At 44.8% G+C, this 288,358-nt stretch overlaps 2 protein-coding genes across 4 annotated transcripts in view; one reads left to right on the forward strand and one right to left on the reverse strand.

The window, feature by feature from the left end:
- The first annotated feature begins 101,406 nt into the window (after positions 1-101,406).
- On the forward strand, positions 101,407-229,342 carry trpm5 (transient receptor potential cation channel, subfamily M, member 5). The gene is made up of 26 exons (XM_070898734.1): positions 101,407-101,433; positions 126,746-126,813; positions 140,530-140,677; positions 141,728-141,908; positions 147,404-147,570; positions 148,563-148,734; positions 152,083-152,147; positions 157,713-157,898; positions 164,342-164,444; positions 164,554-164,672; positions 166,190-166,558; positions 169,513-169,653; positions 173,541-173,664; positions 174,926-175,071; positions 177,562-177,674; positions 183,484-183,582; positions 193,549-193,807; positions 200,962-201,080; positions 203,970-204,102; positions 208,983-209,157; positions 210,330-210,501; positions 215,029-215,207; positions 216,661-216,793; positions 222,540-222,612; positions 223,482-223,572; positions 229,011-229,342. The coding sequence occupies exons 1-26, from the start codon at positions 101,407-101,409 to the stop codon at positions 229,118-229,120; spliced, it is 3,672 nt and encodes a 1,223-aa protein (XP_070754835.1). The 3' UTR covers positions 229,121-229,342.
- A 10,851-nt stretch (positions 229,343-240,193) lies between these two features.
- ptdss2 (phosphatidylserine synthase 2) overlaps positions 240,194-288,358 on the reverse strand; it is a 111,183-nt gene continuing 63,018 nt past the window's right edge. Inside the window, exons 5-13 of one of the 3 annotated variants that reach the window (XM_070899389.1) lie at positions 277,112-277,246; positions 272,427-272,441; positions 272,194-272,244; positions 270,759-270,872; positions 267,217-267,335; positions 260,327-260,441; positions 259,466-259,611; positions 255,727-255,912; positions 240,194-243,387 (exon numbers count right to left, since the gene is read on the reverse strand). In XM_070899389.1, the coding sequence (XP_070755490.1) occupies positions 243,246-243,387; positions 255,727-255,912; positions 259,466-259,611; positions 260,327-260,441; positions 267,217-267,335; positions 270,759-270,872; positions 272,194-272,244; positions 272,427-272,441; positions 277,112-277,246 (1,023 nt within the window). In that variant the 3' untranslated portion in view covers positions 240,194-243,245. Of the gene's footprint in view, positions 243,388-255,722; positions 255,913-259,465; positions 259,612-260,326; positions 260,442-267,216; positions 267,336-270,758; positions 270,873-272,193; positions 272,245-272,426; positions 272,442-277,111; positions 277,247-288,358 lie in introns of those variants that run through there. The other 2 variants (XM_070899390.1, XM_070899391.1) reach the window with 2 other exon arrangements.

The following is a 288,358-nucleotide window of genomic DNA, read 5'->3' on the forward strand; positions in this document are numbered from 1 at the left end:
TCCATGTTCCTTTGGAAAATTGCCATGGCCGATTGAATCCCAAATGGGCATCTATTGTTGATGAACAGACCTTTGTGTGTGTTGATGCAGGTGAGTCCTTTCGACGATTCCTCCAGCTCTTGCGTCATGTAGGCTGAGGTCAGGTCCAACTTGGTGAACATCTTTCCTCTAGCCAGGTTTGCAAATAGGTCGTCTGCCTTGGGTAGCGAGTACTGGTCCTGTAGCAAAAAACGGTTAATCATTACTTTATCGTCCCCATAAATTCTGACCGTGCCGTCACCTTTGAGAACCGGAACAATCGGACTGGCCCACTCATTGAACTCCACTGGCGCCTTGATGCCTTCTTGCTGCAGCCTGTCCAGCTCAATTTCCACTTTCTCTCGCATCATGTATGGCACCGCCCGTGCCTTGTTGTAGATGGGTCATGTACCGGGAACCAAGTGGATCTGCACTTTCGCCCCCGAGAAACTTCCAATGCCTGGCTCAAACAATGACAGGAACTTGCTCAGAATGTGGGCACATGAGGCGTCATCGACGGATGAGAGCGCCCAGATGTCGTCTCAGTTCCAGCGGATTTTTCCCAGCCCTCTTCTGCCAAATAGTGTGAGGTCTTCTCCTGGTACAATCCATAGTGGGAGTTCGTGCACTGCTCCATCATAGGAGACTTTTACTCCTGCGCTGCCAATAACAAGAATCAGCTCTTTGGTGTAAGTTGTTAGCTTGGTATGAATGGGGCTAAGCTTGGGCTTGTGTGCCTTGTTGCACCACAGCCTGTCGAAGGCCTTTTTGCTCGTGACAGACTGACTCACACCCATGTCTAGAATGGATACTGGAATTCCATTCAGTTCAACTTTTAACATGATCGGTGGACATTTCGTGGTGAAGGTGTGCACCCTGTACACTTCTGCCTCCTCGGTTCAAGTGTCTAGTTCAGCCTGATCCACCATGGATCGATCTTCCTCTGCAATGTGGTGGTTTGCAGCTCGTCTGCACATTCGCTGGAGGTGTGCCATTGTTCCACAGCCTTTGCACGCATAGTGTTTGAAGCGGCATTGATGGGCGCGATGATCACCTCCGCAGCGCCAACAAGGTGTTAACTGCCTCGCATTAACGCTTGATGGCAGACACTGGGTCATCTGAGGTCATACAACTGCCAGCGTGTACGTTCTGCCATATGCATTCCTGCCTGAAAACGATGTTACTTTATGTACAGTACTAGCCAAAACCTCTTTATGCTGCGAAATTTGTTTGGTGTTATCGCTGGTGGACATAAATGCCTGGGCTATCATTATGGATTTGCTCAGATTCAGTGTTTCAACAATCAATAGTTTGCGAAGGATAACCTCATGGCCAATGCCAAACGCAAAAAAGTATTTTAGCATTTGCTCCAGGAATCCATCGAATTCGCAATGTCCTGCAAGGCGCCTCAGTTTGGCGATGTAGCTCGCCACTTCCTGGCCTTCAGATTGTTGACATGTGTAAAATCGATACCTTGCCATCAAAACGCTTTCCTTTGGATTTAGGTGTTCCTGGACCAGTGTACACAGTTCTTCATAGGATTTGGTTGTTGGTTTCACTGGAGCTAGAAGATTCTTCATGAGGCCATGGGTTGTTGCCCCATAGATGGTAAGGAGGATCGCCCTTCGTTTGCCAGCATTCTCGTCTCCTTCCAGCTCGTTGGCCATGAAGTATTGGTCGAGTCACTCTACGAAGGCTCCCAATCGTCCCCTTCTGAGAATTTCTCCAGGATACCAACAGTTCTTTGCATTTTCGCGTGGTTGTTCATTATCTCATCGCCAATTGTTATGCTCATAATAAAGTAATGCAACTGAGTAATGTAAACAGTGAGTAAGTGTGACCTTAGCTCCTTTATTTAAACTCCAGAGTGCTGGTACAGCATGGGCGGCTTGCTTATATACAGTGCTCCCAAGGGATGCTGGGATCCCTTGGGACTCCAATAGGTAGGCCCCCTGGTGGTGGTATGATACAGGTTGCCTAGGGTTACATACATAACAGACAGATTCGTGTTTTGCGTGGCCAAGGCAATATCATCAGTGTATATAAACTTGCGGGACTCTGTTTCAGGCAGGTCACTGGAGTAAACATTGAATAACATGGGTGCCAGGAAAGAACCCTGTGGGAGTCTGTTGTTCAATGTTCCATATCTGCTCTTCTGGGTGCCAGAGTACACACGGAACCATCGGTTAATAAGCATGGAGTTGAGAAGAAGGATTTCTACTGGAAAGTGGTGGCGTCTGAATGTCGGGTGAGGACCATGATTGGGTCGGCAGTGGTGCCCCCAAGGTCAAAAAGCCCTCTGTTAGCCAATGCAAAGAATGGCCCCTTGGGTGAGGCACCACTGCCAGTGAAGCTGCATGCAGCCCATCATAATTCAACACCCTAAGGAAACAAGAACAAATAGAAAAGTAGTTTAAAGGTTAAAAAACTTGCTTGTTTTTAGATAATGTCAATGTACCCATATCGAATTCCTCTCTGCTATTTTAATGGAAGCGTTAATCCTGTTAAAATAAAAGAAGCTAATGCCGCTGTTAAAATAGGGGAGAGAGGAATTTGATACGAGGGAATTCAGTGTTCGTACAGTAAAACCCCTCAGTTATTTTTGGGACTGTAGTTTTAACCCCACAGATGCTTGTGAAACTGGATTTTATTGCACTGATTACCCAGTGTCGGGCAACCTTTTCCCATCAAGTAGCGAAGGCAAATACCCCAGCCATACTAATGTATATAAACTGGTCCAGCTTTGAATATACAGGACACCGGGGACTGGATATGCCGGTGCTGTCCGCCTCTGTTTTCAGCCCGGAGGGGCGGCAGTGGCGGGGGTGAGCTCTTCCAGGCGAGCAGTCAGCTTCCAGCACCCCGCCGGCGTTTTCGGGGCCGGTTTTGGTGGGGCGCAATGCATTACTGCCAGGAAGAGGCGATCCGGTGTGCAACGCTCCTGGTTGCGACACTAGCTCGCTTTTTGACTCCCGCCCGACCCATAGCACCTGCTGGGACCGCCTGTGAAAACGGGTGGTCCCACCTATACCGGCTGCAATGTTGGTGTTCAGAGGAAGCTGGGTGCCCTTGTACATGTACAATGTTCACCTCAGGTAAGTGTGATTGTTTTTTCTTACCTTTTTTTTTTGCGATTTTTCTTGTGGTGGGATAGGCTATCTATTGGGAATGTTTTTGGTGGGGGTTTTTTTGGGGTTTTTTTCTCCCCAAACCTCTCTTAGAACGCTCCGAGACCGGCTCCTTAGCTCGGGATTTTCATATGCTCAGTCGGCCTAGCGCCCTCAGAGAGGTGTGTGACGCTTCCCTTAGCGCTCCACCCCACACTCAGGGCCCAGCTGCCCAATTTTGCTGACTGAGGCGCAAACTGTTCCCCGGCACAAACTTTACCGCCCCGCCGCCATTACTGCCCTGAAATAAGCAAAGCCGAAAATTCAGCCCTCAAGTGTTACAATCAGATTGGCTGCCGAGGAATGGACTGACTGTATTGTTATTGACAAAGCAGTCAGTACCTGGCCGGAATTTATTTGATTGGTGTTGATATATAGCTAGAAAAGCACATGAGGAGAAAAGGAGGGAATCACCCTCAAATTAATTGATTTTAATCAAGATGGAAAGGTGAAAAACCTCAGAAAATAAACAGTTTCAGTCATAAAATCAGCAAAAGTTCCTCATTCTTAGCATGAATTTTTTTATCAATGTAACAGTATTATGTCTGGAGCGTGCCATGTGTCTGTAGCATTGTAAATTATCTGTTACACTTTGATCTTTGGCTTAAAGAAGGAAGGAACTTGGATTTAAATTATGCCTTTCACAACCTCAGGGCACTTCAGAGCCAATAAAATACTTTTGAAGTGCAGTCATGGTTGTAATGTACGAAAACACTTCTTTTAAGTAACAACTATCCGTTTAATTAACCATGCTTATTTGCTGAAGTATCTGATTATCACATAGACCTCAGCTATTCACAATCTATATCATTGATTTGGATGAGGGGACCAAATGTAATATATCCCACATTACAACAGTGACTACACTCCAAAAGTACTTCATTGGCTGTAAAGCGCTTTGAGATGTCCAGTGGTCATGAAAGGCGCTATATAAATAAATGCAAGTCTTTCTTTTATATCCAAGTTTGCTGATGATACAAAGCTAGGTAGAAATGTAATTTGTGAGGAGGATGCAAAGAGGCTTTAAGGGGATATAGACAGGCTAAGTGAGTGGGCAAGAACATGGCAAATGGAATATAATGTGGAGAAATATGAAGTTATCCATTTTGGTAGGAAAAATAGAAAAGCAGAGTATTTTTTAAACAGTGAGAGATTGGGAAATGTTGGTGTTCAGAGGGACCTGGGTGTCCTTGTACACAAATCACTGCAAGTTAACATACAGGTACAGCAAGCAATTAAGAAAGCAAATGGTATGTTGGCCTTTATTACAAGAGGAGTTGTGTATAAAAATGTCTTACTGCAATTACATAGCGCCCCGGTGAAACCACACCTAGAGTATTGTGTACAGTTTTTGTCTCCTTACCTAAGGAAGGATAGACTTGCCATAGAGGGAGTTCACCAGACTGATTCCTGGTATGGGGGAATAATCCTATGAGGAGAGATTGAGTAGATAAGGCTGGTATTCTCTAGAGTTTAGAAGAATGAGAGGTGATCTCATTGAAACATACAAAATTCTTACAGGGCTTGACAGGGTAGATGCAGGGAGGATGTTATTTCTGGCTGGGAGTCTAGAACTAGGGTTCACAGTCTCAGAATAAGGGGTTGGATATTTAGGACTGAGATGAGGAGCAATTTCTTCACTCGGAGGGTGGTGAAATTTTGGAATTCTCTACCCCAGAGGGCTGTGGATGCTCAGTCGTTGAGTATATTCAAGACAGAGAATAGATTTTTGAATATTAAGGGAATCAATGGATGTGGGGTTAGTGCAGGAAAGTGGAGTTGAGGTAGAAGATCAGCCATGATCTTATTAAATGGCGGAGCAGGCTCAAGGGGCCAAATGGCCTACTCTTGCTCCTAATTCTTATGTTCTTAAGATCTTGTGAGCACTAGGACCATATGTAATGGCATTACACGTAATTGTATTTTGTAAAGGTATTGGGTACAGTTGGCAATTCTTATGTTCTTATATTGTTCATGGAATAAACATCTCAGATGCTTCAAGTGCTTTATTCATATGGAGATGGTTTTCTTTCACTGTACATCTTGACTTTGTTCAATAGTGTAAAACAGGTGATAGTGAGTCGACAGCCTGTTTTACATCTCTCCCCATTTTTATTTCCATTGATGTCAGTGGAAATAAAAGAGAGAGTTGTAAAACACTGCTATTTCATTTATTACCCATTTTACACTATCGCACAGTCAAAATCTACCCCTTAGTCTATTCACTTTAAAGAAAGATCACGAAAACCCTTTTAAAAATCAAATATTCTGCAGAATAATGGGCCTCATTTTCTTCTGTTTATTGCAGTTGATGCCGTGAATACTTTTGCTTAAACAACTCGTGCTGCAATTGGATATTGGAAGGGTTACTGAGCCTGGCATTGAGTGAATGCTCAGTTATTGCTAGTGTTATACCCACATCTCGAGTAATGTTCATTTTCAGCTCATTTCACAATCAGGCTCAACAGCTCGTTTAAGATGGTTTAAAAACACAAAGGACAAAAATGGGGGGTGGGCGGGGTGTGGTGGGGGCGGGGGGTGGGGGGAGGTGGAACAAAATAAAATGGTTGTCAAGAGATGTCATAATTCTCCAGAACAGGTTGCGAGGGTCTTGATGGCATGAGAGGTTTTAAACTTTCTTCGCCAACGTCTCCCAAACTCGCGACTTCCACCACTTAGATGGACAAGAGCAGCAGGCGCATGAGAACACCACCATATCCAAGTTCCCCTCTAAGTCACACACCATCCTGAGCTGGACATATAACGCCGTTCCTTTACCATCAGTGGATCAAAATCCTGGAATTCCCTACCTAACGGCACTGGGTGAGTACCTTCACCACACGGACTGCAGTGGTTCAAGAAGGTGGCTCACCACCACCTTCTCAAGGGCATTAAAGGCTGGCTTTGCTAGCGACGCTCATATCCCCAGAATGAGTTTTAAAAAAGACTTTCGATTTCAAGAAATTATTTTCTTCAAAGTCAGTGTACTGAAGGTCACGCAGACAATTGATTTTCTTTTATTAATCTTATTTGATTCACTTACTGGAAGCAAAACGGCAGACCTTCCCGACTGTTGTCAATCTGATCCAATCAAGATTCAAGAGGCGATGGCTGCAAGGATGTGGGACCCAGTATATTACTGGATGATTTCAAAATGCAGTGTCCATTGCAGTGCTGTAACCATAAAACTGCTCACATTTAGGAATCATTTCATTAAGTACAAATTAATAGCTGATTCTGTGTTATTACTCATTGTGTAATGAACAGATAGGACTGTTTATATAGTGACAGATTACTGCACTGTGGTTTTGAGGCTAAGGGTATATTAATGCCCAGATCAGATGGAAAGTGTGAAAGATAGTGCTGTTGGAGGTGTTGTTCTGAGCTTGACACTGAAGCACATTGGAGGACAATCTCGGTTTACTAATTTTAGCACAATTGTAGACTCGGGTATAAAAGCACTGCTTTGTACTTGGTGATATGTTCACTAAAATTAGCAAGTGGAAGAAAAAATTAGCCCATTATTGGGCTTTGCACTTTATCTAAATTGTGTCTGACACTGGCAGTCGAGGATTTGAAAGGCAGAATATTCTAGGCATAATATTCCCCACCTTGATGAGCGTAATGATGACATATCAGTAATGGTGCTTTATGAATGTTCTGGGATCGTTATGTCAGGTGTACGGTTAAATAATTAATCTACCAGCTTAATTGAAACATATAATCAGCATGAACAAGATAAAACCAGATGTGGAGGGAATGCTGAACAGAATGGAGTAAAAACATTAATTTTCCATAATTTTCAGTTTTGCTTATTTTATTAATACATCGCTTTGAAAAAGGCATGTCTATCGAGAAACTACACGAACCAAAGAAATTCATCAAGAATGTAAAGAGTTTGTCAGCCTTGGATCAGTTATTAGCACTGATTATCGCTTCTGAGTCAGAAGGTTATAAGCTCCAGCCCCACTCCGGAGACTTCAGCACAGAATCTAGGCTGGCATTCCAGTGCAGTAAGATGGAGTGCTGCACTGTCGGAGCGGCCATCTTGTGGATGAGATGTTAAATGGAGGCCTTGTCTGCCCTCTCAGGTGAAAGTAAAAGATCCCACGGCACTATTGGAAGAAGAGTGGTGGCGTTCTGCTGTTGTTCTTGTCAACACTTATCCCTCAACCAACAACTAAAACTAATATGTCCTTACTATACAGTACAAATGCACACGAGGCCCACACTAGAGAGAAGGTCACTCTGTGACCAGTAACCTTTATTCGCCAGCACTGAAGTGCAGGAGATAGGTGGAGCTTCCCCTTTTATACCTGAAAGTCCAGGTTAGGAGTGTCTCCCACAAGTTCACCATCTAGTGATCAGTGTTCTCATGGTGTACAACTTAGATCAGTTTATACATGGGTTACAATGACAGTTGAATACATGACATCACCTCCCTCCCAAAGTCTTATTGGGATCACAGGTTAAGTCTCTCTGGTGGTTCACGCTCCCTTGTAGAGCGCCTGAGTTGAGGCTCCGGTTGTTGGGCGCTGGCCTGAGTGTCGGCTCAGGTCTGTCTGGACTGCCCACAGTGACTGGGCTCTCCTCCACTTGGTTCTGGTGTTCGGTCACCTGTGGTGGAGTGAACTCTACAACGTGTTCTTCTTTTGCTTCGTCTATGGGGGTTGCTGAACCTCCTTTTTGTTTGATCCACGTGTTTGCGGCAGATTTGTCCATTGGTAAGTTTAACTACCAGAATCCTATTCCCCTCTTTGGCAATCACAGTGTCTGCGAGCCATTTGGGCCCTGCAGCGTAGGTGAGGACAAAGACAGGGTCATTGACATCAATACATCGCGCCCTCGCATTCCCGTCATGGTAGTCACATTGTGACCGGCGCCTGCTCTCAACAATTTCTTTCATGGTGGGGTGTATAAGGGATAACCTGGTTTTGAGCGTCCTTTTTCATTAGCAGCTCTGCGGGTGGAACCCCTGTGAGCGAGTGTGGTCGGGATCTATTGGCCAACAGGAGGCGTGATAAGCGGCTTTGTAGGGAACCCCCTTGGATTCTGAGCATCCCCTGTTTGATTATCTACACTGCTCGTTCCGCCTGGCTGTTTGAGGCCGGCTTCAACGGTGCCGTTCTGACATGGTTGATACCATTTCCTGCCATGAAGTCCTGGAATTCAATGCTAGTAAAGCACGGGCCATTGTCACTGACCAAGACGTCCGGTAGACCACGGGTGGTGAACATTGCCCATAGACTTTCTATCGTGGCAGAGGATGTGCTTGAATTGAGAATGTCACACTCGATCCATTTGGAGTAGGCGTCTACTACAACCAAAAACATTTTACCCATGAAAGGACCTGCGTAGTCCACATGGATGTGTGACCATGGCTTGGCGGGCCAGGACCAGGGGCTAAGGGGGGCTTCCCTGGGCGCATTGCCCAGCTGGGCACACGTGTTGCACCTGCGAACACAAAGTTCCAGGTCTGCATCTATCCCTGGCCACCAAACGTGTGACCTGGCAATTGCCTTCATCATGACAATGCCCGAGTGTTCATTGTGGAGTTCTCGGATGAATGCCTCTTTGCCCATCTGGAGCATGACTACTCGGTTTTCCCATAGTAGGCAATCGGCCTGAATCGAGAGTTCATCCTTGCATCTGTGAAATGGTTTAAATTCCTCAGGGCATGCCCTGTATGTGGCTGCCCACTCCCCATTCAGGACACATTTCTTGACTAAAGACAGTAGCGGGTCTCTATTTGTCCAGACTTTGATCTGACAGGCTGTCATGGGTGAGCCTTCGCTTTCGAAAGCTTCAACAGCCATGACCATCTCAGCAGCATGCTCGGTTGCCCCCTCAGTGGTGGCTAGTGGGAGCCTGCTGAGTGCATTGGCGCAGTTTTCAGTACCCGGTCTGTGCCGAATGGTATAATCATAGGTGGCTAACGTGAGTGTCCACCTCTGTATGCAGGCCGACGCATTTGCATTTATGGCCTTGTTGTCGGCCAAAAGGGACGTTAGGGATTTGTGATCTGTCTCCAGCTCAAATTTCCTGCCAAACAGGTATTGGTGCATTTTTTTACTGCATATACACATGAAAGCACTTCCTTTTCTACCATCCCGTAGCCCCTTTCTGCCTGGGACAGACTTCTGGAGGCATATGCTACCAGCTGTAACTGACCCTTGGCATTAACATGCTGCAATACACACCCAACCCCATAGGACAACGCATCGCACATTAAAACAAGTTCCTTACATGGGTCATATAGCATTAACAGATTGTTGGAGCATAACAAATTGCGTGCTCTATCAAAAGCCCTTTCCTGGCTGTCCCCCCAGACCCATTCGCGACCTTTGCGTAGGAGCACGTGTAACGGCTCTAACAGCGTGCTCAATTTGGGAAGAAAGTAACCAAAATAGTTCAGGAGCCCCAGGAATGAACGCAGCTCCGTCGTGTTACGGGGTCTGGGTGCTCTCTGGATCACTTCCGTTTTGGACATGGTGGGTCTGATCCCATCTGCTGCTATCCTCAGCCCCAGGAATTCTACCTCTGGAGCTAGGAAGACGCATGTCGCCTTTTTCAGTCGCGGACCTCTCCGGTCCAGTCTACGTAGCACCTCCTCCAGGTTGTGGAGGTGTTCTTCAGTATCGCAACCCTTGATGAGGATATCATCTTGAAAAACCACCTTCCTTGGAATCGACTTGAGGAGACTTTCCATGTTTTGTTGAAAGATCGCGGCGGCTGAGCGAATCCCGAACGGACATCTGTTGTACTCAAATAACCCCTTGTGTGTCGTGATGGTGGTCAGCTTCTTCAACTCACTCGCCAGCTCCTGGGTCATTTAAGCTGAGGTCAGGTCCAATTTTGAAAAAAGTTTGCCACCGGATAGCGTCGCAACGAGGTCCTCCGCTCTCGGTAGCGGGTACTGGTCTTGGAGTGACACCCGATTGATGGTGGCCTTGTAATCACCACATATCCTGACCGACCCATCCGCCTTGAGCACCAGCACAATTGGGCTCGCCCAGTCACTGAATTCGACTGGCGAGATGATGCCTTCCCTCAGCAGGCGGTCCAATTCGCCTTCTATCTTTTCCCGCATCACGTACGGCACTGCTCTGGCCTTGTGGTGTACTGGCCTGGCGTCCAGGTTTATGTGAATCACTACCTTGGCCCCCATGAAAGTGCCAATGCCGGGTTGAAATAGTGAATCAAATTTGTCCAGGACCTGTGAGCATGATATTCGCTCCACAGAAAAAATTGCATTGACATCGCCCCATTTCCAGTTCATGACAGCAAGCCAACTCCTCCCCAGTAGTGCGGGACCGTCCCTCGGGACAATCCAGAGTGGCAACCTGTTCTCCGAATCTTTGTGGGTCACGACTACCGTGGCGCTGCCTAGCACCGGAATTATCTCCTTTGTATATGTCCGTAGCTGTGCGTCAATCGGCAATAGTTTTGGCCTCCTGGCCTTGGACGCCCACAACTTGTCGAACGGTTTGATGCTCATCAGGGACTGGCTGACCCCCGTGTCTGGATCCATTGATACAGGGATGCCATTGAGGAACACTTTCATCATTATCAGTGGCATCCTGGTGTATGAACTGTATGTGTGCTCCACATGAACTCGCTGAACTTCAGTTTCCAGCGAGTTCCCCCAGTGTCCATTTGGCCTCGTAAGGCTTACATCGGGCCCGTCCTCCTCATACATCAACCTGGCTGCAGGCTTCCTGCACATACGCGCCAAGTGACCGCTGACGTTGCAGTTTCTGCAGGTATATTGCTGATACCTGCAAGCTCTGGCTGGGTGTTTGCCTCCACACCTCCAACATGAGCCGCTATTGGAAACAAACGGTCCATTACCGGCCGATCGTCTCTGACTGTCTCTGTAACTGTCCTTAAATGCACCATTGACAGGCGTTGATGGCCCCATTACTGGCCGCATTGTCCTTTGCGATGGCATGAATCGCTGTTCAGCTAGCCATTGTCTCTGTTGAATTCCCCCTTGGGTTCGACTACATGCTTGGGCATATCCGATTGCCCTTGTCTGCCTGGAGAACTGTGTGCCGCGTTAACAATGTTGACTCCCTGTCCATTTGCTGCATTTAAACCAAGATTTTTGTCAAACATCATTCTGGTCTCTTCCTCCCCTGAGATAAATGTCTGGGCCATCAAAGCCGCCGTTTCCAGGGTCAAGTCTTGGTCTCAATCAGTTTCCTGAAAACCCCAGCGTGCCCGATGCTCTCAATGAAAAAGTCTTGCAGCACCTCCGCTCTGCATGCACCTGGGAACTTACATAGGCTCGCCAGTCGCCGGAGGTCTGCCACAAAGTCTGGAACGCTTTTCCCTTCTTGCTGCCGGTGCGTGTAAAACCGGTGTCTCGCCATGTGCATGCTGCTTGCCAGTTTAAAGTGTTCCCCGATCAACTTACTGAGCTCTTCAAAAGTCTTGTCCGCCGGCTTCTCTGGCGCTAGAAGGTCCTTCATCAGGGAGTACGTCCTGGATCCACAAACCGTCAGGAGATGAGCCCTGCGTTTGTCGGCCGAATCCTGTCCCAGCCATTTCTTTGTGATGAAACTTTGCTGTAGTCTCTCAATAAAATCGTCCCAATCATCACCAACACAGTACCTCTCGTCTGTGCTGCTAGTGGCCATGCCCGCATGGTATAAATCCCAGTTTCTCGTCGTCAATAATATGTCCTTACTATACAGTATAAATGCACACGAGGCCCAGACTAGAGAGAAGGTCACTCTGTGACCAGTAACCTTTATTTGCCAGCACTGAAGTGCAGAAGATGGGTGGAGCTTCCCCTTTTATACCTGAAAGTCCAGGTTAGAAGTATCTCCCACAAGTTCACCACCTAGTGGTTAATGTTCTCATGGTGTACAACTTAGGTCCATTTATACATGGATTACAATGACAATTGAATACATGACAAAAACAAATACAGATGATCTGGTCCCATATCTCATTACTGTGTGCAAATTGGCTGCTGCATATCCCACAGCAGTGCCCACACTGCACAGGTATTTCAGTGGCTGTGAAACATTTTTTGACGTCCTGAGAAAGGTGCTAGATAAATGCAAATTCTTTCTTCTTAACAGACCATGTGTTTACTAATTCATGCAGCCTGGGTCATTGGTTAATCTTCTTGCTTTCTCTCACTTACCATTGTTTGCCTATAGGAGGTCATGGGCAACCATTATAATACAGATAATGTAACAGTTTTACACATAGCTTATCAGCAATGTGACCTCACCTTCCCCTGTTTGTATTAACATCGTCTGTGTTCATTGTTCAAGGTGCCTTGTTCAAATTTCTGGAACCTATACAGTTGCGACAATCTCGAAATGGAACAGTTCCCACATCAGCACAATTAAGAGTTCAGCTCTCAAACCCAAGAGCTAATTGGACTCCCTGCTCTGACTCTCTGTAATACAATATTGCATTTAATAACCAAATCCCAAAACAGCTCGACTACAAGATGCCTTGAGCACACTTTGTATTATTCTATGTAAGTGATGCAATAGAGCTAGTGAGGCACAATCCCAAGGGGGTAATAGATCATGTGCTCAATGGCCCACTCTTCTGGGTCTCTGACCTCAGCTGTGGCAATGGGGGAGGTTTGGGCTTGTTTACTGATCTGCCTTCTCACCCACCAAACATATATGAACCAGAAGGGGGAGAAGATGGAGAAAAGGTACTTTTTAAAAGTAGATTGAGCATTGATTGATAAAAGGAAAGTACAAACTATTAAAACAGTGAGTAGATCCCAAGGTACTGAATAAACAGAAGCTCCAAATTGGTTCAGAATGAGTACATAAGAACATAACATAAGAATTAGGAGCAGGAGTAAGCCATACGGCCCCTCGAGCCTGCTCCGCCATTTTATACGATCTTGGCTGATCGAATCATGGACTCAGGTCCTCTTCCCTGCCCGCTCCCCATGGCCCCTTATCCCCTTATCGGTTAAGAAACTGTCTATCTCTGCCTTAAATTTATTCAATGTGCCAGCTTCCACAACTCTCTGAGGCAATGAATTCCGCAGATTTACAACCCTCTGAGAAAATAAATTTCTCATCATCTCAGTTTTAAATGGGCGGCCCCTTATTCTAAGATTATGCCCCCTAGTTCTAGTCTCCCCTATCAGTGGAAACATTCTCTCTGCATCTACCTTGTCAAACCCCCTCATAATCTTATAAGTTTCGATAAGATCACCTCTCAAACTTATGAATTCCAATGAGTAGAGGCCCAACCTACTCAACCTTTCCTCATAGGTCAACCCTCTCATCTCCGAAATCAACCTAGTGAACCTTCTCTGAACTGCCTCCAAAGCAAGTATATCCTTTTGTAAATATGGAAACCAAAACTGCATGTAGTATTCCAGGTGTAGCCTCACCAATACCTTGTATAACTGTAGCAAGACTCCCCTGCTTTTGTACTCCATCCCCTTTGTAATAAAGGCCAAGATTCCATTGGCCTTCCGAAGTAATCCTTACCCAGCTGAATCCATAGAAACTTTGTACGCATATGGTGAATGCTTAGCGCGTCCCACCGGAGCTATGATTTTCTGTGCCGATGAATAGTATGGCAGAGAATTATGTCCCCTTCTGATTCCCCTCACAGTGAGTTTCTAATCTCAGCCATGCTGTGGTAGGTAGCACAGGATGGTAGAAGGTATTCCTGCGCACCTTAATATAAGAACATAAGAACATAAGAAATAGGAACAGGAGTGGGCCATACGGCACCTCGAGCCTGCTCCGCCATTGAATAAGATCATGGCTGATCTGATCATGGACTCAGCTCCACTTCCCTGCCCGCTCCCCATAGCCCCTTATCCCCATATCGGTTAATAAATTGTCTATCTCTGTCTTAAATTTATTCAACGTGCCAGCTTCCACAGCTCTCTGAGGCAATGAATTCAACAGATTTACAACCCTCTGAGAGAAGAAATTTCTCCTCGTCTCAGTTTTAAATCGGTGGCCCCTTATTCTAAGATCGTGCCCTCTAGTTCTAGTCTCCCCAATCAGTGGATACATCCTCTCTGCATCCACCTTGTCAAGCCCCCTCATAATCTTATATGTTTCGATAAGATCACCTCTCATTCTTCTGAATTCCAATGAGTAGAGGCCCAACCTACTCAACCTTTCCTCATAAGTCAAGCCCCTCATCCCCGGAATCAACCTAGTGAACCTTCTCTGAACTGCCTCCAAAGCAAGTATATCCTTTCATAAATATGGAAACCAAAACTGCACGCAGTATTCCAGGTGTGGCCTCACCAATACCTTATATAGCTGTATAGCTGTAGTAAGACTTCCCTGCTTTTATACTCCATCCCCTTTGCAATAAAGGCCAAGATATCATTGGCCATCCTGATCAATTGCTGTACCTGCATACTATCCTTTCATGTACAAGTACCCCCAGGTCCCGCTGTACTGCGGCACTTTGCAATCTTTCTCCATTTAAATAATAACATGCTCTTTGATTTTTTTCTGCCAAAGTGCATGACCTCACACTTTCCAACATTATACTCCGTCTGCCAAAATTTGCCCACTCACTTAGCCTGTCTATGTCCTTTTGCAGATTTTTTGTGTCCTCCTCACACATTGCTTTTCCTCTCATCTTTGTATCGTCAGCAAACTTGGCTACGTCACACTTGGTCCCTTCTTCCAAGCCGTTAATATAGATTGTAAATAGTTGGGGTCCCAGCATTGATCCCTGCAGCACCCCACTAGTTACTGATTGTCAACCAGAGAATGAACCATTTATCCTGACTCTCTGTTCTCTGTTAGTTAGCCAATCCTCTATCCATGCTAATATATTACCCCCAACCCCGTGAACTTTTATCTTGTGCAGTAACTTTTTATGTGTCACCTTGTCAAATGCCTTCTGGAAGTCCAAATACACCACATTCACTTATCCACCCTGTTCGTTACATCCTCAAAGAACTCCAGCAAATTTGTCAAACATGACTTCCCCTTCATAAATCCATGCTGACTCTGCTTGACCGAATTTTGCTTATCCAAATGTCCTGCTATTGCTTCTTTAATAATGGACTCCAACATTTTCCCAACCACAGATGTTAGGCTAACTGGTCTATAGTTTCCTGCTTTTTTAAATACAGGCATTACCTTGTAACAGTTACAGTGTAGAAGTGATGGAGATCTGGGAGCAGGTTCCAATCCCATTTGGAAAATGCCCAGTGCAGGGCCGGGACTACAAAGAATAAAAGGGAAGAATAAAAAAATAATGTATTGGTGAATTAAGAAGTGTTTTAGCGTTTGTAAAAGAAGGAAGGAATAGATGCTATGCCGAGCATGTTAAACATACAGCTTCAGGCTCTGTTGTTGAGAATGCATGTGCTATCCTTAAATAATACAATGTATAATACAGGAACTGAATAGATTATTGAGTCCTTTGACATACATAATAAGCTCCTCCGATTACAGGAACTAATTTAAATCACACTCTGTCACTTCTGTAACCCTTAAGGAAAATTCCTAGCATGAATGCACTTTATAATTACTGGGTGAATGAGATAGTACAGTCTAGAAGGTCATGTGGTAAAACAGGTGTAACTGGTAAAGGACTATCTTGTACTTTTACATCTTAAACATAGTTTAAATGTTTTATTATGTTAATTCCAGTATCCAGTCCTAACCCTTCAATTTGCATGAACAGTCCTGGGATACAATTCCACCCATGCTACTCATTGTTTCTTTAATCTTACAAAAACAATGACAGCCCTACTATACTTCACCAAAACCGCCAGCCTTCATGCTGAATCTTGTCAGTGAATTTTAACACTCAACTTTTGGGACTTCACAGACGGGCCTGATTCAGTTCTCATTCATGAACCACACATAGGAACAGGAATAGGCCATTCAGCCCCTCGGGCCTGTTCCACCATTTGCTTTCATCTGTACCTCAGCCCCATTTACCTGCCTTTGCTCCATATCCCTTGATACCCTTACCTGACCAAAAATCTGTCAATCTCAGTCTTGATCAATGGGTTTTTGTGCATGTGCATATTTGAGCTAGAGCCACTGAATAACAAGCAGGAGTGGGAACCAAGATGATTGTTTTTTTCTCCATTCATTTCAAGGACGCTAAGGCCAACTGAAGCTCCGCTTACTGCTGCCCCAGGTGAGATCAGCTAACACAGTGTATGAGCATAACCAATGTTCCCTCTAACCTGCATGCCCATGTGGCCGCACAATGCTCCAGGGGTTCCGTGCAGCTGGTGAATGGCTTTTGAATGGACCGCGCAGCCTGTTAAAGGGGCCGTGTGGTCCAAAAACAATGATACTGAACATTGAACACAATGGTGTACACAAGTGAGATGTCTGTGTGCTGGCGGGGTGGGGCAGGGTGGGCACAGGTGGGGTGGGGCAGGGCGGGGCAGTGGTTGGTGCTTCATACATTTTTATTGTATCAGAGGCAGGTGTCAAATAATGGAATGACCCCATGATTAAATATTGTAATTCAAACTGAGGTGATAGTGTATTTTATTTTACTGCATATTATAAGGAAATTGATATTCTATATGCAATCTTCAAATTAGATTTGGCCCTGTGTCATTTCCAGTGAGAATTTGCATTTTTATCAGATTAACCAGCTCATTTAAAATTTTATTTGGAATAGCAAACAAAAAAATTAGTGTCAGTCCAACCTGTTGACTGACATCAATTAGATCCCAAGACCTATTTCCTGGTTTATCAGTTGAAATCTCAGTGGGGGCTGCATCTTCAGGGTAACATGTGAACAAAGAAATAACAAAAGTTAGTGAAAGTGAGGTTTTATAAAATAAAAAGGAACACTCCATAACAACATGGAAATACGAAGGACTGGAAAGGATATTAATAATGTTGCCTACATTACAACAGTGACTACTCAAAGCCTCCTTGATAAAATGCAATATCCTCACTGACACCTGGGAGTCCCTGGCCAAAGGCTAAGTGGAGGAAGTGCATCCGGGAGGGTACTGAGCACCTCGAGTCTCATCGCCGAGAGCATGCAGAAACCAAGCGCAGGCAGCGGAAGGAGCGTGCGGCAAACCAGTCCCACCCTCCCTTTCCTTCAACGACTCTCTGTCCTACCTGTGACAGAGATTCTAATTCCCGTATTGGACAGTTCAGCCACCTAAGAACTCACTTTTAGAGTGGACTGCCTATGATGATGAAACTCCAAAAGTATTTCATTGGCTGTAAAATACTTTGAGTTGACCGGTGGTCGTGAAAGGCGTTATATAAATCCAAGTCTTTCGTTCTTATTATTTCGGTTCAGCTGGCCAATCACAGGATTACAAGATAATTGCAGATGAATTAGTTAATTTGGCCCATCATTTTCTTTATTTGTGCCTCTGAGTCAGCAGATTGTGGGTTTAAATTCCACGTCAGAGTCTTGAGCACAAAATCCAGGCTGATACTCCAGTGCAGTACTGAAGGATTGCGGCACTGTCGCAGGTGCCGTTTTTCAGATGGGACGTTAAATCGAAGCCCCATCTACCCTCTGAAGTGAATGTAAATTAACCCACGGCACTATGGTAAGAAAAGCAGCAAAGTTCTCCCTGGTGTCCTGGCCAACATTTATCCTTTAACCAAAAAAACAGATTATCTGGTCATTATCTCATTGCTGTTTGTGGGACCTTGCTGTGTGCAAACTGGCTGCAGCATTCCCTACATTACAACAGTGACTACATTTCAAAAGCACTTATTTGGCTATGAAGCACTTTAGGACATCCTGAGGTTGTGAAAGGTACTATCTAAATGCAATACTTCCCTTTTTTCTTTATAAGGCTATGTTTATTGCCCATCCCTGGTTGCGCTGAGATGATGGTCATGGGACCTCTCCTTGAACTGCTGCAGCCTTTGTGCTGATGGTGCTTCCCACAATGGTGTTAGGGAGGGAGTTGTAGTAGAGGACAAATGGAACACTTTTAAAGGAATAAAACACGCAGAATAAAACACACAGTTGTTAACCAGTGGAATTCCCTACCGCAGAGAGTTGTTGATGCTAGTTCATTGGATATATTCAAGAGGGAGTTAGATATGGCCCTTACGGCTAAAGGGATCAAGGGGTATGGAGAGAAAGCAGGAAAGGGGTAGTGAGGTGAATGATCAGCCATGATCTTATTGAATGGTGGTGCAGGCTCGAAGGGCCGAATGCCCTACTCCTGCACCTATTTTCTATGTTTCTATGTTTCTAAATATATACCTATAATCCATGAACTCAGACTAAGCAAATGTGACCCAAGATGGATTAACAACCAAATTAAAAGTGAAATAAAAAGGAAAAAAATGGGGGAAGGGGGTCACTGAGATTATGCAGAAACATGTTAAAAAGGTGATCAGAGGGACAATGAGAAACCTAGGGTCAACATAGCTCCAGAGGTAAAAGATAAAAAAACTTGTTCAGTTCTATTAGAGTAGAGGGCCAGTCAGAAAAGATGTGAGAATCATAAAAGATGATAGTGGGCTTGGAACCGAGGATGAGCACAAAACAGTAAAAAAATATATGATGACAACTTATTTCCATGAGAGAAGATGTGAGCAACATGCCCTCTTCAAACAAAGATAACTAAGGCAAAATCAATAAGCGATAGAAATAAGATAAATGTTAGACAAGTTTAAAGGGCTCAACACAAATATGTATAGAAAATATTACATGTCAGATTTCTCAGGGAGATTAGGGAGAAGAGTTAGGAGGTACTGGCAATCATTGAGGGAGATAATGGACACTGGGTAACACTAGATTGGAAACAGGCTAATCTCGCGGCAATATTCAAAAAGGGGGAGAAATCAGACATAAGTAACTACAGACCCATTAATCCTATTTCCATTCTATGTAAGTAAAGGACTGAATTATTAGAAGTAAACTGTATGAGTAAATGAGCGAGTAAATGGCAGTTAATATGGATTTAGGAGATGCCTGGCCAAGCTCCTCAATTTCTTTTGGTGAAGTAATAACCCAAGAGGACTGTGAAAAACCATGTGAGATGATGTATTTAGGATTCCAAAAGACATTTGATCCAGTTCCACTCAAAAGAGATTAATTAAGCTCAAAAAATGTGGAGATCCAGGATAAAACTTGGGAATGAATAAGAAATTGGCTGGTGGGTAGAAAACAATGAGTACTCATTGAAAGGGTTATTTTGGAATGGAAACGTTAAGCAGCGTACCCAGGGTTCAGTGATGGGACCACCACTGTCTCTAATTTACATCAAGTCTTGGATTCAGGAACTCAATGCAAATTGGTTTAATATAGAGAGGCTACCAAATTAGGAGGGTCAGTGAAATTGATTGAGTCAGACAAAATGTGCAAGAGGCCAGAACAATAGCAGATGAAAATGAAGTGCAAAATACTCCACATCAAAAGAAAAAATGAGCACCATACGTACTTTGTGAATGGCACTGAAATAGCTAAGAATGAGGTTGAACAAGACCTAAGGCCCAGAAATTGGCTACTTACCACCACCAGTTACTGCCGCAATCCTGGAAAAAAAGGCTGTCTGCTACTCTAACACTCGTCTCTGGCACGGGACTTGGCAACCACCATTTTGCTTAGGGCCTTCGAACTGCAAACTTAATGTCACGCTCTGTGAACTTGGACCTGAGCACTGTGCTTAGCGCTGTGTCCGAAGCTCGCTCTGAAAAGCGAACATGCAGCAGACTGGCTCACACATCTTTCAGGTAAGTTTGCACTTAAGCTTTTGGACTGGACATTTCAGATTCTATTGGAGTAGGGGCTTGGTGCAACACATGTTAAAAGCATTTTAAGTGTGCAGGGAGTGCAGGGTGGTGCTTCTGGACGCTTGCAAGGCCTTGGATGGTTAAGAAAAGCCTCTGAGAAGAGAGCAAATGCTGGAAATACTCAGCAGGTCAGGCAGCATCCATGGAGAGAGAAATATGTTCACATCGCAGGTCAAGGTGCTGCCTGACCTGCTGAGTATTTACAGCATCTTATGCTGTCATTTCAGATTTACCCCATCCGCTCTCAGAAGGAATAGGAAGTCGCAGAAGAGGAAGAAGCAGAAGGAAGAATGCAACCCAGACAGACCCTTTCTGGCTGGGATATCCGGGATGGAATCATCTGCCTGTGATACCACTGAACACAACCCAAATTCCCCTTTCAACGTTAGTTCCACACCTTACCTTCCCTCTGTTACTGACCATCTCTTAGCCACAATGCTGACATAAAAGCCACCACAAAACAAACTTTCCAATCCAACTTTATACATCTATCCATCCAATATTATACATCAAGAAATCAACAAATCACCCTTATGCATTCCCTCTGCTGTGATTTTGCCTGTGCCACTTATGTCACACAGTGCTACCCCAGTGGCTACAGCGCGGCTGGTGGAAGGCTGCTGAATATCAGTGGGGGACACTGCAAATGACCTTGTTGGTCGACCTTAAGGAGCTGTTGGTTGGGAGTGTGAAATCGAGTGACAGTGTTGTTTCTTCTTCTTCTTCTGCTGCTGGGCAGGCTACCTTTCTTGGGTGTGTGAAATGAGGAAGGTACAAGGGTGGAGTTGTGGTGAGGGGAGGGCAGGAAAGCAAGAGGTGCATGCTGTTGTGTATAACTCGATAGACTGAATACTGTAAACTCCGAACAGGTACAAACCTGGCTCTACTTTATTAGGGCCCAAAGAGATTACATACAAGATGGCTGGCCTTTTATACCAATGACCTCCGACAGTGGCGCCTCCTGGTGGCTAGTAACCCCCAGCATACATACATGCTAATATCCGCCTTTAAGATATTAGTAGTGGTCTTTTTACAAATTGAGATGGTCCGGGGCTTTCCACTCCCGGGTTGAACGTCTCAGTTCAACTCCAGCCTTGGGCGAGTGTTTTGAGTCTGTTATGACTGGGGGCTGGGTAGCTGATCTGATGGGAGTGATAATGACCACGTCAGGGATTGAAAGTCCAGATTCATTGACCATGTCAGTGATTGAAAGTCCAGATTTAGTGATGACAGCGGAGTCCTCTGATGACTGAGGGTAGGTTGGTTAGTCACTGATTGTGTCTTCCTCAGACTGTTCCGGTTCATCCATGTGCTGCAGCTTTATCTGATCGACATGTTTCCTGCATGTCTGCCCATTCTTGAGCTTAACGATAAACACTCTGTTACCCTCCTTGGCCATAACAGTACCAACGATCCATTTGGGACCTTGACCATAATTCAGTACATACACAGGATCATTGATAGAAATGTCGCGTGACACAGTAGCGTGATTATGATACTCTTGCTGACTTTGACGTCTGTATTCGACACGATTATTCAAGTCAGGGTGAACAAGAGAGAGCCTGGTCTTGAGACCACTCCATCAATAGTTCAGCAGGGGAGACTCTGGTAAGCATATCGGGTCTTGTCCTGTAACTAAGCAATTTGCTTGACAAGCGAGTTTGCAGTGAACCTTGAGTTACACGTTTCATACTCTGCTTGATGGTTTGGACCGTACGCTCTGCTTGTCCATTGGATGTGGGTTTGAATTGTTATGTAATGATGTGTGTATCGTCCCAGTACCTTAAATGTATTGTAAGTACTATGCCACACCACAGAGGGCGCTGCGGTGGGAAACCCTGGTAGTACCTGTAACAAAGGCTATATAAGGCTGACCACCACACCTGGGAGGCACTCTGGAGCTGAACAATAAAGGACGAAGGTCACAGCAGTTAGACTTACATCAGACCGTGTGGAGTCAGTGATTTGTGTGCTACATACACCACATGAATGGTGCTGACCTCATATGTTTGATACCATTGAGTTTCATGAACTCTTGAAACTTCATTCTGGTGAAGCAAGATCCGTTGTCGCTTACAACGATGTCAGGCGTAGCAAACATGACACGAAGGCTCTCAATGGTAGCTGTGGATATGCTGAATGGCATAATTGTACATTCTATCCACTTGGAATACGCATCCGCCACAAGTAAGAACATCTTTCCCAGGAAGGGACCTGCAAAGTCGATGTGGATCCTGGACCATGGTTTAGATGGCCACGACCACAGACTCAGCGGCGATTCCGCTGGCGCTTTACTAAGCTGCATGCAAGTGTTGCACTGATGCACATGATTCCAGATCAGAGTTGAATAGACCAAGGAACGAACGCAGCTCTGTCACATTCTGAGGCTTGGGTACATTTTTGATGGCCTTAGTTTTCGGGTCCGTAGGCCTGATACCGTCAGCAGCAATTTTCCTCCCCAGGAATTTGACTTCCGGTGCCATAAAGCCGCGCTTCGAGCATTTCAGTCTGAGTCCCACTTTGTTCAGACGATGCAGAACCTCTTCCAGGTTGTTCAGATGTTCAGCAGAGTCATGACCTGTGACCAGTATGTCATCTTGGAAGACGACGGTTCTGGGGATAGATTTAAGTAGACTCTCCATGTTCCTCTGAAATATGGCTGCAGCCGAGCGAATTCCAAAATGGCACCTGTTGTAGATAAACAGTCCTTTATGAGTATTGATGCACGTAAGTTTCTTCGACGTGTCGACCATCTCCTGTGTCATGTAGGCCTGTGTCAGATCCAGTTTTGTGAATGAATTCTCCCCGGCTAGCTTTGCAAACAGATCATCAGCCTTCGGTAACGGGTATTGATCCTGTTTCGAAACTCAGTTGATCGTAACCTTGTAGTCTCCACGAATCCTGACAGTGCCATCACTTTTCAACACGGGAACAATGGGGCTGGCCCATTTGTTAAATTCGATCGGTGATATGATTCCTTCACGCTGGAGTCTGTCCAGTTCGATATCGAACTTCTCCCTCATTATGAAAAGAACTGCCCGACCTTTATGATGGACGGGTCTTGATCCGAGTCCACTTGGATCTGCACCTTGGCTCCCGTGAAATTGCCGCTGCCTGGTTCAAACACCGAGGGGAACTTGCTCAGCACTTGAGCATATGGAGTATCCTCCTCCGACGACAATGCTTTGATCTCATTCCAGTTCCATTTTTTCTAACCAGTTCCCGCTGAACAGCATTGTACGATTATCTGGAAACATAGACACATCGAAAATAGGTGCAGGAGTAGGCCATTTGGCCCTTCGAGCCTGCACCACCATTCAAAAAGATCATGGTTGATCATTCACCTCAGTACCCCTTTCCTGCTTTCTCTCCATACCCCTTGATCCCTTTAGCCATAAGGGCCATAACTAACTCCCTCTTGAATATATCCAATGAACTGGCATCAACAACTCTCTGCGGTAGGGAATTCCACAGGTTAACAACTCTCTGAGTGAAGAAGTTTCTCCTCATCGCAGTCCTAAATGGTTTACCCCTTATCCTTAGATTGTGTCCCCTGGTTCTGGACTTCTCCAACATCGGGAACATTCTTCCAGCATCTAACCTGCCCAGTCCCGTCAGAATTTTATATGTTTCTATGAGATCCCCTCTCATTCTTCTAAACTCCAGTGAATACAAGCCCAGTCGATCCAGTCTCTCATATGTCAGTCCTGCCATCCCGGGAATCAGTCTGGTGAACCTTCACTGCACTCCCTCAATAGCAAGAACGTCCTTCCTCAGATTAGGAGACCAAAACTGTACACAATATTCCAGGTGAGGCCTCACCAAGGCCCTATACAGCTGCAGTAAGACCTCCCTGCTCCTATACTCAAATCCCCTAGCTATGAAGGCTAACATACCATTTGCCTTCTTCACCGTCTGCTGTACTTGCATGCCAACTTTCAATGACTGATGTACCATGACACCCAGGTTTTGTTGCACCTCCCCTTTTCCTAATCTTCCGCCATTCAGATAATCTGCCTTCGTGTTTTTGCCAACAAAATGGATAACCTCACATTTTCAGTATTATACTGCATCTGCCATGCATTTGCCCACTCACCTAACCTGTCCAAGTCACCCTGCAGCCTCTTAGCGTCCTCCTCACAGCTCGCACTGCCACCCAGCATAGCGTCATCTGCAAACTTGCAGATATTACACTCAATTCCCTCATCTAAATCATTAATGTATATTGTAAAGAGCTGGGGTCCCAGCACTGAGCCCTGCGGCACCCCACTAGTCACTGCCTTTCATTCTGAAAAGGACCCGTTTATCCCGACTCTCTGCTTCCTGTCTGCCAACCAGTTCTCTATCCACGACAGGACATTACCCCCAATACCATGTGCTTTGATTTTGCACACCAATCTCTTGTGTGGGACCTTGACAAAAGCCTTTTGAAAGTCCAAATACACCACAGCCACTGGTTCTCCCTTGTCCACTCTGCTAGTTACATCCTCAAAAAATTCCAGAAGCTTTGTCAAGCATGATTTCCCTTTCATAAATCCATGCTGACTTGGACCGATCCTGTCACTGGTTTCCAAATGTGCTGCTATTTCACCTTTCATAATTGATTCCAACATTTTCCCTACTACTGATGTCAGGCTAACCGGTCTATAATTACCCATTTTCTCTCTCCCTCCTTTTTTAAAAAGTGGTGTTACATTAGCTACTCTCCAGTCCATAGGAACTGATCCAGAGTCAATAGACTGTTGAAAAATGATCACCAATGCATCCACTATTTCTATGGCCACTTCCTTAAGTACTCTGGGATGCAGACTATCACGCCCCAGGGGTTTATCGGCCTTCAATCCCATCAAGTTCCCTAACACAATTTCCTGCCTAATAAGGATTTCCTTTAGTTCCTCCTTCTCACCAGACCCTCAGTCCCCTAGTATTTCTGGAAGGTTATTTGTGTCTTCCTTCATGAAGAGTGAACCAAAGTATTTGTTCAACTGGTCTGCCATTTCTTTGTTCCCCATTATAAATTCACCCGAATCTGACTGCAAGGGACTTACGTTTGTCTTCACTAATCTTTTACTCTTCACATATCTATAGAAGCTTTTGCAGTCAGTTTTTATGTTCCCAGCAAGCTTCCTCTCATACTCCATTTCCCCCCTCCTAATTAAACCCTTTTTCCTCCTCTGCTGAATTCTAAATTTCTTCCAGTCCTCAGGTTTGCTGCTTTTTCTTGCCAATTTATATGCCTCTTCCTTGAATTTAACACTATCCTTAATTTCCTTTGTTTGCCATGGTTGAGCCACCTTCCCCATTTTATTTTTACTCCAGACAGGGATGTACAATTGTTGAAGTTCATCCATGTGATCTTTAAATGTTGGCATTGCCTATCTGCCGTCAATCCTTTAAGTATCATTTGACAGTCTATTCTAGCCAATTCACATACCATCGAAGTTACCTTTCCTTAAGTTCAGGATCGTAGTCTCTGAATTAACTGTGTCACTCTCCATCTTAATAAAGAATTCTACCATATTATGGTCACTCTTCCCCAAGGGGCCTCGCACAACAAGATTGCTAATTAGTCCTTTCTCATTTCACTTCACCCAGTCTAGGATGGCCAGCCCTCTAGTTGGTTCCTCAACATATTAGTCTAGAAAACCATCCCTAATACACTCCAGGAAATCCTCCTCCACCGTATTGCGATCTGTTTGGTTAGCCCAATCTATATGTAGATTAAAGTCGCCCATGATGACTGCTGTACCTTTATTGCACGCATCCCTAATTTCTTGTTTGATGCTGTCCCCTACCTCACTACTACTGTTTGGTGGTCTGTACACAATTCCCACTAGCGTTTTCTGCTCTTTGATATTCCATAGCTCCACCCATACAGATTCCACATCATCCAAGCTAATGTCCTTCCTTACTATTGTGTTAATTTCCTCTTTAACCAGCAACGCTACCCCACCTCCTTTTCCTTTCTGTCTATCCTTCTTGAATGGTTATAACGGTAACTCATGAACTGCACCATCATACGACACCTTGATTACTGCACTGCCAATCACCGTTATGAGTTCTTTGGTGTACATACACAACTTGACATTGACTGGACTCAGCTTAGTATCCCACAGCCTGTAGAATGTCCTCTGGCTCATTATTGATTGACTCGCATCCATGTCCAATTCCATCGCTACCGGCACACCATTAAGTTTTACATTTGTCATTATCGGTTGGCTCTTTGTTTGGAACGAATACAGTCCATATACTTCCTCCTCTGGTATCTCGGATTGCATATCCGGATCCGTGCTAGACTGGTCATCATCCTCCACATGGTGTGTTGCAGCACGCTTGCTCAGTTGCAGACACATGCGCTGGAGATGCCCCACTCTCGAACAGTCTTTACAAATATACTGTTTAAACCTAATCTGATGATGCCGGTGATTTCCCCCACAACGCTAACACGGTGATATTGGATTCATTCCCATTGGTGGACTTTGAGCAGCCACAGGTTTCGCATGTGCAGTTGAGTAGGCCCTGCCAAATGCAGCTCTGCCAAACGACGATACTACTGATTTTTCAATGATATCTGCTTTAAGCTTTTGTCTGTCGTCATGCATGATTGGGCAATCATGATGGCCTTGCTCAAATCCAGCGTCTCCGCCACCAGTAGCTTACGCAGGATCACCTCGTGGTGGATGCTGATTACAAAGAAGTCCCGCAGCATGTCTGCCAATGCAGTTTCAAACTTACACGGTCTAGCTAGACGTCTTAGGTCGGCCACATCCTGGCCCCCAGAATGAACATGCATGTAGAATCGATATCTTGAGATGATGATGCCTTCATCTGGTTTGAGATGGTCACATACCACAGCACACAATGTTTCATAGTCCTTGTCCATTGGACTTAAGGGCGAGAGGAGATTCTTTGAGTCCATAGATTTTCAGACCGCAAAATATGAGGAGGACCGCCTGGCGCTGAATTGCGTCTGCCTCTTTCTCCATTTTGTTGGCCACAATGTACTGGTTCAAGCGGGCTACAAAGTCTGCCCAATCTGCTCCCTCCACAAATCACTCCAGAATTCCAATTGTGCTTATTTTTGCATGCAAAGGTTCTTGTTACCTTGTTGCCAAATATTGTGTGTGCGATAACTCAATAGACTGAATGCTGTAAACTCTGAACAGGTACAAACCTAGCTCTACTTTCTTAGGGCAAGTGATTACATTACAAGATGGCTGGCCTTTTATACCTGGGCCGCACACCCGTGCACATAGCCCAATGACCTCTGACAATGGCACCACCTGGTGGCTAGTAAACCCAAGCATACATACTTGACACATGCCAGAAGGAGGATAATGTATGAGGATCCCTGCATCTTTTATCCTTTCAGCCCTGCCCCTGCAAGAATGGCCAGCACCATCTCCTCCAAGGGGGTGAGGTTAAGGTAGGAATGGGAGGTGTGCCTCATGTTTGGTATAGAATGTTGGGAGATAAGTGATTGGTGCGGGGGAGTCATGCATTGAGCAGTGTATGAGGCTAATGGTGCAGTTGGTAGGAGACAGATTTTGAAGATTCATTCACTGACCTTGACCATTGTTCTGAGGTCATGAAGCTTCTTTGGGCACTGGAGCCAGGTCCTGGGATCAAATGTTGGCAGTGACAGAATGAGTGATCTGGTCCCACATCATTCTATCTGGAGGGCCTTCTAGCCCCGTGGGTAGAGGACCTCTCTTGCAGCGTTGTCCCCCTGGACAAAGCTGAGTGCTGCATGTGAGACCCTGGGTGCCCTTCCCTGGCTTGTTGAGCCATTTGTGTTGGTGCTAAAGCACTTTTCCCATTTTTTAAAGTGTGGAAGCCAATTCAGCTTTAAGAGCTGAAGACATCCATTTGGGAATTCATTTTAATGTTTTTTTTTCCAGAAGACTTTTGAGCTGTAAGGGCTAAAAAATGCCAATTTTTAAATGATTTCTATTTTTTCATTTTAGAAAGCAGTTACCCCTTAAGGCTTTCTGAAATTATAGCCTTGCTTTAAGAGAAGGCTGTTCTTGCTGCAATGCCACTACGGCCATGCTACATTGGACCTCCTGCTGGGACTAATGAAAATGGGCTTGCACAGTGAGTTTAGCGCTGGGCTGATGTTAATTAGCAACCAGCGCCAATAGCCCAGTTTGCCAGCACCATCAATTTCGCTGGCCAATAACTCCAGCCTGCAGTGGCACTGGCAGATTTTTAGTGATCTCGAATTTCTAAACCCTAGAGTCTTAGTAAATTCATTGCTCAACATATCCAACCAATGAAGCAGCAATGAATAATGCCAATAGAACGTTGAACTACATAACTAAAACTGTAGATTATGGGTCAGAGTAGGTCATAACCAAACTGCACTGCACTCTGGTCAGATCTCAACTCAAGTACTATGTCCAGTTCCGATCCCCGAGAGGCAAAGGTGATATTCAAGCACTGAAGGCAATTCAGAGAACAGCCATACTGCTGTTCCTAGTGTCAAAGTTCTGAGCTCTATAATAAAAAGATTGGAGAAACTTGGGCTGGAAAGGAAACATCGGAGATGAGGCATAATATAGATAGGCAAGATATTTAAGAGAATGAAAATGTAAATCCAGAATATTTCTTTAAATTAAACTGTCAATGTAGGACAAAAGGTAACATAGGTAACCCATGTGGGCTGCACAGAGTGATCTTAAATGGAGTGCTTCCAGACAGAGTGCTAAATTGGGAATTTGGAGAGAGTGAGAACTTGGAGCAGAAGGGGAAGGAGGAAAGAGTGAGGGGAGCAGCAGGAGATAAAGGTAAACCCGAGAGTCCGGAGGGAGTGCGAGCGTCTGGAACCGGGGTAAGTGACATCAGCACAAGGGAAGGAGCTGAAGAGGAAAAAAACAAATTGGTGAGTTGCTGATGATTGTTCTCTTTTAAGTCTTGAGTTTATTTCTGTTCAGTCCCATGGAATGCACATCTTCTGCCATGTGGGAACTCCAGGATGCTTCCAGTGTCCTGGACAACCACGTGTGCAGGAGCTGTCAACAACTGGAGGAACTCAAGCTCCAGGTTAGGGAAGGAAAGAAAGGAGGTGGCAGTATTGTTTAAGGAGAATGTTACAATGCTGGAGAGAAAGAATGCCCTGGAGGGGTCAAAGACAGAATCTATTTGGTTAGAGTTAAGAAACAATACAGATGCCATTACGCCACTAGGTATATTCTATAGGCTGCCAACTGGTAGGAAAGATACAGAGAAGCAAATTTGCAGGGAATTTCCAGAGAGGTGCAAGAACTATAGTAATAATGGGGGACTTCAACTATCCTAATATAGACTGAGATAGGGCAGAGAGGGGGAAGGAAGTGTGTGAAGAGAAATTTTTTGATCAGTACACTTCCGGCCCAACGAGTGAGGAGGCATTGCTGGATCTGGTTCTGGGGAATGAGGTAGGTCAAGTGGAGCAAGTGTCAGTAGGAACATTTAGGAGACAGTGATCATAGTATCAAGGTTTAGATTGGCTACGGAAAAGGACAGGGAGCAATCTAGTGTAAAAATACTTAATTGGAAGAAGGCAAATTTTAATGGGTTGAGAATGGATCTGGCCCGGGTAAATTAGAATCTAAGATTGGCAGGCAAAACTGTAATCGAACAATCGGCTGCCTTTAAAGAGGAGATACTTCGAGATAAATTCCCACGAGGGAGACAGGTAGGGCAATCAAAGCCAGAGCGCCCTGGATCATGAAAGAGATAGAGAATAAGATTAACAACAACAACAACAGCGTACATTTATATAGCGCCTTTAACATAGTAAAACGTGCCAAGACGCTTCACAGGAGCATTATGAGATAAAGCAATTTGACACCGAGCCACATAAGTCGAGATTAGCGCAGGAGCTTGGTCAAAGAGGTATGTTTTAAGGAGCATCTTGAAGGAGGAAAGAGAGGTAGAGAGGCAGAGAGGTTCAGGCAGGGAGTTCCAGAGTTTGGGGCCAAGGCATGAAAAGGCACGGCCACCAATGATTGAGCGATTATAATCAGGGATGCTCAAGAGGGCAGAATAAGAGGAGCGCAGACATCTCGGGGGTGGGGGTTGTGGGGCTGGAGGAGATTACAGAGATAGAGAGGGGCGAGGCCATGAAGGGATTTGAAAATAAAGATGAGAATTTTGAAATTGTGGGGCTGCTTAACCGGAAGCCAATGTAGGTCAGCGAGCACAGGGGTGATGGGTAAGCGGGACTTGGTGCGAGTTAGGACACGGGCAGACGAGTTTTGGATCACCTCTAGTTTGTGTAGGGTGGGAGTGTGGGAGGCCAGGATTGTGTTGGAATAGTCAAGTCTAGAGGTAACAAAGGCATAGATGAGGGTTTCAGCAGCGGATATGTTGAGGCAAGAGCGGAGACGGGCGATGTTACGGAGGTGGAACTAGGCAGTCTTAGGTATGCTGTGGATATGTGGTCGATAGCTCATTTCAGGGTCAAATATGACACCAAGTTTGCGAACAGTCTGGTTCAGCCTCATACAGAAGTTGGGGAGAGGGATAGAAACATAGAAATATAGAAAATAGGTGTAGGAGTAGGCCATTCGGCCCTTCGAGCCTGCACCACCATTCAATAAGATCATGGCTGATCATTCCTTCAATACCCTTTCCTGCTTTCTCTCCATACCCCTTGATCCCCTTAACCGTAAGGGCCATATCTAACTCCCTTTTGAATATATCCAATGAACTGGCATCAACAACTCTCTGTGGCAGGGAATTCCACAGGTCAACAACTCTCTGAGTGAAGAAGTTTCTCCTTATCTCAGTCTTAAATGGCCTACCCCTTATCCTAAGACTATGTCCCCTGGATTTGGACATCCCCAACATCGAGAACATTCTTCCTACATCTAACCTGTCCAGTCCCATCAGAATCTTATATGTTTCTATGACATCCCCTCACATCCTTCTAAATGCCAGTGAATAAAGGCCCAGTTGAGCCAGTCTCTCCTCATATGACAGCCCAGCCATCCCTGGAATCAGTCTGGTGAACCTTCGCTGCACTCCCTCAATAGCAAGAACGCCCTTCCTCAGACTAGGAGACCAAAACTGAATACAATATTCCAGGTGAAGCCTGGAATATTGTACAAATGTACAAATGCAGTAAGATCTCCCTGCTCCTATATTCAAATCTCCTAGCTATGAAGGCCAACATACCATTTGCCTTCTTTACCGCCTGCTGTACCTGCGTGCCCACTTTCAGTGACTGATGAACCATGACATCCAGGTCTCGTTGCACCTCCCCTTTTTCTAGTCTGCCGCCATTCAGATAATATTCTGCCTTCGTGTTTCTGCTCCCAAAATGGATAACCTCACATTTATCCACATTATACTGCACCTGCCATGTATTTACCCACTCACCTAACCTGTCCAAGTCACCCTGCAGCCTCTTAACGTCCTCCTCACAGCTCAAACCGCCACCCAGTTTAGTGTCATCCGCAAACTTGGAGATATTACACTCTATTCCTTCATCCAAATCGTTAATGTATATTGTACAGAGCTGGGGTCCCAGCACTGAGCCCTGCGGCACCCCACTAGTAACTGCCTGTCATTCTGAAAAGGACCAGTTTATCCCGAATGGAGTCAATGGCTGGGGAACGCAGTTTGTAGCGGGGACCGAAAACAATGGCTTCGGTCTTCAAAATATTCAATTGTAGAAAATTTCTGCTCATCCAGAACTGGATGTCGGACAAGCATTCTGACAATTTAGAGACCATGGAGGGCTCGAGAGAAGTGGTAGTGAGGTAGAGTTGGATGTCATCAGCGTACATGTGGAACTGATGCTGTGTTTTCAGATGATGTTGCCAAGGGCCAACATGTAGATGAGAAATAGGAGGGGGCCAAGGATAGATCCTTGGGGGACACCAGAGGTAACGATGCGGGGGCAACAAGAGAAGCTGTTGCAGGTGATTCTCTGGTTATGGTTAGATAGGTAAGAATGGAACTAGGCAAATGCAGTCCCACCCAGCTGGGCGAAGTGGAGAGGTGTTGGAGAAGGACAGAGTGGTCGACTGTGTCAAAGGCTGCAGACAAGTCAAGAAGGATGAGGAGGAATAGTTTGCCTTTGTCACAGTCACAAAGGATGTCATTTATGACCTTGATGAGAGCCGTTTCGGTACCGTGGCAGGCGCGGAATCCGGATTGGAGGGATTCAAACATGGAATTGTGGGAAAGATGGGCAAAGATTTGGGATAGCACATTCAAGAACTTTAGAAAGGAAAGAGCGGTTGGAGATGGGGCAGTAGTTTGTAAGGATGGAGTGGTCGAGGGTTGTTTTTTGAGGAGAGGGGTGATGATAGCAGATTTGAGGGAGATGGGGACAGTACCTGAGGAGAGAGAACTGATAATGCTTTATGTGATATGGTTTATGAAGCAGAAAAAGAGTGCATATGACAGATGTCAGGTTGAGAATACAAGTAAGAAAATAGAAAGTTTAGAGGGGAAGTGAAGAAGAAAATAAGAGGGGCCAAGACAGAGAATGAGAATAGATTGGCAGCTTACAGAAAAGGAAATTCAAAAGTCTTCAATAGGCATATAAATAATAAACGATTAATGAGAGGAGGAGTGGGTCTGATTAGGGACAAAAAAGGAGACAAATTAAGGAGGGAGAAGTCCACCTAGTGGACTACTGTGGTAATGCAACTAATGCTGTAAATAAAATGAAGGTCTTGCACAGAACTTTAGGTCAGCGTAAAATATTGTGCACTGAAGCAATTAGACAAGCATTGGTGAAAGAAATGAATCCCTGTCTGATTTCCTGGCTTTTGCAAGAATGTTTCATGTTGGCGGGACTGATTCCACTAACCAGAAAATCTACTCTTTTATTCTTCATTGCCCATCACCTCTATACTTGCTGGCCTACATTGGCTCCTGGTCCAGCAACATCTCGATTTTATAATCCTCATTCTTGTGTTCAAATACCTCCAAGCATGGCCTCGCCCCTTCCCAAGCTCTGTAACCTCCTCCAGCCCTGCAACCCACCAAGATCCATGCGTTTCTCCAATTCTGGCCTCTTGTGCATCCTTTGCTCCACCATTGCCTTCAACTGCCTCGGCTCTATGCTCTGGAATTCCCTCCCTAAACCTCTCCGCCTCTCTAACTCTCTCGTCTCCTTTAAAACCTACCTATTTGTCGAAGCTTTTGGTCACCTGTCCTAATATCTCCTTATGTGGCTCAGAGTCACACTTGTTCTGATAATGCTCCTGTGAAGCGCCTTGGGACATTTTACTATGTTAAATCGCTATATAAATGCAAGTCGTTGTTCATTATTATAAAAAAGTAATAGGAACGTTATGGAAAGGTTGCATTAAACTAATTCACAACACAAGGTGGAGGCAGTATTTACCGACGATCCATAGTATAGGTGAACCAAGAGTCTTGGTTTTCAGTTGTATGCCTCAGTTATAACTTTTGATACTGCATTCGGGTCTGAGTTTTCTCAATTTTATATCTTTGGAGCTCAACTCAAATCCCGAGTGGAAGGAAAACACAATTATCGCCACGACGTACATATATCCTATCACATGACTTAAGAAAGTTCACGCAGTTTTACCAGTCAATCAGAAGCTTCTCTCACGATCAGCCTTCTGTCACCTCTGGTGGGATTGACACTTAGTTATGAAACCAAACTCAGAAGTTAAGTCTCCACTATTAACACAGGCAATGTATTTATGGTTCTCTTGTGCCCCTCTCAGGAGTCAAGTGGGGTTGCAATCAGCTGCATTTAAATTAATCCAAGCGATCAAAACAAACTGTACGCAATATATGTTCTCATTCTATTGAGAATTATAGCTTTAAAAAAGATCTGGACAAGTTCTTGGCCTAGAACAAGCAAACACACACACGTAGAAACATATGACCATGTTAAGAAGTCACAAGTCAGACAGTAACAACACTTTTTAAACCCGGACATATTTTTTGTTTCTTATTGTGGTGGTGCAAAATTTTCCAAGATAAAGAATTCATGCTTCTATCCAGTAAACAGTTTTGTTTCATAACTAAAGAGTTCATATGACCCACTATAAATAGCACTGCTGCTGTAGATTCTAATCCTCATAGCTACTGACAATTCCCCTATGTATGGGTGCGAGTGTGTGGGGGAGTCCTTTCCACATAGGGAACTCCCATGTTTTCACCAATGCTCTCGGCTACCTATATATCCCTGCTGATTCCTGTAAATCCCTCACGCCTGGCTCGTCATCATCAGAGGTTCAAATAATTTACATAATCAGGGAAAAGCAATTTAAAAAGTATGCCTACTAAATACTTAATAGTAATAATTCCACAAGTAGACACCTAGACCTGGATAGCTGCTAGTGGATATGAATGTGTAATGACTGCAAGTCAAACTTAAACTAGTGAATAGCTAAAACATCCATCTAGGTGATCCTTAATTTTACCTTGAACTGATATCTTTGATGTACAGCAAATCATGTAGAGCCTTGGCTCAGTAATTACTGCTCTTACCTCTGAACTGGAAAGTCATGGGTTCAAGTCCCACTCCAGAGATTTAAGCACTTAATCTAAGGTGATAGTTCAATGAATTACTGAGGGAGTGAGGCATTAAACTGTCTGCCTTCTCAGATGGACGTAAAAGATCCTGGGGCACTATTTGTAGACGAGCAGGGGAGTTCGCCCAATATCTTGGTCAATATTTAACCCTCAACTAACACCCACCAAAAACAGATTGTCTGGTCATTCATCTCATTGCTGTTTGTGGGACATTGATTTGCGCAGATTGGCTGCTGCTTTTTTCTACTTTATAACAGTGACTACACTTCCAAAATACTTCATTGGCTGTGAAATGCTTTCGGACATCCTGGGGACGCTATAGAAATACAAATTCTTTCAATTGCTGGCATCAGCTTACTGGCCCTGTTGTTCTTGGTGATAGAGCATTTTCAACATTGTTTAGTTCCCTTTGCAAATGGATCCTTACGGAATTTTTAACAATTTATAGCCTGCCATTTATTAAACTAATAGAAAAAGCTAAGTATCATAAAATGAACTGAACTCAAATAGGTTTACAATCACTTTCTGATCAAATATAACTGATGCACATGAAACCCTGTTCAACTAACTCGAGCCAGTAGATATCATGTTCTATTAGCTCTGATACAAGAGGGCTAGATACCGATACACAGACCCGAGGTTCGAATGTCAGACTTGATTCTCATTGATCCATTGACATTGCACCCATATAGAGCTTGAGTTTCAATCCCAGGCACAGCTCCAGGGTTAGAGGTATGGACTCCTGCACAAAAAGGATGGAGCTCTAATCCTATGTCGGAAGGCTCTACTACATGGAGAGATTTAGTTTTATTGCATTCAGCCTCACCGAAATGTGCTGTCCAGGATTGATGCTCGGGTATTATAGTACTGGGGTATTCTAGTTTCTAGACCTGTATGGGTGGGGTAACACTTGGATGGGGCAGCATTTGGAAGGAATGTTTGGTTCCAATGATGCTAATTGCCAGTCTGTGCTGCAACGATCTACAGCAGTGCATTTGGCCTTAGATTCCCACCCTCCAACCCTCCCACCCAGGGCTAGGAAAGGGAAAATGAATCAGATTCAAGCTCCTATACTGACCTTTGCTAGAAAATGTTCATGTGCGGGTATCATATGAGGACAAGACCCAGCTCACCTGTGACTCCACCTACACTTGGTGTTCACTAAGTTCATGTACGAAGAATGACCATTCGGTGAGGTACCAGGGGGTGCCTTTTTTAAATTTATTCGTTCAGGGGATGTTGGCGTCACCGGCAAGGTCAGCATTTATTGCCCATCTTTAATTGCCCTCAAGAAGGTGGTAGTGAACCGCCTTATACAACTGAGTGGCTTGCTAGGCTATTTCAGAGGGCAGTGAAGAGTCAACCACATTGCTGTGGGGCTGGAGTCACATATAGGCCAGACCAGGTAAGGGTGGCAGATTTGCTTCCCTAAAGGACATTAGTGAATCAGATGGGTTTTTGCAACAATCCAGTAGTTTCCTGGTCACCATTACCGATACTAGCTTTTTATTCCTAATTTATTTAATTAACTGAATTTAAATTCCCCAGCTGCCGTGGTGGGATTTTAACTCATGTCTCCGGATCATTAGTCCAGGCCCTCTAGATTACTTGTCCAGTGACATAACCTGGTATCTTAGGATCTGCCCCAATCATCCCACTCCCCGACCCCAATAAGGAGTCAACTTTCAGGAGAGCAGAGGAGGGAGAATCAGTGAGAGAATAAAAATTAAATCTTGATAATTCCTTTAAAGTGCATTGCACAATATGCAAATAGCAAATCAGAGACATCACTTACAAAGGCTGAACCTTTTCAATCTGTACTGGGTAATTATTAGTAACAATTTCCAATAATAAAATTAATCTTACTGTTGTGTACTGAATTAACTATAAGCAGTTTCTTATAAAACACAATGATTACACCCCCACTTAAAATGGGCCTGAATGTCAACTTTTTGACTTGTGGAATGCGGTGCACTTGATGCCATATTGTGCTTCAGTTATTGGTTCTCATCTAGTTGGAGTTATTTATTATTGATAAGAATTATCTTCCATTTCTCAAAATGAAATGTCATTTGCCTCTCATCTCCTTAATACATAAGGGTCTGAATAATTCTTCGAATGATACTCTCCTCTAAACATCTTGCTTCATAAACAACATGGTGTGATCTACAGATGTGGTCTTTGCAATACTTCGGATGGGATTAATAACAATGAACATCGATCCATTGATCACATCTGTGCAGCTGGAACTCCCTGCTATTAAAACAAGTACCTTCCGTTTCCTGTTACCTACTCGAACCCAAATTAGGATTCCATGAATTTAGTGTATCCACAGGATCCTGTGAGGAAACTCGATTTTTTTTCTCAAAGTCAAGACATATATGGGCCAAAATTGCCCCTTTGCGCAGGGCTACTTAGCGTCGCCGGCCGGCGATAATGCAGCGCTAAAAGATTTTCGCCTTGGCGTGATGGCCAGAACGCTGCTCCCGGAATTTCCCATGGGGCTTAGAGTGTGCAATGGGATTAGCGCCACACCCCGCGATTAGCGCAGCGACACGGTGCACGCACGACGCCACGCACCGACCCCTTTGCACTCTGAGGTTGAGAAGCTATGATGGCTGTGGCGCCCTGGCCACCCTTAAAGGAAAGGTAGCGCAGCCCGAGACCCTCCCTGGTGACCCAGTTGGCTGAACTGAAGTTGCTGCTCAGATCTCAGCAGCCCTCCCCTTTAAGAGAAGCGAAAGCACATTACGATGCGGTGACATGATGCGGTGTGTTAGCACACGCTGACATCAGCACCAACGCGCTGCTGTGAGGAGCGCGGCGCTGAGCATCACACGCCATGAGCGCCCCGCGAGTGCCGCAACAACGCATGATTACTGCAAGCAGCATTTTTTTTCTTTAAGGAGGCCAATTCCACGCCGGGGCTGGCGCTCCCCACGCCGGCGCAAAAAAACTAGCGATGTCGATCTGACCGCTCCAAACCCAGAGGGGCAATTTCAGCCTCATAATATGTAATCCTCGAAGAATAACAACTAAATTGTTCGCTATAATTTGACCTTCATGAACCATGCTGCCTTGAGTTTATAGTAATTGTTTCCGCTCAGTAGATGCCCTTGAAATGTTTCCTTTATAAAAAAAAGCTCCTGTATTTTGTCACTATAGAAGACACGTTAACAGGTCTAGAAGTCCCGTGATAATACTTCTGAATGCTTTTTAAAGATTAGAATCATATCTTCCAGTCTTCTGTCCAACAACCTTTGGAAAATATTTGCCTCTGTACAGCCTACTTCCACCTTTCTTCCTTTCAGTGATTGTTGATGTGTTCCACCTCTGGCCTTGGTGTTTTTATGAATCTTCAAGTCGTTCCGTGTCTTTTTGAAAAGGTTTTCCCCATCATTTTGTATGTATCTCTCATCACTTCCGTTACCTCCGTATCTCTCACCACGTCGGTTACCAGTTTCTCCCCATAAATATGAATTTAGAAACATAGAAACATAGAAAATAGGTGCAGGAGTAGGCCATTCGGCCCTTCGGCCCTGCACCACCATTCAATATGATCATAGCTGATCATGCAACTTCAGTACCCCATTCCTGCTTTCTCCATAACCCTTGATCCCCTTAGCCGTATTTGTCACATCTAACTCCCTTTTGAATATATCTAAAGAACTGGCCTCAACAATTTTCTGTGGTAGAGAATTCCGCAGGTTCACAATTCTCTGAGTGAAGAAGTTTCCCTCATCTCGGCCCTATATGGCTTACCCCTTATCCTTAGGCTGCGACCCCTGGTTCTGGACTTCCCCAACATGGGGAACATTCCTCCTGCATCTAACCTGTCCAATCCCGTCAGAATTTTATATGTTTCAATGAGATCCCCTCTCATTCTTCTAAATTCCAGTGAATATAAGCCTAGTTGGTCCAGTCTTTCTTCATATGTCAGTCCTGCCATCCTGGGAATCAGTCTAGTGAACCTTCAATAGCAAGAATGTCCGTCCTCAGATTAGGAGACCAAAACTGTATACAATATTCAAGGTGTGGCCTTACCAAGGCCCTGTACAACTGCAGGAAGACCTCCCTGCTCCTATACTGAATTCCTCTCGCTATGAAGGCCAACATGCTATTTGCCGCCTTCACCACCTGCTGTACCTGCATGCCAACTTTCAGTGACTGATTTACCATGACACCCAGGTCTCGTTGCACCTCCCCTTTTCCTAATCTGTCATCATTCAGATAATATTCTGCCTTCATGTTTTTGCCACCAACGTGGATAAACTCACATTTATCTACATTATTCTGCATCTGCCATGCATTTGTCCACTCACCTAACCTGTTCAAGTCACCCTGTAGCCTCTTAGCATCCTCCTCACAGCTGACACTGCCACCCAGCTTAGTGTCATCTGCAAACTTGCCTTTGCTACTTCTAGACTTGATTATTCCAAAGCACTCCTCGCTGACCTCCCACAGTCTACCCTACATAAACTAGAGATGATCCAAAACTCGGCTGCCCGTGTCCTAACTCGCACCAAGTCCTGCTCACCCATCATCCCCGTGCTCGCTGACCTACATTGGGGTCCAGTTAAGCATAGTCTCAATATAAAAATTCGGATCCTTGTTTTCAAATCCATCCATGGCTTCACCCCTCCCTATCTCTGTAGTCTCCTCCAGCCTCACAACTCCCCCCGAGATGTCTGTGCTCCTCTAATTTTGCCCTTTTGAGCATCGCTGATTATAATCGCTCAACATTGCTCTATTGCCTAGGCCCTAAGCTCTGGAACTCCCTACCTAAACCTCTCCGCCTCTCTACCTCTCTTTCCTCCTTCAAGACGCTACTTAAAACATACCTCTTTGACCAAGCTTTAGTCACCTGCGTTCATTTCTACTTATGCGGCTCAGTGTCAAATTTTTTAATCTCATAATACTCCTGTGAAGCGCCTTGGGACGTTTCACCATGTTATAGGCGTTATATAAATACAAGTTGTTGTTTTGGAGCCTGTGAGGACCCCACCAAAGTCTGCTCCTCCTGCAACTGTGCAGGGAAAGAATCAGCCATCGCTGTTCAGGAGGCATCTGGGGCTCTGACCGAGGGGTTTGCATGGGGGGAGAAGTGTGAACGCTAAGAGAGGAGCCCCCACTTCCATGTCCCCTCCCACCATTATCCCTCTCATGGGCCACCCGCATAACAGTGGGGCCTTGAGGATCCACGTCTACACTGCCATCTCTCCTAGCAAGGATGTCTATGAGCCTCTGGTTTCTCTGCTCCATAGATGCCCATCGATTTAAAATAGAGACCATGTGCTCATGCACTGGCGCATGAGGTCCTCCATGCAGGTGCCCAGCTATCTATGGAGGAACCTACAGTGCATGCATCATGGTGGTGGTCATGTTGGAGAAGGATTCCTCCATTCTCTGCACACACGCACGCATCGCATTCGCAAAACCCCTGTCGGAGCCGCTGCACTTGTTCCTGCAGCTCCAGGATCACCCTCTTCCTGGATGTTCCCCGAGGCTCAGCGTCTGCATTCAGCTGAGCAGAGCTAGGAGAATCCTGCGCCCTCCTGCCCTCTCCACTACTGTCCCTGTCTCCACAATCTGCTCTTGCTCACTTATGCTGTGTGAGACACCAGATGACAATACTACTCTATCGCGCAACGGCTGCACCGAGGTGTACGTATCTGTACTGGTGCTGGTTTGCCTTGTCTGAGGTGACGCTACACCCTCAGAGGCTGGAGGCTCCTCTGAGGAGTCATAGAATCATGGAGTCGAGGAGGCGGGAGCTCGGAGCAGCGCGAGTCCGGGGTCGGCGAGAGGCCTATAAAGGCCAGCGGGAGCTCGGAGCAGTCAGTCGAGGAGGCGGGAGCTCGGAGCAGCGCGAGTCCGGGGTCGGCGAGAGGCGTACCGGTGCAGCTGCAGGGAGAAGGCAAAAAAACAAAGGTGACGTCATAGCCTAGGGGGTAAGTGATTGGCTGGTGATTGGTGAGTAGTTTTTCTTTTTCTTCTTATATTGGTCAGTAACTTTTAACATTGTTATTACCAGTTTAAGTGTATCTAAGGGTTAAGACATGGCAGGAGAGCTCGGTCGGGTGTTGTGCTCCTCCTGTACCATGTGGGAACTCAGGGACACTTCCGGTGTCCCTGACGACTACGTGTGCGGGAAGTGTATCCGCCTCCAGCTCCTGACGGACCGCGTTGCGGAGTTGGAGCTGAGGGTGGATTTACTCTGGAGCATCCACGATGCTGAGAATGACGTGAGTAGCACGTGTAGCGAGTTGGTCTTACCGCAGGGAAAGGGTCCACAGCCAGCTAGGGAATGGAAGACCAGCAGGAAGAGTAGAGCAAGGAAGGTAGTGCAGGGGTCCCCTGCGGTCATCCCCCTGCAAAACAGATACACCGCTTTGGGTACTGTTGAGGGGAATGACTCATCAGGGGAGGGCAGCAGCAGCCAAGTTCATGGTACCGTGGCTGGCTCTGCTGCACAGGAGGGCAAGAAAAAGAGTGGGAGAGCGATAGTGATAGGGGATTCAATTGTGAGGGGAATAGATAGGCGTTTCTGCGGCCGCAACCGAGACTCCAGGATGGTATGTTGCCTCCCTGGTGCAAGGGTCAAGGATGTCTCGGAGCGGGTGCAGGACATTCTGAAATGGGAGGGAGAACAGCCAGTTGTCGTGGTGCACATTGGTACCAACGACATAGGCAAAAAAAGGGATGAGGTCCTACGAAACGAATTTAAGGAGCTAGGAGCTAAATTAAAAAGTAGGACCTCAAAAGTAGTAATCTCGGGATTGCTACCAGTGCCACGTGATAGTCAGAGTAGGAATCGCAGGATAGCGCAGATGAATACGTGGCTTGAGCAGTGGTGCAGCAGGGAGGGATTCAAATTCCTGGGGCATTGGGACCGGTTCTGGGGGAGGTGGGACCAGTACAAACCGGACGGTCTGCACCTGGGCAGGACTGGAACCAATGTCCTAGGGGGAGTGTTTGCTAGTGCTGTTGGGGAGGATTTAAACTAATATGGCAGGGGGATGGGAACCAATGCAGGGAGACAGAGGGAAACAAAAAGGAGCCAAAAGCAAAAGACAGAAAGGAGATGAGGAAAAGTGGAGGGCAGAGAAACCCAAGGCAAAGAACAAAAAGGGCCACTGTACAGCAAAATTCTAGAAGGACAAAGGGTGTTAATAAAACAAGCCTGAAGGCTTTGTGTCTTAATGCAAGGAGTATCCGCAATAAGGTGGATGAATTAATTGTGCAAATAGATGTTAACAAATATGATGTGATTGGGATTACGGAGACGTGGCTCCAGGATGATCAGGAGTGGGAACTCAACATTCAGGGGTATTCAACATTCAGGAAGGATAGAATAAAAGGAAAAGGAGGTGGGGTAGCATTGCTGGTTAAAGAGGAGATTAATGCAATAGTTAGGAAAGACATTAGCTTGGATGATGTGGAATCTACATGGGTAGAGCTGCAGAACACCAAAGGGCAAAAAACGTTAGTAGGAGTTGTGTACAGACCTCCAAACAGTAATAGGGATGTTGGGGAGGGCATCAAACAGGAAATTAGGGGTGCATGCAATAAAGGTGCAGCAGTTATAATGGGTGACTTTAATATGCACATAGATTGGGCTAGCCAAACTGGAAGCAATACGGTGGAGGAGGATTTCCTGGAGTGCATAAGGGATGGTTTTCTAGACCAATATGTTGAGGAACCAACTAGGGGGGAGGCCATCTTAGACTGGGTGTTGTGTAATGAGAGAGGATTAATTAACAATCTCATTGTGCGAGGCCCCTTGGGGAAGAGTGACCATAATATGGTGGAATTCTGCATTAGGATGGAGAATGAAACAGTAATTTCAGAGACCATGGTCCAGAACTTAAAGAAGGGTAACTTTGAAGGTATGAGGCGTGAATTGGCTAGGATAGATTGGCGAATGATACTTAGGGGGTTGACTGTGGATGGGCAATGGCAGACATTTAGAGACCGCATGGATGAAGTACAACAATTGTACATTCCTGTCTGGCGTAAAAATAAAAAGGGGAAGGTGGCTCAACCGTGGCTATCTAGGGAAATCAGGGATAGTATTAAAGCCAAGGAAGTGGCATACAAATTTGCCAGAAATAGCAGCGAACCTGGGGACTGGGAGAAATTTAGAACTCAGCAGAGGAGGACAAAGGGTTTGATTAGGACAGGGAAAATGGAGTACGAGAAGAAGCTTGCAGGGAACATTAAGGCGGATTGCAAAAGTTTCTATAGGTATGTAAAGAGAAAAAGGTTGGTGAAGACAAACGTAGGTCCCCTGCAGTCAGAATCAGGGGAAGTCATAACGGGGAACAAAGAAATGGCGGATCAATTGAATAAGTACTTTGGTTCGGTATTCACTAAGGAGGATACAAACAACCTTCCGGATGTAAAAGGGGTCAGAGGGTCTAGTAAGGAAGAGGAACTGAGGGAAATCTTTATTAGTCGGGAAATTGTGTTGGGGAAATTGATGGGATTGAAGGCCGATAAATCCCCAGGGCCTGATGGACTGCATCCTAGAGTACTTAAGGAGGTGGCCTTGGAAATAGCGGATGCATTGACAGTCATTTTCCAACATTCCATTGACTCTGGATCAGTTCCTATGGAGTGGAGGGTAGCCAATGTAACCCCACTTTTTAAAAAAGGAGGGAGAGAGAAAACAGGGAATTATAGACCGGTCAGCCTGACCTCAGTAGTGGGTAAAGTGATGGAATCAATTATTAAGGATGTCATAGCAGTGCATCTGGAAAATGGTGACATGATAGGTCCAAGTCAGCATGGATTTGTGAAAGGGAAATCATGCTTGACAAATCTTCTGGAATTTTTTGAGGATGTTTCCAGTAAAGTGGACAAGGGAGAACCAGTTGATGTGGTATATTTGGACTTTCAGAAGGCTTTCGACAAGGTCCCACACAAGAGATTAATGTTCAAAGTTAAAGCACATGGGATTGGGGGTAGTGTGCTGACGTGGATTGAGAACTGGTTGTCAGACAGGAAGCAAAGAGTAGGAGTAAACGGGTACTTTTCAGAATGGCAGGCAGTGACTAGTGGAGTGCCGCAAGGTTCTGTGCTGGGGCCCCAGCTGTTTACATTGTACATTAATGATTTAGACGAGGGGATTAAATGCAGTATCTCCAAATTTGCGGATGATACTAAGTTGGGTGGCAGTGTGAGCTGCGAGGAGGATGCTATTAGGCTGCAGAGTGACTTGGATAGGTTAGGTGAGTGGGCAAATGCATGGCAGATGAAGTATAATGTGGATAAATGTGAGGTTATCCACTTTGGTGGTAAAAACAGAGAGACAGACTATTATCTGAATGGTGACAGATTAGGAAAAGGGAAGGTGCAACGAGACCTGGGTGTCATGGTACATCAGTCATTGAAGGTTGGCATGCAGGTACAGCAGGCGGTTAAGAAAGCAAATGGCATGTTGGCCTTCATAGCGAGGGGATTTGAATACAGGGGCAGGGAGGTGTTGCTACAGTTGTACAGGGCCTTGGTGAGGCCACACCTGGAGTATTGTGTACAGTTTTGGTCTCCTAACTTGAGGAAGGACATTCTTGCTATTGAGGGAGTGCAGCGAAGGTTCACCAGACTGATTCCCGGGATGGCGGGACTGACCTATCAAGAAAGATTGGATCAATTGGGATTGTATTCACTGGAGTTCAGAAGAATGAGAGGGGACCTCATAGAAACGTTTAAAATTCTGACGGGTTTAGACAGGTTAGATGCAGAAAGAATGTTCCCAATGTTGGGGAAGTCCAGAACCAGGGGTCACAGTCTGAGGATAAGGGGTAAGCCATTTAGGACCGAGATGAGGAGAAACTTCTTCACCCAGAGAGTGGTGAACCTGTGGAATTCTCTACCACAGAAAGTAGTTGAGGCCAATTCACTAAATATATTCAAAAGGGAGTTAGATGAAGTCCTTACTACTCGGGGGATCAAGGGTTATGGCGAGAAAGCAGGAAGGGGGTACTGAAGTTTCATGTTCAGCCATGAACTCATTGAATGGCGGTGCAGGCTAGAAGGGCTGAATGGCCTGCTCCTGCACCTATTTTCTATGTTTCTATGTTTCTATGAATCATAGAAATTTACAGCACGGAAGGAGGCCATTTCAGCCCATCATGTCCGCGCCAGTTGACCAAGAGCTATTCAGCCTAATCCCACTTTCCAGCTCTTGGTCCGTAGCCCTGTAGGTTACAGCACTTTAAGTGCACATCCAAGTATTTTTTAAATGTGGTGAGGGTTTCTGCCTCTACCACCCTTTCAGGCAGCGAGTTCCAGACCCTTACTACCTTCTGGGTGAAGAGATTTCCCCTCATATCTCCTCTAAACATCCCCCAATTACTTTAAATCTATGTCTCCTGGTTGTTGATCACTCTGCCAAGGGAAACAGGTCCTTCCTATCCACTCTATCTAGGCCCTTCATAATTTTATACACCTCAATCAGGTCTCCCCTCAGCCTCCTCTGTTCCAAAGAAAACAGACCCAGCCTATTTAATCTTTCCTCGTAGCCAAAATTCTCCAGTCCAGGCAACATTCTTGTAAATTTCTTCTGCACCCTTTCCAGTGCAATCACATCTTTCCTGTAATGTGGTGACCAGAACTGCACACAGTACTCCAGCTGTGGCCTAACCAGTGTTTTATACAGTTCAAGCAAACCTCCTTGCTCTTGTATTCTATGCCTCGACTAATAAAGGCAAGTATTCCGTATGCCTTCTTAACCACCTTATCTAGCTTGCCTGCTACCTTTAGGTATCTGTGGACCTGCACTCCAAAGTCCCATTGTTCCTCTACAGTTTTCAGTGTCATACCATTTAATAGTATTCCCTTGCCTTGTTAGACCTCCCCAAATGCATTACCTCACACTTATCTGGAATAAATTCCATTTGCCGCTGTTCTGCCCACCTGACCAGTACATTGATATCTTCCTGCAATCCGCAGCTTTCTTCTTCATTATCAACCACACAGCCGATTTTAGTTTCATCTGCAAACTTCTTAATCATACCCCCTATATTCAAGTCCAAGTCATTGATATATACCATAAAAAGCAAGGGACCCAGCACTGAGCCCTGTGGAACCCCACTGGAAACAGCCTTCCAGTCACAAAAAGACCCATCAACTATTACCCTTTGCTTCCTGCCTCTGAGCCAATTTTGGATCCAACTTGTCACTTTGCCCTGGATTCCATGGGCTTTTACTTTCATGACCAGTCTGCCATGTGGGACCTTATCAAAGTCCTCTCGTTCTTCCTCCTGGACATTGGGGAGTGGGAGGAGGGGTGGGGCTCTTGCTGGACCTGTGGGAGAGTAAAGAGATGATTTACATATATCATACGTCGATGGCATACAGATACCATTATGCATATGATGAGCATTCAATGTTTCTTGACATCAGCCCCCATATGAGTAACTGATGAATGCCATGTAGGTGTATGGAAAATGATTCTATCACCAGGTTGTTCTGATGAGCCCTTCTCTCCGTCCCCCACTTTCGGCTGATCCACCACTCCACTGATGTCCAGGGCTGCCTCCTCTGCACTCATCAGAATCACCATAGATGGAGGGCCTCCTCCCGTTCTCTCTTTCTCCATCTTACTGTGGGTTCTCTTTCCCTGCAACAAGGGAAAGAAGAGAAGGTTGAGTGAGAGTGATGTAATGAATGCAAGGAATGGATGTGTCAGATCTGTAGAGGGAGATTATGATGGAGTGGAGTGGCAATACCAAGTTGCCTACTTGTGTGTTGTTAGTTGGTATCATCATATCAGGATGAGGGTGAGTGTGAGGAGTGCTTAGTAAGATGGGGATGTGATAATGTAGATCGCTAGAGAGGGATGGGTGAAGGTGCAAGGGGTGTTGGTTTGAGTAAGGATGTTCAGGAGTAGGGTTGGGAAGGCAGAGTGATGGGGATGTGATGAAAGGCACAGCTACATGAAGGTAAGTGTGGCTTTATACTCACTTTTCCTGACCGTAGAAGATCATTCAAGCGCTTGCGGCACTGCACTCAGGTGCACATCACCACTGGCCTGCTCATCACCTCCTCTGCTATCTGCAGCCAGGCTGCCTTGGTTTCCTGTACCCACGAGCAGTGAAGAGGACCTCCCCACATGGTCTGACTCCCTCCAAAAGCACATGGAGGGAGGCATCGCAGTAGTGAGGAGCAGTCCTCTGACTCTGAGAAACCATCTACTGAACAATGGAGGATTGTCAGCATGCAAAGGTGTACAAATCAGAATTGACAACAAATGGGGTCATGACCCCTTTAAATATACTGGCACCAAACCTGTCAGTGCTGACGTCACCAGACCCACACCTTTTAATTGAGCCGGGTAATGGGCAGGGCGGGCTTAACAAGGCCCGTTACGGTAAAATCTTTTATTGCAGCGGGATTAGGCAGCAACGGACTTGCGGCCCGCCATCGACCTCTCCCGCCACGGACTCTCCAGGTTGGGGAAATCACGGCCAATCTCTTAAACAATAGTCATACAGAGAAATAAATGATATTACCTGCTTTGCATAGAGAACGTAACCTTTGTGGATTCTTTTGCCTTAGTCGCTCTCTACAAATTGTGATGGAAAGCTGAAGATCATTATAGGGCTCTAGTCACACACAGCCCTCCCTTAAAAGGAGTGTTTTTATTTCAGTTTCTGAACTGATGTGTTGATTATTGTCTGGTTTGTTTGTGATATAGTCTACCCTCTTATCTGGGAAACCACTATCCCACTGACTCCTTATTCAGCATTCCTTGCTTGCAAAAGACCTATCCTTGCTGACAAAGCTTTTTTCTTGCTAAATGTCATCCATTTCCTGAAAAATTTTCTTGTGAATATTAAGGGAATTTTTTGAATATTAAGGGAATCAAAGGATATGGGGATAATGCAGGAAAGTGGAGTTGAGGTAGAAGATCAGCCATGATCTCACTGAATGGCGGAGCAGGTTCAAGGGGCCAAATGGCCTGCTCCTATTCCTAATTCTTGAGTTCTTATGTTCTTATGAATTCTGGGAATGAGTAACTTGGTCATTTTATTATTTCTAGCTACACCACAAGTCTACAGGTTACTTATAAGTGAAAAGAAAGCAAAAAACTTAATCATATCAGTTTAAGCCAAATCCTTATTGTATGTATGTATGTATATATATAAGAATAGGGTTTTCATAAACTCCCGAATGTTTGAATTTGTGGACAGTCATCCGCCAACTGAGCAATTGAAAAATAGCAAAAATTCAATCTGAGAATATTTTATTTCTTGCTATAATACGAATAATGATCACTAGGGCAAGGGCCTGGAAGATATCTGATGTTTGTCGAACTGTGCTCAAGCAAAGTGTCAACAGCTTTAGGGGGAAAGGGAAAGGAAAAAATGGATACATAAATATAAAAAGGCTTTTTTTCATATTCCCTGAAAGAATGGTCACCACAAGCTGCTTAAGGGAAGAGCTACTAAAATGTTTTCAACAGACTTGGCACCCACAAAAGCATCTGTGTTGTCTGCCTGCCTCGGTGTCTGGTTTATATTGGAAGAGGAGTCACATCTGGTCACAATTTCTGGATTAATCAAGGATCCAGTCTCACTGGGACTATTTTGAAAGTGCCAACATAGTGACGCTGGGGTTTGCTCAGAGCCTCTAGCGAAAAATACATTGTACAAGTGCCCAGGAGGAGGGCACCACTCGTATGATTGCCCAAACAACTAAAATGGCATTGTGGTGTTAAATTAGAATCTAATTGTCCCCATCAATTAGGGAAGCAGTATACAATGGTGCCTACTTGTTGCAAAACGCTGCACGGTCAGGCCGGCACGCAGAAGGCCTTGAAAAAGGGGCAAGCAGTTGGAGTGACCGTCCTGGTGGATCCTCTGCATCCTGGGCCTGTGCATGGCCTGATGTTAGCCAGGCACGGAGTGGGGGGCGAGGGGGAGACACAACCATTCCTAACAGGTCCATTTTAAATACCAGCATCTGGATTGATTTAAATTCCTCCAATGCCTGTTAGGACTGAGCTCTTTGACCACCTGCATCATCCATCACATGGTAGCAACTCATCAGGCTCCTGTTGTGCCCTACCTGTACCCAGGTACTTGGGAGGGAGGAGGAAATTGCCTGATCAGACCCAAGGAATTGGATGGCTTCTGCTGAACATTTCCACTCGACAGCAAAAGAAAGAACTTGCATTTGCACAGCACCTTTCACAGGTCGTCCCAAAGCACTTCACAGGCAGTGAATTACTTTTGATGTGTAGTCACTATTGTAATGTAAGAAACGCAATGTGATAATGACCAGATAAATTGTTTTCTAGCGATGTTGGTCAAGGGATAAATATTGGGCAGGACACCGGGGAGAACGCCCCTGCTCTTCTTCAAAAAAGTGCCATGGTATCTTTTACATCCACTTGAGAGAGCAGATGGGGCCTCAGTTTAACATCTCATCTGAAAGATGGCACCTCTGACAGTGCCGCACTCCCTCAGCACTGCACTGGGGTATCAACCTAGATTATGTATGGTTAAGATTAGGAGCTCACCACACACAGAATTGTGGGCATGTACCCACATCTCACCACTGAGTGCTCTAAGCTATTGTGCTAGGTGCCTACAGTACATGGTCCATATAGGAGGGTGGGTATTACTACAGCCCTGTAGACCATGAGCTTGGTGGTAGGTTTGAGGGCTTGGTCTTCGGACACTCTTTCCCTCAGGCGGACGAAGGCTGCACTGGCGCACTGAAGGCGGTGTTGAATCTCCTCATCAATGTCTGTTTTTGTTGATAAGAGGCTCCCGAGATATGGAAAATGGTCCACGTTGTCAAGGGCCACGCCGTGGATCTTGATGACTGGGGGGGCAGTGCTGTGCGGTGAGGACAGGCTGGTGGAGGACCTTTGTCTTACGGATGTTTAGCGTAAGGCCTATGCTTTCGTATGCCTCAGTAAATACGTCGACTATATCCTGGAGTTCAGTCTCATAATGTGCGCAGATGCAGGCGTCGTCCGTATACTGTAGCTCAACGACAGAGGTTGGGATAATCTTGGACCTGGCCTGGAGGTCACCAACGATGTCTCCGCAAGATCCTACAAATCCCCTGGGAGGACAGGTGCACCAACATCAGCGTCCTTAACCAGGCCAACATCCCCAGCATTGAAGCTCTGACCACACTCAATCAGATCTGCTGGGCAGGCCACATAAGTTAAGTTTGTATGCCAGACGCGAGACTCCCAAAGCAAGTGCTCTATGTGGAGCTCCTTCACGGCAAACAAGCCAAAGATGGGCAGCGGAAATGTTACAAGGACACCCTCAAAGCCTCCCTGATAAAGTGCAACATCCCCACTGACACCTGGGAGTCCCTGGCCAAAGACCGCCCTAAGTGGAGGAAGTGCATCCGGGAGGGCGCTGAGCACTTCAAGTCTCAACATCGATAGCGTGAAGAAATCAAGCGCAGGCAGCGGAAAGAGCGTGTGGCAAACGAGTCCTACCCACCCCTTCCCTCAACAACTATCTGTCCCACCTGTGACAGAGTCTGTGGCTCTTGTATTGGACTGTTCAGCCACAAAAGAACTCACTTCAGGAGTGGAAGCAAGTCTTCCTCGATTCCGAGGGACTGCCTATGATGATGATGATGACTGTACTACAAATATCTAACCTCTACCACTGTGGCATCTCAATCATTATTTTATTTCTTCAATATTAAGCTTATGACAGATGACAAACTGCATGTTGTTGCTGTTAATATTATTTATGATTATATATGAGTGCGCACATTCAGAGACTGAACTCCAAGTTATAGTCAACATCTTCACTGAGGCGTAAGAAAGCATGGGCCTTACACTAAATATCCATAAGACAAAGGTCCTCCACCAGCCTGCCCTCGCCGCACAGCACTGCCCCCCAGTCATCAAGATCCACAGCGTGGCCCTGGACAACGTGGACCACTTTCCATACCTCGGGAGCCTATTATCAGCAAGAGCAGACATCGACGACGAGGTTCAGCACTGCCTCCAGTGCGCCAGCGCAGCCTTCGGCAGCCTGAGGAAAAGAGTGTTCGAAGATCAGGCCCTCAAATCTGCCACCAAGCTCATGGTGTACAGGGCTGTAGTGATACCCGCCCTCCTGTATGGCTCAGAGACGTGGACCATATACAGTAGACACCTCAAATCGCTGGAGAAATACCACCAACGATGTCTCCGCAAGATCCTGCAAATCCCCTGGGAGGACAGACGCACCAACATTAGTGTCCTTGATCAGGCCAACATCCCCAGTATCGAAGCACTGACCATACTTGACCAGCTCCGTTGGGCAGGCCACATTGTTCGCATGCCTGACACAAGACTCCTAAAGCAAGCGCTCTACTCGGAACTGCTACACGGCAAGCGAGCCCCAGGTGGCAAAGGAAGCGTTACAAGGACACCCTCAAAGCCTCCTTAATAAAATGCAACATCCCCACCTACACCTGGGAGTCCCTGGCCAAAGACTACCCTAAGTGGAGGAAGCGCATCCAGGAGGGCGCTGAGCACCTCGGGTCTCATCGCCGAGAGCATGCAGAAAGCAAGCGCAGGCAGCGGAAGGAGCGTGCAGCAAACCAGTCCCACCCGCTTTTTCTTTCAACAATTGTCCGTCCCACCTGTGAGAGACTGTAATTCCCATATTGGACTGTTCAATCACCATAGAACTCACTTTTAGAGTGGAAGCATGTCTTCATCGATTTCGAGGGGCTGCCTATGATGATGATTATTTATGATTATTATTATGAGTCCTTATCCTGATTCAGGATTAACATCACCTGGATCAACAACAAGAGAGTGTCCAAATGTTGCCCACTAAATTGAGTTTTTTTCTTTCCTGGCACCAGTATTCTCCAACTTCTTAAGTAACAGAGTTCCTGGTAAATGTGACATATTTGCTATTGCCGTAGAAGCAACAATACTGCCCTCCTGAGGAACAGTCGAGTGTTCCAGCTTGTGTAATACGTACTGATGGTACAAGCACTGGAAGAAAATATTCTCACATTTCTTCACATACATATAATGAACTGTTTTGTGTTGATTTTTGTTGGGTAAGTGTATCAAAGGATATGGAGCTAAGGCGGGTAAATAGAGTTGAGGCACAGATCAGCCATGATCTAATCGAATGATGGAGCAGCTACGAAGGGTTGAATGGCCTACTCCTATTCCTATGTTTCTATGTTTTGAACTGCAGTGAATGTTGTTATGTAGCCATACCACAGTATAATCCTGCAAACAGATGAATAGCCAGCTTTGTTTTGGATTAGTTGGTTGAGGGAGGTATGTTTGGTCTTGGCACGAGAATATTTTGCTTTTCTTCAAATAATGTGATGGGATCTTTAGTATCTAATTGAACAGGAAAACAGGGCCTTGGCTTAACATTTCATTTGCAGGACGGCACCTCCGACAACACAGCACTGCCTCAGTACTGCACTGAAATGTCAGCCCAGTTTGGTGCTCAAGTCTCTGGAGTGGGGCTGTGAACCCACAAACTTCTAGCTCCAGAGGCAAGAGTATTACCAACTGAGCCAAGCTATCACTCAAAATGCAAAATTAAGACTAAACATAATGGGCTGGATTTTAGGCTTTTAGGTGGTGGGACGGGAAAGCTAGCGGCCGGGAATAGTTTGAGTCTTAGTTGTTAAGTTTGGGCATCTGGGCCCTGCATCAGGTGGCGCAGCGCTAAGGGAGGCTTTGTACACCTCTCGGCACTAGGATGGGAAACTCCCAAGCTAAATAATCAACCAGGGAGCACTCCGAGAGAAGCCTGGAGAAAGGGGGTGGGGGGGGGGGTGGTCAGGGAAACTAAAAAGAACATAAGAACATAAGAAATAGGAGCAGAAGCAGCAGTATTTGGCTCCTCGAGCCTGTTCCACCATTCAATAAGATCATGGCTGATCTGATCATGGACTCAGTTCCACTTCCCTGCCTGCTCTCCATAACCCTTCACTCCCTTATCGCTCATAAATCTGTCTATCTCTGCCTTAAATATATTCAATGACCCAGTCTCCACTGCTCTCTGGGGCAGAGAATTTCACAGATTTACAACCCTCTGAGAGAAGAAATTCCTCCTCATCTCAGTTTTAAATAGGTGACCCCTTAATGTGAAACTATGCCTCCTAGTTCTATGTTCCCCCATGAGTGGAAACATTCTCCCTGCATCTACCTTGTCGAGCTCCCTCATTATCTTATATGTTTCAATAAGATCACCTCTCATTCTTCTGAACTCCAATGAGCACAGGCCCAACCTGCTCAATCTTTCTTCATAAGTCAACCCTTTGATCTCAGGAATGAACTCAGTGAAGCTTCTCTGAACTGCCTCCAAGGCAAGTATATCCCTCCTCAAATAAGGAGACCAAAACTGTACGCAGTACTCTGGATGTGGCCTCACCAATACCCTGTACAGTTGTAGCAGGACTTCTCTACTTTTATACTCCATCCCCTTTGCAATAAAGGCCAACATTCCATTTTCCTTCCTGATTACTTGATGTACCTGCATACTAAAGTTTTGTGTTTCATGACATGCACAATAACCCCCAGGTCCCTTTGTACTGCAGCATTTTGTAATTTTTCTCCATTTAAATTATAATATTATTTTTTCTCTGAAAGTGGATAACCTCACATTTTCCCACATTATACTCCATCTGCCAAATGTTTGCCCACACTATTCGCCTGTCTCTATCCCTTTGCAGATTTTTGTGTACTCCTCACAACTTACTTTCCACCCATCTTTGTATCATCAGCAAACTTGGCTACATTACACTCGGTCCCTTCATCCAAGTCATTAATATAGATTATAAATAGTTGAGGCTCCAGCACTGATCCCTGTGGCACCCCACTAGTCACTGTTTGCCAACTGGAAAATGACCCATTTATCCCAACTCTCTGTTCTCTCTTAGTTAGCCAATCCTCTATCCATGCTAATATATTACCCCCGACCCCGTGAACTTTTATCTTGTGCAGTAACCTTTTATGTGGCATCTTGTCAAATGCCTTCTGGAAATTCTTTATTTAAGCTTAGGACACTGGTTTTAAAAAAACACACATAAAACTTTCCAAAAACATTGCCCACGCCACCGCAACACAAATCGCACAAAAAATTAAAAGAAGAAAAGAATCGCACTTTCCTTTGGAGTACATTACCTTCCTCTCTGCTGATGAGATCATTGGACCAATCTACTTTCCCAGGCGGTCAGTGCGGGTGCACTTCTGGGTGAACGAGTCGGGCAAGACTCAAAATTTGCGCTGGTGTCGCAACCAGCAGGGTCGTCCACCGGGCACTGCTCTCAGCACCGCCGCAAAACCCGACCAGCGGATCGCAGTGGGGCACTGGAGACCTCACCGCCACCTCTCACACCACTCCGCAGCAAAGCCCCGAGCCCAAAGGACCAGAAAATCCAGCCCAACATATTAAAAATGTTAAGAAGCTACAAATTAGACATTGTAGCAAAGATAGTTTAATGTTTAATACTGTACTTGGTGCAGCAGCTGCTGCCCGGAGGAGCCACATGTGGTGGGAAGCAGCAGCCGTTCCGATTCAAGAACTACTCAAGCTCTGCCTCAGTGAATCGTGCCCGATGGGTGCTTCTGAACAGCGGGGAACAAAGCACTATTTATGTAAAGATGGCAGCCATGGAAGCTCCCGGTCCCGCTCCCTCCCCCAGTTCCGGTGATTGTTCTCACCGTTGAGTGTGAACGTCGCCGGACCCCGATGCAGAGCTCTTCGCGCTTTTATTTTTCATCACTCATCACCCGATGCCATCGAGTTGGAGCCATGTCGGAGAGGACAGCAGCGAGGTCGGGGCCCAGGAGCGAGGTTGGGACCCAGCAGCGAGGTCGGGACAGCATGAGCCAGCAGCGAGGACCAGAGGCCTACACTGCGTTTTCTGAAATCCAGTGAGAGAGGGCCTGAGGAAGGGAGTGAGGGGGTTAGGAGGAGTGTGTGTGTGTGTGTGTGTGTGTGTGTGTGTGTCAGTCCCATGCAGAAGAGCCTGGTCTCCAATTGTCTTGAGTCCCCCAAGACCTTGGTCTGTCAAGCCCGTGTGATAGCTGGTGTGCAACGGCCACCTTACATTAAAAGAATTCACACACAGGCATCTTCCACTTTTTAATATGAAGAAAGTCATCCTCGACTCCGAGGGACTGCCTAAGAAGAAGAATGGTTAGATTAAACACAGACTTATATTATTTTCATTATTGTGATGATGCAAAACTTTACAAGATAAAGAATTCACTGCTTCTATCCTGTAAGCAGTTTTTTTCAAAGAGTTCATGTGATCCAATATAAATAGCACTGCAGATGTAAATGTAAATACTCACAGCAGCTGAAAATTTTCATATTTATTGGTGTGAGCCCTGATATCATCTCACTAAACAAATTGGAGCTATGTTCTTCTTTGTTTGAAGGTATGCTTGTGCCAGCATTGGGGAGAAAGCTTGCTTTGCCAAATTTTGTGAGACAAACCTGTCCGCTTAAATTCCAGATGGTACGTTTATGGAAAACACGTCTACAGTACAATTAGCTAGGAGGTGCATACTAGAGTAAGGCAACAGCAAGCCTTTCCACCATCTAAAGGCACAAGTCAGGAGTGTGATGGAATCCTCTCTATTTGCCTGGGTGAGTGTAACTCCAACAATTCTCAATAAACTCGACCCCATCCAGGACAAAGCAGCCTGCTTGATTAGCACCCCATCCACCGCCTTAAGAATTCTCTCCCTGAACCACCGGCATGCCGTGGCTGCAGTGTGTACCATCTACCTGAAGCATTGCAGCAACTCGTCAAGGCTTCTTTGACAGCAGCTCCCAAACCCACAACGTCTACCACCTAGAAGGACAAGAGCACCAGGTACATGGGAGCATCAACATCTCCAAGTTCCCTTCCAAGTCAGACACCAGCCTGACTTGGAAATGTATCTCCATTCCTTTATCGTCACTGGGTCAAAATCCTGGAACTCCCTCCCTAACTGCATTGTGGTTCAACACACGGACTGCAGCGGTTCAAGAAGGCGGCTCAACACCACCTTCTCAAGGGCAATTAGGGGTGGGCAATAAATGCTGGCCTTGCTAGCGACAACCACAACCTGTGAATGAATAAAAATTTTAAAAATAAATTAAAGGAGACTGCACTGATTTTGTCAATTAATCTGAAAGAGTGTCATTGGTTTGAGAAGGTTTGCAATGAAGAAGACTCCATCCTTTTTAGTTGACTAATTGCAGGCACTGCTGCAAGAGGTACAATAAAGGTCCTTCTTGGAGCCAAGGGCCACTTGACTACAATTCCTTTAAATGACAGGTCCAAGCTACTTAGGTGGAGATTGTGAAGAATCAGTTATTACAATCTCCCTGGCCCATTGGACCTGGTAGCAAACATAGAAGAAGTTCATGGCACCAGTTAGATGTATTTGCATTTCTGTACCTGCTTAGTATTTCTACTTGTGGGTGAGATCAAAACTAGTGGCTATAAATATAAGATAGTCACTAATAAATCCAATAGGGAATTCGGGAGAACTTCTTTAAAATGGATAGAATGTGGAACTCTCTACCATAAGTAGTAGTTGAGGTGAATAGCATTTAAGGGGAAGCTATATAAACACATGAGGGAGAAAGGAATCAAAGGTTATGGTGATAGTGTTAGATGCAGAGGGGTGGGAGAAGACTCAGCTGAAGCATAAACACCACCATAGACCAATGCTGTACAGTCTATGTAACTCTATATAACCATAAAAGTCATGGCACAAATCAAAGTATTCAGCTGCTGAATCATGATCGAGAAAGCATGGAAATAACCCTTGTCTCTTTTCTTTCACAAAAGCTGCGGGACTCAGTGCAGTAGGGCATACAAGAGTCTTCCACATAACAAGTTCATAACTCAGCTCTGAATCTACATCCAGTGTGAAACACTACTTTCGAATGGGCACCAGAGTCATGTTTGTAGTTCTCAGGAAGGCAAATGGAATGTTGGCCTTTATTGCAAGGGAAATGGAGTATAAAAGCAGAGAAGTCCTGCTACAACTGTACATGGTGTTGGTGAGGCCATACCTAGAGTACTGCGTAAAGTTTTGGTCTTCGTATTTAAGGAAGGATATACTTGCATTGGAGGCTGTTCATAGAAGGTTCACTAGGTTGATTCCGAAGATAAGGGGTTGACATGAAGATAGATTGAGTAGGTTGGGCCTATACACATTGGAGCTTAGAAGAATGAGATGTGATCTTATTGAAACATGTAAGATAATGAGGGGGCTCAACAAGGTACATGCAGAAAGCATGTTTCCACTCATGGAGGAATCTAGAACTTATGGGAAAGGGGGGGGCGCGGGGGAAGATGTAGGGCTGTAAGAGGTTAGAGAAGTAGGGAGGAGCAAAGTCATTAAGGATTTAAACACGAGAATTATCATTTTAAATGGGATGCCTCAAAGAACTGAGCACCAATGTAAGGCAGCAAAGACAGGGGTAATAGATGAGATGCGAGATAGGATACAGGCAGCAATTTTGGATGAGTTGAAATTTAGAATGTACAGAATGGGAGACTGGCCAGCAGAGTATTGGAGTAGTCAAGTCTGGAGGTGACAAAGGATGAGGGTTTTCACAGCAGATGGGCTGAGGGGCAGGACCAGGAAATGTTGCAGAATAAAAGCATCATAAATAATTGGTATTGATATGCAGGAATCTTGGGAAGCCCGTCAGCCAATAAAGTTCTATGCCCTTTGCAACAGATGTCTTCTTTATAAAGTGTTTATGCTGGTAAATACAGCATCAGTCACTTGTCTTGCACAGCTATGAACTGCAGAATTCAGTATTTGGCAAATGTTCTCTGCAATGAAAGAACCTGAATCTATACCGTGTCTTTCATGTTCTCAGGATGTCCCAAAGCACTTCACAGTAAGTGAAGTACTTTTGAAATGCAGTCACTGTTGCTATGTGGGCAACAGTAACATCAAATCTGCACTAAATCAGCAGTGAGGTAAATGATCATTTAATCTATTTTTGGTGGTATTTGTTGAGGGATAAATATTAGTCATGGCATCAGGAGAACTCTCCTGTTCTTCTTCAAACAACATCATGGATTGTTTACATCTGTGTCAGCAGGCAGACAGGGTCTTAGGTTTAACATCTCATCTGATGGACAATACCTCCTCAGTACCTACTATAATGCTGCACTTCCTCAGCCAAGTGCAGTTTGAACTCACAACTTTTCTCTCAGAGGCAAGAGCATTATCACTGAGTCCACCTGACACATTGTGCAATGGCTTTAATCGCCTTTGCAAAGGACTGAACCTTCAGTATATGGCATTGCTACACATCAGCTATAGCCTGTACAGCAAATATATCATCTTACCTATTCTTAATCAAAAGTCACGCTGCTCCTTAGCCATCTCTCAATAGTTATTGTAACTATTGAATTAAAGTTGCACAGACATTTTTACAGACTTTGCTTTTGTGGCTGTAAATATGTTTCTACGAGTGGGAGGAAGTCTGCCTGCAATAGCTGATTGACCTGTCACTGTAACAAAGGAGCTCATCTTTACATACTTAGAAATGAAGAACTTGCATTTATAAAAAAATAAAGACTTGCATTTATATAGTGCCTTTCACAACCTCAGGACGTCCCAAAGTGCTTTATAGCAAATTAATTACTTTTGAAATGTAATCACTGTTGTAATGTAGGAAACATGGCAGCCAATTTTCACACAGCAATGATCATAAAATCTGTTTTAGTGATGTTGCTTGAGGGATGAATATTGGCCAGGACACTAGGGAGAATGCCCCTGCTCTGCTTCGAATAGTGCCGTGGGTTCTTTTACGTCCACCTGAGAGAGCAGAAGGAGCCGAAAGGCAGCATCTCCAACAGTGCAGCACTCCTTAGTACTGCACTGAGGTGTCAGCCTGGATTACATGCTCAAGTCACTGGAATGGGACTTGAATCCACAACCTTCTGACACAAAGGCAAGAGTGTAATTGCTTTCCTGAATAGACTTTTAAAAGAAACTTTCAAAATGACCCTATGATAACTAGACGAAGGATCTAGTTCATCTGCCCACAGAAACTTACAATTCCCCCATCACAGCACCTTACTGTTTCTTGAATGATTTAAAGATTTTGCCTCATGATCTTACCAAAGACCATTACTATGGGCTAGCACCTCCACTTTTGAGTTTATCGCCCATTCTCAAAACACCTGGATAACATTTTTGAAAATGGGCGTTACCATGAGCGATATCAAATGGGCGGTAGCGTTAAATTTTTCTGACCTTCCGCCGTAAAGTGTGGCCGTCCTTAGCAGTAGCATGGTAACGCTCAATTCCCATGAATCAGGAGGTCAAGGGTCACCATGACATGCGCAGAAGAGGAGACAGAGAGACGGGGAGCTCAGAGGGACTGAAAGCGTGGCTGGGTGTGGTGTGGCTGCTTTGGGAGGAAGGAGGGAGACTTTAGAGCTTCACAGCAAGTAGGCAAACAAATTAGCTGTTACCAGCCACATATTTGACTGAATTTGCCCTATAATGGAGGGAGAGGAGGAGGCATCACAGCACGCTGTGGAGACTGACGCTGAAGAGAGCAGTGAGGTGGGATAGGAGTACATTGGAGGCCGCAAAAGAGCCAGGAGGTTCTCGGACGAGGCAAATGCTTCCCTCCTGCAGGAGTTTGAGTTACGCTGGAGTGATTTGACACAGGGAGGGAGTGGGAAGCCCACCCCAAAGGCCTACCAGAGGATATGGACCGAGATAGCAGAGGTGGTCTCGTCGGCAACCAACAAGGTACGTGAGGGCAACCAATGCCGCAAATGATGGAACGATCTTGTGGGATCCGCAAGAGTAAATATTACATTGATTTACATGTACTTATGAATTTATATAATTTGATTTGTAACAGTCATCAGTGACTATCAGCAGATGTGAGGTCTTTTACCAGGAATGTTTGACTCAAAGCCTGCGGTGACGGTGTACGTCTTTAGGTAAAGAATGATAATAATCATAATAATCATGATTACATCTGTCGGTTATGTGATGCATCAGTGTCTGTGACAGTACCTAGCAATGATGTAACTCAATGATCTCATGCCATGTCATCCTGTCACCTTTTACAGAAGAAGCTATCGCGATGAGGTCTGTGCAGAGACGAATGGGTGGGGGCCACCAGTCCCCAGCGACATCACTGAGATGGAGGAGCAAGTGCTAGCACTCATGGGGAAGCAGCCCTGGACAGCCACGAATGCATCTGCAGACCCTGATGTGATGCCACGTGAGTAAAGTTTACACCATTGCGTGATGTAAAGTCAATAGATGCCACACCCACTCATATCCGAACAATCGTATACGATAGATGATTTCTAAAAGTGTCATAGAAATAATGCTGGCCTAATGAAAATCATTGCAATGCATAATTTGTTGATGGTCATGAAATGTGATGTCTGCGATGATTTTGATAGCGGTGGTGCTTTTGTTGTGCATATGCTGTGTGTAGCGCTGGACTCATCTTGCCACCCTAGCACCCCCTTCTACTCTAATAACCTCATTGTATCTTTCAGCTCAGCCAACAGCGCGGCTCCAGGCAAGGCCACAGAGGCCAGAAGGTGGGGGGCGCGGGGCAGAAGTCGGCGGACGATCCTACTACATCTGGTGCTGAGGAGCTCCGATTGTCGCCCACCAATCGGCTGGGTCTGTTCTCGACGGATGAGAGCACGGACTTCGAAGAACCTGCATCGCCACACTTCGGAAGCCATTCCACCCCAAGGCCATCTAGTGGTCCTCCGGTCATTCCCGCCTCCACTCTGGAGGTGCCGGCCTCAAGCACCTCTCCACAGGGCACCCCATTTGTCCCCAAGATGATGACGACCCTGCAGAGGCCTCATGGACACGGCAGGTCTGTTCCATGAGCGCGACATGATAGCGAAGAGATGGTATAGTTGTCCAGGAGGACTGTAGACTTTGGTGACCAGTTCATCGAAGCTTTGGGGGGTATATCCCGACACCTGGTCACCATGACCGAGTACATTCCACACATGGCGGAGTCCCTGGATGCGATAGCCAGGAACACTGCTGCCACAGGCCTCCCAGTGGTCCCTGAGCGCGGCACTCCACCCCTAAGTTCCACACCACCACTGCGAACGATAGATGAGGGCAAGGACCAAGATCCTGCTTCTGCATCAGAGAATGTTGCCTCCTTGGCACCCCCCACTCCCGTACCCATGCAACCAACACATCTGCCTTCATCCCCTCCCCAATGAGGCACCGCCTGAGGAGCTCCTCGACCAGGCGCCGTGGAGCGAGGAGGGGAAGGAGTAGAGGTTGGGAGAAGGAGAGGGGGGGAAGGAAAGGGAGGTGCATGTGCACAGGTGATGACTGTGTTATATCTCCATCTGGGCGTATGCAATTTGTTGCAATGTATGGGGGCTGGGGACCATGCCTTTGTATTCTGTGTTGGTGGACATGTTGAACATGTGATTTATGTCAATGGTGGAAAAAGTTGGGTATTATTGGCTGTGATACTTATGATTTCAGACCAATGTTGGTATTAAACTTTTGTTATTGAACATAACCTTGTTGCGCATTGTCTCAGATAGCTGGACCGTTACACACTGCTGATTCCTTCCTATGAAAGGGTTAAATACAACTTAACATCAAGCAGTGTAAACTTTAACTGGCACCAAGGTGATAGGCACCATTGATGTCTGAGCTGCACACACAAAGCAGTATGTCAGCATTGTCACTCTCATCAGCGCTCTTTCAGGCAAATCTTTCTGATATCAGCTCCTCACGTAAGAGTGGGATTTAACAAATGCCAGCCACACCAGTGGTGTCCGTCCCGGTTAGTTCCACTTTTTGTGTGCATTTTTGTGAGCGAGCGATATTCTGGGCGATATGTGTGCGAGGTGGTGAAATTGACAATGGACTATCTCCATGGCCACTAGTTTGGGTAAGTATACCCTTTACGACAAAAAACAGTGGGCTGGCGTTAATATTGAATCTCGGCGTTAATTCCGTGCGGAAAGTAACGCTGGGCGATATTATGGGCGTTGAATTTGCCCATGCTGCTGATTCCGCCCAATAAAAGTAGGCCCGTGGTAATATATTTTGGCATTAAGCCCATTGGGAACATAACGCTCACTGATAAGTCTCCTAAAAAAGCCCGTCAGTTTCCATTTTGTGCAAAAATGGGCGCTATATGGGCGTTATACGTCATTTCAGCGGTAAAATGGGTGTTAAGTGGCCGTTAAGCATACAAAGAAAGTGGAGGTTCTAGCCCTATGACTTTGTGTGAAGAAGCAATCAATATGTATTTTACCAGTCTGTACGATGTTCCCTTGTCCTACGTCTTTGATTACTTTGAAATAGTGATTCAGATTAACCTTTCCTATTCTACTTCGTATTTATCTCTACTAGCAGAGACCCTCAAAACATTTGCGGTCAAATTAATATCTTTATTGCAACAGTACTTGTTTAGACTGTTATCATCTTCTTCATCTATAGAATCAATACTGATGTCCTTCCTTTCTCTCTCCCTCTCCGCTCCTTCTCACCCCCTCCCTCTCCCTCCATCGCTCTTTCTCTCCCTCCGCCTCACACACTTCCTTCCCGTCCCACCCTCTCACTTCCTCGCCCACCCACCCTTTCTCCCTCCCACTCTCCCTCCTTCTCTCTCCTTCCATCCCCCTCTCCCCTCTCTCTCTCCCCCACCTCACTCTCTCTCTTTCTCCCCCTTCCTCTCCCCCTCTCTCTTTCTTCCCCTCCCTCTCCCTCCCTCTCTTTCTCATTCTCTTTTTCTCTCTCTCACCCGCCGCTCCTGCCACACGCTCCTCTCGGCTCCATAGCAATGTCCGGGGAGGCCCCACCCCCGTGCCCTTGCCCATTGGTACTGCTGCATCCATTGCCACTTCCTCATTGGAGCAGACCCATCTCTCCCCGTCCTGAATGCTTGCGAGACCGGGCAGACCGGCCCATTGGTTAATGCAACTGTCACTCAGTCCAGACCACCTGCTCCCAACCCTCTATCATGCCCCTGCCCCAGGACAGACAAAAACTGACAATTATTATTAGAGATAAGATTCCCTCCCATTCACCTCCTTTCAAAAAGTCCAAGTTTTTCTAACCTTACTTCATAAGTTAGTTCTCTGATGCTAGGATTCAGCCTCCTGGCCTCCTATTGCACTGGCTTCAGGACTTGGATACTTTGCTTGTGCTTTTGTGTCCCGATCTCTATACAGCTTCAGCATGATGCCCTCACACTCTCCTGTTCTCCAACCCCACCACCCCCCATGACAGAACACTGCCAGACGCAGCACGCGTGAAGGGCCCTGCACCTGTTCAGACCAAGCTGTGCCCGATTTTGGTTAACTATGGCATGGTCACACACCCAGCAGATCCCCTGCCCCTATCCCCGTGCAGGGCCTTGCATTGAAAAACAGAGGTGGGAAGAGGAGTGGGTCTGTCCACCAGCTTTGTGGCCTTCTGGCTATTGTTGGGGAACAGCGGCCAAAAGGCCACCAGACCTGCAAATTAGCCTGGAAGTTCAAAAAAAAAGCCATCTGCTTCCAGCCCTGTCTTCCACTTGCTGACAGTTTTCCTCAGACCCTTCAAAATGAGAAGGGTCCTAAGGAACACCCTCACTTTCAGCATTATGTGGCATCCCTGCAGTGTAAGATTTGGATCACAGGTCACACACAGATTACCCATAGGGTCTTAGGAAGGCATTTTATTAAGTAGTTCAAATATAGTTAAACACAACACACAATCAGGATAGATATAGTAGATATACAACCATGACAAGTAGCTGGTATCTGTCCCGATCGGACAGACGGCTGGTAGCACGAACAGCTCTTCTCTGCACCGTCTGCCCTGAAAAGCACTTTAGATATCTCTTTTATTCTCTTTCTAGGGGTGGGCCTGGGGTAAAATGATAGACAGGAGATTTTAACCTATAAGGGCTCTTCCCAAAGCAGGGTGCCCAATGCCTCGTCGAGTTCTTTGTCTCAATTTTTAGGTGAAGCCCTCCTCTTCACATGTCTTTCCTGTTTATACTTCCTGAAGACCCATCTCTCCTGTCCTTATGCTCCCAAGGTTGGAGGCAGATATGCCATTCTTGGCCTTCAGATGTCTGTCACTTCCTGTTTTCAGTTATTTATGTTCAAGCTATTCAAGTAGCTTTAGCTATTGTAGTCGCTGATTCTAGATGGGCCGAAGGGGCACCGAGTCGCTGGTTCCAGGTGGGCTGAAGGGACGCTGAGTTCATGAGCGGCTGTAGCTTCTTCCTGACATCCTGACCCAGGGATCCAGCAAGTAGGCTTCATAGGCACCTGGTGTAGGTGGAGGGAGGGAGATTGGGGGAGAGAGGGCCTGGAATGGTCTTGGATGGCCATGGGTGAAGATGGTCAGCAGACCTCCCTAGCGGGCTGAGGAAGAGAGCGTTTGAAGACCAGGACCTCAAATCTTGCACCAAACTTATGGTCTACAGGGCAGAAGTGATACCTGCCCTCCTATATGGCTCAGAGGTGGACTATATACAGCAGACACCTCAAAGCGCTGGAAAATACCACCAGCGCTGCCTCTGCAAGATCCTGCAAATCCACTGGGAGGATAGACGCATTAACGTCAGTGTTCTCGATCAGGCCAACATCCCCAGCATCGAAGAATTGACCACACTCGACCAGCTCCGTTGGGCAAGCCATATCGTTCGCATGCCCGACACGAGACTCCCTAAGCAAGCGCTCTACTTGGAACTCCTACATGGCAAGTGAGCCCAAGGTGGGCAGAGGAAACGCTTCAATGGCACCCTCAAAGCCTTCTTGATAAAGTGCAACATCCCCACCGACACCTGGGAGTCCCTGGCCCAATACCGCCCAAAGTGGAGGAAGAGCATTCGGGAGGGCGCTGAGCACCTCGAGTCTCGAGAGCATGCAGAAAACAAGCGCAGGCAGCGGAAGGAGCGTGCGGCAAACCAGTCCCGCCCACCCCTTCTCTCAACCGCTGTCTGTCCCACCTGTGACAGAGACTGTAATTCCCATATTGGACTGTACAGCCACCTGAGAACTCACTTTTAGAGTGGAAGCAAGTCTTCCTCGATTTCGAGGGACTGCCTATGATGATGAGCTCTGGTACCATGGAACGAATCATTCAATTCTAACACCAGACATTTTTGTCTCAAGTTATTTCTTCCAATCCACGATTTTGTACAGCAGCTGGGAACCCCTCACACCACATACACAGGAAGTTGAGGTGGAAGGGTTGGGAATGTCCCCTCTGGGCTTAGTTGTATGGATTCATTTGGATTACGCCAATACTTGGGGGAAGGCCTGAGAATCCTTGGCTAGCCAGAAATCCAATGAAACAGGTACTTGCTGGGGGCAAAGGTCAGAATAATCAGCTTTATGCTCCATTAATTTGCCAATATAGTTTAGTATCCTTACAAAAGCAAAATACTGCATATGCTGGAATCTAAATAAAAACAGAAAATGCTGGAAAGCTCTGAGATTTCCAGCATTTTCTGTTTTGATTTTAGTTTAGCATTCTGTTTGCTTTCTGATTGTTTCTCAACCGTGACTGGAAACGATAGCCCCACCAGTCTAATATAGTAAGTATTTCTCTCATTTTTTTTATTCCAATGGGTATCACTGTGCACTTGTTTGTATTGAATTCCATCTTGAACAGTTCTAGCCATTTGAAAATGTTTGTCCCGATCCTTATATAGTTCCTTGGATTCTTCATCAAATTTGACTGTTCCCTTACCCTGCCCCCTGTCCTCTGACACCCAGACACACCTATAAATCTCGCCAACTTGCATTGTATTCATGAATATGGTGGGGGTGTCATTTATTTATAATAGAAACTGGAGGGGCCCTAACATTGATTACTGGGACACTCCATTGAGTATGTCTTCCCAGTTCAGTATCACACCCCTACCTAATATCTGCTGCTTCCTCCCTTTCATCCAATTCCTTGTCCACCTCTCGGCATTACCAAGGATAGCTGCTGTTTTATTTTGTTTAGCAGCCTTTCATGTGGAACTTTATCAAGGGCTTTCTGAAACACCAGATAGACCACTGCGCACAGCTTTTCAACATACATTTGAATGTCACTTTCGAAAATAGTCAAGAATGTTTGAGTATGCAGAATCTGTCCCTTCTGAAACCATGTTGGCTCCATTTACATTTACTTTCCAATAGCTTTTCCTCAAGTGTGTTGCTAATTATTTTACCAATTATTATTGTAAGACTAATGAATCTTTAATTCCTCGGATTTGTTTTGTAACCTGTTGCCTTGTTTCCATTACAATGGGTTCCACTGTATTTGTTGACTCCTTCTTGATGACACCTTCAGCACTTTGTAGATGCTATCCCTCATCTCTCTTAGTACTTTTGGGCATGCACCATCCACCCCTGGGGATTCATTGATTTTCAGCCCTTTGAGCCTAAAGTCTCGGACATCCATGCAAGTTTTATTTTATTCATTCTAGCAGCTCAAAAATGAGCATCCATGAGACGCTGTGGGCCATCAGCAGCCAAATTTTATTCTACCTCACTTTACCATTACCATCAAGCCAGGGGACCAACCCTGGTTCAATGAGGAGTGTAGAAGAGCATGCCAGGAGCAGCACCAGGCAAACCTAAAAATGAGGTGCTAACCTGGGGAAGCTGCAACACAGGACTACATGCATGCTAAAAAGCAGAAGCAGCATGTTGTAGACCTATCAGATCAGGTCAAAGCTCTGCAGTCCTGTCACATCCAGTCGTGAATGGCGTTGGACCATTAAACAACTAATGGGAGGAGGAGGTGCCATGAATATCCCCATCCTCAATGATGGCAGATCCCAGCATCTGAGTGCAAAAGACAAGGCTGAAACATTTGCAACCATCTTCAGCCAGAAGTGCCGAGAGGATGATCCATATTGGACTCCTCCTGAGGTCCCCACCATCACAGAAGCCGGTCATCAGCCAATTCAATTCACTTCACGTGGTATCAAGAAACGGCTGAGTGCACTGGATACAGCAAAGGCTATGAGCCCCAGCTGTCGTGCTGAAGACTTGTGCTCCAGAACTAGCCATGCCTCTAGCCAAGCTGTTCCAGTACAGCTACAACACTGGCATCTATCCAGCAATGTGGAAAACTGTCCAGGTATGTCCTGTCCAAAAAAGGCAGGACAAATCCAAATATGTCCAATTCCCACCCCATCAGTCTACTCTCAATAATTAGCAAAGTGATGAAAGGTGTCATCGACAGTGCGATCAAGCAGCACTTACTCGCCAATAACCTGCTAACCGATGCCCAGTTTGGGTTCTGCCAGGACCACTTGGCTCCAGACCTCATTACAGCCTTGGTCCAAATATGGACAAAAGAGCTGAATTCCAGAGATGAAGTGAGAGTGACTGCCCTTGACATCAAGGCAACATTTGACCGAGTGTGGCATTAAGGAGCCCTAGTAAAACTGGAGTCAATGGGAATCAGGGGGAAAACTCTCCATTGGCTGGAGTCATACCTAGCACAAAGGAAGATGGTTGTGGTTGTTGGAGGTCAATCATCTCAGCCCCAGGACATCGCCACAGGAGTTCCTCAGGGCAGTGTCCTAGGCCCAACCATCTTCAGCTACTTCATCAATGACCTTCCCCCCATAAGGTCGGAAGTGGGGATGTTTGCTGATGACTGCACAGTGTTCAGTTCCATTTGCTACTCCTCAAAAAATGGAGCAGTCCATGCCCGCATGCAGCAAGACCTGGACGACATTCAGGCTTGGGCTGATAAGTGGCAAGTAAAATTCGTGCCATACAAGTGCCAGGCAATGACTATCTCCAATAAGCGAGAGTCTAACCACTGCCTTTGACATTCAACGACATTACCATGACTGAATTTATTTATTTATTCATTCATTCATTCATTGGATGTGGGAGTCACTGGCAAGGCTGGCATTTATTGTCCATCCCTAGTTTCCCTGAGAAGGTTGATGAACTTTCTTCTTGAACTGAAACATTTTGATACAACTGAGGGCAGTTAAGAGTCAACCACTCTGGTGTGGGACTGGAGTTACATAGACCAGGCCGGGTAAGGGTGGCTGGTTTCCTTTGTTAAAGGGAAATTAGTGAACCAATCCTCCGCTATTTCTGCCATCTCCAACATGATGCCACCACCAAACCCATTTTCCCTTCCCCTCCCCTTTCAGCATACCGAAAGGACTGTCCCGTCCGCGACATCACAGTCCACTCTTCCCTCACTCCCAACACCCGCTCTCCTTCCCATAGCACCTTCCCATGCAGCCACACAAGAATCCCCCACCATTAACATCCTAGGGGTCACCATTGACCAGAAACTTAACTGCACTAGCCACATATACACTGAGGCAACAAGAGCAGGTCAGAGGCTGGGTATTCTGTAGTGACTGTCTCACCTCCTGACTCCCCAAAGCCTTTCCTCCATCTCATCATCATAGGCAGTTCCTTAGAATCGAGGAAGACTTGATTCCACTCTTAACATGAGTTCTTAGGTGACTGGACAGTCCAATATGAGAACCACAGTCTCTGTCACAGATGGGACAGATAGTCGTTGAAGGAAGGGGTGGGTGGGAGTGGTTTGCCGCAACTCTTTCCGCTGCCTGCGCTTGATTTTGCATGCTCTCGGCGACAAGACTCGAGGTACTCAGCGCCCTCCCGGACGCACTTCCTCCACTTAGGGCGGTCTTTGGCAGTGACTCCCAGGTGTCAGTGGGGATGCTGCACTTTATCAGGGAGGCTTTGAGGGTGTCCTTGTAACGTTTTCACTGCCCACCTTTGGCCCATTTTCTGTGAAGGAGTTCTGAGTAGAGCGCTTGCTTTGGGAGGCTCGTGTCTAGCATGCGAACTGTGTGGTCTGCCCAGCAGAGCTGATCAAGTGTGGCCAGTGCTTCAATGCTGGGGGTGTTGGCCTGGTCGAGGACACTAATGTTAGTGCGTCTGTTCTTCCAGGGGATTTGTAGGATCTTTCGGAGACATCGTTGGTGGTATATCTCCAGCCACTCGAGGTATCTACTGTACATGGTCCATGTTCTGAGCCATACAGGAGGGCTGTTACTACTACAGCCCTGTAGACCATGAGCTTGGTGGCAGTTTTGAGGGCCTGGTCTTCAAACACTCTTTTCCTCAGGCGGCCGAAGGCTACACTGGCGCACTTGACGCGGTGTTGGATCTCATCGTCAATGCCTGCTCTTGATAGGAGGCTCCTGAGATAGGGGAAGTGGTCCACGTTGTCCAGAGCCGCACCACGTCAGGAGTGTGATGGAATACTCTCCACTTGCCTGGATGAGTGCAGCTACAACAACACTCAAGAAGCTCGACACCATCCAGGTCCAAAGCTGCCCGCTTGATTGGAATTCTATCCGCCACCGTAAACATTCACTCCCACCATCACCGATGTACCATGGCTGCAGTGTGCACCAGCTGAAAGATGCACTGCAGCAACTTGCCAAGGCTTCTTTGGCAGCATCTCCCAAACCTCTACTACTTAGATGGACAAGGGCAGCAGGCGCAGGTGGACACCACCACCTCCATGTTCTCCTCCAAGTCACACACCATCCTGACCTTGGAAATATATCGCTGTTCCTTCATCGTTGCTGGGTCGAAATCTTGGAATTCCCTCCCTAACAGCACTTTGGGAGTACCTCCACCACACGGACTGCAGCACTGCAGGAAGGCGGTTCACCACCATCTTCTCAAGAGCAATTAGGGTTGGGCAATAAATGCTGGCCTTGTCAGCAACACCCACATCCCATGAATTTATTAAAATAAAATAAGTGATAATTTCCTGGAAATATTCCTTCATAGTATGTTCACCATAGGAGTTCACCAACTAAAGTTAGGTCTTTAATATCACTTGGAACTGTCTGGAACTCCCTACCTCTCAGCTTTAAGGGAGTACCTTCACCACATGGAGCTGCTAGATCTGTTCTGAATCTATCCCATTTAGCACGGTGGTAGTGCCACACAACACGATGGAGGGTGTCCTCAGTGTGAAGACAGGACTTAGTCTCCACAATTTAGTATGAGTTCTAGGGTATATTTTTCTTACTTATTTCGCTTTGGTCTTATTGTGTCTTTCTATTTATTTATCCTCGTGCTCAGCAGTATATAATTAAATAAATTCCACTTGTTGTCATCTGAGGTTTTCTGAAGTATTTCTCTTAAGTCCATTTAATTAAGCTTTTTCCTCATTATCCAAATCAAAATTAAGTTCTTGAAATTGTCAAGAAAACGGGCTGGGATGGTGAGGATTGAAGGGTTTGTGTCACTGCACTGCTGGAACTGGCACTGAGCCAATCCCTGAAGGATACATTTTCCAGTTTTGTGAGATTAGATGAGGATTATGCTTCAGGGTCTTGTCAGAACTTGTACAACTGCCTGATAGAGTCCACCGTGCACTTGACAATGGATCCACAGTCTAAATGTAACATTTGTATATATTAGATTAAACAAAAAGAGCTGTTGCCAGCTCAATTGCTGCAACATGAAGGTTAGTGTAATGCTTGACAATCGATTAGGATAATGTGTGGTGACTTGTTTGACGAGTAGAACACATCGGAATGTGTTTCCTGTGTGAACATTAAAGCATTGTCACAAAGCTTGAGTTATTGTCAGCTAAAGATTAGTGCAAGGCTCATGTTTGTTTGGCCCATAATGGTGTACATACATATGTCTCTCTTTAGTTTGTAAGTACGAGAACCAGCCTGGTGTCTATAAACAGCATTATGCTTATATGTCATGAAGAACAGTAATTTTCTTCAAATGTTAGCAATTCCATACAATGGGGTGGATTTCCTTTGAAATGAGGCAGATAGCGGTGGAAAAGGGGGTAAAGTAAGGCAGTGAGGCCTACCACTGCTCCCCCTCCCCCGCTATCAGAATCGCTGATGCTGCTCCTACCCCACTTGCTGCATGCAAATGTCCCATGCTGGCAAATAGTGTGGTCCATTTCCCTCCCATCCGCCCTTCTTCCCAGAACTCCCGGGGAATGCCAGGGATAGTGGCGGGAATGGCCCTATATGATGCTGATGGAGGGAGAGGGTATATTAGAGGCCTGCTCTTCCTCCAATCAGCCCTGGTGACTTGCCATCCTGAAGGGCTCAGGTTCTGCTAAGGCCTTTTGTGGAAAGCTTGTTTGATTCTTCAGGGCCCTGAGGCTACTTTAAGACTACTTCTGGCTTCTTCTAGTGCTGCTGTGATGGCTGTATTCTCACATTTGTGAAAGCTGTGGGTGAGAGACAACCAATAACACTTTTTCACAGGATTTTATTCAGCCATTGTGACTGTATATTGCATTACACTGTCACTTACTTGCATTCAAATTTCACAAAACGAGATGGCAAAACAAAATTAAACCAAAGTACATATATCAACAATTAAATACTCAAATAAACTCAAGTATGCCAGAACATTTTAAAATAGATCAAAGTTACCACAATTGAATAATAAGGATTCCTTCAACAGGCTTCTTCAATCCCACGACCAACAATTCTGCAGAATCATGAGCTCACAGAGTGGATATAAGGTGATTAATCTGCTAGAGCATTCTATGGGCAGGTCACCATCCAGAAAAAAATGCTTATTTTTCATGGTTTATTTGACGTAGACTTTTTACATGTATGTAAATATTTCATAGTATGTACACTACTTTATTTGGGAGGATCAAAGAGATAGTCCAAAGGAGACGGAAGAAATAAAAACAGTGATAGAGTTATAGGCAGAGAGAGAGAGAGAAAAGGTGCTACCAAGTTTGCTAACGCATTTATGGAAGGCCAGATACAAAGGGTGGGATTTCCTAAGATCAGCGGTGTGGAAGGCCCACTATAAACATTACAGCTTGCAGCCAGCTGTTTGAGAACTGCACTTGAGGAACCCAATGGTACTTGTCACGTATTCAACTATCAATGTAACCCATGTATAAACTGACCTAAGTTGTACACCTTAAGAACATTGACCACAAGGAGTGAACTTGTGGGCGACACTCCTAACCTGGACTTTCAGGTATAAAAGGGGAAGCTTCACCCACCTTCATCACTTGAGGTCTTGGTAATAAAGATAACTGGTCACAGAGTGACCTTCTCTTAAGTATGGGCCTCATGTGCATTTATACTATATAGTAAGGACATATCATTGGCAACGAGAAACTGTGATTTAAACCACGCGAGCATGGCCACTAGCAGCACAGAAGTGAAGTACTGTGTTGGTGATGATTGGGACGACTTTATTGAGAGACTACAGCAAAGCTTTGTCACTAAGGAATGGTTGGGACAGGATTCGGCCGACAAACGCAGGGCTTATCTCCTGATGGTTTACGGATCCAGAATGTACTCCCTGATGAAGGACCTTCTAGCGCCAGAGTAGCCGGCGGACAAGACGTTCGAAGAGCTCAGTAAGTTGATCGGGGAACACCTTAAACCGGCAAGCAGCATGAACATGGCGAGACACCGGTTTTACATGCACCGGCGGTGAGAAGGGCAAAGCCCTTCCAGACTTTGTGGCAGATCTCCGGCAACTGGTGAGTCTATCTAAGTTCCCAGATGCATGCAGAGCGGAGATGGTGCGAGACTTTTTTGTTGAGGGCATCGGGCACGCTGGGGTTTTCAGGAAACTGATTGAGACCAAAGACTTGACCTTGGAAGCGGCGGCTCTGATAGCCCAGACATTTATCTCAGGGGAGGAAGAGTCCAGAATGATGTATGACAAAAATCTTGGTTCAAATGCGGCAAACGACCAGGGAGTCAACATTGTTAAAGCGGCACACAGTTCTCCAGGCAGACAAGGACAATCGGACATGCCCCAGCGTGTAGTCGAACTCAAAGGGGGAGTTCAATAGAGACGATGGCTAGCTGAACGGCGATTCATGCCATCACAATGGACAATGCGGCCAGTAGTGGGGCCATCAACACCTGTTAATGATACGCTTAAGGACAGTTACAGAGACAGTCAGAGACGATTGACTGGTAATGGACCTTTTGTTTCCAACAACATGCTGGAAGTGTGGAGACAAACACCCAGCCAGAGCTTGCAGGTATCAGCAATATACCTGCAGAAACTGCAATGTCAGCGGTCACTTGGCGCGTATGTGCAGGAAGCCTGCAGCCAGGTTGCTGGACGAGGAGGACGGGCCCGATGTAAGCCCTACGAGGCCAAATGAATACTGGGGGAAATTACTGGAAGCTGAAGTTCAACGAGTTCATGTGGAGCACATATACAGTTCATATACCAGGACGCCACCGATAATGATGAAAGTGCTCCTCAATGGCATCCCAGTATTAATGCAGCTAGACACGGGGGCCAGCCAATCCCTGATGAGTATCAAACAGTTCGAAAGGTTGTGGGTGTCCAAGGCCAGGAGGCCAAAATTATTGCCGATTGACGCACAGCTACGGACATATACAAAGGAGATCATTCCGGTGCTAGGCAGCGTCACGGTAGTCGTGACCCACAAAGATTCAGAGAACAGGTTGCCACTCTGGATTGTCCTGGGAGACGGTCCCGCACTACTGGGAGGAGTTGGAAATGGGGCGATGTCAATGCAATTTCTTCTGTGGAGCGAATATCATGCTCACAGGTCCTGGACAAATTTGACCCATTATTTCAACCCGGCATCAGCACTTTCATGGGGGCCAAGGTAGTGATTCACATAAACCCGGACGCCAGGCCAGTACACCACAAGGCCAGAGCAGTGCCGTACGTGATGCGGGAAAAGATAGAATGCGAATTGGACCGCCTGCTGAGGGAAGGCATCATCTCGCCAGTCGAATTCAGTGACTGGGTGAGCCCAATTGTGCTGGTGCTCAAGGCGGATGGGTTGGTCAGGATATGTGCCGATTACAAGGCCACCATCAATCCAAGACCAGTACCCACTACCGAGAGCGGAGGACCTCTTTGCGACGCTATCCGGTGGCAAACTTTTTTCAAAATTGGGCCTGATCTCAGCTTACATGACCCAGGAGCTGGCGAGTGAGTCGAAGAAGCTGACCACCATCATGACACACAAGGGGTTGTTTGAGTACAACAGATGTCCGTTCAGGATTCGTTCGGCCGCCGCCATCTTTCAACGAAATATGGAAAGCCGCCTCAAGTCGATTCCAAGGACGGTGGTTTTTCAAGGCGACATCCTCATCACGGGTCACGATACTGAAGAACACCTCCACAACCTGGAGGAGATACTATGCAGACTGGACCGGGTAGGGCTGCGACTGAAAAAGGCGAAGTGCGTCATCTTAGCTCCAGAGGTAGAATTCCTGGGGAAGAGGGTAGCAGCTGATGGGATCAGACCTACTGCGTCCAAAACAGAAGCGATCAAGAGAGCACCCAGACCCCGTAACACGACAGAGCTGCGTTCGTTCCTGGGGCTCCTGAACTATTTTGGTAACTTTCTTCCCAAATTGAGCACGCTGTTAGAGCCGCGACATGTGTTCCTACGCAAAGTTCGCGAATGGGTCTGGGGGGACAGCCAAGAAAGGGCTTTTGATAGAGCACGCAATTTGTTATGCTCCAGCAAACTGTTAACGCTATATGACCCGTGTAAGAAACTTGTTTTAATGTGCGATGCTTCGTCCTATGGGGTCGGGTGTGTGTTGCAGCATGTAAATGCCAATGGTCAGTTACAGCCGGTAATTTATGCCTCCAGAAGTCTGTCCCAGGCAGAAAGGGGCTACGGGATGGTAGAAAATGAAGTGCTAGCATGTGTATATGCAGTAAAACAAATGCACCAGTATCTGTTTGACAGGAAATTTGAGCTGGAGACAGATCACAAACCCCTAACGTCCCTTTTGGCCGACAACAAGGCCATAAATGCGAATGCTTCGGCCCGCATACAGAGGTGGGCACTCACGTTAGCCGCCCATGACTATACAATTCCGCAGAGATCCGGCCTGAAAATTGCGCCGGTGCACTCAGCAGGCTCGCATTAGCCACCACTGAGGGGGCAACTGAGCATGATGCTGAGATGGTCATGGCTGTTGAAGCTTTCGAAAGCGAAGGCTCACCTCTGACAGCCCATCAGATTAAAGTTTGGACAAATAAAGACCCGCTACTGTCTTTAGTTAAGAAATGTGTCCTGAATGGGGACTGGGCAGCCACGTACGAGGCATGCCCTGAGGAATTTAAACCGTTTCATAGGCGCAAGGATGAACTCTCAATTCAGGCCAATTGCCTACTGTGGGGAAACCGAGTAGCCATGCCCCAGATAGGCAGAGAGGTGTTTATCAGAGAACTTCACAATGAGCACCCGGGCATTGTCATGATGAAGGCAATTGCCAGGTCATACGTTTGGTGGCCAGGGATAGATGCAGACCTGGAACTTTGTGTTTGTCATTTATCTCACATTACTGTATATAACTGTATCTTACCATGCTATACATGACTGTAACTGGATATGACCTGTAACAATAAGCATACCAGGGGTGTACTTGCAGGAGACACTCCATACCTGTCCCACTGAGGTATATAAAGTGAGGTCTCAGGCAAGTGCAGCACTGGAGAGCAGGAATTAAAGGTGCATGTCCTGAGTGACCTTAACTTCAGCATGTGTTGGAGTGGATTTTTGGGCATATACTTGACTAGTATACGGGACCAAACATTTGTTTTTATTTTCCCCTTTAATGAATTTTGTAAGGGACAATACTGATGTATTATGCTTTATATAAAAAAACACAGTTAGACTTCAAGGTATGCTGGCCTTGAGTTATGGAGATAGGAAAGTGAGATAATGAACGACTGAAGAGATAAGTGGGATGTTTGTCTATACCGGTGCCAAAAAGGCCTGCACTTGTTTATAATGCCCTGTCACAATGCAGGCTGGTTTATATCAAGAACTCAGCCTTGGATAGTAAAAGCTTTGTAAACCTTGTAATGCGATGATTAGACTTAAGGACTAGTGATAAAGCATGTGATGTAAAGTGACGTAATTTGTAAGATAAAAGAACCTCACTGGAGATACCAATTTGAGAAGTGGTTCAGAGACAGGGGTCTCTGACACTTCTCCCAAAGCTTTGTCTCCGATTTAATAAACCCCTCTTTATATATTATACAGTCTCGGAAATATTTTTCCACAACAGCATGTGTTTTGTGTAAGTCAGTGCATTAGAGTCAGGACTTAACAGTGGCGATGAGTTACGGGATCACAGAATCCACAGAATGGCTATCAACAGCTCAGATGAGAAATACAATGCTGGAGACAATTGGGATGACTTTATAGAAAGGCTCCAGCAAAGCTTTGTGACCAAAGACTGGCTGGGCGATGATAAGGCAGACAGGAGAAGAGCCCATCTCTTGATCAGCTCAAAAACATACGCTTTAATGAAAGACCTGCTGGCATCCGAGAAACCAGCAAGCAAGTCGTTTGAGGAGTTGAGCACACTGGTGAGAGACCACCTGAAGCCAGCGAGCAGCCTACACATGGCCAGATACAGGTTCTACAGACGCTGTGTGGGCCAAAACATACCCGACTTCGTGGCGGAACTTCGGAGGCTGGCTAGTTCATGTGAGTTCCCTGATGAACTAAGGAGAGAAGTACTGAGAGACTTTTTTATTGAAGGAATAGGCCACGCAGGCATATTCCGAAAGCTTATAGAGACTAAGAACTTGACTCTAGAGGCAGCAGCACTGGTCGCACAGACGTTCTTGGCAGGCGAAGAAGAAACGAGGCTGATCTATACTTCGGGTACGACAACCAACGAGGCATTGGAACAAGGGGTTCACATTATGAAACAAACCACTACCCCCACACACAGACAAAGGCAGAAGAGCAGGCATTCAACAGCAGACAGTGGCGCCAGAAGCCATCAAAATCAAGGGCCACATGAACGGCTGATTACACCTCTTCAACCCACAATGCGAGCAATCAACAACAGATTGAGAGAAGCTCAAAGGAGATTAGCCAGACGCAGCTCACCCTTTGGAAACAATGGAAACGGTCTGTGTTGGAGATGTGGGGAAGGCACTCAACCAGGGTGTCGATTTCAACATGCCGTTTGCAGAAACTGCAACTACACAGGGCATCTAGCTCGCATGTGAAGAAAAACAGCAGCTCGGCTGGTATATGAATCGAAAGGGTCGGAAAGCGGACCAGAAGACGGTTGGAACAGTGCATGGGACGCAGAGGTACAGCGGGTTAGCACGATCAATGTCCACTGTTCTTACACCAAGATGCCTCCAATTATGATGAGGGTTCTACTCAACGGGATACCCGTCAACATGGAACTGGACACGGGGGCCAGTCAATCCCTCATGAGCGTTCAACAATTTGAACAGCTGTGGCTGCACAAAAGCAACAGACTAAAACTCACAAAGATCGACACCAAACTAAGGACCGATACTAAAGAAATCGTCTCAGTCCTTGGCAGCGCCATGCTCTCAGTCACACACAAAGGGATGGTGCACCGACTTTCCCTGTGGATTGTCCCCGGGGATCTCCCAGCCCTGTTGGGGAGAAGCTGGCTAGCAGAACTTAATTGGAAATGGGATGATGTTCACGCCATGTCGGCAGAGGAACGGACCTCCTGCTCAACAGTTCTAAGCTGTTTTGAACATCTCTTTCAGCCAGGTGTGGGCACCTTCAAAGGGGCTAAAGTTAGAATCTACATCACACAGAATGCCAGACCGGTCCATCACAAGGCTAGAGCTCTGCCTTATGTGATGAGGGAAAAGATTGAAAACGAACTGGACCGGCTTCTGCGGGAAGGCATAATTTCTCCCGTGGAATTCAGCGACTGGGCAAGCCCCATCGTCCCCATCATGAAGCCTGATGGATCCGTGCAAATCTGTGGGGATTACAAGTCTACCATAAACAGAGTCTCCCTACAGGACCAATACCCGCTGCCCAGAGCGGGAGACCTATTTGCCACGTTGGCTGGAGGAAAACTTTTCTCGAAACTTGACCTCACATCTGCGGATATGACGCAAGAACTGACCAAAGAGTCTAAGCTACTCACCACCATCAACACACATCGAGGCCTTTTTGTGTACAATCGATGCCCATTCGGCATCAGGTCGGCAGCTGCTATATTCCAGCGCAAAATGGAGAGTCTGCTCAAGTCCATCCCGGGGACGGTTGTGTTTCAAGATGACATACTCATCACGGGCAGGGACACTGACTCTCATCTCCGCAATCTTGAGGAAGTAGATTGGATCGGGTAGGCCTAAGAGTTAAGAAATCCAAGTGTCTGTTTCTTGCGCCTGAGGTTGAATTTTTGGGCAGAAGGATTGCCTCTGATGGAATCCGCCCAACCGAATCCAGGCCCCGGTATGTCTCGGAACTGCGCGCCTTTCTCGGGCTCCTCAATTACTTTGGGAACTTTATGCAGAACTTGAGCACACTGCTGGAGCCTCTCCACGTGCTACTCAGAAAGGGGTGCGATTGGTTTTGGGGGGACGCCCAAGAACGCGCCTTCAGTAAGGCACGCAACCTTCTATGTTCCAAGAGTGTTTTAGCCTTTTTTGACCCAGGTAAAAAGTTAGTCCTTACGTGTGATGCGTCAGCGTACGGAGTCGGGTGCGTTTTACAGCACGTCAATGATGCGGGTAAATTGCAGCCCGTTGCTTATACCTGCAGGTCACTTTCGCGGGCGGAGCGCGGGTACGGTATGGTTGAGAAGGAGACGCTCGCATGCATGTACGGTGTCAAAAAGATGCACCAATACCTTTTCGGGGCCAAGTTTACATTAGAAACTGACCACAAACCCCTCACGTCCCTACTATCCGAGTGCAAGGCAATCAATGCCAATGCCTCGGTGCACATTCAGCGGTGGGCACTCATGCTGGCAGCTTACGACTACACGATAAGGCACAAACCAGGCACAGACAACTGTGCCGACGCGCTTCACAGGCTACCCTGGCGACCACAGAAGGGTCCGACGAACAGGACTGTGAAATGGTCATGGCAATCAATGCCTTTGGATCCACAGGTTCGCCCATGGCAGCTTGCCAAATCAGAGCTTGGACAACCAGCGACCCCACGTTATCTCTAGTTAAAAGATGCGTTTTAACCGGTGACTGGGCAGAGGCTTGCGATGCCTGCTCCGAGGAGGTCAAACCCTTCCATAGGCGCATGCATGAACTCTCACTACTGGCAGACTGCCTGATGTGGGGCAGCCAAGTAGTTATGCCCTTACGAGGCAGGGAGGCGTTTGTCCGGGAGCTCCATCGCGAGCACCTGGGGATTGTCCTTATGAAGGCCATAGCTAGATCTCATGTCTTGTGGCCTGGCATTGATGCGGACTTGGAGCTCTGCATCCGTTGGTGCACCATTTGTGCCCAACTCAGTAATGCCCCCAGGGAGGCCCCCCTAAGCCCCTGGCCCACCAAACCGTGGTCGTGGGTGCATGTAAACTATACGGGCCCATTCATGGGCAAAATGTTCCTCATAGTCGTTGATGCATTTTCAAAATGGATCGAGTGCACCATTTTAAACTCGAGCACCACCTCCACCACTGTGGAGAGCCTTAGAACCATGTTTGCAACGCACGGCATTCCTGACATATTGGTCGTGATAATGGTCCATGCTTCACCAGCGCAGAATTTCACGATTTTATAGTTGACCACGGTATAAATCACGTTAAAGACAGCACCTTTCAAGCCGGCCTCCAATGGCCAGGCGGAGCGAGCAGTGCAAATCATTAAATAAGGCATGCTCAGAATCCAAGGTCCCACGCTGTAGAGCCGCCTGTCGCGACTGCTGCTGGAATACAGATCTCGTCCGCACTCATTGACTGGGGATGCCCCCGTGCAACAATTGATGAAACAGACCTTCAAGACCAGGCTCTTGTTAGTCCTCCCAGACATGCATGAAATTGTTGAGGCTGAGCGTCAAAAGCTAACTGAGTACCATGACCGAAATTCGAGGGGGAGGTGGAATGAGATAGGGGACAAAGTGTTTGTGCTAAACTATGGCCGGGGTCCCAAATGGCTTGCAGGGACAGTACCAGACAAAGAGGGAAACAGGCTACTGGTTGTACAAATGGACATGTAGACCAAGTAAAACGTAGATTCACTGATAACACTGAAGAACCAGAGACATACTATAATGTGGAACTCGCACCACACCTGGTGGACAGACAGGTGGAACAACCTGAGGAAAGGGCAGTCTCAACAGACAGCCCAGGCGAGATACTAGCAATCACACCAAACGAAACAGACAGCCCAGGCGAGATACCAGCAATCACACCGAACGAAAAACAGGCACCAAGGCAAACAACTGAACCACAACTAAGACGCTCCACGCGAGAGCGCAGACCACCTGAGAGATTGAATCTATAAAGGCAATAAGACCTTGGGGGAGGGTGATGTCATGTATCTCACATTACTGTATATAACTGTACCTTACCATGCTATACATGACTGTAAGTGGATATGACCTGTAACAATAAGCATACCTTACCACCAGGGGTGTACTTGCAGGAGACACTCCATACCTGTCCCACTGAGGTATATAAAGGGAGGTCTCAGGCAAGTGCAGCACTGGAGAGCTGGAATTAAAGGTGCAGGTCCTGAGTGATCTTGACCTCAGCATGTGTCTCGTGTAATTCAGTACATTAGAGTCAGGACTTAACAGTGTTCGAAGGTGCAACACGTGTGCTCAGCTGGGCAACATACCCAGGGAAGCTCCCCTTAGCCCCTGGTCCTGGCCCGCCAAGCCATGGTCACGCATCCATGTGGACTACGCAGGTCCTTTCATGGGAAAAATGTTTTATGGTTGTAGTAGACGCCTACTCCAAATGGATTGAGTGTGCCATTTTAAATTCAAGCACATCCTCTGCCACATTAGAAAGTCTACGGGCAATGTTCGCTGCCCATGGTCTACCGGATGTCTTGGTCAGCGACAATGGCCCGTGCTTCACAAGCACTGAATTCCAGGATTTCATGGCAGGCAATGGAATCAACCATGTCAGAACAGCATCGTTCAAGCCGGCCTCAAATGGCCAGGTGGAACGAGCAGTGCAGATAATCAAACAGGGGATGCTCAGAATCCAAGAGGGTTCCCTACAAAGCTGCTTATCACGCCTCTTGTTGTCCAATAGATCCCAACCACACTCGCTCACAGGGGTTCCACCCGCAGAGCTGTTAATGAAAAGGACGCTCAAAACCAGCTTATCCCTTATACATCCTACTATGAAAGAAATTGTTGAGAGCAGGCGGCAGTCACAATGTGACTACCATAACAGGAATGCGAGGGCGCGATGTATTGATGTCAATTACCCTGTTTTTGTCCTTAATTACGCTGCAGGGCCCAAATGGCTTGCAGGCACTGTGATTGCCAAAGAGGGGAGTAGGGTTTTGGTAGTTAAACTTACTAATGGACAAATCTGCCGCAAACACGTGGATCAAACTAAAAGGAGGTTCAGCAACCCCATAGAAGAAGCAGAGGAAGAACACGACATAGAGTTTACTCCACCACAGGTGATCGAACACTGGAACCAAGTAGAGGAGAGCCCAGTCACTGTGGGCAGTCCGGACAGGCCTGAGGTACCGCAAACAGCAGACGCTCAGTCCAGCGCCCAACAACCGGAGCCCCAACTCAGGCGCTCTACAAGGGAGCGTAAACCACCAGAGAGACTTAACCTGTGATCCCAATAAGACTTTGGGAGGGAGGTGATGTCATGTATTCAACTATCATTGTAACCCATATATAAGCTGACCTAAGTTGTACACCTTGAGAACATTGACCACAAGGGATGAACTTGTGGGAGACATTCCTAACCTGGACTTTCAGGTATAAAAGGGGAAGCTCCACCCACCTTCATCACTTGAGGTCTTGGTAAAAAAGGTAACTGGTCACAGAGTGACCTTCTCTCTAGTATGGGCCTCGTGTGCATTTATACTGTATAGTAAGGACATATCAGTACTAACATAGGTCTTGTGCAGCGTACAAGCACTGACAGATAATGGGAGTCAAGGATGGTCAGCAAGAGACAGATTGGCAAGCAAGTGTCTAATCTCTGTCTACCTGCCACACATGCTAATTGGACAGTATGCACCAGCTCTGTTCAAGTACCTATCGTGTTACCCGCCTTTCTGTTTTCAAGTATTTATATAACTCTAAGGCCAATGGGCATTAATGGGGCGCTAACGACTTACTGACCGGACGCGGCAAGATGACCGACTCCCGCTAAATTGGCCGGGAGGTTTGCCGAGTAACACTTTGGGCTCTGATCTCCTTCGCCCAGAGATCGTGACATCATTGTCCTGCGCATCGCCCCAGGAAGCACCCCGGACCCGAACTTCGGTTCCGCCCCCTGCAGCATCGCCGGGCAACAACACCGACAGCTGCAGGAGGGGATTGTTCGGGAGGCCGTGAGCTTCGGGGGCGCAAGTCAAAGGGGTTGTTGGAAAGGTAAGTAAAAATTGGGTGAATGCAAAATGTCAATTGTTTCAATCTCTTCCTCTCCACAGATGCTACCTGCTGAGATTTCCAGCATGTTCTGTTTTTATTCCAGATTCAGCATCCGCAGTATTTTGCTTTTTGTGCTGGGTCAATTGTTTCAATTTGTCTTCAGCCGCGATCAATCAGCCCAGCACTCTGCTGCAGTGCATCGGGCTAATCGGGCCAGATCACAGCTGCTGTCTGGGATCAGCTAACTGGTCCCAATGCAGAGCCTGCAGCGATGGCCCTTCCCTTTAAGGGAAGGAAGGAGCCTTTGGATCCCGGCAGCGCTGCATGGGACATTGTGCAGCGCTGCACCACTACCGCCTCACCTACATGGTTGATTTAGCACTCCAACGGAAGTGGTAGTGCTTGACTTAGCACTCCACTTCCTTCCTGGAGCTAATGCCAGGCGCTAATTTTTTCAGCTTTCAAAAGTTCACAAATTTCACCGCCTAATTTTCTAAGTTACAAAGGTAATGATCAATTGTCACAGTCTGAATGAGAGTCAGAGTTGCAGTACCCATATTCACTATAAACTATTTTTACCCAGCCCTTTTCAGTCCATTGCAAATAGCGCTGGAATACGGCTCCAGAAAGGCAATCAGATCCGGTGAAATATTGACAATATAAGAAAAGAAAAACCTTGCATTCCTACAGCAAGTTTCACAACCTCAGGATGTCCCAAAACGCTTTATGTCAATTGTAAAGTCCTGACCCTGAAGTACAGACTCACACGAGGCACATGCTGAAGTCAAGGTCAGTCAGGACCTGCACCTTTATTACACAGCTCTCGAATGCCACACTTGCCTGAGACCTGTCTTTATATACCTGTGTGGGACAGGTATCCAGTGTCTCCTGCAAGTGCACCCCTGGTGATAAGGTAAGCTTGTGGTTACAGGTCATCTCTAGTTACAGTCATGTATAGCATGGTAAGATACAGTTATGTACAGTTGTGTGAGATACATGACACCAATGAAGTACTTTTGAAGTGTAGTCACTGTTGTAATGTAGAAAAAAGCCAAATTGCGCACAGCAAGCTCCCACAAATAGCAAATTATAATGACCAGATAACCTGTTTTAAGTGATATTGGTTGAGAGATAAATATTGGCCAGGACACCGGGGATAACTCCTTTCTTCTTCTTTGAATTAGTACCATGTGATCTTTTACGTCCATCTAAGAGGGCAGACAGGACCTCAACAGCAACAAATTTTAACTACAGACATGTCACCTTAACATCAGCTGTGGGGAAGTTACTGGAAACTAACATTAGAGGCAGAGTAAAGAGAGTCGGCATGGATTTGCGCAGGATAGGTTAGGGCTAAATAATCCAGTTCCATTTTTTGAGGCGGTCACTAGCACAGTGGATCTTGAATCTTGTCTATATGGATTTCCAGAAGGCATTTTATAAGCTTCTACACAAGAGATTGTTAACAAAAATTAAAAAGGCACAGAATTGGAGGTAACCTTGTAACATGGATTGGTAATTAGTTGGGAGCAGTAGACAGAGAGTAGAGATAAAGGGAAAGTTCACTGATTGGTGGGATGTGACAAATGATGCTCCCAGCAATCTGTACTGTGGCCTCAGGTTTTCACAATGACATGTGTGAAGCAATAGAGAGCTTTATATCCAATTTGCAGATGACACTATGTTAAGAGGCACAAATGGGTGCAGGGATTTACTTTGGGCTAGAATTTCCAAAAAATCTGCCAGTGCCGGATTGCCACCCAAAATACTGCTAGGATTCTCAAATTATTGCCGGCGAAAAATTCCATAAAAAAGTGAAAAAAATCCGCCCAGTGAAAAGAAAATGGACCTTACACCCCGATTCTCGATGGAAAGTGGAATCTTGTGCCGATTGAGCAGTTCTTAAAAAAATTGGGCGAAAATTTACACCAAAGCTGCAGGTTGAGGAGAAAAACACAAAAAATATTTTTTCAATAAACGTAAAATAAAAAATCAGAAAAACATTCTCGGGTCCCTTTTCACTTTAATCACTGCAAGAGAATTTTAAAATACTTAGTAAAAACCCATTAACTTACCTTTTTTTACCTACCACCCAGCACTGCCTAACTCTCATGGGCGTTTTTTTTTTCAACTTGCCGACGGGTCACCGCTGAGCCAAAAATCAGGCCATGGCGGTCTATGGATGGTGCACGCCGGCGGTCCGCTCCCCAGCGGTACTTCGAAACCGCCGGCGGAACTCAGCTGTGGAAACTTTCGCCGACCTGGTTCTCGCCCAAAACGACCAATACCGCTGCGAAACCGGGCGGCAATGGAGTGGAAATTCTAGCCCAAAGAAATACAGTCAGACCAAGTGAGTGGAAAAAACTATGGCAGATAGATTTCAATGTGGGAAGTGCAAGGTCAGCCATTTTGGGTGTAAGAAAGACCAATCAGAATATTTTCTTAAAGTTGAGAGAGTAGGAGCTGTGGAGGAGTAAAGGGATTTAGGTGTCCATGTACATAGATCACTAAATGCTAGCTCACAGGTACAAAAGGTAATCAAAAAGGCGAATGGAATGTAAGCCTTTATCTCAAGGAGGTTGGAATACAAATGGGAAAAGTCATGCTTCAGTTGTTCAGAGCCCTGGTCAGGCCCCATCTGGAGTACTGTGTTCAGTCTGTGCACCACAGCTCAGGAAGGATATGTTGGCCTTGGAAGGGGTGCAGTGCAGATTCAACAGAATGATACCAGGGCTTAAAAGGATAAATTCTGACGACAGATTGTATAAACTTGGCTTGTTATTTCAGAAGCTTGAGGAGTGATCTATTTGAGAAGTTTAAATGATAGAGGGATTTGATCGGATAGATCGATACTATTTCCTCTGGTGGGGGTATCCAGAACATGCGCGCGGTACGCCGGAGCTTCGCATGCTCAATACCCAATGGTGCTGCTGCGGCCTGTACCGTGGGCCACGGTTTCCTCAGCTCCGTGCGGAGGTCAGGGGATCCCTTGATGGCCTGTGGGGGGGGGGGGTCGGGGGGGAAGATCAAGGATGAAAGGGGGGGGGGAGAGGGGGAGGGAATCGAAGGGGAGAGAGAGATCAGAGAGAGAGAGAGGATCGGAGGGAGGGGAAAGAGGAACTTGTTGGGGGGAGATCAGGAACCCGGAGGATGGTCAGGAACTTGGGCCGGGGGGTGGGGGAAGATCAGGAACTTATTGGGGAGGGAAAAGGTCAGAAACTCCGGTGGGTGAGGGGAGGAATAGGAGCTTTTGGGAGGGGTGAGAATTTGTTCGTGGGGTGGGGCGGGGGGGTTGTAGATGGCCCTAACCTGGAGGGTGAGCCCTGTCTGTTCTCTGTTAGCTCTGTCTGGCAGTCAGAATGAATGGCTCAAATTACAAAGTACTTGATTACTTCGGCAGGCAGGATCTAATTACACATTCCAGATAAACTGCGAATGTGCCTTGTCCAACAAGGTGACCAATCAGAAATCTGGTGTTGCAAATAGATGCGACCATATTTTTATGGAATATATAACTGACTAAAAGGAACCCAAATATGGAACTTCTTAACGTCCCTGTCCGGTTCGACTGCAATCTCAGTTACCTATCCTCTCCTTGATTAAATCCCATTCACAACCAACTCCATACTTTCTTCATCATGTCCCCTATTCCATCAGTGCTCAATTAATTTAGACGTCCATGAATCCGACCATCTCTCCCTCAATCCACTTCCATCCCAGCTCTTGACCACCTAACTTCTGCTCAATGCAAATCTCACCAGGGTTGTCACCGTGGGTGAAAAATTCGGCTCCATTGCGCCCGATTCTTCAGCAATACAGGTGCAAAGATGGCGTCCGCCGCATACGTCTGCTGCGTGCCGTGTCGGATGCCATCTTGGTAAGGGAGTTCTCCTCAGCATCGGAAGCATGCGCCGGAAGTATGTTGAGTTGGCAGATTGTGATGTCAATCAACTTGCAACTTCAAGGGTTCTCGTCAGACGACCTGCTCCCAGTCATGGGTGCTCTAGCTGTCATCCCCTTGGCCTGCAGCATGACAGGGAACTGGAGCAGAGGCAGCGAAGAGGAGGACAAGCTCCTCGCAGAGGGAGGAGAAGAATGGGGAAGTCTTCCGAGAGCAATTCTCTTAACTCAGCCTAAGCCAGGAGCAGTGTGTGAGACGTCTATGCTTTACGAAGGAGGTGCTCACAGAGCTCTGCCACCTCTTGCAAGCAAACCTGCAGCCTCACTCCAGGACAAGGACAGTGCTGGCAGTGGCTGTGAAGGTGACCATGGCCATGAATTTCCTCGAGTCAGGATCCTTCCAGACTGGAGCAAGTGATATCTGCAACATACCCCAGTTCCCCGGCCACTGCTGTATGAGAGAGCTGGCAGATGCTCTTTATGCCAGGAGAGGAGATTTCCTTGTCTACGTGGCTCTACTAGGATACCAAGCTTCCCCATGGTACAGGGTGCCATCGACTGGATGCAGGTGGCTTTGCAGAGCGCCACATCTAAATACTGAGATATACTGCTACCATTCGCTGAATGTGCAGTATGTGTGCGACCATACGCAGCATGATGGCGAAAAGGCCCAGCTGCGGACTGCACCACTTCGACATGGGCGGCAGCAGTCTAGGCTGGCTGGCTGACAGGCAACATCAATGGCACTGGGAGAGTGGCAGTGGTAGGGTGACAAATGCTGTCATCCCGAGAGAGGACAGCAGGTTCATGCTCCACAGAGCCACTGCCTCGCCCCCGGGGTGGTGCCTCAGCAATCCAAGTATTCTGTTGGAGGACAGATTGCGGGGCTGCTGTGACACGCTGCAAGCCCCTTTCAACACTAGTAAACGCAGTCATAATGGCAGCCGTCTGAGCTTGTGTGCCAGCAAGCCGAACCCGCAGGAGAGCTCTCTGACCTTGCAGGACAGCAGTCTGAGCTTCCACTGCAGCACTCAGACATTGGGTGGCTGCTGCTTGTGCTGCAATGAAAGCTGAGATATCAGTCATCAGACACTGCATCATGGTTGGGTCCACTAGTGCGCTAATGGAATTGCCCACCACTTCCACGCTGGAAAGGATGGTCTCCAAGCTCTGCGTAAAGACCTGTGCAAGGTTGGTGCTGGACTCCTCTGTGCTGCTTGACATTGCACTCAGGCTTTTCGGCAGGCCTGCCAATGTACCAAGCAATTCATTGTGCATACCCATCAACGTTCTTCTCTAGGTCGCCCCATCAAAGTCCTCATCTGAATCCTCTGCAGCAGAACTCACGTGCGACCTCACCCTCTGGCAACTGGCCCCTGCCCTGGCAGCAGCCCTCTCGTGTCCGGTGCTACCCTCTAAACCCTGAGTTGGTGGTTGTGAGTGTCAGATCGAGTGACGGTGTTTCTTCTTCATCATCGCTCTCCTTTCCCTCTTGTTCTTGCACCACTGGCTGGGCAGGTTCTTGGGCTTCTTAAATGAGAAAGGCACAAGGGTAGGATTGTGGTGAGGGGAGGGGAAAGCAAGAGGTGCATGCTTACACCATGTGCAGTTTGTAAATCAGAAGAGATTGTGGGATGAGGGGGACGTGGGATGTGAGAAGGAGGATTGCGTATGAGCATACCGGATTCTTGTATTCTTTCAGCCCCGCCGCTGGCCACGGGCTCAGCGATGCCACTCCCAAGAATGGCCAGCACCGTCTCCTCCATGGGGGTGAGGTTATGCAGCCACACCAGTCCCCTTCCGGTTAGGTCCTGCTGCCGACAGTTATCGGCCCACTCTTCCTGCAAGAGATAGTGAAGTGTATCAGTAAGTGCGGTTCACTCTGTTTGGGTAATGTGCCTATCATGATTGAATAGCTGGCAGTGTGTGCAAGCTGTGAGATGTGAGCATGAGGCTTGCAGCAGTGGTAATTGTGTGAGGATAAGGTGAAGCTATGATTGTGAAGTATCAGTCGTGTTTGGTAGAGATTGTTGGGAGGTAGGTGATGGGGGTGTGGCGCATTGAGCAGTGTGTGAGGCTAGTACTGCAGATGGTGGGATATGGCATTTGAAGATGAATTCTTCAGAGCGGGAGCAGCGGGAAACTTAAAAAGGAGCACTCGAGAGCAGTGCCGAGAGTGGGAGCAGCGGGGAAATTAAACAGGAGCGAGCTTGGAGCAGAGCAAGCGGACCTGTGAAGGGAAAAAAAATCAAAGAGTGATGTCACAGGAAAGCAGGTAAGTGATTGGTGGGTGAGTATTCCTCTCTTTTTTTCTAAACTTGGGCATTGGTTTAAATTAAGAGCCGTGATTACAGATTTAAAAACTATACATAGATCATTGACATTTCAAAACTTGAAAACCTAATTAGTTAAATAAAACACAATGGAGATGGCAGGCGATGTGTTGCAGCTATAGCACTGGGAGCTGGTGAATACCAGTGTGGTCCACGCCAACCACATCTGCAGTAAGTGTTGGCAGCTCGAGGAACTTCGGCTCAGAGTTGATTATCTGGAGTATGAACTTCAGAAACGGCATTACATCAGGGAGGGGGAGAGTTTCCTGGACACTTTGTTCCATAAGGCAATCACACCCCTTTGGTTAAATACTTCAAATTTGGACCGTGTTCAGGGGCAGGAGGGTGTGACTACAAGTGGGTATCCAGAGTGTCGCATTGGAGGAGCCTCAGCTCTTCCACTTGGCCAACAGGTACTAGGTATTTACTCCCTGTGTGGACGAGAGCAGGGACTGCAGGGAGGATGAGCAAACTGACCACTGCACCGTGGTACAGAGGCCATTCGAGTTGGGGGAGTAAAAAGAAATGTAGTAGTGGTAGGGAACAGTATAGTTAAGGGGATAGATATTGAGCCTGAAATTCTAGCCTTACTGGGTCCCTACGGAGTGTGTTCGGACCCGGGGAGGCATCGAAAAAGCCGGATTTCGGCACGCAATGCGCATGCGCCAAAAACCGGCTTTTACGATCCGTCAAGTTCTGGCTTGTTAGATCCAATGCATCTCGGGGAGAAGGACATTCGCGTGGGCGGGATTGGGCTATTTGCCCATCTCTTGCCCAGCGAATGTCCTTAAAACCCTTGCGTTTGGTAAAAGCAGGCGCATAACCTACTTTTACCAGCGTAAGAGTTTTAAAGCATATAAAAATATATAAAAATAAAATTTAAAACACATTTTTATGTTAAAAGCCCTGCCCACTAAGATAAGTTTATTTTAAATCCTAATTACAAAACTTGAAAAAAATCCAAAAAATATATTTTTTTCTAACACATTTATTATTTTAATTTAAATTAATGTTAAATATGTGAGGTTTTAAAAAATGTTTTATTTGTGTTTGGTGGGGGGGTGTTTCTCATTCATAATAATGAGAACTCCTACATACGGAGTTCCCATTATTATGAATGAGAATACTTTACCTTCATTGGCTGTCCAGTGCCACGTGACTCCAGCTTTTCCCTGCGTGAAGGCGCTCCGATGCGCAGGAAGAGGAGGCCTCTGACCGGGATCGCTGGAGGGCGCAGCAGCAAAAGATAGGTGTGGATCTTTTTTATTATTTTCAGGTGAGTACCCGCGGGAAGTCCAGCACCGGGATTTCAGGCCCAATGTTCTCTACAGCCGAGAGCAAGAGCCCCAAAGGCATTGTTGCATGCACAGGGTTAAGGACATCTCCTCTGGGCTGGAGAGGAACTTAGAGTGGGAGGGGAAAGATCCAGTTGTCGTGGTCCACATAGGTACCAACGACATAGGTAAGACAAAGAAAGAGGTTCTGCTGAGGGAGTACAAGTAGCTAGGTGCTAAATTAAAAAGGAGAACTATAAAGGTAATAATCTCTGCATTACTACTTGAGCCACGAGCAAATTGGCATAGTGTCAATTAGATCAAAGAGATGAATGCGTGGCTCAGAGATTGATGTGGGAGAAATAGGTTTCGATTCATGGGGTACTTGCACCAGTGATAGGGAAACAAGGAGCTGTTCCGTTGGATCGGGCTTCACTTGAACCATGTGGGGACCAGTGCCCTGATGAATCAAATAACTAGGGCTGTAGATAGGGCTTTAAAACAAAATAGTGGGGAGGAGGGTACATGCGAGGGGAAATTTAAAATATCAAAGTGAAAGGAGAAGGCAAAAGTGGAAGGTAATGATAACCAGAGTGTGATCGGAAGGGACAGAACGTTACAAACATAAGAATGCACCAAAAAGTAGAGTCAGTGTTGGGAAAAATGGTAAAAAGACAAAATTAAAAGCTCTTTATCTGAATGCACACATCATTCATAACAAGATAGATGAGTTGACGGCACAATTAGAAATAAATGGGTATGATTTAATAGCCATTACAGAGACATGGTTGCAAGGTGACCAAGACTGGGAACTGAATATTCAGGTGTATTTCACATTTCGGAAGGATAGGCAGAAGGAAAGGCAGTGGAGTAGCTCTGTTAATAAAGGATGAGATCAGTGCAGTAGTGAGAAATGATACTGGCTCAGAAAATCAAGATGTAGAATCAGTTTGGGTAGAGATAAGAAATAATAAGGGAAAGAAGTCACTGGTGGAAGTAATCTATCGGCCCCCTAACAGTAGGACAGCATAAATCAAGAAATAATGGGGGGCTTGTAAGAAAGGTACTGCAATAATCATGGGTGATTTTAATCTTCATATAGATTGGACAAATCAAATTTACAAACGTAGCATTGAGGACGAGTTCATACAGTGTATTCTGGATGGTTTCTTAGAACAATACGTTGTGGAACCAATCAGGCAGCAGGCTATTTTAGATCTGATTATGTTTAATGAGATAAGATTAATTTATGATCTCATAGTAAAGGATTCTCTCGGGAAGAGTGATCATAGCATGTTAGAATTTCAAATTCGGTTTGAGGGTGGAAAACTTGAGTCTCAAACTAGTGTCCTGAACTTAAATAAAGGCAATTACAAAGGTAAGAAGGCAGAGTTGGTTAAAGTGGACTGGGAAAATATATTAAAGGGAAAGACTGTAGAAAAGCAGTGGCAAACATTTAAGGAGATATTTCATAACTCTCAGCAAAGATATATTTCAGTGAGAAAGAAAGAGAAGGATGAACCATCCGTGGCTAACTAAGGAAGTAAAGGATGGTATCAAATTGAAACCAAAGGCATACAATGTTGCGAAGAACAGTGCAAGGCCAGAGGATTGGGAAATTTTTAGAAACCAGCAAAGGACAACTAAAAAATGATAGAGAGAGAGAGAAGATAGCTTATGAGAGTAAACTAGCAAGAAATATAAAAACAGACAGTAAGAGCTTCTACAGGTATATAAAAAGGAAGTGAGTAGCTAAAGTAAATGTTGATCACTTAGAGGATGAGACTAGGGAAAAAATAATGGGAAACAGAGAAATGGCGGAGACTTTGAACAAATATTTTGTATCGGTCTTCACGGTAGAAGACACTGAACTTAAATAAAGGCAATTACTAAGGTATGAAGACAGAGTTGGCTAAAGCGAACTGGGGAAATAGATTAAAGGGAAAGACGATAAATGAACAGTGGCAGACATTTAAGGAGATATATTCCAGTGAGAAAGAAAGATTCTATGTGAAGGATGAACCATCCATGGCTAACCAAGGAAGTTAAGGATAGTCATCATCATAGGCAGTCCCTCGAAATCAAGGATAACTTGCTTCCACTCTAAAAGTGAGTTCTTAGGTGACTGAACAGTCCAATACGGGAATTACAGTCTCTGTCACAGGTGGGACAGACAGTCGATGAGGGAAAGTGTGTGTGTTTTTAGTCTGGTTTGCCACACGCTCATTCCGCTGCCTGTGCTTGGTTTCTGCATGCTCTCGGTGACGAAACTCGAGGTACTCAGCGTCCTCCCGGATGCTCTTCCTCCATTTAGGGCGGTCTTTGGCGAGGGGCTTCCAGGTGTCGGTGGGGGTGTTGTATTTTATCAAGGAGGCTTTAAGGGTATTCTTGAAACGTTTCCTCTGCCCACCTGGGGCTCGCATGCCGTGTAGGAGATCCGAGTAAAGCACTTGCTTTGGGAATCTTGTGACAGGCATGTGAACAATGTGGCCCTCCCAACGGAGCTGGTCGAGTGTGGTCAGTGCTTCGATGCTGGGGATGTTGGCCTGAACGAGGACACTAACTTTGGTGCATCTGTCCTCCCAGGGGATTTGCAGGATCTTGCGGAGACAATGCTGGTGGTATTTCTCCAGCGATTTGGAGTGTCTACTTTATATGGTCCATGTCTCTGAGCCATAAGGAGGGCGGGTATCACTACAGCCCTGTATGGTATCAAATTGAAAACAAAGGCATACAATATTGCGAAGATTAGTGGTAGGCCAGAGGATTGGGAAATTTTTAGAAACTAGCAAAGAACGACTAAAAAAATAATAGAGGGAGAAGATAGATTAGGAAAGAAAACTAGCAAGAAATATAAAAACAGACAGTAAAAGCCTCTACAGGTATATAAAAAGGAAGAAATTAGCTAAAGTAAATATTGGTTCCTTAGAGGATGAGACTGGGGAATTAATAATGGGAAACAGGGAAATGACCGAGACTTTGAACAAATATTTTGAATCGGTCTTCACAGTAGAAGACATTAAAAGCATTCCAATAATAATAGATAATCAAGGGGCTATAGGAAGGGGGAGGGTAACTTAAAACAATCACTATCACTAGAGAAAAAGTACTAGGTAAACTAATGGAACCAAAGGTGGACAAATCCCCTGTACCTGATGGCCTGCATCTAGGGTCTTAAAGGAAATGGCTGCAGAGATAGTGGATGCATTGGTTGTAATCCAAAATTCCCTGGATTCTGAAGAGGTTCCAACAGATTGGAAAATTGCAAATGTAATGCCCCTATTCAAGAAATGAGGGAGACAGAAAGCAGGAAACTATAGACCAGTTAGCCTAACATTTGTCATTGGGAAAATGCTGGAGTCCATTATTAAGGAAGTAGTAGAAGGGCATTTAGAAAATCATAATACAATCAAGCAGATTGGTTTTATGAAAGGGAAATCAAGTTTGACAAATTTGCTAGAGTTCTTTCAGGATATGACGAGCAGGGTGGATAAAGGGGAACCAGTGGATGTAGTGTAATTGGATTTCCAGAAGGCATTCGACAAGATGTCACATAAAAGGTTACTGCACAAGATAAGAGCTCACGGGTTGGGGGAATATATTATCATGAATAGAGGATTGGCTAACTAACAGTAAACAGGGAGTCAGGATAAATGGGCCATTTTCAGGTTGGCAAACTGTAACTATTTGTGTGTCACAGGCATCAGTGCTGGGGGCTCAACTATTTACAATCTATATTAATGACGGATGAAGAGACTGAGCGTACTATAGCTAAATTTGCTGATGATACAAAGATAGGTGGGAAAGCAAGTTGTGAGGAGGACACAAAGAATCTGCAAAGGGACACAGATAAAGTGAGTGGTCAAAAAATTGCCAGATGGAGTAAAATGTGCAAAAATATGAGGTTATCCACTTTGATAGGAAAAATAAAAAAGCAAATTATTATTTAAATGGAGAGAGACTACAAAATGCTGCGGTACAGAGGGACCTGGGGATCCTTGTACATGAAACACAAAAAGTTAGCATGCAAGTACAGCAAATAATTAGGAAGACAAATTAAATGTTGGCCTTTATTGAAAGGAAGATGGAGTATAAAAGTAGGGAAGTCTTGCTACAAATGTACAGGGTGTTGGTGAGACCACATCTGGAGTACTGCATATAGTTTTGTTCTCCTTACTTAAGAAGGGATATACTTGCATTGGAGGCAGTTCAGAGAAGGTTCACTTGGTTGATTCCTGAGATGAAGGGGTTGTCATTTGAAGAAAGGTTGAGTAGGTTGGGCCGATAGTCATTGGTGTTTAGAAGCATGACAGGTGATCTTATTGAAACATATAAGATTCTGCGGGGGCTTAACAGGGTGAACGTTGAGAGAATGTTTCCCCTTGTGGAAGCATCTAGAACTAGTGGACATAGTTTCAGAATAGGGGGCCGCCCATTTAAAACTGATATGAGGAGGAATTTCTTCTCTGAGGATCGTGAATCTTTGGAATTTCTATCCCAGAGAGCTGTGGAGGCTCGGTCTTTGAATATATTTAAGGTGGAGATAGACAGATTTTTGAACTATAGGGGAGTCAAGGGTTATGGGGAGCGAGCAGGAAAGTGGAGTTGACACCAAGATCAGATCAGCCATGATCTTATTAAATGGCGGAGCAGACTTGAGGAGCCAAATGGCCTACTTCTGCTCCTATTTCTTATGTTCTTATGTAATTCACCGACCATGACCACTCGTGTGAGGGCATTAAACTTCTTCCTGCACTGCGTCTATGTCCTCTGGGCTACATTACTGGCATTCACCACAGTGCACTTTGCACTGTTGCCTGGAGGGGCTCCAGGCTCCCTGATGAAAGAGGACCTCTCTCCTCCTGTCCACCGCCTGCACCAAGGCCTCCAGTGCTGCATCCGAGAACCTTGGTGCACACTCTCTGCCCTGCTGTGCCATCACTAATTACTGTTCACTGTCTTCACCAGCCAGTTCAATAAAATACTGCAGGCAAAATGCACCTCCCCTTTAAGAGGTGCAGACTGCCTTTAAATAGTGCAGGCTAGCTTTAAGTGGTGCTAGCCTCGCATGAACTTGGGCTCCCTGCTGAGAGTTCGGTCACTCAAGAGTGCGTTCAGCACTGGGCTGAATGCCACAATCATGGCCATGAGCAGGCAGCACAAAGTTGTGCGGGCACGATGTGACTGAACATCATGATTCCTGTTTTCGCGGACAAACCAATTTCTAGGCTCTTGTCTCTATCCTCAGCACTATTCTTATCACCTTTAAAACAGCTATCATTTACCACCCTCTTAAAAAAAAACACCCTCATTGCACTCCAATTACCACACAACTCCAACCTTCCCTTTCTTTAAAAAATTCTGGATCATGTTATTTCCTTGCCACCATGTTCCTAACTCTCCACCACTTCCTGTTTGATACCCTCTGATCCAGTCTCCATCTCCCCACCCCCACCCCACTGCACTGTGACTGCACTGGTCAAAGTCATAAACAACACCCACTGCAACTGTGATTGTAGCTCATTGGCTCTGCCTTCAACAGGGTGAAGTACTGCATCTTCCGTCAATATCTGTAATCTGCAATCGACCTCTATGGCACCGTGCTCCCTTATGGTTCCACTCATATTCATCACAACAAAGACACTACATCCCACTCTTCCTGTGCTTGCACTGTCATCCCACCATAACTAGGAATCCCATCCTTTGTCACTTTCTCTTTGTCATTTACGATGTCGACTGTGACTCAGTGGCAGCACTCCTGCTTCTAAGTCAGATGGTTGTGGGTTCAAGCCCCACTCCAGAGACTTTGAGCACAAAATCTAGGATGTGACTTTAGTGCTACACTGTCTTTTGGACGAGATGATAAACCATGGCCCTATGTGCCCTCTCAGGTGGCTGTAAACGATCCCATGGCTTCCAAAGAAGAGCAGGGGAGAACGTCCTGGGCAATATTTATCCCTCAATCAGTATCACTAAAACAGATTATCTTGTCATTATCACATTGCTGTTTGTGGGAGCTTTCTGTGAGAAACTTGGCTGCTGCGTTTCCTACATTACAACAATACACTTCAAAAGTACTTAATTACATATTTCTCCAGTTGCTCTCTGATCTCCCCTCATGACCTCACCATGCTCATCTTGTCCCTCGACCCTATTCTCACCAAACGGCTGACCACCCAACTTTCTTTTCTGGCTTCTATGTTAGCTAACATTGTTAACAGTTCTCTTTCCTCAGGTACATCTCTTCCTCCTCCTGCATCATTATCTCTGCTGTTCCCCAGGATCTATCTTTGGCCCCCTCCTATTTCTCATCGACATGTTGCCCCTTGTCAACGTCATCCAAAAACAGTCAGTTTCCACATGTACGCTGACCACACCCAGCTCTACCTCACCACCACTTCTCTCAACCCCTCCACAGTCTTGAAATTGTCAAACTGCTTGTTCGACGTCCAGTTTTTGGTCTGCGCCACAAACTCTATTCCCTAGCTACTGATTCCATCCCTCTCCCCAACTCTGTCGGAGGCTGAACCACACTGTTCGCAGCCTTGGTGTCAGATTTGACCCTGAAATTAGCTTTCGATCATATCCGCAGCATAACTAAGACCAACCATCTATTTCCACCTCTGTAATATTGCCTGACATGCTCATAATAAAGGATGAAACTGAGTACTGTGTACAATGAGTAAGTATGACCTTAGCTCCTTTAATAAGACTCCAGAGTGCAGGTACTTTGTGGATGGCCTGTTTATATATAGTGCTCACAAGGGATGCTGGGATCCCTTTGGACTCCAACAGGTAGGCCCTCTGGTGGTGGTGTGATACAGGTTGCAAAGGGTTAAATACATAACATCACTCCCTTGTAAAGTTAATAGTATACTTATTTACAGGGTGAGACGATATGGGGCTTTTCGCTCCCTTGTCGATCATCACGGTACAAATGCGGGTGTGGGTGAGTTGATTAGTTCTTCACTGGGCTGCTGGGCAGCTGGCCTTGCTGGGCTGCTGGGGATGGTGAGTTCGGCTTCGTGATCAACCGTGATGTCAGTTGCCACTTGTGTGTGTGTTGGAGGGTCAAAATTGATGGTGTCTTCTTCGGGTTGGTCGTAGCTGTTGGTGAACCGCAATTTGATTTTGTCCAAATGTTTTCTGCACGTTAGTCCATTGGCCAAGTTGAGCTGAAAATACTCTGCTCCCTTCTTTGGCTATGACCGTGCCAGCGAGCCATTTGGGACCATGTCCATAATTGAGTACAAACACAGGATCATTGACCTCAATATCGCGTGACAAATTCGCTTGGTCGTGGTACATACTTTGTTGATGCTGCCTGCCCTCCACGTGATCATGGAGATCAGGGTGGACAAGAGAGAGCCTTGTTTTGAGCATCCTTTTCATGAACAGCTTAGCTGGGGGAATCCAGGTGAGCAAGTGGGGTCTGGTGTGGTAGCTGAGCAGCACTCGGGACAGCCGGGTCTGCAGGGAGCATTCCGACACACTGAACTGCCCCTTCTGCCTGGCATTTGGATGCAGGCTTGAACGGGCAGATGTGATGTGCTTGATCCCATTGCAGGTCATGAATTCCTTGAATTCAGCACTGGTGAAACATGTACCATTGTCGCTGACTAGGACATCAGGCAGGCCGTGCATGGCAAATATGGCTCGTAGGCTTTCGATGGTGGCCATGGACGTGCTTACAGACATTATTACACATTCAATCCATTTTGAATAAGCATCCACAACAACCAAGAACATTTTGCCTAGAAATGGGCCCGCATAGTCCACGTGGCTCCTCGACCACGGTTTGGAGGGCCATGACCACAAATTTAGTGGTGCCTCTCTGGGTGCATTGCTCAGCTGAGAGCAAGTGTTGCACTGGTGCACGCATGACTCTAAATCTGAATCGATGCCGGGCCACCACACATGGGATCTGGCTATGGCTTTCATCATCACAAAGCCTGGGTGGGTGCTGTATAGGTCACAAATGAACGTTTCTCTGCCTTTCTTGGGCAAGACCTCGCGATTACCCCACAACAGACAGTCCGCCTACAAGGAAATTTCATCTTTGCGCCTGTGGAATAGCTTAATCGCATCCTGCATCTCTGCTGGGATGCTGGACCAGCTCCAATGGAGGACACAGTTTTTTTTACCAAGGACAGTAATGGATCCTAGCAGGTCCAGGTCCTGATCTGGCAAGAAGTAACTTTTTGTTTTCGAATGCATCCATTACCATGAGCAAGTCCACAGGCTGTGCCATTTCCACCCCGGTGGTGGGCAATGGTAGCCGACTGAGAGCATCAGCGCAGTTCTCTGTGCCCAGTCTGTGGCGGATTACATAATTGTCTGTCAACAGCGTGAGCACCCATCTTTGGATGCGGAAGAGGCATTGGTGTTAATCCCTTTGCTCTCAGAGAATAGCGATATGAGCGGCTTGTGGTCAGTTTCAAGCTCAAACTTGAGGCCAAACAAGTACTGGTGCATTTTTTTCACCCCATAAACGCACGCCAGAGCCTCTTTTTCAATCATGCTGAGGCCCTTTTGGCCTTGGACAGACTCCTGGACGCATAAGCGACCGGTTGCAAAATCCCCGATTTGTTAGCCTGTTGTAACACACACCCGAGCCCGTATGACGATGCATTGCAAGCTAGCACTAATCGGTTACAAGGGTTATACAAGACAAGCAGTTTGTTTGAACACAACAGATTTCTGGCTTTCTCAAAGGCAGCCTCTTGTGAATTCTCCCATATCCAGTCATCTCCCTTGCGCAATAGCACATGTAGGGGTTCTAGCAAGGTGCTTAACCCGGATAGGAAATTACCAAAATAGTTGAGGAGTTCCAGGAACGACCGCAGCTCCGTCACGTTCTGTGGTCTCGGCGCGTTCTTGATGGCCTCGGTCTTGGAGTCTTGGAGTCAGTGAGTCTGATGCCGTCTGCCGCAATTCTTCTTCCCAAGAACTCGACCTCCGGCGCCAGGAAAACACATTTCGAGCTTTTCAATCTGAGTCCCACACGATCAAACTGACTAAAAACCTCTTCCAGATTCTTCAAGTGCTCAGTGGTGTCTCGACCTGTAACCAGTATGTTGTCTTGGAAAACCACGGTGCGAGGATCCGACTTTAGCAGACTCTCCATGTTCCATCGGAAGATTGCCACAGCCGACTGAATCCCGAATGGGCATTTGTTATAGATGAACAGATCTTTGTGCGTGTTGATGCAGATGAGACCTTTTGAAGATTCCTCCAGCTCCTGCGTCATGTAGGCCGAGGTCAGGTTTAACTTGGTGAACGTCTTCCCTCCAGGCAGGGTCACAAATAGGTCGTCTGCCTTGGGTAGCGGGTACTGGTCCTGTAGCGAAAAACAGTTAATCGTTACTTTATAGTCCTCACAAATTCTGACCGTGCCATCACCTTTAAGTACCAGAACAATTGGACTAGCCCACTTGTTGAATTCCACCAGCATGATGATGCCTTCTCGCTGCAGCCTGTCCAGCTCAATTTCCACTTTCTCACGCATCATATACAATACCGCCCGTGCCTTGTGGTGGATGAGTCGCGTACTGGGAACCAAATGGATCTGCACTGTCACCCCCGAGAAGCTTCCATGCCTGGCTCGACAACGATGGAAACCTGCTCAGAACCTGGGCACATGGGGCGTCATCGACGGACGAAAGCGCTTGGATGTTGTCCCAGTTCCAGCGGATTTTTCCCAGCCAGTTTCTGCCAAACAGTGTGGGGCCATCCCCTGGCATGATCCATAGCGGAAGTTCGTACACTGCTCCATCATAGGAGACTTTGACTTCTGCACTGCCAATTACAGGGATCAGTTCCTTGATGTAAGTTCTTAGTTTGCTGTGAATGGAGCTGAGCTTGGGCCTGTGTGCCTTGTTGCACCACAGCCTGTCGAAGGCCTTTTTGCTCATTATGGACTGACTTGCACCCGTGTCCAGCTCCATGGATACTGGAATTCCGTTCAGTTCAACTTTCAACATTATGGTGGATATTTCGTGGTGAAGGTGTGTACCCCGTACACTTCTGCCTCCTCAGTTCAAGTCTCCAATTCAGTCTGATCCACAGTGGATCGATCTTCCTCTGCTACGTGGTGGTTTGCAGGGTTTGCTCACCTGCACATTCGCAGGAGGTGTCCCATTGTTCTGCAGCTGTTGCACACATAGTGCTTGAAGCGACATTGATGGGCCCGATGATCACCTCCACAATGCCACCAAGGTGTTAACTGCCTCGTATTAACGATTGATGGCAGATTCTGAGTCATCTGAGGTCTGCATGTACATTCTACCATGTATATTCCTGCTCGAAAACAACGTTACTTTGTGCACAGTACTGGCCAAAACCTCTTTATGCTGCGAAATTTGTTTGGTGTTGTCGCTGATGGACATAAATGCCTGGGCTATCGTTATGGCTTTGCTCAGATTCGGAGTTTCAACAGTCAACAGTTTGCGAAGGATTACCTCATGGCCAATACCAAGCACAAAAATGTGTCTCAGCATTTGTTCTCGGAATCCATCAAATTCGCAATGTCCTGAGAGGTGCCTTAGTTCGGCGACGTAGCTTGCCACTTCCTGGCCCTCCGACCGTTGACACGTGTAGAACAAATACTTCGCCATCAGAATGCTTTCTTTAGGATTTAGGTGCTCCCGGACCAGCGTACACAATTCTTCATAGGATTTCATTGTTGGTTTTACCGGAGCCAGAAGATTCTTCATGAGGCCATAGGTTGTTGCCCCACAGACAGTAAAGAGCATCGCCCTTCATTTGGCAGCATTCTTGTCCCCTTCCAGCTCGTTGGCCACAAAGTATTGATAGAGTCTCTCCACGAAGGCTTCCCAATCATCCCCTTCCGAGAACTTCTCCAGGATACCAACTGTTCTTTGCATTTTCGCGCGGTTGTTCGCTATCTCGTCGCGAAATGATACGCTCATAATAAAGGATGAAACTGAGTGCTGTGAGCAATGAGTGTGACCCTAGCTCCTTTAATAAGACTCCAGAGTGCAGTAGGTAGCCTGCTCGTGGGTAGCCTGCTTACATACAGTGCTCCCAAGGGATGCTGGGATCCCTTGGGACTCCAACAGGTAGGCCCTTTGGTGGTGGTGTGATACAGGTTGCAAAGGGTTAAATATATAACATAATTTCCACCCTTGGCTCAGTTCATCCGCTGCTGAAACCCTCATCTATGCCTTTGTTACCTCTAAACTTGACTATTCCAATGCGCTCCTGGCTGGCCTCCCACATTCTACCCTACGTAAACTAGAGGTAATCCAAAGCTTGGCTGCCTGTGTCCTAACTCGCACGAAGTCCCACTCACCCATCACCCCAGTGCTCGCTGACCTAAACTGGCTCCCGGTTAAGCAACACCTTGATTTCAAAATTCTCATCCTTGTTTTAAAATCGCTCCCTGACTTTGCCCCTCCCTATCTCTGTAATCTCCTTCAGCCCCACAACCCCTCACCCAGATATCTGCACTCCACTAATTCTACCCTCTTGAGCATCCCTGATTATAATCACTCAACCATTGGTGGCCGTGCCTTCTATTGCCTAGCCCCAAGCTCGAGAACTCCCTGCCTAAACCTCTCCGCCTTTCCTCCTTTAAGATGCTCCTTAAAACCTACCTCTTCCACCAAGCTTTTAGTCATCTGCCTTAATTTCTCCTTATGAGGCTCGCTGTCAAAAACATTTAATTTTATAATGCTCCTGTGAAGTGCCTTGGGACGTTTCACTACATTAAAGGCGCTATATAAATACAAGTTGTTGTTAATTGGCTGTACTTTGAGACGTCCTGAGGTCGTGAAAGTTTTCTTTTATGTGTTTCCCCTTCAGCAACCTGATCATAGAAGCATGGATTCAACTTCTCGACATTATGGCTTCCCTATTCATTCCAAAGCTGCTGTCACTCTCCGTTCTCCATCAGATAATGCGAGACGGAGACGGCGAACTTCCACCTGAAACATTGGAACAGGAAGCGGCATGAAATACGACCAGTGCACACTCGCGGCCAGAAGCGTGCTCCGGGCAGCTTGCGGCTGAGCCTGGCTCCGGGGGGAGGGCTCTTGACATCACTCAAAAGGTGGCTCTGGGTGAACCAGCCAAAAGACTGGCTGCCCTGACCAGACTGGGGAGAGAAATTGCTGCAGATTCGAGATGGCCGGCATCGAGCAACTGCGGCAGGTGAGAAACTTTAGCAAAGTCTAATTCATTTGTTTTTAAGTGCCATCCATTCAAAGGATGAGAGGAAGAGGAACAGATTGTTACCTGTAATAGTGACAGAGTATTAGAGACATAGCACGGCATTGCAATGTTACGTACTTGAAGTTTCCATCATACACTGAAGGATATACTCAAGCAAGTAGCAGCCGCCAGTTAAGTCCCTTTACATTGGGAAACGGTTCTGTAGTTTCCGTCGATTTCTGCAGTGACTGGTATATTAGAGGGGGCTGGGGTACTCCCACGCCGATTAAAACCGTACTTTGTACACTGGGAGCGCCAGACTTTCTGTGTATTGGCAGAGAAGGTGCTGGCTTGACTTTTCCTCCGCTTTTTACTGATCAATGCACAGAAACACTTGTCTTTATCACAAGAATGTAATTCCCTCTGGCAAAGCGCTGGTTAATGTCTTTGCATAAAAGTTCCACCTGTGTGATATTATAAAACAATCCTTTGTTTCAAATGGGTTAATACATGTGTTTAAAAAAGAGCACACAGGAATTTCATGTGAAGGAGTTCAAGGTTGTTGCAGTGAATATTATATAGCGCCTTTATCGTAGTGCAACGTCCCAAGGTGCTTCACAGGAGTATTATGAGACAAAAATTTTTTACACCAAGCTACATAAGGAGAAATTAGGGCAAGTGATGAATAGCTTGGTCAAAGAGGTAGGTTTTAAGGAGCGTCTTGAAGGAGAGCAGAGAGGCAGAGAGGTTTAAGCAGGGAATTCCAGAGCTTAGGGCCTAGGCAACAGAAGGCACAGCCACCAATGATTGAGCGATGATAATCAGGGATGTTCAAGAGGGCAGAATTAGAGGAACACAGACATCGCCAGGGGGTTGGGACTGGAGAAGATTACAGAGATAGGGAGGGGCGAGGCCATGGAAGGATTTGAAAACAAGGATGAAAATTTTGAAATTAAGGTGTTGCTTAACCGGGAGCCGATGTAGGTCAGTGAGCACAGGGGTGATAGGTGAGCGGGACTTGGTGCAAGTTAGGACACAGGCAGCTGAGTTTTGGATCACCTCTAGTTTACGTAGGGTAGAATGTGGGAGGCAAGCCAGGAGTGTGGTAACTATTTATATGTTTAGCAGAAGTCACTAGGGACAAAATTCCTCCAGCCCATATTTTTGCTGAAGAAGTTGTGCTGTACTTATGCTTCCAGTAATAATTATCGATGGGAGCAATTTCACTTCCAAAGATCATATTGGCCCAGAAATTGCTGGAAAAATAAAGGCGCCCGCCGCGATTAATGCCGAAAACCCCCCAGCAACCTGTGGTGAGGAACCTTGTTCAAATCTGCCATAATCGTCCCGAGACAAGCAAAGCAAAAGAGGACCATTGGGCTAGAAATTCGGGCAAACCCATCTTTGGGCATGTGGGGGTGCAGAGGGTGCATGCCCTGCAGCTGAATAGTGAGGTCAGAGGCACCACCGGGCTCGGGATCAGAGACAGGGATGGAGGAGGAAGGATCGCAGGCCAGGGAGGGGGCTCGGGGGATTCGGATCTGAGGCGTGATGGGGATGTAGGGATCAGAGGCTGAAGGGGGTGGGCAGGATAGGAGGCTGTAGGGGGGTGGGCAGGATACGAGGCTGGGGACGTGGAAAGCAAATTTGAAAAACATTCCTTTTTCATAGGTGCCGGTCACACGGCCTGGTTTTACAGAATGCAGATGTTGCTGGCACCAGCTGGCTCAGGGCAAACCTGTTTTGTAATGGGGGCCTCAAACATGCAAAGGGACTAACGCCTGTTTCAGGCGTGTGCCCTGGACGCTGATTACTTTTCCTTCACCAATATGACGGGTGGAAATATGCGCATGCTTCCTGTCCGCAATATTGGGAGCTTAGTAGGTCAGTTTGCACCCAAAAAATGGGCACTGTATGACCAGATTTATCGCTCTGTGTACAATCTCCAAATTGCCTTTCTCCTTCCCTGTTAAGGCCAAGCCTCTTGCAAGAGGTTATAGTACAGATGGTTTTATAGTTATGAACACATTCTTACTGATCAAAATATCATTAATATCTATTGATTTGCACTGAGCAGAATCTGTCCTTCTTTTCTAAAAAAAAAAAGTTCTCACCTTTGGGAAAGATAAATAGAACTGAAAACCCAGCCCTTGTTAAAGTGCATTTGTGTAATCTCCCTCTTCAGATTCCATTCTCAAGAGGGACTGGTTGCATATTTCACAATCCCTATAGCACCTCATTCAACATAAACATTACTGATGTGCTCCATTTAACATGTAGCTATTGTACAACCATGGGATGGAGTCAAGGTTCCACCTGAGTTTAGGACAAATCCACATACACAGGCTATCGGTTTATTTTATATTGATTTGGGTGACTGGAGGATTTGTAGAGTTTGATTTACTTTAAGAAGTAAATTGCCCTGTATTTTATAATGAGGAGAGTGGTTATGGCTATTCAATTTGTTTTGTAGAGCCTGGGTGGTATGACAACCATAAACACAGTTCTGAAGACGTTTCTCAGATAAGAGCTGGGTTTGGGAAAGGTTGGAGGATGGCGGTTGTGAAGTTGGCAAGGAGAGCATTGGAATAGTTGAGTGTGGAGGTGACAAAGGCATGGATGAGGGTTTCACCAGTGGAGGGGCCGTGGTAGGGGTGGAGACAGTTGTACAGCAGAGGTGGACGTAAGCGGTCTTTGCAATAGAGAGGATGTGGATCTGAGGCTCAGCGGAGGGTCAAGAAGGACACTGAGGTTTCTGAACAGTCTGGTCCAGCCTGAGGAGAAGTGAATAGCAAGGGAGTGGGTGCATGTTGATTTGAGTTTTCTCTAATATATGAATGCCCCTTATAAAGAAAATATGCATTGGCCCAGATTTTGCGATGAGAATAATGGTGAGGCTATCGTCGCTCACTGTTATTATGATGAAAATTACATAACAGCTTGCGGCATCCACACATGTGCATTTAAAGGCAGAAATCCGTAATTTGCCATCCGAGATACCCCGCTCCTCCACAGGATGTGCTGTAACTGTTCTCGTTGATAGACTCAGCACTGAAATCAATGCAATAGCATGAACTTGGAGTATATGCCCACTAGTTCCCACTAAAGACAACATAAAAAGTTATGGCTGGTGCTTTCAGATGTAAGTGACTCTTTAATGGCATGATAATTCATAATTACTGCCAAACAACCACTCTGACCCTGAAATGTAATTTTGCAAGTGCCGAGTCTCATTCCTTCAGAAGTTAATTAGTGTTGGAGATTTTTTTAAAAGTTAAAATTAAAATAATTTTCAAAACCTTTTTCTGTTTCACCCTTTTTATCTCTCTCCCTTAATCTCATCTGTCTTTCCAATCTTTATTACACTTTCTGTACATCATTTCAATCTAATTTATACTTCTTGCTTTATGCTTCCTGGTTTAGACTCTGCATGGCTCAGTGAGGGTTCATCAATCTGATTGGTTGTAGAGTCTCGCTGTTTCTTGACCTGCTCACAAACACCACAGGTGCCCTGTAGAGGGCACCACGCTGGATCAAATGGCTCTTAGAGCAAGTCTCTTCTCTCAAGCCCGCATAAATTTTGTGGGCAGCTGTTAGCGAGGTGAATGGTGAGCCATTCCTCCGCTGCTGACTGCAAAATCCATATAGCTGTAGCTCATCTATTCCCCCAGATGTTGCTAGCTAGTACTGTTCCCATCCACTGCTTAAGGTTTCACACTTGCCTCAGTGGTAAAGCTCTTGCCTTAGTCAGAGGAGTGTGGGTTTAAGTCTCACCCCAGAGAATTTGAGCATAAAAATCAAAGCTGACATTCCAGTGCAGTACTGGGGGTGCGCTCCACCGACAGAGATGCTGAATTTTGGATGAGACGTTAAACCGAGGCCCTGTCTGCCCCATCAGGTGGACATAAAAATCCCATTTGCAAGAAGAGGAGGTGAGTTCTCCCCAGTGTCCTGACCAATATTTACCCCTTAACTAACATCACTAAAATTGAGTATCTGGTCATTATCTCGTTACTGTTTGTGGCAGCCTGCTGTGCGCAAATTGCTGCAATCTTTCCTACCTTACAACAGTGATTACCATTCTGCTCCATGAGAGTAGATGACCTTGCTGCTCTGAGAATGGATTACTTTTCCCTGTGAGGGTGGATTACCTTGTCCTGTGAGGGTGGATTACCTTGCCCTGTGATAGGGATTACCTCACTGTGTGAGGAGGGATTACCTCACTGTGTGAGGGGGTTTACCTCACTGTGTGAGGAGGGATTACCTCACTGTGTGAGGAGGGATTACCTCAGTGTGTGAGGCGGGATTACCTCACTGTGTGAGGAGGGATTACCTCACTGTGTGAGGGGGGATTGCCTCGTTGTGTGAGGAGGGATTACCTCACTGTGTGAGGTGGGATTACCTCACTGTGTGAGGGGGGATTACCTCACTGTGTGAGGGGGGATTACCTCGTGTGAGGGGGGATTGCCTCACTGTGTGAGGGGGGATTGCCTCACTGTGTGAGGGGGGATTACCTCATTGTGTGAGGGGGGATTACCTCACTGTGTGAGGGGGGATTACCTCGTTGTGTGAGGGGGGGTTACCTCACTGTGTGAGGGGGGATTACCTCACTGTGTGAGGGGGGATTGCCTCACTGTGTGAGGGGCGATTACCTCACTGTGTGAGGGGGGATTACCTCGTTGTGTGAGGGGGGATTACCTCACTGTGTGAGGGGGATTACCTCGTTGTGTGAGGGGGGATTACCTCACTGTGTGAGGGGGGATTACCTCGTTGTGTGAGGAGGGATTACCTCACTGTGTGAGGGGGGATTACCTCACTGTGTGAGGGGGGATTGCCTCACTGTGTGAGGGGGGATTACCTCACTGTGTGAGGGGGGATTATCTCGTTGTGTGAGGGGGGATTACCTCACTGTGTGAGGGGGGATTACCTCACTGTGTGAGGGGGGATTGCCTCGTTGTGTGAGGAGCGATTACATTAAGAATATAAGAACATAAGAAATAGGAGCTGGAGAGGCCCTTTGGCCCTTTGAGCGTGCTCCGCCATTCAATAAGATCATGGCTGATCTTCTACCTCAACTCCACTTTCCCGCCCGATCCCCATATCGTTTATTTACCTTTGTTTCCCCAAATTTATTGACCTCTGTCTTGAATATACTCAATGACTGAGCGTCCACAGCTCTCTGGGGTAGAGAATGCCAAAGATTTGCAACTCTTTGAATCAAGAAATTTCTCCTCATCTCAGTCCTAAACGGACTGTTATGATAGAATCATAGAAATTTACAGCACAGAAGGAGGCCATTTTGGCCCATCGGTCTGTGCCGGCCGACCAAGAGCTATCCAGCCTAACCCCACTTTCCAGCTCTTGGTCCATTGCTGTGTAGGTTACAGCACTTTAAGTGTACATCCAAGTATAATTAATTGTGTAATGAGAGAGGATTAATTAGCAATCTCGTTGTGCGAGGCCCCTTGGGGAAGAGTGACCATAATATGGTGGAATTCTGCATTAGGATGGAGAATGAAACAGTTAATTCAGAGACCATGGTCCAGAACTTAAAGAAGGGTAACTTTGAAGGTATGAGGCGTCAATTGGCTAGGATAGATTGGCGAATGATACTGAAGGGGTTGACTGTGGATGGGCAATGGCAGACATTTAGAGACCGCATGGAAAAACTACAACAATTGTACATTCCTGTCTGTCGTAAAAATAAAAAAGGGAAGGTGGCTCAACCGTGGCTATCAAGGGAAATCAGGGATAGCATTAAAGCCAAGGAAGTGGCATACAAATTGGCCAGAAATAGCAGAGAACCCGGGGACTGGGAGAAATTTAGAACTCAGCAGAGGAGGACAAAGGGTTTGATTAGGGCAGGGAAAATGGAGTACGAGAAGAAGCTTGCAGGGAACATTAAGACGGATTGCAAAAGTTTCTATAGATATGTAAAGAGAAAAAGGTTAGTAAAGACAAACGTGGGTCCCCTGCAGTCAGAATCAGGGGAAGTCATAACGGGGAACAAAGAAATGGCGGACCAATTGAACAAGTACTTTGGTTCGGTATTCACTGAGGAGGACACAAACAACCTTCCGGATATAAAAGGGGTCGGAGGGTCTAGTAAGGAGGAGGAACTGAGGGAAATCCTTATTAGTCGGGAAATTGTGTTGGGGAAATTGATGGGATTGAAGATTGAAGGGCCTGATGGACTGCATCCCAGAGTACTTAAGGAGGTGGCCTTGGAAATAGTGGATGCATTGACAGTCATTTTCCAACATTCCATTGACTCTGGATCAGTTCCTATGGAGTGGAGGGTAGCCAATGTAACCCCACTTTTTAAAAAAGGAGGGAGAGAGAAAACAGGGAATTACAGACCGGTCAGCCTGACATCGGTAGTGGGTAAAATGATGGAATCAATTATTAAGGATGTCATCGCAGTGCATTTGGAAAGAGGTAATATGATAGGTCCAAGTCAGCATGGATTTGTGAAAGGGAAATCATGCTTGACAAATCTTCTGGAATTTTTTGAGGATGTTTCCAGTAGAGTGGACAAGGGAGAACCAGTTGATGTGGTATATTTGGACTTTCAGAAGGCTTTCGACAAAGTCCCACACAAGAGATTAATGTGCAAAGTTAAAGCACATGGGATTGGGGGTAGTGTGCTGACATGGATTGAGAACTGGTTGTCAGACAGGAAGCAAAGAGTAGGAGTAAATGGGGACTTTTCAGAATGGCGGGCAGTGACTAGTGGGGTGCCGCAGGGTTCTGTGCTGGGGCCCCAGCTGTTTACACTGTACATTAATGATTTAGACGAGGGGATTAAATGTAGTATCTCCAAATTTGCGGATGACACTAAGTTGGGTGGCAGTGTGAGCTGCAAGGAGGATTCTATGAGGCTGCAGAGCGACTTGGATAGGTTAGGTGAATGGGCAAATGCATGGCAGATGAAGTATAATGTGGATAAATGTGAGGTTATCCACTTTGGTGGTAAAAACAGAGAGACAGACTATTATCTGAATGGTGACAGATTAGGAAAAGGGCAGGTGCAAAGAGACCTGGGTGTCATGGTACATCAGTCATTGAAGGTTGGCATGCAGGTACAGCAGACGGTTAAGAAAGCAAATGGCATGTTGGCCTTCATAGCGAGGGGATTTGAGTACAAGGGCAGGGAGGTGTTTCTACAATTGTACAGGGCCTTGGTGAGGCCACACCTGGAGTATTGTGTACAGTTTTGGTCTCCTAACCTGAGGAAGGATATTCTTGCTATTGAGGGAGTGCAGCGAAGGTTCACCAGACTGATTCCCGGGATGGCGGGACTGATCTATCAAGAAAGACTGGATCAACTGGGCTTGTATTCACTGGAGTTCAGAAGAATGAGAGGCGACCTCATAGAAACGTTTAAAATTCTGACGGGGTTAGACAGGTTAGATGCAGGAAGAATGTTCCCAATGTTGGGGAAGTCCAGAACCAGGGGACACAGTCTAAGGATAAGGGGGAAGCCATTTAGGACCGAGATGAGGAGGAATTTCTTCACCCAGAGAGTGGTGAACCTGTGGAATTCTCTACCACAGAAAGTTGTTGAGGCCAATTCATTAAATATATTCAAAAAGGAGTTAGATGAAGTCCTTACTACTAGGGGAATCAAGGGGTATGGTGAGAAAGCAGGAATGGGGTACTGAAGTTGCATGTTCAGCCATGAACTCATTGAATGGCGGTGCAGGCTAGAAGGGCCGAATGGCCTACTCCTGCACCTATTTTCTATGTTTCTATGTTTCTAAGTATTTTTTAAATGTGGTGAAGATTTCTGCCTCTACCACCCTTTCAGGCAGTGAGTTCCAGACCCCCACCACCCTCTGGGTGAAAAGATTTCCCCATAGAAATTTCCCTGTTCTGTGACTGTGACCCATATTCCTGATTCTACAACCAGGGGCAACATCCTCACAGCGTTAACCCTGTCAAGCCCATTAAGAATTGTATATGTCTCAATTAGATCATCTCTCAATCTTCTAAACTCTAAGGAATATAGGCCTAGTCTACTCAATCTCTCCTCATTAGGCAATCCTCTCATTCCAGGAACTAGTCTAGTGAACCTTCGTTGCACTCCCTCCAAGGCAAGTATATCCTTCCTTAAGTAAGGAGACCAGAACGGTCCATAGTACTCCAGGTATTGCCTCACCGATGCCCTGTGTTATTGTAATAAGACTACTTTACTCTTATACTCCAATCCCTTTGTAACAAAAGCTAACGTACCATTTGCTTTCCTAATTACTTGCTGTACCTGCGTGGTAATTTTCTGTGATTCATGTACATGGATTCCCAGGTCCCTCCATTGCAAACATTTCCCAGTCTCTCGCCATTCAAAAAATATTCTGCTTTATTGAATTTCCTACCAAAATGGATAACTTCACATTTCCCCACATTGTATTCCATTTGTCATGTGGTTTCCCACTCAGTCAACCTGTCTATATCTCTCTGCAGCCTCTTTGCATCTTCCTCACAGCTTATTTTACCACCTAATTTTGTATCATCAGCAAACGTGGATACGTTACACTCAGTCCTTTCATCTAAGACATTAATATATCTTGCCCTATGAGGGAAAATGGATTACCTTGCCATGTGAGGGTGGATTCCCTCGCTGTGTGAGGGTGGATTCCCTCGCTGTGTGAGTGTATTACCTCGCTTTGAGGCTGGATTCCCTCGCTATGTGAGGGTGGATTCCCTCACTGTGTGAGTGTATTACTTCGCTTTGAGGGTGGATTCCCTCGCTGTGTGAGGGTGGATTCCCTCGCTGTGTGAGTTTATTAACTCGCTTTGAGGGTGGATTCCCTCGCTATGTGAGGGTGGATTCCCTCGCTGTGTGAGGGTGGATTCCCTCACTGTGTGAATGTACTACCTCGCTTTGAGGGTGGATTCCCTCGCTATGTGAGGGTGGATTCCCTTGCTGAGTGAAACATAGAAACATAGAAAATAGGAGCAGTAGTAGGCCATTCGGCCCTTCGAGTCTGCACCACCATTCAGTATGATCATGGCTGATCCTCTATCTCAACACCGTATTCCCGCTTTTTCCCCATACCCCTTGATACCTTTTGTTTCTAGAAATCTATCTATCTCTCGCTTAAATATATTCAGTGACTTGGCCTCCACAGCCTTCTGTGGTAGAGAATTCCACAGGTTCGCCACCCTCTGCGTGAAAAAATTTCTCCTTATCTCGGTCCTAAATTCCCTACCCTATTTCCTGTGACTGTGACCCCCCTTGTTCTAGACTTCCGAGCCAGGGGAAACATCCTTCCCGCATCCAGTCTATCCAACCCAGTCAGAATTTTATACGTTTTTGTTATGTTCAGAATAAATCTACAGGACTATATCGCAAGCTTAAATTATTGTGACCTTGGTCTCTTTATTCAGACTCCAGAGTGAGGAAGCAGCATGGTGAATCACCTTTTATACCTGCTTGCCCCAGGGTGCACAGGTGACCCTCAGGTCTCCCACAGGTGTGTCCCCTAGTGGCAAGTCTTACATTGGGTTTAGCATCACGCCCCCCCCAAAAGTCTTATTGTGCAAGTTATTTGCAAGTTGAGGTGATCTGGTGTTCTAACATGGTGGGTTCATCCTCGTGGTTGACGGCGAAGTTGATTGTGTTAGTGAGTTGCTGGGGGCCAGGACCTTTCACAGTGGTTCCTGGTTATCTGTAGTTCACAGTTTGGTCTTGTCTAAATGCTTTATTCGTTAGCTCTTGTCCAAATGCTTTACTCGTTAGCCCGGTACATGGTTTCACAATCAAACGCTCCATTTTCATCACATACACTCCAATCCCCCCCTTGGCTATTGCGGTGCTAGCAGCCCAACTGGGGCCCTGAACATGGTCTACATCATTTATTCTGATGTTGTGTGGAGGGGCCGTGCAATTATGGTGCATTCTCTGCTGATGGCATACGGAAGGCTCGGTTCTAAGTGATTCTGTCTGGTGACTGCGCAGCATCCAGGATAGCCAGGTCTGTAGGGAATCCACCATGGCACGCGTGGTGCTAGGTTTAGTGATTTGGGCTACCTGCTCCGGGCTATTGTCGCTGACCCTGAGGTCTGGCAAGCCCAGGATGGTCGCAATGGCCTTGAGACTTTTGGTAGTGGCGGAAGGCCTAGTGGTTCCTGTGGACCTTGGGCCGTAGTATTGGGGCCCCAGACCACCGACTGTGTGTAGCCGCCCTGCCTTGCTTTGCAATGTTGGGATGGGTTTATCGTCTCTGCGACAGATAGGTTTCCACATCCCGTCTAGCAGTTCACCTTTGGCAGGCGGTAACGTGGGATCCTGGCTGGTCCAGGTCCTATGCCGGGGGAGCTGTTATGGTTGATCCCTCGCTTTCTAGCACTTCCACGACTGTGAGTGGGTTTGCAGGCTGCTTAGTTTCCACCCCTGGGGTGGGCAACGGTGGTCAACTAAGAGCATTAGTGCCGGTCTCAGTGCCTGGCCCGTGAATGATCATTTTACAGTGCACAGACAGTATTGGACATTCTCGAAACAACAGATCGATAATGGTGCCTTTGCTCTCCCAAGCTTGTGGGATGAGCAGCTGGTCTGATTCGAGCACATATTGGGACACTCTTTGGTACATCTCTTTAGTCCCGTGAACACAGGCTGCTGCTTTGTTTAACTTATTTGATACATGTTCAATCGTTTGGGGCTCGCCCGCTACTTTTGCTTGTTGTACAACACACCCGATCCCGTGTGGTAACACATCACTTGTTACAAGTACTTTGTCAGATATATATACGACCGGTTGGTGTTCGCTCGTGACTATGGCTTGTTGTCAGGTACCCCCAACCCCATACAATAGTACATCATTAGCTGCGAAAGACTGCTCGCAAGGGTTACATGGTGCACACAATTTATTGGAGCATAGTGGGTTCCTGGCCTTCACCGTGGCTGCCCCTTTACCTTTGCCCCAAACCTAGTCATCTTCCTTGCTGGGCGACACATTCCTCCGTTCCGTTGTGGCGACCCCCCGTGGTCTGGACGCTCTTTCGTCCCTTAGCCTGGACGCTCTCTCATCCCGTGGTCTGGACGCACTTTCATCCCGTGGTCTGGACGCTCTCTCATCCCGTGGCCTGGATGCACCTTCGTCCCGTGGCCTGGACGCACCTTCGTCCCGTGGCCTGGACGCACCTTCGTTCCATGGTCTGGACACCTTCTCGTCCCGTGATCTGGGTGCCCTTTCGTCTGTGTCCACGATGCCGACTGCCGTGAACTTCCTCCAGAGGTATTTTGCCTCTGGCGTCGGGAAGAGGCATTTGGATCATTTCGGCCAGAGTCCCACAACGCATAGTCGACCTGGAGCCTCTTCCATCATCGTGAAGGGGTCGTCAGCTTCGGGGTGGGCACCGCATCTGTACCGCTGCTCGGTTGAACTTTACCTCCTCGTGATTGTGATGAGCGGCCTTGGGGATCTGAGAATGGATCTGCACTTCGATGCCTGGTTCAGCTGAAAGTGGGGGTTTGCTCAGCCTTTGAGAAGGGGAGGCCTCGTTCGCCGGAGAAGGTACGCAGAGGTCTTCCCAGTTCCATCAAATCTTCCCCAGCCACCTCTTGCCAAGCAGCATTGGCCCATTACCTGAAACAATCCACAATGGTAAATCGTGCACCTCTCCCTCATGGAATACTCTTGTGTCCGCACTACCAATAACTGGTATCAGTTGCTTGGTGTAGGTGCACAGCTTTGCCTGAATCAGGATCAGCTTGGGTCACTGTGCTTTGTCACTCCACAGCCTCTCGAAAGCCTTCTGGTTCATGACTAATTGACTCGCCCTCCCATGTCTAGTTCCATGGTGACTAGAGTGCCATTAAGTTCAACTTTTAACATTATTGGAGGGCTTTTGGTGGTGAAGGTGTGTATTCCATATACTTCCTCTTCATCCTCAGGTTCAGTTGCCTCTCCTGCTCGTTCATCATGATCCTCACTGGATCGGTCGTCCTCTCCTGACTCTGCCACTTGGTGAGCCAGAGATCGTTTGCACTTTTGTTGGAAGTGCCCCATTGTTCCACAGCCCTTACACACATAGGACTTGAATCTACATTGATGAGCTCTATGGCTGCCCCCGCAGCGCCAACATGGTGCTAATGGATACGCATTCACGCCCCACGGTGGACTCTGAGTCACTCTAGGCCTAGGTCTGGCCTCTGCAGTTGGGTGGGCCCTGCGCTGTGCCGTTCTGCCTGCTGCAAACATTATTTTGTGCATGGTGCTTGCCGGCGAGCTTCGATTCTGTGAAGATATCTGTTTCGTGTTATCGCTCATGGATATGAAGGCTTGGGCTATCGTGATGACCTTGCTCAGATCTAGGGATTCGGCAGACAGCAGTTTGCGAAGGATGATCTCGTGGCCAATTCCAAGCACGAAAAAGTCCCGCAACATTTCCCCCAAGGACCCTGCAAAGTCGCACTGCCCCGCAAGGCGTCTTAGGTCGGCGACAAAGCTCGCCACGTTCTGGCCCTCGGAGCGACGGTGCGTGTAAAAGCGGTACCTGGCCATCAGGATGCTCTCCTTTGGCTTGAAGTGTTCCTTAGCCAGCATACACAGCTCTGAGTAAGATTTCTCTCTTAGTTTGACCGGTGCCAGCAAATTTTTAAGGAGGCCATATACCGATGACCCACATACGGCGAGGAGAATCGCCCTGCGCTTGGTCACCGTCTCAGCCTTGTCCAATTCGTTGGCCACAAAGTACGGGTCGAGGCGCTCAATGAAGGCTTCCCAATCATCACCCTCAACAAATCTCTCAAGAATACCAATGACAGCCATTACCGCGTGAAAGTTCTTGATCCGTTACTCGTCGCCAATTTGTTATGTTCAGAATAAATTCACAGGACCATATCGCAAGCTCAAACTGTTGTGACCTTGGTCTCTTTATTTAGACTCCAGAGTGGGGAAGCAGCATGGTGAATCACCTTTTATACCTTCTTGCCCCAGGGTGCACAGGTGACCCTTAGGTCTCCCACAGCTGTGCGCCCTAGTGGCAAGTCTTACATTTGGGTAAGGTCTACATACATAGATAACAGTTTCAATGAGATCCCCTGAGATTCTTCTAAACTCTAGTGAATTCGGGTTTAGTCGACCCAATCTCTCCTCATACGACAGTCCTGCTATCCCAGGAATCAGTCTGGTGAACCTCTGCTGCACTCCCTCTATGGCAAGTATATCCTTTCTTGGGTAAGGAGACCAAAACTGCACACAATACTCCAGATACGGTCTCACCAAGGCCCTGTATAACTGTAGTAAGACATCCTTGCTCCTGTACTCAAATCCTCTTGCAATGAAGGCCAACATACCATTTGCCTTCCTAATTGTTTGCTGCACCTGCATATTTGCTTTCAATGACTGGTGTACAAGGACACCCAGGCCCCTCTGTACATCAACACTTCCCAAGCCATCACCATTTAAATAATACTTTGTCTTTATGTTTTTCCTACCAAAGTGGATAACTTCACATTTATCCACATTATACTGCATCTGCCATGTATTTGCCCACTCACTCAACCTATCTAAATCGCCTTGCAGCGTCTTTGCATCCTCCTCACAGCTCACAGTCCCACCTAGTTTTGTGTCATCAGCAAACTTGGAAATATTACATTTGGTTCCCTCATCCAAATCATTTATATATATTGTGAATAGCTGGGGCCCAAGCTTTGATCCCTGTGGTACCCCACTAGTCACTGCCCGCCACCCGAGGGTAGATTCCATCACTGTGTAAGGGTGGGTTCCCTCACTGTGTGAGGGTGAATTACATTGCTCTGTGAGAGTGGATTCCTTCACTCTGAGGGTGGATTACATTGTTGTGTGAGGGCAGATTCCTTTGCTGTGTGAGGGTGGATTACTTGCAGGAGGGTGGATTACCTTGCAACCATGTTCAACCTCGCTGGTAGAGCTGCATACGGAGTTTGTGCATTTGGAAATTTGTTTGAAAATTCCAATGTGTCTAAATGCGAAAAGAGTGATCCCACTCTTACCAAAATTATATTTCCGCACACTCATAATCTTTTGGAACAGAGAATATTACTGATAGGAACATATTTCCAGCTTGGTTTGAGATCAGCTTCAGTTGATAGAAGGCTTGGGAGCAGGGGAATTAAACTAATATTGGAAAACATTTCAGGAAAGAGACCTTCTTTAGCAGCTGGGCCTTCTATTAATCGATTCTAAACTCTGGTGACATTTTGTAGTTTAGTGACACATGAACTCCACTGTTTGGATATATTGGTTATATTGGACTTCATTTTAGTTTTGGTTTATTATATGTGTAAGCACCTTGGGACGTTTTACTCTGTTAAAGGCAATATATATACACAAATTATTGTGGTACCTAACAGCACCTGAGAGACTCACAGACCCAGTAAACAGGAAACGAGTGCATTCTTATCTGATGGTGATGCTGCAGTCTGTTCATGTTAATGAATGCAAATTCAGTTAGTTATTTGCTTAGACCAAAATTGACATGATTATATACAGTAAATACACAGAATGCTGTCAAAATCGAGGAAGTATTAGCATTATTCAAATACGAGAACCCGGAAAAAAAAACAGCGTAACTAAACAAGTGAATTGCAAACTACTGCAGGCGCTGAAATCTGAAACAATAACAGAAAAGGTGGGAAACAGTCAGTAGGTCAGTCAGCTTCTATGGAGAAAACAATCAGTGCCATGAGTTTAAAAACAATTCATTCATGGGATATGGGCATCGCTGGCAAGGTCAGCGTTGTTGCCCATCCCTAATTGCCCTTGAGAAGGTGGGGGTGAATCGCAGAGGGCAAATAAGAGTCAACAACGTTGCTGTGGGTCTGGAGTCACATACAAGGACAGCAGATTTCCTTCTCTAAAGAACATTAGTGAACCAGATGGGTTTTTAACAATAATTCCATAGTTTCTCGTCACTGTTACTAGCTTTTAAAAATGACTTTAATTAACTGAATTTAAATTCCCCAGCAGCTCATGGTGGGATTTGAACTCATGTCTCAGGATCATTAGTCCAGGCCTCTGGATTACTAGTCCAGTAACGTAGCCACTATGCTACCATACCCTAGTGTAGACTCTACAGCGAGACAGGCAGGCATACTAATATTAAAAGAGGAATACATATATGTAAAACAAAGAGAGAGAGGGAACATCAATGTCAGATAATAGACACCTAGGCACCCTGCAACCCTCTGGTTTGAACACTGACCTTCAAACGTTGGCCATATCCTCACTTTCAATTAGTTTAATTCCATATCTGAACCCCAGGTTTTCCAATCACGTGACATGTAACACTAGGGTTGCCATCTCTGGTCACATTTCTGGACATTTCGTCACATGACCTCCAGCCGCCATCCATTCCGCCAACCTTCCTCTTGCTCCCATCTCCAATATTTTATAATTAATAAACAAAAGTGTTCAGAAACATGATTTATTTTTGGGCGGCTCGCAGCAGTGTTGAGGAGATTGGTCTTTAATTGTTAGAGACTTCGGGGCCATTCTGAAGGGTTGCCCTATTCATTCATCTCCTCGCACACCACTGACCAGGGCCCTTTTAATATTGATATTCCTCAGGTGAGAAAGGAATTTGTGTGTACTTCCTGCAACTTAGTATACTATATTCACTGCTCATAATGCAGTCTCCTCTACAATGGAGGAACCATTCAGTCCACACACACGACTCTGAGTTCCACTTCAATTCCCCTCCCACTCTGACCTCCCTGTCTTGGGCCTTCAATACTGTTCCAGTCAAGCTCAATGCAAGCTCGAAGAACAACACTTCATCTTTCTATGAGGCAGCCCTCTGGCCTCAATGTTGACTTTAGTAAATTCAGACTTTAATTATATGTCTCACTCTCTCTGGAAGGAAATGCTGGCGATGTTGAATGGGTGAGTCCACATTTTCGAAGGTAGAGGCGGGTGGTTTGATATTTGTGGTGGGGATTCTTCATCTAAACCCTGTGCTGGGCGGGGCCATCTATAACTGTAGCTTTTATTTGCTCCTTTCAGGCTCCTGGAGCCTAATCCAGGTTGGTGTTTTATGCTTCCATTTCCACCTTTTTTGTAAATGCCTTCAATTTCTTTGATTTCTCTCATAATGCCTCTGTCCTCTCCTATTAATATCATTTCAGCCAATTCAACCATCTCCTGTTTTCTATTTAAGCACTTTATAGTTAATTCTATTTCTTGTGTATGTCTTTGTGTGGGTACCTTTGTGTCTAAGTGGATATTTATGTGTGGCTGCGTGTGTTTATGTTTGTGTGTGGGTCTGTGTGCTTGTGGGTATTGGTGTATGGGTAGGTGTGTGTTTATGTCTATGTTTGTGTCTGTGTGGGTGTTTGTGTCTGTGTGGCTGTTTGTGTTTATGTCTGTGTGTGTGTGTTTGTGTTTGTTGTTTTGGGAGTCTCGTGTCTGGTATGCGAACGATGTGACCTGCCCAGCGGAGCTGATCAAGTGTGGTCAATGCTTCAATGCTGGGGATGTTGGCCTGGTCGAGGTGCGTCTGTCCTCCCAGGGCATTTGTAGGATCTTGTGGAGGCATTGTTGGTGGTATTTCTCCAGTGACTTGAGGTGTCTGGCGATTGATGCGGAGATTCAGCATCGCCTCCAGTGCACCAGCACAGCCTTCGGCCGCCTGCGGAAAAGAGTGTTTGAAGACCATGCCCTCAAATCTACCACCAAACGCATGGTCTACAGGGCTGTAGTAATATCTGCCCTCCTGTATGGGTCTGAGGCATGGACGATGTACAGAAGGCACCTCAAGTCGCTGGAGATATATCACCAATGATGTCTCCGCAAGATCCTGCAAATCCCCTGGGAGGACAGCCGCACCAACATTAGCATCCTCGACCAGGCCAACATCCCCAGCATTGAAGCACTGACCACACTCGATCAGCTTCACTGGGCAGGCCACATAGTACGCATGCCAGATATGAGACTCCCTAAGCAAATGCTTCATGCGGAGCTCCTTCATGGTAAACGAGCCAAAGGAGGACAGTGGAAACGTTATAAGGACACCCTCAAAGCCTCCCTGGTAAAGTGCAACATCACCACTGACATCTGGGAGACCCTGGCATCAGACTGCCCGAGCTGGAGAAAGTCCATCCGGGAGGGCATTGAGCTCTTTGAGTCTCGACGGAAGGAGCATGAAGAGGCCAGGCGCAGGCAGCGGAAGGAGCGCGCAGTAAACCAGCCCCACCGACCCCTTCCCTCAACGAATGTCTGTCCCACCTGTAACAGGGTCTGTGGCTATCGTATCGGAATGTTCAGCCATCAAAGAACTCACTTTGGGAGTGGAAGCAAGTCCTCCTCGATTCCGAGGAACTGCCTATGACGATGATAATGAGGTGTCTACTGTACATGGTCCATGTCTCTGAATCATACAGGAGGGCGGGTATTACTACAGTCCTGTAGACCATGAGTTTGCTGGCAGTTTTGAGGGCTTGGTCTTCAAGCATTCTTCCTCAGATATCCGAAGGCTTCCTTCCGAAGGAACTCCTTCACGGCAAACGAGTCAAAGGTGGGCAGAGGAAACGTTACAGGGACACCCTCAAAGCCTCCCTGATAAAGTGCAACATCCCCACTGACACCTGAGAGTCCCTGGCCAAAGATCGCCCTAAGTGGTGGAAGTGCATCCGGGAGGGCGCTGAGCACCTCGAGTCTCAACGCCGAGAGCATGCAGAAATCAAGCGCAGGCAGTGGAAAGAGCGTGCGGCAAACCAGTCCCACCCACCCTTTCCCTCAATGACTATCTGTCCCACCTGTGACAGGGACTGTGGTTCTCGTATCGGACTGTTCAGCCACCTCAGGACTCATTCTGAGTGGAAGCAAGTCTTCCTCGATTCCGAGGGATGGCCTGTGATGACGGTTTGCATTTGTGTATTCACAAAGAAAAAGATTCCCTTCCCTTTATTCTGTTACTTTATAAATTCTCATTTGTAATTTCTTCCAAGTCTGACCAAGGGACCACACCTGAAACATTGGCCCTGAATTTGCAGGCAAAATAACGGCGAGTTTAATGCACTCACAATTATTAGTATGTAAGTAACCCAGCAATTTGTGGCAACGAAGAGATACACCATGAGTTTGAAATTGCCACAAATTGCTGGATGATCTGCGCCACCCCGCCATTAGCTTCGTGAAAATAGGAGCTTGCCATCAACCTCCCCATGAGTTTCAAACATTGCTGCATTTGCGGAGTAAATACTCATTGAACTCGCCACAGAAAGTTAAGGCTGGTACTTAACAGTGTAAGGGCCTTTTTAATGACGAGATTTATGTTCCTGCAATGCCACTGAAATAAAAACAGAAAATGCTGGCAATACTCAACAGGTCAGGCAGCATCTGTGCAGAGAGAAACAGATATTTAAGGTCAATGACCCTTCGACAGAACTGGAAATAGTTAGAGATGTAGCAGGTTATAAGCAAGTGTAAGGGCAGGGAAAGAGTGGAGGGAGCCAAGAACAAGGCAAAAGCGATTAAGAGACCCAGAACCACTACAGGGTTCCCCTTGTCTGCACCTTTCACCCCACCAGCCTCCATGTTCAACGGATCATCCTCTGCCATTTCCATCACCTCTAGCATGATCCCACCACCAAACACATCTTCCCCTCCCCTCCACTTTCAGCATTCCGAAGGGACCATTCCGTCCGCCACACCCTGGTCCATTCCTCAATCACCTCCAGCACCCCTCGCATTCTCGTGCAAGCGCAGGAGATGCAACACCTGCCCTTTTACCGCCTCCCTTCCCACTGTCCAGGACCCGAAACACTCCTTCCAGGTGAAACAGCGATTTACTTGTACTTCTTTCAATTTAGTATACTGTATTCGCTGCTCACGATGCGGTCTCCTCTACATTGGGGAGACCGAATGCAAATTGGGTGACCTCTTAGCAGAACACCTCCAATAAGTCCATAAGCGTGACCCCCGAGTTTCTGGTCACCTGTCACTTTGATTCTCCGCTCCACTCCCACTCTAATCTCTCCGTCCTCGGACTCTTGCACTGTTCCAATGAAGCTCAATGTAAGCTTGAGGAACAGCACCTCATCTTTCGTTGAGATACTTTATAATATTCTGGACTCAACATCAAGTTCAACAATTTGCCCCTATTATTTTTTCTTTTTTTCTGTTTTATTTTCTTTTTTTCCCAGGGCAACTGTTGATGATCTGCCATTTCCATTTACACCCTATCTAGACTCATCTTTTGTGTCTTAACTTGTCCCATTACCATCTCCTTTTGCCTTGCACCACCATCCCTTTTGTTTCTCAAATCTCTTCTGCCTTCCACCCTATCATAGACCTTCCCTTTTGTTCTTTCCTCCCCTCCCCCTTTCCCTGCCCCTACACTTGCTTAAAAACCTGTTATATCTCTTAACTTTTTCCAGTTCTGACGAAGAGTCATCGACCTGAAACCTTAACTCTGTTTCTCTCTCCACAGATGCTGCCTGACCTGCTGAGTATTTCCAGCATTTTCTGTTTCTTTTTCAGATTTCCAGCATCCGCAGCATGTTGCTTTCAACAATTGGATATGCGCAGTATGTCCTGCATGCCAACAAAGCTGTGTGTTAAAGACTACATTACAGCTTTCTCTGTGGCATATTCCAAGTGTTTTTCAATTTCTGTGTTGTTCGGCAAATCACAGCAGCTAGTTTAAAGTAGCCAGATTTACTTAAAATGGCCCCAAATGCAAATTTCATTTAAGCTTGTGCTTTTAGGCTTGCCACAAAACACATATTTTCTTCTCTTCCAGAATGGAGTAAACTGCTCGAGTATTGAATTTGCTTCATCCAATTACTTCTAAGGTGGGATAGAGTTCAAATGCTAGCTCATGTATCGGTTCCATTAGCCCAAGTTTAAAGTAGTAGCGAGAACAGTTTGCAGAGAGACGGGCAGAAGCTATTTCAATGAGGCTGTAATTGACCTCAAAGCAGTCAAGTAAAATCCAATCGTGTGCAAACAGATCTTGAAGAAAATCACTTATTGCGATCGATGCAGCCTTTCCAGTCTAAAGATTAGGAAGATTGTAGGGTGAGCTTAAAGGAAGTGGATAGGTGTGCGTGAGACAAATCTTTATAAAAATGTCAGATTCTGCCTTGCACAGAAAGCAATCATTATACTGACTGCTTGATACATTGGGGCATATTTTCTGATCTGTCTTATTTCAACACAGCTGTTAAATAATGTAATTTAAACTGGTCACTGTCACCATTAAAATAATGGAGATTGGAAAATATATCTCATTGTCTTTTGTGTTCTGCATTCAAGTCCATCTCTGAAGAACTGGATGAAAAAACATTTCTGAAGATCCTAACTGAAATGACTATAAATGATGTGGATCCAGGTCCCAATTTGAATACTGGTTCCCACGAGTGCAGGTTCTCATTACTAAGCTTCATAAGGACAAACCTACCTGACAGTACCTCTCCTGGCACATGACTGGGGAGTTGGAGTGGGTTCATCAGACAGTGTTTCAGGCCATAGCCACTGTTACCTGACAGCCAGTCCTAAAGATTCACGTCACACTCAAAGTTGGAATGCAATGACTGAAAAATGTCTGGATACTGAATGAGCAGCTAATATAGTCCCTTGGCTGTGGAACTGAAGGGATGGGATAGGAGGTAAAAAGAACATGAGAAATGGGAGCTGGAGTAGGCATTTGGCTCTTCGAGCCTGCTCCATCATTCAACAAGGTTATGGCTGATCGACCTCAACTCCACCTTCCCGCATTATCCCCATATCCCTTAATTCCCTTAGTTCCCAAAAAATTATCAATCTCTGTCTTGAATATACTCAACGACTGAGCATTCACAGCTCTCTGAGAATTACAAAGATTCACAGCCCTTTGAGTGAAGACATTTCTCTCATCTCAGTCCTAAATGGCTGACCCCTTATTCTGAGATTGACCCCGTGTTCTAGATTCCCCAGCCAGGGAAAACGTTTTCTCAGCAGTAACCCTGTCAAGCCCCTTAAGAATTGTATATGTTTCAATTAGATCACCTCTTGTTCTTCCAAAGTCTATGGAATATTCTCAGAGAGCAATCCCCTCATCCCAGAAACCAGCCTAGTGTACCTTCATTGCAATCCCTCTCGGGCAATTCTATCTTTCCTTGGGTAAGGAGTAGACCAGAACGGTCCACAATACTCCAGGTGTGGCCTCGCCGATGCCCTGTATAATTGTAGTAAAATTTCTTGTGGTCGAAATTGTCCACCGCTGGAAATGGGGCGCACCAACCCTGTTTCTCATATTTTTACTGGCGTGGTGGATGTGGTGGCCTCTTGAGCGAAATTCCGCACTTTGGCTTTTTTTTCCCCAGCGGACTGGAAGTCGGTCATAATGGGGGTGGATAAGTGGTGGTGAGTGGAAGTTCACAGTCTAGAGGGCGGAAGATGGGGGCCGCTTTCAGTCATCAGCGTAGCGCTGATGATGTCATCATCACGGTGCCGCGTCACCACGGCTCTCCCCTTCGCTTCAAGGGGAGAGCCTGCGTGATTCTTTATGTTTGATCCACTGTGAGGGTTTCGGCGGCACCCAAGAGGGGTGCCAGGCTGCCTGTTGGTGGCCTAGCCGAACTGGGGGACATAATTGTTGGCCCGACATGGCAGTCGGCCGACAGAAAAAAACATGGCGGCAGCGGCAGTATGTCCTCCCCTTTAATGGGAGACACACCACCATTTTAGAAGGACTACAACCTCACTGCACCAGCAGAAAAAAGTACCACGCGGCGGGAGCAAGATTTTGACGGCGGAATTTTGCCATCGGGGTTTGGGGAGGGGGTGGGGTGGAGGAACATCGGCACTTATGACGCACTTAGGATGGATCAGCAGCAGCGGAGCAGTAGGGGGGGCTGCGGGTCACCGCCGAGATACCGCAGGAGCGGAGTTTTCGAAATGGCGGTCATTACACGAAAAATCGACAGCCATTGCACTCCGCAACTTAGCCACCAATTTCTGGTGGTAACAGGCCTTAAGATAAGGGGCAATTTCAGCCCCCTTTACTCTTGTACTATAATCCCTTTGTAACAAAAACTAACATACCATTTGCTTTCCTAATTGCTTGCTATACCTGCATGGTAACTTTCTGTGATTCATGTACAAAGACACCCAGGTCCCTCTGAATTCAAACATTTCGCAGTCTCTCACCATTCAACAAATATTCTGCTTTATTGATTTTCCTACCAAAGTGGATAACTTCACGCTTCCCCACATTGTATTCCATTTGCCAAGTTCTTGCCCAGTCAACATGTCTATATCTCTCTGAAACCTCTTTGCATCCTCCTCACAGCTTACTTTCCCACCTAACTTTGTATGACAGGATCGGTCCAAGTCAGCATGGATTTATGAAAGGGAAATCTTGCTTGACAAATCTTCTGGAATTTTTTGAGGATGTAACTCATCGAGTGGACAAGGGAGAACCAGTGGATGTGGTGTATTTGGACTTTCAAAAGGCTTTTGACAACGTCCCACACAAGAGATTGGTGTGCAAAATCAAAACACATGGTATTGGGGGTAATGTACTGACATGGATAGAAACTGGTTGGCAGGCAGGAAGCAGAGAGTCGAGATAAATGGGTCCTTTTCAGAATGGCAGGCAGTGACTAGTGGAGTGCCGCAGGGCTCAGTGCTGGGACCCCAGCTCTTTACAATATACATTAATGATTTAGATGAAGGAATTGAGTGTAATATCTCCAAATTTGCAGATGACACTAAACTGGGTGGCTGTGTGAGCTGTGAGGAGGATGCTAAGAGGCTGCAGGGTGACATGGATAGGTTAGGTGAGTGGGCAAATGCATGGCAGATGCAGTATAATGTGGATAAATGTGAAGTTATCCACTTTGGGGGCAAAAACACGAAGGCAGAATATTATCTGAATGGCGGCAGATTAGGAAAAGGGGAGGTGCAACGAGACCTGGGTATCATGGTTCATCAGTCATTGAAAGTTGGCATGCAGGTACAGCAGGCGGTAAAGAAGGCAAATGGTATGTTGGCCTTCATAGCTAGGGGATTTGAGTTTAGGAACAGGGAGGTCTTTCTGCAGTTGTACAGGGCCTTGATAAGGCCTCACCTGGACTATTGTGTTCAGTTTTGGTCTCATAATCTGAGGAAGGACATTCTTGCCATTGAGGGAGTGCAGCGAAGGTTCACCAGACTGATTCCCGGGATGGCTAGACTAACATATGAGGAGAGACTGGATCAACTGGGCCTTTATACACTGGAGTTTAGAAGGATGAGAGGGGATCTCATAGAAACATATAAAATTCTGACGGGACTGGACAAGTTAGATGCAGGAAGAATGTTCCCGATGTTGGGGAAGTCCAGAACCAGGGGACACAGTCTTAGGATAAGGGGTAGGCCACTTAGGACTGAGATGAGGAGAAACTTCTTTACTCAGAGAATTATTAACCTGTGGAATTCCCTGCCGCAAAGAGTTGTTGATGCCAGTTCATTGGATATATTCAAGAGGGAGTTAGATGTGGCCCTTACGGCTAAAGGGATCAAGGGGTATGGAGAGAAAGCAGGAAAGGGGTACTGAGGTGAATGATCAGCCATGAACGTATTGAATGGCGGTGCAGGCTCGAAGGGCCGAATGGCCTACTCCTGCACCTATTTTCTATGTTTCTATGTATCAACAAACTTGGATACGTTGCACTCAGTCCCTTCACCTAAGTCATTAATATATATTGTAAATAGCTGAGGCTGAAGCACTGATCCTTGCGGTACAGGGAGGGAGGATGTAGATGTCAAAAACAAAAATTAAATTGCAATAGACGTGGAGCAACTGGAATACCATACGGGAGACCAGTGGAAGCCTGTAGAATTTCAGCCCCAGAAGTTCTCACAATGTCCGCTCCTGCTATTACATTAGGATCAGGAATAGGCTATAAATTGGAACACTTTGCATTGTTATTATGAAACCTCGATAATTCCTGAATAATCCACTTGTCATATGTTGCATGTGTGTTTTTGGAACATTCATTTAATGTCTAGCATGGAGTGTTCACGAAGGCATGAAAAAGTTAGCTCTACTAGTAAGAGTTGAATTGGGAACCTACCTCTTCAGTCAGCTGAACATGCATACTTATCTGCCCTTAACGTTGTTGCATTTTACATAATAGACACGGATTATTTATCCTTCCACAGTGTGGTAAGGCATGTGTCAGAGACCTCTGTCGAGAAACAGACCTCAAGACACATCCTGGTATAATTAGATTGATTATAGGAATGCTTCCAATTAAAGGATTAGGCCTCACACTACCCAAATATACTTCAAGACCTGGAATTTCCTCCATGGGCAACAACCCGGAAGTTAGATCTGAAATGCGCCCATTCCCAGACCTTTTCAAGTTGTGCTCAAGTTCCCTGTGAATCTGAGTAGTATACACTCCAATGTAAAATGGACCAAAATCAGCGTTAAACAATTCAGGCCCAAGGAAAGCAGAAAACTTGCACCATACTGTATATTCCTTCGTTTCGTATGAAAATTAAAGTTTCAGCTCATTCAACAATCATTCATGCACATTAGGTACGGCACGTCTAAGTCCCTGCAATGGGGGAAGCTTTTTTAATATTTAATGTGACTTGTACTAATGCCATAAAATACATTCAAAGAAACAGAAAATGCAGTGCCGGTCTTAGTAAGGCTCAATGTTTAAAAAACACTCTCAAAATTGCAATTAAACCAAAAAGAAAATGATTGTTTCCAGCTGTGCTGAAAATCTATTTGTAATGTGAAGAGAGTCTTTGAGCAAATTGAATTACAGGAAACCCGTGTATATGAGGTTCTGTAACATGTGTGGGAGGGGCATCATTATGGGTGGAGATACATTCGGTCGAAGGTATCCTTAGACGATCATAAAAATTCGGGAAGATTTGGGCGTATTGACTTGTGCCCAAAATTGTTTTGGCCACACATTTGACTCGTTCCATGATTAGCGTGTCTCAGGGTGCAAATTGCCCAGGAATTTCCAGGCCCAGATTGATTAAGTCAGCTGTTCTGATATTTTAACCATTGTCCTAAAGTTTTTATTCACTGTGCGTGGTTGCTTTAACGTCAAGAAACCAGGGCACGAAATACTGAAGGATTAGCGGGAAAGACTTTAATGTGACAGTGGTCCTTGCAAGCAGACATGTTCTTTTTTTCTGGCTTTACCAAAGCTGGAAGCTAACTTGCCCAGGTTAAGTGACAAGTAGAATTGTCCAGGACTGGTTTCTTGCCTAAGTCTAGTTAGCAAGTCCAATTTTCTAGTTCCCATTGGTAATCCATTCAATGTGCCTGATTGCTGAGATAAGTTCTTGGGTCGTCACTGTACCACAATTTTACTTTCTCTTCACAGAGCACGTGTGTTAATAAAGAAGAATGCATTACCTGTGAGGAGAGCTTAGAGTCACAACTCAACACAAAGTAAGTACGGGGCAGCATTTACTTCAGCACTGTTATAGGCCTATGCTAAAAGATATGGAAATTATGCAAACATGTTGTCAATTGAGTGTGTTGCCTAGTTACCATTACTGCCACTGTTCCTTCATTAATCAGTGGCATGTAGCAGCTGATGGCTTCAAGAGAAATAAAACTCAGGGTAAGAGTGAAGGGTTAAAGAGGATGGAGATGATATAAGTTGCCTAAACCATTTTGAACTACTGCAATAACTTTTGCAGTGGGATCATGGGAATTCAGCGCACAGCTCGTTTATTGCCGCGTGAGAACACTAACATCACCCTATACAATCGGGTTCTGTCTGCATTAGTGATGTAACTCATCTTTGTATTCCCCTTGATGGTGACGACTGTTGAGCATTATCCTCGGTGGGATCCATCACTAAAATGGCCAAAAGCTTCAAAATTTACAAAACAACCCGATTTATTAGTGCTTTTCATTGGGCATGGGAAAGGCTACACATTGAAATAGTTAAATCTGTCAAAATTTGCTCATTTAAGATTTATCATCGCTCCTTTCTCCAAATCTGAAACTGTCCGCAAAACTGCCACCTCTTCCCTCCGGCCAACAACCTCCCCTCACTGAAGTTTGCATACTTTCCTTTAAAGCCTGTTACTCTTCTATTGAAACTATGACAGTTGTTAAAAATGTCATAATATTCTTCGCCAACATAGGAACATAAGAACATGGGAACAGGAGTAGGCCATTCAGCCTTTTGAGCCTGTTCCGCCATTCAATCAGATGATGGCTGATCTGCGACCTAGCTTCATATATCTGCCGTTATCCCATATTCCTTAATACTTTTGCTTAACAGACAGCTATCAATCTCTGATTGATCTAGCATCAATTGCCATTTGCAGAAGAGAGTTCTAAACTTCTACCACCCTTTGCGTGTAGAAGTGTTTCCTAATTTCACTTCTGAAAGGTCTGGCTCTAATGTTTAGACTATGCCCCCTAGTCCTCGACTCCCCAACCAGTGGAAATAGTTTCTCTATCTACCCTATCTGTTCCCCTTAATATCTTGGAAACCCCTTAACCTTCTAAATTCTAGGAAATACAGCCCTAATTTGTGTAATCTCTCCACGTAACTTAACCCTTGATCTCCGGGTATCATTCTGGTAAACCTACACTGCACTCCCTCCAAGGCCAATGTATCCTTCCTAAGGTGTGATGCCCAGAACTGCTCACAATACTCCAGGTGCGGTCTAACCAGGGCTTTGTACAGCTGCAGCATAAATTCTACCCCTTGTATTCTAATCCTCTAGATATAAAGGCCAGCATCCCATTTGCCTTTTTGATTATTGTCTGTACCTGTTCATGACATTTTAATGATCTATGTACCTGGACTCCCAGGTCTCTTTGGACCTCCACTGTTTTTAGCCTTTCACCATTTAGAAAGTATGTGAAGTGTTGGACTCAGCACCCAAATGTTTTTAACCAGAAGCTGCAGTATAGATAGATCCAATCCTTGTTTCAATGCGAGCCATATTTGCTTCTACTTGTTCCAGGTAGCATCATGCTAAGTTATTCTTTGGAAGAACCAACTTGCCCTTCATAGATCCCCAGAGAAGGTAAACAGTGGTCTAGAAACACCCCAAGTGACAACAATACTAGCACCCCAGAAAGGTTCCCTGAAAACCTCTCCATGCCCTTTGACCCTCTGTCCAGAATGGTGCAATGGGGAGTTCCAGATCCACTTACCACATGTGAACCGAGCATGAGCAACGTATCAATCATTTAGACCAGCTCCTCAACAAGTGTCAAATTCTACCTTTCCCAATGGTTGGAAGACACATTCCACCTCACTAAAGAAAAGTCGGACCAACCGAACTAGGTCTGGACTATAGGGAGATGCCCCTGTAATATTGTATCTGCAATTGAGACTGGCAACATTCACAATACCCCACATTACAGGCTGAGAATCTGTTGCTGATGCACCACCTATACACCATAAAGAATGCCACTTCGTCTTAGCTTTGGGACTGTGTGCAACGTAGCGCAGGTATAAGAGGGTGGTGGCTGTTAGAGGTGCATTAATCACCCTGATTAATCACCAATGACTTGTGAAAACAAATAGTTACTCAGACTTTGTAACTTAAGTACACACAACATTCCTTCACTTGTAGAGGAGGGTTCAATGTGGTGGTTTTCAGTGGGGGGAGGGGAAGTTCAGAACATTTTGAAATTTTACGTTCAAAGGGATGTCTTTTTAAAAATGTATTTTCTGGATGTGGGTGTCACTGGCATGGCCGACATTATTACCCATCGTTAGTTGCTGGTTTGATACAACTAACTGGCTTGCTCAACCACTGCAGAGGGCAGTTAGGTCAACCACGTTGGTGTGAGACTGGAGTCGCACATAGGCCAGACTGGGTAAGGATGGCATGAGTGAATCAGCTGGACAGTCCAACAGCTTTTGTCTGCTACCAATGCCAGCTATTTAATTTCAGATTTTTTAAACTGAATTCCATTCTCAATCTGCCATGGTGGGATTTGAACTAATGGGCCGGAATTTTGTGAAGGTTTGGAACATGGGGGCAGTTAAATTGTTAAAAGTGGGATTCCCGACCTGGTGCCGCCTCCAGCCCGTCAACTCCCGGTTTGAACGGAGGCAGGATGGGGTAGGCGACCAATCCGCTCACAGCGGGCGGTACATCAGTTAAATATTATAATGAGCTTCTCTTTTCACCTCCATTTTGAATTTAACTGCCTGTGGACAGGTTTCACACAATTCGTGAAACCCGGCAGTTAAACCTGTTATGTATGTAACCTTGTAATACTTGCCACCAGGTTGGAATCCTAATAGTCACCTGCACAAACGTGCAGGGCCAGTATAAAAGGTTGGCTGCCATGTTGTTTAGGCACTCTGAAGTTGTACTAAAAAAGACTAAGGTCACACTAAGTTTAGCTCACAGTGCTCAGCCTCGTGGAGTTCTTCTATACACAACAAAACCGAGGCGGGGACTGCTGGATCCAGGAGGTAAGCGGCTTTATACCTACCTTCTGGATCCAGGGTCATAGGAACATAGAAATATAGAAAATAGGTGCAGGAGTAGGCCATTTGGCCCTTCGAGCCTGCACCACCATTCAATATGATCATGGCTGATCATGCAACTTCAGTACCCCTTTCCTGCTTTCTCTCCATACCCCTTGATCCCTTTAGCCGTAAGGGCCACATCTAACTCCCTTTTGAATATATCTAACGAACTGGCCTCAAGAACTTTCTGTGGCAGAGAATTCCACAGGTTCTCAATTCTCTGAGTGAAGAAGTTTCTCCTCATCTCGGTCCTAAATGGCTTACCCCTTATCCTTAGACTGTGACCCCTAGTTCTGGACTTTCCCTACATTGGGAACATTCTTCCTGCATTTAACCTGTCCAATCCCGTCAGAATTTTATATGTTTCTATGAGATCCCCTCTCATTCTTCTAAATTCCAGTGAATGTAAGCCTAGTCGATCCAATCTTTCTTCATATGTCAGTCCTGCCATCCCGGGAATCAGTCTGGTGAACCTTCGCAGCACTCCCTCAAAAGCAAGAATGTCCTTCCTCACATTAGAAGATCAAAACTGTACACAATATTCAAGGTCTGGCCTCACCAAGGCCCTGTACAACTGCAGTAAGACCTCCCTGCTCCTACACTCAATTTCTCTCACTAGGATCATACCATTTGCCTTCTTCACCGCCTGCTGTACCTGCATGCCAACTTTCAATGACTGATGTACCATGACACCCAGGTCTCGTTGCACCTCCCGTTTTCCTAATCTGTCACCATTCAGATAATATTCTGCCTTCGTGTTTTTGCCCCCAAAGTGGATAACCTCACATTTATCTACATTATACTGCATCTGCCATGCACATGCCACTCACCTAACCTGTCCCAGTCACCCTGCAGCCTCTTAGCATCCTCCTCACAGCTCACACTGCCACCCACCTTAGTGTGATCTGCAAACTTGGAGATATTACATTCAATTCCTTCGTCTAAATCATTAATGTATATTGTAAATAGCTGGGGTCCCAGCACTGAACCTTGCGGTACCCCAATAGTCACTGCCTGCCATTCTGAAAAGCATCCATTTATTCCTACTCTTTGCTTCCTGTCTGCTAACCAGTTCTCTATCCATGTCAATACATTACCCCCAATATCATGTGCTTTAATTTTGCACACTAATCTCTTGTGTGGGACCTTGTCAAAAGCCTTTTGAAAGTCCAAATACACTACATCCACTGGTTCTCCCTCGTCCACTCCACTAGTTACAGCCTCAAAAAAATTCTAGAAGATTTGTCAAGCATGATTTCCCTTTCATAAATCCATGCTGACTTGGACCGATCCTGTCACTGCTTTCCAATTGCGCTGCTATTTTATCTTTAATAATCGATTCCAACATTTTTCCCACTACCGATGTCAGGCTAACCGGTCTATAATTCCCCGTTTTCTCTCTCTCCCTTCTTTTTTAAAAAGTGGGGTTACATTAGCTACCCTCCAATCCATAGGGACTGATCCAGAGTCTATAGATTGTCGGAAAATGACCACCAATGCATCCACTATTTCCAGGGCCACTACCTTAAGCAGACTATCAGGTCCTGGGATTTATCAGCCTTCAATCCCAGCAATTACCCCAACACAATTCCCTGACTAATAAGGATTTCCTTCAGTTCCTCCTTCTCGCTAGCCCCGCGGTCCCCTAGTATTTCCGGAAGGTTATTTGTGTCTTCCTTAGTGAAGGCAGAACCAAAGTATTTGTTCAATTGGTCTGTCATTTCTTTGTTCCCCATTATAAATTCACCTCATTCTGACTGCAAGGGCCCTTCGTTTGTCTTCACTAATCTTTTTCTCTTCACATATCTATAGAAGCTTTTGCAGTCAGTTTTTATGTTCCGTGCAATCTTACTCTCATACTCTATTTCCCCTCTCCTAATTAAACCCTTTGTCCTCCTCTGCTGAATTCTACATTTCTCCCAGTCCTCAGGTTTGCTGCTTTTTCTGGCCAATTTATATGCCTCTTCCTTGGATTTAAAACTATTCCTAATTTCCCTTGTTAGCCACGGTTGAGCCACCTTCCCCGTTTTATTTTTATGCCAGACAGGGATGTACAATTGTTGAAGTTCATCCATGTGATCTTTAAATGTCTGCCATTGCCTATCAACCGTCAATGCTTTAAGTATCATTCACCAGTCTATCCTAGCCGATTCACGTCTCATTAAGGTCAGGAACCTAGTCTCTGAATTAACTGTGTCACTCTCCATCTTAATGAAGAATTCTACCATATTATAGTCACTCTTCCCAAAGGGCCTCGCACAACAAGATTGCTATTAATCCTCTCTCATTACACAACACCCAATCTAGGATGGCCAGCTCTCTAATTGGTTCCTCGACATATTGGTCTAGAAAACCATCCCTTATACACACCAGGAAATCCTCCTCCACCGTATTGCTACCAGTTTGGTTAGCCCAATCTATATGTAGATTAAAGTCGCCCATGATAACTGCTGTACCTTTATTGCATACATCCCTAATTTCCTGTTTGATGCCATCCTCAACCTCACTATTACTGTTTGGTGGTCTGTACACAACTCCCACTAGCGTTTTCTGCCCTTTGGTATTCCGCAGCTCTACCCATACAGATTCTACTTCATCCAAGCTAATGTCCTTCCTTACTATTGCGTTAATCTCCTCTTTAACCAGCAACGCTACCCCACCTCCTTTTCCTTATCGTCTATCCTTCCTGAATATTGAATACCCCTGGATGTTGAGTTCCCAGCCTTGGTCACCCTGGAGCCATGTCTCCGTAATCCCAAATATATCATATCCGTTATATTGTGTTCCTAACACAGATGAGGCTGCACATAGGGAGGTTAAGGTAACAGTGACCTCAGTCTTTAATAAGACACTCCAGAGTGAGTAACAGGCCTTAGGGGCTGGCTTTTATACAGTGCTCCCAAGGGATGCTGGATCCCTTGGGACTTCAGGGGATGAGCTCCCTGGTGGCGGAACATGGGAGTGCATACTTTACAGATACACAACACCACTCCCCCCGCCAAAGTCAAAGTGAAAATTATTTACCAGCTGAGGCGGTTGGGAGCCTTTCTTTCCCTGGTGGACCGCCTCGGTACAAATGTCTGTTCTGGTGTGTTGGCTGTGCCCTCGCTGGGCTTGGTGTGATGGGTTCGATTTCCTGGTCTGGCGTGGTGTCGTTGATTCTTTGGGTGTGTGTTTTGGGCTCGAAAAAGGTGGTGTCTGCTGTGGGTTGTTCAGGGCAGTCTGTGAACCGCAGCCTCGTTTGGTCCAGGTGCTTTCTGCAAATTTGTCCATTGTCTAGTTTGACTACAAACACCCTACTCCCTTCTTTAGCTATCACCGTGCCCGTGATCCACTTGGGACCATGTCCATAGTTTAGCACATACACAGGGTCATTCAGATCAATTTCCCTTGACACAGTGGCGCGACCATCGTTTACATTTTGTTGCTGCCGCCTGCTCTCTACCTGATCATGCAGGTTGGGGTGAAGCAGCGAGAATCTGCTTTTAATGTCCTTTTCATGAGTTGTTCAGCCGGGGGCACCCCTATGAGCGAGTGGGGTCTCGTGCGGCAGGTGATCAGTACTCGGGACAGGCGGGTTTGGAGTGAGCCTTCTGTGACTCGTTTAAGGCTCTGTTTGATGGTTTGTACTGCCCGCTTTGCCTGCCCATTGGAGGCTGGTTTAAACGGGGCCGAGGTGACATGTTTGATCCCATTGCGGGTCATGAATTCTTTAAATTCGGCACTGGTGAAACATGGCCCGTTGTCACTGACCAGTATGTCAGGCAGGCCGTGGGTGGCAAACATGACCCTCAGGCTTTCAATGGTGGCGGTGGCGCTGCTTCCTGACATTATTTCACATTCAATCCATTTTGAAAAAGCATCCACCACCACCAGGAACATTTTACCGAGAAATGGGCCCGCATATTCGAATGGATCCTCGACCATGGTCTGGAGGGCCAGGACCACAAACTTAGTGGTGCCTCTCTGGGCGCATTGCCCATCTGAGCACATGCGCTACATTGCCGTAAACAGGATTCTAAGTCAGAGTCGATACCGGGCCACCACACGTGGGATCTGGCTATCGCTTTCATCATTACTCTACCCGTGTGTGCGCTGTGGAGATCCGAGATGAACGTCACCCTGCCCTTTTTTGGTAGCACTACGTGGTTACCCCACAACAGGCAGTCTGCCTGAATGGACAGCTCGTCCTTTCGCCGCTGGAATGGCTTGATTAGCTCTTGCATTTCAATGGGGATGCTGGCCCAGCTCCCATGCAGTACCCAGTTTTTTTTACTAGGGACAGCAGAGGATCTTGGCTGGTCCAAGTCCTAATCTGGCGGGCCGTGACAGGCGAGTTATCATTTTCAAACGCTTCCATGACCATCAACAAGTCTGCGGGCTGCGCCACCATCAACAAGTTTGCAGGCTGCGCCATTTCCACCCCCGTGGTGGGCAATGGTAGCCGACTGAGAGCATCCGCACAGTTCTCGGTGCCTGGCCTATGGTGGATTGTATAGTTATATGCTGATAGCGCGAGTGCCCACCACTGTATGTGGGCTGAAGCATTAGTATTTATCCCCTTGTTTTCAGCGAACAGGGATGTGAAGGGCTTGTAATCGATTTCCAGCACAAATTTGAGGCCAAACAGGTACTGATGCATTTTCTTTACCCCGAACACACACGCTAATGCCTCTTTCTCAATCATGCTGTAGGTCCTTTCAGCCTTAGACAAGCTCCTGGAAACATAGGCGACAGGTTGCAACTTCCTCGCAACGTAAGCTTATTGTAATATGCACCCGACTCCGTACGATGACGCGTCACATGCTAGCACAAGTCTTTTACACGGGTTATACAATACAAGCAGCTTGTTGGAGCATAAAATGTTTCTGGCTGTCTCAAAAGCAATTACTTGTTTTTTTTCCCCATACCCAGTTCTCACCTTCGCGCAATAACACATGTTGGGGCTCTAAAAGGGTGCTTAACCTCGGTAGGAAGTTACCAAAATAGTTGAGGAGTCCCAGGAACGACAGCAGCTCCGTGACGTTCTGTGGCCTGGGCGCGTTCCTGATAGCCTCTGTCTTGGCGTCTGTGGGCCGAATGCCGTCCGCCGCAATCTTTGTCGCCAAAAACTCCACTTCTGTTGCAATGAAGATGCATTTCAACCTCTTCAGCCACAGCCCTACGTGATCCAGTCACTGGAGGACCTCCTCCAGGTTTTGTAGGTGCGCGGTGGTGTCCCAACCCGTGACCAAGTGGTACCGACTTGAGTAGGCTCTCCATGTTTCTCTGGAAGATCGCTGCAGCCGACCGAATTCCAAACGGGCATCTGTTGTAGATGAACAGTCCCTTGTGCGTGTTGATGCAGGTGAGGCCCTTCGAAGACTCCTCCAGCTCCTACGTCATGTAGGCCGAAGTCAGGTCGAGCTTGATGAACGTCTTGCCTCCTGCCAGCGTCGCAAATAGGTCGTCTGCCTTAGGTAACGGGTATTGGTCCTGTGGCGAGAAACGATTAATAGTTACTTTATAATCGCCGCAAATCCTGACCGTGCCATCACTTTTGAGTACTGGAACAATCGGGCTGGCCCAATCGCTGAATTCCACTGGGGAGATGATGCCGTCGCGTTGCAACCTGTCCAGCTTGATTTCCACTCTCTCGCTCATCATGTGAGGTACTGCTCGCGCCTTATGGTGAATGGGTCGTGCCTCTGGGACCAAGTGGATCCACATCTTTGCCCTGGAAAAGTTTCCAATGCCTGGCTCAAAAAGGGAAGGAAATTTGTTAAGAACCTGGGTACATGAGGCCTCATCAACATGTGATGGCACTCGGATGTCATCCCAGTTCCAGCGGATTTTGTCCAGCCAGCTCCTTCCAAGCAATGTGGGGCCATCGCCCGGGACAACCCAGAGTGGCAGTTCATGCACCGTGCCCTCGTAGATGATCTTGACCATGGCGCTGCCCAGTACAGTGATAAGCTCTTTGGTGTACGTTCTCAGTTTTGTGCGGATGGGGCTCAGGGCTCGTCTGAATGCCTTGTTGCACCACAGTCTCTCAAACATCTTTTTACTCATGATGGATTGGCTAGTGCCAGTGTCCAGTTCCATGGCTATGGGTAAGCCATTCAATTTTACGTTTAGCATTATAGGTGGACATTTTGTCGAAAATGTGTGCATCCCGTGTACTTCAGCATCTGCCTCCTCTCTCTGAGGCTCGAAATTGCTTTGATCCACCATGGACCGATCTTCCTCTGCTACGTGGTGGTTAACAGGTTTTGCAGAGCTTGCAGCTCATTTGCAAGCTCGTTGGAGGTGCCCCATTGTTCCACAGCTCTTGCAAACATACCCTTTGAAGTGTCATGAATAGGCTGAATGGAAGCCTCCACAAAGCCAACAAGGTGTGAATTGCTTTGCATTCATCCTTTGTTGGGGATGCAGTCATCTGGGTCACTTGAGAGGCCTGCTGGCAGTTGCAGACTCATGGGTTCTGTCCTGTACATTTCTGCTCGCAAACACAGTTCCAGTTCATTTATGAACATTGTTAGCACTTGTGTGCTGAGAGATTTGTTTGGTGTTATCACTGGTGGACATAAACGCCTGTGTTATCACAATGGCCTTACTGAGGGTCGGTGTCTCTACAGTCAAAAGTTTTCGTAGGATTGTCTTCTGGCCAATGCCCAGTACAAAAACTTCTCTGAGCATTTGCTCCAGGTAGCCATCAAACTCACATTGTCCTGCAAGTCGCCTTAGCTCAGCGATGTTGCTCGCCACTTCCTGATCTTCAGATCTCTGGCAAGTGTAGAACCGATACCTCGCCATCAGCACGCTCTCCCTCGGGCTAAGGTGCTCCCGAACCAGTGTACACAGCTCCTCATAAGACTTATCTGTGGGTTTCACTGGAGCCAGAAGATTCTTCATGAGGCTGTAGGTCGGTGCCCCACAGACTGTGAGGAGGACCGCTCTCCTTTTTGCAGCGCTTCCTTCTCCGTCCAGCTCGTTGGCTACAAAGTACTAGTCTAGCTGTTCGACATAGGCTTCCCAGTCCTCACTTTCCAAGAACTTCTCCAGGATGCCCACAGTTTGCTGCATCTTTGTGTTGGATTCGTATTCTCGTCGCCAGTTATTGTGTTCCTAACACAGATAGGCTGCACACAGGGAGGTTAAAGTAACAGTGACCTCAGTCTTTAATAAGACACTCCAGAGTGAGGAACATGCCTTAGGGGCCGGCTTATATACAGTGCTCCCAAGGGATTCTGGAATCCCTTGGGACTTCAGGGGATGAGCTCCCTGGTGGCGGAACATGGGAGTGCATGCTTTACAGATACACAACACGTTAACAGCTGTTTGCGCAGTTAATTTATCCACTTTATTACGAACGCTCCTCGCATTAAGACTCAGAGCCTTCAGGCTTGTTTTTTTAATACTCTTTGTCCTTTTAGAATTATGTTCTAATGTGGCTCTTTTTCATTTTTGCCTTTGATTTATCTGCCCTCCACTTATACTTATCTCCTTTCTACCTTTTGCTTCTGTCCCCATTTTACTTCCGCCCCCATTTTACTTCCCTCTGTCTCCCTGCATAGATTCCCATCCCCCTGCCATATTAGTTTAAACCCTCCCCATCAGCACCATCAAACACTCCCCCGAGGACATAGGTTCCGGTCCTGCCCAGGTGCAGACCATCCGATTTGTACTGGTCCCACCTCCCCCAGAACCAGTTCCAATGTCCCAGGAATTTGAATCGCTCCCTCTTGCACCATTGCTCAAGCCACATATTGATCTTAACTCTCCTGCTATTTCTATTCTGACTAGCATGTAGCACTGGTAGCAATCCTGTGATTACTACCTTTGAGGTCCTACTTTTTAATTTAACTCCTAGCTCCCTAAATTCAGCGTGGAGGACCTCATCCCATTTTTTACCTATATCGTTGGTGCCTATATGCACCACGACAATTGGCTATTCTCCCTCTCCCTCCAGAATGTCCTGCAGCCGCTCTGAGACATCCTTGACCCTTGCACCGGGGAGGCAACATACCATCCTTGTGTCTTGATTGCAGCCACAGAAACGCCTATCTATTCCCCTTACAATAGAATCCCCTACCACGATAGCTCTCCCACTCTTTTTCCTGCCCTCCTGTGCAGCAGAGCCACCCCTGGACTTAGCTGCTGCTGACTTCCCCTGATGAGTCATCTACCCCCAACAGTATCCAAAGCTGTATATCTGTTTTGGAGGGAGATGACCGCAGGGGACTCCTGCACCACCTTCCTACTCCTGCTCTGCCTGATGGTCACCCATCCCCTATCTGCCTTCGTAACCTTTACCTGCAGTGTGACCAACTCACTAAACATGCTATTCACGACATCCTCAGCATCGCAGATGCTCTAGAGTGAATCCATGCGCAGCTCCAGTGCTGTCATGCGGTCTGACAGGAGCTGCAGCTGGATACACTTCCTGCACACATAGTAGTCCCTACCTAACCCATCCCCCGCAATCAGAGATCCCACCCCAGGCCTCCGATCACCTCCCCAGGTCTCCGATCGCACCAGGAGGCCTCCCACCACCCAAACCCATCAATGATGCTGAGGCCAGTCACAATTATTCGGTGGCCAGGCCTGATTGCCTCTTCCTCCCGCCCGCAGATTCTCCAGACGATCCCTGACTGCCACCCCGCGAACTCAGACCGAGCCCCTCACGATCCTTCCCCCAGACCAACCCCTCACTCTCTCTCTGCAGGTGCAGGCCTTCCCGCGCGCAGCCAGCCAGCCTTTGGTGATATTTGTATGCCCTTTACCTTAACAAATCCCCTCATCATTTTGAATGCTTCCATCAGATGTCCTTTGTTCTAATGTAAATGCTCCCCAATTTGTCGAGTCACTCCTCATAACTAGAGCCTCTCATCCCTTTTATCCTCTTTAGTGAGTCTCTTCTGCATCGACTCCATGGTCCTGACTTCTTTCCTAAAGTAAAGCTCCCAAAACTAAGTAATCTAATTGCAGCCAATGATTTGTGTTGCCTCCGTGCTTTTGTACTTGAATCCACTGTTTATTGAAGCTGAGGATCCTTTATGGTACATGGAATTGCACTTTCATAACACTGAATCCAGCAAAACTAAAAACCTGGTGACCTTTACTGTCACAACACCATGGAAATTGAGTGACGGAGGTTAAACTAGAATGATGCAAACTTATTTCCTTTGGTAGTGCTACACCTGTCTGATTTCCCAAAGTTGCACAGCACAATGCAAATCCTATGGTACTTTTTTTGCATCTTATATATATAGATTCATTTCCTACCCTGTGATCCTGTGCAACAATGAGGACCTGTTGCTTTTGATCCACTGCTCCTATGATGGTTCACATCCTATTTTTCATATTGCGTGCACGCATATGCATGTGTGAGAGCGCAACTGTACGTGCGAGCGCATGTGTGCGTGTGTGTATGAGCTCACGTGTGCACATGTGTGTGTGTGTGTGTGTGTGTGTGTTTGTGTGTTGTGTCTTTGCTGACCCTGGCATTAAAATCACCCAGGAGGATCAATTTGATGCCCGTGGGGACGCGGGACAAGGATGTCTCAAGGTTGGAATAAAAACCCTCTTTAGCCTCATCTGTTGTACCGAGTGTAGGGGCATACGCACTGATGAATGTGGCGCATTTGTTCCGGGATAGGGTAATATGAAGAGTCATGAGGCGTTCGTTAACCCCACAGGGGGAGTCTTTGAGGCGGTCGACCAGCTCATTCTTGACGGCAAAGCCAACTCCATGAAGGCGGTGTTCTGCCTCTGGTTTCCTTTTCCAGAAGAAGGTGTAACCTCCATCACGTTCCTTCAACTGGCCTTCCCCTGCCCGCTGGGTCTCGCTTAGGGCGGTGATGTCAATGTCAAAACGTCTGAGTTCCCGGGCAACTATGGCGGTGCGGCGTTCCGGCCTGTTGCTGTTGGTATTGTCCATGAGGGTCCTGACGTTCCAGGTCCCGAACTTCATTCTGATAAAGTGGAAGGTGCCTGCGCATGAGTTCTTGGGAAGCTGTTTAACCTATGCCGCCTCTAGGCCAGGTCCAAGAACACCCCAACCTCTGTCGTTGAGCTGCAGTATGCGGACGATGCCTGCGTCTGTGCACATTCTGAGGCTGAACTTCAGGATATAGTCAATATATTCACTGAGGCATATGAAAGCATGGGCATTACGCTTAACATCCGTAAGGCAAAGGTCCTCCACCAGCCTGTCACCCCTGCACAGCACTACCCTCCAACCACCAAGATTCACGGCACGGCCCTCGACAACGTGGACCATTTCCCATATCTCTGGAGCCTCTTATCAACAAAGGCAGACATTGATGTGGAGATTCAACATCGCCTCCAGTGCGTCAGTGCAGCCTTCGGCTGAAGACCAGGCCCTCAAATCTACCACCAAGCTCACGGTCTACAGGGTTGTAGTAATACCCACCCTCCAGTATGGATCTGAAGCATGAGTTTGAGTATGACACATTGCCTCATGGAGTCATTCATAGGTACATTACAGACATAATAGCTCTCTATAGTGTGTAATCTCAGCTTTGTCGCATGATAGCGATATTTCCTATTTAACGTAAATGACACAATGAAGTAAGCTGACCCAGGTACAAAGGTTAGACTTGAGGAAGTTTTGAGGATGTATTGTAATGTCTACACTCTAGAGTGGAACAAACAGAGGGCGCAGGACACGAACTGACAACAAGAGCGAACAAATACAATGGCCACAATGTTGACGAGCTCATAAGAAAGGATTCCACCTACAATTTTGGAGAAATTGAGTTTTCCGGATTTGGCCAGAAACGTGGCAAGGTATGAATCTTCTGTTTTATTCTAAGAAAAATCCAGATCTTTTAAAACCATATCCGACTGCTCCTATCAGCTATAAGTTTGTAATTTAAAGTAAACGGTTTAATGCCTGCCTGAAAGAGTGCACAAAGAGTTGTAATCTGAGTGCGCTAAGCATTCATACCTGAACACCATTGGTTGAAACGCATTATATCACATGATGTCACAATGCATAAGCTATTTTCAGTGACCTATTTCAGACAAGAAAGGGTGCTAAAAGATGTCACATGACTTTTTGTCACCCGGTCCCTTGAGCTTTGTTGGAAAAAGACCGAGTGAGATGAGTAAAGTTAATGAATGTTTCACTGCCTGTTCTGTGTGGTCAGTCAGCTACTAACTGGCAAAATCACTCTACTAAGGTTTATCTGTCTCAGTAGGAACTAGGATCTGAATGATGGGCAGTCCTGACTTTAACTGGCCCAGGAGAATTGCGCCGTTGGTCTCACACCTATAGTCTTTGATTAATTTTGTGTATGTATAAGGAAAATATTTGACAAACTGATGAGATTTAAGTGCCGAAATTGCCCTCTGCCCCAAACAGGACGCACTTACCATTTTGTGAGTGCTCTGTCCTCCCTAATGCCTGGGGCGGATAATCCGGTGAAATTCAGGACTTTATTTATTTTTTGCAGCGGGGCGGATGTGAGGTCGTTAGCGGAGCAGAAGTGTGGGTGGGTCGGAATGACTGTTGCTCCAAGTCATCAGCGCCACGCTGATGACGTCCGTGCAACGCGTACATTCTGCGTCGCGCTGACGCGTCACAACATCCCTCCCCTTCAGTTAAAGGGGTGGGCCGCTGCGAACTCTGCAGCCACTTTATTGGCAAACACTGGGCCACCAGGGAGGGTTTCGGCTGGGCCAGCAGCCCAGTACCCAAGAGGGGGTACTGGCTGCCTTTGGGTGGCCCGGCCAAACCCATTAAAGGCGCTATATAAATGCAAGTTGTTGTCGTTGATTTGTTTTCAATTTGCTTTTGTCGCTTCTGTTCTTTTAATGTTTGGGATTTTAATACAGTTTGTACAAGTGTCCTATAACACACCCCCGGCTGCTATATTTGAGTTGCTGACTGAAGTATGGAATGTGCCAGCTCCAAACCTGGTTGTATCGATTGTCGGAGGAGAAGAAAATTTCCTGATGAAATCGTGGCTTCGGGACACTATCCGGAAAGGTCTGGTGAAGGCCGCTCAAAGCACAGGTAAATTTACTCCCACATTACTAAAATGTCTGCAATAGAACTTTCTTAATCAGTATGTTTCTCGCCTAATGGGGAATGAAGCAGTGCTGGATCTGTGGCAAGTGGAGTGTGTTTCAGTGGGAGAACAACTGGGTAACAGTGATCATAATATAATTGGGTTTAAAGGGCTGGATTTTCATGACCTTTGCGCTCCGGGTCTCGGCTCGGAGGTGCGTGAAATGGGGCAGTGAGGTCTCCTGCTTCCTGTTGGGAGCTTCAGGTCGGGTTTTACGGCAGCACTGAGCAGCACCGCCGGGAAGAGCTGTGCCGGGTGTGCAACGATACCGGTGACTCGCACCCGACCCGTACGCCCCGTAGCGCCCTGCGATGACCGCCAGGTAAACCAGAGCAGTCCAGCAATGCTGGCGGCGGTGAGGAAGGTAAAGTGCAGAAACGGTAATGCAAGTATTTATTCTCTTATTTGCTTTTTGCGATTTGTATTGTGATGGCGTGGGCAATGTTTTGGGAATGTTTTTGTGTATTTTTTTTTTTCGTTTTTTTTTTCCTTCCCCCAAGGCACTTTATTTGGCGAGGTTCACATTTTTACGCCGCGAAGGTTGTACAACACCTCCCTTTGCACTGTGCCCCTGGCCCAGGGCCGAGATGGTGAAAATTTCTCACGAGAGCGCAATCTATTCCCGGCCGGTAACTTTGCCACCCCGTCACTGCTTTCGCCGCAAAAACGGCAAAATCGAAAATCCAGCCCAAAGTAGTTATGGAAAGGGACAAAGAAAATCAAAAGGTGAAAATACCCAACTGGAACACAGATAATCCTGACATCAGTAGTGGAAAAATGCTAGAATCTATTATCAAAGATGTGGTAACAGGGCACTTAGAAAATAATAACAGGATTGGGCAGAGTCAACACGGATTTATGAAAGGGAAATCATGGTTGACAAATCTGTTTTTTGAGGTTGTATCTAACAGAAGGGGGAACCAGTGGATGTGATGTATTTGGATTTTCAGAAGGCATTCGATAAGGTGCCACACAAGAGGTTATTAAACAAAATTAGGGCTCAAGGGATTGGGGGTAATATACTAGCATGGATTGAGGATTGGTTAATGGACAGAAAACTCATTTTCGAGTTGGCAGGCTATAACTAGTGGGTTGCCGCAAGGATCAGTGCATGGGCCTCAGCTATTCACAATCTATATCAACGATTTGGATGAGGGGACTAAATGTAATATATCCAAGTTTGATGATGATGTAAGTTGTGAGCAGGATGCAAAGAGATTTCAAGGGAATAGAGAGAGGCTAGGTGACTGGGCAAGAACATGGCAAATGGAATATAATGTGGAGAAATATGAACAAAAAATAGAAAAGCAAGATATTTTTTTAAATGGTGAGAAATTGGGAAATATTGGTGTTCAGAGGGACAAATCACTGAAAGTTAACATGCAGGTACAACAAGCAATTAAGAAAGCAAATGGTATGTTGGCCTTTATTACAAGAGGATTTGAGTATAAGAGTAAAGACGTCTTACTGCAATTATATAGGGCCCAAGTGTATTGTATAAAGTTTTGATCTCCTTACCTAAGGAAGGATATACTTGCCATAGGAGTGCAACAAAGGTTCACCAGTCTGATTCCTGGGATGGGGGGATTGTCCTATGAGGCAAGATTGAGTAGACCAGGCCTATATTCTCTAGAGTTTAGAAGATTGAGAGGTGATCTCATTGAAACATACAAAATTCTCTCAGGGCTTGACAGGTTATATGCAAGGAAGATGTTTCCTCTGACTGAGGAGTCTAGAACCAGGGTCACAGTCTCAGAATCAGGGGCTGGCCATTTAGGACTGAAAAGGGGAGAAATTTCTTCACTCAGAGGGTGGTGAATCTTTGAAAGTCTCCACCCAAGGGCTGTGGACGCTCAGTCTTTGAGTATATTCAAGACAGAGATTGATAGATTTTTGGATATTAAGAGAATCAAAGGATATGGGGATAGTGCAGGAAAGTGGAGTTGAGGTAGAAGATCAGCCATGATCTTATTGAATGGCGGAGCAGGCTCGAGGGGCCAAATGGCCTTCTCCTGCTCCTATTTCTTATGTTTTTATGTTCTAATTTCAGTGATTTGTGAAGTGATCTAGCACAGGTGGCCTGGAAAAAAGATTGACGGGAAAACAGTAAGGTGACGAAATTGCTCGTTTGGAGATGGTAACGTTCCGAGGCCAGGACATTTATCGCCCGGCCCGGAACTTACGCCGCAGCGCAGAATTCTGCCCCTCAAAGGAGACTGAATGCTATCGGATCCACTCCGCGTCCGTACAGGGGCGTTCCCGGGGTGATAGTGGCACTGAGTTCAGCGCCCCGCCGGTAACGACAACTCTGCACGGATGCTCCACATAGCACTGACATGGCAGAACGCCCGTCCCTTCAATTAAAGGGGAGGGCCGCAGCGCACTCTACAATCCCTTTGGCAGCCGCCACTGGGCCAACAGCCCGGCACCCATAACGGGCTGCAGGAGAGTCGGCCGACAGAAATATGACGGCCCATGGCGCAAACAGCCTCCACTTTAAGGGATGTCCCTGCGGCAGATGTCTGAGCTTAGGACACCGTGGTGAACTCAGCGCTATGGTCCAAGTTTACTGAGGTGGCGTTAAGTCAGTGTGCACGTCACCCACTCTTCATTTACATTTCCAATGAAAGGCGCTAGCGTGGCGGCCGCCATTTTTAGACCGGATCGCAATGAAAACGTGTTGCGGTAAGTGGGCCAATTTCTAAGCCACAGAATAGGATAAAAATAGAAAGGAGGCGCTAAATAGCTTGGCATCACTCAAAGTTAGCAAATCACCCGGTCCAGATGGGATGCATCCTAGGTTATTGAAGGAAGCTAGGGTGAAGTTACTAGAAGCTCTGACCACAATCTTTCTATCCTCCTTGGCTATGGGATTGGTGCCAGAGGACTGGAGGATTGCAAATGTTATACCCCTGTTCAAAAAAGAGAGGGATAAACCTGGTAACTATAGGCTAAGAGTATTCGAGAACATTGCTAAGGGCAAAATTAATTCTCACTTGGAGAAGCATTGGACAATAAAGGACAGTCAGCACGGATTTGATTAAAGGCAAATCGTGTCTGACTAACCTTTGATGAAGTGAAGATGAGGGTTGATGAAGGTAATACAGTAGGGGTTGTATATGTGGACTTTCAAAAGGTATTTGATAAAGTACCACTTAACAGAGTTATTCAGATAATAGAAACACATGGTATTAAAGGGACGGTGGTAACTTGACTATGAAATTGATGAAGGGATAGGAGGCCGAGAGTAGTGGTGAATGAATGTTTTTCTGATTGGAGAGAAGTGTGCAGTGGGTTCCCCATGAGTTGGCATTAGGATCATTGCTTTTCTTGTTCTATATAAATGACCGGGACTTGGATTTATAGAGTATAATTTCGACGTTTGCGGCCGTGAAAAATTTGGCAACATAGTAATTTAGCAGGAAAAAAAATCAAAGAGCAAGTTATTATTTAAATGGAGAAAGATTGCAAAGTGCTGCAGTACAGCGGGACCTGGAGTACTTGTGCATGAAACACAAAAGGATAGTATGCAGGTACATCAAGTGATCAGGAAGGCCAATGGACTCTTGGCCTTTATTGTAAAGAGGATGGAGTATAAAAGCAGGGAAGTCTTGCTACAGCTATATAAGGTATTGATGGGGCCATACCTGGAATACTGTGTGCAGTTTTGGTTTCCATATTTACGATAGGATATACTTGCTTTGGAGGCAGTTCAGAGAAGGTTCACTAGGTTGATTCCGGGGATGAGGGGGTTGACTTATGAGGAAAGGTTGAGTAGGTTGGACCTCTACTCATTGGAATTCAGAAAAATGTGTTGTGATCTTATCAAGATGTATAAGAATATGAGGGTGAATGCAAAGAGGATGTTAAGGGTTATGGGGAGTGGGCAGGTAAGTGGAGCTGAGTCCACGGCCAGATCAGCCTTGATCTTTTTGAATGGCGGAGCAGGCTCGAGGGGCTAGATGGCCTACTCCTGTTCCTAATTCTTATGTTTCCACTGATGGGGGAGACTAGAACTAGAGGGAACGATCTTAGAATAAGGGGCCGCCCATTTAAAACAGAGATGAGGAGAAATTTCTTCTCTGAGGGTTGTGAATCTGTGGAATTCGCTGCCTCAGAGAGCTGTGGAAGCTGGGATATTGAATAAATTTAAGACAGAAATGGACGGTTTCTTAATCGATAAGGGGATAAGGGGTTATGGGGAGCGGGCAGAGAAGTGGAGCTGAGTCCATGATTAGATCAGCCATGATCTTATTGAATGGCGGAGCACGCTTGAGGGGCCCTATGGCCTACTCCTGTTCCTATTTCTTATGTTCTTATAGTAAATAGTGAGCAAGAAAGTAGCAGACTTCAGAAGGACATAGACAGATGGACTGGTGAACTGAGCAGGCACATGACAGATGCAACTTAATGTGGATAAGTGTGAAGTGATGCAATTTGGGAGAAACAACATAGGGAGGCAGTATAATCTATATGGTGCTAATTTGACTGGGGGGGTGCAAGAACAGAGTGACCTGGGGGGGTGCGCGTGCATATTCGCAAATCTTTGGTGGTAGGGCAAGTTAATAACGTGGTTCCGAAGGCGTATGGATTATTTAGCTTTTTTAAATAGGGACATTGAATACAAAAACAAGGAAGTCCACTAAATCTTTGCAAATCTCTGGTTAGGCCTCAGCTGGAGTATTGTGTACAATTCTGGGCACCACACTTTAGGAAGGATATCGAGACCCTGGAAAGGGTACAGAGGAGGTTTACCAGGATGGTACCAGGGATGAGGGAATTCAGTTATGTGGAGAGATTGGAGAAGCTGGGATTGTTGAAGAGAGAGCAATGTTCCCCTAATTTTACTTTTGGTTGTGAGGGCCCATTCACAGCTTCGGGTTATCCGTGGAGAAGCAGGGCTGTGCGGGACAGGCAAATAGCTGCATGGCCACGCAGCTACGCAGCTTAGAGGGAAGATTGGGAGAGACTTAATAGAGGTATTCAAATTATGGGAGCAAGTAGGGAGAAACAATTTCCTCTGGCAAATGGGTCGGTAACCAGAGTTCATAGATTTAAAATAATAAGCAAAAGGACTAGAGGGGAAATGAGAAGAAATTTCTTCACACAGGGAGTTGTTGAGGTCTGGAAGGCACTCCCTGAAAGTGCAGGGGATCAGATTCCATAATAACTTTCAAAAGGCAATTGGACATGGAGGGTTATGGGGGAAAAGCTGGGTTGTGGGATTAAATTGGACAACTCTTTCCAAGAGCTGTCACAGGCTGAGTGTCCTATAAGATGCTGTAAGATTCTATAATTCTCTTGTTTGATGGGAACCTCATGGTCAATGATCTCAAAAGTGGGGATTAAAAAGCAGAAAAAAGCAGATTTCTTTTTTATAAATTTTACTAGCTTGAAATTAAAATATCATTTTTTCCCCCCTCCCCCAATTTCTGTGCAGGAGCCTGGATCATTACAAGTGGTCTGCGGGCTGGAATCACCAAACTCATAGGAGAAGCAGTCCGGGATCACGCCTTGGCCAGTACTTCCTCCAAAATCAAAGTCTTTGCAATGGGAATATCGCCATGGGGAATTATTTCTGACCGTGAAGCCTTAGCCAATGTTCAGGTTAATTATTCAAATGATTTACAACGACCTGCCTCTGTTCACACCTCTCCAGCTTTAAGGGCTGGTGTGTCCTTACGTGAAAGATATGTACAATGGGCACGCATTTTCATGGATTTTCCACCACAACTCAGGGAGGGGTGCGGCAGAAGGCCCAGGAAATAGGTTGGGTACCGCACGTGCCACGGCATTGCCGCTTTTCGCTGGGTCTTGTTTGGGGGCAGAATCTCTGCCTGCCCCAAACAGGTCACCAGAGCGGGAGTGGCTCGGGGAAGTGAATCCCAGGCTGGGAGTTTACTCAGACCCAGCCTGAAACCCACCAGGTGACCTGCCTGCTGGGCGAGTGAAAACATTCTGACCTGTTGGCTGGCCAAAGTAGAGCACACCAGGTGGTCCAGGCCTAGGGCCTGGAAAAGGAATTGGATTTATTTACAAGGCCCCTATCAAAAGGCAGCTAGACCTGGGGCTTGCAGGGCATTCTGTAATGTTGCCTTCCCCCCCCCCATTATTTTTAAACTCTCTTTTCCCCCTCCACGCCCCCAATGTTATAATATAGGAAACACAGCAGGCTAATCTGCACACAGCAAAGCCCAAGAAACAGCAATGAGAAAAGGACCAAAATGATCTGTTTTAGTGATGTTAGTAGAGGCGTAAACATTGGCCAGGATACCAGTGAGAGAGCATTTCTTCTAAATAGTGTCGTGGAATCTTTTACGTCCACCTAAGAGGGACCTCAGTTTAACGTTATATCTGAAAGATGGCACCTCTGACTGTGCAGCACTCCCTCAGCACTGCACTGAGGTGTCAGGTGAGATTTTGTGCTCAAGTCTCTGGAGTTAGGCTTGAACCCACAACCTTCTGACTTGGAGGCAAGAGTGCTACCCATTGAGCCACAGCTGAAAGCCAATTTATCTGCAACAAGTAATGTTTTGGGTTTTTTTACTGTTAACTTTGACTATCTGACTTTATATTAATTTTTGCAAACCTTTAATTAGAAGCACAGTCCAGCAATGTACCGGGTTGATGAGACAGCACATGGTCCTCTTTACTCCTTGGACAACAACCATTCCCATTTCATACTGGTGGATGACGAGACCCCCAATGGCACCACTGAGCTTTGGCTGAAACTACTGAAGCATATTTCTCAACAGCGGACAGGCTATGCAGGTAAACGCGATAATGAGAATCTCCAACGCTACACTGGAGTAGTGAGCAGAAGCCTTCACACGCCTCAAGGTGGCGACTAGAATCTGTCATGAGATGGTGTGTGTGAGTAGAGGACAGTTTGCTAAGTGCAAATTCTGCTCTCTCCTTGTTACAGGAATCCATTTTCAGTTTGCTCAAAACAGTTGAGTGATAAAACATGAGGCAGTATCATAAAATCATACAATGGTTACAGCACGGAAAAAGGCCATTTGGCTCATGGAGCCCATGCCAACACTCGGCTAGTCTCACTCCCCTGCCCTTTCCCCGTAGCCCTGCAATTATTTCTCCTTCAGATACTTATCCAAATTCCTTTTGAAAGATAAAATTGAGTCTGTCTCCACCACCATTTCAGATCTGAACTACTCGCTGCATAAACAAGTTTTTTCTTACACGTCGCCTTTGGTTCTGTTGCCAATCACCTTAAACCTGTGTCCTCTGGTTCTCGACCCTTCTGCCAATGGGAACAGTTTCTCTCCATCTATTCTGTCCAGACCCCTCATGATTTTGAACACCTCTATCAAATCTCCTCTCCATCTTCTCTGCTCCAAGGAGAACAACCCCAGCTTCTCCAGTCTATCAACTGAAGTCCCTCATTCCTGGAATCATTCTCGCAAATCTTTTCTGCACCGTCTCTAAGGCCTTCACATCCTTCCTAAAGTGTGGTGCCCAGAATTGGACACAGTACTCCAGTTGGGGCCGAATCAATGTCTTATACAGGTTCATCATATAATTTCCACACTTTTGTATTCTATACCTCTATTTATGAAGCCCAGGATCCTGTAAGCCTTTTTAACTGCTTTCTCAACCTGCCCTGCCATCTTTACTCATTTGTGCGCAGATACCCCCAGGTCTCTCTGTTCATGCACTTCATTCAGGATTGTACCTTTTACTTTATATATCCTCTCCTCATTCCTTCTAACTATCAAAATGCATCACTGATGCATCAGTAGTGATCTTTATTTTGCCTTGCTGGTGTACAATGTATACGAGTACTTTAAAGTTCACTGATCAGTTGGGCAAACTAAAGGGTAGTGAGGACTGCTCAAACTCCAGTGTTAAATTTTTTTTGTTTAATCTTGAAGAAAAATGTATGGTGCATTTGTATCAACAAGTCAGCAGCACCGAATCACGAGAATACAGGGATAAAGCACACCCTCATTTATCTGACAGACTCAAATTAGCTGTCTGCAATCTTATTTCGGTATGTATTTTCACTCACCAAGGGGAGGGATGTCATATTCTGTGGAATGGAATATTTTTCTCACTTTTGCACGCAGGCGGTAGAGATCCAACTTTCTGTCCGGCATAACACTGGTGTTACAGATCTGCAGTACATTATAGAAACGCCCCGATTCTTATTCATCAGTCAAAGTGTCAGCCGTGGCTCAGTGGTAGCATTCTTGCCTGAGTCAGAAGGTCGTGGGTTCAAGTCCAGCTCCAGAGACTTGAGCACATAATCTGGACTGACACCCCAGTGCAGTACTGAGGGGGTGCTGCACTGTCACAGGTTCCGTCTTTCAGATGAGATATTAAACCGAGGCTCCGTCTGCCCTTTCAGGTGGATGTAAAAGATCCTGTGGCATTATTTCAAAGAATTGCAGAAGAGTTCTCCCTTGTGCACTGATCAATATTTATCCCTTAACCAACATCACTATAACAGCTTATCTGGTCATTATCACATTGCTGTTGGTGGGACCTTGCTGTGTATAAATTGGTTGCTGCATTCCCTTACATTACAACAGTGACTACACTTCAAAAGTACTGCATTGGCTGTAAAGAGCTTTGGGATGTCCTGAGGTCATGAAAGGCACCATATAAATGCAAGTCCTTCTTTATCTTACTTTCATTTGCTTTGATTTCAATAGAAGTGAAAATTGTGCTGTTTCTATAATGGACAGCCATTTCATAATGCCAGATTTACTGCCCGGACGGAGAGTTGAAACATAGCCACTGGTGTCTGGAAAGTATTCCCACATCAAGTTCAACTCCGAGTAAAATGGTATTTCCATTTCCTTCTCTGTCAATTTAATGGCAGATCAGGGCAAATGATGGGTGGTTGTGTGGACCTACATCAACTAGAAGCTCAGTCAAAACAAGTCAAAGCTCCTTTCATACAGCAGGCAGAGGGGAGACGTTAGTCTGAGTGTTCTGTGACCATGGGGCCAAACTTTCCCATGAGTTGCACCGTTTTTTTTGGTATAACTTGATTTTTCTGGTGTATCTTTTTAGTTGCAAATATGGCCATTTAATTTGCACCAGTGTAAGTGAGTTAGTTAGGTTTTTTATTAGGTCAGTTTTTTTTCCAATAGGGGGCGTTCCCAGCCACTTACACCATTTATGCCAATTTGGCCAGAAAAAAGTTGTACTAAACTAACTTAGGGCAGCGTATGTGTCCACTTTTGTCCGTACAGAAAGGCCTTACTTACAGTTAAGGAATTGGCGCATGTAACTGCATTTAAAGCACCACCAAGCATCAAACAAGGCACAAAAAATAATAAGCAATTAATTAACAAATAAAATAGAAGCAACCCTGTCCCTAAAGCACCAAGACCAAAGTAATAAGCACTCAACAAACAACAAATAAAAAAATAGAGGGAACCCTGCACCTAAAGCACCAAAAACAATCAGTAAATAACAAATAAAAAATAGAAATTCTACCTTAGGGAACGCAGCGGGCCACCGATGAGGGAGCCCATTCAGCCAGGGCTAGGGATGGCATGCTTCAGCCCCTCCCACACAGCCTACAGCGCGCGTTTGCAGAAACAGCCTGCCAGGAGCTACTGCACATGCGCGCAGACTCTAGTACGCATGTGCAGAGGTCTCGGCACTTTTTTCAGTGCCGGGACTTGGCTCTGCCCCCAATCCATTGGGCCACACTGTGCCACAACGGAGGAGAGGCTGGGGAGCGACCAAATTATGGAGGTCTTTTTTCGTCGCGCTTGGAGGCAGGCAAAAGTGGCGCAGATCAAGTGAGTGTGTCAGAAAAAGAGGTTAGGGAAATTTGGGTCCAGAATTCTTATCCAGTTTGTAATACACATACAAATTGCAATATAAAAGAAACAAGAGCAGATTTTTGAATTGTTACGCAACCTCCAAAGCTGTGTCAACCCAGATGTAAAACCAACAAAGGTGGAGACTTTTTCCCAAGCATTGGATGGAAGGGTGCAGTTATTGTTACCTAAAAGTTATTGTGCCATTTATCCTTTTGAAGATATGTGGTTAGTCTATTATAAATGTCCTCCCTCTCCGTGAAAACACAGCATTGAGACTCGCACAGTATGCTTTAAAGTCTGCTTTTGTCTTTTGCAGGAACAGGCAGTATTGAAATTCCGGTGCTCTGTGTTCTTATACATGGCCATCCAGAACTGTTGCAGGTAACAACCACCTTGTTTGACGGGCTAGTATTCAGAATACTGGTTGTGTAACACACAAGCATTCCAACTCTTTTACTGAGGGAATGTCACAAAGAACGGCTTTCATTCAATTCTTTTGAAGAGCACACCAATCAATTCAAACCACCAATTTGGGTGTGACATAATTTTACATGCCATGAGTTGATAATGTTATTCAATTTCACTGCCATGTTACCGGTCTTTGTGACTTTTTCATCTTCTACATACATTGGGATCGGCCTCTTGTCCAATGGAGGAATAATCTCAGGAAAGTTGCTTTGTAGAACCCACATGATCCCCACCAACCATATTGTGCCGGGTAAAATTCTCAACCTGGAAAAAAGCTAACATATTAAAAGATAATCGTATTGAAAAAGGCAATGCTTCAAAGCAAAGGAATTTCTGCTTTATCCCATGTACGGATTTTAAAAAACTAAGCCCGTTAGAAGAAATGTTCAAAACCAGCATTATCTCTACCCAACCCACACCTCCCCCCCCACCCGTCAAGGAGACTGACATATTGAATCAGGTGGATGTCTAAGTGTCTCTCAGCTGACATCAGTGCTAAGGAACAGATGTAAGAGATAGAGGGGGTTACTTTGGCCAGAGGATGAAAACAGGCACTAAATGAGAGCCCATCATCATAGACAGTCCCTCAAATCGAGGATGACTTGCTTCCATGTCAAAAAGTTCACAGGTGTTTCAGTGAAGGACCTAAAATTCCAGGTCCTGAACTAAATCTCGAAGGGTGGAAGATGCCTGTACATGGATTTTTTTAATGTGGTGGCCGTTGCACACCATCCACCACACGGGTTTGACAGAACTCGGTCTTGGTCTAGTGGCAAGGATTAACCAAGACGACTGGAGACTAGCTCTGCTGCACGGACCTAGTGCGCACAAATATCGCAGTGTGGACTGGCCCGTGTTGCCCCTGGGCCCTTGCCTCTTCTGGGCCCCGAACACGCGCCTCTCCTGGGCCCCGATCACATCCCTCTACAATCTCTTGCCGCTCCTTCGCCCTGACCTCGCCGGTCCTGCTGTACTTGCCCACACTCCAATCACTGACCTGGATCTTGGTGACATCGCTCTTCACTGCCTTTGCTTTCCTGCTCCAGCACGTGCTGCTCCCTAGAATGGTACGCCACCATGCTGCAATGAGAGCAGTGCTAATAAGAATAGCCAGTTTGAAAGTCTGGATTTAGCACACAATTTGGGTCCTAATAGCTGATTATCATAATTTGAACTTGCCTGGAGGTGCTAAACTAGAAACTTTCAGGTTTAGCACTCGAGTGCTGATTAGACGCAGTTTTTGGGAAGCAGTATATGTGGGCTCCACGCACTCACTTCCACTGAAGGTGTGGAGTGCTCTGGCTGGCACACAGCAGTACGTTTCAGGATGGCTCAGGGATCAAGGGAAAGGGCGCACAGGTTCTCGGAGGTAACACTGGGGGGAGGTCCACCGCAGAGGGGGAGGGGGGAAAGGACGCCACCTCGGCCTCCTGTCACTCTCTGCTGCAGCAGCTGGTGTTGCCCTGCCTGGCCTCGTGTCCTCCTCCCATTCCTTGTCCAAACCAAGGGGACCCCTAGCAAGTTGCCCCTGACCAAGCACTCCCATTCTTCTGGTGACTCCTATAAGGTGGAGTAACTCGAGTGTTAGTGAAGTTTCAACAAAGTATTCCAGAAAGTCTCCTGATATGTTCCAGATTGCACCTCACAGCTCCAGGGGAATTAACATGAAATGATGAGTATCCCTTTAAGTAGCATTTTAAAACGATAGCAAGGCCTGGTTTGCTCCCAAACACCTGGTCGCTGTTAGGAGAGGGCGTTAGTTGAAGTGCTAGCTCCTAAAATTGCACGCAGCCTCTTTAATGAGCACTAGCAGGCAATTTAAATGTTTAACAAGCCTCTGGGTGGCCGTTCCTATTGCTGGCTTCAATTCCTTTTCCATGATGGCGTCTTGCGCTAAACCTGGGCTATACCAGCATTCCAGCACATGACCACATACCGTCCACCTCGGAGGCTCTTAGCGCCTAAAATCAGGCAAATATCCCCCCCCCGACCCCCCTTAGTTGGCTTCCTTTATTTTCCCAGATGTCCAGGAGGGCATTGATTCCTTATCATATACCACCTGAGAATTGCTCTGTATCTAAATGAGAGTCAGCATGCATTAACTTTTTCTTCCATTTTCCAAATCTGGTGAGCGATCCCCGTCCTGAAATATGAACCTGTCTTGTCAGATGTTGAGAGACCTGTTACATATATCCAGTATTTTCTGTTTTTATTCCAGCTGAATCACACAGATCAGGACAATACCAGGTTTGTGTGTGATTATGAGCAGCTCGGAGCCAAATTAAAAAGCTGAACCACAAAGGTAATAATCTCCGGATTACTACCTAAGCCACGAGCAAATTTGCATAGAGTAAATAGGATCAGAAAGTTAAACACGTGGCTCAAAGACTGGTGTGGGAGAAATGGTTTTTGGTTTGTGGGACACTGGCATCAGTACTGGGGTAAGAGGGAACTGTTCCGTTCGGATGGGCTCCACTTAGACCGTGCTGAGTCTAGGGTCCTGGCGAATCAAATAACTGAGGCTGTAGAGGGGGCTTTAAACTAATTAATAGGGGGGGAGGATTCAGGTGAGAGAAAATTTAAAAAGTCAAAGAATAAGGAGAAGGCAGGGTAGCTCTGGGGGAAATGAAAACCAGAGCATGACAGGAAAGGACAAAATATATAAACATAAAGGTGAATCAGAAAGTAGGGTCAAAGCAGGAAAAAAATGGTAAAAAAAAGAATTTAAAAGCTCCTTATCTGAATGCATGCAGCATTCATAACTAAATAGATGAGCTGATAGCACAAATAGATACAAATGGGTATGAGGTGATAGCCAGATGTGGTTGCAAGGTGACCCAGGCTGGGAATAGGAACTTGCATTGGAGGCTGTTCAGAGAAGGTTCACTAGGTTGATTCCGGAGATGAGAGGGTTGACTTATGAAAATAGGTTAGTAGGTGGGGCCTATACTCATTGGAGTTCAGAAGAATGAGAGGCGATCTTATCGAAACATATAAGATATTGAGGAGGCTCGACAAGGTGGATGGAGAGAGGATATTTCCACTCATAGGGGAAACTAAAACTAGGGGATATGGGCCGCTATTTTCACTGCGATTGTGCGCAGTTTTTTGGTGTCCAAATGTTTTTGGTGCGAAATACTCATTTTCCAACTTTCGCCAACATTTGGGCTCCGGCGCTGACCATGTGCGCCAGTTTAAAAATTTTTGCTGCAGACTCGAGTCAAAACGAGATCGGGCACCGTTTTTCTGGACTTAATAGATTTTGGCCATCCATGATTTTTTTCAGCATGCGCACACTGCCCAAAAAAAAAACGTGCGTTAACTTAAGGAATCAGCGCAGCGCGCAAGTGGACAGGAGTGAGGCAATTGAAAACATAATAAAATATATTTTTTTTCCCCAAAGGGGACTCTTTTTGGAGCAAGGGAAGAAGATTTCCGGGCCAAAAGGACTGCTTCCCCTGCTGCAATCCCAGGTTAATGCAAGTTGAAGTTCGGGAGCGGGAGGGCCATTCGGCCCTAGATTGCAGTGGGTCGAGCCGGTGGGGAGCAGTCCTTTCGGCCCGGGATTGCAGCGAGTCCAGCAGCGGGTGGGAGGAGGTGGAGCAGTGGCCAAGAGTCCAGCAGGGAGGGAACGGTGGGAGCAGATCCAGCTTGGGGGGGGGGGGGGGGAGAGAGCTCCTTTGTGGCCCTTTTGGCAGCAGTGGGGTACAAACCTTTCGTCTCTGGTTGCCCTGGCAACTTCAGCCTTTTGCGCATGCCCAGAGAGTTTTTAGCGCAGACTTGAAGCTCCCCACCCCAGACTAACTTCAGAGAGTGCTGCACCAAATTCAAATATTTCTTTGGCGACAGTCCCGAATTTTTTTTCTGCCACAAACGTACACAAAAAAAATCGTACGTTAACATGTGCGGGCACCAAAAATCCAGCAAGTGGAAAATAGGGGCCATAGTCTCAGAATAAGGGGCTGCCCATTTAAAACTGAGATGAGGAGGAATTTCTTCTCTCAGAGGGTTGTAAATCTGTGGAATTCTCTGCCCCAGGGAGCTGTGGAGGCTGGGTCATTGAACATATTTAAGGTGGGGACAGACAGATTTTTGAGCAATAAGCGAATAAAGGGTTATGGGGAACGGGCAGGGAAGTGCAGCTGAGTCCGTGATCAGATCAGCCGTGATCTTATTAAATGGCGGAGCAGGCTCGAGGGGCCAAATGGCCTACTCCTGCTCCTATTTCTTATGTCCTTGTGCTCGAACTCAGCTGGGCCATTTGTAAGAGCACTACCATCGGCCTCAGCATCCCAGTGCTAATGAGGGAAAAATCTCCCAGTCTTGTTGCTCCTGATCACTATCCAGTGACTCAAGATGATGGAGGCCATTTGGCCCATTTTAGCTTGTCCATCTAGAGTAAAGGGCCACCTTCTCCCTCTTTCTCCCCTCTCCCCCACTCCCCATCATAGACACACAAACACACAACTTACCCTTGAATGATTAAGAGTGTTAGACTTTATTACCCTACCTGGCTGAAAGGGTTAAATTATGAGGACAGGTTGCATAGACTAGGCTTGTATTCCCTGAGTATAGAAGATTAAAGGGTGATCTAATTGTGGTATTTAAAATGGTTAAAGCATTTGATAGGGTAACTAGAGAGAAACTATTTCCTGTGGTGGAGGGAAACCAGAACAAGGGGGCATAAACCTTAAAATTAGAGTTAGGCCGTTCAGGAGGTGATGTCAGAGAGCACTTCTTCACACAAAGGGTAGTGAAAATCTGGAACTCTTTAAAGCTGGAGGCTCGGTCAATTGACAATTTCAAAATTGAGATTGATAGATTTTTGTTAGGTAAGGTTATTAAGGGTTATGGAACCAAGGTGGGTAGATGGAGTTAAGATACAGAGCAGCCATGTTCTAATTGAATGGTGGAACAAGCTCGAGGGGCTGAATGGCCTACTCCTGTTCCTATATTTCAATGGAAGACTATTCCAAATGTTGATCACTCTTTCAGGTTCTTCCTGACATCTATCCTAAACTTTCCTTTCATCAGCTTAAAGAGTACTCCTGTGTTGATGTTGAGTGAGAGCAAGATCAGGCTGAGGTGTGATTCCTCCACAGTCAAATCGCCTGCTGGCGATCACTGTCGTGACTCATGCAGGAACAGTAGGCAAGTAGGTGAGGTACCGCAGGGCGCCTATTGCCTATGGAACTGTATTCCAGTGAGGAGACAAAGCTTTCAGGAAAAGAGGATTGGAGTAGAAGAATTGATGAAAGAAAATTAAGAAAGAAAGCAAAAGAGCATTAACTTTCTGTATGACTGAGTTTGTGTCACAACACAGCAGCACGTTCTATTATGTTTTACCTGTATCCTTAAGGAGTTGGGTAGCTGATGATTTATTTTGAGGCCTTGGATCAATAGTTAAAGATTCTATGATTGCTGTTAATAGATCAATAAACACAAGTTTTGATGAGTGTGCTTCAATTTGTGTTACAGAAAGTGCACCAAGGGATGGAAAACTCTATTGCATGGCTGGTCCTGGCAGGATCTGGAGGCATTGCCGATGTTATTGCCTCATTGATGCACAGACCTCTGGTTCCAGAGACTGTACAAGAGCAGTTCCAAGACAAATTCCCCAGAGAAAACTTCTCCAGGGAGGATATTCTCAAATGGACCAAACTGGTAAGATTGACATTATCACCAATGCATTGAACACTATTTACCTCTGCTGAGAAAGACCACACACCTTGTTAGCCTGCTTTATGACAATCGGTGTTGCATTATGGTTAGGAACAGGAGTAGGCCATTCAGTAGGCCCCTCAAGCCTGCTATGCCATTCCATTAGATCATGGCTGATCTGTATCTTAACTCCATTTACCCATCTTTGCTCTATATCCCTGGATACCGTTTCCTAACAAAAATCTAACAGTCTTGAAAGCTCCATTTGACCTAGCAATAACAGCCTTTTTGGGGAGAGAGTTCTAGATTTCCACTATTCTTTGTGTGAAAAAGGTCTCCTGATTTATCTCCTGAATGGCTGAGCTCGAATTTGAAGACTGTGTCCCCTTGTTCTTGATTACCACACCAGATGAAATAAGTTCTCCATATCTCGCCTATCAAATCCTTTTCGCATTTTACGCACCACAGATCAGCCCCTCAATCGTCTCTACTCAAGGGAATTCAAGCCAGGTTTATGCAACCTGTATTCCAAAGATAACCCTTGAAGCCCCGTTATCATTGTTGCTTGTGCCAAACACATATTTGAAGTGCAGACCTCCAGTTACCTATATCAGATACCATGGAAGTAGTCAATTATGTTTATGTGTGAAAGGGTGTGCTTGCACAGGATTCAATGGGCTAGTTACAAAAAAAGCCTATCTTGTTCCTCAGATCTTCAACAAATTGTTCAGCAGCTTTATTTGTTTGATTTACAGTCCATAAAACAAACGTTCTCAAATATTAATTATAAATTACATCACTGACGTGAGTGTAGTTGAATCAGCTGGATGACATGACTCAACTTTGCCTTAATTTTCTGTGCCTCATGTTTTGGATCCACCCAGGATTACAGATATCTCTGAGATATTCAACGTTCCTCGAACCATTGCTCTCACCGCATCCTGGGATCCACACTCAACGCCAAGGGCCGGCACATGCACGCTCCCGACCCCTCTCTTCAGCAGGACCGACTCACTCTATCTCTAAACTGTCCTGGTCCGCAGTTCCATTTCATCCTTCGCCACATCCGGCGCTTTAACAAAAAACTTTTACCCTTCCTTTCAGGTGTCCAGGACCGTAAACATCTGCATCTCTTCGATACCAAAGCCCCTCCAGAACCTTCTTCCATTTCACTTTCCTCTGATCCCATCACTTCTTCCAATCTCACCCCCATAACGTGTTTTCACAAACCCCTCTGAGCTTCCTCTCTCTAAACCTGAATGATCAGTCCTCAGCAAAGGCCTGAGCTTCATCCCCCTTACGCCCCCACCTCAATGAATTTCGAGCTCGGCACGACGCTGAGCTCTTCTTCCATCACCATCATCTCCATGCCCACTTCCTTGGCCAGGAGTCTTCCCTCTCCCCCACCCTGCACAGCTGGCCCTTTCTTCCATTTTCAGAATTCTCGCTCTACCTGAACCCCTCCCTCTGGCCACTTACACTCTAGAACTTTTCATCGCGAACATCGGCTGTCTCAATTTCTCTGCTCCCCTCACTCACTCCAACCTACCTCCCTCTGAACCTGCAGCACTTTGTTCTCTCAGATCCAACCCCAACATTGTCATTAAACCTGCTGACAAGGATGGCAGTGTTGTTGTTTGGGGAACCGACCTTCTTGCTGATCTCCAACTCTCTGACACCTCCCCCTACCTCCTCCTGGATCATGACCCCAACACCGAACATCAAGACATAATTTCTCAGACCGTCACTGACCTCATCTCCTCTGGAGATCTTCCCTCCACAGTCACCAACCTCATAGTTCCACAACCCCGCACAGCCCGCTTCTCCCTCCTTCCCAAGATCCACAAACAGGACTGCCCTCATGGACCCATCGTTTCAGCTTCTTCTTGCCCCACGGAACTGACTTCTTCCCATCTCGACTCTATTTTTTCTCTCCTTGTCAAGTCTCTTCCAACCTACATCAGCGACTCTTCCGACGCCTCCGCTACTTTAACAGTTTCCAGTTTCCTGGCCCCAACCGTCTTCTTTTCACTGTGGACGTCCAATCCCTCTACACTTCCATCCCCCACCAGTACGGCTTGAGTTGCTCCAATTCTTCCTTGAACAGAGACCCAACCAGTCCCCTGAACTCAAAATCGTGTTCAACAATTTAAGACCTTAACCTCTACCCATATTTTGCTCTGATGTATTTTTTCTCTCTCTGTGTTTCCCATGGTAGCTGATAATTATCCTGCCATTCACACCCTAACAAATCTTTTTCTAACTTCTGCTATTACCGTCTCAAGTCAGCCATCATCCATTTTGTGTCTCAAATCTCTCCTGTCTTCCACCCTATCGCAAACTTTCCCTTTTGTTCTTTCTTTCCCTCCCCCTTTCAGTGCTCCTTAAGAATTTGTTCATTTTGAAAATTAGCCAGTTCCAACGAAGGGTCATTGACCTGAAACATTAACTCTGCTTCTCTCCACAGATGCTGCCTGACCTGTTAAGATTTCCAGCATTTTCTGTTTTTATTTCAGATTCTAACATCCACAGTATTTTGCTTTTGTGTCTGTCTAGTTGAACTTGTTTTCACATTGAACAACTTCTCCTTTGACTCCACTCACTGCTTCCAAATTAAAGATGTTGCTATGGGAACCTGTATGGGTTTTAGCTATGCTTTCTTTTTTGTGGGATATGTGGAACATTCTTTGTTCCAGTCCTACTCAGGACCTCTCCCTCATCTCTTTTTCTGGTACATTGATGACGGTATCAGTGCCTTTTCCTGCTCTCGCCCTGAACTGGAAAATGTAATTCACTTTGCTTCCAATTTCCACCCTTCTCTCTCCTTCACATGGTCCATCTCCGACCCCTACCTTCATCGTCCTCTCTGTCTCCATCTCTGGGGATAGGCTATTGAAAACCATTCACTATAAGCCCACTGTCTCCCACAGCTACCTGGACTACACTTCCTCCCACCCTTCTCCCTGGATTTACATAGAAACATAGAAAATAGGTGCAGGAGTAGGCCATTCTGCCCTTCGAGCCTGCACCACCATTCAATGTTCATGGCTGAACATGCAACTTCAGTACCCCATTCCTGCTTTCTCGCCATACCCCTTGATCCCCCTAGTAGTAAGGACTACATCTAACTCCTTTTTGAATATATTTAGTGAATTGGCCTCAACAACTTTCTGTGGTAGAGAATTCCACAGGTTCACCACTCTCTGGGTGAAGAAGTTTCTCCTCATCTCGGTCCTAAATGGCTTACCCCTTATCCTTAGACTGTGACCCCTGGTTCTGGACTTCCCCAACATTGGGAACATTCTTCCCGCATCTAACCTGTCTAAACCCGTCAGAATTTAAACGTTTCTATGAGATCCCCTCTCATTCTTCTGAACTCCAGTGAATACAAGCCCAGTTGATCCAGTCATTCTTGATATGTCAGTCCCGCCATCCCAGGAATCAGTCTGGTGAACCTTTGCTGCACTCCCTCAATAGCAAGAATGTCCTTCCTCAAGTTAGGAGACCAAAACTGTACACAATACTCCAGGTGTGGCCTCACCAAGGCCCTGTACAACTGTAGCAACACCTCCCTGCCCCTGTACTCAAATCCCCTTGCTATGAAGGCCAACATGCCATTTGCTTTCTTAACCGCCTGCTGTACTTGCATGCCAACCTTCAATGACTGATGTACCATGACACCCAGGTCTCGTTGCACCTCCCCTTTTCCTAATCTGTCACCATTCAAATAATAGTCTGTCTCTCTGTTTTTACCACCAAAGTGGATAATCTCACATTTATCCACATTATACTTCATCTGCCATGCATTTTCCCACTCACCTAACCTATCCAAGTCACTCTACAGCCTCATAGCATCCTCCTCGAAGCTCAGACTGCCACCCAACTTAGTGTCATTGGCAAATTTGGAGATACTACATTTAATCCCCTCGTCTAAATCATTAATGTACAATGTAAACAGCTGGGGCCCCAGCACAGAACCTTGTGGTACCCGACTAGTCACTGCCTGCCATTCTGAAAAGTACCCATTTACTCCGACTCTTTGCTTCCTGTCTGCCAACCAGTTCTCAATCCACGTCAGCACACTACCCCCAATCCCATGTGCTTTAACTTTGCACATTAATCTCTTGTGTGGGACCTTGTCGAAAGCCTTCTGAAAGTCCAAATACACCACATCAACTGGTTCTCTCTTGTCCACTCTATGGAAACATCCTCAAAAAATTCCAGAAGATTTATCAAGCATGATTTCCCTTTCAGAAATCCATGCTGACTTGGACCTATCATGTCACCTCTTTCCAAATGCGCTGCTATGGCATCCTTAATAATTCCATTCTCCCAGTTTCTCCGTCTCCGTTCCATTTGTTCTGATGATGCCACTTTCCATATTAGTATTTTCAATATGTCTTTCTTTTTCCTCAACCGAGGATTCCCCTCTAGCATGGTTGACGGACTGTGTCCATTCTATTTCCCGCACTTGTGCTCTCACCCCTTCCCTTCCCCTCCCTCCCAGAACCATGACAGGGTGTCCTCATCTTTCACCCCACCAGCCTCCTGCTCCACTTCTGCCACCTCCAGCATGATCCCACCACCAATCACATCTTCCCCTCCCCTCCCCTTTCAGCATTCTGAAGAGAGACCGCTCCCTCCACGACACCCTAGTCCACTCCTCAATCACCTCCAGCACCCACTCCCCTTCCCACGGCACCTTCCCGTGCAAGCACAGGAGATGCAACACCTGCCCTTTTTACTTCCTCCCTTCCCACTGTCCAGGGCCCCAAACACTTCTTCCAGCTGAAATGGCGACTTACTCTACTACTTTCAATTTAGTATACTGTACTCGCTGCTCACAATGCGGTCTTTTCTACATTGGGGAGACCAAACGCAGACCACTTGCAGAACCCCTCCATTCAGTCCGTAAGCATGAGCCCAAGCTTCTGGTTGCCTGTCACTTTAATTCTCTGCTCCACTCCCACTCTGATCACTCTTACACTGGCCTCTTACTCTGTTCCAATGAAGCTCAACGTACGCTTGAGGAACAGCATCTTTCGTTTAGCAACTTTATAGCTTTCTGCACTCAACATAGAGTTCAACAATTTCAAACCATAACCTCTGCCCCTATTTATTTTTCTTTTTTTCTTTTTTTTTTCTCTCTCCCAGGTCCGTTGTTGATGATTCTGCCATCTCCAGTTACACCCTATCTAAACTCATCTTTTTTTTCTTAACTTGTCCCATTACCATCTCCTCTTGCCTTACACCATTATCCCTTTTGTCTCTTAATCTGTTCTGCCTTCCACCCTCTCACAGACCTTCCCTTTTGTTCTTTCCCCCCCCCTCCCCTTTCCTTGCCCCTACACGTGCTTAAAAACCTGCTATATCTCTAACTTTTTCCAGTTCTGGCGAAGGGTCATCGACCTGAAATGTTAACTCTGTTTCTCTCTCCACAGATGCTGCCTGACCTGCTGAGTATATCCAGCATTTCTGGTTTTATTTCAGATTCCAGCAGCCGCAGTATTTTGCTTTTGCATGTTGTGTCATTACTGGCTAGTTTGTTCTTGCTTTTTAGTAAATATATTTCTCCTGGACTTTCCTACTACTATTCTATTTCTGTTGGACAGTTAATTTTCCAGTTTACTTTCCTTAGTTCCATTCTCAATCCCCTTAAAATCATTTTTTCCCCAATTTACAACTTTGGTCTTTGCCTTACTTATGTTATTCTCATTTTTTATCTTAAACCTTATTATGTTGTGATTGCTATTGCCTACATGTTCCCCTATGACTACTTCTCTTATCTATTTTAGTTCATTTCAAAATTTAAAACCCATCTTTCACCAAACTTTTGGTCACCCCACTTATTATTTGGCTTTCTTTGGATTGGCATCCATTTTTGTGATTGCACTCTATGACGGGCCTTGAGACACTTTCTACGGCACTATATATATGCAAGTTGTTGTTGCTAGTTATTGCAATATCTCGTAGATATTGAGGGAAGTTTCTAGCTAAAAACAAGGTAGTATATTGGACCAGCGAGTGACTTCAAATTATCAGGAAGAGACTGTAGTCATTATATCTGCGGAAGGGACACGAATCCTGTTGGACAACGTTTCAATTGTTTTGCACTAAACTAATAACAAAGCTATTCCCTTCGTATTTCAGCTCTGCAGGTAATTCTCCTTTCACTCATAGCAAAGCTTTCCATTATCTGCAGTTTGTGGCCTCTGTCTTGTACACTATCCGTTCATGAAGTTTATTTTATTCTGAATTCAAAGGAGGAATTTATTTTGAAATCAACAATGAGACATTGGATAAGCTGCTGAATATTCATAAATATCAGTATTCTCTAATGTGAGATACTTGAAACTTGACTTGCATGATTTAATAATCTTGGGTATCTTAATCTTACATATATTCTTATCCAAAACAAAAATGAGATACTTTTGGATTCTTTTTAGCTTCAAAACATTCTAGCCAACGAGCATATTTTAACTGTACATGACTCCGAGCAGGATAGCTCTGAGGACTTGGACACTATTATCCTGAAAGCCCTTGTCAAAGGTAGGGAGATATTTACTGTGTTTACTGTGACTACATTCTGGCACCGACATGAAGAAATAATGTTCCATGTCGTAAACGCACACATTACTTGTCTTTCCCTCCCCGGTAGCCTGTAAAAGTCAAACTCAAGAAGCCCAGGAATATCTGGATGAACTGAAACTTGCCGTAGCCTGGAACAGGGTAGATATTGCCAAGAGTGAGATCTTCAATGGCGATGTGGAGTGGAAAGTAAGACATTTAATTTATTTCAATAGGCCCTTTATCAAGCTGGAAGAGGAGAGCATGAGGGGGCTATATTTTCCTGTTAGCATCAGTAACTGGGTGGGCTCAATATCTGTGGTACTGCAGTCTTTGGGATGGTAACTATGCCGCTGGCAAGTTTATATCCGATTGCACTTTCCATTTGGGTCATAAACCAGTGCCGATTATCAGACAAGTATGATGCAAGATATAAAAAGACAAACTGAATGCTGGCAATCTGAAAAATAAAATCAAAGAGAAATAAACAGGTGAGCACATCAGGTAAAGACGTTTTGCCAGAATCTGTGTGATTGGAAAGCTTGTTGAGATCCTAATGAGATGATGGAGTATTAGAAACAATGCTTCCATTGAATTTCCCCTGATCAATTCCTGAATTACTAAAGAAAAAAGAACTACTTGCATTTATATAGCATCTTTCACAATCTCAGGAGTTCCCAAAGCGCTTTACAGCCAATGAAGTAATTTTAAAGTGTAGTCCCAGTTGTGCTGCCTTATGCTTCCCAGTACGTGCTCTCCCCACCCAGCTGGAGCCACGTAACTCCTGGGAGAGGCAACAACAAATTATAAACCCAGGCCAATTAAGAAAAAACACATTTGGGAAAATCCCTCCTCGAACTCTTTAAGCAATCCAAACTAGCCCAGGGGATCCTGATTTGTATTCTCGAATACCAACTTCTTGCACGAGGTAATCTCTGCCCCAGTCAGAAACAGGTTCAGCTCTCTTGAAAGAATACAATGAATCAGTGTTCACCGCACCAGCTGGAACCTGTTCCTCAAGCCCATTATTCTCTGGGAAAAGAAGAACTGCCTAATTAATATCCAAGCTAGTTCTGCCGCTACGTAAGCATGACCCCTGGTCCTCCGTAACCTATTCAGTTGAAATAATTGGCCCACATAAACATAATGTAGTTGATTCATTATTTTATAAACCTCAATCAAATCATCCTATGTCTCGGTTTTGCTAAAGTATACAGATCCAGCTTTTTGAGCCTATCTGGGTAATTAAGGTGTTTAAAACTAGGAATTAATCTTGTGGCCATCCTCTGCACCCTTTCCAAAGCCTTAATATTCCCTTCCTTGTAAGGAGACCAAAACTCAACCTAACCCACTCCAGAGACTTGTGCACAAATTCGAGGCTAACACTCCAGTGGAGTACTGAGGGAATGCTGCACTGTCGGAATTGCCGTCATTCAGATCAGACGTTAAATCTGCCCTCTCAGGTGGGCATAAAAGATATCGGGACACTATCCCTGGTCTCCTGGCAAATTTGTATCCCTCAACCAACATCACTAAATCAGATTATCTAGTCTTTATCACATTGACTGCCACATTTCCTACATTACAACATTTTAAAAGCTCTAAAGTGCTTTGGAATGTCCTGAGATAGTGAAAATCGCTATAAAATGCAAGAATTTCTTTTTCTTTTCTTTAATATTCCATCTAAGATCTTATACAAGGATAATATTATGTGCATTGTCTTGCAGTCTTGTGACCTGGAATTGGTAATGATGGATGCCTTGGTGAATGACAAGCCAGAGTTTGTCCGGCTGTTCATTGATAATGGGATGAATATGTACGACTTCCTCACCTATGGCCGGCTCCAGGAACTCTACTGTTCTATCCCGCAGAAGTGCCTCCTCTATGAGCTCTTGCTGAAAAAACTGGAGGAACACAGGCTTACTATAACGGGCATAAAAACCAATTTACACCGTGACACCCTGGAGAAGAGGCCCAAGTTTACCCTGTGTGAAGTGTCTAAAGTGCTAAAGGATTTCCTACATGATGCATGCAAGGGAATTTTCCAGGAATCCAACCCCTCTCGCAAGCCCTTGGGTGTTAAAAAATCAATAACTGTAAGTACTGGGCCCGATGGTCAGGAATCTATTTTTGTTTTTTATAACTTTATTCTAGGGATATCGGTGTCGCTGGCAAGGTTGGCATTTATTGCCCATCCTTACCTGCCCTGAGAAAGTTTGACACAACTAAATGGTTTGCTAGGGAACTTCAGAGGGCAGTTGAGAATCAAGTGGGACTGGAGTCACGTATAGGCCCCGCCGAGAAAGGATGGCAGGTTTCCTTCCCGAAAGGACATTAGTGAACCAGTTGGGTTTTTATGCCAATCCGACAACTTTCACGATCAATTTTAATAATATCAGCTTTTTATTTCCCGAATTTGTTTTTGAAACTGAATTCCAATTCTCAAACTTCTGTGGTAAGATTTGAACTCTTGTTCAGCTGGATTATTAGTCTCGACCTTTGGATTACTAGTTCAATAACCTGGCCACTACGCTACCATACCCATCAACAGTACATTGAATTATGCATTGAAAGTTGACGGGTCACTGCATTTCATGTCAAAATACATTGAAAATCCAGATGTAATCACTCCTTGTGGACCTTTTCGTTTTCAGAATGTCCACATTTACCTATAGGTGCCATTATGATGGGGTTAAGCAATGTTAAAAGTCTCTTAACAGTAGCTGCTAACACTATAGCTGATACTGTAATCTGGTGACTTGAACCTGTGTGCTTTTCCACACCTCTGTCACCAGGAAGCTTGTGCATTATATCATCATCGTAGACAGTCCCTCAAAATCGAGGAAGACTTGCTTCCACTTTAAAAGTGAGCTCTCAGGAGACTGAACAGTCCAATATGGGAATTACAGTCTCTGTCACAGGTGGGACAGACAGGCGTTGAAGGGAAGGGTGGGCGGGGAGTCTGGTTTGCCGCGCGCTCCTTCCGCTGCCTGCGCTTGCTTTCTGCATGCTCTCGGCGACGAGACTCGTGTTGCTCAGCGCCTTCCCGGATGCACTTCTTCCACTTAGGGTGGTCTTTGGCCAGGGATTCCCAGGTGTCGGTGGAGATGTTGCACTTTATCACGGAAGCTTTGAGGGTGTCCTTGAAACGCTTCCTCTGCCCACTTTGGGTTCACTTGCCGTGTATATAATCTTTTACCATAAGTTTTTAACAAAATCGGGATCTGTTAAATGTTTAGAAAAAATCGTGTCATTTGTGGTTTAAAAAATCCAGGGGGTTATTTTGGCCAGAGGATGAAAATGAGTGCTAATTGGATGCTGTGTTAATAAGACATGCCTGTTTGAAAGATTGGTTTTAGCACGCAATCTTGGTCCTAATTGCTGATTATCATTTGAACTTGCTTGGAGGTGTTAAACCAGACACCTACAGGTTTAGCACTCAAGCACTGAATAGAAGCAATTTCGCCCACATTTCCACTGAAGGTGTGGAGTGGGCTGGCTGACGCACAGTGGCAGGTTTCAGGATGGCTTAGGGACTGCGTGAGAGGACACACAGGTTCTCAGACGTGGCACTAGAGGTCCTGGTGGAGGAGGTCCAGAGGAGGAGGGATGTCCTGTATCTGTATGGGCAGGAGTCTATCTCGCCCTTCCCTTCCCTCCCTCTCTCCTGCAGCTGGTGCTGCTCTGCCTGGCTGCATCCTCCTCCCATTCCTCCTGCAGACCAAGGGGGAGCCCTAGCAAGATGCCCCTGACCAAGCACTCCCTTTCTCCTGACAACTCCTATAAGATGTCCAATAAGGTAGAATAGCACAGCATTCTTTTAGGTGAAGTCTTCAGAGAATTTCTGGAATAAATATTGCTCAAATGTTGAAGTCTTGACAAAGTGTCCCAGAAAGTCTCCTGATGTGTTACAAAATCCTCTTCAAACCTCAAGCAGCAAGTGAACAGTAAAAGGTGATATATCTTTAAGTAGCGGTCAAAATCCTCAGCAACAACTTGTTTACTCCCAGTCAGCAGAGGGCGTTGGGTCAAGTGCTATACACCAAAATGCCGTGCAGCCTTGTTAATGAGTGCTAGCAGGCAATTTAAGAGGCAATCAGCTGCTTAACGATCCTCCGGGCGGCCGTTCCTAGTGCAAGCCTCACTCCTTTACCAAGATAGCATCTTGCACTAAACATGGGCTGAACCGTCGTTTCAGATCAAGAGCCCATCTTGGTCACCTCAGGTGCTCTTTAGAGTCTGAAGGAGCTGTCAAAAATCGTCACCTCCCAGTCTTTTTAATACATTTTGATGTACTGTTTAAACAGTCAGGACCTCCTCAATACTTAACAGCTTATGACCCCTGATAACAATAAAATACAACCCGTAATGTCCCAGAAATCAGAGTTCAACAATTTAAATTATGACATTGGGCCCTCACAGCCCCTCCTAACTGAAACACTTTGCTAACCTCTCCCCACCCCTTCATCCATTGAGGCAAATTTCCACCCCTATTATTTCGGCACTTTGTCATATGTACCCCCAACAGAGGCACTTCTTGCCCATCCCACTGTGACATTTATAACAGTCCCCCTCTGACTGTAGCACTTTTCCAACCCACCCAACAGCTGAGGTACTCCTATCCACCACTGAGGTACTTCTGCCTATTCCCTCACTGAGATAACACCCCAATTGAGGTACTACATCCACTGCAGAAAGGACATTGCCATTTTCTGTAGAGGTAGATGCAACTCTGTACCCTCCCCTCATCCAATCTGGGGGGGGAAAGAGTATGGTGGAGGGGTGGGGCGGGGCTGTGTGGTGGTGGGTGCGGGGAGGTGGGGGTGGGGGAGTGTGATGGGTGAGGGTGGGCGGGAGTGTGGTGGTGGGGGGCGGGACCAGGAGAGAGGCTAATATGGGAAGTGAAAGAAAGGAAGAGATTTGCTTTGGAAAAGGCAAAAAGTAAAAAGTGCAAAGTAGCGCGTGCCCTGCCTATAAGGGTAGTTTAGCTTGAATGGGAATGCCAGTTGACTTTGTGTTACAGATTTTCAAATGAAATACACTCTTTCAGGAATTGAACAGCAAATTGCGTGGTCAGAGGTTGTTTGTGATGCCTGATTTAAGCCAGAAGTTTGAAAACCCCTGGCGGGACCTCTTTTTGTGGGCAGTACTACTGAACCGACAGGAAATGGCTAACTACTTCTGGGAGATGGTGAGCAGCTTTTCAGTACAACCTAGACCTTACTGTATTTCAAACCATTCCATTCGAGGAGAGCTGGAGAAATGGTTTGTTATTAACTTTCATAGTGCAAATTTTACATATTAAAATGTTGCATCTGCATGCACTTCCTTTGTCCACAATTATAATGGGAACTGCTTGTGTATACTTGTCTCGTAATAATTACATCCTCCCGCCCGTTCAGCATTGTGGTGCCTCCTGTTTTGAATCTCCCAGCTACTCAGCTCCTAAACTCCAGAGAAACCGTTATGCTCCAACCAGCTCTACTTCCCAAATTAGCGTAGGCTTTTCAATTTAACTATAAGTTAATAATTACTGTGCAAAGCTAGTCAATCTCCTATGACATTGCACACATAGAACCAAGACCAAGGGAGTGAATTTCCTTGGAGTTCCTCTCACTCCATTGCACGCAAGTACGGCGGAAAACCTGTTTACGTGTGTGAGAGAATGAGTGTGTGAGAGAGATTGAGGAATTCTGTGTGTAAGACGGGCAGAATTTTCCTGGGGGTCAGCGGACGCGATTGGTAGCAGGTGGGATGTGAAAGTGGGGGGTTTTTGACAGAGGGTCGGGACGTCTGCCAGTCCTGAGCAGACCCGACTCACAGGCTTGTTTACAGCCATTTAACAATGCTTTTTGCCCAGCTTTTTGATTTTGAAAGGTCGCCCACTGGTTTCCTGCTGTGCCTCGACCTCATCTGTGAAGCTGAGGCAGGAGGTCACTTTACATTGTTTCAGCTGATGAATTGACAGCTACAAATGTCAAGTCAAAGCTCCCAGCTGATTGAGAAATGTGCCCTTAGCCACTTGCTTCTCTAAACTGCATTTCCACTACAGATTCAGAATGGTGCAAGTCTGTACACAACTCTCCATCCAGTCTGACCTCATTATCTCTCTCCCCATTGACAGATCGCTTCTGTCATCTCCACTTCACCTGCCATCTATTCCATCAGCCCTTGAAACTCTCTCACCTTGGCCCTCACAATCAGCCCCAACACCTGGATCACCAGGCACACCAGCAGCATCAGCAACAATACCAACCTTCTCCCCGATCATTTGATGCTGCACGGGTTACAGGGCATCAGCACCCAACCACATTGCTGCCAGGGATGGCCTCACCATGGCCAGATTTACTTCACTTGATGCTGCACACCCTGGCTGCCACATGATGTGCCAGATTGGCACCACCCCACAGTGACACCATAAAGCATCCTTACAATGCCTAAGCCATTCCTTTTACATTGTGGGAGGTACCGTTGTGTCTCACCATTCACTGCAACTCACTAAGCCAGAGGTGCACATGAATCTGTCCAAGAACACAAAGTATTGAAAATAAAGATTTTAATGTTTGACAGCACATTAACAGAAACTTCACATGAACATTAGATAAAACACACAAGTGCCTACCTTGTGTGTTGTTAGTTGATATGATTGGACTAGGATGAGGGCGAGTGTGAGGGGTGGCTAGTGAGATGGGGATGCAATAATGTAGATAGAGAGGGATGGGTGTAGGTGCAAGGTAAGTTGATGTGAGTAAGGATGTGCAGGAGTAGGTTAGGGAAGCCAGAGTGATGGGCATGTGATGAGTGATGGTAGGTTGGGTGTGGCTTTGAATAACAGTTTTGTGATCTACTGAGTTCATGGAAAGGTTTGTGCCACTGCAGCCAGGTCCTCCTGACAACATCCCTGCTTGTGTCCTCCTGTGCAATGTGCAACCAGGCTGTGTTGGTGTCCTGGGGAGGTCTCTTCCCCCCGCCCCCCCCCCCTCCCCCATTGGAAGGGAAGAGAAACATCCCTGTGTGCTGTGACATAAGCATCTGGAGCAAGTCATGGGAGAGCCTGGGTGCAGCCCTGCAAAATACATTTGAATGTGTATGTGTGGAAGAATATATATGTGTGTGTGTGTTTGGGGGGGGGGGGGAGAGAATGTATGTGTATGTGTATGTGTAGGTGAGAATGTGTGTGTGTGTGTGGAGGAGAGAATGAGTGTTGTGTGTGTGGAAGAATGAGTGTGTGTGAGCGATTGTGTTCATGTGTGAGATTGAGTGTGTGAATGTATATTATGCATAGATATGTATTAGTGCCTGAGCGAGAGAATGTTTGTGTTAGGCACATCATATCAAAATATTACTCTGGCAATTCAAAACTAAGCAAATGTTCTGGCATACCACATCATTATATGTATCCGTCATGTTGGTGATCATGTTGACTACGACACCAGGAGTACTCTCTGCTGCTCCTCGAATAGTGCCATGGGATTTTTTACATCCACCAGAGAGGGGTAAATTGGACCTCGGTTCAACATCTCATATGAAAGATGGCATCTCTGACAGTGCAGCAGTTTCTGCTTGACCCCACAACGGTGTGACTCAGAGATGAGAATACTACCAGTGTGATATGAACCAGTTCCTTCCCACTCCATTCCTCCAAGTTAGAGATCATCAACAGGTCCACCTTCTCGTGTATCGTTTCATCACATCTCTATGGGTTGGAGATCATTCTCGTCAATTTCCTAGTATGTTTACTCCTTCCGATACCATCTTTCAAAAATAGAAGCTATCAGAAAGGCTATCTTCTAGATTATTTTTTAGTTCTATTCAACTGCATCCTTATACATTTTGGTCATGAAAGGTGCTATATAAATGCACGTATTTATTTTTTCTTTCTGACATGCTCTTGGTAGATAACCATTCAACTCTTGGCAGTCTGCACATTATTACAACCTAGGTCTGTTGCAGCAGTAGCCTCATGTTTAACTATTCATTAATTAACTGATACCATCAGCTAAATGAAGACATATCTTGGAATTCAACCAATAAAACTGAGTTAGCAATCAGAATCAAATTAAAATGAAAACCAGAAAGCAGAGTTTGAGAAAATTATCAACACAAAGAGATCTCTGGGTCTGTGCATTGCTCTGTGCTCAGGAATATTCAGCTGTAAGAATTTTACACTATATTTATTTTCGTACCTTTCATACAATGGAAAACGTTCCTGATGGGAATGCTGCATTGCTGCTGGGAGTGGGAGGGAAAGGAGGTTAAAGTATTCAGTCCTCACAACCAGGATTAATATCACTTTTGTGGTGTTGGATCCAGTTATCACAGGATAACTGTGCTCCAATTAATAGACTGCTTACTGTTTGTTGTGTTAATAATGTACCCTATTCAGACAGCAGAAATTGATCTTTAATCTCTCATCCCATCCTGTACTGTCAAATGTGTTTGTTTTGCTGTGAAGCGCCTTGGGACGTTTTACTACATTAAAGGTGCTATATAAATAAAAGTTGTTGTACTAATTCTCCCACTCTCAACGCACCTGTCTTCACTGCCCTGCACAGGCTCCTCATCCCATAGTGCATTTATTTCAAAATCCTCATCCTTGCTCACACTTCCCTTTGTGGCCCCACTGTGCTCCGCATCCAACCTCCTCCGTCATCCTATATCCGAGCTCACACTCCAAGTCGGCACTCTTGAGCTCCTTCTCCCTCTGGCTTTTCATCACAGATGGAGCCTTCATCTATTGGAATTCTCTTCCTAAACCCCTCCATCTTGCCTCGCCCTTAAAACCTTTCCTCTTAAAACCTTCTGCCATGCCTTCAATCACTTCTTCCAAACTCTCCGGCTCATTTCTCTGTCCGATTTCCCACCTTGCCAAGTTAGGATGGAGAGATGCTGCATAAATGTAAGTTGTTGGTATTTTTTGTCTGTATTTAGCAAGCTGTTAATCCTGTTTAATGTGCAGCTATGTTTAGTGAGATCAGCGTTGAACTCACACGGTTAATATGTGGCCTAGCCTTTTCCTTGTTAATCTCTAAACATGCCAATAACAAATTGCTATTCCCGGTCGACTCTCTCTTTCAGGGTCCGGAAGCAGTGCCTGCAGCGCTAGCAGCCTGCAGGATTTTGAAAGAAATGGCTCGTCTGGAATCGGACACCGAGACGGCTCGGAGCATGAAGGAGGCGAAATACGATCAACTGGCCCTAGGTACCGTGAAATGTAAAATCAGAGGAGGGGCCTGAGCAACATTCCTTCCAACACCACTGGCTCATTGATCGTGGCCCTGACCACAAGATACTTACACAGGAGGAAGGCCATTTGGCCCACCTTAAGTTTATCAATCTGGAATAGCCCAAAGGGTGCAGCACCCAAATAGTTCTTACATGGGTTTTCTCCTCTGGTGCTCTATTTGGAACTCCATTCCATGTGATGATCCCTCTTTGTGTGAAGAAGAATTTCCTAATGTCAGTCCTAAATGTGCCTTTTATTAGTTGGACCTCTGACCATTCCCCTCCCCACCCAGACCTACCCCTGCCATTTAATTTAAAGTAATTTTTCTGGATATATATTTTCCATGCTGTTCACTATTGTATATCTCTATAAGATCACCTCTCAGACGTCTCCTTTATAGGCTGAAAGACTCAAGGGACTTAAATTTCCCCTTTTTATAGTCCCGTTAACACTTCCGGGGGACATTAACAGGCCGCAATGGATTTATCGCCGGGCAAGGGGGTGATAGCACCACCCGGGAAACTGCCCCGGAGATTTGGGGGCGCACAGTTCCGGTAGTGCCACGCGGCCCCCCGATTAGCACCTCTGGCTGGTGCACACCCAGCGATGGACGTTATCGCCGTGCGCGCTGACCCCTTTGTACCCCGTGGGGGAAAATTGCCTGCGGGCCAATGTCAACGCCAGATAGCAAACATCTGCCACTTAAAGGGGAGACCTTTAGCAACCCGGGCTGGCATTTTATTTTGTTGGCAGACTCTTGCGTCGGCCCGACAATGGCGGCCCAGCACTCTGCTTTGGGTGCTGAGCCGTTGGCCCGGTTGATCGCCTCCCTGATAGCCCAGTCACTGGCCACTAAAGGGCCTGCAGAGTGCACAGCAGCCATCACCTTTAAATGAAGCAGAGCGGCGCTGTAGTACGCAAGTGCTATGCGGATGCACCATGTAGTGCTGAGCCCCTGAGCACGACGCTTGACTCAACACCATGCTCCTGCCCCGGGAGTGCTCCTCCAAGGAAGCGGAGCGCCGGACACTGCACCCCACTTCCTTTGAGGGGCGCACGCGCCCAATTCTGCGTCGGGGGCGGGACGTCTGGGTCGGACAATAACAGTCCCAGCCCCGGAAGGTTACCGCACCAATCGGGGTGAGGGGCAATTTCACCCTCCAGTGAAACTGTCTGTTTATAATGACAGCAGTACCGTGAGATAATTTAAAGTGCTGTGTTATTTTCTCCGGGCCAGACGTGTTCGGCGCGTGTTACACTAACAGTGAAGACAGAGCCTTTTCCTTGCTGATTCGCAAGACCAAGTACTGGAGTAAGACAACCTGCTTGCAGTTAGCTACAGAAGCAGATGCCAAATCCTTCTTTGCACATGATGGTGTTCAGGTACAGATTTCAGGCATTTCCAAACTTTTCTTTACCTCTTATTAATAATTTTAACAAAATAAATCTGCCTCACTTACTCTCCAGCAAAGCAACTGTTGGTCATTAATGTTGCCACTTCTCTCGCGCTCTCCCCCGTGTAGTGTGATGTAATTTGATATTCTCTGTGGCTGGCGGTGGTACATTTTCCTTCCTTCCCCTCCTCGACCTCCCTGCAGCCTTTGAAATGGTGGAGCATACCATCCTCCGCCATCACATCTCGTCTGTTGTCCAGCTCCCTGGCACTGCCCAATTTCTGTCTATCTTGATGCAGAGAGTGCAGTTCCTGCAATGGCTTCTTTTTCCACCTCTTCATGGTCACCTCCAAAGTCCTGCAAGATTCTGCCCTTGGCCCCCTCTGAGGCGCTGCCCCCCATTAGCGACATCACCTGCTTGAATGTGTACACTGTTGACAACCAGCCCTATCTCTCCAGTGCCTCTCTCAACTCCACGACAACCTCCGTGATGTCAGATTGTTTTTTTAAATTCATTCACGGGATGTGGGCATCGCTGGCAGGGCCAACATTTATTGTCCATCCCTAATTGCCCTTGAGGTGGTGGTGGTGAGCCAGTGACGGTGAAGGAACGGCGCTATACTTCCAAGTCTGGTCCAAGAACGCAGGTCCAACATCAGGTCATGGACGAGTCATAACAAGGGAGACCAAAGGCACAGGGGTAGACTCTCTCTGGCGTAAAACTGGCATTGTGGATCGGCTGCCCTTTAAAGAAACTGCCTGATTTTCATTTCCACTGATTTCTGGTGTGAATGGCCAAATGAATCTTGGCGAGAGCTCCTTTCTTTTGTTGCTTTGGTTACTGAGTGGCATTGGTCTATACAGTTGGGGTCTTGTCGTGCTGAGACTCAGTCTGCCTAAAGTCCAAGAGGCAGTCACGGGTCTGCACAGACAGTACTGTGACAGTGACCCTCCTCTAAAACCTCATTCCCACTGCCGGGAAAATCACGAGGCAAATCATTCACTTCAGCATAATTCAGATTGTAAACATTACTTACTGTAACACAGTTGGGTTCATTTTCTTTACCCACTGTAGGTGCTGCTCCAGTGGCTCAGCTAGTTACAGCAGTGAGTTACTGAGCCACGTGGATGTGGAAGATCCAGGTCTCCACCCCCCTCCGCCCGCCCGCCCCCCCGTCCCAGTCTTTGGTGATTAACTGACCTCGGCCTGGGCAGTGATGTGGGCTCTAAACTTGGCCTCGGAGTCTCTGGAAAAGGGAAAAGCAACAACTTACAACTTTAACGTAGAAAAACATCCCAAGAAAGGAAGATCAGACAGACTTCCCACACCTGCTGGCTGTGTCGAGACCTTTGCTAAAAGTAGGCATTCAAACTGACAAGAATGTCACAACTATCATCCTAAACTACCTTACTGCAGTTTGTTTTACATTGTGTCTGCTGGAAAACTGCTGAAGAGAAAGTCAGGGAGAAACCTCATGGAAGCATGTCCACACATGGGTTAAGTGGGTTACACTGTTATTGATCGGATGCTGTCATGGTCAATTGGGGCTGCATGGAGTTAGGGGTATAGAAAGAGCTGTCTTACCCTGTCACCAATACCCTGAAGATTGTAGGATGTCTCTGCTTTTATGCTCCTATTTGCCTTCCTGATTACTTGTTGTACCTGCATACTAACTTTTTGTGTTTCATGCACAAGGACCCCCAGGTCCCTCTGTACTGCAGCATTTTGTAACCCCTTGCCAGTTAAATAATTTGCTTTTTTATTTTTCCTGCCAAAGTGGATAACCTCACAATTTCCCACATTATACTCCATCTGCCAAAAGTTTGCCCACTCACTTAGCCTCTATCTATCCCTTTGCAAATTTTGTGTGTCCTCCTCACAACTTGCTTTCCCACCCATCTTTGTATCATCAGCAAACATGGCTACATTACACTTGGTCCCTTCATCCAAGTCATTAATATAGATTGGAAGTAGTTGAGGCCCCAGCACCGATCCCTGTGGCACCCCACTAGTTACAGTTTGCCAACCTGAAAATGACTCATTTATCCCGATTCTATGTCAGGTAATATCCATCTTTTGTACTTATTGCCTTTTTACTCTGTGTAACTAATTGTATTGATCATTAAAGTTATTGATGCCACCGTATTACTTGTCTTGTCGAGCTGATCTACACCACTGAGCCTGCCCATGTGCTCATTCACATTCACACTGTGCACTTTCCAGCAAGAATCACCAAGAGTGCTTGATTTTTTTTATGTTTCCCTCCTTATCCTGAGAATGTGGAGGCCTCCCTCCCCGTGGGCCTGATTGGTAGGATCAGCCAAATTTAGCACAAAACAAGAATCAGATCTTTCCTGTATGGCTCAGTAGCCTCCCACCCCCCGAAGGTGCGGTAACTCACTAAGCCATCCGTATACAAAATAGTAATTTTAAAGCAATAATCGCATCTTGGATATAACCTTGTTTTCTGTATTTTAGGCACTGTTGACTAAAATCTGGTGGGGTGATATGTCAACTGATACTCCGATCTGGAAGCTGCTGTCTGGGTTCTTGTGTCCTCCTCTGATATTTACCAACCTCATCACCTTCAGGTAATAATCAGTGAGCAAACATTCCAATGGTGTAATATTTTCATTTATATTGCATCCCATCAAGTCATGCTGTCCCAATGTGCTTCACATTATAAATTACTTGTGAAGAGCCGTGACTAATATAAAGGCAAACATTTCACTCCCTTCAAATAGCGGTAAGATTAATGACCAGTTCATCTATTTTTAGGTGGCACTGGTTGGGGCTAGAATGTTTGTTCTGAACACCAGAAGAACTTGCCTGCCTTTCTTCATGGTGTCATGGGATCTTTAATGTCATTGGAACAGGCAGACAAGGCCTCGGTTTATCGTCTTAATTGAAAGACAGAGTCCCTCGTAATGCAACACTCTCTCGGCATTGTACCACAGTGTCAGTCTCGATTATCAGCTCAAACCCAAATCTTCTGCCCCAGAGGCGAGAGCTCTACCAACCGAGTTCCGTGAAAAGTACATTTAGTAGCTGGCCACCGCCAAGGTGCCATGACAATGGCCAATGCCATGACAACAGCATACATATACAATCCGAAATAACTTGGGATGAGAGATAATTTGATCATTATTTTTTTAAATGAGTAACCTTAGTAAAAGGGCAAAGCCCACAGTGTAGGATTAGAAGTGCTTGTGAGATGACACCGTACTTACGTTTTTAAGCCTGGAGATTGAGGGGAGGCCTGGAGATTGAGGGGAGGTGTAATGTATTTGCTTCATGGGATCTTTGCTTAAGAATTTATAGCAACACATTGCTATTAAGAACCAATTGGTTTATTAACAAAGGTTTAACAATCACACTACACATTATCAATTCATCCACAAGGCTCACAACTGCATTCCTCATTGTGGATGACCTGGAACCAACTGACTTGGGGTTTTATTGAGTCTTGTGAACATCTCGTGACTGGCTAAGAACATAAGAAATAGGAGCAAGAGGAGGCCATTTGACCCCTCGAGCTTGCTCCACCAATCAATAAGATCATGGCTGATCTGATCCTGGCCTCAACTCCACTTTCCTACCCATAACCCTTGACTCCCTTATCTTTCAAAAATCTGTCTATCTCCACCTTAAATATATGCAATGACCCAGCCTCCGCAGTTCTCTCGGGTAGAGAATTCCGAAGATTCACGACCCTCTTAGAGAAGAAATTCCTCCTCATTTCCGTTTTTAATGGCGACCCCTTATTCTGAAACTATGTCTTCTAGTTCTAGACTCTCCCACGAGGGGAAACATCCTCTCTGCATCTACCCTGTCAAGCCCCCTCAAAATCTTATATGTTTCAATAAGATCACCTCTAAGTCTTCTAAACTCCAATGAGTATAGGCCCAACCTGTTCAACCTTTCTTCATATGACAACCCCTTCATCTCAGCAATCAAACGAGTGAACCTTCTCTGACTTGCCTACAGTGCAAGTATATCCTTCCTTAAATAAGGAGACCAAACTGTACACAGTACTCCACGTGTGGACTTACCAATGCCCTGTACAGTTGTAGCAGGACTTCCCTACTGTTATACTCCATCCCCCTTGAAATAAAAGCCAACATTCCATTTGCCTTCCTAATTACTTGCTGTACCTGGATGCTAACTTTTTGTGTTTCATGTACAAGGACCCCGGATCCCTCTGTATCACCGCATTTAAATAATAATGAGCTTTTTTATTTTTCCTACCTAGTTGGATAATCTCTCATTTTCCCACATTATACTCCATCTGCCAAATTTTTGCCCACTCACTTAGCCTATCTATATCCCTTTGTAGATTCTTTGCATCCTCCCCACAACTTGCTTTCCCACCTATCTTTGTATCATCAGCAAAGTTGGTTACATTACACTCGGTCCCTTCATCCAACTCATTAATATAAATTGTAAATAACTGAGGCCCCAGCAGTGATCCCTGTAGCACCCCATTAGTTACAGTTTGCCAACCTGAAAATGTCCCATTTATCCCAACTCTCTGCTTTCTGTTAGTTAGCCAGTCTTCTATCCATGCTAATATATTACCTCCTTCCCCGTGATCGCTTATCTTGTGTAGTAACCGTTTACGTGGCACCTTATCGAATGCTTTCTGGAAATCCAAATACATGACATCTACTGGTTCCCCTTTATCCACCCTGCTTGTTACATCCTCAAGGAACTCGAGCAAATTTTTCAAACATGATTTCCCTTTTATAAAACCATGCTGACTCTGCTTGACTGCATTATGATTTTCTAAATATCTTGCTATTATTTTCTTAATGGATTCCAGCATTTTCCCAATGACAGATGTTAGGCTAACTGGTCTATAGTTTCCTGAATTCTTTCTCCCACCTTTCTTAAATAGGGGCATTATATTTGCAGTTTTCCAATCCGCTGGGATCTCTCCAGAATCCAGGGAATTTTAGTAGATTACAACCAATGCATCCACTATCACTTCTTTTAAGACCCGAGGATGCAGGCCATCATGTTCAGGGGATTTGTCCATCTTTATTCCAATTAGTTTGCCCAGTACTTTTTCTCTAGTGATGTTGATTGTTTTAAGTTCCCCACCCCCACCAATAGCCCCTTGATTATCAATTATTGGGATGCTTTAGTATCTTATACCGTGAAGACTGATACAAAATATTTATTCAAAGTCTCCGCCATTTCCCTGTTTCCCATTATTATTTCCCCAGTCTCATCCTCTAAGGGACCAACATTTACTTCAGCTATTCGCTTCCTTTTTATATACTTGTAGAAGCTCTTACTGTCTGTTTTTATATTTCTTGTTAGTTTACTCTCATAAGCTATCTTCTCTCTCTCTCTATCAATTTTTAGTTGTCCTTTGCTGGTTTCTAAAAATGTCCCAATCCTCTGGCCTTCCACTGTCTTACGCAACATTGTATGCCTTTGTTTTCAATTTGATACCATCCTTTACTTCCTTAGTTAGCCAAGAATGGTTCATCCTTCTCTTAGAGTCTTTCTTTCTCACTGGAATATATCTTTGCAGAGAGTTATGAAATAGTTCCTTAAATGTTTGCCATTGTTTTTCTACAGTCTTTCCCTTTAATATATTTTCCCAGTCCACTTTAACCAACTCTGCCTTCTTACCTTTGTAATTGCCTTTATTTACGTTCAGGACACTAGTTCGAGACCTAGCTTTCCCACCCTCAAACTGAATTTGAAATTCTACAATGCTATGATCACTCTTCCCAAGAGGATCCTTTACCAAGAGATCATTAATTAATCCAGACTCGTTACACATTACCAGATCTAAAATAGTCCGCTCCATGGTTGGTTCCACCATGTATTGTTCCAAGAAACCATCCCGCATACTCTCTATGAACTCTTCCTCCAGGCTACCTTTGCCAATTTGATTTGTCCAATCAATATGAAGATTGAAATCGCCCATGATTATTGCAGTACCTTTCTTATCAGCCTCTATTATACTCTGTCCTAGAGTATGGCTACTGTTCGGGGGCCTGTAGACCACTCCCACCAGTGACTTCCTACCCTTATTATTTCTTATCTCCACCCAAACTGATTCTACATCTTGATCTTCTGAGCCAATATCATTTCTCACTACTGCACTGATTTCATCCCCTATTAACAGAGCTACCCCACCTCCTTTTTCTTTCTGCCTATCCTAACAAAATGGCAAATACCTCAGAATATTCAGTTCCCATCCTTGGTCACCTTGCAACCACTTCTCTGTAATGGCAATCAGATCATACCTATTTATTTCTACTTGTGCCTTCAACTTATCTATCTTATGATGAATGCTGCATGCGTTCAGATATAGAGGTTTTAATTTGATCTTGTGTGTATACGCTCTGTCCCTTCCTGTCACACTCTGGTTATCATTGCCTCTATTGCTACCCTGCACTTTTGCCTTCTTTCTCGTTTTACATTTCCACTCATCAGATCCCTCCACCCTGCCTTCTCCGCCCCCCACTATTTAATTTAAAGCCCTATCTACAAACCTAGTTATTCAATTCACCAGGCTAAGCCACTCACAATGCAACAGCTCTACAACCATTTTAAATAAAACTATAAAGCCGAATGCCCCCTTGTTAAAGGGACACTAGAACCGACAAAGTAACAAATAAAACTTTTTGAATATTAAACGGTCAAATTAAAATGTGGTTGCCGGGGGTGATGATGCACTCCAGTCCCTCCGGCGCCCACCTCGCGAGCATACCGGCGGACACCACGTGCTCCATCTCCAGGGACACCCTGGCGCGAACGTAGCCACGGAAGAGAGGCAGTCAGTCGGGCTGAACGACCCCCTCGACCGCCCGCTGCCTGGACTGGTTAATAGCCACCTTGGCCAGGCCCAGGAGCAGTCCTATGAGAAGGCCCTCCGACCTGCCTGCTCCCCTCCGGGTGCCCAGAGATCAGGCGCGTAGGACTGAAGTGTAGCCAAAAATCGTGTAGCAGCCCTTTCAAATAATGGAAGAGTGACGGCAACCTCACACACTGTACATACACATGGAACACGGACCCTTCAGAATGCAGAAATTGCAGGCGGCCTGGGAGTCCATGAACCAACTTAAAAACTTGTCCCATGCAATACCTTCCAGGCCATATCCCCAATTAATAAAGGGAGGGCTCCCGCGTAGAGAGCCCTCCATTGGGGACCTCCATCACCTCCGGATGGTAAGATAGTGCGCCATGGCGTGTCCGGACGGCAGACGAGGATGGAAAAATGGAGGGTGTGCAAGAGCAGCCCATACAGGAATCTCTTCTGCGCAGAGCTGAAAGGCACGGAGGGGAATTCCCGGAGGTGGCTCAAGTTATGAGGCGCCGGCTCCCAAGGGAAGTTTCGGGGCTTGGCGTCAATGAAGGCAACAGCTCTACAAACCTGTCAGCATACTCGCAGGTGCATACATTATAGGAAGTAAGGAGTTCCAGAGTTTTTAAGCCTGGAGATGGAGAGAGGGAAGGAGTTCCACAGTTTTAGGGTCCTTGGAAGAAGAAATCAGAATAAGAGAATCTATGATGACTCCTGACCTCAACATAGGGAGGAGGAAAATCTAAAGGATGACATACTTTGAGCTTAGTAAGCACAAGACACAAAAGTCCAGAGGAGCAATGACCTTAGTAATATTGATAAAATAGCAATATCACTAGCACAACCATCAACAAAATGGTACTCTGTAAACAACAGGACCCACACACACTCGTAGTGAAGAGAATGAAACAGTGACTCCATGTAGCTGGTATGGCTACTGTTAATTTTGTTCTAATTACTTTAAATGTAATTTATTTTAATATCTGGGCATTAAAAGGTTGTGAAGGGTAGGTTTAGTAGAGCTATGAAGAGGTGGTACTTTACACAGATGGTGGTCCACAGTTGCTAGTAAACTGAGTCAGTAGTTCATTAATGTTCTAGCACTAAGAGCTCTAAGCTCATTCACTACAGGACTTCTGGTTATAGGAACCTTGAGCACTAATATGTCCTAGGCCAACACCTATTGGTGGATGAACTAACCAGCCCAGGTGCAATCATTGCTGGTGAGTTCAGAGAGTTCAAAGAGGACCTCGAGCTGTGCAACAGAATGAGTATTTTTTTTAAATAAAAAGACTTGTCCGTTACACACACTCCAATTATCCTAGTGATTATTTCACAGAAGCATGCTTGAATTGGATGGTAAACCTGCCCCAAATCCTGGCCCTCTTAAACAGAAATAAAGTACTTTCATTTCTATTGTGCCTTTTAGGATGTCCCAAAGCGCTTTACATCCAATTATGCACTTGTGTAGTCACTGTTGTAATGTAGGATACATGGCATACAATTTGCACACAGCAAGGTCCCACAAACATCAATGAGATAAATGACCATATATTTCTGTTGTGTCCTTTCAGTGCACATGAACACCTGTCCATAGAGGAATCTGACCAACTGAAAGAACCGGTTAGCTCGGACACGGAAAAGGCTTTGCTGCTCCATGACGAGGCCAACAGGTTTGCCTATCCAATACCTTTGTAGGACAGAAGGTTTAACAGTGGGACAGGGCTATATGAACATACAAAATTGACGGAGGGTAGATAGAGAGAAACTTTTTCTGCTGGTAGTGAAGTCTGGGACAAGGGGACATCACCTTAAAATCAGAGCCAGGCCATTGAGGAGCAAAGTTAGGAATCACGTCTTCACACAAAGGGTGTGGAACTCTCTCCCACAAAAAGCAGTAGATGCTAGTTCAAGTAATAATTTAAATCTGAGCTCAACAGATTTTTTGCTAGACAAGGATATGGCAGGTGGATGATGTTAGGATACAGATCAGCCATGATCTCATTGAATGACGGAACAGGCTCAAAGGGCGAAATATGTATAGTCCTGTTCCTATGTTCCTCATGATACTTGTGAGAAACCCCACCAATGAGGCGCAATAGCGCTGCAACGAGAGCCACATGACTACCATGTGTGTCATCGAGCAAGCCATCGACATATTGAAGATGCGCTTCAGACGCCTAGGTAGTCTGAAGGTGCCCATTACTACTCTCCAGCGACGGGGTCCAGAATAATGTCCAGTATTTTGCATCTGCCTTCACCAAGGAAGATGATGCTGCCGTAGACATAGTGAAGGAGGAGGTAGTGGAGACATTTAATAGGATAAAAATTGATAAAGAAGAGGCATTAGAAAGACTGCCTGTGCTTAAAGTAGAAAAATCACCAGGAGCGGATGAGATGCATCCTAGGATGCTGAGGGAATTGCGGGCAGAAATCGGAGAGGTACTGGCCATAATATTCCAATCCTCCATAGATACGGGGGAACATAAGAACATAAGAATTAAGAACAGGAGTAGGCCATCTAGCCCCTCGAGCCTGCTCCGCCATTCAACAAGATCATGGCTGATCTGGTCGTGGACTCAGCTCCACTTACCCGCCCTCTCCCCGTAACCCTTAATTCCCTTATTGGTTAAAAATCTATCTATCTTTGACTTGAAAACATTCAATGAGCTAGCCTCAACTGCTTCCTTGGGCAGAGAATTCCACAGATTCACAACCCTCTGGGAGAAGAAATTCTTTCTCAACTCGGTTTTAAATTGGCTCCTCTGTATTTTGAGGCTGTGCCCCCTAATTCTAGTCTCCCCTACCAATGGAAACAACCTCTCTGCCTCTATCTTGTCTATCCCTTTCATAATTTTAAATGTTTCTATAAGATCACCCCTCATCCTTCTGAACTCCAAGGAGTAAAGACCCAATCTACTCAATCTATCATCATAAGGTAACCCCCTCATTTCTGGAATCAGCCTAGTGAATCGTCTCTGTACCCCTTCCAAAGCTAGTATATCCTTCCTTAAGTAAGGTGACCAAAACTGCACGCAGTACTCCAGGTGCGGCCTCACCAATACCTTGTACAGTTGCAGCAAGACCTCCCTGCTTTTGTACTCCATCCCTCTCGCAATGAAGGGGGAGGTGCCAGCGGACTGGAGAATTGCAAATGTTACACCATTGTTCAAAAAAGGGAGTAAAGATGAACCCAGCAACTACAGGCCAATCAGTTTAACTGCGGTAGTGGGGAAGCTTTTAGAAACCATAATCAGGGACAAAGTTAACAGTTACTTGGATAGCGGTGGATTAATTAAGGAAAGCCAGCATGGATTCGTTAAAGGCAAATCGTGTTTGATCGTGTTTTTTTGATGAAGTAACAGAGAGAGTTGATGAAGGCAATGCGGTTTATGTCGTGTACATGGATTTCCAAAAGACGTTCGACAAAGTGCCACATAATAGGCTTGCCAGCAAGATTGAAGCTCATGGAGTCTCCTCATCATAGGCAGTCCCTCGGAGTCGAGGAAGACTTGCTTCCACTCTAAAAGTGAGTTCTCAGGTGACTGATGAGCCCAATGCGGAACATAGAAACATAGAAAATAGGTGCAGGAGTAGGCCATTCGGCCCTTCTAGCCTGCACCGCCATTCAATGAGTTCATGGCTGAACATTCAACTTCAGTACCCCATTCCTGCTTTCTCGCCATACCCCTTGATCCCCCTAGTAGTAAGGACCTCATCTAACTCCTTTTTGAATATATTTAGTGAATTGGCCTCAACAACTTTCTGTGGTAGAGAATTCCACAGGTTCACCACTCTCTGGGTGAAGAAGTTCCTCCGCATCTCGGTCCTAAATGGCTTACCCCTTATCCTTAGACTGTGACCTCTGGTTCTGGACTTCCCCAACATTGGGAACATTCTTCCTGCATCGAACCTGTCTAACCCCGTCAGAATTTTAAATGTTTCTATGAGGTCCCCTCTCATTCTTCTGAACTCCAGTGAATACAAGCCCAGTTGATCCAGTCTTTCTTGATAGGTCAGTCCCGCCATCCCGGAATCAGTCTGGTGAACCTTCGCTGCACTCCCTCAATAGCAAGAATGTCCTTCCTCAAGTTAGGAGACCAAAACTGTACACAATACTCCAGGTGTGGCCTCACCAATGCCCTGTACAACTGTAGCAACACCTCCCTGCCCCTGTACTCAAATCCCCTTGCTATGAAGGCCAACATGCCATTTGCTTTCTTAACCGCCTGCTGCACCTGCATGCCAACCTTCAATGACTGATGTACCACGACACCCAGGTCTCTTTGCACCTCCCCTTTTCCTAATCTGTCACCATTCATATAATAGTCTGTCTCTCTGTTTTTACCACCAAAGTGGATAACCTCACATTTATCCACATTATACTTCATCTGCCATGCATTTGCCCACTCACCTAACCTATCCAAGTCGCTCTGCAGCCTCACAGCATCCTCCTCGCAGCTCACACTGCCACCCAACTTAGTGTCATCCGCAAATTTGGAGATACTACATTTAATCCCCTCATCTAAATCATTAATGTACAGTGTAAACAGCTGGGGCCGCAGCACAGAACCTTGCGGTACCCCACTAGTCACTGCCTTCCATTCTGAAAAGTACCCATTTACTCTTACTCTTTGCTTCCTGTCTGACAACCAGTTCTCAATCCATGTCAGCACACTACCCCCAATCCCATGTGCTCTAACTTTGCACATCAATCTCTTGTGTGGGACCTTGTCGAACGCCTTCTGAAAGTCCAAATATACCACATCAACTGGTTCTCCCTTGTCCACTCTACTGGAAACATCCTCAAAAAATTCCAGAAGATTTGTCAAGCATGATTTCCCTTTCACAAATCCATGCTGACTTGGACCTATCATGTCACCGCTTTCCAAATGCACTGCTATGACATCCTTAATAATTGATTCCATCATTTTACCCACTACCGATGTCAGGCTGACCGGTCTATAATTCCCTGTTTTCTCTCTCCCTCCTTTTTAAAAAAGTGGGGTTACATTGGCTACCCTCCACTCTATAGGAACTGATCCAGAGTCAATGGAATGTTGGAAAATGACTGTCAATGCATCCACTATTTCCAAGGCCACCTCCTTAAGTACTCTGGGATGCAGTCCATCAGGCCCTGGGGATTTATCGGCCTTCAATCCCATCAATTTCCCCAACACAATTTCCCGGCTAATAAGGATTTCCCTCAGTTCCTCCTCCTTACTAGACCCCCCGACCCCTTTTATAACCGGAAGGTTGTTTGTGTCCTCCTTTGTGAATTGTACTTGTTCAATTGGTCTGCCATTTCTTTGTTCCCCGTTATGACTTCCCCTGATTCTGACTGCAGGGGACCCACGTTTGTCTTTACTAACCTTTTTCTCTTTACATATCTATAGAAAGTTTTGCAATCCGTCTTAATGTTCCCTGCAAGCTTCTTCTCATACTCCATTTTCCCTGCCCTAATCAAACCCTTTGTCCTCCTCTGCCGAGTTCTAAATTTCTCCCAGTCCCCAGGTTCGCTGCTATTTCTGGCCAATTTGTATGCCACTTCCTTGGCTTTAATACTATCCCTGATTTCCCTTGATAGCCACGGTTGAGCCACCTTCCCTTTTTTATTTTTATGCCAGACAGGAATGTACAATTGTTGTAGTTCATCCATGCGGTCTCTAAATGTCTGCCATTGCCCATCCACAGTCAACCCCTTAAGTATCATTCGCCAATCCATCGCAGCCAATTCACGCCTCATACCTTCAAAGTTAGCCTTCTTTAAGTTCTGGACCATGGTCTCTGAATTAACTGTTTCATTCTCCATCCTAATGCAGAATTCCACCATATTATGGTCACTCTTCCCCAAGGGGCCTCGCACAACGAGATTGCTAATTAATCCTCTCTCATTACATAACACCCAGTCTAAGATGGCCTCCCCCATAGTTGGTTCCTCGACATATTGGTCTAAAAAACCATCCCTTATGCACTCCAGGAAATCCTCCTCCACCGTATTGCTTCCAGTTTGGTTAGCCCAATCTATGTGCATATTAAAGTCACCCATTATAACTGCTGCACCTTTATTGCATGCACCCCTAATTTCCTGTTTGATGCCCTCCCGAACATCACTACTACTGTTTGGAGGTCTGTACACAACTCCCACTAACGGTTTTTGCCCTTTGGTGTTCTGTAGCTCTACCCATATAGATTCCACATCATCCAAGCTAATGTCCTTCCTAACTATTGCCTTAATCTCCTCCTTAACCAGCAATGCTACCCCACCTCCTTTTCCTTTTATTCTATCCTTCTTGAATGTTGAATACCCCTGGATGTTGAGTTCCCAGCCCTGATCATCCTGGAGCCACGTCTCCATAATCCCAATCACATCATATTTGTTAACATCTATTTGCACAGTTAATTCATCCACCTTATTGCGGATACTCCTTGCATTAAGACACAAAGCCTTTAGGCTTGTTTTTTTAACACCCTCTGTCCTTTTAGAATTTTGCTGTACAATGGTCCTTTTTGTTCTTTGCCTTGGGTTTCTCTGCCCTCCACTTTTCCTCATCTCCTTTCTGTCTTTTGCTTTTGCCTCCTTTTTGTCTCCCTCTGTCTCCCTGCATTGGTTCCCATCCCCCTGCCATATTAGTGTAACTCCTCCCCAACAGCACTAGCAAACACTCCCCCGAGGACATTGGTTCCGATTCTGCCCAGTCCAGATTGTACTGGTCCCACCTCCCCCAGAACCGGTTCCAATGCCCCAGGAATTTGAATCCCTCCCTGCTGCACCATTGCTCAAGCCACGTATTCATCTGAGCTATCCTGCAATTCCTACTCTGACTCGCACGTGGCACTGGTAGCAATCCCGAGATTACTACTTTTGAGGTCCTACTTTTTAATTTAGCTCCTAGCTCCTTAAATTCATTTCGTAGGACCTCATCCCTTTTTTAACCTATGTCGTTGGTACCAACGTGCACCACGACAACTGGCTGTTCTCCCTCCCTTTTTAGAATGTCCTGCACCCGCTCCGAGACATCCTTGACCCTTGCACCAGGGAGGCAACATACCATCCTGGAGTCTCGGTTGCGGCCGCAGAAACGCCTATCTATTCCCCTTACAATTGAATCCCCTATCACTATCGCTCCCCCACTCTTTTTCCTGCCCTCCTGTGCAACAGAGCCAGCCATGGTACCATGAACTTGGCTGCTGCTGCCCTCTCCTGATGAGTCATCCCCCTCAACAGTACTCAAAGCAGTGTATCTGTTTTGCAGTGGGATGACCACAGGGGACCCCTGCACTACCTTCCTTGCACTACTCTTCCTGCTGGTCTTCCATTCCCTCGCTGGCTGTGGACCCTTCTCCTGCGGTAAGACCAACTCGCTCCACGTGCTACTCACGTCATTCTCAGCATCGTGGATGCTCCAGAGTGAATCAACCCTCAGCTCCAACTCCGCAACGCGGACCGTCAGGAGCCGGAGGTGGATACACTTCCCGCACATGTAGTCGTCAGGGACACTGGTGTTGTCCCCGAGTTCCCACATGGTACAGGAGGAGCATATCACGTGACCGAGCTGTCCTGCCATGACTTAACCCTTAGATACACTTAAATTGGCGACAACAATGTTAAAAGTTACTGACTAATAAAGAAAAAGAAAAACTACTCACCAATCAGCAGCCAATCACTTACCACGTTGGCTGTGACGTCACCTTTTGATTTCTTTCTACTTCTTTTTTGCCTTTTTTGACTTCTCTCAGCTGGAGCTGCACCGGTACGCCTCTCTCGACTCCCGCCTCTCTCGACGCTGCCCGGACTGTTGAGCCTTTTATAGGCCGCTGCCTCTCTCGACGCTCCCCGGACTGCTGAGCCTTTTATAGGCCGCTGCCTCTCTCGACTCCCGCCTCTCTCCTACAGTCTCTGTTGAAGGAAAGGGTGGGTGGGACAGGTTTGCCGCACGCTCCTTCCACTGTCCACGCTTGGTTTCTGCTTGCTCTCGGCGATGAAAGTCGAGGTGCTCAGTGCCCTTCCGGATGCTCTTCCTCCACTTTGGGCGGTCTTAGGCCAGGGATTCCCAGGTGTCTGTGGGGATGTTGCACTTTATCAAGGAAGCTTTGAGGGTGTCCTTGAAATGTTTCCTCTGCCTACCTGGGGTTCGTTTGCCGTGTCGAAGCTCCGAGTAGAGCACTTGCTTTGAGAGTCTCGTGTCGGGCATGCGGACGATGTGGCCCGTCCAACGGAGCTGATCGAATGTGGTCAATGCTTCGATGCTGGGGATGTTGGCCTGAGTGAGAACACGGACGTTGGTGCGTCTATCCTGCCAATGGATTTGCAGGATCTTGCAGAGGCAGCGCTGCTGGTAATTCTCCACCGTTTTGAGGTGTCTACTGCATATGGTCCACACCGCTGAGCCATACAGGAGGACGGGTATCACTACAGCCCTGTAGACCATAAGCTTGGTGCCAGATTTGAGGTCCTGGCCTTCAAACACTCTCTTCCTCAGATGACCGAAGGCTGCACTGGCACACTGAAGGCAGTGTTGGACCTCGTCATCGATGTCCACCCTTGTTGACAGTAGGCTCCCGAGGTATGGAAAATGATCCATGTTGTCTAAGGCCTCATCGTGGATTTTGATAACCAGGGGGCAATGCTGTGTGGCGGGGTCTGGTTAGTAGAGGACCTTTTTCTTACAGATGTTTAATGTAAGGCCCATGCTCTCGTATGCCTCGATGAAGGTGTTGACAATGGCTTGGAGTTCGGCCTCCGAATGTGCGCAGACGCAAGTGTCATCTGCATACTGTAGTTTAATGACAGAGGATGGGATGACCTTGGATCTGGCCTGGAGGTGGGAGAGGTTGAACAGATTCCCATTTGTTCTATAATTTAACTCCACTCCAGCGGGAAGCTTGCTGAAGTTGAGGTGAAGCATTGCAGCAAGGAAGATGGAAAAGAGCGTTGGTGCGATGACGCAGCCCTGCTTGACCCAGGTCCGGACGTGGATTGAGTCTGTGGTGGATCCATTGGTCAGGATCACGGCTTGCATGTCATCGTGGAGCAGACAGAGGATGGCGACAAACTTTTGAGGGCAGCCGAAATGGAGGACGACGCTCCATAATTTTTCACGGTTGACAGTGTCAAAGGCCTTCGTGACGTCAAAGGAGCCATGTACAAGGGTTGGTCCATCCAGCAGTCATCAGCTCCTGTCATGGCGCGGCTGATGTGCACATCCTTGCGGTCTCTTGCTTGGACGATGATGTAATCGAGCAGATGCCGGTGCTTGGAGCAAGGGTGTTGCCATTGTGCCTTGTACTTGTCCCCTTGACGGAACAAGGTGTTGATAATGTCAAGGCCATGTTCTAGGCATTTTAATAAAAGGGATAGTGGCAGCATGGATATGAAATTGGCTAAGTAACAGGAAAGAGAGAGTAATGGTGAATGGTTGTTTTTCGGACTAGAGGAAAGTATACAGTGGTGTTCTGCAGGGGTCGGATCTAGGGCCGCTGCTTTCCTTGATATATATTAATGACTTGGACATGGGGTAACAGGGCACAATTTCAAAATTTGCAGATGACCCAAAACTTGGAAGTATAGTGAACAGTGAGGAGCAGAATGATAGACTTCAGGAAGACAGAGACAAGCTGGTGAAATGGGCGAACACGTGGCAGATGAAGTTTAACTCCGAAAAGTGTGAAGTGATACATTTTGGTAGAAATAATGAGGAGAGGAAATATCAACTAAATGGTACAATCCTAAAGGGGGTACATGGAGAGAGACCTGGGGATGTGTGCATAAGTTATTGAATGTGACAGGGTATGTTGAGAAAGCAGTTAAAAAGGCTTATGGGATCCTGGGCTTCATGTATTGAGTACAAAAGTATGGAAATTATGATGAACCTTTATAAAGCGCTGGTTTGGCCCCAACTGGAGTACTGTGTCCAATTCTGGGCACCACATTTTAGGAAGGATGTGAAGGCCTTAGAGAAGGTGCAGAAAAGATTTACAAGAATGATTCCAGGAATGAGGGACTTCAGTTACGTTGATAGACTGGAGAAGCTGGGGTTGTTCTCCTTGGAGCAGAGAAGATTGAGAAGAGATTTGATAGAGGTGTTCAAAATCATGAGGGGCTGGAGAGGGTAGAGAGAGAGAAACTGTTCCCATTGGCAGAAGGTTTGAGAACCAGGGGACACAGATTTAAGGTGATTGGCAAAAGAACCAAAGGCGATGTAAGCAAACACCTTTTTACACAGCAAGTGGTTGGGCTCTGGAATGCAATCTGAAAGGATGGTGGAGGCAGACTCAATTGTATCTTTCAGAAGGGAGTTGGATAAGTATCTGAAGGAAAAAGAATTGCAGGGCTACGGGGAAAGGGTAGGTGAGTGAGACTAGCTGAGAGTCGGCACGGGCTCAACGGGCCAAATGGCCACCTTCTGTGCTGTAACCATTCTAATAATAGTGGTGTGTTGTGTCCTGCACAACATTGTGCAGTGGAGAGGATTCGAGGTGGAAGATGGCCACGGCGTTCATCAGGTGCTCCAAAGGACATTAGTAAACCAAATGGGTTTTTACAACAATCTGGTAGTTACATGGTCACCATTACTGATACCAAGCTTTTTATTCCAGATTTATTTAATTAACTGAATTTAAATTCCCCAGCCGCCGCGGCGGGATTTGAATCACCGGATTATTAGTCCAGGACCTCTGGATTACTGGTCCAGTGTCATAACTACTATGCTACCGTGATCTAGTCTTGGAGCACATCAGAATTGTGCTGCAAGGCAGTTATGAGTGCTGATATTGGTTAATAACAATACAGTAAATACTGTCGATGAATGAACTAAAATGAACTTGTCAATGATGGGCCCAGAATGTATGAGACAATCTCTGCCACAATCCCACAGGTGCACTGTGGTTCTCAGACACTAATGGGTTCAGATAACACATGAAACCAGGAGAGTTAAGAAAAATGCTCTATTAATATCCAGAGTTGTATTCTGTTCATGAAACACATTCAATTTGGAACCCTTTTATATTTGCGAGTATTCAGTGGGACATTGACAATTGACAGGCTCTCTCGAAGCATTCGTATAGCTTTAAACTGTGACAGCCTTGTTAACAGCAATGAAATAGTGTGGACTGTATAATGGACAAATAATGGGAATTTCCTCTCAGATTTGTTCCCGCTCTGCCGCCATACCTTTGCAGGAAGTGTGTCGGAACCTCCCTCTTCGAGTTTCCACCGCACTCCTGGCGAAGTTACGGTGATGAAGCAGGAGCAACCTCTAGGAAAGTCCCAGCCATTGAACCTGCTTGCACCTTTTGGGGAGGGGATAATCAACCCCAGTATTGGGTGCGCTGGTGAGGTACGTACTTGCAATCCGCTTGTGTGATCCTTTTTATAAAATAAAATAAAATTGGGAAGCTGCTGTTACACTGGTGTGGTTTATGTTGGAGTCTGGGAGCTCTTTGTCTATGGTAAACTGGGTCAATGATTCTGCTGCTGGGCAAAGGGTGCCAGATTCAGCAGCATAGACGCCAAGAGTTGGTCATGGACAACAGTCTCCTGGAACCCAAACTAATCAGCACCAGTTCTAAAAAGCAGCTCTTGTTCCTATTTCACTTGTGTTTAAAATATAACAACTTGTTATTATATTGCCTGACAGAGATCACGACGAGAAGGATAAAAGACGATTTTGTGGAGGGAACGAAAGTAGGAAATTTATTATAAGAAGATGGAAGAAGTTCTGGGGTGCTCCAGTCACTGTATTCCTGGGGAATGTCATCCTGTACTTTGCATTCCTGTCCCTTTTCGCATATGTTTTGCTAGTGGATTTCAAGCCTCCGCCTCCTATTGGTCCTTCTATGGCGGAGATAATGCTGTACTTTTGGGTTTTCACCTTGGCCCTGGAGGAGCTTAGACAGGTGAGGAGACCAGTCACAGAACCATATAGCTGGGGCTGGGGCTGGGGGGGAGCGGGGGGGGGAAGAGAAAGGGGCTGCAAGCCTAACATCTGTCGTTGAGAAAATGCTGGAGACCATTATTAAGGAAGTAGTAGCGGGACATTCGGAAAAGCATAATTCAATCAAGCAGAGACAGCATGGATTTATGAAGGGGAAGTCATGTTTGTCAAATTTGCTGGAGTTTTTTGAGGATGTAACGAGCAGGGTGGATAAAGGGGGAACTAGTGGATGTGGTGTATTTCCAGAAGGCTTTCGATAAGGTGCCACATAAAAGGTTACTGCACAAGATAAAGGCTCACGGGCTTGGGGTTAATATATTAGCATGGATAGAGGATTGGCTAACTAACAGAAAACAGAGAGTCGGGATAATTGAGTCATTTTCCAGTTGGCAAACAGTGTCGCAGGGATCGGTGCTGGGGCCTCAACTATTTACAATCTATATTAATGACTTGCATGCAGGGACTGAGTGTAATGTATCCACGTTTGCTGATGATACAAAGCTGGGTGGAAAGCAAATTGTGAGGAGGACACAAATAATCTGCAACGGGATATGGACAGGCTAAGTGAGTGGGCAAAAATTTGGCAGATAGAGTATAATGTGGGAAAATGTGAGGTTATCTACTTTGGCAGAAAAAATAGAAAAGCAAATTATAATTTAAATGGAGAAAAATTCCAAGTGCTGCAGTACAGAGGGACCTGGGGGTCCTTGTGCATGAAACACAAAAAGTTAGTATGCAAGTGCAGCAAGTGATCAGGAAGGCAAATGGAATGTTGGCCTTTACTGCAAGGGGGATAGAGTATAAAAGCAGAGAAGTCCTGCTACAACTGTACAGGGTATTGGTGAGGCCACACCTAGAGTACTGTATACAGTTTTGGTCTCCGTATTTAAGGAAGGATATACTTGCATTGGAGGCTGTTCAGAGAAGGTTCACTAGGTTGATTCCAGAGATGAGGTGGTTGACTTATGAAGATAGGTTGAGCAGGTTGGGCCTATACACATTGGAGTTCAGAAGACTTAGAGGTGATCTTATTGAAACATATAAGATTATGAGGGGGCTCGACAAAGTGGAATCAGAGAGGATATTTCCATTCATAGGGGGAACTAAAACTAGGGGACATAGTCTCAGAATAAGGGGCCGCCCATTTAAAACTGAGATGAGGAGGAATTTCTTCTCTGAGGGTTGTAAATCTATGGAATTCTTTGCCCCAGAGAGCTGTGGAGACTGGGTCACTGATTATATTTAAGACGGAGATAGACAGATTTTTGAGCGCTAAGGGAATAAAAGGTTATGGGGAGTGGGCAGGGAAGTAGAGCCAAGTCCGTGATCAGATCAGCCATGATCTTATTAAATGGCAGAGCACGGTCGAGAGGCCAGGTGGCCTACTCCTGCTCCTATTTTTTATGTTCTTATGTTCTAAGTCACCTGGTGTGAATAGAATGTGATACAAGTGCAATGACATATACGTACACACATACAGGGCTGTAGATGGTATAATGGGAGGAAAGCTTTAAGGAATTATTACCCAACACAACATAAACACTCCACATTCCTCTTGTAATGACTCAAGAGTCTGGTTACTGTAAACTCACTCAGGTGCAATCTGATCCATCTTTATTCCAGCTCAAGAGTGCCTCCTTGACAAAGACACCCAGCTTATGTACAGGTGACCAAGCACACATGCGTACAGCCCAATGACCTCCAACCACGGCGCCCTCTGGTGACCCTCAAGCATTAATACATAACAACATCCCCCTTTTAAAATCTTAACAGTCTTTTTACAAATTAAGACGGTCTGGGGCTTTCCTCTCATGAGTTGATCGTCTCAGTTCAACTTTGGCTCTGGGCAAGCGTTCTGAGTCTGTTGAGACTGAGGGCTGAGTAGCCGATCTGATGGGAGTGGTCATGACCACATCAGAGACTGAAGGTTTAGAGTCAGTAATGTCAGCAGAGTCCTCTGATGAGTGAACAATGGTTGGTTGGTTGGTCACTGATTGCATCTTCCTCACTTGGTTCCAGTTCATCTGTGTGCCGCAGTTTAACCTGATCAAGGTGTTTCCTGCATGTTTGCCCATTCTTGAGCATGACAATAAACACTCTGTTATCCTCCTTGGCTGTAACAGTGCTGGCGATCCACTTTGGGCCTTGACCATAGTTCAGTACAGAAACTGGATCGTTGACCGAGATGTCACGTGGCACGGCAACAAGATCATGACACCATTGCTGACTTTGATGTCTGTTTTCAACACAATAATTTAAATCAGGATGAAGAGAAAGCCTGGTCTTGAGATTTCTCTTCATCAGTAGTTCAGCAGGAGGAACCCCAGTAAGCGTATCTTGGCCTGTAACTGAGCAATATACATGACAACTGTCTCTGCAGTGAGCCTGAGTTACACGTTTCAAACTTTGCTTGATCATTTGAACGACACGCTCTACTTGACCATTAGAAGGAGGCTTGAATGGACTGATCTCACATGTCTGATGCCATTGAGTTTCATGAACTCCTGGAACGCAAGACTTGTGAAGCAAGATCCGTTGTCGCTCACAACAATGTCAGGCAAACCATGAGTATCAAACATGATACGAAGGCTCTCAATGGTAGCTGTAGACATGCTGGATGACATAATAACACAATCTATCCACTTAGAATATACATCTACTACAACAAAAAACATCTTTCCTAGGAACGGGCCCGTAAAATGTGAATCCTCGACCATGGTTTGGATGGCCACGACCAAAGAATCAGCGGAGATTCTGCTGGTATTTTATTTAGTCGCATGCAAGTATTGACCTGATGCACGCATGATTCCAGATCAGAGTCAATTCCAGGCCACCATACATGAGACCTAGCAATGGGCTTCATCATGACAATACCAAGATCAGTGCTATGAAGTTCACGTACAAATTTTTCTTTACCTTTCCTAGGCATGATTACCCCACAGTAAACAGTCTGACTGAATGGACAGCTCATCCTTGCGATAGTTGTAAGGTTTGGTCTCCTCATGCATCTCCATAGATATGGCAGACCAATCACCACTGAGTACACACCGTTTCACAACCGATAAAATAGGGTCATGGCTGGTCCAGATCCTAACTTGTTGAGCAGTGACAGGGGTTCCTTCACTCTCAAAAGCATCCATTACGAACAGTAGACCTGCAGGTTGAGGCATCTCCATCTCAGTTATAGGTAAGGGCAGACGACTCAGTGCATCGGCACAATTCTCAGTACCAGGTCTGTGACGGATGACGTAATCACAGGCCGATAATGTCAGCGCCCACCTTTGAATGCGGGATGATGCATTGGTATTAATACCTTTGTTTTCCGCAAACAATGAAATGAGTGGCCTGTGATCTGTTTCTAGTTCAAAACGAAGGCCAAGAGTTACGTGCATTTTTTTTTTTTACCCCATACACACAGGCCAAAGCTTCTTTCTCTACTGTAAGCTCTTTCTGCTTTAGACTTCTCGAAGCATATGCAACAGGTTGTAGCTTACCCGATTCATTTGCTTGTTGGAGTACGCAGCCAACCCCATATGATGAAGCATCACAGGTCAATACAAGACGCTTACACGGATCATGATGAACAAGCAACTTGTTTGAACATAGTAGATTCTTGACTTTTTCAAAGGCGCTATCTTGAGACGCACCCCAGACCCAGTTGTCGCCTTTTCTTAGTAACACATGCAGTGGCTCTAGTAAAGTGCTCAATCTGGGTAAGAAATTACCAAAATAGTTGAGTAGCCCAAGGAACGAACGCAGCTCCATGACATTGAGGCCTGGGTGCATTTTTGATGGCCTCAGTTTTCGAATCAGTGGGCTTGATGCCAGCAGCAGCAATCTTCCTCCCGAGGAATTTGACTTCAGGTGCCATGAATACACACTTCGAGCGTTTCAGCCTGAGTCCCACTTTGTTCAGATGCTGTTGGACTTCAAGATTGTTCAGATGTTCAGCAGTGTCGCGACCTGTGACCAGAATGTCATCTTGAAACACGACAGTTCTAGGAACGGACTTCAGTAAACTCTCCATATTCCTCTGAAATATGGCTGCAGCCGAACGAATCCCAAAAGGACACCTGTTGTAGACGAACAGTCCTTTATGGGTGTTGATGCAGGTGAGTTTCTTCGAAGTGTCGACAAGCTCCTGGATCATATAGGCCGACGTCAGATCCAGTTTCATGAGCGACTTTCCACCAGCTAGCATGGCGAACAGGGTCATCAGCACTCGCTAACGGATATTGATCCTGTTTCAAAAATCAGTTAATCGTAACCTTGTAGTCTCCACAAATCCTGACAGTGCCATCACTCTTCAACACAAGAACAATGGGACTAACCCACTCGTTAAACTCGACTGGTGATATGATCCCTTCACGCTAAAGTCTGTCAAGCTCAATTTCAACCTTCTCCCTCATCATGTACAGAACAGACCCAGCTTTGTGATAGACAGGCCTTGCATTGGAGTCCAGGTGAATCTGCACCTTGGCTCCCATAAAATTACCAATGCCCGGTTCAAGCAAAGAAGGAAACTTTTTCAATACTTGCACACACGAAGTATCATCCTCCAAGGACAACATCTTGACATCCTTCCAGTTCAGCTTGATTTTCTCGAGCCAATTCCTGCCGAACAGCGTTGGACCATTACCTGGGACAATCCATAATGGTAGCTCGTGAACTACACCATCATATGACACCTCGATTGCTGCACTGCCGAACACTGGTATGAGTTCCCTAGTGTAAGTAAGCAACCTGGCATTGACTGGACTCAGCTTCGGTTTCGCAGCCTTAGTGTCCCACAGCTTGTCAAATGTCCTTTGGTTCAGTATCGACTGGCTCGCACCTGTGTCCAGCTCCACTGATACAGGCACGCCATTCAGCTTCACATTAACGACTATCGGCTGGCTCTTGCTCAGGAACGAACACAGTCCATTCACTTGCTCCTCGGGTTGCGTATCCGGGTCATCACTGAACTGGTCCTCATCAACCATGTGGTGAGCAGCACCACGCTTGTTCCGTTGTGGACACATCCTGTGAAGATGCCCCACTTTTGAACATCCATTGCATGAGTATTGTCTAAACCGACACTGATGAGGCTGATGATTGCCCCCACAACGCCAACAGGGTGAAATCTGGCGGGCTCTGAGCAACGGCAGGTTTCGCGTAAGCAGCTCTGCCCGAAAACGACGCCATCTTGTTTACAGTACTTGCCGTAGAACGCCGACTCGTCGATGATATCTGCCTCAAATTATCATCCATTGTCATGCATGCCTGGGCAGTCACGATAGCTTTTTTCAAATCCAGTGTCTCTGCAGCCAACAGCTTCCCGAGGACCTCATCATGGCTGATGCCTATCACGAAGACATCATGCAGCATGTCTTCAAGCAAGTTCCCGAACTTACACGGCTCAGCAAGACGTCGCAGGTCAGCGACAAATCCTGGCCCTCAGCACAAACATGCGTGTATAAACAGTAGCATGATATGATCCCCTCTTGTGGCTTCAGACGGTTACCTACCAACGTACACAATTCCTCGTACCCTTTATCCGCCGGACGTACAGACGAGAGAATATTCTTCATGAGGCCGAAAATTTTCGGACCACAAACGTTGAGAACTGCCCTGCGCTTAACTGCATAGGCCTCTGCCTCCACAAAATACTGAACCGTGCCCATTGTACATGCAAAGGTTCTTAAATTACCTCGTCGCCAATTGTAATGACTCAAGAGTCTGGTTACTGTAAACTCACTCAGGTGCAACCTGATCCATCTTTATTCCAGTCCAAGAGTGCCAGCGTGACAAAGACAACCAGCTTATATACAGGTGACCAAAGACACATGCCACACGCGTACAGCCCGATGACCTCCGACCACGGCACCCTCTGGTGTCTGGTGACCCCTAAGCATTAATACATAACACCTCTTCCCACAAAAATGGAAAGTATTGTGAGCAGACTTTGCAATATTAAGTGATTAAGATGAAGACTCATGCTGGTGACTGGTGCAGTGATTCACCTCCGATACCTAGCTTCCCATCCATCCCAGACTGATAGCATGAAAGTCACTTCCAGCTGCTGACTGTCGGGGCCCTGTATATCAAATGACTTTGGGCATCTTGATCCAGATTTAGTGGGCAAGAGCACAAAACACACAACTGCCCCTAATTTGGCACTAATTGGGATTAACCTGGAAATCTCACCCGGACGAAGAAAAACAAATGGAAAAATATTTCACTGGTGCAATAAGAAATGGTCTTCTGAGGTTGGGACTGAAGCATATTATCGGGAAGAGCAGAGGGATGCTTAGTTTGTAAATAATTGTTCAGAGCAAACTGACACCCAGTACACTGAATTACAGAGCAGACTGCATTGTATCAATACAAGCAAACCAACTCATTTATCGTATAAATACATGCTATGCCAGCAAAATGGAGCAGTTTACAAGCCAGTGCAATATGTGGAAAAAAATCAAGATTAATTTAAGTGACTTAGAAATAAAAGTATTTATAATCTGACTTTCAGCAGCTTAGTTACTTGGGAGCTCTGATAACTGAAATATAATGAGTAGAATCCAGAGTGCACCAAACACATGAAGTATACTCCAGGCTTCATACTGATTTACATTGGTCTTGTCGCTGTTCATTTTGCTTACACTAGTGATATAGTGCTGATGATATCAATCAAACACAACAGCATCAAGTGAAGGAAAGTACAACTGCTGTACCCACAATCACCACAAGATGGAGTCGGCCGCTCATTTTTAAAGTTAACAGTTTTAAAATCTTTTCGTTTGTGGATGTAGTTTATAGCACACATTGCACAACTAATACAAGTGTATGGCAAAAGAGCCATCTCAGGCCCAGAAATCACGGTTACTCCCAGTGTAACTCAATAATGCATTTTCAATACACCATGACTAAGACATATCCTTTAATTTTCTCATGACTTGCCATTGATTTAAAAGGTGTTTATTGATACATCACTAATACTTTTGGTGGAGTTTATTTGCAGACCTCCTACACTGTATTTATTTTAAACTGAGCCCACAGTTCTCCAAGGCTAACTGATCTGGTCACAATATCCCAACCACTTCACATCTTGTGATCAGTTGCTTTCTGTTCTGTCCCCAGAGTTTTTTCACTGAAGGAAACACTAACATAATTAAGACATTTAAACTGTACGTGGAGGATTCCTGGAACAAATGTGACATGGTGGCCTTGGTGCTGTTCATAGCGGGAGTGACGTGCAGGTCAGTACTGGAATCTCACAACCCCCCACCCACTCACCCTCGCTTTCTTCAATCACAGCGGGCTCCTCTTAAGGTAATATCCCAAAGCTCTTGCAGCATTGTGCCCTGCAGGAAAGCAGAAGCAACTATAGTTTTTAACATGAATGTGGAAAAATAGTTGACAAACAAATATTTAAAAGGGTGTGGGGAAATTTCGATCGAGCATGAAGAGACATGAAGGTACAAATGGCCTCCAGTGTTGTAAGATTCTATCAGAGACTCTCCTCGATTTAAAAGGTTCATTTAAAATCCTCTCTGCAATTCCATGTTTGGATCTTTCCAACCAGGTTTCCGTGCCTGCCACAGTACCGAAACGGCTCTCATTAAAGTCACAAATGACATCCTTTGTGACTGTGACAAAAGCAAACTATCCCTCTTTGTCCTTGATTTGTCTGCAGCCTTTGACGCAGTTAACCACTCTGTCCTCCTCCAATGCCTCTCCACCGTTGTCCAGCTGGGTGGGACCGCACTCACCTGGTTCCATTCTTATCTATCTAATCGTAACCAGAGAATCACCTGCAATGGTTTCTCTTTCCGCCCTCGCATTGTTACCTCTGGTGTCCCCCAAATATCTATCTTTGGGCCCCTCAAATCTCCCCCAATGTTGCCCCTTGGCGACATCATCCAAAAACACAGCGTCAGTTTCCACGTGTACACTGATGACACCCAGCTCTACCTCACTATCACTTCTCTTGACCTCTCCATGGTCTCTAAATTGTCAGAATACTTGTCCAACATCCAGTTTTGGGTGATTTTCTCGAATTGAATATTGGGAAGACCGAAGCCATTGTTTTTGATCCCCGCCACAAACTCCGTTCCCGAGCCGCTGACTCCATCCCTCTCCCCAACTTCTGTCTGAGGCTGAACCAGACTGTTCGCAACCTTGGTGTCATATTTGACCCTGAAATGAGCTTTCGACCACATATCTGCAGCATGACTAAGACCGCCTTTTCCACCTCCGTAACATCGCCCATCTCCGCCCTTGCCTCAGCTCATCTGCTGCTGAAGCCCTCATCTATGCATTTGTTACCTCTAGACTTCATTATTTCAATGCAGTCCTGGCTAGCCTTCCACATTCTACCCTATGTAAACTAGAGGTGATCCAAAACTCATCTGCTCATGTCCTAACTCGCACCAAGTGCCGCTCATCCATCACCCTTGTGCTCTCTGACTTGCATTGGCTCCCGGTTAAGCAACGCCTCGATTTCAAAATTCTCATACTTGTTTTCAAATCCCTCCATGGCCTCGCCCCTCCCTATCTCTGTAATCTCCTCCAGCCCCACAACCGACCCGAGATGTCTGCGCTCCACTAATTCTGCCCTCTCGATCATCCCTGATTATAATTGCTCCACCAGTAGTGGCTGTGCCTTCTGTTGCCTGGGCCCTAAGCTCTGGAACTCCCTGCCTAAACCTCTCCACCTCTGTCTTCCTTTAATATGCTCCTTAAAACCTACCTCTTCTGCTCTAATTTCATCTTATGTGGCTCAGTGTCAAACATTTTATCACATAATACACCTGTGAAGCACCTTGGGACGTTTCACTACATTAAAGGCACTATATAAATACAAGTTGTTGTTGTTGTACTCACCCAGCAGTCCTCCTCCTGGCCTTTTGTTACATTACATATAATGAACTTATATTTAACTGAATAACCCTACGATCCCCTCTCCAGGAATTATTTTAATAAATGTTTCAACTTCTCAGAACTAGTTATAGGTCCAGATTTTGGGGGGATATAGATAGTTTCCCAGATTTTATATTCGTGCTTCACAGATTCTGTACCTTAGGACTCTAGTGGTCTCTGACCCAGGTCCAGAGAGCTTTTGTCTTCTCTGCTTTGGTTATCAGTGTCTCCCCCACCCCCCCAGATTACTAGGTTTTGCATCCTTGGTGTCTGTCTTCCTGTTGCTTGGCGGATGAGAACAGGGTGGAATTAGATTCAGAACTGGACATTCAGACACATTTGGTCGAGACATCTTGTTACACTTTTTCTCCTTTGTCCCTGTTCCTTTCGTCTGTTACCCCAGACTTTGGTTCCTGCCTCACCCTGTGTCTGAGTTATCATGTTCCACCTAACAGAGTTTGTCCTCTTTAGTTCTCCGAACTTGACTACTGTCGCCATTGAGAAACAAAATCTGCTGGCACCGTTTTCAAGATAATTCCCAGCCATCTTCCCATTAGCAATTCTGCTGAACTATAGCCGTTTGTCAATGAATGCTGTTTTGTGATAAATTAACATATGGGCCCTTGTAATTCCTTTAGTAGATACTTTCACAGTTTCACTCCTCGCTCTATTTCCTGTTAATCTGTGGGTATTTGGTGAGGTGACTGTTCCCATCGGGCACTCACCAGATACATGTTTTCTCACTCGCAGTGTAAAACCATAATTCATGGATAAGCCATCACTTCCTGTGAACTAAAACCCAGCATTTTACACAAAGTAATCTGGGAGGTAGCATGCCCCAGTTAAACAGCAAACTTGCTTTTTGTCATTTTGTACGCTGGGAACAATATGGATTACCACTATATTCTTATCTCTCTGACTGAAGATTGCTCTCATTCCAATAGGCCATAAATTTCAGGCGTAAAAACTTATTTACCCAAAGAGTGGTGAGAATGTGGAACTTGCTATCACAGGGAGTGGTTGAGGCAAGTAGTATAGATGCATTTAAGGGGAGGCTAGACAAGCATATGAGAGAGAAGGGAATAAAGGGTTATGCTGATATATTTAGATGAGGAAAGAGGGGAAGAGGCTTGAGTGGAGCATAAACACTGGCATGGACTGGTTGGGATGAATGATCTGTTTCTGTAATTCTATGTAAGTGGTGATGTGTTCCTTTTCTCTTACAGAATGTTATCGGTCACATATAATGCTGGCCGCACAACTCTGTGCCTGGATTTCATGGTGTTTGCTCTGAGACTGATCCACATCTTTGCCATTCATAAACAGCTAGGACCAAAGATTATCATTGTGGAACGAATGGTAGACATTTCCACTTTATTTTTCATTGAGGTTTCTAATGATTGTATTTAGTGATGTATGAGACTTCAGGCTGAACTCCTATAATGGTGCAGTACCTACATTCAACAGAATGTGGTACTGAACCATCCAGACCAGGAAAGCCCCAGGCTTGAGCCCTGTTCAGTGCTAAATTAAATAATCTCAGCTGGAGCAGCTCCATAAAATGGCCTCTGGCTTAGGAGAGGGTAAATAAAATCAGACAACTTTTCCCTTCTTGACCTTCGCTGGAAAGTTTGTGCGTGATTGTTGAATGACGGCAGAATTGAGTTTGGATGCTAGTCCACCACCCCACCCACCCACCCACCCACCCTGCCCTCACCAAATTTAAAAAGCCCACCAACGCTCACTTTCCAGGCTCATGCAAGAAGAATGACCGTTTGGAGGATTGCTCGCACCTTTGGAACTATGCCCCAAGCAGGAATCCAGTGCCTTCAAGAGGAAGGGAGTAAATGGAAGAATATTAGGTGGTGCAGTTGGCAATGGGTAAGAATGTGGTGAAGTGGCTTGAACGAAGAGTTGAGAAACAATAGAGGTGCCATTACACTACCAGGTGCATTCTATAGACCGCCAACTAGTGCAAAGGATATAGTGGAGCAAATTAGCAAATAAATTACAGAGAGGTGCAAGAACTATAAAGTAGTGATAATGGGCAACTTCAACTATGTTAATACAGACTAGGATAGTAATAGTGTAAAAGGCAGAGAGAGGGAAGAATTTCTGAAGTGTGTTCAAGAGAACTTTTTTTGATCCATATGTTTCCAGCTGATGAGGAAGGAGGTTTTGCTGGATCTGGTTCTGGGAAATGAGATGGATCAATTAGAGCAAGTGTCAGTGGGAGAACATTTAGGGAACAGTGATCACAATATCATAAGGTTTAGACTAACTATGGAAAAAGACAGGGAGTAATCTAGAGTAAAAATACTTAATTGGAGGAAAGCCAATTTCAGTGGGTTGAGAATGCCCTTAAACAGGAGATGGTTCGGGTACAGTCGAGGTACATTCCCATGAGGGGGAAAGGTAGGGCAACCAAAGCCAAAGCTCCCTGGATGATGAAAGAATAGAGAGTAAGATGAAGCAGAAAAAGGGGGCGTATGACAGATGTCAGGTTGAGAATACAAGTGAGAACCAGGCTGAATATAGAAAGTTCAGAGGGGCAGTGAAAAAAGAAATAAGAGGGGCGAAGAGACAGTATGAGAACAGATTGGCAGCTAACATAAAAGGGAATCTAAAAGTCTTCAATCGGCATATAAATAGTAGACCGGTAGTAAGGGGAGGGGTGGGGCCTATTAGGAACCAAAATGGAGACCTACACATGGAGGCAGAGGGCATGGCTGAGGTACTAAATGAATACTTTGCATCTGTCTTTACCAAGGAAGATGCTGCCAGAGTCACAGTGAAAGAAGAGGTAGTTGAGATATTGGATTGGATAAAAATTGATAAGGCGAGGTAATAGAAAGGCTGGCTGTACTTAAAGTAGATAAGTCGCCAGACTGGATGGGATGCATCTTAGGAAGCTGAGGGAAGTGAAGGTGGAAATTACAGAGGTACTGGTCCTTGGATATGGGTCTAGTACCAGAGGACTGGAGAATTGCCAATGTTAAACCCTTGTTCAAAAAAGGGTGCAAGGATAAACTACAGGCCAGTCAGTTTGACCTCGGTGGTCAGGAAGCTTTTAGAAACGATAATCCAGGACAAAATTAGCAGTCATTTGGACAAGTGTGGATTAATCAAGGAAAGCCAGCACAGATTTGTTAAAGGCAAATCGTGTTCAACTAACTTGATCGAGTTTTTTGATGAGGTAACAGAGAGGGTTGATGAGGGCAATGCATGGACTTCCAAAAGGCATTTGACAAAGTGCCACATAATAGACTTGCCAGCAAAGTTGAAGCCCATGGAATAAAAGGGGACAGTGGCAGCACTGATATGAAATTGGCTAAGTGATAGGAAACAGAGAGTAGTGGTGAATGGTTGTTTTTCGGACTGGAGGAAGGTATACAGTGCTGTTCCCCAGGAGTCGGAACTAGGACCACTGCTTTTCTTGATATATATTCATGACTTACACTTGGGTGTACAGGGCACAATTTCAAAATTTGTAGATGACACAAAAGTTGGAAGTATAGTGATCAGTGAGGAGGACAGTGATAGACTTCAAGAAGACATAGACAGGTTGGTGGAATGGGCGGACACGTGGCAGATTAAATTTAGCACCGAAAAGTACAAAGTGATGCATTTAATAGGAAGAACTAGGAGAAGCAATATAAACTAAAGGGTACAATTCTGAAAGGGGTGCAGGAAGAGAGACCTGGGGGGTATATGTTCACAAATCGTTGAAGGTGAAAGGACAGGTTAAGAAAGTGGTTAAAAAAAGCACACAGGATCCTAGGCTTCATAAATAGAGGCAGAGTACAAAAACAAGGAAGTTATGATGAACCTTTATAAAACAAAAGTTCTGGGCATCACACTTTAGGAAGAATGTGAAGGTCTTAGAGAGGGTGCAGAAAGGATTTACAAGAATAGTTCCAGGGATGGGGGACTTCAGTTACATGGAGAGACTGGAGAAGCTGGGGTTATTTTCCTTAGAGCAGAGAAGGTTGAGAAGGGATTTGATAGAGGTGTTCAAAATCATGAGGGGTCCAGACAAAGTAGATAGAGAAACTGTTCCCATTGGTGGAAGGGTTGAGAACCAGAGTACACCGATTTAAGGTGATTGGCAGAGGAACCAAAGGCGACATGAGGAAAAACCTTTTTACGCAGCGAGTGGTTAGAATCTGGAATGCACTGCCTGAAAGTGTGGTGGAGGCAGACTCAATTGTGACTTTCAAAACGGAATTGGATAAGTACGTGCAGGAAAAAAAGTTGCAGGGTTACGGAGAAAGGGTGGAGGTGTGGGACTAGCTGAAGTGCTCTTGCAGAGAGCCGGCACAAGGTCGACAGGCCGAATGGCTGTAGCCATTCTATGATTCTATATGAAATTATTGAGTTTTGTCCAGTTTAGATAGTTCAAGTTTGGGTTGAAGAAAAAGTACAGAACTCACATTAGATAGTGACAAAAAATGGCATAAACTGCCAAAGTAGTTATCCTGCCATGGATTTCCCTTCATCACAGCAGATAATAGGCGAGCAGCTTCCAGATCTGGCTCTCAGTCATGGTGCTGATTGGTATACCTGGGAACTGGAATCTGGCCAGCTTCCATACCTACCAACTCAGAGGAGGTGGTATTTGAGGAAGGACAAGGGGTGCCAAGCAGTTCCAATAGATGCATCAAGCTGTAAAATGACACACAACTCCAGTACAATTCATGCACAGAATGTAATTTACATACAAGTACAACAACAACATATAGCATCTTTAACAATCTTTAAAATGTCCCAAAGTGCTTCACAGGAGCATTATCAAACAAAATTTGACACCCAGCTAAGGCAGATGACCAAAAGCTTGGTCAAAGAAGTAAGTTTTCAAGAACGTCTTAAAGGAGGAACGATATGGTAGAGAGGATTAGGGAGGGAATTCCAGAGCTTGGGGCCTAGGCAACTGAAAATGATGGATCGATTAAAATCGGAGATGCACAAGAGGCCAGAATTGGAGGAGCACAGCTATCTGAGGATTATAGGGCTAGAGTTGGTTACAGAGATAGGCAGGGGCCAGGTCATTGAGGGACTTGAAAACAAGGATGAGAATTTTATAATCGAGTCATTGCTTAGCTGGAAGCCAATGTAGTCAGCAAGTACAGGGGTGATGGGTGAATGGGACTTAGTGAGAGTTAGGACACAGGCAAGACAGTTTTGCATGACCTCATTTTATGGCGGGTGGAAGATGAGATGCTAGCCAGGAATGCTTACAAGAGCCAAGTCTAGAGGTAACAAAGGCACGAATGAGTGTTTTAGCAGCAGATGAACTGCGTTAGGGACGGAGCCAGGTGATGTCACAGCGTTGCAAATAGGCGGTCTTAGTGATAGCGTGAATATGTGATCGGAAGCTCATCTCAGGGTCAAATACACACTAAGATTTCAAACCGTCTGGTTCAGCCTTAGACAGTTGCCAGATAAAGGGATGGAGTTAATGGCTAGGGAACAGAGTTAATGGCGGGGTTGAAGACAATGGTCTTCCCAATATTTAGTTGGTGGAAATTTCTGTTCATTCAGTACTGGATGTCAGACAAGCAGTGTGACAATTTAGAGTCTAGTACTCGTGTTGGCATTCACAGGCAGATTTTTGTTTTTAAAACAGAACCTATTAGACCTTTCCTCTCCTGTAGGTGCTGGCTCTTGTGTATGAAATTAAACAGAGGAATAGATTTTTGTACTATTTTGTAAAATCAGTAAGCATTGCACTTGTTGACAAAGGCTTCACCAGTTCTTTGGCCTATTGGATAATTGGCCTCAATGAGTGACAGTTTATTCAAGCATGTGGGTTATCACAATTGAGCTCAACCATGTTCTCATGTGATGTCCACACATGCACGTTCCAGTTGCAGTCTGCCTAGCGATCAGAAGTTGGAGTCCTGTTTGATTTTTATTTTCCCTTTCCTTAGTCTGGAGCTCTGTGATCAATTTTAGCACCGCTCTCATCACCTGCATTGAGGTCAGTTAATTCAGCAGCGATTGGGGGAAATGAATGTGGAACCTTCCCGGTCTGTATGGCTTAGTTCCACAGTGCCAATCACACTGAGCTGCATAAAGAGGCAAATTCTTTGACAGGATCCACGACCTGCCTGCTCCCCCGTGTGACTGAACAAAATTCCCAGTGTTCACTAGTTGACCTTTGAGCATTTATAGTGTTGAGGGTCGAGCAGGGGCAGGCTGACATTTGGCTCTCTCACTTTTGTTATCTCCTCCACCAGATGAAAGATGTCTTCTTCTTCCTATTTTTCCTGAGCGTTTGGCTCATTGCTTATGGCGTGGCCACTCAGGCGCTCCAGCATCCAAACGAGACTCGCGTGGACTGGATCTTCAGGAACGTTCTCTACAGACCTTACCTTCAGATATTTGGCCAGATTCCACTGGACGAAATCGATGGTATGTGGTTTAAGTTGTACCCCCACATAGCCCAAGTGCAGCTCGCACATCTGATCTGAATGCACTGCCTGAAAGGGTGGCGGAAGCAGATCCAATAGTAACTTTCAAAACGGGAATTGGATATAAAGTTGAAAAGTAATCATTCACAGGGCTGTGGGGAAAGAGCTGGGGAGTGGGACTAATTGGATAGCTCTTTCAAAGTGCTGGCACAGGCACGAATGGCCGCCTCATGTGATGTATGCTTGTCCAGTTTTGGAGTGGGCTGTATGAGACATTTTAAAATATGTGCTGAGTAGCGGAAATATGCTTTTAAAAATAGAAATTCTGGGGCTGAAATTGCCCCTTCCCTTAAGGCCAGTTACCGCCGGAAATCGGCGGCCGGGCTGCGGCCACCGCTCCGTCCTAAGTGAATCATCAGCGTGCGTACCGCCGATGTTCCACCCCACCAACCCCCTCCGCCCGATGGCCAAATTCCGCTGAAAAAATCGCTGCGTGGTGCCAAAATTGCTTTTTCTGCTGGTGCAGTGAGGTTGTAGTCCTTCTAAAATGGTGATGTGTCTCCCATTCAAGGGCAGGACCTATTGCTGCTGCCACCGTGTTTTGTTATTTGTCGGTCAACTGCCATGTCGGGCCAACAGTTATGCAGCTAGCCCGGCCGAAAGCCTCTCTTGATGGCCCAGTGGACTGAACTTAAAGAATTGCGCAGGCTCTCTCCTTTAAGTGAAGGGGAGAGCCGTGGTGATGCGGCACCGTGATGACATCATCACTGCTACGCTGCCGACTGACAGCGGCAGACACTGCACCCGCCCCCAACTCCCACCCCTCTAGACTGCGAACTTCCGCTCACCGCCGCACATCCGCCCCCATTATGACAGACTTCCAGTCCGCCGAAAAAAGCCAAAGAGCCGAATTTCACTCGAGGCCACCGCATCAGTAAAATCAACAGAAACGGAATAGGCGCGGCACATTTCCAGCGGTGGGAAATTTTGGCCCCTCGGTGTTTTATTGGTACTTCTTTGACTTGCGTTGTCAAAGCATAAAGTATGAAGGTTTTCTATGAAGTTTTTCAATTAATTTATGTCAGCAGCAAACTTCGCCTGCCTCTCCCGTAATCCACTCCAATTCGAGTTTTGGACTTGACAGTACTGACGGTGATTTCTATGTAATTCTAGAGGTTCGGATGAGTAATCGATCCTGCTTCACTAATGAAGACAACATGACAAATGAAGCTAACTTACCATACTGCATTAGTCGTTATGCAAATTGGGTGGTCATCATGCTTCTGGTCATCTTCCTGTTGGTCACTAATGTACTGCTGTTGAATCTTCTGATCGCCATGTTCAGGTGATGTATAAAACATTCACACCTGGAATTTCGCAGGGCTTCTCCCGATCTCCCATAGCTTTGGAGGAAGATTCGTGGAATGGTGTAAATGATCAGGGTTTCTGCCAAAGTTACGGCGGGAGCTTGGGAGCCGAATTTGTTCCCCATAGTGTAGAGATGTCCACCCTTTAGTACATGGGCCATGTCTGACTAAATCACTTTTGAGTCGGACAGAATCACAATTGAGTACATCCAACTCTATGGCCGGAAATCTAATTTGGAAGCGTTTAAGGGTGGGGCGGGGGGACTGGAAAGCAGTCGGGAAACCCGGGAGAATGGGTTTCCTCATGTTCTGCTGAATTTAACAGCAGGGCTTGATCAGCATTTTGATTCTCGGTTTCTCGCCCGCAGCCAGTCAGATGGAGAGGCTGTCGGGCTGGATGACCTGCGGCCCCTGGCAAAATAAAGCATGATCAACACAGTTTGTGATTGTCATAGCGAATGACTAAGTAGTGTTTTCATGAATTACTCTGGCAGAATCTTTTGCAATAGTTTGAAACCATATTGATGCCCATCACGGTGAAATGCATCATCGTGCCACTGGCTTATGATGTGAAGACAGAAACAATGGCAGGTTCTGCTGGCTTTTTAATCCTCCCCAAACAAAATAAGTAAAGGTTTGCAAAATGCTTTCACATGGCAGTGTCCCTTTAAAACCCTTTTAAAAGCTATTCTTCAATTACGCAAGCTTGGAAATGCAAATTGGCCAGTTTATTTGGTAACATGCTTCTTTGGTTTGCAAGCTCGAAGTTACTGATCATCTAGCTCCTTTTGAGAAGAGCAATGTGAAGGAAGCACGCTTCCCGGCAAATAAACCTTCAGCTCCTACAAAACCCAATGGTCGAAATTTTCTGGTGTCACTTTGATGCCAGTGGTAATCCTTTGATCTTAACTGAAATAAAGCCCGTGGGAAAACCTTGATTATAGCTGCATTCCAGTGCCTGATGCTCTCAAACGTCCCTGCATCAGGAAAAGGCGACCTGCCGAGAATATAGATCATGAAACCCGTAACACATACCACGGGTGCAGATCTGTTCTCTAATGGTCCAAAGGAGGGTCTTCATACGCCTTCATTGGTTCCAAAATTCCTGCTTCATGTTTTCTATTTAAATAGCAACACACGAACAAAATTGCAGAAACCTATAGGTTTAACAAGTGGTTTCTGGGAATGCAGATTCATGATCAGGTTTTTAAATTGTGAAGAAAAACAGGCATTATCCCTTTTCTTTTGGTAAGAGAAATTTCACACTATTATTTTGACTTTGGCCGATTGTCTCAAACAGGCAATTTTGAATCAGCCTCCCATTATACTTTAATGGAGATGAAAATCGGGTGAGATGTTAAAAAACTGGTGGTTGATCCAATAATGTCCAAAGTCAAAATTACCGTCCATGTGTGTATTGCGCAAACGCACAATCAGCTCAGCAGTATAAATCCATCATCTTGTAACTTGAAGGAGGCTCTTCATACAGTTCAATCTGTGTGTGCCCTACAGTGTTAAGCACTTCAGTCCTTGGACCTATTTGAGGTTTCATGAAACAGCACACCCACCTGAATCCCAAATCTCTACAAAAAAAATGTCCATCCCGCTCCCTGGCCCATTCTTCACCTCACAACCCATTAGTCGGGTGATCAGCCTTGGCCCTGTGCTAGAGGGAACCCAAGGATGAGCCAGCAATAAAATTGCAGCGAAAAGTTCTGTGGGTCTTAGACCACACAACAGATACATGAATTGGCAGGAGGGCAGGTAACTGATTCCACTGTTAAATCTGACATCCAGTAGAATATTTAAAGGGATAAATGTATCCCTGGTTCTGCCACAAGTGGAATTTCATTCCAACAAACCAACTGTCATCTTACTGCTGGTGCATTAACAGTCAGTTTGCAAGGTAATGGTAACCCAACACCTCAGCAGTGAAACTTAGCACACTTTAACATAGGTAACTTAACAAGAAATCATCTTAATGCTAATTATTTTACCTTTCAAATCCTCAGTTGGTTATCAGATGGACATTACACATAAGCAGCAACAAAGTGGAATGTGTAGCAGACAGCTTCAGGCAGTCTGGCATACAGAAGATAAAGAAATTCTTCAGATATTCCGCTGGTCTCCCACTTTAACTCTGACAGAAAATCAGTGCAACCCCAGGGCGATGACGAAGACCTGGTTCCATCAGATCGCTGCCATTTCTGGGAGTCTCCACATGGACTCATGTTGTCCATGAGACCGACTTCCTGCGCCCTCGACCCTATTCCCACCAAACTGTTGACCACCCAACCTCCCTTCCTGACCCCATGTTAGCTTGTATTGTTAACAGTTCCCTCTCCTCCGGTACTATCTCTCTCTCTTTTAATCTGCCGTCATCACTCCTCTCCTTAAAAAATCTTTGACCCCCCTGTCCTTGCAAACTACCGCCAATCTGTCATTTCCACCTTCCCTTTCCTCTGCAAAGCTCTTGAACATATTGTCGCCTCCCAAATCCATGCCCGTCTTTCCCGCAATTCCGTATTTGATTCCTTCCCAATCAGGTTTCCACCCCGCCATAGGACTGAAATGGCCCTTATCAAAGTCACAAATGACATTCTATGTGACTGTGACCATGGTAAGCTATCCCTCCTCATTCTTCTCGATCTATCTGCAGCCTTTGACACAGTTGTCTACAGCATCCTCCTCCAATGCCTCACCTCCGTCGTCCAGCTAGGTGGAACTGCCCTTGCCTGGTCCCATTCTTATCTATCAAATCGTAGCCAGAGAATCACCTACAATGGCTTCTCTTCCCATTCCCACACGGTTACCTCTGGAGACCCTAAGGTTCTATCCTTGGCTCCCTTCTATTTCTCATCCAGATGCTGGCCTTTGCCAAAATCATCCAAAAACATATCAGGTTCCACATTTATGCTGACGACACTCAGCTCTATCTCACCACCACCTCGCTTGACCATTCCTTTGCCTCTGATTTGTGACATGGCTTGTCTGACGTCCAGTATTAGATGAGCAGAAATTTCCTCCAACTAAATATTGGAAGGACTGAAGCCACCATCTTTGATCCCCGCTAAAAACTCCTTTCCCTGGACACTGTTTCTATCCCTGACAACTATCTGAAGCTGAGCCACACCACTTGCAACCTAGGTGCTGTGCTTGACTCCGAGATGAGATTCCTACTACATATCTGCTCCATCACCAAGACTGCCCCCATCCATCTCTAACATTGCTCAACTCTGAACCTGCCTCAGCTCATCTGCTGCTGAAACCCTCATCATGGCTTTATCTATTTACTATTTTAGTAGGGTAATCAGCCTTGGCCCTGTTCTAGAGGGAAACCAAGGATGAGCCAGCAATGGAATAACAGCAAATGTTCTGTGGGTCCGAGACCACACAACACATACATGCATTGACAGACTTTACTATTCCAATGCTCTCCTGGCCAGCCTCCCATCATTCACCCTATGTAAACTTGTACTCACCCAAAACACTGCTGCTTGTATCTTAACTCAAACCTGTTCACTCATCACCAATGTTCCACCTAATTTTCTTTTGGGTGCACGGTCCCTTTGACAGGCTGCATGGTCCATTCAATATTTTGCGCATGCATGAAATCTCTAATTGAAAAGCTGGTAAGCAGCCTGCATGGGACCTCCAGACAGCTGTCTGGCCACGCAGCTTAACAAGGACGTTGCTCATCACCCCCGTTCTTGCTGACCCACACTGGCTCCCGGTCCGACAACACCTTCATTTTAAAATCCCCATCCTTGATTTAAAATCCCATCTTGGCCTCGCCCAAGCCTACCTCTATAACCTCCTCCAGTCCAACAAGCAATGTTCTCCTTAAGCTGCGGGGCCATGCACCACCCGAGGTCCCGCGCAGCCTGCTCACTGGCTTTTAAATGGAAAAACCATGCATGCGCAAAATTTTGAATGGGCACTATATTAATGCAAGTTGTTGTTGACTTGTCTGCGACTTATAAGGCAAATGACAGGCCAGGGATTCCTAATCTAACAGTTCCACTCCTTCTCCACAGAAGGGACCCAGCAGTGCCGTGAGTGCCTAGTGAGGTAAGTGAAGCCCAACCAGTGGGGTCCAAACCCAGCAAGAAAATTGGACTCTGAAGACGAAACAACTGTTTTTGTTCCTTAACATCTGATTGGAGCAGTACTGAAGTTGGGCAACTCCCTCTCCCCAGTGGGCAAACAAAAAGCCAGTTTTCCATTAGTATGGAGGCAGGTGGGTATCAGATGTGCATCTTAAGTGGTGCTTGCACCTGCTTCCTCGTGCTGATGAGGTGGCCTCCTACTGACCCAGCAAACTCCGACAGGGTTCAGGAGGGCACTAATAGGTGCGATCCCGTAGCAATGGCCAGGATCACAACCCAAGTAAATTCACGGCTCTTGCATTATGTGCAGTATGGCACTAGATGTTAAGTGCAGCATTGCAGATCATTTGTAGATGATTTCATTTTAAATGCCTTTTTTTCTTATTTCCCTTCCAGTTATACCTTCCAGATCGTGCAGGGAAACACCGACATATTCTGGAAATTCCAACGTTACAATCTGATTGTTGAGTACCATAGCCGGCCTGCTCTGGCCCCACCCTTCATCATCATCAGCCACCTCAACCTTTTTATTCGAGGGATTATTAAGGAACCGCAGCACAAGCAGGAGCACTTTGGTAAGTGACCCTTCTACTGGCGTGTGTATTACAGGTAAGAAAACCCATGTACCAAGATACCCATCTAATTTGCCCAAGTATCAGTTTTTACAGCATGAGATTTAGTGAAGGAGTGACACTTACGCCCACGATCTGCCAATGGAAGAGCAACAAGTCTGTCAGAATGGAGTACAATCTGCCGAGAGACAGGTTTAATCTTATAAGTTGTGGAAGAAGTGAGATGTCTTTTCCCACAGTATTTTGGGTAGCTGGATGGAGAAGTTCGCTGCCTTTGGTGGGCAGGGGTGGATGTAGAAGTGTAAGTGTTGCAGGACAAGCCTCAGATCTACTGTTCAATCAGGGTGGTTTTATGGTATTAAGTAAAGCTGTGAACAGATGCCATAGATATGATCCAGCTCCTTCCCCATAGTTTTTCCTTTCATCTCCTGAAAGCAGTGACTCATGTCGAGGCACAGTGCCACTCCTACAACCCTCTAGACAGTGCAAGTTGGTAAAAGGCATCATGGCCGAATCCCATTTGGTGCCCATGTACACGGCTGTCCAACAAACATCAGTGGATAACAAGGAGAAATGGGAATTCTGGCCCCTTTTCCTTCCTTAATCCAAGGCCATTGAGGACAATTGTAAACCCCCACCTTTGGGTTGGTTGAAATCAACATTGACAAGGAATTGAATTTGTAACCTTCTTGTCTATATGGCTCAGTACCACACCACATAACGTCTTTAACTACTGAACCATCAGGCACTGTTCACTAAGGTCTATCGAACTGAGGGAATGCCTACATTTAACATTTTCCATTAGCCATTTTATAAGTGAAAATATAGATAACCCCAATACTATAGTAAATGCAATAGCTGCTTGGAGCCTATTCTACAAAGTAAAGAGAGGTAAATAAAACTTTTTTAAAAAAAGCACTGGTAGAGATTGTTCAACACAGGAGGCCATTTCATCCATCATGCATTTGCCAGCTCTTTGAAAGAACTGTCCAATTAGTTCCACTCTCTCATACAGTGCCTGTATTGCCACTCAATTGGGACATGAAAGGAGAAGTTTGATCGTCAGATTTAGCTGATGTCAGCCAGGGCAGCAATAGGAGCGCTACAGTGAGACTCTGTGCCCCAAGGCTACGGAGTGGAAATAAGCCAAAGCTTCTGCTCCTGATCATTGCTGGAAGATACATGTGTGTGAATATCGGGCAAAGACAGGTTCAGGTTCAACTATTATATCCACTATGGTCAAGTAGCCTGCCAAAACCCATTGTATAACCTTGTGCGTGAAGAAGGTTCACCTGAGTGAGGCCCCTCACTCATTATTTCAGTGAGTCAATACCGTCGGGGGTGGGGTGAAAGAGAATGGAAATTAGACAGAAAATTAGAGTTTGAATATTAATATTAGCATATAAATTATTATCGAACTCTCCTTTAAAGGGATTGTTTCTTGTATTTCTTCTAGAAAAACACTTACCAGAGGCCTTGGACCAAAAACTCAGGATCTGGGAATCTGTGCAGAAAGAGAATTATCTAGCCAGTTTGGAAAAGGGGAAGAGAGAAAGCAGCACAGAAAGATTGAAGAAAACATCCACCAAGTAAGTGTACTTAGAATGAAAACTTGGATCAGCACTAGAAGCAGTGCCCACAGTGAGAGTGCGATATCTTCCTGGCTTAGATACTGTATATAATGCTGTGTTCATCATGGCTGGGTCAATTATCTTAGAACTCCCTATCTATCATCAACAATACAAGAACTGCAGCAGTTTCAAGGATGGAAAGTAAATGCAGCCTTACCAACATCACCCACATCCTTTGAACAGATTTAAAACAAAATGTGCTCTCCAATAATAAAAAACTGGCAGAACTCAAGTCTATTGCAGGACTCGAGGGAACAGGGTCAAAAAATCTCATTATTGTGGAAGCAAGAACCTCCCAATAATGTTCAGGGATTGCTGCGGCTTTTTCTTTTGAAGTATTTACAGCTCTGGAAACTGTTGCCTTGATATTTAGTATGCTTTCAGTCACACATTACTATTGATCCTGCCAGGTGACTGGTAATACCTGGTGGAAAGAGATACAAGATCACAAGGTAAATGCGGAAGGCCACTCAGTCCATCTTGGCTAATCTCTCTCGTCCCCTTGTGACGACATCCAACAGTCTCTTAAATTACTCCAAGGTTCTTGTTTTCACTACTCTATCTAGAATCTAGTCCAATCTTGATGATTCTTTGCATCAAGAAGCTTCCTGACAGCAATATATCAATTTGAATCTGTGCTGCCTGGTTCTATTGTCAAGATTTATCATGAGGTACCTCACTTGGCATTTCTCTATTACTGGATATATTACTAATGGATCTAACATGGCCTAGCTCACACAGTCTAGAGTAGTTGTGACTTTAAGCTAAGAGGAAGGTGTGTTTAACTAAAAACTGGTTCCTTTAAGGCCATTGCTCATATTACTTGTGGGGAACAGGTCTAGTAATTTGTGAACTCAGGTCAATTAGAGGGAAGTTGTAGCTGCTTGTGAATGTCTGGTTAGAGGTCAGAAGGACCCAGTGTGAAATGACTGACTTTCTTTCTCCTTTATAAGATTGTGCAATGAAGTGTGACATCTGGAGTGTGAGGGAAGTACTAGACTCAAGACCTTTATCTATAGCAAGCCAATGTCTTGTTGGGAGTCAAGACTAGGTGTAATTTTCAGGTGACATAGGTTAGTATGTGTGTTTGGGGGGTGGGTTTAACTAGGCTAGGATGTGCAGATGTAATTCAGTCCCCAATTTATCATAAGTCATACCATTAGGCCTTATTTTTATACTCCCATTATAAATTCCTATGTTCACATCTATAACAGAAATGTGATATTTTATATATTTTGAAATGGGATATTTCAACCCAGTCAGTAACTTTCATATATAATGCATTTGGTGATAATGGGACTGAAAACCTGCAGCCCTTCTGATCCACCGTACATGAACTGCAAGCAGAAAGGCCAGGACCCATATTGTGCCCAGCTTTCCCTACTAGTTTCTGTCAGGTCTTATTTGGAGTAGTCTGCCAAGTGAAAGGGGCACTTCAAGAGTGCACACGGGGCCCACCTGGGGGTTTAGCCCTGGAATTTAGTCTGGACAGCTCAAAGATTTGCAGCCGCTGCTCAAAACTGGCAAGCTTCCATCATGTGTACCTTGTGTGCAGGTATCCTTCAGGTTTATTTGAATGAGGGAACCTTCCCCCCAACCCTGAAAAGTCTAGCCGGGTAAGTAATGGAAGTTCCTAGCAAGCCAATCCCATTGCCTAACACCAGAATGAAAGACCACTGATTTGTGGCCCAATTAGACAGATTGATCCACCCCTGAAAAGTCCCTTTTCATCCGCCTTACAAAGTTTTAACAGCACAGAAACAGGCCATTCGGACCAACAGATCCATGCTGGTATTAATGTGTTAATGCACCACATGAGCCTCCTCCCACCCCTTTTCATCTAACCCCATCAACACATTGCATTTCTTTCTCCTGCATGCGCTTATCTAGCTTCCCCTTGAATGTATGTATACTATTCACCTCAACTACTCCTTGTGGTAGCGAGTTCACATTCTAAGCACTCTCTGGGTAAAGACATGTCTCCTGAATTCCCTACTGGATTTATTAGTGACTATTGTATTATGGCTTCTAGTTTTGGTCTTGCTCACAAGTGGAATCATCGCCTCTGATTATCCTGTCAAATTCTTTCATCATTTTGAAGACCTTTATCAGGTTACCTCTCAATCTTCTCTTTTCTAGAGAAAAAAAAAGAGCACCAGCCTTCAATCTTTTCTGATCGATATAATCTCTCAGTTCTGGTATCATTCTAGGAAATCCTTTTTGTGCCTCTATATCCTTTTTATAATCGAGACCAGAACTGTTCACAGTACCCAAAGTGTGGTCTAATCAAGGCTCCAAATAAGTTTAATGCAACTTCCCTGCTTTTCAATTCTATCCCGATGGAAATGAACCCCAATGCTTAGGTTAATAAGGCCATAAGAAAAGCAAACAGTGTCACTACTTTGTGATCTGTGTATCTGTAGCCCCAGATCCCTCTGCTTTGCTACCGCATTAAGACAGTCATGTTCCAAGCCGTATGTGGCCTCCTTATTCTTCCTACCAAAATGTATTGGCGCATACTTATCTATAATAAAGTTCATTTGGCAATTACATGCCCATTCTACAAGTTTTTTAATGTCTTCCTATATTTTACTACAGTCCTACTTTATATTAACACCCCCAATTTGGTGTCATCCATAAATTTTGAAATTGTACTTCTGATTCCCAAGTCCAAATCATTTGTAAATGGTGAGCAACAGTGGTCCCAGCAACGATCCTTGTGGAACACCACTTCCCACCATTTACCAATCTGAGTAACTGCATTTAACCATGCCGTTGTCTGTTTTCTCATTTGTAGCCAGCTTGCTATTCATTCTACTACTTGTCCCCTGGCTCCACATATTGGCCCCAAGTTTCCACATGATTTGCTCCTGATTTTTAGGAGCAACTGGTGGAGAACGGAGTATCTTAGAAATCGCAATTCTCCACATTTAAGTTTTCTGCAGTTCTAGTCATGTAGAACAGTTTCACTTTGGAACAGAATTTTTTTTTCAAAAGGGGGCGTGTCCGGCCACTGACGACTGATTTGAAAGTTTCCACAGTGAAAACGTACTCCAAACTAACTTAGAATGGAGCAAGTGAAGATTTTTGTAGGCCTGAAAAAACCTTGTCTACACATTAAAAAATCAGGCGCAGGTTACAAATTAGGCGTCCAGAACAAGATGGGGGGGGGGGGGGTGGGAAGTCATTACATTCGACAATAAATCCTTAGTTATACTTATACAAATATTATACAAATAATTCCAACCTGAATAAAAATTTATAAGCAAAGCAAAGATTAAATAAACCATGTTCCTACCTGTGTGAAAGTGCTTCAGGCAGGGAGAAGGCTGCAGGAAGCCTCACAAGTTGAGGCAGCCGTTCCCGATGGCGGGGCGGGGGGGGGGGGGAGGCAGGAGGCAGTGAGGAGGCAGCCGTTACCGACGGCAGGGGGGGGGGGGGGGAGAAAGTGAGGAGGCAGCCGTTCCCGACGGAAGGGGGGGGGGAAGGAGGCAGTGAGGAGGCAGCTGTTCCCGACAGCAGGGAGGGGGGGGGGAGACAGTGAGGGCCCGACCGACGGCAGCAGGGGGGAGGCAGTGAGAATGCTGCAGGAAGCCTCAGAAGTTGAGGCAGCCATTTCCGACAGCATGGGGGGGGGGGGGGGAGGGGGAGGGGGGGGCCCTGCCGTCGGTCGGGCCCGTCGGGTAACGGCTGCCTCAACTTCTGAGGCTTCCTGCATCCTTCTCACTGCTGCAAGAAGCCTCAGTGCTGATCATGGAAGGGCAATGTGGTTTTATTAAAAAATTTTAAAAATTGAACAGCTACAAAGAACTACAAAAATGGATGAGTGCCAATGTTTCCTTCACACTGCGCGTGCGCGAACGCTCCAACGCGCAGGGTTGCCGGCACGAAAAAAACTCATTTAAATGGTACCCGCCCCCTCCTACTTACAAAATCGGCGCGAGTGGTAGGCTCCGCCCCCTAGACGCCGCGCCAAGCTGACATCGAGCTGCAAAGCGCTCGAGAATAGCGCATTTTTTTTCAGGCGCCGTTTTCGGCGCGAATAACGGGCACCCAGCTCGGAGGGGTGCCTGTTTTGCCGTGTGTGGAAACTTGGGGCCATTATGACATGTCACGAGTCTACTATGCGGTAGATTGTTTGGAAATCCAAATATATTACAGCACCTTCATTACCCTTATTTACCCCATGTTACTACTACTTCAAATAATGTAAGTAAGGTTGGCCAAGCATGACCTTTCCTTTAAGCTAATTGGTCTATAGTTCCTGGGCTTGTTCAATTTCCCTATATACATACATATATATATGTATATATATTATATAAATATATATATATGAATCACATTAGCTATCCACCAGTTCTCTGAAACATTTTTTTCCAGTGATTTGATACATGTATAATGGTGCCTATGCTGTCTCTTCCCTAACTTCTTTAAATATGCATGCTTGCAATCAGTTTGGACCAATGGATTTATTGTATCTTTTATCTTAAATCTATTTACATACTTTTTGATCTCTTCTAATGTCATGTTCACCATGTTAGTTTCCGTAGAAATTATTTAATATTTCTGCCATTTCACTGTAATTATCTACAAGTTTATTGTGTATAGCCCTGAGTGGCCCTATCCTGATTTTACTGTTTGTGTCTAGAATATTTAATATCTTTCTATATTCCTTGGTAATTTTGCAGATTCTTTGTCTTCCTAATTGTTTTTGGACTTCTTTCCTAACTTCATATTCCATTTTGTCATCCTCTCCTTTGTTGTCTATGTACTTAGTATATGCCTTTTTGTTCAATTTCAATATTGTCCTTATTTATTTATTCCATGGTATGTCTTTCTCAGTAAATTTTTCCAGTTTATTTTCCCAAGTTCCATTCTCATCCCCTTAAAATCAGTTTTTTTCCCCCAATTTATTACTTTGGTCTGTGTGTTACATATGTCCTTCTCAATCTTCAGCTTTGAAAGAGGATTTAAGATAAGAGTCCAAGCTTCTCCAGCTTTTCCCCATAACTCAATTTGCTGACACAAATGATCAGCTTCCGTCAGTGATGGCCTGTTACAGTTCAATATTATTTTGCACACGTGAAAAGGTGCCTCTGCTCCTCTGCATCTTTCTCTAGTTCCTCCTTGCTGCATTCATATCAGCCCATATTTTGTGGCCAGTGGCAAACGAACGCCACTCACCGTTCATTACACTTAGATTTTTAGTGGGCTTTTGCATGGCAACTTTTGGTAATTAGAGCACCATTTCAGTATCCTCAGCACGCCAGTCTACATATAACCAGTGAAGATGCAGCTGATGTAAATCTTGAGTGCATCATGTCTAATGAATACCAATAAATATCTATGTTTGACCAATACAGTGCCATAGCAACTTGAACTTTCAGGTTCCAGAACATTCTATAGCCTACAGGGAATGCATTGCTCAACCAACCAATTGATTAGTTTGAACTAACTTTTGTTCACAAATGGAAACAAATTTTAATGAGCTAGGTGGCAAACACTGCATCTTCAAATTGATTTGCAGGATCTGAAATCTGTTCAAAGTCTATTCAGCTTGCTTGAGACAAGTGAATATTCTGTTCCATGAACTGGCCTGGGTGTCAGTGTGGGGCTAACTATAACTGGCCTCAACTCAAATGGTGTCCCTCAATCATAACAGAAATCAAATCCAATGTTATAATGCACTGTTTGTTTCTTTTAGGGTAGATTCACTATTGAAATCAATGAGTGGGCTTCAAGAACAGGAAAAATGCCTCAAAAACCTTGAAACAAGGGTAGGTCAAAAATTGTTCTGAACCAATGGTATGCCTTGCTAATGCTTTATTTATGTCCTTGATGAAACCTCACTTAATGAGGCAATAAACAAACTGGCACATGTTGGGAGTTGTGGCTACATTACTAACTTTGCACAATGACACAAATGCATCTCATTTGTTTGCCTTAATGCTTTGCCAAAACTTTGAAAGTAACAATGTTGATGAACACTGTTTAACATTTGTCTGAACCCAATATCAACTTTATAATAACTGGTTAGTGGAGCACAACCTCACTGAGACACGGAAGGAAATGTTACTTTTAATCCCCCGACACAAGTATCATCTTTGCAGTGACATCATTATTTTGCCTATGACATAATTACTCAGCTAACTGAATAAAGGAAAAATATACACAAGCACATCAAAATGTTACCCATTTTGAAAATGTGAAAAGCATTTAATAAAGCAATTGACTAGTATAGCAAAAGTATTAAACTGATACAGATGCTGGTACTATACTAAGTCTGTGCCACAACAGAAAATATACCAGGCCTGTGTTGGCGCTGGTACTCGACTGGATAGAATACCAGAGCCAATACTGTGCCAGCCAGCATATACCAGCTCTAATTGGATGGTAGCTCTACATTCAGAGGCAACTATATTAAGTGGCCAATATGACATCAACTAAGTTGACCAGGACATACTGGAACTGTGACTAGTATTCAGGACAGTTTGAAAGTGTTTTGTGGTTGCAGTTCCTTAATCATAATCCCAAGTGAAATATCCCCAATAATTTAATTGTGTTAGTTGTACTGTTTTATATTTTTGAAATGTAACTTGAATAAGGAAGCTGCATTTCCAGAGTTCAGTTCTTCTTGTGTTTGCAGATGAAATACTGCAGTGATGTTCTATCCTGGATGATTGAATCCTTTACTCAACACAACCTGCACTGCAACAGACCTCCTCCAACATATGCAGGTACTGTCTTTTTACTCAGCTTGTCAATCAGCCAATGCAGTCAATATGCATGACTGTGGGAACACTTTCAATAATTTTGTTTTATCATTAGCTAGCCCACATTGTCAGTGATTAAAATTGATCTCTGTATGTACAAAACTATTCCTGTATGGGTTATTTTGTATACTTATAGTTTCAGTATAATATTCTTGTCATTTATTATAGTCACACAATTGTGATTGATATTTTTACCTGCTGTGCTGAGTGCTCAAGGCAACATCAAAGAGCTGCTGGCACTTATCCCATCTTGTGCTGCCTGACTTTGCCCGCCGTCGCTCCCCACCCTCCCGAATCAACCTATCCCACCACCACACCTCCCACAACCTGCTCCAGGAACAATGCCTAGGGATCTATTGGGGAAGTGGGTGGAAAGAAGAGCAGTGAGTTTGATTAAACAGCAGCTGCAAATGGTAAACACAGTCTTGTGCAAGCAGGGAAAAAAGGGCACGTGAAAAGTGTTTGGAGTGTCCCCCAGATCGGGGGGGGGGGGGGGCACTTGATTTAATTTATTATGGTTTTCTCCAAAAGAATTGTGCAAGCAGGAAAGACTTGGATCCAGGCTTTGCCCTAACATTGCCTGTGGGAGCACGTGGCAATGGTACCAAACAGACCAACCCCTGGGACCAGCAGGGAAAGAGAAGATCTGGCGAGCTCACTGGCTAGCAGCAGCAGTAAAGTCCTGCAATTTGAAGAAACCAATTTGATTACCACAATTCAAATAGAAACTTGAAACACATTGAGGGGAGAGAGGAATAATTTTTGGTCTCACTACCTTCTCTGACCAGAAATAGAACTCCCAGATCTTCCACTGCTGAAACTGCCATCAGGAAGCTCGGTTTCCTTTTTCATTACACTTTTATTTCCCCCTCAACTCCCTATAATGGACTGAGTTCCATTTGTCAGCTGCTCATAGGGCTCTAATATTGCTCTCTTATCTGCAGAAGCTCTTAACACCCACCTCAACGAGATAGCATAAAAGCAGGTATCTGATAGGCAGCTCACCTCTGGTCTCTATTGTGCCTCAGTTAGTTTTGCTTCTCGCTCATTAATACCACCATAGTTAATGCTCCCCTGAACATTCTGCTTTTCAAATATACTACCTCACACACATGCTTCTCCCAACATCCTGTATGGAAATGCAAAACCTCTCTCTCTCGTACTTAAGTTTCTCTCTCTCAACCCCAAATCTGTGAAACTCCTTACCTCCGTTTCTCTTAGTTTTCACATTCAACACCCAAGTTTGATGTCACATGACCACCTTGATTTAACAAGTTAAATCTAAGAATGATAGGAAGCACATAATTCAGCAGCAAGTAACAAAAGGTTCAACCTCAAGGCATTTTAAATGTTCCTCAGTCAGTGCCATTGCAACTTTGTGGGAACTTGACTACCTTGTCCAACATGACTGCAGGTGTCTATTTGCCTTAGTGATGTAGTGCACATCTCAATTGTTTTGGATTTTGAAGCAGTGCCATGTAGTGGCAAGCTGAGATTAGTTGTCATAACTGAAAAGTATCCAAATACAATCTGCAGTAAGAGGTGCTACATAACAAAACCGGCTGCTTGAAGCTGCAGAAGTCCAGTTCTTGGGCACATCAGGATTGGTGAGTGCGTTGTGCAGAGTTCAAACTGCACCATCGTGTTATCATCTTCACAAGCTTTTGTCTGGTTGTAGATTCTGAATTTGTTGGTGTCCTTTTTGACGCAAAATAATTTCAGACCCCATATCCTCTCCACCACAAAGGCCACTAACTTCCACCTCGAACATTGTCTGCCTCAGCCTCTAAAATGCTGAAACCTCGTCACCTCGAATCAATTGCTCCAATCCTCTCCCTGCTGCCCTCCCTTTCTCCACACACTCCAATATGTGTGAAAATTTCTGCTACAGGCATACTGTCCCACACCAAATACCACTTACCTATCACCTTACATTATAACGACTACGCTTCAAAAGTACTTCATTGGTTGTAAAGCACTTTAGGACATCCTGAAATGCGCTATATAAAAGCAAATCTTTGCTCCCTGTTCACCAAATTAAATTTAAAATCCATGTATTTCAATTCCTTCATGGCCTTGTCCTCACCCTCACCTATTTTTGCAATCTCTCCCAGCCCTATATCTCATCTCTTCCCCCTCCTATTTCCTCCCCCCACCCCGAATACTCCATTCTTTGACTTGGACCTTTTGTGCATACCCCCTGGTCTTCAACAGCCTGGTCCTACCTTCCACCTTATCTCATCCATTAAGTCTTCTTCCTCTCGTCTTTTAAAAAAACAGCCTTCTTGCTCCCTTCCTGAATTCTCCCTCCTGGCTGTTTTCCCTAAGCCTGTCCGTGAAGCTTGGGATTTTGTGCTTGTTGTTGGGATGTGGGTCACACTGGCAAGGCAGTATTTATTGCCCACCCCAATTGCACAGAGTCAACCACATGGTGTGGAACTAGTCACATATAGGCCAGATAGGTAGGAAGGTGTGTGGGGTCTGTTCCCTGATGGACATTAGTGAACCAGTTAGGTTTTTAAGACAATCTATGGTTATTTCTGATGCCATCCCACAGATTTTCAGAATTTGCAATGAGATCCAGGTTGCTAATCCACTAACAATGACCACTTTTGTTAAAGATTCTATACAAATACAAGTTGCTAATACACTTCCTATGACTGCAATTGCCTGCATGCTCACGCATAACCAAAACACAAACTAGACTGCCTGAAATTTGAAGAGAAGCTGAAATAAAAAGGTTAATTTTCAAGTGTCACCCATCACTGCTATTTCAATGGCCAAATTCATTTGAAGGTGTACTGCCTCAAAGTGGAGGATTCATGAGCTAAATCAGAAATATACCAAAACCCAGAAATCTGCAGATTATGGGCTAGTGACGCTGCACTATAAACAGGGTATATTTAATGTATCCATGTCTCAAGAGCTCTGTTTTGAGTCTGAACATAGTGGAGACAAGGTAGAGTTCAAACACAAGTAGTATCAGCTGGTGTCATTCTTACTACATCACACGGATCCTGACATGGCTACTGATTTGCCTCTAATTTTCACCAAGAATGGGCAGCTAAACGGTGTTGATATAAAATAAAGATTCAACTTCCAATAATGGCATTCAGCACCAGCGTGCCATTATTATGTTGCCTGAAGACGACATAACGTATGAATTGCTAGATGAAGAGACACCAAGATAATGAAGTTGTTGACTAATCATAGTAATCAATCGTGATCAATGAGTCTACAACAGACCCAAGCAAAAGTCCCAGTGGTGGAGAGTTTTGGTAACTTTAGATTCAAAGTCAAATGTTCCTACCAGTCATGCTGCACTTACCATAGTACTCAAAGTACTCATATATTGTATCCCAAAATGTGATTTGCTGAAAGAAATCTAATTTGCATTTGAATGAATCAACACTAACTGCTTCCACCTTCTCCCTAGCCAGGTGATACTCATTATCAAATGTCAACATTTAACAATTTGCCAAGGCAGCAGGAGGGGCCTGCCTTGTGCTCCGTTATCTTATCTCAGCAAAGAGGCAGAATGAGGAAGAAAATAGCTGGGTTTTTTTGAAAAATAAAGTCAGTCCGAATTGTTTGCAGATTTACTTTCCAGATACAATAAGAAAAAAATTGAAATTTCCTTTAAACAGATTCTTAATTCACCACTTTTCCAAACTACTAAAAAACTCAACAGATTGGTCTTGAACTCCAGCCCCTGAACTAAAACACTGATGTCGCTGTTTTTTTGGTAAATGGTGTGTACTTCAAATGCTAATCGAGTTTGGATGGCATTACAGACACAAGATCATACTGGCTCCAATGTGCACTATTCTAGATTGCATTATTTATTTTACCTGCAGTATCTAGAATATATCCAACATGTTGGGCCCAAGTTTCCACAAGAAAAAAAGCAGGCGCCCCTCCGAGCTGGGCGCCCGTTTTTCGCGCCTAAAACGGCGCCTAAAAAAAAAAACCGCGATTCTGGAGCGTTCTGCAGCTCCTTGTCTGTTTGGCGTGGCGTGCAGGGGGGCGGAGCCTACACTCGCGCCGATTTTGTAAGTGGGAGGGAACTATTTAAATTAGTTTTTTTCCTGCCGGCAACGCTGCGCGTTGGAGCGTTCGCACATGCTCAGTGTGAAAAAAACATTGGCACTCGGCCATTTTTGTAGTTCTTTGTAGCTGTTTAGTTTTTTAAAATGTTTTAATAAAAGTACATTGCCATCAGCACAGAGGCTTCTTGTAGCAGTGAGAAGGGTGCAGGAAGCCTCAGAAAGTTGAGGCAGCCGTTTCCCGACGACCTCCGCCTTTTGCCTTCTGTCTTTCCCGCCAGCGGTCTGGAACGGCTCCATTTCCCCCCCCCGCGTTCGGTCGGCTCCGTCCCCTCCCCCCGCCCCGCATTCGGTCGGCTCCCTCTCCCCCACCCCACCCCCCCCCCCCCCCCCGCGTTCGGTCGGCTCCCTTCCCTCCCCCCCCCCCCCCCCCCGTTCGGTCGGCTCCCGCCCGCTTTCGTAGGCTCCTCCCTCCCCCGCGTTCGGTCGGCTCCCGCCCACCCGCGTTCGTCGGCTCCCTTCCCTACCCCCCCACCCTCCCGCGTTCGTCGGCTCCCTTCCCTCGCCCCCCCCCCCGGCCCGCGTTCGGTCGGCTCCCTCCTCCCTCCTCCCCCCCCGCCCGCGTTCGGTCGGCTCCCTCGTTTTGTGAGGCTTGCTGCACCATTCTTCCTGGCTGAAGCACTTTCACACAGGTAGGAAGATGGTTTATTTAATCTGTTCCTTGCTTATAAATGTTTATTCAGGTTGGATTTATTTGTATAATATTTGTATAAGTATAAATAAGGATTGATTGTAGAATTTAATGAGTTCCTTCCCCCCCCCCTCATTCTGGACGCCTGATTTGTAACCTGCGCCTGATTTTTTAATGTGTAGAACAGGTTTTTTCAGTTCTACAAAAATCTTCACTTGCTCCATTCTACTTTAGTTTGGAGTACATTTTCACTGTGGAAACTTTCAAATCAGGCGTCAGTAGCCGGACACGCCCCCTTTTGAAGAAAAAATTCTGTTCCAAAGTAGAACTGTTCTACCTGACTAGAACTGCAGAAAAAAAAATGTGGAGAATTGCGATTTCTAAGATAGTCCGTTCTCCACCAGTTGCTCCTAAAAATCAGGCGCAAATCATGTGGAAACTTGGGCCCGTTGTATCTCTGATGCCATGTAGTTCACTTATGTATGTATATGAATGGTTTCTATAGTGGGCAAGGAGTTCCACATTAACATGGCAAACCATCCATTTTGAGTATTAACTAAATCATTTAAAACCAGTTTCTTCTTCCTGTCTGTACACATGACAGAAACTGCAGTAAATCGATGAAAATGTTTTATAGAGCATTAACTTTATCCCCCCCCTTACAGGTTCTCCAGTTCCAGTCTACAAAATGCAGCCACCGAATGCATTGTCAGCAGACACCACTGACTGTCCAGGGGACACTGCTGCAACAGACATAGTGTACATCGATGACTAGCTTCAACAGGACAGACATTACACTCCAGTACAGAGCAAAATAATAGAGAAAAGTTTCACTGGCATGCATTTTTCTATGCTCTGTGCCAACATCTGTGATGACAATTTAAGAGCTCTGCACAAGAACTTCATTTTTTAACTTGAACTTTAATTCTAGGGGAACTAGTTTGTAGCATTTTTTTTTAAATTGGGGAGGGAAAGAAAAGAGTGAAACAGTTTTACCTTACTGCAATGATTTGTACATAAACTGGTAGAACATTGACAACTTTGCTTAAGGCACCTTTAAGAGTAAGGGCCCAGTCTCGCTGGTGTAGAATGCAAGCTGAATTACTAAACTAGATACAAACACAAAAATAAAATTGAAAATAAACTTTCACTGGCTCAGTAATTTTAGTGTCGCATTTCTTTTAAGCACGGTTTAATTTGTATTAAACTGTCTGACAATTGGCAAAGAGTTACATACAAAGCCAACCTCCAAATAATAGGTATTCAAATCAAAGAGAAATTTTGCTTACAGTGCTTTTCTTTGACAGCATTTTAAACATGTACACAACAGTGACCTACTGATTACCCCAAGTATCAGCTTAGCTCAGCTTGTAGCACTCTCCTGAGTCAGATGTTTGCGGGCTCACCCCACTGTAGGATTTGAGCACCTAATCTAGGCTGACACTCCCGTGTAGTACTGAGGGAGTGCTGTGTTGGCCGAGTCCCATCCTGAAGAGATGTTGAACACAATTTCATTAAAGATCTGAAACAGTCCTCGAGCTGTCTGCGCAACATGCCTCCTTCAACTAACCAAATTGATCATTAATCTCGGGGTTATTTGTGGGATCTTGCTGTGCATAATTATACACATCACATTTGACGACATAAAGAAGTTACTGCACTTTAAAGTTATTCATTCTGTGAAGCACTTTGAAAGATGAAAATCAGGCAGATCGGATTGCCCGCCCTTTGCAGAACATGTATAAAGGTCGTGCCATCTGCCATTACTGCCCAAGTAGAAAGGGTGAAATCTACCCCATTCTATCAAAATGTAAGTCTCTAACTGTAAGTACATCTGGGATTTGCTTTTTTACATAATATTCCTTGATGGTACAAAGTATAGCAATAGGGCTGTGTTTTAATATTTCACATTAATTAACAACTATTGGACATTACAATATGAACCTTAATTTACTTGTCTGTTTTTATTGTGATGGCCTCTATATTTTGTTGTGCCAGTCACATTCTTCGAGAGCACTAATTTTGATCAAGTCCTGGTCCTTGACTGTTAAAAGATCAGTCGAAAATTCCAAGATGCAGCAACAGCAATTATCAATTGTCAAAGGATTATGCACTGCTTTTCTGTTGTACTTAATGGATTAAGATTTGAGGAGGAGCGGGCAACACTCATTCACCATGTGTAGCAAACTAATCAGATTTGGAGCTATAAAGCAACTATGTGTTTAGCGCTGCAGAGAAAAGCCTCATTAGAAGGCAAAAGATTTTATGATTGCAATTGTCTTTGAATTAAAGTTTACGGTGTTCTTAAGTAGGTACCATAGAGATAGCATCTTACATTATTTACACTGTGGCCAACGCCCAATTACATGACAAACCCATTCTGAGGTTATTAGCTCGGTGTGCCACAATAATTTGAAGAACTAAAGGCTTAAGAGCAACAAAATGTTAATGTAACCTTAAGGATTGTTTAGTATTTTGTTCCAAGGAGGCTCCAATTAAACATTTAGTTTTGATGTAATATGGCAATACACCAACGTAAGTCACAGCACGTTTGTGAGCCTTATCGTAGCTTGAAAATGGTGAAAGACATGGTAGCACTGCTGGAAAAACCATGCTGGCATAGTGCCCCACCACCCACCTCCATGACTCCAAGCATCCATTCCTTTCACAATTTTCATTTCTGAAAACGCACATTTTGGTTATTGCCTATTTTTCTATAAGCAAAGCTGCTGTTTGAGAACAGAGAAACGGATCCAGCAAATTTTAGCTAACAATGTCAGACATTGGGGTAAGTCCAGCAAAATAATTTCAGCCTTGGGGAAGGGAAGAAGGGTGATCCGGGCTGCAAAATATTCCATAAAGCAGCATCATTGCTGCTCAGCGATGTCTCAGCTGAAGCCTAATGGGAACACGCTCGTGTCTTCTCTCATGATCCGAGGGTCCACTTTGTTTTTAAATTATTTGTTAAAATGCCTTGGCAATTTGTGTTTCAATACATTTCATGGTGCACTGCACGGTCACTTATGGGTGCATACAGTGAACCGATTAAGAAGTGGCAGAGAAAAATGTTGAGCAGCTAGCAGGATTCATGAGCTGCATCATGGAAATGCCATGCCAAAAAAAACAACGGATCTACCATGGATGTAGGATTTAACGTGTTCTGCAGTTTGCTTGAGTTGATCTTGAGGGGAGATGGGGAAGACAACAGAGATTCTCTCCAACCCTCCAATGAAGATTACATTGAGTGGGTGTGTATAACTTTTGGAAGGAATGGGCTTCATTATTTTCTCATTCCATTTCATATATTCTATTGGGATTACGGAGACGTGGCTCCAGGATGAGCAGGGCTGGGAACTCAACATCCAGGGGTATTCAACATTCAGGAAGGATAGAATAAAAGGAAAAGGAGGTGGGGTAGCATTGCTGGTTAAGGAGGAGATTAAGGCAATAGTTAGGAAGGACATTAGCTTGGATGATGTGGAATCTATATGGGTAGAGCTGCAGAACACCAAAGGGCAAAAAACGTTAGTGGGAGTTGTGTACAGACCTCCAAACAGTAGTAGTGATGTTGGGGAGGGCATCAAACAGGAAATTAGGGGTGCGTGCAATAAAGGTGCAGCAGTTATAATGGGTGACTTTAATATGCACATAGATTGGGCTAACCAAACTGGAAGCAATACGGTGGAGGAGGATTTTCTGGAGTGCATAAGGGATGGTTTTTTAGACCAATATGTCGAGGAACCAACTAGGGGGGAGGCCATCTTAGACTGGGTGTTATGTAATGAGAAAGGATTAATTAGCAATCTCGTTGTGCGAGGCCCCTTGGGGAAGAGTGACCATAATATGGTGGAATTCTGCATTAGGATGGAGAATGAAACAGTTAATTCAGAGACCATGGTCCAGAACTTAAAGAAGGCTAACTTTGAAGGTATGAGGCGTGAATTGGCTGAGATGGATTGGCGAATGATACTTAAGGGGTTGACTGTGGATGGGCAATGGCAGACATTTAGAGACCGCATGGATGAACTACAACAATTGTACATTCCTGTCTGGCATAGAAATAAAAAAGGGAAGGTGGCTCAACCGTGGCTATCAAGGGAAATCAGGGATAGTATTAAAGCCAAGGAAGTGGCATACAAATTGGCCAGAAATAGCAGCGAACCTGGGGACTGGGAGAAATTTAGAACTCAGCAGAGGAGGACAAAGGGTTTGATTAGGGCAGGGAAAATGGAGTATGAGAAGAAGCTTGCAGGGAACATTAAGACGGATTGCAAAAGTTTCTATAGATATGTAAAGAGAAAAAGGTTAGTAAAGACAAACGTAGGTCCCCTGCAGTCAGAATCAGGGGAAGTCATAACGGGGAACAAAGAAATGGCGGACCAATTGAACAAGTACTTTGGTTCGGTATTCACGAAGGAGGACACGAACAACCTTCCGGTTATAAAAGGGGTCGGGGGGTCTAGTAAGGAGGAGGAACTGAGGGAAATCCTTATTAGCCGGGAAATTGTGTTGGGGAAATTGATGGGATTGAAGGCCGATAAATCCCCAGGGCCTGATGGACTGCATCCCAGAGTACTTAAGGAGGTGGCCTTGGAAATAGTGGATGCGTTGACAGTCATTTTCCAACATTCCATTGACTCTGGATCAGTTCCTATGGAGTGGAGGGTAGCCAATGTAACCCCACTTTTTAAAAAAGGAGGGAGAGAGAAAACAGGGAATTATAGACCGGTCAGCCTGACATCGGTAGTGGGTAAAATGATGGAATCAATTATTAAGGATGTCATAGCAGTGCATTTGGAAAGAGGTGACATGATAGGTCCAAGTCAGCATGGATTTGTGAAAGGGAAATCATGCTTGACAAATCTTCTGGAATTTTTTGAGGATGTTTCCAGTAGAGTGGATAAGGGAGAACCAGTTGATGTGGTATATTTGGACTTTCAGAAGGCGTTCGACAAGGTCCCACACAAGAGATTGATGTGCAAAGTTAGAGCACATGGGATTGGGGGTAGTGTACTGACATGGATTGAGAACTGGTTGTCAGACAGGAAGCAAAGAGTAGGAGTAAATGGGTACTTTTCAGAATGGCAGGCAGTGACTAGTGGGGTACCGCAAGGTTCTGTGCTGGGGCCCCAGCTGTTTACACTGTACATTAATGATTTAGATGAGGGGATTAAATGTAGTATCTCCAAATTTGCGGATGACACTAAGTTGGGTGGCAGTGTGAGCTGCGAGGAGGATGCTGTGAGGCTGCAGAGCGACTTGGATAGGTTAGGTGAGTGGGCAAATGCATGGCAGATGAAGTATAATGTGGATAAATGTGAGGTTATCCACTTTGGTGGTAAAAACAGAGAGACAGACTATTATCTGAATGGTGACAGATTAGGAAAAGGGGAGGTGCAAAGAGACCTGGGTGTCATGGTACATCAGTCATTGAAGGTTGGCATGCAGGTGCAGCAGGCGGTTAAGAAAGCAAATGGCATGTTGGCCTTCATAGCAAGGGGATTTGAGTACAGGGGCAGGGAGGTGTTGCTACAGTTGTACAGGGCATTGGTGAGGCCACACCTGGAGTATTGTGTACAGTTTTGGTCTCCTAACTTGAGGAAGGACATTCTTGCTATTGAGGGAGTGCAGCGAAGGTTCACCAGACTGATTCCCGGGATGGCGGGACTGACCTATCAAGAAAGACTGGATCAACTGGGCTTGTATTCACTGGAGTTCAGAAGAATGAGAGGGGACCTCATAGAAACATATAAAATTCTGACGGGGTTAGACAGGTTAGATGCAGGAAGAATGTTCCCAATGTTGGGGAAGTCCAGAACCAGGGGTCACAGTCTAAGGATAAGGGGTAAGCCATTTAGGACCGAGATACGGAGGAACTTCTTCACCCAGAGAGTGGTGAACCTGTGGAATTCTCTACCACAGAAAGTTGTTGAGGCCAATTCACTAAATATATTCAAAAAGGAGTTAGATGAAGTCCTTACTGCTAGGGGGATCAAGGGGTATGGTGAGAAAGCAGGAATGGGGTACTGAAGTTGAATGTTCAGCCATGAACTCATTGAATGGCGGTGCAGGCTAGAAGGGCCGAATGGCCTACTCCTGCACCTATTTTCTATGTTTCTATGTTTCTATCCCAGCTCCTACAGCTCATTAAGATGGCTTTTGATTTTCAGTAAGTCTGTGTTTATTTAGATAATGTTGCTACAACCTAGCAGAAATAAAGGAAAATGGCAAAGTAACAGACAGCGTCTTGCAGCAGGAGCTCACCCATAGGCCAGTCAGATTTTAAAGTGAACTCCCATCTACATGGTTGCATCAGTGAACTTCATGGGTGATGGGTTCATCTTTTCCAAGCATTCCTGATTTTGCTTTTTTAAAACATTAAAGATAATGTAAATGATTGATAAAATTCCAGATTTAGCGATAACAGAAAATAAGCATCAACCCCCCCCCCCCAAACAAAGGTCAGAAATTTCTATGAAGTAAATAACAATTGCTAAAAGGATTAAATTATCAAAATAAATTTCCACTGTACTTACTCATTTTAATGATCTCATAGTAAAGGATCCTCTAGGAAAGTGTGATCATAGCATGGTTTAATTTCAAATTCAGTTGAAGGGTGAGAAAGTTGGGTCTCAAACCAGTGTCCTGATCTTAAATAAAATTACAAAGGTATGAAGGCAGATTTGGTTCCAGTGGACTGAGAAAATTGATTACAGAGTAAGACGGTTGATGATCAGTGGCAGACATGTAAGGAGATATTTCATAACTCTCAATACAAATATATTCCAGTAGAAGAAAAGGCATTTAAGAAAAGGGAGCACCATCCATTGCTAACTAAGGAAGTAAAGGATACTATCAAATTGAAAACAATGGCATACAATGCTGAAAAGATTACTGGGAGGCCAGAGGATTGGGAGATTTTTTTCAAAGAAAGAGATGAATTATGAGAGTACACTAGCAAGAAATATAAAAACAGATAGTATATAAAAAGAGGGTAGCTAAAGTAAACATTGATCCCTTAGAGGATGAGACTGGGGAAGTAATAATGGGGAACAGGGAAATGGTAGAGACTTGAACAAATATTTTGTATCGTTCTTCACGGTAGATAAGGTGCCATCACAGTGATGGATCATCATCAAGGAGATATAGGGAGGGGGGGGAACTTAAAACAATCACCATCACTAAAGAAAAAGTACTCGGTAAAATAATGGGACTAAAAGTGGACAAGTCCCCTGGACCTGATGGCCTACATCTAGGGTCTTAAAAGAAGTGGCTGCAGAGATAGTGGATGCATGGTTGCAATCTATCAAAATTCCCTGGAGTCTGGAGCGAATTGGAAAACTGCAAATTTAACGCCCCTATTTAAAAAAGGAGGGAGACAGAAAACAGGGAACTATAGACCAGTTAAGCTTAACATCTGTGGTTGGGAAAATGTTGGAGGCCATCATTAAGGAAGCCGTAGCAGGACATTTGGAAAAACATAATGCAGTCAAGCAGAGTCAGCATGGTTTGACAAATTTGCTGGAGCTCTTTGAGGATATAATGAGCTGGGTGGATGAGGGGGAACCAGTGGCTGTGGTGTATGTGGATTTCCAGAAGGCATTCGATAAGGTGCCACATAAAAGGTTACTGCACAAGATAAAAGTTCACGAGGTTGGGGGTAATATATTAGTATGGATAGAGGATTGGCTAACAAACAGAAAACAAAGAGTCGGGATAAATGGGTCATTTTCCGGTTGACAAACAATGACTAGTGCGATGCCGGGGCCTCAACTATTTACAATCTATATTAATGTCTTGGATGAAGGGACCAAGTGTAATGTAGCCAAGTTTGCTGCTGATACAAAGATGGATGCGAAAGCAAATTGTGAGGACACAAAAATTCTGTAATGGGATATAGGCGGGCTAAGTGAGTGGGCAAAAAATTGGCAAATGGAGTATAATATGGGAAAATGTGAGGTTATCTACTTTGGCAGAAAAAATAGAAAAGCAAATTACAATTTAAATGAAGAAAAATTGCAAACTGTTGCAGTACAGAGAGACCTCTGTGTCCTTGTGCATGAAACACAAAAAGTTAATATGCAGGTACAGCAAATAATCAGGAAGGCTGTTCAGAGAAGGTTCACAAGGTTGATTCCGGAGATGAGGGGATTGACTTGTGAAGATAGGTTGAGTTGGTTGGGCCTATATACATTGGAGTTCAAAAGACTGAGAGGTGATCTTATTGAAACATATAAGATAATGAGGGGCTCGACAAGGTGGATGCAGAGAGGATATTTCCACTCACAGAGGAAACTGAAACTAGGGGACATAGAGTTTTAAGTCTATGGAATTCTCTGCCCCAGGGAGCTGTGGAGGCTGGGTCATTGAATATATTTACGGCAGAGCTGACAGATTTTTGAGCAATAAGGGAGTAAAGGGTTATGGGGAGTGGGCAGAGAGATAGAGCTGAGTCCATGATCAGATCAGCCATGATCTTACTGAATGGCGGAGCGGGCTCGAGGGGCCAAATGGCTTATTCCTGCTCCTATTTCTTATGTGCTTATGTTCTTAACAAATCTTGATGCCGGTTATAGGCCAACAGAAGGAATGCACAACATGCAAAGAATCCATAGGATATTAAAGGCGACACGAGGGAGAAACTACGGATCGAGAAATAATTACCTCAAACAGTATGGCCATGCTGCAATAACTATATTAATCCATTACTGGGTTATAACAAATTACTTTAAGATTAATTCTCTAAACTAGCTGCTTATTGCAACTGGCCTCCTTTGCTTAACAACCAAAAATGGTCTGGATTTGCACAAACCAATCCTTCTTTGAAGCATGCTTAAAGCTCAAAGTAGAGAATATGGTGAATGAAAATTCAGTCTTTTTAAAAGAATAGCTCCAGAGAAATAATGAAAAATCTTTGGATGAAGTTTTGATGTTGTGTATATGCGCACAATGCAAGGCACAAGATACTTAGCAAGATACACGTGGAGTACACATTTCAATGGTCTTTACACAAAAATACAATAGAGCTATATCTGAACTGCATGGTATTTAACTATTTTAAGGCAATGGACCCAGCCTGCGATAGAGATCCATGCCGAGAGACATAGAGGTTACAACCAGTCGGCCCAACCAGTTTTTATCGGTGTTCACCTGCCACATTAGAAAAGTCCTAGTCAAATTTACTCACCTCGCTTTCATATCCCTTCACCACCTTTCCAATCTAAACTTCAACCATGACAGTTTCTGTCTCAAACAGTAACTTTGGAAGTGAATTCCACAGCCTCACAACTCTGTAAAGGTTTCACCGGCCATCTGTTGTAAATCTCTTAAATGTAATTTTGTATCTATGACCTCTCATTGAAAGAGCACACTCTGCTTCTATCCACCCTGCCTTATCCTTTCATAATTTGAAACATTTCTATTATAACATTCCGTAATCTGAGTTGTTCGAACAAAAAAGACAATTTTTAAAAACTTTTGTATTTCCTCATACCAGGCAGACTCCTAGTGAATCTGTAATGTACGCTCTCAAGCCTCAAAGTCCTTCTCTATACTGTGGAGCCCAATATGCTACACAGACTCTGCTTTATATAGGTTCATTATTAACTCTTGACTTTTATATTCTTTCCTGGTCATAACGTCTAAAATGCCATTTTTTAAAAAATAAACTGCTTCACCCAGAGGTGCTGCCTTTAATGCCTTGTGAACCTGTACTCCTAAATCCCTCTGCTCTTTAGCCTACTACCAGAGTATATATATATTTTTTAAAACCAAATTACAACACCTGCTGTAACGACATTCAGGAACTGAGTCTTCAGGAACCAAAAGAATCTTTAGAATCCATAAAAGATATAGTAAAAACACCTGAAGGATCAGTCATTGAGGAACTGCTGCTTAAAGACCCCTCACAGTATTTGGCACAGTTCCATGGGGGAACTGCTTTTAAATTGAGAGTGCGCCGAGGACTATAGTACAAGACAAGGTAAACCAGGAAGCAGTGAATACATCATGCCAAGCTTTGGTGTTAAGAGCAAAAGGAGTTAAGGCATTCTGTCATTTTGAATCCTGGGAAAGAATTTGATAGTACAAAGCTGAAATATTTAAAGTGGTCAAGTAAAAACACCATTAATCTTATAAACTGTGTTTTTTGTATTATTTGGTCAAAACAAAAATCATACTTGTATACATCAGAGACTTGCTAGGAAAGAGACGACCAGGCATTAATTACCCTCCTGAAATAAGTCAGAAGCAGCAATAAATTGGGTAATTTTAGTTGGTCCAAAGCTTTATGAAGGACCTTATTCTTCAACACATTCTTAAAGTTTCAGCACTGTAAAATGTAAAAAATGCAAGCAATATAGTTCAAACAAAGTAGATTTCTGCTCGTGACAATCTACAAAATATTTTTTTTTAAATAGTTTGGAATTAGCTGAAGTAAAGGCCTCCCTAAGTTAAAGTACCATACTCGTACTGCATAGTGAGCATTAGGATTCCAGTGGATCTTTTCCACAATTCTCAATCTATCTTTAAACCTGCAGTGGGAGAAGGTACATGTTCAATTGACTGGACTGTTTGACAGGCCTGACTAGCAGAAAAAGGAGCTGCCGTTTCAAATAATCCATTGCACATAATTTCACACTATTTTCCAGTTGACAATACAATTCATTTTCCCCTGGCATTGCAACATGAATAGGTTTTTGATTACATACTGGTTCAAAGAGGTTGACCCCAGTTTCAGCAGAAGTCGGTCACATCCCAAAGCTTTAAAGTGACAAACCTATAATGAAACAAATACCCTTATCATTTGGTAATGGAATAGCCAGCGTATAACTCATGATTGCAATTCAAGGCTTCAGTGATGTCTCAGACTTGGAAGTAGCCCATTTCTAATCTGCAACAGTAACACAATATGCCTTGATTAAAACAAGGCATATTCCATTACTGTCAACACAAACAGATTTTAAAATTATGCACCAACACACACACACTGGGATTTTACAGTACTGTTAACATATAAAAAGACTTGCTTATGTATATCACACTTCACAACCTCAGGATGTCCCAAGCACTTAACAGCCAATTAAGTATGTTTGGCATGTAGTTACTGTTGTAATGTAGGAAACACAGCAACCAATTTGTGCACAGCAAGCTCCCACAAACAGCAATTAAATAAATAGGTCATTTTTTTAGGTGTTGGTTGAGAGATAAATGCTGGCCAGAATACTGCGGGGGTGTGGGGAGTGGGTTTGGAGGGAGTCCACTGCTCTTTTTCAAATAGTGCCATGGGAACTTTTACGTCCATCTGAGAGCAAATGGGGCCTCAGTTTAACATCACATCCAAAAGACCGCACCTGCGACAGACAATGCAGTCCTCCCTCACTAGTGTACATAAGCGCCAGCCTAGATTATGTGCTGAAGTCTCTGGAGGTACTGCTTGAACCCACAATCCATGGTCCAGAGACGCGAGTGCTACCACTGAGCCATACACTGAAGCTTTACAGTACAGCCACCAACAGCAGTGCATACACATACAGTGCACAGTGACATACACGTTAGGGTTTATAGAACCATCAGCAACATGCACTGGGGCTTTGCAATACAGCCAATATGAACTTCCACACATAGGGCTATATAGTATATCCAGTACTAACATACATACACTGTACAGTCCAGCCGGTATTAACACAGATTGCACTGTACAGCCAATACCAACATACACACACACACGGGCTGTACAGTAGTCAACAGAACAACATATTTGCAAAAAAAACAAATCAAATCAGCAGTGGAGTAAATTCAACCCTTTTTTCAAAACCTATTTGTGTCATTAGCTGGAACGGAAGCAATATTAATCTCATACTTTCCAGTTTATTTAGAACATATTGCCACAATCAATTCTTCAGAAAAATGACTGGTCAAGAGATGAGCATTACGATGTAAAAATATTCATAAAACTATCCAGGTTCAAAGAGGTTATACACTAGCAATAACAATCTGACAGATTTGTATTAACAGACAATGAGAGAATTAAAAAAGGACCAGGATTCCTTTTGTATCTCAAATAAAATCCATTAAAGTATAGTTAGTGTTAAAATATAAATCAAAGCAGCTCATTAATATTGTGAAGTTTAGTAAATGGTCAAGATGTACTGATCTGTACATGTACTGTTAACGGTATTGAAAGTGTGCCTTAAGGATAAACAGAAGAGGGATAGTGGCTACATTTAGGCACTTTGTCCAGCCTCTGGCATGATTGAATCCCCTGTAACGCACATCGTGTTCAGTATTGCTTCACTCACTAATATGACGGACAAAGCAGGTTTGTTAACCTTTTGAGGACAGCAGCAGCAGTATTTTTACACCAATGTACATAATTGCATATGTTCGGCAATTAATGGGGGCAGAAGTGTTCCAGAGGCTTATAATGATGGAGAGCGCGCGAGCGCTGCACTGGGTGTTTTATCCATTCAATGTCCATAATTCCAATAAATCGTGCTGGAGCAAGTGTTTGTAATCAAATGGCAATCTTTGATTCCAGGAAGCCAGTCTCTTAACTCACGATAATGCATCTAATTACATTCCTAATTCTGCTTAATCCAATAGGAAATCCAAGTGTTCCGACTTTGAAAACAAACCTGGACATTTCCTTTCTGGAATGAATGAGAACTATTACCCTAAAAAATGAGCAGATTTCAAAACTATCGACATTCAGTCCTCAAAGGGTTACATTCTGTCCATTTCACTCTCTTCATCTCCCTCGATTTGAACAATGACCAAGCATTATATCACCATATATCTGTAATAATGGTCCCAAATATTTCTAACCTCCCCCCACCATTAAAATATGATTTCCATAAATTCCCATGCTCAAGAAACCCACCAGCTCTTTGAGGGCTGCAAAGGACAATTTAGGACTAGAAATCAGATTTGTAGTTAATAGTGAAGGAGAATTTGCACATTTCTCAAACGAAGTTTGATAATAGGCATTGAAAGCCAAGACAATTTCCAGTAAGAAATGTTCAGTGCTCAGAATTAACAAACACAAATCAAGTTAACTGAAACTAAAACCTAAAGTCCCCTGCATGTTGTAAATGCAAGCACACTAATTCAACAGATATGAAAATACAGTCACAAAAGCTTAGAAAAAAACAAGTGGATTTCCTGAGAATTGGAATTGATGTTGGTTACATTCAGTTCGAGTAGCACATCATTCCAAAGTCTATAAAAGCAAAATAGCCGCAGGGACAGGCTTACTTTACAGCAGGGTGATGCGTACAATACTTCAGGGACAGGCTACCTTTACTGCAGGGTAAGATGTACAATACCATCCGGACAGGTTACCTTTACAGCGGGGTGATAATGTACAATTACCTTAGGGACAGGTTAACTTCACAGCAGTATTGCTATCTGAAGTGCATCATTGCTTTATCGGGACTTTCTTTATGGCGTTGTGGGGGGGAAAAGAGAGGCAGAGAAAAATAATTACTATGCCCACCTCAGGTGCAGTTTACCTCACATCAAGGCGGGGCACACCAGCTATGGGGCAGGCTTATTTTACATCATGGTGTTGTGGACGATACTTTAGAAACAGGATTACTTTGTTTTTAAGTCAGAACTGATTGGACCCACCAAAGCAACAAAACACCAGCAGCATGTATGCAATAAGGGACGCAATCTCCTCTGCACAGAGCACTACTCTAAAGTGAACATGTCCCAGACTTCATTACACCATATTCTTCTACCCTCACAAGGCATCTTAGCTTATAATACCAAATATGATTTACATTATCAATAGACAAAACAGTAATCTTATTTCAAAAACAATACAGCATATTAGTTAACTATATCATTTAAATCTCAATATTTAGCACTATACATTTTTTTTGCTTTGTTCGAACTAAACTCTCACCCTTTCTTGCACCCAGTATTCAGACAAAATTTACCAGCTTAAAAAATGGCATAATGAAGCATACAAGAAAAAAAATTCAAGTAATACTATCATTTTATAAATTAACCCCAAGTATAAAAACATCAGTGATTCCAATTCCTGGATGGAAATGACAGTTATATATGGCTTTAAGAGTTCAAAACCAAGATCACTATTGCTGAAGGATTTGAATACCGTAATTTCATGAAAACAAAAACTTATTTTTTTTTAAATCTGCCAAAATTCTCAATGCATGATGAGTTATAAGGAAGAACTTTTCTTACAAAACACTGGCCAGCAGTGCTAGATGCAGCCAGGTATCCTAATGCGCAATTGGACACTTATGGATCCAGGGCTGGACAAATTTAACAGCCTGTAATAAAAATAAAAGGTTGGTGTTCCAGTGCAATCCTACCACTAGATGTAACCAGCAACATTCAGTATTATACCAAGTTGCTAAAACATACTAAAGTGATCTAGGGTAGAGTGGTAATACACCAACATTTTCTGCACTTTTAGATTTTTAAATATTAGGCATGGAAGCCTGAATGGTCTCCTAGATCCAACAGTGCTGGCCACTTCAAAATTCCCTTAAAGGAATAAGTTAAATCCTTGGTAGGAGATGACCAAGTTAATAATTAGTTCATAATCCATGTTAAAATGCGATTTGAGAGCTTAGAGTGAACCTATGGGTGTTTAGAACCTATCTGTACAACCATAAGTTGGCAATTAGTGTCGGAAACATTGGCAAGGTTTAGTTTCATGAAATTATGATAATTTTGTTAGTGCTGCAAAGTCAATACATAAACTAAACACCCAGTGAATGTAACTAAGATTCCTTTTTAGAATATATTCTTCAGCCAACAATTGAAGTAGCACCAGTGATGTCCAATGGAGAAACTGGGCTCCTTAATACTCAAATCATCAACTGGCCTGTTGGTGCATAGTAGTCAGTCTTTTCACTTTGTAACATTCAACATTTCCTCTGTCGGACATCATTGCCACTATGTTTGCTTTTTATAAAAGGATTTGCACTGCCATTGCCTATTTTTTCCTTTTCACTGACGTTCGCCTGTTTTTGCAGTCTTGTTTCCTTCCATCGCAACGTGATATTCCTGTTAGAAACAAAACTGTGTTAAAACTGCTATATAGGCAATTATATCATTCAACAATACATCACATCACAAGAGTTTCAACTCTTTCTAGTCCAGGAGTTCTTCCATAATGATCAGGCTTCAACCCATTAACTCCATCAACTCAAACTACTTGAAATCCCGTAAGTTTGCGCAAGTCAAAATTACTAGAATTTTCTGCTACGATAGTTCCTGTACCACTGAGGTATATCAGATCAGTTACGCTGGTAGGATTACCCAAGCCTGCAGTGATCAGTGATGCTTCAGTGTTCTTCAAACTTGCATGATAAATGCACACAATTTCACAATGTTTGTTGTTTTAGGAACTTGGTTTTTGTGACACTATGCATCTCTAGCTGTTGTCCTGGAGCTCACACAGAGCTAGTTCACTGTTCGGCCACCGATTCGAATGGGAGTTGCTGGAGACAATTTAAGTGCATCGTCTGCAGCTTCAGTGTCGAAGAATTTGATGCCAGTGATAAAAGCATTATGTCAGCAAGAAATTCAGTATTATATGCAGAGCATGGAAAGGCGGCTTGCTCTAGAGTACCTCGTCTATCACAACATCCCGTGTTTGTCTCTGAACTAGAAGAATTCTGCATCAAACACAACTGGCAACAGGGAATTGAAATTTGCCTTCTTCAGTTGGGCTGTTAGACAGGCTGTCCCGAGGGAAGTTTTCCCTCAAAGTAAAGCTAAAACCAATTGCCCGCCTTATCCACTTGAATCACATTCACTATCAGCTGACCCTGGAGCAGTATTGATGGTCAATACTGATTAAACATCCCAGCTGGAACAGGAGGAGGATAAGGACGATTGCAAACGACAGTGCCCTTGGTCACCTCACCCTCAAGGATACAGGTTGTACATCTCCAGTCTGGCACCCTCGGGACCTGACCGATGCCGGAACAGAGAATTTCCCGAATCATGGGAGGTCTTGCTTATCAGTACCGATAGACAGCACCCAGGCTTGTGTATCTGGGTGAGTGCGTGCTAGCACCTTGTGGGCGACTCCCTCAGCACCCGCGCACGCACTCACTGACTGACTGACAGCCGCTCCCAGCCGATCGCCAAGCACATTGACGGCAGCTGATGAAAACTTAAAAAAAAAAATAAACCTGCCATTCATTCAGGCCCAACTAATGACAAACCACGGATGTTTCCGGTTGAGTGTGTCCCAGACTGGGCAGGTACAACCTGTATATGGACATGGAATGCAGTGCAAGCAGAACAGCATTAAAACAGCGTTCTCCCGTTTAATGCTCTCCCACCCCACCCCACCCCCCCTCCTTCCGACAAGAGTGGATACTAACAAGACTACACAGAATTACATAGAATGACACAGTACAGAAACAGGCCATTCAGTCCAACAGGTCCATGCCAGTGTTTATGCTCCACATGAGCCTCCTCCTACCTTACTTAATCTAATCCCATCAGCATACGATTCTATTCCTTGCTCCCTCATGTATAAGCGTTCCCTTATGATTAGGTCATTAAACTCAACTCGGCCCTAACCGATTTGAGTTTAAAATGGAGCTGGGTGATTCAGAATGGAAGTGGCCATTACATGGAATATGCAGGTGTCGATTTATTCTTTAAAAAAAATTCTTGGGACGTGGCGATGCAGGCATTTATTGCCCGTCCTTAGTTGCCCTCAGATGGTAGTGGTAGGCCTTTTAGTGGTTTTGACTGATTGAGTGGCTCTCAAGGCCACTTCAGAGGCAGTTGAGAGGACATTACGTCAATGTGGGACCGGAGTCATGTATAGAACATAAGAACATAAGAATTAGGAACAGGAGTAGGCCATCTAGCCCCTCGAGCCTGCTCCGTCATTCAAAAAGATCATGGCTGATCTGGCCGTGGACTCAGCTCCACTTACCCGCCCGCTCCTCGCAACCCTTAATTCCCTTATTGGTTAAAAATCTATCTATCTGTGATTTGAATACATTCAATGAGCTAGCCTCAACTGCTTCCTTGGGCATAGAATTCCACAGATTCACAACCCTCTGGGAGAAGAAATTCCTTCTCAACTCAGTTTTAAATTGGCTCCCCCGTATTTTGAGGTTGTGCCCCCTAGTTTTAGTCTCCCCGACCAGTGGAAACAACCTCTCTGCCTCTATCTTGTCTATCCCTTTCATTATTTTAAATATTTCTATAAGATCCCCCCTCATCCTTCTGAACTCCAACGAGTAAAGACCCAGCCTACTCAATCTATCATCATAAGGTAACCCCCTCATCTCCGGGATCAGCCTCGTGAATCGTCTCTGTACCCCCTCCAAAGCTAGTATATCCTTTCTTAAGTAAGGTGACCAAAACTGCACGCAGTACTCCAGGTGCGGCCTCACCAATACCCTATACAGTTGCAGAAGGACCTCCCTGCTTTTGTACTCCATCCCTCTCGCAATGAAGGCCAACATTCCATTCGCCTTCCTGATTACCTGATGCACCTGCAAACTAACTTTTTGGGATTCATGCACAAGGACCCTTTTATAGGGGGCACTGGAAAAAATTTGATTTTAGCGCCCCAAAAAAAAAGGGAAAAAAAGGGGCCTTGAAAATGTCAGCTGTGTCACCCAGGCGGGTGGCACGGTTTAATGTTTATGTTATTTTCAGGTAAACTCAAAAGAGTTTCATGCACAAGGACCCCCAGGTCCCTCTGCACCGCAGCATGTTGTAATTTCTCCCCATTCAAATAATATTCCCTTTTACTGTTTTTTTCCCCAAGGTGGATGACCTCACACTTTCCGACATTGTATTTCATCTGCCAAACCTTAGCCCATTCGCTTAACCTATCTAAATCTCTTTGCAGCCTTTCTGTGTCCTCTACACAACCCGCTTTCCCACTAATCTTTGTGTCATCTGCAAATTTTGTTACACTACACTCTGTCTAGGATGGCAAGTCTCCTTCCCAGAAGGAGATTAGTGGACCAGTTTCCCCAACAATCCAACAGCATCACAGTAACTTTTACTGGCACCAGCTTTTTATTTCCAAATTAAACTTTGCTCTGTAGAATACTCTACAATAGTTCCTTTGCTAGCAGAGGATGTTTCTGAGGAGTAGTAGGAAGAGTTTTACAATTCTATCTTTGAAGTGGGGAGTTGAGAGTATTGATATTTAACTCTTCCCTCCCCCACTGGGAGAGTCCATCATGATTGCATGTGGGCCGGGGAAGCTTGATGAGCTGAATGGTCGCTTTGGATCTTCTATCTTCAAGCTTCATTCCAGGAGCCTTTCCAAATTACAGCCTCGGCTGCTTGGCTTGCAAAAGTTAAAAGCTAGTGTTGGTTAGTTCCAACTAAAATTTGTTGCTATACTAGTGAGTCTCCTGTGCAATTGCTCATGGGTAGACGAATGATATGCTAATGCATAAGTACAGAGTGGTATGCCATGTTGTACACAATGTGTTATCCTGCTGCTAAAGTGGAACACTTCTTTTAAGACTACAAAGTCTAATTGTTAAGTGCACACAGGTTCCGGTCAAGCTTTTAATTGTTGTTTGGTTAGGGAACTTTCGGATTGGAAAATGCTTGTAGGTTTCTGGCTCGAGGTAGATGACTAGCTTTTCTTGTTCTTAAAAAAAAAGTTTGGCATCTGTAACGAAGTTTGATATCTGGAGTGCGATGACCATGTGATATTATTTACTACAGTCAGCGGTTCCTTGTAGTATCTTTTAACTACAATGCAATGCCTTTTACTTCAAGTGAAATGAATACCCTGGTTTTTAGACAGACAAGGGGTGATAAAAGCAGTTGCAGAGAAAAATAAAAATTGTGAATCGTAGGAAATCTATAAAGCACAGAAATTGCTGCCAATACAAAAGTCAGCCTCACCCATGACAGTTCTCATGAAGGTTTTTACTCTCAGATGAGCATTTGCAATTTTTTTTTGAAGATAAGTCAGATTAGATCCACTTTAGCCACCATTAGTGAGAGTTTCCAAAAACATTCATGGCCTACATTTTAGCCATGTGGACAGAAAGACAAACTATTTTGCTCATAACCCTATGTAGACTGGGAAGGACAACACACCACAAGCCATAAAGCACCGACTTAGCATTCTAAAACAGCTGCCGAGAAATCTAATTTCATGCATTTTGTTGATTTTCTACATTACTATACACAAAGCTTGAAAACATTTTCAAGCTATTGCACATACTGAAGTTTTTTCTATAATAAACAGTACCTCAAACTGCTGTGGATGGGACAGCACTTCCAAAATAGGTAAGGGTCTATTTAACTCTGGGAAAAAGAAATGTTCCTCGAGTAGAAGGTAAATTTACCAAATACATTTGTTACACACATACTTCCAAGCTTTTATTTCATAATTTTAGAGTTAAAGTTCCTATCACCCCATCAGATAAATGAACTGAAGCAACTTTGGCATAGCCTAACAAAAACACAACAAAAACAAACGGGTAAGAATCAGGATCTTAAAACAAACATGCAGCACAGGACATGAGCAACCCTTCATACTGAGTTGCCTCTGATCTGTTAGTTCTGTCCATCCTGCTATACAACAAACTTAAATCAGAGATGTAAGTTTCGTAAAGCTCTTATTCACAAAACTCTGATTCTACATTCTAAGTGTTTTAAAGTCAAATAGAGAAGTGAATGCAATTAGTGACAGAAAATTGCCACGGCTCAAGTAGACTTATTTGTGCATGAATTTTTTTTTTAAAAAAGCAGAAGAGGAAGGAAGATTTTCGAGGTACATGTTGGGCCAAACAAGCGGGGGCATGACATCACATTCTTGCCACAAAGCTTGAAAAGGAAAAAAGCAAAATACAAGCTGGCCTACCATCAGACTGTCAAGCCCGTCTGGCACTGTCCAGTGTCACATGTTGTTGGGGGCGTCAAAACCAACAGAACAGCAGCCTGGATTCAATACTATACCATTCACATGATTTCCACTGTGCCAAGTAATGCAATGTGGCAAGGGGCAGGGGGGGGGGGGGGGGTGGGATACAGTTGCAACTACCAACTTCAAATACACACAGAAATAGCACTGGCAGACCAGGGAAAAGGTTGTTAAAATACTTACATCTTTGGTAATGGTTGCCAGAGAACAAAAAACTTCCAATTCACGCCAGCTATAGGCACGAAGTTATGGTATTTTACAAAAGTGAGAACACCCGGAACGCACAGTAACTGGGGAGAAATGTTGTTCATTTGACAGACAAGGCTTCAGACAGAGCCGTAAGTGCATCTTGCCTCAGTTCTAAAGTGTCGAGTCAATGATGAGATTCCTACATTTGCAAACGTAGCTTCGATATTTCACAAGTTCATCTTTTACCCTACGAATGGAAACATATGGCTGGAAGAGGCTGGGTTGTCTGAACTTATGAACCTGGGTGGCATCGGCTGACCAGATCATCTATTCAAGCTAGCACTTGATACCAAAATCATCATAAAATTCACATCTTCTGAAAATGAAGTATTGACAAGACTAGTCATTGCAGTTATGGAAGTGAAAAATAACACCCCTTTTTGTTACAAGACATGCACGACTACATCTACAACACAACAGATGGGAAATGATGGAAACTGAGCTCACGGCTTCACACAAACAGTGGCTCAATGAAAACATCTCTGCAAATCTCCTCCAGTGGAAGTGTGGAAGATGGAGTGTTTGGAAAGGGGTGTGGGGGAGGTGTGACGAGGAGGGGAGGAGCTGAAATAAGAAAGGTCGCACTACCTACCTCACTGAATGAGCACATCCCACTGAAAACAGGGGAAAAAGAATCAATCAAATGGTGCTAGGTCCAGGTTGCACAGTAAACAAGGCATGACACCATGGTCACACACAAAACAGCAAACAATCAGCACAATGGTGCAGGTCGTCAGCTTTCAAGACAAGTTGCAAGAGCTTTCCATGCATTGAAGAGACTGGACTGCAAGGTGGGGCTCCGTTTACACTGCTCAGCACATAATAGATTAGGTTCTTTACAGTATGCATTTGTATTCTTTGTACAACACAAACCTGTTTGAGGCACTATACATGTTTTGAGATAACACCAATACTTAAACGTCAATTAGAAACATTTAAAAGAATGAAATAATGCTTCAGATTTAGGTGACCGATCATGCTGCATTGCATCACACGTAGCAAAACACTCAGTAGTCACACAGCAACAAGGTGATATACAGCAGTTACAGAACAATTCAATGGCATGGATAAAAATTGGTCATTTTAATTGACATTAGCTATATACTCATTTTGACTGTGACTAGCCAGTAAGATAGACAAGAATAGCCAAAGTGGCCTGCTAATTACCAACCCTAAATCTTTGTGAGACAATGCTCCTATTTTATTCACTATTCCCTCTCCCCCCACACCCACACAAACCAACTGAACAAAAAGCCACCGCACATATGCAAAAGACAAACTTTTAAAAAGTTAACACGACAAAATAGCTGTGCCATCTATTCTTCTATAGAAATCATCCTGCCTCACGAACGTACCAATTGGTGACATCCCAAATGAACGACCCAATTTCTGCTAGCTTAATTCCCCAAAAGACATTCTACTGAAAATTTCTACTTGTGTCAACACACGTAATTCAGTAAGAGTTGCCGTTATATTACTCACACACCTCAACATGGCATCCAAGGTGTCCATTTATCAGTTTTTAAAAAATCTACTCCAATCAACAGTTACTAAACTCCTGAATGCTTACCAGCTAAGAAATGTATACACATAAACTGACTTTCAACATAGGCAGGTGGGGGAAGCAACTGCAATAGGAAAAACAGACGTGCCCCTGGGACAGATATCAGTAAACAAATCGGTTTCAATTTCATAATTTAATTGAAATGGCAGAATTAAAGAGCAATTAAGAGTTCCTGCAATCACATGTCACAACCGAGCCAATATGTGCTACAATAATTTTTCATTTTGTGAGCAAATGACGAGAAAACAATGTAGTGACTGGTAGCTATATGCACTTGTGCCAAGAATGGAAACGGGTAGCTCTCCTGATGCCAGACAGGTTTCTTTAGAGCACAATTACCATTCAGTAATTTCTGATAATCCAAGGACATAGAACTAGAGCATCTTATAGCACAGGAGGCTATTTGGCCCATCGTGTTTGTGCCAGCTCTCTCAAAGATCTATTCAATTAGTCCAACTCGTCAGCTTTCTCCATTTGCAGACAATCTTTTCCCCCTTCAAGTATTTATCCAATTCCCATTTGAAAGTTGTTATTGAATCTGCTTCCACCACCCTTTCAGGCAGTGCATTCCAGGTCATAACTCGCTGCATAATTTTATTTTCTCGGTTTCTCCTCTGGTTCTTTTGCCAATTATCTTCAATCTGTATCCTCTTGGTTACCAACCCCCTCCTGCCAGTGGAAACGGTTTCTCCTTATCAAAACCCCTCAATTTTGAACACTTCTATAAAATCTCCCCTTAACCATCTGTGCTCCAAGGAGAATATTCCCAGCTTCTCTAGTCTCTCCACACAACCGAAGGTCCTCATCCCTGGTATCATTCTGGTAAATCACCTCATGAATCTGCCTCTCCAACATGAATAATCTGCCCTTCAAATGACCACTCAACAGGATTTTCAGTTTTTATAAAACGCATTTAGCAAACACGTCTTGTCTGCATCCTTTGAAAGTCACAGTAACCTGGCTTCCGAGGATATTCCAGGCTTTTGACGGAGGAAAGGCTAGCACTAATCGCAATATCAAGAGAATGTTACTAAATTAGCCCCGCTAACCCAACAGGTTTTTCTGAGCAAAACTTAAAGGTAAGACAATATATTAAGCTTATTTGCCACTGTGAAAACTATGACAACTTGCAATAATACTGCACCTATCACATCGAAAAACGTTCCAAGTCATTTTACAAGGAAAAACAGATACTTAGCCAGAGGAAGAAAGATTAAGAGTGCTGGCCAAAAATTTGGTCAAAGTGGTAAGCCATGGGGGAAAAGGGAAATGGAGAGGTGAAGGAGCTTAGGAGAGGATTCCAGAGCGTGGAGCCCAATGGCAGAAGACAACTCTGCCAGTGATGGGGCACAGCTACTGGGAGATGCACAAAAGGCTGGGTTCAAAGGTGCACAGAGTTCAGGGGAGGAATGAAGACATCGAAGGATTTAAACATAGGATGAGATTTTCTAATTTGAGGTGTTGGACTGGGAGCAAATGTAGGTCAGTGAGGAATGGGGTGTGGGTGAATGGGACTTTGTGCAGGATAGGACGTTGGCTCCTGCACCTCTGTTACCTCTCTAATCCCCCAAGGGCTTCTCCTATTTCTCATCTACATGCTGCCTCTCAGCGACATCATCCAAAAACACAATGATAGGTTCCACATATACGCAAACGACACCCAGCTCTATCTCACCACCACCTCTCTCAATCATTCCAATGTCGATGATTTGTCACATTGCTTGTCCGACAACAAGCAGAAATTTCCTCCAGCTAAATATTAGAAAGACTGAAGCCATTGTCTTCGGTCTAAGCCACAAAATCTGCTCCCTAGCCACCGATTCCATCCCTATCCCATTTCAATGTCTGAGGCTGAACCAGACCATTTGCAACCTTGGTTTCCTATTTGATCCAGACTATCCAGACTTGCAAGTATATCACCGTTCCTTCATCGGCGCTGGGTCAAAATCCTGGAACTCCTTCGCTAACAGCACTGAAAGAGCACCTTTACCATACAGAATGCAACGGATCAAGACGACGACTTACCAGCATCCTCTCAAAGGAAATTCGGGATGGGCAATAAGTACTGGCGCTGCCAGCGATACCCATATCCGGTGAATGAAAAAACCCAAGACTGCCTACATCCAACTCCATAACATGGCCCATCTCTGCCCATCTGCTGCTGAAACCCTCATCCATGAGTTTGTTACCTCTAGACCCCAATGTTCTCCAGGCCCGTCTCCCATCTTCCAACCTTCATAAACTTGAAATCAGCCAAAACTCTGCTGCCGGTATCCTAACTTGCATCAAGTTCCATTCATCCATCACCTCTGTGCTCGCTGACCTACATTGGCTCCCGGTCCTACAATGCCTCAGTTTTAAAATTCTCATCCTTGTTTTCAAATGCCACCATGGCTTCACCCCTCCCCGTCTCTGTAACCTCTTTTAGCCCGACAACTCTCCGAGAGTTCTGCCTTCCTCCAATTCTGGCCTTTTGCACATCCACAATTTTAATCGCTCCATCATTGACAGCTGTGCCTTCAGCTACGTGGGCTCTGAGCTCTGGAAGTCCCTCCCTAAGCCTCTCACCTCTCTTTCCTCCTTTAAGATGCTCCTTAAAACCTACCTCTTTGACCAATTTTGGGCACCTGTTCGAATATCTCCTATGGTTCAGTGCTAAATGTTGTTTAACGCTCCTGTGAAGCATGTTAGAATGTTTTACTATATTAAAGGCATTATATAAATGGAAGTTTCTTTGGTAGCTGAGTTTTGGATGTGCTGTAGCTTATGGAGAGCAGAGAACAGGTGACTGTCCAGGAGTTCATTGGAATAGTCGAGTCTGAATGCAACAAAGGCATGGATGAGAATTCAGTGGCAGATGGGTTGAGGCAAGGACAGCAGTGGGCAATGCTACATTGAGAGATGGAAGCAGATGCATTCACAACTTTGCCTCTCAGAGCGGAGTCAAAGATTTTGTGTTCTCATGTATGCCTCAAAGTCTCCCACTGAATTCCCAAGAACTTGTGTGTTCTAAATGCAAAATATTTCGAATTGATCACTAGTTTTAGGAACTCTAGCAGTTCATTGGACCCAAGTTTCCGCCCTCTGGAAAAACGGCGCATCTCCATAAGGGTGCGCCGACTTTCTGGAAGAAAAAGCGCGCCAAAAACTTACCTTGTGATTCTCCAGTCTCCTCAGGACGTCTTCGTGCTCGGCGTGGTGCAGCACAAGGGGTCGGGGGCGGAGCCAGGTCCCGGGGCTGAAAACATTGTGCGCGCGCATGTGCAGTAGCTCCAGGCTCCCGAGGCTGCGTGGGAGGGGCCCGACCCTAGTCCTGGCCGAATGGGCTCACTGGGCGAAGATCGGGACACGGACCTCCCTCCCGTTCAGCTCCCTCCACCCCCCCTCCCGTTCAGCCTTCCCCCCCCCCCCTCCCTCCCTCTTCTCCCCCCCCCTCCATGTCATTGGCGGGGCCTGCCCGCCCAGCATCTTGCTGGGGGCGGGCCCCGCCGAAGTGTCAGCGGCAGCAGCGGCCCGTTCAACCTCGGTGGCCCGTTCAACCTCTCCCCCCTCTCCCTCCCACCCCCTCTCTTCCCCGCCCCCCTCCTCCTCTCCCTCTCCCCCCATCCCTCCCTCCCCCCGTTCTCTCCCTCCCCTGCTCCTCTCCCTCCCTCCCTCCCCTGCTCCTCTCCCCCCCTCCCTCCCCTGCTCCTCTCCCCTCCCTCCCCTGCCCCCCTCCCTGTCAGAAACAGACACTGACAGAGACAGAGAGAGAGACACTGACAGAGAGACACTGGGGGGCCCCCATCCCAGCACGCTGTTGGAGGGCTCCCAGTGTTGCAGTAGGTGAGTAGAAATAATTTTTTATTTAGTGATTGATTTTTTATTTTATTTTATATTTAATTTTTAATTTTTTTTGGATTGATTTATTGGTTGATTTATTGATTTATTTATCATTTATTATTGATGATGGCTCTTTATTTGTAAAAGTAAAGTTCCCTCCCCACCCCCCCATCGCTTGGTCCCTATGCCTGATTTATAAGTGTAGGCAAGGTTTATGAGCGTAAAAAATCTAGACTTACTCCATTCTAAGTTAGTTTGGAGTAAGCTTTCGCTGCCTAAACTTGCAAAACAGGCGTAAATGGCTGGACACGCCCCCTTTTGAAAAAAAAATCTGTTCTAAAATGAAACTATTCTAACTGACTAGAACTGGAGCAAACTAAATGCCGAGAATTGCAATTTCTAAGATGCTCCATTTTAAACTAGTGGCTCCAAAAAAATAGGAGCAACTTGAGCCCATAATTTCTACAACATCGCCCTATCTGGGATCTCATCAGTCTGTATGGACCTTTTGAACTTGATTCGAACATGATCCTGCAAGTATGTACAATCTATTTGGGTACTTTCTAAATGCTTGTATCAAAGTTCTGAGATGCTCATAAATTTGACTCTAGCTACATATCTCACATACAACTAAATGGTCTAAATAGTCTCTTCCACCCCTCCCTCTCCCAGTTAGGGTGGAGAAGTTAATTAATCCGAAGCATAAATATAACACCTTTGTGCCAGATAAATTTTCAAGCACTACTAAATATGCATACAAAATATGTATAAAGAAAATACATATATCTAAATATCTAGGCACAAAACAGAACGAATTGCTTATAACGTGTATTAAAAATGGACTAAAAGCTTCTTCAACGGCTCAGTAGGTAAATATATTGTATTGTTCACTAAATCATGTAGTGTCGGAAGGTCCCAAGTCATATTCCTAGTTTGTTCTTAAATTATTTGATCTCAACCAGGGCAGCAGTTGTGATACTAAAATTGGCTTCAATGGCAAATTAGAGGGGAAAATCATATTGGGTTCCTTCTCTTGATTGGTATTCAGTGATACCTCAGGTGAGAAGAGGAGTGGGCTCTATTCCAGTCAAGTAGCCTTCTGACATTCATGATCTAGGCTCGCAGGTGAATGGTCACTTGAGGACTCTTGGCTGACAAGCGGAGCGTAGAGTAATCACCGTTAGAAAAAAAAATGGTTCAAGAACCAAGTCAAGTTAGTTCAGTAAACAAGAAATAGGTTTAATGCTGCATGGAGTTCCTTTTAGGTTTTGATCCTATTACAGATAGGATGAGGCAATGCAAGTACCAATTTGGCTATTATTGTGTGATGGAGGTTAGGAATATGTACACTTTGAATATTCCCTTCAAATGGAAATTGCTAAAGGAAAAAAATACTTAATTAGAATGTCCTGTCATCCCTGTGAAATATAAAACACAAATGGCAGGAAAATCACATACTGTATTATGCTTTCACAAACATAACGTATCTAAACCTCATCAGCACTGAACACAGAAAATCTTTTGCATGACTGAAAAGTATGCCTGGAATTTGAGACCTGTGGAAAGATAGTCACGTTGACGAGGAGACTCTAGTAAAAATGCAACTAGATATTTAAGTAATTTCCTACACTTCAAAAGTACTCCATTATTTTTGAAGCACATTGAGACATCCTGAGGTCATGAAAGGTGCTATATAAATTAAAGTCTTTATCTTTATGTTTTCAGTGTGTAAATTGTTTATTTAAAACTAATGAGCAGGGAATTTATTGATCACACTACCTAATAAATCGTACAAAATATATACTGCGAATTCATGAATAAAACCTACCGTATAAAGAAACGCCATATGGTCCAAGTCAGGATGAGTATAAATCCGAGGATCCAGCACTGGGTGACGTAGAAAGGAATCGGTAGTGTAAGTGTATGTGGGTCATATTTCAGCACAATTAGGAATTCAGTCACTGTGATCGCAGCTACCAACCAAGCCTGCTGGCCAAGCTTTTTATGGAATTTCCTGCACAGAAAGGTGATTAAGGCACTGTCGTTACCAAAAATTCATAAGGACGACAATTTGACTATACCTATCAGTGTAGAAAACTGGAAACAATGACTAGCTTCATGAATAAGTGATGTAACAGCTTATTCCAATGGAAACTATTTGAAGGATGCCTACTTGACCATTACTTTCTGTGTAAAACAGCATCCAAATCTTGTTTCCCCTGCACTCGTGTAAACATTATTTCAACAGCCTCAGATATGGGACTATCTTGACCCCTCTACCCCAGACACAATTTTTTTTTCTATTTCAAGAAATAGTTGCTCCATTTACATCATATCTGACAAGGCTGCACTGATGTTCTTTGGACTGATTCAGATTTTGCAGAAAGCTAATAAAAGGGGCAAACTTAAAAATGTTCACTTGCATCAACAAGCTGTGCAAAATATACGAGGGTTAAATCTATGGCCTTATATCAGGCTATAAGTGACTGTTCTGTTCAATCTAGCAAGCATACTTTGCTACATATATCAATTATGAAAAAGAGAACTTAACTTCAATTTCATCTGTAGGAATTAACAAATTAAAATTTAGTTCAGAGGGCAAAAAGATCTCTTTGGCTATCTTGGATTCTTTTTTTTGGGGGGGTGGGGGGAAGAGAGCAGGAAAGAAGGAGTGAGAACAGAATATCAGAGTATACTAAACACTGACTGTTCACTATTTCCAGGAAAGCTGAAAGTTGTGAGGGAGGCATACCTAAACTCTCACTTACACTGAAGTTTGGAAACTGGTTCTTCCAGTATTACTACTGGGAAAATCCACTGGATAAAAATAAATGTGCATGTTCCTGTTTTACCATCAGTGACCCTTCACTATCACTGTAGGGTGCTTTTTAAGTTTAAAGAAAACTTTTATTGTGGTTCTCTATGAAGCCATAATGTGAGAGAGAAACCACAGAAGGGAAAATTGTCATTTAAGTACAAGTTTTAGCTGTGCATCTTGGGATTGTCCCTGGAATGGCAGCCAACCCTGAAGTGGGTCTTGTTGACTAGGAGCCAATTCTGAATCAGAGACTGAACACGTTAATGTCGTAATAGGAATTCAGATTTCAGGTCGCTTTGCTACAGTTTTCTACTTTATTTATTATTAACAAGAAATCAGTGAAATAAGTTTAGGATGCTTCAATAGAGTTAACAATTGGTTCAACCATAATGGCAGGCAATGTGGAAAAGTTCCAGTAATGCTTAACCTGAGCCTGATGTGATCACTGGGAGCAAAGGGCAATGTCCTGTCCTTTTTATAAACATTACAAACTATGGGGAAAGGCAAGCCCTAAATGAGGCGCGCAGTTAATGACAAATCTAGGCCGAAATTTGCAGTCAGAGGCGTACCTCCGGAGTACGCATCCGACACAAAGAAAAGCCGAAAGTATCTGCTGGCTCCCAGGCTTTGGGTTCTGGGCCTCCAGGTGTATGTCTGCGTAAAGGCCCATGGATCCCAGGAACGCAGGCAGTTCAGAAGCATCCTTGCAATCATGTGGTCAACCAATTAGAAAGTGGGATTCGCCATAAGCTTATGGGGATTCCATTTATGAACTGAATCCCCATAAACTTATGAGAAATCCCCAAATAAACAAACAATTCTAATAAAGATAAATATTCCCATGTCCAAAATTAATTAAATTTCCCTTTAATTAAGCATTTAAAATTAAATTACATTTTTTGAAAACTAATTTTGAACGTTTTAATCCAGGCCAAAATTTACATAAACTAATTTAAAATGTTTTTGCATGTTTTAATAATTTAACATTTTTTAATTTGACATTTATTTTAATCCTTACGCCGGTAAAACATAGAAAATAGGTGCAGTAGTAGGCCATTCGGCCCTTCGAGCCTGCACCACCATTCAATAAGATCATGGCTGATCATTCACCTCAGTACCCCTTTCCTGCTTTCTCTCCATACCCCTTGACCCCTTTAGCCGTAAGGGCCATATCTAACTCCCCCTTGAATATATCCAATGAAATGGCATCAACAACTCTCTGGGGTAGAGAATTCCACAGGTTAACAACTCTCTGAGTGAAGAAGTTTCTCCTCATCTCAGTCCTAAATGGCTTACCCTGTATCCTTAGACTGTGTCCCCTGGTTCTGGACTTCCCCAACATTGGGAACATTCTTCCTGCATCTAACCTGTCCAGTCCCGTCAGAATTTTATATGTTTCTATGAGATCTGCTCTCATCCTTCTAAATTCCAGTGAATACAGGCCCAGTCGATCCAGTCTCTCCTCATATGTCAGTCCTGCCATCCCGGGAATCAGTCTGGTGAACCTTCGCTGCACTCCCGCAATAGCAAGAACATCCGTCCTCAGATTAAGAGACCAAAACTGAACACAATATTCCAGGTGAGGCCTCACCAAGGCCCTGTACAACTGCATTAAGACCTCCCTGCTCCTATACTTAAATCCCCTAGCTATGAAGGCCAACATACCATTTGCCTTCTTCACCGCCTAATGTACCTGCATGCCAACTTTCAATGACTGATGTACCATGACACCCAGGTCTCGTTGGACTTCCCCATTTCCTAATCTGCCGCCATTCAAATATTCTGCCTTCGTGTTTTTGCCACCAAAGTGGATAACCTCACATTTATCCACATTATACTGCATCTGCCATGCATTTGCCCACTCACTTAACCTGTCGAAGTCACCCTGCAGCCTCTTAGCGTCCTCCTCACAGCTCACACCGCCACCCAGCTTAGTGTCATCTGCAAACTTGGAGATATTACACCCAATTCCTTCATCTAAATCATTAATGTATATTGTAAATAGCTGGGGTCCCAGCACTGAGCCCTGCGGCATCCCACTAATCACTGCCTGCCATTCTGAAAAGGACCCGTTTATCCCGACTCTCTGCTTCCTCTCTGCCAACCAGTTCTCTATCCACATCAATACATTACCCCCAATACCAAGTGCTTTAATTTTGCACACCAATCTCTTGTATGGGACCTTATAAAAAGCCTTTTGAAAGTCCAAATACACAACATCCACTGGTTCTCCCTTGTCCACTCTACTCGTTACATCCTCAAAAGATTCCAGAAGATTTGTCAAGCATGATTTCCCCTTCATAAATCCAAGCCGATCTATGCCTGCTTTTACCAGGCACAAGTGTTTCGTGGGTATTTTCTGGGCACTCTGCGCCAACGAAAGTGTTTTTGGAACACATGCAGACAATCTGTCATGGCGAACCTTGACAGATCACAAGGTCCGGGTTTTCGCACATGCGGGCCATTCTGAGGGCTCACGATGACCTACACTGTTGGCCCCAAAAATACTAGGCCTATCTCTTTTAGAAAAGTTGGTACATCAGAGAAAGAGATTTCTACCAAATAGTTGAATGTACTCAGCAAGTTTTAGAGGTAAAAGCCAGTTTGAAAGCACCATCGTCACAAGGATTGAACACCAGTGATAAGCTTCCACAGATCAGATACAGTCTATGGTCTCAGTTTGCCACTTATCTGAATGAACTTAATGACATAACTGCTCAACTGGTTCTTTTTTGCAACAAATACTTACAGGTCGTCCATGAAGTCATAAATCTCACGCATTGCTACACCTCCTACATGCACAAAGAAAACTAGACGTAGCAAGACCAGGTAATGTTCAGGGGGCATCCAGAGGACAAACTTCAAGTAAAACGTATTTAACTCGGCAAGCAAGAACTGCAAAACATAGACAAAGGACTGCTCAGCTCTTGGGAGTATAACTGAAACAGTGAGCAACAAATATAAATAGTCAATGGCACTTATCTTCAAAAACAAATAGCACAACTAAACCATTTTCTCTTTCTGTTGCTGAATATACAAATACTACACATTATAATTTTTATATTAGCATTCTAAAGGGTCAATAGCTCTGTGCTTGGACTACAAAGCTAAAGAAAAATTTACATTTTACCCATTTTTCTTAAAAAGCCAAGCTTCTGTTGACAAACAGAAATGGATCAAAAGACAGGGCTTCAAACTCACATCTCTGTATTTTCAAGGAGGGGGAAAAGTCGAGACTGGGATAATGTTTCATTCCCCAACCACATTACCTGTGAATTATACCTGTTTTCTAGTCAATTATAAATCTACATTAACAGGAGACATGGGGGAAAACCAGTCAGCCAGTGCCCAGCTTCTCAGCCACCAATTGTCCTATCCCGTGGGGTATGAATAAACAAAATCATTGGAGGGGAAAAAGGTGTGGCGTTATCAGTACTATTGATCAATCCTGAAATTTGCAGCAGTGAATGAAAGATTAAAACTCCCATTTCTAACCTCAAATAATGAATGTGTCGAAAAAATACAAAATATTTTGAATACAGGTACTGCAAAGCAAATTTTGAGATGAATATTCGCTTCCAATTGCAACACAATATATCCAATTCCTTACCATGAAAATAATTCCACAAACTGCCAGCCACCTGCGAAGATTCGAGGCTGGTTTCCATTCAAACTTCACCCAGCTGTACGGCGTAAATTGGAAAGCAATGCGCTTGATTTTCCCTCTGAAGGAGAAGCAGAATCGTATCAGATAAAGATTAAGTATTCTCTCACTCAGGTCATCTTGACTAAATACCTACTTATGTATTTAAAAAAAAAATACTTCAACATTTTGTGTTACTCAGACATCAATGGGAATGATGAGGAGAACATCAAAAAAGAGGGGAAAAAGTAATAAGTAAATTGCTTAATGGATTATGAGGCACAATTTTCTGTCACATTACTTGCAGAGACCATTTTACTTTGAAGCAATGCCATCAACAGCAGATATGCGATTTTCCCCGGTCAGTGACTCTCGGGATTAATTAACCCACAATTACTTGGGCCTCATGAGCTGCCATCAGTTAAAATCAAGACCACAAATCTGAATTTCCTCCTATTTAGTACTGAGAATCTCAGGTCTCCGTCTTTGATTTGGAGTGACAGGTTACTAAACAACGCTCTCCAGAACCATATTTAGAATGTAAAAATGCCACAGGACATGTAATTGTGCATCAGAGATGTTGTGCAAATCACCCTTTTTACAGTAGCAAATTGACGCTGCAGTATACTATATTCTACACTGGGACCTAAAGCTACTTCCACAAAGGTTAATACGAGTCGAATTTCTTACTGATTTTAGTCCTGTTGTGTGCTGAATATTGATGAGTAATGCACTGAATTATTGTTAAAGACACTTCTAAATATTTCATAGGTTATGTGACTCATCACATGATATACACACATGCATGCATAATGATGGCAGCTTTCCAATTATCCATCTGGGTACCAACTATAAACGCTGGACTGTAGCCTTCTACTGTAAACATTCTGTTCCATACTCTGATGCAACTTTGTGCAGGACACCTGTGTTTCTTTAAATACATTTTGTGCTCAAAACTGGGGAGATTAGTGCTGCGAGATAAAATTCTTTCCCCTTTCAGACACACTTGGGTAGCAATGGTACAGCCAGAAACAGAGGAGAGCTCTCTAATCTGCCAGTTTCTCAAGCCCAACCTTAAAGTACTCAATATTAAAACCAGTGTGACTCTCGTTCTCTTCCTGCACACACCCACCCCAATTCCCTCTAACCCCTATATACCACACCAGTCATTTTGTGACTACGGCAATAGTTTTCAGGGTTACCTGGAACTGAATGAGAAGAATAATAATAGCAGCCACAGTGGGATCTATCCCTATAGATTGTATTAATTAATCTGGTTGACTAGTCAATCAACAACAATGCCTTGCAGTATAGCCAACATCATTAAAAACAGATTATCTGGTCATTTATCTGTCATTGCTGGTAGTGAGATCCTGCTATGAACAAATTGGTTGCCACGTTTCCTACATTTCAACAATGATTACATTTCAAAAAGATATGTAATTAGCTGTAAAGCACTTTGGGACATCCTGAGGCCATGAGACGCTCTATATAAATGCAAGTCTTCCTGTTATAACAGATCTGCCCGGCTCAGACTCTGGATAACCAAGTCTGCCACAGATGCACAGAGGTGCAAAGATTCAGCAACATCCGTTTCCCGTTCAGCAACTTTATCACATTAGGCACCAATTACCAGATGTATGAATATGTTCTCATACACTGATCCCGGTACCGGCAATCCAAGTCTCAGCTATATGATGGGCATCTACCTTCAGAATGGTGGAAGGACCTACCCAGGATAGCTTCAAATATTCCATCTACCTATCCCACACGCCATGCTTACTCATCACCAATTGCTTCATCCAGGCAAATGCGAGGGGCATTGGCGAAAAGATACAAGACTGGCACCTCCTCCAAAATACTTTGTGCCAGGCTGTTGTAGGCCAGAGCCCTCCCTTCCCCCCCCATGCCACAATCAACCTCAGCTTGATCCTGTACCCACACATTGACGACAAGCAGCCTTTCTCTTGCATTCTAGGGGTTCTGAATAATGAAGAACTGTTTGGACACGTCTTACCTGCCACAACATATTATTGAAGTCAAGAAAGATCGACAGACTCTTCAACACAACTGAGGATGTGTACCTAGAGGACCTCCAGGTAACAATATAAATCAATAATCAGGACAAATGCTCCTTGCATCTTCCAATCAATATCTTCAATATTCCCTCGAGCCATGTAAAGCCATAATACCACAGTTGGGGCTCCCACCAACTCATCCATTGTTTAACATATTGTTCAAGATGTTGAGTAGACCTCACTGCCCCTCCAGATGAGGCAATCAACACAATGCCTGCAAAAAAAAGTGCTGCAATTCTTAGAAGCGGCGCACACTGAGGCCTTCCCTTATGAAGCCAACACATTATTGCCGAAGATACTGAATAAGATACTGACAGTGGACAAACTTGCCTTATCCTTCTTTCCATAGAGAGAGATTCACCTGCATCTACCTTGCAACACACTTCCTGGATAAAATCCAAGATATGACCACATACTCCTCTAGCTTCCAGCTCCTACGAAAAACCTTAGAAAAAGTAAATGAAAGCACTGTAACAGTCTTAAAATACTCCAAATCTCCTTTAAAGTCACAACGCCCCCTACAAATTCCTCATGAGATTGAAATCCAAACAATACCGTTGACTGCTCTACAGGTCTTCAAAACATCTATATAAATCTTAAGAACCAGTGAGAAACCTAGATAGTTTTGGGCTTGCTACGAACTCGCTGCACCCTAGACAATTGGACATGTGACATCATATAACAGATCGGGTGTGCATAATGCAAACAATTATATTGTTCTAGATTTTAAGACACTCCATTTTCCTAATCAAAAACACAAAATACAACAATTTTAATAGCAAGTACACAATTTCTGGAATAAGGAACAAACCTGCTTCTAAATTGGTAAAGATGTTCCAGTCATAAAATATGAATGCGAAGGAAAGTTTAAAGGAATACTTTAAATTTGAAATTTTTCTATCGCCCATCTCAAATAAAAGCCAGGCCAAACAGGAAAAAGTCCAATGTGTATAATGCTCCAGCACAAAAATCATCTGTTCCAGAATCCAATGTAGTCCAATACAAAGCCAAATAAAACATTTTTTTCTTTAAATTTATCTATAGATACACTGGCAGCTCTCTTATGGGATTGTTCATAGTAAATCAGATTAGACGGTTTTACAGCATGCAATGAACAATGTTATTCTGCTATGATGGATCTGTGACTTTTTAAAGCAACAAAATCTAATTGTTAAGTAAATGCAAGCTCAGGTCATTCAACTGGCCTTTCACCAACTATCCTGGACAGCGTGCCAGTCTTACTGTGGACATATCTGTGCCAACTTCCCTCGTGAGGCCATGGATCAAGTAGCTGATGATGAGTAAACTTGGTACATGGCAGGGAACTTTGGAATTGTAAAGAGTTCATCAGTTTCAGGCCAGAAGCACTCAGCATTAAATAACTGGCTTTTCTGCCCCTCATTTTTTTTTTTACCTCACACTAGATTACTTCACAAGATAGAATCTTATGCTGTCAGTAGAAATTTGAAATGCTGAATTAGGAATTAGCTTCAATCCCACAGTCAAAAAGTTGTAGTTAACGGATGTAGTTCACCTTGGAGACAGGCTACTGGCGGTGTCTTCCAGGGATTGGGCCTAGGCCAGATATGCTTGAGTCTTTATTAATGACCTGGACAGCGGTGTTGGGAATATGGCAAGCAAGTTTGCAGATGGCTCCAAAATCTGTGCAAGGGTCAAGACAGTAGAGGAGTATAATCAAATCCAAAAAGATTTATTTGTGCTCGGGGAGTGGGCCACACATTAGCAACTGGTATTTAGTTTAGACAAATGTAGTGTCATGCATGTTGGTGGAGCCAACATAGAAAACATGTATATTTGCAGGGAACAATCCTGAAAGAGGGTTAGAGAGAAAAAGATCTTGGTGTTATTGTGCACAAATCACTAAAGGCTCATGACCAATAACAAGGCATTATAGTTTATATTAATAGAATCATTCAGTATAAATCAAAGGACACTGTACAGGTCACTGGTAAGACCGCATCTTGGGTACTGTACCCACTTTTGGTCTCCTCACATGGTGGCCGATATAGTGAACTTGGAAAAATCCCAGAGGAGAGCTACAAGAATGTTTCTTAGCTTAAAGATCCACACCCTACTCTGATCATCTCAAGAACCTTGATCTATTTACTTTAGAGCAGTGTAGACTTAGAGGTTGCCTGATAGAGGTCGATAAAATAATTAAAGGGCTTGATAGATTATTTTAGTTTAACTGATTGTGGAGAGCCAGAGGACACGAGTTTAAACTATTTAAGAGTAGGAATAGACTAGATGTTAGGCAGTAGTTTTTTCCCCAGAGAATTGAGTGTCTCTGGAATACACGGCTGGCTAGTGTGGGGTGAAATGACTCTCTGAATACCTGCAAAAGGGAGTTGGACTAGTTCCTGACTTGGGCAGAGATCGCATCATATAGAAGGCAACTGTCTTTAAAAAGGTAGAGTATTTTTTCCCCTTATTGGCACTATTTTATTACCTCTCCCAGGAGATTACATAGTTGTAAAAGTTGATGCGAGGTAAGGTGGGGGGCAGAGGGTTAGAGGCCGAGGGGACGGAAGAAGTGTTTAATCATGATGCACTATGGTGTGGGGCCTGAATGATGACCCAGCTGGTCTTTTCCTGCCTGTTAATTTTGTATGTTTGTAAATAAAGTTTAATCTGCAAGTGTGATGACAAACCATTTTTAATTAAATATGTCTGGTATATTGAAAGTCTTGCAGTAAACACACCTTCAATATCACTTCGAAATCGAGGCAAATTTATTCCAGCACACCTGTCTGGATCATTTTTCCCATTTGACTAATACTCAATTCAACAGCTCCAATATGTCCTCAATGCAATTAGACACCGGTTGGAATAGGGTTACAAAATCGGGAAATATCTGTGCAAAACTTTCATTTGCAAAGTTTTCAATTTTCTTGTAGTTCAACTCATAATAAACATCACTGTCTAATCAAGCCAATTTCTTCACAATTCAGCACCTCCTGTGCCCAATTCCTTTTAATTTATATCTGCTACAAATGTTACCACTTTACCAGTGCACACAGGATAATGTACAAGAAAAGCTCACTGCTTAAGGACCCTTTGCAGCCCCGACAATTAACTGTAGGAACTTGGGATCTTGCTGCCTTTTTTGATCCTGTTTCAGATCCTACTGTGGGAAAGGCATATTGCATCATTCTGTCCTCTTTGTACCAGGAATACGCAATACTACATCACTTTTATTGCAGTAACCGTCAGTTGACAGCAAGGGTGATACAGAAATCACCGAAAGGGGATGAGAATGCAGAAGGTATGAGAATTATTTTCTACATGGGAATGACCTCCGCCCTCAACATTTTGTTTTGACACCTGATTTTGTGCATTTTGGAGCCTACTGTAATTGAGTGTGAATCTTGAATTTTTTTGTTCGATAAGTAAAATACATCATCGTTCCTCCCCATTGTCCATTTTTATTTCCCAACCATGGCACTTACAGAAGTACATGCCAGAAATTGCAAAATATCAATTAAATGATCCTGCACACAAAACAACAGACAGGCATGCCCCAGAACACTCCTTTGTAGAAAACAAAGTTTTTAAAAAGCTGCATTTTAGTATTCGATTAGTTATGTAGAATTTTTCTGGAGAAAAACACTAAATAATCACACCTATAACAGAGACTCTCAGAAAGCAATTGGACAATTTATTCTTTTCTGCCTCATGTGTGTAACAATCAATGGGAGAAAGTACCATCTGATTGAGTTGGAGAGCTCCAATCCCACCATCCAAATGATCCAAGTGCTTGAATATCAGCCGTGGCTCAGCGGGTTTCACCCTTGCCCGAGTCAGAAGATTGTAGGGTCAAGTCCCAATCTAGGGTCTTGAGCACAAAAATCTAGGCCGACACTCCAGTGCAGTGCTGAGGGAGTGCTGCACTGTTGGAGGTGCCGTCTTTCGGATGAGATGTTAAACCGAGGCTTTATCTGCTCTCTCAAGTGGACATAAAATATCCCATGACGCTATTTTGAAGAAGAGCAGGCGTGTTATCCCCAGTATCCTGGCCAATATTTATCCCTCAGTCAACATAACAAAAACAGATTATCTGCTCATTATCACATTGCTGTTGGTGGGAGTATGCTGAGCGCAAATTGGCTGCCGCATTTCCAATATTACAGCAGTAACTACACTTGTATTTCATTGGCTGTAAAGCCCTTTGGGACAACCAGCGGTCGTGAAAGGCGCTTTATAAATGCAAGTTTTTCTTTCTTGATACCAACAACCCCCAATGCTTATAAAAAGATCTCCTTGCTGATCATCTTATAAAATGCTGACAGACACTGGGTTGAAATGCCGACTGTAAGCTTAAAAAGTTAATGGTTGGCATGTATGCATGCAGAGTCAGCTCCCAGCATTTACGTTATTGAAAACAGCAGCCTCAACACGATGGAACATTCCTAAACCCATATTTTTCTGGATCCACAATACTGCCAGTTCCTCAAACTAGTTGGAGCATATACAACATGGAGTGCAGCTGCAGCATGAGAATAATAAGTAACAATGGTTGCACTCCTGTAGAATAAAGGCACCTTCACTGGAGTGTAACGGATGCCTGCACACCAGTGTTGGTGCTTTTAGTCTACAAGACTACAGTTAAAATTTCAAAAATAATTCTCATCAGAAAATGTTTGTTCCTCCCCGGGTGTGCTTATGAAAAACTGGCATTTACTGTGTATTGGATAATGAGAGGATACATGTGCCCAGAACGGATCCCACAACTGTGCCTTGGCAACCAGATTCACTTACTTGTAAGTGTGAATATTCCAGAGTCCTTGCCAGTGATATGGCTTCATTGAAAGCCACTCCAGTGTCTTCATTGCACAATAGATGCCAAATCCATTGCATAGAATCACATCCATTATCCACTGTAAACAAAAGCATAAATTTACTAACCTTCTACAATGGCAGGGTATGAAAAAAAGCACATCTCATTCTGGGTGGACAGTTTGCAAGTTTGCAAATGTACAGACCCACAGAAATTCAACTCAAATTTTGCTGTAAAGTGCTAATTGAAATACAGTTTAATAAAATAAAGGTAACATTTTCAAGGAACAAAGTTAAGAAAAACACACTACTACATTAGTCCAGCAAGAAAGTCAATAACATTGCCATTTTTTCAAATCTTTAAAGTTGAAACGCTTCAATAAATTTCTGCTTAAACTGCCAAAAATCTCAGCTATAAAACTCCCATTCTTGGCAATGGGTTGTGATTTGGGACACGTAGCCTTTCTAGTCATGTTACACATGAACCTCTGCTAAAGTTTCAGGCTTTAAATACAACTTGCAAACCTAAAATCCCTGAACCTAACCCTCCCATTCGACTCCCCTACACATGGCCACCTGCTCAATGTCATCTTCACACATGGTGTTGAGATATCCAAGGATTGTGGATGCATTGGTTGTAATTTACCAAAATTCCCTGTTCCTAATTCTTATGTTTCCACTGATAGGGGAGACTAGAACTAGAGTGCATAATCTTAGAATAAGGGGCCACCCATTTAAAACTGAGATGAGGAGAAATTTCTTCTCTGATGGTTGTAAATCTGTGGAATTCGCTGCCTCAGAGAACTGTGGAAGCTGGGACATTGAATAAATTTAAGACAGAAACGATAAGGGGATAAGGGGTTATGGGGAGCAGGCAGGGAAGTGGATCCAAGTCCATGATCGGATCAGCCATGATCATATTGAATGGCGGAGTAAGCTCAAGGGGCCTCATGGCCTACTCCTGTTCCTATTTCTTATGTTCTTATGTCTCCATCAACAGGGCTGTTACCAACCACTTCCTCATCATTCTTCAACACAGTTAACCACTTCACTCTCCTCCAGCACCTCTCCCTGCAACAACTTGCATTTATATAGCATCTTTAACATAGAAAAACATTCCAAGGTGCTTCACCGAAATGAATCAGACAAAGAAAAATAGACACGAAGCCAAAGGTGGCGATATTAGGAATGGTGATTAAAAACTTGGTCAGAGAGATGAGTTTTAAGTAGAATATTGAAGAGGTTTACAGAGGAAAATCCAGAACATGGGGCATAGATGGCTGAAGGCATGGCCTCCAATGGTGGTGCAGAAGGAGTGGGTGTGCACAAGAGGCCGGGGTCAGAAGAACGCAGAGGTCTTGGAGGATTGTAGGGCTGGAGGAGGTAACAGAGATATGGTATAAACACAAGAACAAGAGTTTTAATTCTAGGCATTGGGGGACCACGAATCAAAACAGATCAGCGATCACAGGGGTGATGGGTGAGTCGGACTTTGGTGCAAGATAGGATACTGGCAGCAGGAGTTTTAGATGAGCTAAAGTTTACAGAGTGTAGAGGATGGGAGGTTGGCTCGATGAGCATAGGAATAAGCGAGTAAGGAAGTTCCAACAGCATGAATAAGAGTTTCAGCGGCAGACGCTGTGAGGTAAAGGCACCTGAGGCAAGAAGGTTATGGAGGTGCAAGTAGGTTAATTTTGTGCTGGAGAGAATATGGGGTTGGAAACTCAGTTCAGTGTTAAATAGCACACCAAGGTCACAAACAGCCTGGTTCAACCTGAGGTAATGGCCAGGGAGGGGAATGGAATAGCTGACAAGGGTACAGAGTTTGTGGCAGAGTCAGAAGACAATGGCTTTGGTTTTCCCAATGTTACCTGGAGGAAATTGTAGCTCATTCAAGACTGAATATAGGAAAACAATCGGAGAACACAGAAACAGAGGAGGGAGGTGGTTGAGGGGTAGAGCTGCGTGTTATCAGCACAAACTGATTCCCATATTTTCAGATGACGTTGCCAAGGGGCAGCATGTAGATGAGGAAGAGGAGACAATGAGGATAGATTCATGGGGACCTTCGGGTCATAATGTATCCTCCGCTTTTCCTTCCTCTACTTAGAATCAATGTTGCCCCTAATTTTAAATTTGGATGCTCGGTCCCTTTAACGGGCTGCGTGGCCTATTCAACGTTTCACGCATGCACGAAATTTCACATTGTAAAAGGCAGCCCCGGGCTGTGCGGGACCGTAGGACAGCTGCGCGGTCGTGTAGCTTAAAGGGAACGCTGATCTTTCATTTCATCATTTACATGCTATACTCGACATCAGCCAGAAGAATGGGGTCAGCTTCCGCATATATGGTAATGGCACTCTGCTCCCTCTGCCTCCTCCACGAAGTATACTCTCAGATTGCCTGTCAATACCAAGGCGTGGATGAGCCTAAATTTTCTCCAGCTTAATGACTGCAAAACTAAAGCCATTTTTACGCTCCTATCAAAACATGCGTCGCTGAACTTGAGTTCCGTTAACTTCCCCCGATGCCAATTCAGATTGAGTTAGGAAGTGTGGAACCTTGGTGTACTGTTCATCCCTAAGCTCAGCCTCCTTCCCCACATCAGCTTTGCTAATACTTATTACAGATACTCCAATCTGGGATCTGTCCCATCCCACAGCATTAACACTGGTCCAGTCACAGATGACATCCTGTACAACTGTGACTTTCTTCCAACTCCACAACTTTGCCCGCCTCCACCCCTACTTACCATCACTGAAACAGCAGTACATGCCTTCACTGATTAGAAACTTCATTTCTTCAACATTCTCCTAGTTAGGCTTTGTCTTAAACCGCGCCCCTCCCCCACCCACTAGCTTCAACTCTAAAACGATGCAATCCATGTCCTTACCTGCACACTCATTCTCTTAAAGCTCCCTGCACCCCAGCGACTTGACTTCAAAATTCTCACGCTGTTCTCCTGCCTTACCCCCAATGCTTCACTAACACCATGCTGTTTCTTGTCCCATGTTCCCTCTGTTGCAGAACCGGCACTAATTCATTCAGTCACTATGTTGCTGCCCTCAATCTCCTTGCCTAGTTCCCTGCCTTGCCACCTTCTTCCTGCTTTTAAAATTATTTAAAATCTCGCTCTTGCCTTTGGTGCCCACCCTAACCCTCTCCATTTTCCCCTGCACCTTCCTGATCAGCATCCACTTTTTCTTTTTCTCCTTAATGTAAAGAGCTTTGAGACGTCTCGCTGCACGCGACCAGCACTGTGGAAATAAAAGTTCCTACACACATGTAAGGCAAACCCTGTTGAGAGTTCACCTTCAAGAGAAGCAGGATGCTGACAAGTTTCTCCATAGTTAAACTATCAAATTTTCTCTTTTATGATAGATCTTTCATAAAACATTTTTTTGTATTTAAAGAAACCCTTGTTTAACAGCGAGCACAAATAATACTGCTTAGTGCATCCATGCAGTTTACATCCAAGTTGCAGAGTCAGCATGGGGCAAGAAGGTATTTGTACAGATACATACATGGTCCCACCAGCATTCACTGAAATTAGGCAGCTGATGCTCCAGACTGTACTCCAGGAACTCAAACATCACACTGATTATCATACACATCCACCAGTCTCGAATCATTAGTGTCTAGACAGAAGGGGGGGGAAAAGATAATTAGCTGGCACTTGTTGTTAAAAAGGACTAATTTGTGAACTATATTTGTATGGAATTATTTCTCCATTACTTTCACAGAAGTACAAGAAACCTGCTTTTTTTCCAGGATGGTTATAGGTTAAAGACACTAAATCTTTTAGGTAGCAGAGAGCAATACCCACACAAGGTTTGCTGTTTATTTTCCAGGCATGTCACCGAAAGGATATATTGGCTTAGGAAGGAGTGCAGCACAGATTTACCAGGGCTCCAAGGGTTAGATTATGAGGAGAGATTACATAAACTAGGCTCGTATTCTCTGAAATATAGAATATAAAGGCGTGATTTGATTGAGGCTTTTTTGAAAGGATTTGATAGGGCAGAGAGAGAAACTTTTTCCACTAGTGGGGAGTCTAGGACGAGGGGGCATAACCTTAAAATCAGAGCCAGGTCACTCAGGAGAGAAGTTAGGAAACACTTTTTCACTTTATGCAAAAGGTGGTAGCACTCTCTTAAGCAAACAGCAATTGATGCTAGGTCATTTGTTAATTTTAAACCAGAGATTGATCGATATTTGTTAGCCAAAGGTATTCAGGGATATGGGGCAAAGGAGTTCGGTCACAGATCAGCCATGATCTCACTGAATGGCGGAACGGGCCCGCGGGGCTAAATGGCCTCTTCCTGCTCTTATGTTTATAATCTGGAATGCATTGCCTGAAATAGTGGTTACACCAGATTAAATAATGTTAAAAAGGGAACTGGATAAATACTTGGAAGGGGGGAAATTTGTAGGGCTATGGGGAAAGATTATTTGGATAGCTCTTTCAAAGAGCCAGCACAGACATGATGGGCTGAATGGCCTCCTTTCTGTGCTGTATGATTCTATGATATGGATGCCATGCAGGGCTACCCGTTTAAGGCTGTGTAGAGGGTTGTCATAGTTCATTAAATATCGGAGGTCCACCACTACAGTTGATACAGAACTAGAAATACAATACATGTTCTGTGCATGGGTTGGTGGAGCACGTGGGCTGCACCATGCCTGGATGGACCAGTTGGTATTTTTCTGCATTTTTACATATGTTCGTAACTAGTTGAGCACATCTCTATAGCAACTGTTCTTCAAAATGATAAAAACCAGAACAAAATCTGCCAGTCCATCACCTTATGTTCAACCTACTCTTCTGACAGCATACCTACCAGGCAGGAAAGGCTCCAAAATATTTCTGCAACACAATTGATAATCAGAACATTGTGGGACTTTATTAGTAACAAGCAAAATAGTCATGAAGGAAAGGTGATCCAGTTCTCATCTTACCTTAAGGTACCATCCCAGGAAATGGGCTGGGACAAATCCATCCAATTTATCCTGAAATACAACAGAAAGTTTGGATTTTAGAGAAAAACTTGTAATTAAATTTCAGATTTCAATTTTTTTTTTTTTAAATACAAAGTACTTGCCCCTTCACCAATTATCTGACAATAAAATTATTTTTTACCCTTTGCTTGTAATAGTCTCAATGTGCCTTTTTAAAAAGCTACGTAATTTACCTCACTGATCGATCTCTGGGGAGAAAAAAATTTATATATTATATAAAGCTCGACAGGTGACCATCTAATGTTACTGTTTACGATTATATAAACAATATATATAAATATATATATATATCTATAGATATAAGTATAGATATAAAAACAGCACTACAAGCATTTAAACCAAAGTAATACATTGGCAACACCGAACAAGAAGTGTACGTGGAGAAGAGTGTTGGTTTCAGACTCCCTGCAGAGCTACTCTCAGATCACTGACAAACTATTCGAGAGGGGCACTCTCATGGGGAAAGGAGAATAGAGTTAAATGATTATAAAGCTGCACTTGAAGCCCTCAAGTTAGCCTATGTGCCTTCTAGTTTGGAAATGGTTTTATCACTTTGGGGGAAGGATGAGAAAAGTGCGTAAAAACACCCAAAAATCGAAATGAAAACCAGAGAGTTTCCCACCCCCACTCGGACACAGTTTTGCTAACTGCTTATTAAGTTTTAAAGATCTAACAGAAAAACTAAATACAGCATACAAGTAATAAACAGAGCTTCAATCCCCATAATGGATGTTGAAAATTAAACTGTGTCATTTTCCTCTCTAGTGGAGCTTCAAAGCCATCGTTCCGGTTATGAACTCAAATGGACTGTTCAGAGCTTTGATGCTTTGTCACAGTACTAATCAAATAAGCTAACACCCTCAGGACACATTTACTGAGTAAAAAGCTGGTATACAGAAAGGTTAATGATGCACACTGGGTTTGGAGCCCTCAAACCCGATTCATATCAAATGCAGACATGCAACAAGTCACAAAACCAGAGACCAGCTGCCCAGTGGAAGGTGATTTAAATCCATGCATGTGTCAGGCATGCGCAAAGTATTATTCTGATAAACACCAGCTTTCTACTGTGATAGTGTGCTAATAACGTAAATTATGCACTGAAATGATGTCATTGAAATAGATCAAACAGGTGAGATAAGGCAAGGCTATAAATAGTTAACTGCACCTCTATATACAATGTAATTTTTTTGGTGGCAACTTTCTCCCCTCCCGAATACATCTACTCTTCGATGGGGAGATTGTTCCAAAGGTACTGGCTGCCCTCCACTACTTCACCAAGTGGCCATATTACATGTCGCAGTTTTGACGGGAAGTGTTCGCAGGATATTCTACAGGGTAGAGGATGAGTAGGGTTCAGTCAAGCCCAATTATGTCCTCATCTGATCCCCCCCATATCTATAACTCTGCTGGGGTTTCTGGATATCAATCAGGAGCAGCAACCCTGGCCAATTTTTCCTTCCCTAACCCAAGGGTGCAGAGGTCAAGTGCTGTGCTGCTGATGCTGCTCCAATTGATATCACCTAATTCAGTACAGATCAGGAATTAGACCCAAGACCTTTCTAACCATCTGTAGTATTTGTAACCCTTCAATATAGTGACTTTAATTGGTAGGTCTGTCAACCCTCAGATAAAGGAGGTCAAAGACCAAACCTTTGACTTCCTCACTCACTGGAAGAGGGCAATCTGCAGTTTTTTGGGGAGTTGGGAACAGAGAGAGCAAAGTCTCCTTTATGGTCAGTCAGCGATACTGCTTTGTGCTTTACTGTTTACAAAGTGAACAAAAATATATTTTTGCCCTAAAGGCATGTGGTATAAAATGAATATTTTGCAGCTTTTATAATCCACAAGAAGACAGTTGTGGTATTGAATGCAATATACAGGGATACAGTGTTCAGGAAAGATAAGACTAGACAGGAAAGGAGATGAAATAGCCCTATATGGCAGGGACATCTGGGAAAATAAAGTGGTGGAAAGTTACATAACAAATCAGTCTGGTTGGGCATCTGTAACTTGAAAAGAATAAAGCTAAAACTAAAAACTTTTGACTATGAAATAATCAGATATGAAAGCTAGAAGGTTAGCTTATTTTAATGGGGGATTTCAGTTAACCAAATATTAATTGGGAATATTCAAGTAGAATTAATGAACATACTTCATGGCTGTTTCACGACTAAGTACATCAGAGAAATCACAAAAGGCAGAACACATCTGGATTGGTAATGGTAAATAATGCAGAGAGCATACAGGAAATGAAACCATGGGAGATAGCAATTACAGAATGATCATAGAAATTACAACACAAACAGGCCCTTGCCCTAACCACTCAATGTTGGTGTTAATCCCCCACATGAGCCGTGGTCCTAATCCCATGTGTCCATCCGGTTCCCATATCCTTGTATCCACCTTTCCTTTAGCCACATATCTAAGCTATTCTTAAATGCTGACATGGCTCTGCTTTAATTACTAACTCCAGTTCCAGCATTCTACAATCTCTCCACAAGCTGTGATTTTTTTTTTTGAAGAGAATATAAATAAACTGGATCAGAGAGAAGGATGAACAATATAAACACAAGTTTTAGGTGGTGTACATGTGCAACAGTCTACCCAGGGAGGCAGTGGAAGCAAGGGATGTTATAAATTATATATTCCAAGAACGTAATGGATATATTTTTGGTAGACAGTGCTATTTAAGGAGGTGACAGAAAGAGCTAGGAAGTCTGCACCCTCCTGAGCCGTGTCCTACACTTTTTTTCATATACATAAACCAGAAACCTTCATTTCTTTGCAGATGCTGATGAACCTGCTGTTATTTCCAACATTTTCTATTCTTATTTCAGACTTCCAGCATTTGTAATTTTATTTGTCTCAAGGCTGTAGTTTGCATATATCACATTGCAATTTTACTTTGGTACATTTTAAAAAAAGCACTCAAACGAGCTCCACTTTCTTATTGTAAGATGTAACTTTGAATAGCAAAGCTTAGTTACAGAGAATACACGTGCAATGTCCCAAATCCGGAACTCCGAAAACCGGAATTGTACAAAAAAAGACATTTTTCGCATAGCTGATGGAATCGACTGGAATTATTGTCCGAAAACCAGACATTTTTGAGGCAAAACTTGGCATGGATTACAAACAAGAAAATCAAGTCTGAAATTATGAATCCTCGCCTGAATCCGTGCCGGATTTCAGGTTTTGCAGGATTTCGGACCTCACTGCTCAAAACCTGGCACGATTCAGTCGAGGATTCTGGATTTCAGACTATTGATTTTCTTGTCTGAAATCCAGAAAAACCCAAAAACCGGCACAATTTCGGTCCCAAGGGTTCCGGACATTGTACCTGTACAAGTACAGCATATATATGGTATGAATCAGGGGTGATCCTAGGGCTACATGTAGCCAGAGTCCCAGTACCCAGAAAACTCAGTCCTACTTGCTCAACCTTTGGCTCCCTCCTATTTCTCATGTATATGCTGCCCTCAGCGACATTATCCAAAAACATGAGGTTCCACATGTACACTGATGATACCTAGCTCGACCTCACCACCACCTCTTTCGACGACTCCACCGCCTCTGATTTGTCATGCTACTTGTCCAACATTCAGTGTTGGATGAACAGAAATTTCTTCCAAGTCATCGGCTTCGGTACCCACCATAATCTCTGTTCCCTAGCCGACTACTTCCTTCTCCCTGGCCACTGTGAGGCTGAACTAGACCGTTGGGAGATCTATTTATCCCCGAGCTCAACTTCTGACCTCCTATCTTCTCCATCATTAAGACCGCCTACTTCCACCTCTAACATCGTTCTTCTCCACATTTGCCTCAGCGCATCTACTACTGAAACTCTCATCATTTTTTATCTCCAGACTCGACTATCTCAATCCACTCCTGGCCAGTCTCCCACCTTAGACCCTCCGTAAACTCGAGCTGCCTGTATCCTAACTCTCACCAACTCCCGTTCATACATCACCCCTGTACTCGCTGGCCTACATTGACTCGTGGTCCGGAAACATTTTAAAAATCTCATCCGAGTTTTCAAATCCCTCCATGGCTTTGCCCCATCTTAAATCTGTAAACTCCTCCAACCCTCCGAGATTTCTGCGCTCCTTCAATTCTGGCATCTTGTACATCGCCCAGTTTAATTGCTCCTCCACCATTGGCAACCATGCCTTCACTTGCCAAGGCCCTAAATTCTGGAATACCCTCCTTAAAGCTCTGTCACTCTCTGCCTGTCCTTCCTCCTTCAAGACACGCCTTAAAACCTATCTCTTTGACCATGCATTTGATCAACTGTCCTATTTTCTCATGTGGCTCGGTATCAAATTAAATTTGATAATCGCTTCTGTGAAATGTCTTGGGACAGTTGAGTACATTAAAGGTGCTATATAAATGCAAGTTGTTATTTGCTGGTTTACCTTATTTGTCTTTTGTGGGTCTAGAGGTTTGGAAAGAGCTATTTTTAGCACCGTTGCCCGATTGGTGGACAAAACTTCAATCTGAACATTGAAATCTGTTGGAGCTCCCTCCTCCCACTCTTTGGGCAACAACAGCATCAGCTGTGCTGCAACACTGCCCATCGCCATGGTTGAAACATCTGTCTCAGGTCATTCAAGAATAACCACGTGGGTGAACTATCACAGAGCCAGAAGCACTCATGAAACCAAACTGCACAGCAGTCTAATTTCAAGAGAAGAAAGAGGAGGGTGGGGGACTGGGAAAAAAGATGACAATAGTCTGAAAAGTTGTGATGGTGACACTCCAAGTATGAGTCTAACTGGATTCCATCCTCTGTATACAATTTCTACTGAGGCAGTAGGGGTAGGAACAGTAGTTTAGAAATGCAACTCAATCTCACCCAGATGTTGTGATATGGATCAGTCTTATTTCCTGGGTCAAAGATAAGACAGTTTCCACCATAGTCCCTCTCTGGCAAGGGGACACCCAGTTTTGGATCTATGAATTTCATGAATTGACGACCATCCTGAACAGTCTGTGGAAACAAAAAACAAACCGAGTAATTGTGTAGAAACTTACTGGTAAAGGTTAATGATCCTAGATGTGTGATTAAGTGATAGTATGCATGCCATTTTGTCTGACTGAATACAGCCTGGTGACAAAAGGTGAATGACATAAAACACAAGTCTATTAAGTATTCAAACCGCTGCGGTTAAAATTTATAAAAGTTATGTAATATTGTCTTTCTCCTGACGCCAACTAAGCCATGATTGAACTGGTTACATCAATGCTCCCTGTACACTATCCTTTCCTCCAATTGCAATGGCAGTAACTTGCATCATAAATAATCCAGGACGCTTGCTGACCAGGACATCAGAATCCTCCAGAAATGGGGTTTTCAATCGCCCAAACCACGAGAGGCTGAAAAATAGGTAGCAAGTGCCAGCATGAAGTTTGGGTTCTCCAGTTTGGGGGTCTGACTATTTGCAGGTTGAGCTGTCAGGAAGGCACTTTTACAATGCAGAACCCACATGTCTAGACTGGCAAAGTCGCAGATGCAATTCTTCACCATCTGTGCACAGATGAGATAACGCAAATGCACAGTGCAGTGCCACTAAAGCCAAGCGGGCTTCATGTTTTCAAGCCCCTTTCCAGGAATTATGCATACAATCTAGACTGAAAGTCTAATAGTTCGGAGGGAGTGCTGCATTGTGTGGTGCTGTCTGTCAGATGAGACTTTAAATAGATTTTGCCTGTTCCAGAGAAAGGAACACCTGTTCCAGAGAAAGGAACACCTGTTCAAACCTTATGCATGTACAATTCACGATTGTTGTCAAATCCATCCTGTAGCATAAATGGGGAAGTCTTGGTCAAACAGAAACGAGCCAAATAACTACTATGGGAAGTGGCTCATTCAAGTTCAAATGAAGTTAATTGTACCGACAGTTTTCACCTTCAGATGTTGTGACACCAGCAGCAGTTTTGCTAATGCTCTACTGTGTGGGCAGAACTGCTCCCAGGCTGTGGAACAGGTGTCTACATGCAGCACTACACCTGCTAGAATCAATCATCCAGGCAATGAGATTCTCCTCAGCTCCTGCATGCAGTAGTACATCTTAAAAGCCCAGCCAAAAACTGAAATTACACAACACAAAGCATCCGATTCAAATGTTGGTTGAGTTTTTGATTCAGGACCAGCCCCCTGACTGTAGCTTAATCCTCTACCACAATAGCAAACTACTCTGGAACAATGCCTTAAGTTTTTCCAGTTAGCAGTAGCCCAGCTAGACAAAAAGGACAAAATACAGCAGTAAAAACAAATATTGAATTGTCATATTACTGACAGTGCTAGGATCACTTCCAGAAAGATTTCAACCAGTGGCACCAGAGTCCTTGCTGATGATGTCAGCTTCGAGACTCAAAGTGGCACAGCTGTTTATAGTGGGGGACAAGAAAAGGAGATTCCCCTAAAAAGAAATACTTTGCAATTTAACCAAAATCATTTTGGTGGGGGGGGGGGGGGGGGGGGGGGGGAAGAGAGGAGAGCTTACATTGATAGAAGGAACAATTACTGAGAAGTGTACTATCAACTTCAGATCATTGTTTAATGCACCACCTACTTTATGTTACCCACATAACATTGCCCATTTAGTTGAAGATTTGTACTGTGGATTCATTCCCTCTTTAAAATAAAAGGTTGAGTGTTCCAAAATTAATTTCACGTAAGCCAGCAGAGAGGAGACTCACAAACCATCAATTTGGGCTAGATGCAACCAAAGGTTCCAGAGGTGAAAGGGGTGTTCTAAACAAGTGCGTCCATCAAACTTACAAAATGTCAAAGACCATCAACCTTAGGGTGATGAGTAAATTCTGATAAACACTATTTAGCTCATCCACAGATTTATTGATGGATCCAGTGCAAATAAAAATAGGCACTTTGTCGGTTTTCAGCTTATCAATTTAAAACCAAAAACAAGTTAAATAAAATTACATGAAGCAACAACTTCCAAAATGGCAGTGGTGTCTTGGCTCATCTGGCAGTATTTACAATGTGGGTAAATTTTATTAAAGCAAGCAAATAGATTTTAATAGCATTTTATATTATTCTTCATATTAAAAAAGCAGTTCATCTTATCATCTGCTTGTGAGAGTTTAATACTGCCCAAACATAGGGATCAGATTGTACTGTTTTCTTCATTAAGCATGGGACATGTTTGCTTCACGCGCCAATAAGATCATTGGGCTGGATTTTCCGGTGCGGCGTGAAAGGCGCCGTTTAGGTCTCCTGCGTCCTGTCGCGATTCTCCAGTCCGTTTTTGCGGGGTCGCTGAGTAGCACTGCCAGGAAGAGCCGCACAGAGTGTGTAACGTCTCTCGTTGCAACACCAGCAGTACTTTGGACTTTTGCCTAATCCATCCGCCCGGAGGTATGCCTGCAATGAATGCCTGGGAAATCAGGGCAGTCCAGCATAGCCGGCGGCGCAAATAAGAACATAAGAACAAGGAAGGAAGGTAAGGTTTTCCAAAGGCAGGTGCAAGTGTTTGTTTTTTTAATTTTTTTTTAGTGATTTGTGTTGTGGTGGCATGGGCAGTGTTTTGGGAATGTTTTTGTGGGGGGTTTTCTAATAAAAGGTTTCTCCCCCACCCCCCACTGAGCGCACACGGCCTGTCAGTTTAGTTTGCGAGTTTCCTCATCCTTGTGCCACGAAAAGTGTACAATGCCTCCCTTCGCGCTGCGCCCCCTGATGCAGGACCCAGATGCCGAAACTTCCTTACCAAAGCGCAAACTATTCCCGGCCGATAACTTTCCCGCACCGAAAACCGAAAAGCCTAAAATCCAGCCCATTGTCTACAACAATCTGCTGTGTTGTATTTTAACCTTCAGCTTGTTGAAATCCTAATATTCCATCTGAATACACATTATACGTCACAAGTAGCTGAATATGGGTGGATCTGTAAATCCCTATTTAAAATTCAGGTCAGCAGGGAAGAAGGCTGACCATCAGAGTACAACAGTTAACCAAATCTAGTCATAGAATTGTACAGCACAGAAAGAGGCCATTCAGCCCATCGTGCCTGTGCCAGTTTTCTGAAAGAGCTATCCAATTAGTTCCACTCCCCTACTCTTTCCTCATAGCCTTAAAGAATTTCCGTTTCAAGTATATAACCAATTTCCTTTTGAAAATTACTATTGAATCTGCTTCCATCACCCTTTTAGGCAGTGTATTGCGGATCAAAACTCAGAATCCCCCCCCCCCCTCCATGGTTCTTTTGCCAATTATTTTAAATCTGCATCCTCTGGTTGCCAATGGAAATAGTTTCTCCCGTCTACCCTTCATAATTTTGAAGACCTCTAATTAAATCTGCCTTCGCGCTTCTCTAGCCTCTCCATATTACTGAAGACCTTAATCTCTGGTACCATTCTAATAGATTTCCTCTGCACCTTCTCCTAGGGTAGTAACAGGCAAAGAATAACTCCACGTCTTTCTGCTATCGAAACAGATAGTTACCAAAAAGAAACTGTGGAATTATGGGCTAACTGGGGAGGTATGGGTGAAGTACATTATTTTAAAAAAATATGGAATGGCTGGAGTAAAATTAAGATTTGAGGTAGACACAACAACACTGCACCAACTACTGTAAGCTTTTTATTCTCTCCACATTACCACCCAAGGTTATCTTTAAGGCTAAATCCAATGGGGGGCATCACAGGATCATGCTCTGAATTCTGATGAAATCTCAATTCAAAAAGTTTAACTATGTGATGTATGAGATATATGTCACCCTTTTAGGCAGTCTTTTTTTTAAATAAAATGTGAGCGTTTGCTCAAGATCACTTGAATTTGGTCTCTGAGCTTCTGAAGTACAGGCTGGCTAACTGAAATATGTACATCTTGATGCACAGCAATGTACATAATGGGCCGTAAATTGCAGCCTCTCCAGGTGCTTACGATGTGTGCATGTGCCCAAAAAGGTCCCGCAAGTCCCGGGTTTAGGCATACGAAGCGCTTGAGCCTAAACCCGGCACTTGCGCTCTGTCAAAATGATCTGAATGCGAAAGTAAAGGGATTCTGCGGGCGGAGAGTTGGGCTATTTGCCTGCTTTTACCAGTGTAAGAGTTTTAAAATCTAGAATAAATAAATTTTATGACTAATTTTTATATTAAAAGCCCTATTTATCCATTAAGGTTTTTAAACACTATTAAAACAAAGATAAATTACGAAATAAATATTTTTTTTCTAAAACATTTAATTTAATTTCTATTCATTTTAAGTTAGTGAGGTATTTTTTTTATTTATGCATTGTGTTTTCTTTGTTTTGGAGGGTATTAGTAGTCACAGTAATGGGAGCTCCACACAAAAGAAGCTCCCATTACTATCAATGAGCAAATACTTCATTTCACTTACGCTCCTAGGATGTGTGGGTCTCTGCGCTGGGCTGCGCACCTAGGCCTTGGAGAGGAAGTGTTTGTTCCTCCAGGTCCACCAGGTATTTTTGTAATTTTTTTTGCGGTCTCAGACCGCAATTTCAGGGCCAACGTGTCTGAGTTGCTGTTGTTCTCTGATGTCAATTGCTACAGACAAGTTTCCTATACAAAACACTTTGGAATGTCCTGAGGTCATGAGACACTATCCAAATACAAGTCTTTCTTTTCTAAAATGGAAGTTTTTAAATCACTTACAGTTCAGCAAGTGAGGGAAGACGCAATGCACCCAGGCAGAAGTAATTAATGCAGATCATGAGGGCGCTCTCTCCCCCCCAGATTTACAATCCTTCTTGTGCTACTGTATCAGGTCTTTATTCGGCCAGTGATTATAATGGCTGAATCAGTAAGCAGCTTTGTTCAGACTCACAGCATTGCTTTGTCCTGGTGATTGTAGAACAACAAGTTACAGCACAGGATTCAGCCATCAGTCCATTGTGCCTGCGCCAGATCTGAGAGGGCCAGACACTTAAAGAACTTGCATTTAAACACCTTTCACAATCTCAGGACGTCACAAAGCACTTTACAGCCAATTAAGTACTTGTGTAGTCATTATTGTTCTCCAGTCCTTTCCCCATATCCTATTTTTAATTTTTTAAAATATTTATACAATTTCCTTTTAAACCTATTATGGATTCTGCTTCCATCACAGTTTCTGGTAGAGCATTCTGTCCTAATAGCCTCTGTGGAGAAAAAAGTTTCCCCTCACCTCGCCCTTTGTTTCTTTGATGATCTTAAATTTATGCCCATTAGTTACTGGCAAATCAACCAGTGGAAATAGTTTTTTTCAATTTAGCTTATCAAGACACTCCATAATTTCAACAACTTGATCGGATCTCCTCTTAAACTTATAGAATTTTGTAGCAAAGAAGGAGGTCATTCTGGCTCTTTGAAAGAGTTACCCAATTAGTCCCATTTCCCTGCTCTTTTCCTATAGCACTGTAATTTTCTCATCTTCAAGTATTCATCCAATTTGGCTTTTGAAAGTTACCATTGAATCTGCTTCCACCACCCAGGCAATACATTCCAGATCATCATAACTCCCTGCTTAAAAACTTTTCTCCTCATCCCACTTGAGGTTCTTTTGCCAATTACCTTTAATCTGTGTCCTCTGGTTACCAACCCTTCTACCACTGGAAACAGCTCCTCCATATTTACTCAATTAAACCCCTTCATAATTTTGAACACCTCTATTAAATCTCCCCTTAACCTTCTCTGCTCTAAAGGCGAATAATCTCAGCTTCTCCAGTCTCTTCCTTGGTACCATTCTAGCAAATCTCCTCAACATCCTCTCTATGGCCTTGACATCCTTCTTCAAGTGTGATGCCTAGAATTGGTCACAATACTCCAGCTGAGGCCTAATCAGTGATTTATAAAGATTTAGCATAACTTGCTTTGGTACTCTACGCCTCTATTTATAAAGCCAAAGATCTCGTATACTTTTTGAAACAGTCTTATCCTGCCACCTTAAAAAATCACTACACTTTTCTGCTGTAATGGAGAGAGTCACACTTTATTTAGTTTCTCCTCAGAACTAAAGCCTTTCATCAGAAATGATCTTACAAAACTCCTGCTCCCTTCCCATTGCCTTGCCATCCACGGACACAATTTAACGTGTCCTAACCATGATTTGTACAGGTTTTCATTACCTCTTTGCTTCTGTAATCTATACCCCTATTTATAAAACCTAGGATTAAAAAAAAAAGCTTTATTTCACTTTTAAAAGATTTGTGTATCTGAGCCCTGAAGACTGTTTCTCTACTCTGTTTAAAGTTACACCACTTAGTGTCACCACACACTTCCAAATTTCATGACATCCATTTGCTCAATTTATTAACCTATGTGCCCCTGAAATTGTTTACAGTACTCGTCACAGTAAATCACATTTCACATTTTGTGTCTGCAAATTTTGATAAGTGTCCCACATACCCTATATATTAAGAGCAATAGTACCAACAATGACCCTTCAGGCTGAAAAACATTAACCCATGCTCTGTTGTCTCCTCTAACCAGCTTCCTATCTATATTGTCACATTCCCTTTAGCACCTTAATTTTATCAACAAGCCCCCTATCAAACCATCTTTTGCAAATCCATATAATCAACACCCTTTTCCATTTCCTTTATCAATACACTCCATTATTTTCTCAAATAACTATTACATTTGTCAGAAACAACTTGACTTTTATAAATCCATGCTGGCTACTCATAATTAACTCTCATCTCTCTAGGTAAGCATTAACTTTATCCTGCATTATTAAAGGCTCTAGAAACTTAGCTGATGTTAGGCTAGACTAAAACAAATAACCGATCATTATATTACAGTCTGCATATGTAATGTCTGTAAGCTTGTAATGGTTGTAGCTCCACACTGTGGATGTGGACATATTGTGTACTGCAAGTGCAGGGTTAATAATAAACAGAACTAGGCAGATTTCCGGAGACTTCCGAGAGAGCTGTCATGTTAGGAGCTGTGTGTGCTGTATGTGTTGTGCTCTGTGAAGATATCACATTTGGCGATTGAGATGGGATTTTTCGGATGATTTAAAGCTTAAATTTTATTGGTAAAGGATTCAGCCAGCCAACAGAGAGACTTTGGAAATTTCTGTCTTTGAAAAAAAGCTACAAAATCCAAGGTAAAATACAGCAAACGGTGTGAACAGCTAAAGATTAAAATGGCAGGTGTATTGGGATATTTGGGTGAATATAGACATATGTGGATCGGCTAGAAATGTATTTCACTGCAAACAACAGAATCGAAGTTCCAGACAATGCAGTCCAGAACCGGGCTGTGTTGGAATGTGAGAGAGCGATCTTCTTATCGGAGGCAGGTCCGGCATTGTATGACACTCTTGTAAATCTGCTTGTGCCTAATGAGCCAAAGGACACAACGCTTAAAGAGATTTTAACAAAGCTGGAGCAGCACTATAACCCCAAACCGTTAGAAACTGCTGAAAGCTATCATTTCGGGATTCGGAATCAAAAGGTTGATGAAAGTGTATCAGTGATTACATCGTAGCATTAAAAAAGCTATCGATGCATTGTAATTTTGGAAACTTTCAAAACTGCGCATTACGGGATCGTTTTGTTTGTGGGGTGAAAAATTATGCAATCAGAAGGAAGTTATTGACGACGGATGACTTGACTTTTGAGATTGCTTGTCAGACAGCGAGGTCGATGGCCGAACAATATTCCCGAGAATTAAATAATAATTACGGTCGTCAGTCAACCGAGGTAAATCACCTGCAGGTTCAGGGTAAAAGACGAGCATGGCCGAAAGTCTCAGAAACTGGAAATTCTACCAGAGCGTCGAAGTCGTGCTATAGATGCCTGGGACAACACGTTGCTCAAAGTTGTCCACTCTGAAGGCAGTGTGTTTCTTCTGCAGAAAGACTGGGCATCTTGCGAAGGCATGCTGACTGAAGGGTAAACCAGTTTTTAAACCTATGAGTCCAGCGTTCAAAGCTATGAGTAGAAATCCCAAGAGACTACATAGCATGGAAGAACAACAACAGGACGAGGAGATGTTAGAGTTACACGTCATCAGGAGCACGAGGTTAACGGACAGCGATTCGGAAAGCATCAAAATCCACATAGATGTTGCGGGATTCAAGATACCAATGCAAATCGACACGGGTGCATCCGTGAGTGTAGTACCGGAGTCACTATACCGCGACAAATTGCGTGACTTTCAACTGGAGAAATCCAAGATAGAGCTGCGAGGCTACTCGGGAGAGAAAATTCCTGTAGTAGGCCGTATCACCGTACCGGTGAAATATAAAGATCAATTTCAGAACTTGCCTCTAATAGTAGTGAAAGGAGACAAGTCTGCCTTACTAGGAAGAAATTGGTTGAGCTCACTGAAGCTGGATTGGAGTAAGATTTTCTGTGTGGAAGCGAGATTTTCATCAACGGATGAGGTTATCAAGAAGTATCCGAACGTGTTCAGCGAAACGGGCAGTCCGATCCAAGGCTTCAAGGCGAGTGTCAGGGTACAGAAGGACGCTAGATCGGTTTACTACAAGCCACGTTCCGTACCATATGCACTCAAGGAGAAAGTTGAGCAAGAACTCAAAAGACTAGAGACTGAGAACATTATTTGTAAGATAAGATCGATGTAATTGGGCTACACCCATTGTTGTTGTACCTAAGTCCGATGGTAAGATAAGATTGTGTGGTGATTATAAAGTAACCGTAAACCAGGTTCTCGAGGGTAATGTCCCCAATACATTGCCGAATATAGAAGATTTGTTCACAACACTGACAGGTGGTCAGATCTTCTCAAAACTGGATCTTACAAATGCCTACTTGCAGCATGAACTAGATGAGGAGTCCAAGTCATGTTTGACTATAAATACTCATCTAGGCCTATATCAATTTAATAGGCTACCGTTTGGAGTGTCTTCCGCCCCTGCCATATTCCAAGGGGTGATGAACCAGATTTTGCAAGGTATTGAAGGGGTAGTATGTTATTTGGATGACATACTAATTTCAGCACCAAATAGGCAAATTCATAATAACATATTGAACGAAGTCCTCAAACGGCTAGAGAGGCACAGAGCATGAGTGTCTGCTCGTAAGTGCGAGTTCTTTCAAAACTCAGTAGAGTACTTAGGGTACAGAGTAGACAATGATGGCTTACATCCAACCATGGAAAAATAGGATACAATTAGAAATGCACCCACTCTCAGGAATGTCACTGAGCTTCGTTCATTCTTGGGTCTTTTGAACTATTATGGGAAGTTCCTACCAAATTTGGCTACAGTATTACATCCACTGAATGAACTTTTGAAAACACAGGTCCATTGGAAGTGGTCAAAAGAATGCGATATAGCATTCAAGGAGTGTAAAAGCAAATTGGTAGAGAACACCATGTTAGTTCACTATGACATATCTAAGGAGATTAAGCTAGCATGTGATGCCTCTCCATATGGAGTTGGGGCAGTAATCTCTCATCTATTAAGTAGTGGGGAGGAGAGACCAATTGCTTTTGCTTCACGCACTCAGTGCCAGTGAGAGTAATTATGCGTAAATTGAAAGGGAAGCTTTGGCATTAATTTTTGGGGTCAAGAAGTTTCACAAATACTTATATGGTCGTAAGTTTACCATCGTTATGGACCATAAGCCCCTAACAGCAATCCTCCATCCAAAGTCCCCAGTTCCAACATTAGCTGCAGCCCGAATGCAGAGATGGGCTTTGATTTTGTCAGCGTATACATATGATATTGAATACAGACAATCAGCTGATCACATTAATGCTGATGCAATGTCTAGATTGTCTTCCCCATCACAAGTTACACCCGATAGGGAAGAAGAGTTTTATTTTTCATACATTGATAAACTGCCAGTCACAGCTGAAGAGATTGGTAGAGCAACCAAACGTGATCCAGTGATGTCAAAGGTGTATGAGTATATTGCAAATGGATGGCCAAACCAGGTAACAGACAAAGATACACATCCATTCTTCATTCGTAGGAATGAATTATCAGTCAATAAAGATTGTATCATGTCGGGTGCAAGAATGGTTAAACCAAATAAATTCAGGTCCAAATTATTAGGAGACCTCCATGACCAGCACCTGGGAATGTGCTTGACCAAGAGTATTGCATGCAGTTATTTATGGTGGCCAGGTCTTGATAAAGATATAGAGTACATCATGAGTCAGTATACGACACATCAATCGGTAAGCAAGCAAACAACAACAGTACCATTACAGCCGGGGTGTGGCAAAGGCTACATATTGATTTTGCTGAGTTAGAAGGACAACAATTGTTCATTCTGATTGATAGCCATTCGAAGTGGGTTGAGGTGTTTCCAATGTGGAAAATAACCACCAGTACAACATTGGACATTTTACAAAAATTCATTTGGCCTCCCTGAAGAAACTGTTTCGGATAATGGACACAATTTCATTCAGAAGAATTTGCACAATTCACGAGCAAAAATGATGTGAAACATACCAAGGTTCCACCATACCATCCTGCTTCGAATGGTGCAGCAGAGCGCACTGTACAAATTGTAAAACGTGCCCTCATAAAACAAATGTTAGATCCAAATCCAAAGAAACGACAGTTGTCATTGGATCATAAATTGGCTAATTTTTTGATTACATATCGAAATACTCCTCATTCAACTACTGGTAGAACACCAGCAGAGTTGTTTCTCAAACGACAGCCACGAACCAGATTCTCGTTGTTAAAGCCAAATTTGGCACAGTCCATAGAAGAGACACAATTAAGACAGGAAGAGAATCATGATGGAGGTAGAGTAAAAGAGAGAAGTGTGAAATTAAACCAGAAGGTGAGAGTGAAGAACCATCATCATAAATGGTTAAAGTGGTTACCAGGAAGAGTGGTGAAGATATGTGGTCCTCGCACATATTTGGTAAAGAATTTTGATAATGGACAGGTTAGATTTGTTCATATTGATCATATTTTACCTACAGACATGGAAGAAGTTGAAGGTGGGAATAATTCAATTATTTCTGACTCATCAGATAGTTTTGATATACCAGTAGCAAATCCTAAATCCAATGTACCGGAAACAAATCCAGGAGAGAATCAGAATGAAAGTCTGAGTCCGAGTCAGGAAAACATAGAGCTTGAAGTTAGAGTGAGGTCAAATGAAAATCAAGGAAATTCCGTGGAAGAAAACGCTCCTCAGGA

The sequence above is a fragment of the Pristiophorus japonicus genome, chromosome 14 (genome assembly GCF_044704955.1).
Source record: "Pristiophorus japonicus isolate sPriJap1 chromosome 14, sPriJap1.hap1, whole genome shotgun sequence".
NCBI lineage: Eukaryota > Metazoa > Chordata > Chondrichthyes > Pristiophoridae > Pristiophorus > Pristiophorus japonicus.

What these genes read in the sequence shown, in the direction of transcription:
- trpm5 (XM_070898734.1), top strand. Translation starts at nt 101,407, where the DNA reads ATGGCCGGCATCGAGCAACTGCGGCAG. An exon ending in GCATCGAGCAACTGCGGCAG is followed by an intron (nt 101,434 to 126,745) that starts GTGAGAAACTTT and finishes TTCTCTTCACAG; the next exon opens with AGCACGTGTGTTAATAAAGA. An exon ending in TTGAAGAAAACATCCACCAA is followed by an intron (nt 216,794 to 222,539) that starts GTAAGTGTACTT and finishes TGTTTCTTTTAG; the next exon opens with GGTAGATTCACTATTGAAAT.